Source organism: Ochotona princeps, chromosome 2, assembly GCF_030435755.1.
Source record: "Ochotona princeps isolate mOchPri1 chromosome 2, mOchPri1.hap1, whole genome shotgun sequence".
NCBI lineage: Eukaryota > Metazoa > Chordata > Mammalia > Lagomorpha > Ochotonidae > Ochotona > Ochotona princeps.
In genome coordinates this window covers 107,674,006-107,920,574 of record NC_080833.1, presented here as the reverse complement: position 1 = coordinate 107,920,574, position 246,569 = coordinate 107,674,006, and the positions used below count along the sequence as shown (strand labels likewise).

The 246,569-nt window shown below is 51.9% G+C and overlaps 16 protein-coding genes and 1 non-coding gene across 23 annotated transcripts; 8 read left to right on the top strand and 9 right to left on the bottom strand.

Moving 5' to 3' along the window:
• Positions 1-6,335: 6,335 nt before the first annotated feature.
• Positions 6,336-11,822, bottom strand: SLC27A3 (solute carrier family 27 member 3). The gene is made up of 10 exons (XM_004588941.2): positions 9,586-11,822; positions 9,118-9,327; positions 8,710-8,868; positions 8,217-8,341; positions 7,862-8,056; positions 7,674-7,764; positions 7,356-7,554; positions 7,113-7,210; positions 6,878-7,008; positions 6,336-6,693 (listed from the first exon to the last, which is right to left on the bottom strand). Exons 1-10 carry the CDS (start codon positions 10,217-10,219, stop codon positions 6,517-6,519), a joined length of 2,019 nt encoding a protein of 672 aa, XP_004588998.2. The 5' UTR covers positions 10,220-11,822; the 3' UTR covers positions 6,336-6,516.
• Positions 11,823-11,852: 30 nt separating this feature from the next.
• Positions 11,853-51,481, bottom strand: INTS3 (integrator complex subunit 3). The gene is made up of 30 exons (XM_058660293.1): positions 50,760-51,481; positions 42,289-42,372; positions 41,137-41,220; positions 33,671-33,784; positions 33,385-33,469; positions 32,077-32,143; positions 29,867-30,011; positions 28,516-28,645; positions 25,927-26,024; positions 24,458-24,649; positions 23,481-23,568; positions 22,897-22,976; positions 22,414-22,505; positions 21,960-22,066; positions 21,129-21,248; positions 20,717-20,846; positions 20,269-20,323; positions 19,908-20,011; positions 19,442-19,486; positions 19,170-19,289; positions 17,566-17,719; positions 15,915-15,983; positions 15,139-15,214; positions 14,624-14,737; positions 14,399-14,447; positions 13,310-13,477; positions 12,965-13,065; positions 12,752-12,824; positions 12,207-12,363; positions 11,853-12,120 (listed from the first exon to the last, which is right to left on the bottom strand). Exons 1-30 carry the CDS (start codon positions 50,904-50,906, stop codon positions 12,043-12,045), a joined length of 3,126 nt encoding a protein of 1,041 aa, XP_058516276.1. The 5' UTR covers positions 50,907-51,481; the 3' UTR covers positions 11,853-12,042.
• An 11,746-nt stretch (positions 51,482-63,227) lies between these two features.
• Positions 63,228-77,909, bottom strand: NPR1 (natriuretic peptide receptor 1). Its single transcript, XM_004588939.2, has 22 exons — positions 76,548-77,909; positions 75,890-76,089; positions 75,390-75,503; positions 74,211-74,346; positions 73,833-73,924; positions 72,337-72,472; positions 72,078-72,162; positions 71,221-71,341; positions 70,071-70,145; positions 69,832-69,909; positions 69,453-69,557; positions 69,197-69,268; positions 68,947-69,103; positions 68,564-68,719; positions 68,271-68,439; positions 67,606-67,752; positions 67,396-67,519; positions 67,212-67,280; positions 66,884-67,058; positions 66,540-66,638; positions 63,611-63,702; positions 63,228-63,490 (listed from the first exon to the last, which is right to left on the bottom strand). Exons 1-22 carry the CDS (start codon positions 77,257-77,259, stop codon positions 63,428-63,430), a joined length of 3,177 nt encoding a protein of 1,058 aa, XP_004588996.2. The 5' UTR covers positions 77,260-77,909; the 3' UTR covers positions 63,228-63,427.
• Positions 77,910-82,506: 4,597 nt separating this feature from the next.
• Positions 82,507-82,578, bottom strand: TRNAM-CAU (transfer RNA methionine (anticodon CAU)). Its single transcript has one exon. It is a non-coding gene; the product is annotated as a tRNA-Met (tRNA).
• Positions 82,579-82,796: 218 nt separating this feature from the next.
• Positions 82,797-89,640, top strand: ILF2 (interleukin enhancer binding factor 2). The gene is made up of 14 exons (XM_004588937.3): positions 82,797-82,916; positions 83,647-83,706; positions 83,801-83,843; positions 84,675-84,779; positions 85,120-85,197; positions 85,535-85,637; positions 86,050-86,115; positions 86,694-86,810; positions 87,765-87,843; positions 88,018-88,105; positions 88,453-88,514; positions 88,600-88,714; positions 88,938-89,028; positions 89,151-89,640. The coding sequence occupies exons 1-14, from the start codon at positions 82,912-82,914 to the stop codon at positions 89,309-89,311; spliced, it is 1,173 nt and encodes a 390-aa protein (XP_004588994.1). The 5' UTR covers positions 82,797-82,911; the 3' UTR covers positions 89,312-89,640.
• Positions 89,641-89,745: 105 nt separating this feature from the next.
• On the bottom strand, positions 89,746-90,953 carry SNAPIN (SNAP associated protein). The gene is made up of 4 exons (XM_004588936.4): positions 90,769-90,953; positions 90,582-90,628; positions 90,319-90,437; positions 89,746-90,195 (listed from the first exon to the last, which is right to left on the bottom strand). The coding sequence occupies exons 1-4, from the start codon at positions 90,909-90,911 to the stop codon at positions 90,094-90,096; spliced, it is 411 nt and encodes a 136-aa protein (XP_004588993.2). The 5' UTR covers positions 90,912-90,953; the 3' UTR covers positions 89,746-90,093.
• A 4,808-nt stretch (positions 90,954-95,761) lies between these two features.
• LOC101520187 (eukaryotic translation initiation factor 1A, X-chromosomal) lies at positions 95,762-96,479 on the bottom strand. The gene has a single exon (XM_058660935.1). It carries the CDS (start codon positions 96,419-96,421, stop codon positions 95,987-95,989), a length of 435 nt encoding a protein of 144 aa, XP_058516918.1. The 5' UTR covers positions 96,422-96,479; the 3' UTR covers positions 95,762-95,986.
• A 4,324-nt stretch (positions 96,480-100,803) lies between these two features.
• Positions 100,804-109,718, bottom strand: CHTOP (chromatin target of PRMT1). 6 transcript variants are annotated; one of them, XM_058660289.1, is made up of 7 exons: positions 109,417-109,713; positions 108,171-108,252; positions 106,701-106,854; positions 105,965-106,048; positions 104,001-104,187; positions 103,071-103,208; positions 100,804-101,444 (listed from the first exon to the last, which is right to left on the bottom strand). In XM_058660289.1, the coding sequence occupies exons 2-7, from the start codon at positions 108,233-108,235 to the stop codon at positions 101,239-101,241; spliced, it is 834 nt and encodes a 277-aa protein (XP_058516272.1). In that variant the 5' UTR covers positions 108,236-108,252; positions 109,417-109,713; the 3' UTR covers positions 100,804-101,238. The 6 variants fall into 6 exon arrangements, with proteins under 6 accessions (XP_058516272.1, XP_004588991.1, XP_058516273.1 ...); XM_004588934.4 differs by lacking the exon at positions 105,965-106,048 and having other exon boundaries at positions 104,001-104,184; positions 109,417-109,718; XM_058660290.1 differs by lacking the exon at positions 103,071-103,208.
• A 924-nt stretch (positions 109,719-110,642) lies between these two features.
• S100A1 (S100 calcium binding protein A1) lies at positions 110,643-114,483 on the bottom strand. Its single transcript, XM_004588932.4, has 4 exons — positions 114,465-114,483; positions 113,835-113,899; positions 111,866-112,019; positions 110,643-110,969 (listed from the first exon to the last, which is right to left on the bottom strand). The coding sequence occupies exons 3-4, from the start codon at positions 112,004-112,006 to the stop codon at positions 110,826-110,828; spliced, it is 285 nt and encodes a 94-aa protein (XP_004588989.1). The 5' UTR covers positions 112,007-112,019; positions 113,835-113,899; positions 114,465-114,483; the 3' UTR covers positions 110,643-110,825.
• A 205-nt stretch (positions 114,484-114,688) lies between these two features.
• On the top strand, positions 114,689-130,447 carry S100A13 (S100 calcium binding protein A13). Its single transcript, XM_004588931.3, has 3 exons — positions 114,689-114,805; positions 116,161-116,357; positions 130,203-130,447. The coding sequence occupies exons 2-3, from the start codon at positions 116,205-116,207 to the stop codon at positions 130,344-130,346; spliced, it is 297 nt and encodes a 98-aa protein (XP_004588988.1). The 5' UTR covers positions 114,689-114,805; positions 116,161-116,204; the 3' UTR covers positions 130,347-130,447.
• Positions 130,448-134,242: 3,795 nt separating this feature from the next.
• On the top strand, positions 134,243-135,755 carry S100A14 (S100 calcium binding protein A14). Its single transcript, XM_004588930.2, has 4 exons — positions 134,243-134,279; positions 134,613-134,724; positions 135,174-135,320; positions 135,522-135,755. Exons 2-4 carry the CDS (start codon positions 134,695-134,697, stop codon positions 135,657-135,659), a joined length of 315 nt encoding a protein of 104 aa, XP_004588987.1. The 5' UTR covers positions 134,243-134,279; positions 134,613-134,694; the 3' UTR covers positions 135,660-135,755.
• Positions 135,756-137,233: 1,478 nt separating this feature from the next.
• S100A16 (S100 calcium binding protein A16) lies at positions 137,234-143,008 on the top strand. Of its 2 annotated transcripts, none has more exons than XM_058660933.1 (3): positions 137,234-137,413; positions 141,725-141,919; positions 142,803-143,008. In XM_058660933.1, the coding sequence occupies exons 2-3, from the start codon at positions 141,767-141,769 to the stop codon at positions 142,959-142,961; spliced, it is 312 nt and encodes a 103-aa protein (XP_058516916.1). In that variant the 5' UTR covers positions 137,234-137,413; positions 141,725-141,766; the 3' UTR covers positions 142,962-143,008. The 2 variants fall into 2 exon arrangements, with proteins under 2 accessions (XP_058516916.1, XP_058516917.1); XM_058660934.1 differs by lacking the exon at positions 137,234-137,413 and adding an exon at positions 140,816-140,963.
• Positions 143,009-180,929: 37,921 nt separating this feature from the next.
• S100A3 (S100 calcium binding protein A3) lies at positions 180,930-201,459 on the top strand. The gene is made up of 3 exons (XM_058660932.1): positions 180,930-181,049; positions 200,376-200,521; positions 201,011-201,459. The coding sequence occupies exons 2-3, from the start codon at positions 200,381-200,383 to the stop codon at positions 201,173-201,175; spliced, it is 306 nt and encodes a 101-aa protein (XP_058516915.1). The 5' UTR covers positions 180,930-181,049; positions 200,376-200,380; the 3' UTR covers positions 201,176-201,459.
• Positions 201,460-202,468: 1,009 nt separating this feature from the next.
• On the top strand, positions 202,469-205,114 carry LOC101518559 (protein S100-A4). The gene is made up of 3 exons (XM_004588928.3): positions 202,469-202,611; positions 203,528-203,683; positions 204,906-205,114. Exons 2-3 carry the CDS (start codon positions 203,543-203,545, stop codon positions 205,068-205,070), a joined length of 306 nt encoding a protein of 101 aa, XP_004588985.1. The 5' UTR covers positions 202,469-202,611; positions 203,528-203,542; the 3' UTR covers positions 205,071-205,114.
• Positions 205,115-206,640: 1,526 nt separating this feature from the next.
• Positions 206,641-209,754, top strand: S100A5 (S100 calcium binding protein A5). The gene is made up of 3 exons (XM_004588926.2): positions 206,641-206,855; positions 207,943-208,093; positions 209,539-209,754. The coding sequence occupies exons 2-3, from the start codon at positions 207,956-207,958 to the stop codon at positions 209,680-209,682; spliced, it is 282 nt and encodes a 93-aa protein (XP_004588983.1). The 5' UTR covers positions 206,641-206,855; positions 207,943-207,955; the 3' UTR covers positions 209,683-209,754.
• Positions 209,755-210,718: 964 nt separating this feature from the next.
• S100A6 (S100 calcium binding protein A6) lies at positions 210,719-212,105 on the top strand. The gene is made up of 3 exons (XM_004588925.4): positions 210,719-210,868; positions 211,378-211,534; positions 211,888-212,105. The coding sequence occupies exons 2-3, from the start codon at positions 211,397-211,399 to the stop codon at positions 212,020-212,022; spliced, it is 273 nt and encodes a 90-aa protein (XP_004588982.1). The 5' UTR covers positions 210,719-210,868; positions 211,378-211,396; the 3' UTR covers positions 212,023-212,105.
• Positions 212,106-243,090: 30,985 nt separating this feature from the next.
• On the bottom strand, positions 243,091-245,463 carry TCHHL1 (trichohyalin like 1). The gene is made up of 4 exons (XM_058655740.1): positions 245,326-245,463; positions 244,755-244,910; positions 243,239-243,425; positions 243,091-243,113 (listed from the first exon to the last, which is right to left on the bottom strand). The coding sequence occupies exons 1-4, from the start codon at positions 245,461-245,463 to the stop codon at positions 243,091-243,093; spliced, it is 504 nt and encodes a 167-aa protein (XP_058511723.1).
• Between the last annotated feature and the right edge of the window lie 1,106 nt (positions 245,464-246,569).

Below are 246,569 nucleotides of genomic sequence, written 5' to 3'. Positions count from 1 at the left end.
AATTTACAGAGAGAAATGAGTTTTCCATCCACTGGTTCACTCCCTAAACGGCTGCTATGGACAGGGCTGGGTCAGGCTGAGACCAGGAGCCTTGGGCCGAGTGTGATGGCTCAGTGGCTAAACCCTCACCTTGCACTGCCGGGATCCCATAAGGGTGCCCGTTCATGTCCCAGCTGCTCCGCTTCCCATCCAGCTCCCTGCTTGTGGCCTGGGAAAGCAGCAGAGGACGGCCCAAAGCCTTGGGACCCTGCACCCACGTGGCAGAGAGACCCAGAGAAGACTCCTGGCTTCAGATCAGCTCAGCTCTGGCCACTTGGGGAACCAGTGCATAGAATATATCTCTCTCTTTTCTCCTTCTCTCTGTAACTCTGCCTTTTCAATAAAAATAAATAAATCTTAAACAAACAACAACAAGAACAAAACAAAACAAAAAACAGGAGCCTGGAACTCCATTTGGTTCTCTTGCATGGGCACAGGGTCCCAATCATTTGGGCCGTCCTCCACTACTTTCCCAGGCCAGAAACAGCGAGTTGGATGGGAAGTGGAGCAGCCAGGACAGGAACCAGCAGCTATATGAAATGGCTGCACTGCAGGTAGAAGATCAGCATACTGTGCCACAGAGCTAGCCCCATTAAATAAATAACCCTTTTTTTTAAAAAGTTTTGTTTTTTTCTGAAAGCTGTGGCCCACCCTTATTTACACTGAACCCAGAGCACGTGATTCGGGGCTAAAGGACAGGTCTCCAGGGATAGGATGGATGACAGGGAGTAATGGGAGGACAAGCATGGGGTAGTAGGGCTGGGGCCCTCCCTGAGGGTCCTGCTGGGCTCCCGTGACTCCCCGGGGCAGGGAGGAGGCGGCGCCGTCATCTGCAGGATTTGGACTTGAACAGGGATGGACTTGAACAGGGATGGACTTGAACAGTGGATGAGTTCAGCCAGTCCCACCACACCCAGGGTGGTACCTCTGGTCAGCCACGCCCACCAGTCCATCTTTCTTCAAGGCCTTGTCCATGAGTCTGTCTGGTTCTTTGGCCTGGTTTTTCTCGGGCTCCGTCTGCAGCAGCCCTCCTCATACATACTTCAGGGCCTCTGGCCTCCTGGAGCACGCAGCTCCCCTCCTGGTGTGGTCCTGCCTGGTGAAGTCCTGCCCCCCTTCCTTGTGGCCTTGGAGCAGCAGCACTTCCAGTGGTGAGGCCTCTGTGGAGATCATTGTTGTACTGGCTTGGCGTCAGGTACCAGGCGTTCTCAGACTGCGTGTGCTTGGATGCCGGACCTGCCACCTTCTTTTCAAATTTCAACAGATCAGTGCCACAGCTCCATGCCACCTGGATGCTAGAAGCCACTTCTGGGGCCAGTGCCACCGGGGGATCTGCAGATTGCCTGGGGAAGGGAATTGGGGGGTGTGTGAATGGAGGGCAAGTGAGGAAGTACTTCACGGGTGTGGAATGATTTCTGGGGTTTTCAAGGACCAGGCCACTGCACTTGCGGGTAAACTAGGGAGCTGACAGGCAGTGATTTAGAAAGTGGAAACCAGTGGGCAGGTCTGCGTCAGACCAGGGCACCTGTCCTTGTGGGATCTGGGCAGGGCTAAATATTATTATTGACTGCTGCGCACTGGCACACGGGAAGCTAGTGTGTCTGGGAGGCTGCCTAGCAGGCCCAGGCCACAGCACCCACCAGTGAGCGTCAAGGCAGGTTGTAGGCCATGGCCAAGCAGCTCACAGGAGAACCGGGTTTGGGAGCAGAGTCCTTTGGGGATCTGTAGGCTCACCCTGTGGGACTGCAGTACCCAGCAGTTTGTATGAGAGCTGGGTGTGGTGATGGGCCAAGCCAGGCACCACCACGGAACTCACTGATAATCACCTAAGCTGGGGTTCAGAGAAAGCTGGGCTGGCCCAGGTGGCAGTACCCACTAGCACACCAGAGAACCGGGTCTAGGAGCAGGCTGGGCTGGGCCGCAGCACCGGCCAGCACATACAAAGGCTGAGACTGGGGGGTGGACAGTGTCTAAAATCCAGGATCTGAGGCTGGGAGCTGGCCTGGGGGGCTCCTCCTGCTAGACTGCAGCACTCACTGGTGAGTGCAAGAACCAGGACAAGGGCTGGACTAAAAGGAGACGCAGCATCCCTTGGCACTTGTGTGGGCAAGACTGGGCAAGGTCCCAGTGCCTGCTGGTGCTCCCAAGAGCCACAGCAGGTACAGATGAGCTGGGCTAGGCTGTGGCGCCTGTCAGTCCTCATGACAGCCAGATCTAGCAGTGGGCCAGGTGGGACTGGGCTGTAGCAGGGCCAGCAAGAACTAGAATGGATACAGGCCAGTCTGACAGGGCCTGAGTATCTGCCAGTGAGTGATGTGACTGGAACAGGCCGTGTCACACTGGGCTGAGCATCCATCAGCACACAGAGCTAGGAGTGGGTCTGATAGAGGAACTTGGAGAACTCTCCTGCTAGGCTGCAGCTGCTGCGGGTGAGCATGAGCCAGGATCAGAAGCAGTCCAGGCTGGACAAGACAGCAGCACCCATCAGTGTACGCGTGAACCAGGCAGGGTGGACTGAACTAATTACAACTATGGGTGTGTCCAGGAACCGGGTAGGACGTGGCATGGAACCGGCTAGGCTGTAAATATGGTAGTAAACACAAAAACCAGGGTTGGGCCCAGCACAATAGCCTTGGCTAAAGTCCTCGCCTTGGATGTGCTGGGATCCCATATGGGCGCCAGTTCAGGTCCTGGGAAAGCAGTCGAAGCTGGCCCAAAGCCTTGGGACCCTGAACCCACATTGGAGACCCAGAAGAAGCTCTTGGCTTCTGATGAGCTCAGCTTCAGCTGTTGCGACCACTTGGGGAGTGAACCAGTAGACAGATGATCTTTCTCTCTGTATCTCCTTCTCTTTTTATAGCTGCATTTTCAATAAAAATAAATCTTCAAAACAAAAACACCAGAGTTGGGGGCAGAGCTGGTGGGAGCTCTTGGGGGTTGCCCCAACTAGGCTGTGGCACCTGTTGGTGTGCGTCGAAACTGGGCCTGGGGTGGGCTGGGCTGCAGCACCCAGCAGTTCGTATGGTTGGGGGTGGATCTGACTAGGCAGCTGCATCCCCCAGTATGTGCATCGGCGGTGCAGGTGACGAACCAACCCTGAGCCTGCATTGGCTGGCACATACAAGAATCAAGTCTGACGTCATCCCAGGCTAGGCTTCTTGGGGGACTTTCCAACCAGACCACAGGATGCAGACCCTGACCATAGGGAAAATCACAAGATATGCAGTCCAACTTTGGGGCACACATAGTAGGTCTGGACATCTCAGTTCCTGATGCCCATGCAATGGAAAAGCACACACAGATGCACATGGGGGACATGGGGAGACCTGGAAGAAGCTCCTGGCTTCAGCCTGGCTTGGTTCTAGTTGTTGCAGCCACTGGAGGAGTAAACAAACAGGTGGGAGGTTTCTTTTTCTATATATTATTTATTTACTTAAGATTTATTTATTTTTATTGGAAAGGCAGAGAAACAGGGAGGAGGAGAGACAGAGAGGAAGATCTTCCATCTGCTAATTCACTCCCTAAATGGCCACAATGACCAAAGCTCAGCTTCGATCTGAAGCCAGGAGCCAGGAGCTTCTTCTAGGTCTCCTATGTGGGTGCAGAGTCCCGAGGCTTTGGGCTGTCCTTGACTGTTTTCCCAGGTCACGAGGGAGTTAAATGGGAAGTGGAGCAGCTGGGATAGGAACTGGCACCCATACAGGATCCTGGCATATGGCATATGCAAGGTGAGGACTTTAGCCACTAGGCTACCGTGCTGGGCCCAAGATTTATTATTTTTATTGGAAAAGCAGATTTACAGAGAGAAGGAGAGACAGAGAAGAAGATCTTCCATCTGTTGGTTCACTCTCCAAGTGGAGCTGAGTTGATCCAAAGCCAGGAGCTTCCTCCAGGTCTCCCACACAGGTGCATGGTCTCAAGGCTTTGGGCCATCCTCTCCTGCTTTTCCAGACCACAGGCAGGGAGCTAGAGGGGAAGTGGAGCAGCTGGGATATGAACCAGCACCCATATGAAATTCTGGGTGTGCAAGGCAAGGATTTAGCCATTAGACCACCGTGCCAGGTCCCTAAATAAAAAACCTTTTTAAAAAAAAAAATTGAAGGGCCCAGCATTGCGGCATAGCTATGGTGTTCGTTCCTGCCATGCTGACACCCCGTGTCAGCTCTAGTTTGGGTTTTGGCTGCTCTCCTCCTGTTGCAGCTTCCTGCTAATGCAATGTATGGTCAAAGGACCTGGGACCCCGCCAGCCACAGGGGCAGACCTGGGTAGAGGTCCAGGCTTGTGGCTTTGTCCCAGCAGCCCAGCCCCAGCTGCTGTGGCCATACACGGGGTAAAACAATGAATGGAAGATCTCTCTTTGTAACTCTCCTTCTCTCTGTAACTCTGCCGTTCCAATAAATACATAAATCCTTAAAAACATTGAAAATATTTGTCCACCGTGGAAACATATTACAAATGTTGACCGCAGCATCTTACTCAGCCAACATGTCCATCAGCAAATAAAGATGAGCAGATGTGGCCTGGCCACCCGGTGGAACGCGATGGGGGAGGCAGCAGATGTAGCCCACAGCACCCACAAAGCCTTTTGCTCTGCACTGTGGCGGCCGACCTGAGTGCGCAGGCTCCGAGCAGCTGACACCGTGGCCTGGCGTGCTGGCCGCGCTCTGCGCACGTGCGCCGGGCTTCTTCCCTGGATGGTCGGACGGCGGGCGGAGTGGACGTCCCTCCCGTGCTGAGTGCCTGCTCTGCGGCTCCAGCACTGACAAAGGAAGGAGCCTGGTGGTGCTCCCCAGCTTCACCGGGACCCTGAAATCCGAATCCCCTGTGTTAAGTGTCATGAAATAGCATTCTTTGGATTTTTTTTAACCATCTAAAAATACAAAACGTATCCTTGGGCTGCTTGCTGTGCAAGAACAGGCACCAACATGGGACCCAGCAGGGTAGCCTAGAGGCTAAAGTCCTGGCCTTACACACGCCAGTGTTCCTTATGGGCTCTGGTTATAATTCTGGCGGCCCCACTTCCCATCCAGCTCCCTGCTTGTGGCCTGGGAAAGGAGCTAAGGATGGTCCAAAGCCTTGGGACCCTGAACCTGTGTGGGAGACCTGAAAGAAGCTCCGGGCTCCTGGGTTTGGATCAGTGCAGCTCAGGCTGTTGTGGCCACTTCAGGAGTGAAACATTGGACAGATGATTCTGTCTCTCTCCTGTCTCTGTCTCTCCTCTTTGTATGTCTGACTTCCCAATAAAAATAAAGTAAATCTTTAAAAAAAAAAGCACTGTGGATCCCTGAGGCTGGTTTGGGAATCAGTCAACCGGAAATAACCCCAGAAAAGGGGAACTCGCCTCCACCTGAGGTTAAGTCCCATTTGAGTTTATTTCCACTCATTTTGGGGGAGAAATAATCATTCTTCTAATTTTTGTCTTTTTTAAATTTAAAATTAGATTTCTTTGACGTACCAGCTTGGTGGCTCAACGGGCCACCTTTCAAGCACTGGGATCCCATATGGGTACCAGTTTGTGTCCTGGATGCTCTGCTTCCCATCCAGCTCCCTGCTTGTGGCCTGGGAAAGCAGTGGAAAACGGCCCAAGGCCTTGGGACCCTGCACCTGTGTAGGAGACCTGGAAGAAACTCCAGGCTCCTGGCTTTGGATCAGCTCTGTTCTGCCTGTTGCAGCCATTTGGGGAGTAATTAAGACAGTATTTCACTGTGCAAACAATACAAGACCACTACTAGTGATGTGTTTATACGTCCTGGTGTATATTGTGTTGCAGCATGTCTTGTTTTTTAGCTCCTGTTCCCAACTCAGCAGTCACATGCGGCTGGTCGCTACCATGTCGGATGGTGCAGAGTTTAAATCCAGCGAAATGGGAACTAGGGAGAAAGGGGCCTGGTGTGTGACTCCATGAGGAGCCCGGGAAGCTGAGGAAGAGCGGCTGCTACGGGAGGAGTCTGGGCACCCAGCCCCACTGCACACCCTCGGCAGGTGGGAAAGAGAACAGGATGGGGGCGAGGCCCAGGGCATTAGCAGGTCCGTGAAGATGGCGTGCCACGCCCCCCACCCCAGCTGGTCTTAGGTTTGGGAGGCTGCACTAGGCTTAACACCTCAAGGCACTGTGAGTCCTGCCCTGGGACTGGTTTTAGCACAGCTCCAGGAAACAGCACAAAGAACAGTCACTAGGAGTGCTCCAAGGGCAAGGGTCGCGAGGGTCAGATGCCAGCCTCACGTAGTGCTGCCCCTGGAGTAATTGTCTGCAGACGGGAAATGCCGTTCCACAGCCACACCGCGGGGAGGCACACTGCGGGAACAAAGCCACACAGGCTCTGGCCCAGTTTATTACAAAATAATGATTATAAATCTGGAATATAAAAGATCCCTGGCAGCCCTGGGGTGCCGGCCAGGGCTCCCCTCACCACAGTGACTCCCCTCCTGCTGCCTGGGGTTGGGGGGGTGGGGTGTAGGTGTTGGGAGCCCAAGGGCTCAGATCCGGAGCTCTCCAACCAACAGCGCCTCGTACCGGGCCGGAGTGAGGGGCAGGTAGGCACCTGCCGCCTGGTCCAGGATGTAGAGTGGGTCGGCCAAGGTGCTCGGGTTGAAGCCCTCCCTGGTCATGCGGACCTTCTGCTGCTTGAAGGTCTCCGTGGTGGCCAGGGACTCCTGGGAGGGGGTGCGGAGGGTAGGTGAAAGGGAGCTGAAGAACAAGGGGTGTCACCCAGGAGGTGTGGAATGGGGCAATGGTTCAAGGTTTTGGGGAGGAGGAGGAAGCAGGCGTAGGGAAGGGGGTACAGTGTGCAGTGGGGGCTGGGCAGCAGGATGAGGGGTGGGCACAAGGGGTGCTCACCTGCAGCCGTAGGAATCGAGGCCGGGCATAAGGGGGCAGGTGCTCAGACACGTGGGTGTAGAGCTGCACCAAGTCCAGGGCATGGGGGGGACGCAGAACCAGGGCAGCCATCCCGGCGCGGCCTTCATGCCCTGCCGGGAAGCGGTGCAGTCAGCCCCTCCCTCCACGGCCACCTTCAGGTAGCACAGCTCAGCATGGCAGGCTGGGCACCTCCCTGTCTGCCATGACCAGGCACCTGGCACAGTGACTCCGTAGACGTTGACCTCCTGGAGTGAGTCCAGGGCCTCGAGGACTTGTGCCACCTCAGTCGTAGCCACATTCTCCCCCTTCCACCTGCAGGAGAGTAGAGGGCTGGGGTCAGGGGTCAAGGGTCAGGGCCCGGGGTGGGAGCAAAGCAGATCAAGGGGCTGAAGGCTGAGACCTCAGCTGAGCTGGGGTTCAGGGACACAGTCCAGAGTCAGCCCAGTGGGATGCATACCTGAAGGTATCGCCCGTGCGATCATGGAAACGGAGGAAGCCTTGGTTGTCGCACACCAGCAGGTCCCCCGTATTAAAGAAAACATCTCCAGGCCGAAAGACGTCACGCAGCAGCTTCCCCTGCGCCAACTCGGGGCCCCCGGCATAGCCCAGGAACGGGGACTGCGGGCTCACCGGGGCCACCAGCAGCCCTGGCTCACCTGGCCAAGTCGCCGGGTCAGGACCTCCTGCCCTCCTTGGCCACCACCCAGTTGCAGCCCTCAGGGGCCAGCTTCATCAACCTCCCACCACCTGTGTCCCCCCCAGCCTGAGTGCCAACCTGGAGATGTGGCCACACAGTGGCCCTGGGCATCCCGGGTCGGCTCTCCTGTGGCCACATCACAGCGAATCAAAGAGAAGGGGAAGATGTACTGGGGACAGGAGACCCAGCACGGCGTGATTTCTGAGGCCAAGTCCAGCCCCGCCTCCCACTGTCATGGGTTCCCAGATGCCCCCTCCGCCCTTCACCTTGTATAGCCAGGAGGCACGGCCGATAGCACCTTGCTGGCCCGTGTAGTTGAACGTGGCCACATTGCCCTCAGTCAGTCCATAGGTCTCCAGCACCTGCAGGGGCCCAAAGCGACGCACGAAGCGCTCCCAGGTGTCTGGGCGCAGCCCGCTGCCCACTGCCAGCCGGACCTGGTGGTCATGCTCTGCCGGGGTCTGAGACAGAGGGGAGGGGACAGGAGCTTCGACACCAGGCTGCCAGCTTCCCAAAGTGAGCCCCGCCCCCCACGATCCCTGCCCTTCCAGTGGCTCTTTCTGCCCCATTCCCATGGCCTGGCCTGCTCAGCGGCTCTGCCCACACACCACGCCCACGTACCGGCGGCTGGTTGACGAGGTACCGGCACAACTCCCCGATGTACTGGAACACGGTCACCTTGTGCCTCTGGCAGTCCTCCCAGAACTGACCAGCTGAGAACTTGGACTTCAGCACTACGGTGGCCCCTGTCAGGAACAGAAATGGGGAGGAAAGAAAGAGAGCCAGGCGCAGTGTGGAGGCGGATCCCCAGCTGCTCCCTCCAGGACACTAGCAGCCTTCAGGACACTGCAGCTTGCTGGGAAGCCCAAGCAGCCCTCGTCCTTACCCTGCCTCCCATCGCCGGTACTCCATCCTCCTACCCCAACCCCAAGTCCCACAGGCCCCTTGGATGCCTGGGGCTCAGTCCTGGATCTAAGCAGGCAGTGTGTTCCTGCTGCACTGTGGGACGGGACTGTCTTTCCCCTTCCTGGGATCCTCCATGCAGCCTTGGCCCCAGGAACTTAGGGAGTGGGGCCTAGCAAGCACACCACGGACGGAGGGGCAGGAGACTGACCGATGCCCAGGCAGCCCACAATGCCCAGCAGTGAGCCTGACATGTGGTAGAGTGGGAGGGCCAAGTAGATGACATCCTCCTGGTGGGCGCCGCACAGCTGGTAGAAGGCCTGGCACTGCAGGATCTTCAGGTGACTGATCCGGGCAGCTTTGGGAAGGCCTGGGAGAAGGGATGGGGCTGAGCTCTAGGCTCTGCTTCCCTGCTTGCCCCCATGGGTTTTCCTCTCAGAAAGGCAGGGGCAGGCAGGCAGGCAGGCAGGCCTGGCGGGTGGGGTGGCTAGGGGGAGGAGGGGAATTGAGGAGGAAGTGGGAGCAGCATCCATTCTGGGAGGTGGCCTGGGCACCCAGCAGGCCCACGTCCTGCTCCCAGCCTCCCGACGTCCTCCCTCTGGCCTCCAGCCCTCCTCACCCGTGGTGCCAGAGGTAAAGATGTACAGGCTTGTGTCTGTCATACTCTCGGGGGCAGACAGGTACCCGGGCACCGGTCCATCCGCTTCTGATGCCATCTCTGCCAGAAAATCAGGGACCCCGGCAGGCTGGCTGGTAGGACCTGCTGCCCACAGGTGGAGGCCCATGGCCCTCAGTTTTGGCAGGTCGGGCTCCAAGGATTCCAGAAACTCTGGGTGGGACAAGGAACAACAGCTCTGCGGCTCTGCCCGTTGTCCACGCCCCCTCACCCAATCCCCCCAACTCCGCCCACAGCTCTCCCTCTTCCATCTAGCCTGTCCAGGTCCCCTCTACACTCTGGGGGAAGAAGGACGAGGTGGAGCTGGAACCAAGGATTCAGTCCAAGACCCTCCTACCCATTTCTGAACCCCAGTGTGACGTCAGGCTCCTTCCAAGTGCAGCACCACGCCCCTCTCCGCAGCAGCCTTACCTGGCGCCAGCAGGAGCGCTCGCGCGGTGCAGCTATGGAGGCAGTGCAGTAGGGGGCCTCGGCGCAGGGCGGTGGGCACAAAGGCCGTGCGCAGGCCAGCCTTGGCCAGCCCAAACCATAGCCACAGGAACTCCGGGCTGGCGGGGAGGAGCAGCGCCACGGTCGCTCCCGGTGCCAGACGGGCCACACTGCACTCGGTAGGCGCCACGCTGCTTCCGGCCGCCGGGTCTCCCTGCGCCGGCCGAGCGCCTTCCCCGCCGCTCTGTGCTCCGGGGCCTCCAGATTCTCCATCCCAGCCTCGCGCGCGCAGGAAGGCACGCGCGGCCCGGTTACTCTCACGTTCCGCCTGCACGTAGCTAAAGCGCCGAGCGCCGTGAATGAGAAAGGTGTGCTCGCCGCGCTCTTGGGCCAGCTGCGCGAGGCGCCAGGCCAGGCTGCAGCCCCCCTCGGGACTCTTCTGGTCGGCGGCCGCTGCGGCCAGGGCGCGGGCGCGAAGAGCCCTTTTGCAGCGGAGAGCGCGCACCGTAAAGGCCAAGTCTGCCGCGAGCCAGCGCAACTGTGACCAAGGGTGCAGCTTCAGCAGCAGCAGCAGGGGCAGCAGCAGCAGCAGGGGCAGCAGGAGGAGGGCAGCCATGGTCCGCACCAGCCTCTTGCAAACACCCCTGACGGTCCCTTCCGAAGGACTGGGGCGGCTGTGCTTGCTCCAAGACCTCTCCTTTAAGGGAGCGCGCTCATTGGCACACGCCCCTTCCCACCCAGGCCCCCACCACTCCCCACAGGCGGGCGGAGAGAGCAGAAGCCCGGGGAGGGGGTGTGTGAGCGTGTGGGGCGGCCCCCAGCTCCCGGCCCTCCTTGCAGCCTATGCTCCGCCCTGGACTCCTCAGGGCCCTGCACCCTACCAGGGCCTGGGCGGTGCTCATACCTTCCCTCAATCCCAAGGTCCTGTCCTGTTTTAAGCTCTCTGGCCTTGGGCAGTTGAGGACGGATCTGGCCTTCACAGACCTGGTGCCTGAGCCAGGGCATTTGGGTTGAAATCATTCCTCCCCTCAGCATTTTTCATTCACCCGATATGAAGGGGTACCACTGCTTTCTCCCCAAAAGTGAAGAATTTGGCCCCTGGCCCATTCAGCTCTGCAAGTCCTGGCACGATGATCAGATCCATGGCCCCTCCAGTTGCCAACAGCAGCTGCCCCAAGGGATGGGTGGGGGCCCAGTGAGTGAAGTAGGGGAAAGGTGGAAGCTGGGACTGTCCCAGTTCTGGAGGGGCCAAGGCGGAGGCCCCTCCCTCAGGGCAACAGTACAATAATTAGGGCCAGCCAGCAAATGCTTTCCATCCTGATTTTAATTGGGACAGAGGAAAGTAGGGAAGGAGAGAGGAAGGAAAAGAGGCCCCCAGGGGGTTAATGTCACAGGCAGGAGTAGCAGCCATGAGGGCGCGGAGAAGGCAGAGGGCCATCCTGCCCAGGCACTGTGTGCCAGCAGCCCAAGGGCCCTTCTCCCCACCCCCCACCACAGCACCAGGGAAACAAAAGTCCAGCAAGTGGCCTGACTGGGGAAGGGGGAACACCCTATCCCTGGGGCAGGCACTCCATCCCTGGGGTGCCGCTTCCTCCAGGGCGCACACCTCTGCTCCCAGGCCAAGTTGGGACATTCCCCCCGTCCCACATCAGGCAGTCTTCAACAGCTGCCAAGCACACAGCCTCAGCACACTTTAGAATGACAAAAAGTTCACTTCTGGAAGCCTCATGGGGCTTCACACAGCAGAGCGGCAAGCCGGAGGAGATGGAGCCAGTAGCCATTTCTGCGTGGACAGGTCAGTGTCTGGCTCACACCTCTTGGGAAGGGCGTGGAGGCAGACAAAAAGCCAGGGGCTGGCCAGAAAGGAAAAGGGGTTCTCTGGGAACCCAGGGCTGGGAGTGCCGGCACAGCCCCACAGGGTTAGTGCCGGAACATGGCAACACGGGGGCGAATGATGTTCTGGCTTGGTTTATTATCATTTAAAAACAACTCTGAAAACACGATTATCTCTGCCAAAAGGAAAACCAACAGAACCAAGGAAATGGGTCCAGGTGAGTTCTGCTGCACACGGCTCAGGGACTCCCTGGCTCTGGCCCAGCTCCTGAGGTGCCAACCACAGCCCCGGGGCCTGGCATGTGGCACCACAGAGGGGCTCCATCCTGCAAGCCGGGGCTGCCCGGCCACCAGCAGATGTCCGTTTCCTACTGGTGTGGAAACCGCGAGCGGGGAAGCTGTTTCCCTGCTCGCCCAGGGAGGCTGGGGGAAGCAGGGTGGCCTCTGCTTTTTAGAGGGGGGCAGCTTCCCACGCAGCTCTGCCTGTCCAAGGCAGCGGGGTGTGGAGGGGGTAACCCCTGTTCCCTCCCCGTCCCCCATTAACCTGTGATTCACTGATGGGGGGAGGGCAGTCCAATTTGGGGTGTGTGGGGGGAACACAGGGTCTCAGTCACTGTCAGAACCCACTGCGGACGACCCCTTTCGTTTTCGCTTAGTGGGCTTCGGCTTCGTGTCTTCCTCCTCCTGTAAGGACAGTGGAGGAACGCAGTGAGTGCCTGGCCACTGCGCCGCCCTCCTGCCCCTAGCCCAGCCTGGGCCCCCGGCCTCACCGAGGCGCTGCTGGAGGCGGACTCCTCCTCGGCGTTGGGCGGCTGCGTGGCGTTCTTCCGACTGCGCGGGCTGGACAGTGCCGCTTTCCGGCGGCTCTTGGGGGGCTTGGCCGAGGAGTCCTCGTATTCCTCCGCCAGGGAGAAGAGGTCACTGAACCTGGGACAGGGAGGAGCCCTCAGCGCCCTGCATCCTGCTCCGCCCACGGCTACCTGGCCTAGGGCTCTCTCTGGCTTTCCAACATGTACTTATTTTGAAACGCAGAATGAGAGAGGACTTCCATCTGCTGGTTCACCCACAAATGGTTTCAACAGCTAAGACTGTGCCAGGTGAAAAACAGGAGACAGGAGAAGGGGTCTGAACCCCTCCCAGGGGCATTCGCAGGGAGCTGGGTGCGAATCATTGAGTTGAACCAGCACCAGGAAGGCATGCTGTATGCCACCATGCTGACCCCTAGATCTCTGTCTCCAATCCCAGGGTCTCTGTCCCTGGCAGGCCTCCCTCTTGGCCCTTTCCCAGGACCTCCCCAAAGCGGGTGGAGCCTTACTTCATCTTGTGGGCTTCGTCACAGCTCGCCTGGACGTGCTGCAGCGCCTGGAGAATTGGGGTCTGGCTAAAAACTAGAGAAAGGGAGAGCCGGGAAGGACAATGAGCTGTGCCCAAGGGTAATGTCTCTTCTCCGAGGGACTTGGGTTCCAGCCCAGGCTGTCCTGCCCCCCCACCCCAGCCTGGCTCCTGGGAGAGAGGGTGGGAGGCATACAGTTCTGCTTGGTGTTGGTCAGGTTGAGCCGCAGGCTGTCCAAGTGTTCCAGGATCTGCTCCAAGGTGAGCTGGGCCAGCTTGCTACTGGAGCTCCTCAGGCTGCATGCAAACCACCAGGGACAGTCAGCTCCAGCAGGACCAAGGGGTCAAGATCCCCGCACCACCCAGACACTCGCAGCCCAAGGTGGGAGATCCAAGGAGGCCTGGGGTGGGGCCCTGCTGGCTCCTGACCACTAGGTGTCGCCTGTGCACCAGGCAGTGGTAACCCCCCGTGCAGCCTGCGTGCAGGCCACCAGCCTGGGCCTCAGGATGGTGGGGTGGCAGGGTGGGGTACGGGCTCCACCTCTGTCTCTTGCGAGGGAGGCTGTTGTTCTTGATGAGCAGAGACTTGATGTGCTCTGCCAGCAGCTCATCGTGCTTCATGCACCAGTGCCGCAGGATGCTGGTGGTGAACTGGTCGTCGGGGTGGCAGGGCCGGCTCAGCACCATCTTCACCATCTCCTCGCTGGGCCTGGGGGTGGGGAGGGGAGGGACCTCACAGCTGGCCTGCAGCAGCTGCATCTCTGGCACTCGCTCATTTCCCAGATGCCAGCCCCGTCCTGGCCCCACCCCGGAAGTCCCGTGCCATGTTCCTACTTTCACATCCCTCTCCCTCTTCTCTCTGCGGGAGCCAGGAGAAGTGAGACTCTCCTGCCTGCGTGGCCCAAGAGAAGGGCACGTGCATGGCTGCCGGGAAGGAAGCCTGCGGCCCCTCCCCCACTTCCCCCAGAAGAGTCAGGAAAAGGAAATGGGTCCAGCCGGCAAGAGGACAAACCCTGCTCGCTGGGGGTGGTGGGAGGGCCTGCAGGTAGAGCCTCCTCCTCCTCCCCTTCCACAGTCCTATCAACGTGCCACTTCTCCCAGGACACTGGACCATTTCCAGTCTCTTAGGCAAGAGGCAAAAGGTGAAAGGCAGGCAAGAAGGCAGGAAGGAGTTGACCCATAGCCACTACCCAAGGGACTTTGACGGGAGATGGCCCCTGCACCCTGTATGCAGGAGCACAGTGGGCCGGCAGGCCAAGGGATGGCACGGTGACAGCCCTCTGTGCTGGCCCATTCTCCTCTTGGATTAGCCTGTGGAGGCCTGCAGCAGCGTCGGAGAGGGCTTGGGGCAGGAGCCACTGGGACTAGAACTGCTGTAGCAGCAGGAAATGGGGATGTCCGGCCCCCACCTCCAAGGGCAGCTCCTGTGGGCAGGGGGTGAAGTCAAGAGGAAGCCTAGGTCCCCGGGGAGTCACTTGTTTGTAAGTCACACTGAGAGGGAGGGTAAAACAAGTAGATGGCAATGATAGGAAAGAATGGGGCAGAACTGGAAAGGATAGCAGCTCTTGGAATGCTGGGACTGAGGCCCGGAGCTGCAGAGGGAGTGGGCCGGGGAGAGAGGACAACTTACTTCTCTCTCCGGAGCTGAAGCAGCAGGCAGGACAGGGCCTCGGGGTGCTCTGTGGGGACAGGCCAGGCTGCTCAGGGCGCGTACCTCACCCAGCCCCACTGACAGCCACTGCCAAGGACACTGACCCGCCTGGCTCAGGTCTCGGCATGCGGGCAGGTGGTAAGCAGCAGAGAAGTTGCACGCATCTGCCTTGTGGGGGTGAAGGGACCCTCATCGCCCACTCACCTTTGTACTTGAGGTGCTGCAGGATAGGGATAATGGTCTCCAAGGGGATGTTGTGGGCCAGGAAGAGCTGCCAGGCACAGTACTGCTCAAAGGTTTCCCAGTCTAGGCTTTGGACTGAGACAGAGAGAAGCATTTCTGTCTGACACACACACACACACACACACACACACACACACACACACACACACACAGCTGATCCAACTGGATGACCAGCACCCTGAGCAGAGACAGTACAAGTGGGGACAGTGGTCCCAAGTCTCATTCCACAAAATGCCCATGTCTAGGCTTCACACAGCTTCTGGGTTCCCATCAACCCCAGTCTGAGGGGCAAGCCCAAGTCTTTCCATTCCACACGGCAAGACAGAGATCCATACAGACATGGCCCAAGACATGCAGCAGGGCGGAGGGGTGTTCTGTCCCCTTCACTTGCCAGCCCCAGCTGCCCTCGAGCTGGAGGGCACACAGGGTGGCCGCTCTGGTGCGCTCCCAGCAAGCTGGGAGAGTTAGTCACTCACTGAGTATGTTGAGCACTGAGTCTTTCCGAAACATGACTAGGTTGCCCATCATCACATGGCACACCAGCTCCTGGAGCTGAGGAGGAGCAGAGGGAGGGCAAACCATTAGTTCGTGGAGGCGAAGAGGCCAGAAGGAGGAGCAGGAGGTGGCTCAGGAGAGGAAATTGGGCAGTGAAGACCACGCTGACAGGGACAGGGTGTACACAGCAGTGAGGAAGGCTGCAGATGATGAACACAGCCGCAGTTTACTCTGGAGCAAAAACATCGATGGAAGCTCCTCCCCATACCCCAAGGACACAGCAAGGCTGGGCACCTGCTTAGCTGACCTGAGCTGGGTTTGAAGAGGTGGGTGGCCAGGCCCTGCACTGAGAGGTGGCCAGGGCAAGGGCAAGGCAGGAGGCGGCTGGGGGCAGAGTGCCCCTCGTGAGCCGGGATTGGGGCTCATGGGGGACCCAGGTCCGACCTGAGAGGTGCTGAGCACGGTGGGGTAGTCAGGCAGGGACAGCCTGACTCTGTCCATCCCATGGCAAGAGGCAGCCAGCTGACAGCTAACCACACAACGCTGAGCTCTTCAGGTGGGCATAGGTGCACTCAAAGCACACGGAGAGTAAGGGGGACCACGCAGGACAGATTGAGCCCGGCCAGCCTTCCTGAGCTTGGCTGCGTGCTCACAGAGCATGGGGTCCTGCGTGCATGTCTGGGGAGGAAGCAGAGTGCCCGAGGTCCCCAGCCCTACTCTGGAGGCTCCTCTGGGCAAGTCAGAGCTCTGAGCTTACCTGCGCAGAGTCAATAACAGCCACAATCATGTTCAGCAGCTCTCCACTCCTTAGCGTCTCATCTGGAAACTAGAAAGAAAAAGAAGAAAATGAGGGTGGACCTGACTTAAAAAGGAATTACATATTTATTTGAAAGAGTAACAGAGAGAAAAAAAATCTGTCTGTCAGTTAACTCCTGGCCAGGGCTGGGTCAGATCAAAGCCAGGAGCCAGGAGCTTCCTCCGGGTCTCCCACATGAGTGCAGGGTCCCAAGCACTTGGGTCATCCTCTGCTGCTTTTCCTAGGTCATTAGCAGAGAGCTGCATTGGAAGTGGAACAGCTGGGACTCGAACTGATGCTCACATGAGATGCTGGCATCACAGGCAGTGATTTAACCCACTGTCTCATAACACTAACACCTGACCCTTGGACTTTGGCCTCATAACCGACTTTCCTGCCTCCTCTTCACATGCTAAGGGTCTGGCTGGAGCAACAAATATGGCACGAACACCACGCCCTTAAACAGAGACCCCACAGCTATGCGGGCAGGAATCTAGTCAAAAAACCCTCAAATTCCATCATTTGATTATTTATTTATTTAAAGGGCAGAAAAGCGGGACAGAGATGGATTTCTCTCCCACCGGGTCACTTCCCAAGTGCCTACAGCATCTGGGGTTGGCCAGGACAAACCCAGGAACCTAAGGTTCAACGTGGGTCTCCTCACTGAGTGGCAGGGCCATCATTGGCTGTTAGCAGGAAGCTGGATTGGCAGTGAAGCCAGGACTTGAACCAGGAACTCAGTTATGGCAATGTGGGCACCTTGAGTGTCATCTTAACTACTGCGCCAAATGCATGCCCATTTTACTATTGTTGTGTGCACAAGATAAGGGATGTTGGTGTGTCAGGCATAGTGTGTGTGTGTCTGTATAAGGAAAGCAATGGGCAGCTACCCAGGGATACGAGGGAGCTGAAGGGGCTGGACTCAATGGCTGCTTCCATATGGGAACACAAGCACATATACATTCTATGCTGACGCTCAGGCAAACGGGCAAAACCATGGAGAGAGCAGGTCTGCGGGGATGTGTGGGGGTGGCAGGCCCCCCAGGAGCAGGAAGGAGCAAGGGGAGGGAGGTGCCTTGTGTTTGGTGGCATCTGCGCCTCTCTCTGCCCCCTCCTCCAGTGTGACCGAGATCACGGTTCCTCCTGTCAGGCCCACACCCTGGGCCCCAGTTTCCCAATTCCTGGGAACTGTCACCAAGAGAAGGAAGAGCTCTTCCTCCTACGTCCTTGTTCCTGGAGAAGCCTGCGCATGAACCAGGGGAAATGAAAGTGAGTTTCCACCACACAAGTCCTGGTCTTCAGGAACCACTGGAGAGAACCCATGCTGGGCTGTCAGAGGAACGCTGGGCTTAGGGCCTCTACTCCGGATCCCAAAGATGGGCTGAAGCTGAGGCATCACATATAGAGGCCCAGATTCCTGACTCACAACCTGCTAAACCAAAGAGGCGGCTAGCTGCAGTGTGTCCACCAGTGGCCCATGGAGGTGAGCAGCATGAGCAAAGGAGCAGTGGCATTGTGTAATGTTCCAAGCTTGCTCGGAGCCTGGTAGTCTCCTGGCAGCCCTGGACCCTGGTGCCCATGCCCCTGCATGGACAGAGCTGGAAGCACTGACCTCTGTGTAGATGGAGGGTGTGAGGTGGCATAGCAGCCGCACGTCATCCTCCTGGCAAGCCTTCATGTCCATCATCAGGCAGGTGTGCAGGTCGCCCAGCTGGGTGGCCTGAGCAAATGACTCGTAGAGGTTCATCTTCCCAGCAGCGGCTTTACTGCAAGAGCAGGTGGGCTTAGGTCGACAGCCTGCTTCCCCACTCGAGCGATCCTAGAATTCTAGAATTCTCTTCTGTCCCATGCCTCCTTGTCTTCCCCAAGACCTTCACAACTTAGAGGACAACCAGGAACCCTTCTCCTTTGTCCCCATCCTTCCTCAGGGCTCCAACCCAAAGCAGTGGAGCTGCTGACTGCTAAGGGGTAGGGCAGCAGAAAAAGGCTCGGGCCAATCTGTGGAGGTTCCCTCTTGCTGTCTGCCTCCAGCCCCTTGTCACACACAAAGCCAGTCTGAGACCACTCACAGGCCTCACTCTAAAGCCTGAAACACAGTTCTCAGGAGATAACACAGGAGACAAAAGCCTAAGTGGGAAATGGAAAAATCTAGTAGATTTGACTCCATAAATACTGAGCATTTCTTATTTCAAAGGAGGCCATCAAAAAGGTGAAAAAGACAATCTACAGAGGGGGAAGAAACATTCGCAAACAGTGTATTTGATAAGGGACTTGCATCCAAAGTATATAACAGATTTTTAAAAGTCAATGTGGTGGGGGAGCGGGGTAAAAAAAAAGTCAATAACAAAAAGACTTAAAAATGGTAAAGGATTAAAGATTTTTCTCCAAAGAAAACCTATAAATGGTCAATAAGCAGGGAAATGCAGAGAAAAAGTACACTGAGGGCCCATGTCACACCACCCAGAAAGGCTGGAGTGAAAAAGCCAGCCACATGCTGGGAGCAGGTGGGGGAATGGGAACTTGCACTCATTCCTGGAGGGAGCAGGGAACAGTTGCAGTCCCACCCCCTTTCCTGCAGTGCCAGCTGTGTTCCGAGCAACTGACAGCTTGTGGCTCACCCCTAAGCCTGTGTGGGAATGCTCATAGCAGCTGTGCTAGCCAGAGCCTCAGACACCAAATAACTCAAATGTCTGACATGGGTCAAACAGAATACATCCACACACTGGCCTGTTATCTGCCCACAGCAAGGAAGGAAGGGCTGACAGATGTTACTACACATCTGAAATGTGAAAACATGCCAAGCGAGGACCACTGAGTCACAGAGGGTCACACACCGCCTGACTCCATGTATACAAGTCACCCAGGTCAGTGTGCAGATCAGGTGGAAGAACAGGACAGTGGCTGTTGCTGCATGTGGCTGGGGTTTCTTTGTGTAATAGCTGTACAACTTCAAAAAAGTACTAAAACTGTGGTTATGCAACAAGGTGGAGGAATCCACCATGGTGGGAGGGTTTGGGGAGGGGTGGGGAGAATCCAAGTACCTATGAAACTGTGTCACATAATACAATGCAATTAATGAATAAAAAAAAAACACATAAAAAAAAAGTACTAAAAACCACAGCCATACACTTTACAAAGGTAATTTGTATGGCATGTGGGCAAAGGGGGCCATTCAGGATGACCAGTGCTGAATTGCTCAACAGGGGCCACACCCACCTGGCCCTCAGGTAGTAGAGCAGGTGGTAGCCAATCTTGGGCTGCTTCTGATAGAGCTCGGAGAGAAGGTCCAGAAGCAGAGAGAAGCTGCTGTTGTCTTCCTGCATCTGGCACAGGTTCCTGGAGGTGGGGAATGGAGGTGGGGCTCCACCACAAGCACACTCTCCCAGGGGGCTTTGGGGCTGGCAGGCACTGTCTGTGCCCACTGCAGGGGCCCTCCTTCCTCATTCCTGCCGTAGGACAGGAACGCACAAGGGCTGGGTGGGGCTTACCTGAATATCAGGTAGAGGGGCTTTCCGACTGACTCCTCCAGGGACCTGCGGGAGGAGGTTATATAAGAGGGGCGGTGCACAGGGAGCGGCTGCACAGCAGGTGGACATTATGAAGGATGCCAGCCTGCTGTTGCTTTTCTGCTGCGGGGCTTGGAACCACAATGTGCTGTTATCACCCCCAAAGGTGAGAGAGACTCCTGTCCTTCGGGCAAAGGCCAGGCCAGGGTCCTATTTCACCTGCAGCAGCAGGGGCTGGGCTGTGAGGCTCAGCAGCAGAAGCTGGAAGCACAGGGAGGAGATGCCAGACCACCGAACCAGGACCCCTGATACTCAGTGGGTAAACATTAACCGTATTGAAATGCTTCTGCATATGTGAGCACGAAAGGAACAAGTTGGTCTCTTGCACTTGGCTGCAAGCGCACACCAGTGGCTCCCGAGGCCCAGGGGTCAGCTAGGTGAGCCTTACTCCTCGGTGATCTCCTCGGGTAGCACCTCGCCTCGGAAGTGGGCCTTAAAGAGCTCCTGGAGGCAGGAAGCCAGGACAGACAGCTGCTCCGAGTCAAAGTCTTCCTAAGGGGAGAGGGAGACAAAGGTGGGGAGATCACGCAGACCCAGGCCTCACTGCCCCTCTCCTCCAAACCTTGGAGTCACCTGCTTCTACCTCTGCGAAGAGCAAGCCCCCCATCCCTCCACCTCCCATCTCAGGGGAAGGGGGTGGGAAAGGAAGGAGTCAGGGAGTAGGTTCCCAGGAGACACAGTAGGAGGGGAGGGCTCTGAGCTGGGCAGGCTGGGCTGCTTCCTCCCTAAGGGACTGGACTCTTCCTCACCTCCAAGACCTGATCCACGATTTCCTGCATGACCTCACACTGGGCTTCCGTGTCACTGCAGTGCGGAAGTGAGAGGAAATCTCAGGAACACACACGAGAGCAGAGGGCAGGGCTCATGCCCGGGGCACACGCACACGCATGCACAGACACAGGACAAAGGCGCTCTGTGTCTCAGACCACAGTGAAGGTAGCGGGGTGGGGCAGCGCTGGGGCGGAAGCTGCTGCTTTCTGGGTAGACACCCATAGAAAACTTGGGAAACTCCTTATCAGTCCTGCTTGGGTTCCCCCAGAGCCTAGGAGGTAGATTCTGAGGTGCTGGGAGACGAGGTCACCCCACTCCTGGCCCATGCTCCCCAGCACAGACTGCACCATTTGGCCATGGCCTTGGGGCAGCAGGCAGAGAAGCCATGCTAGACTCCCGAGGTGGGGGGACAGTGTCTGCACCTACCTCCCCTTTTGCAGCTGCAAAACTTTATCTCTTAGGGACTCGTCCAGCTGGTCAAGGTAAGGGGTGATGTCCACTGGTTCCTCCACCACTGTCTCCTTGATGGGATGGAAGCGAAATTCTCTCTTCTTTCCTGAAGGAAGTTAGTTGGCTCAGCGCCAGCTGCGGCCAGACCCCTTGGACACGTGTCCCTTCCTCGCGGGTCAGTAACAAGTGCCTCCCCGTGTACGTGTCCTAGCTCTTACAGGCAAACAGGCCCTGGAACCGCTTCTTTCCTTCCTGGCCCCGCACTGTTAAGAACAGACTCTGGACCAGAAGCCTCATCCAGGAACCCTGACAATAAAACTTGAGGAGACAGCAGAGAACTGTTCCTCCCAGGGGCGCCACCCCAAGCCACCTCAGGCTGCCACCTCACCTTTGCTGTTGAGGTCCTCCTCGTCGTCACTGAAGGCCGCCTCTGCATTGTCATAGCAACTCTCATCCTTGTCCGACAGATGGTTGTCCATCTCCATGGAAACTGGCTCCTCGATTTTGACTTGGGAGTCAAGGGAAACCAGGGTTTGCCACCCTCCTTGGCCTTCTAACACACCCCCATGTTTCTGGGAAGGGGAGACTGCAATGCACATCTAGTTTTAAGACCCTGGAAAGAGGACTGACTGGAAGGACAGCCTTCTTGTCCTCACAGCTTCCATGGCCTGCAGTGGGATGGTCACAAGGAGTAAGAAAGCGCAGGACCGGAGTCTACTGTGGTTGGCTGAGTCAGGAGTTAGACTTTGTAGCAGTCCCCTGGGCACTGTAACGTGCAACAACCAAGTTGACAAGGACTGCTTTTCTCTGCTTATGCCCCACAGGCGGCAGTTTGGAGTTGGGAGCAAGGTTTGAGAACCAACATGACAACCTCTCGTCAGCAACTAAAGAGATGAGAAGTGACAAGACAACGGGGAGCATCAAAGGCAGATGAGCACACATCCCATGAAAGGCTTCTACCTACTGAGAAGACAGCAAAGGGAACAAGTAACAGTTAAGAGAAAGATTAGTGAAGGTCAGAGAAGACTGGCTCAAGGGAGAGAACCAAGAGAGACAACAGAGAGAGGAATGAAAAGAGAACACCAGGAAGGAGAACTGAGGTGAACACTGTCACAGAGGCAGAGAACCACAGCGAGGACATCCTAAGAGGCTCTGGCTGGAGAGCCCGGGATGTCTCCTCCTTCCTCCAACACAGGTGACAGGATGAGGGGGCACACACCTTCCACAGGGGGCGATGGAGAGCTGCAGAATTCAGGAAACTTCTCTCTCAGCATTGCCCGCAGTTCTTTGTCCAATTTAGGGTTGTCAAATAGGGGAGCCAAGTGTCTAACAGGGAATGCAAAGGAAAGTCAACATGAGAGCCCCTCATTTCTAATTCAACCTGGAGTTAAAAAGAGGTCTGAGCCCAATCAGTATAGTCGGGCCACTCCCAGGCCCTTGGACAAAGCCAACAGAAGGCAACTGAAGCCTTTTGTGATATAAGGTAAAAACAAAGTAAGAGAGAAATTTCTCTATAACTCAAGAGGATGTGGCCCAGCACAGTAGAATCAGAACTCCACACCATTAAAGGAAAAGGCCAGGAGGGCCATGGCAGTATTAGGACAGGCCTGACCTGCCAGCAGCTAGACCTCAGCAACACAACCCTTCCCCAACCTCAGTTGTCAGTTCCTTACGCCAAGACCCGCTTCTCCACAATGTGGTTGAGGGAGGAAAAGACACCCTGTCGCACGTGGCCCTCCAATGGTGGATAGAAGTTGGGAATGATCTGGAAGGGAAGGAGGGAAGGAAAGAATGAACACAGGACTCTCCATGTAGACAGTTCTCGATGCTGTTCTGGTTTTGCTGAGGGGATGCAGACTGGACAGTAGGATTCCTGACTGGTTCAGTCTAGGCGTTAATGTGGAAAACTCTTACTAAACCTAAATATTCCTCAATGACACTGCAGTCTACCTGGAGACATTGTCCCTGTGGCGGAGAAGCTGCCAGAAACATGGGAAGAGCCACTTGGAGAGGCAGAAATACAGGAGGACTAGGTGATACGACCCATAGACCTAGCCAAAGGGCCCCAGGGAGAGCCAGTCACCAAGCACTCCAGGCAGACTGTAGAGGCTCTGCACATTCAGGACTGGGGAGAAAACAAAGGGGCTGACACTTACACGGCACATGAAGTCCAGGAGTGTGGCAGTGATGGCTGGGTGGGGTTTCATGGAGTGATGCATGACCAGGATGGCTGGTTCTAGAGAATGTGGAATTAAAGGGTCCCTCTACATCAGACAGCCTGTCTCCATCTCCACAAAACACCATAACCCCATACCCATAACCGATAACCCATAACCCTGTTCCCTCTCCCCCATTGCCACTGGGTAGATCTAAGAGCAGGCAGTCCCTCTCTCAGCTTAGCCCCCTTCCCTCCCTTCTTGTCCCCAGCATTCAACTTGCTGAACAAAGGCAGAAGTAACAGAAAAGCGGAATGTGGGCGAGTCACTTCCTTGCCGTCCCCCCTCCCTCAACACAAAGCCTAGGCAAAAGGTTGTGGGGAGAAGGGGGTGGGGTGATGGCTTAGCCTCATCAAAGCAATTTTCCTTCTAGGTCAAGGGAGAACTGATGAGGAACACCGGAACTGGTACCAGATAAGCTGCCTCAAACTCCTCACAGCCTGCGATTTATGAATGCCATCACCAGGACAAGGTAGCGGGGCCTGGGGGTGGGGCAGTGGCTCAGCTTGGTCTTAGTCACATACCTATGTTCATAATGCTGTCCTTGTCAGGGCTAAAGAACAACCAGTCGTAAAACAAAGCCAGCTTGGCATTAGAGGCAGCAACATTTGACTAGAAAAGAGAAGGGAGGAAAAAACACAGCTGACCTCACCAACCAGCCCCTTGTCCATGGAGGCCAAGATAGATTCCAGGCCTGCTGGGCTGTCTCATCCAAGAATTTTGGTTCCTAATGACACAGGATGGAACCCCATGGGGAGAGCTGTACCTGCGCCTGTGTTGTTTGAGTGACCCTGTGGTCTCACCCACCACGGTGAACAGTGCTGGCGTGGGTGCTTCACACATCCTAAAGTGTGCATCCCTGATCCCCATGAGGGGAAACCTTTGGGCTGAGGAGTTCACAACCACCCCTGAGCTCACAGACTACTCCTGAAGAGGAGACCCCATGAGGGGGTCTGCTGCTACATCTGAATCAGCATGGCCAAGGACTCACGCAGAAGGGGAAGGCAGAACCCGGTCAGAAGAGGTCAGGGGGCAGCCAGGTGCCAGAGACCAGAGTTTTCCACCCCAGGCACAGGGAGGAAAACTTTGGGAAGGAAAATGGCCACCTGTGTGTTCACTATTTGGAGAAGGAAATACCAAAGCTGATGCCAAGAGGCACAGAGGTGTGGTGTAAGGAATGCCAGTCCTGAATCCCGGGAAGGGACAATTTAGTGGAATAACCACATCAAGAAGGAACACCTTCCTCAGAGAGCCAGGCTCCAGGGCTAGCAGGCACTAACGTGGCAGATGAACCCTGGGTGGGAAACAATGAGTGCAACCCAACTTCTTGAGGCCTTAAAGGAGGTGGGACAGGAGAATGAAATATCCAGAGAACCAGACGAGAAGAAGGGTCCTGAGGGGTCAGGTGGCCCTGGAGCAACAAGAAGCAAGGAGGTACGTGGACCATGAAGAGGTGCCCTTCACATCTCAATATCCTGTACCACATGGCCTAGGCTCTCACCGTACAGGTCGTCAGGAGCCAACCAATGATGGCCCATCGGGGCAAGATATCTGAGCTGAGTACTTCGTTCGAAGGGTGAACCACCCCACAGATGTAGCGGATGAGGTCACAGCGCAGAGACTGACTGTCGGGGGTGGACAGGTACTGCCGTTGGAACCAATCCTGGTACCGCTTTTGCTGGCCAAATCGCACCTAGGAGAAGGGGCAAGTTGGGAAAAGAAAACTTGGAATCAAGGGTAGGGTGCTAGGCAGAGCAACATGAGCACTAGACAACCCCAGGCTTGATTCGACTGCCATTTCTTCCCAACACTTCCTCTTAGCTTGCCCTGTCTCTGAAGACTTCCCTCCCTGGCAAGGCCTAGCATGTCAGGGATGCACTCTTGCCACTGACCTGATACTCCATTTACCCCTGCCTGTCACTGCACTCCACTTTTGATTCCCTTCTGTACCAGTCACTAATTCTCTGGTCATAAGGATAATCCTTCTCTTTCTTCTTCTGCCACTGGTGAACAGCAGGGAAAGAGGCTCAGGCGCAGGAGTGAAGCCTGTTCACCACTCAGCCTTGACGAGAGCTCCTGATGCCGGGTGACCCGACTGGACCAGCAGCGAAGGCACACACTTCCCCTGCGAGCTCTTCCCCTACACACACCCCAAATGGTTACAAAAAGCAATACTAAATAAGGAGAAGGATCTGGTTTTCCTCTATTCTCGTCAGAAGAAAACCAAAATAGAGCAGAAAGCCAAACAAACACAAAGACACATCTAGATCAGCACTGTCCAACAGGACTTTGTGCAATGATGGTGACTACTTGGAGCTCGAAACTCAGCTACTGCAAATGAGACACTTGAGTTTTAGCTTTTTACTTCATCACAAGTAATGTCACAGAAACGGCAACATGTGGCCAGTGGCTACCACCTGACACAGCACAGCCCTCACCAGTTTTCTTGGATGACTGGGGAAATGCAAAACTGGTTAGGATCAGGGTTCCCTGCTGCCGGACTGGCTGCAGAGGAACTGCCTGGGAAGCCTGCTAGGCTAGACTTCTCAGCCACTTCTCTGGGGAGTGGTACCAGGAAGCTCCACCTCTAACACACGTGCTCCTTAAGTAGATCAGTCGTCATTCAGCCACATCTGGAACCCCAAGTGAACATTCTTGCTCTACCCCTATATAGCACACTTATACTTGTGAATGACAGTACTTGCATGCAATTGATGCTTTCAGGGCTGCAAGCTTCACCAAGAGTTAGAACTGTAGCTCTTACTCAACACTACACTGCAGTTCTTAGCACCATGTCCAATGTGCAGGCACAGACTAAACAAAGGAAAACAGCCAGCAGCAAACAGATCAAGGCCACCCATTTAAACACCACTCCTGTGGTCAGTGCTCAGTGGTAGCAGGTCTGCTGCCTCAAGCAAGAAACAAGCTAGTCCCTGAAACTCCTCTCCCTGTTACAGCAGGTCAGCTTACCCGGGATGTCATGAAGAGGAGCTTAGTCTCCATATCCGGGGTGAGACGACAGGCTAGAAACTTCCGGGATGTTCTTGACTGAAGAAGTTGCAGGATACCTGAACAAGGGCAGAAGAATGGAGCAAAGAGAGGGGAGGGCATTTAGATCAGTGGCCGAGATGTTGCTTGGGGCCTGGCACAGTAGCCTAGTGGCTAAAATCCTTTCCTCGCATGAGCCCGGGATCCCACATGGGTGCCGGTTCTAATCCTGGCTGCTCTACTTCCCATCCAGCTCCCTGCTTGTAGCCTGGGAAGGCAGTCGAGGACAGCCCAAAGTCTTGGGATCCTGCACCCATGTGGGAGACCCCAAGAAAGCTCCTGGCTCCTGGTTTCAGATCAGGTCAGTTCCGGCCATTGCAGTCACTTAGGGAGTGAGCCAGCGGACAGAAGATCTTTCTGTCTATCCTTGTCTCTGTGAATCTGATTTTTCAATAAAATAAATAAATCTTTAAAAAAAAAAGATGCTGCCTGGGACACTGACTTCCCATCATTGGAGTGTTTCGGTTTGAGTCCCCCCTCTGCTCTCCATCTCAGCTTTCTATTAACGTACACCTAGGAGGCTGGTGCTGGCTAAGGCACCAGGATCCCTGCCACCCACAATACAGAAAGGGCTCTCGCTCCTAGCTTTGGCCTGGCCCGGTTCTACCTGTGTGGGCATTTGGGAGTGAACCACCAGATACAAGGTCTCTTCTGTTTACCTATTAAATCAGTAAATATTAGAGAAAGAAAAAAAAAAGGGGGGGGGGAGGAAGGAAGGGTGAGAGGAAGTAAGGGGAAAGAAAAGAAGCCAAGGTGAGGACCAGGAGTGGAAGACAGCTGAGACTGGGCCAGACACTGACAGCCAGGTGCCCTGCTCATGGGGAAATTCCAAGACAAGACGAAGAGAGAGGCACTGGTGCCAGCATCCCATATGGAGGCCAGTCTAAGTCCTGGCTGCTCCACCTCCAATCAAGCTCCCTGCAAGATGGATGGCCCAAATGCTTGGGCTCCTGTACCCACAAATTCCAGGCTTCTGGCTCTGAATCAGCTCAGCTCTGGCCGTTGCAGCCATTTGGGGAGTGAACTAGTGGATGTGAGATCTCTGTATTTCTCTCCTCTCTCAGTAATTCTGTGCCTCTAAAAACAAATCTCTCCCTTAAAAAAAAAAAAATAAAAAGAGAGAGAGGTCACGACAGGAGTGTGTGGGGATTCTACCCAGCACTGTGGTTCTGCTCCAACCCACATTACCCCCATGGCCAGCTCTAGCTAGTTAGCTTTTCTTCTCTGGCCTTCCAAGCCTCCTATCCATATCACTGAGGTCAGGGCAGATGGAAAGCCTACCCGTCTTCCTGGACCAGTGTGATGTGGCAGAATTATAAGCTCTGCAGTGAGAAAGATTGGAATCCAAACACCACCTATCACTTATGAGGTATGAGGACTTACAAATATGATCTACTTCCTCTGAATTTCCTTTTCTTTACTTGTAAAGGTAGAAACAGGGCCCTGATTCCTGTCCTGGCTGCTCTGCTTCCCATTTAGCTCCCTGCTTGTGACCTAGGAAAGCAAAAGAGACTGCCCAAAGCCTTGGGACCAGAGGATGTATGATCCTTCTGTTTCTCCTTCTCTGTATAAATCTGCCTTTCCAATAAAAATAAATAACACTTTAAAAAAAAAATGCAGACATGGGCTTGGCAGCGTGGCCTAGTGGCTAAGGTCCTTGCCTTGATCCCATATGGCCGCTGGTTCTAATCCCGGCAGCTCCACTTCCTCTCTATCTCTCCTCCTCTCAGTATATCTGACTTTGTAATAAGAATAAAATAAATCTTTAAAAAAAAAAATGCAGACATAAAAACACCAACAAACAGGGCTGTCCTGAACATGGAATGAGTTAATGCTGTGTGTGCACCTCACATGGCGACGCTCAGCAATTTGGCACATGTCCAGTATAGCCTGCAACGACCGGAGTATCAGGGAGCCTCAGCACTTTCCTCTCTTGCTGAGCATAGGCGCTGCATGAGTGCTCTGTGTCTGTGTGTGTGCGTGTGCAGTGGCATGGACGGGACTGCATGTTGGAGTGGGAAGCCAGGTTGTACAGACTACAGCAGGTCTTGGGGAAAAGGAAGAGGCCCTCCTCAGGAAAAGACACACAGAGACACCCACGCCCCTCCGAAAAGAGGATCCTTTGTCAAAGCCAAGACAGAGGAGAGATGACCCTTGGGGACAGGTGTTCTCTCACAGGACTGCCTCCAGCCCCTCCCACTGACTCAGTCTCACAAGTTGACCTCTGACCCTCCCGTTGGACTCAGTGAAGCTGGCAACTGGTCACTGGCTCACCTCCTGAGCCAAGGAACCACTGGGATGGGAGGAGTATTCAGCTCTCTGCCTGCCAAGCAGGGCTGTCTAGGAACCTCATGGACTGTTGTGTGGCTCTGCATTTCCAAGTCTAGTTAGATTTGGCAAAGCGTGCCTTGTCTGAGCTTTGCCTGACCACCAGAGGTTCCATCCACCTGATGGAAGGACACATTCAGTGACCTCTCACCTTCAAGGTCAAGAGGCCAGGACCTTACTTACCTGTGAACTGAGGACTCAAGGTTTGAGGGTTATGGATAATATCTTTCCAAAGTAGTTCAAATTCCGGTATCCTAGCAACATTCTGAAGTAGTCTCACGAGGTCCCGGCCAATCATTAAGCATTCCATGAACTTGATGGGGATGAGGGAAGGAGGGGGGACAGGAAAGAGAATAAAAACATGGATTGTTTACCTCCTGGAGAGAGGACAAAGGAACAACATGTTCTAGGGAGGAAAGGAAAGAGGGTGAAGGGACTATACGACTTCCTTTGGAACCCAGGGCTTGGCTCCTCGCTACTCAGGGAAGAGAGCTGGAGGCTGGGACTGATGTCAAGGATAGCAGCTTCCTTGGAAGTGCTGAGCCAACCCCCTTCTCCCCCCCCCCATTTCCTATTAACCTATTTCCCTCTCCACCCACAAGTCTACAGTTCCAAAAGGACAGAATTGGCAGACTGAGCCTCAGACACCCTATCCCAAGACTCCTTCTGTCTAACAAAACAATCTGTGGTGACGGAAACAATCTGTGTCTATGTAGTCCAAGCAATATCCATCGGAGACACATGGCCAGTGCAGCAAAAGAACTGAACTCTGAAGTTTTATCTGATATTAACATAGCCAGTGGCTGCGGCACCAACCTAATTCTGGAATCTTGCTCTTAAGAAACCTGATAGTATGGGGCTGGCATGAGAGTACAGTAGCTAAAAGCCCTGCCTTGCATGTACTGGGATTCCATATGGACGCCGGTTCTAATACCAGCAGCCCCACTTCCTAACCAGCTCCCTGCTTGTGGCCTGGGCAAGCAGGAGAGGATGGCCCAAAGCCTTGGGATCCTGTACCCCGCAGGAGACCCAGGAGAAGCTTCTGGCTCCTGGCTTCAGATTGGGGTAACTCCAGCCATTGTGGCCACTTGGGGAGTGAACCAGTGGACAGAAGACTTTCTGTCTCTCCTCTGTGTAGATCTGCCTTTCCCATAAAATAAATACATCTTAAAATATAAATAAATGAGAGTGAAAAAAAAAAAGAAAAAAAGAAACCTGTTAGTAGACAATCCATAACTACCTGACAGTGAGAATTACCCAGTGGGTAGGTGGGAGCAGAGAAGGGGACAACCTCACAGTGGGCACACCAGAGTGGTTTGTCCCTTTTGTACAACAGTGTCCTTGAAGCTGGCTAGGAACCTTGCCAGGACACCAGCATGTGGGTAGCATTTCTAGGAACTGGGGCTATTTCACACCCATCTCACCTCCCTCCTACCTGATCCTGAACTGCTCCCATCGCTAGGGAGGCATCTCTGGCCCAGATGCACAAAACCTCCAGAGATACCTCATCTTGGGTCTCTCTGCCCTCCCTCACCCGCTCCCGAAGCAGTGAGATGCAGAAGTCCACTTCCTTCTGCCGCAGGGCCTGGAGCTGGGCAGTGCCGTGGTGGTCCACGATGAGGCGGAGGTATGTGTAGACGGCCATGGCGATGAGGATGCTGCTCTTCAACACCCACTCCCTGCAAGAAGAAAGATACTGGCACCTGCATCCCACCTACACCTGTTCACCCTCCCCAGATGCGGCTCCAGTCCTTTCACTTATGTTGGACCAGCGGGTCCTGGGAGCAGCTTCCCTGGTGGTGTGCTTGCTCACTCATGCCAGGTGACTGACCAATACAGGTAAATGCTGAATGAAAGCAAACTTTCGCGTAAAACCTCTGTCTGCTGACTCATTCACTGAGAGCCAAGCTGGGTATGAGGCAATGTAGACAGAGATAAGCCACAGGTTTAACCCGGCTCAGACCCCGGGCGAGACACTTCCCAAGTGTCCCCCAAGTCAGTAGTTCTGAAGTGGGGCACAAGGACACTGGGGTTTTCTGTCCTTGTCAGGCTTAGCACTACCAGGTGACTCTACCCCAGATCCTTCCCCGGGTCGCTCTAGCTATGGACCCCACTCCCAGATAGTGAGTGAGTCACCTGCTTATAAAATCATTATCTGAGGAAAAAAGCAACCTGAGTTTGGATGGCAAAGTTCATTTTCCCAGGAGTCTTATAATGTCCCTGGGGAAGAAGAGGCATGAGGACAGTACTGCTCATTCTCTGTAACTTTAAAGGGGGAAGAGACAAAGATACAGTGGGGCAAGTCCTGAAATTAACGCTGTGTCCAAGGGCTCAAACTGGGGAGCTGTCTCCCCAAGCAAACAGTTGGTAATGGCTTTGGCAATCAATTAGCAGGCAGGGAACTGCAGGAAGAAGACAAGGAGTTTAATTAATCCAGCCAGGCAACATCCTGATTCCGGAAAAGTGCTCAAGTTACCTAATTAAAAAGCTCTGGCCCTTTCCTTCCACGGAATGAGAACACCAGCCAAGGATGCCAGGCAGGACCCCATTCCCCACTTGCTACATTTAGCCCCACAGTCTGAGAGCTGGTTGGAAGGGGGGAGAAGGAGGACGCGGAGGGCATAGCTTTAAATCTCCAGGTATTTACTTCCATCAAAAGATGTGAGGTTTGTAGGAAGGGGAGCAGATAGGGCAGGGAAGTTCTCTGGCTGTTACCCAATGCACTATGGGAAACTCAGCTTTAAGGAGGGGACAGGAGATATTTGTAACAAAATGAGAAAAATCACTGTTCAGGAACATCTCTGGCAGAAATGCCAAGCATATGTTAATCCTTGAATGGCATAATAAAGAAAAAGAAAAAGATGAGGGGAAGAGTCTCTGCCCAGCACGGTAGATCAGCACAGAAACCCAGGAGAGGCCACGGCGCAGTGAGAGACTACCATGATGTGTCTGGCTGTGGCAGCAGCCCCAGGCGCTGGCCCAGCTGCATATCATGCCCGGAGCGCTAGGTGGCACTGCACGGCAGGCCTGGGCACAAATGTGAATAACAGGAGGGCTATTCTTTCAGACAACAGATGATGCGGACAGCATTAGTTCAGGCAGTCATTTGGTTACTACTGTGTCTGCCTAGAGACAGGCTCAGAAATCAGCTCAGAGGCCACACGACCAAGAATAGGCCTCACTCCCACATGCAGAACAACCCTCACAACATGTCTCGTCCTTTACCTCGATGGGGCAGGGAAAGTGGCGACCAAACAGTTCCCTCTGCCCCTGTTTACGCCATCTATACCTGAGGCCTCCGAGCCCTGTGTGCAGACCAGCAGCGCCCGCTGATCTCCAAGAACTCCCTGCCCCACAATCCCTGTGCCACTTCAAAACTAGCCTGAGATGGACTGACAGACCTGGAGGGAGGAAAGAGGTACCAGCCAGGCCTGGGTGCTTGGCTGGCCCCACGCAGCTGAGCTCATTCCCCCAACTGCCCCCGCAAGAGAAACATTCCAAGGAGGTCTGCATCAAAAATAAACCCTTATCAGATGAGGCCAGATTTTCCTGGGCTCTGAGACACTCTAGACCTTCTTTCCCACTCCATCCCCAGGCCATGCTGGGACTGTAATGCCCATACTTGCCTCTCCCTGCCTTGACTCTTCTCTTTAAGGCCACATAACCCCTTCACTCCCATTCCCATCCTTATCCCCCCTCACAGGCATATATGGCTCTTGCCCCATCCCTCACGGTCGGCTCTACCTCTGCTCCGTCAGGATATCTAGGACACTTTCTGCCAACCAGATGTTTTTGGCTGTAACATCTCCACCTGTTTTTGAAATGGGGGAAAGAAAAAAAGAGAAGAGTTCTGATGAACAACTTGGTAAATCCAGTCCACCTCTGCCTCATCCTGGGGGTCCTCCCCAACATCCCATCGTTATGGTCCTGAGTGCTGGATAAACAGAACAGCCTTCTGTTTAGGGATGCTACCTCGCTTCCCCTTTTGCCTCTGGAGAGAAAGGGAGGGACACTTTGAAAATTTTTCAGACAACAAAGGTTCCATGGACTGGGAATTCAAGGGGGAACACTTCAGCCCTTGAAAAGGAATGCCTGAGAAGCACACACGAGAAAACCCCAGTGGGAGAGGAAGGCTGACATTCCAACAGGGCCGACAGCAGCCCAGCCTGTGGATGCTGGGGTCCTTTTGCTCAGATTTGGGACAAAGCAAGAGTTTCATGCTGCTGGGTGTTGCAGTCTTAGTGCTTACTGCAGAACTTTCTGGAGCACAAGCAATGTGTAACCTCTTGTGGGATCGAGAAGTGGGGGCAGGGTGTACCCAACAGGGAAGCAAAGTGCCAGGAGACAGGATTAAAATAGCCAGCACAACAACGCTATGCCTTGCCCCAAGTCCTGATTTAAAAATTCAGCATTCACATAGTCACACATCACAGAAGGCTCATCATACACATCCAAGCAGGAGCACCAGTGTTAAACCCTGAAGAGCAAACACCCATGAGCAAAAAGGCAGGGTCATTTCACACAGACACACGTAATCCGGGGTAGGAGAATAGCACAGACAGACCTCCTGAACATTCAGTGACTGGTAGAGAGTCAACCAATGCCAAGACAATAGATAATAAAAGCAAAATGTCAGGGTCTGTTCGGTGACATAGTGTGTCCCTCAGACTGGCTCCAATCAGATATCGTAATTACAAGGGAGCAAGTGGTCAGAACTCAGGGGCGGAGCCAGGAAATACATCCAGGCTTCTGAAAGCAAAATGACAGGGCAACAATTATGGGCCTTGATCCTCTCCCCAGGACCCAACAGGCCAAGAAACTTCAACTTCAGAGTGAAGAAGGGCTAAATGGGCTAAATGGGCCAAATATTGTCAGGCCCTGGGGTTGGTAGGAAATTGCTGTCTGCAATATCTGCAGCCAGAAGATGTCATCACCAGGAGGATAGAGTCTAAGCAACCCAGCAATGGTCCTCCAGTGGCTGAGTCGGCTCCAGGGCCTGGGTTAGCCTCTGGGCTTCTCGCCTCTTCTCCACACTCCTGCCATCCAACTCACCTGCAATCTGCTTCATAAATGTCATGCAAACACCGTCGGCTCCCAGAACCCCACTCTTCACCAATTCCCGTACCAACCACACCAACTACAGGAAACAGGCAGAAACAGAAGGGCAGAGCCCATAAGTTGAGAAAGGAGGTAATTTCAATTGCATTACAACACAGGCACACGGTGGTGGGGTGTGCTGCCCCTCCGATTCCCCCCTACCCTTCCCCTTCCCAGTAAGAAAGAAGATCCGCTTTCTGCCATCTGTAAGCAGGATCTTCTCTTTTCCTTCCAGCCTTACCTGAGTACGGCAGGTGTCCTGCAGTTTCAGGTACTTCTCCATGAGTATCTGGTTGATTTTATTCAGGACGATACTCATACCGTCACGACTCACCAGAGCCAAGTCCCGGTAGCACTGTGAGAAATGAGTTGGTGAGCAGCCAGCAAGCTGAGGCTAAGGCTTCTGCTCCCACCCTGAGGAAGTCCCTGCCCCGAGCCTCTCCAACTGCAGCAGCACCAGTGGGATGCTGAGTGGCAGCAAAACACTTTCCACTCTGGATGTTCTCCTCCTGTGGGACTCCTCCATCCCAAAATTATCCCTTGCTCTGTCACACAGAGGCAGGAAAAGGGACTGAGTTATCCTCTAATAAGGCAGGAAGGCCTGCTAGCAAGGCTTCTAGTCCTGTCCCTGTCCCCCTACCTCCCTTCTTAGGAAATGTCATACTGTTTGATGCCATGAGCTGAGCAAAAACAGGTGGAGGCCATCTGCTTTTCATCTGCCAGTAAAAGGTCAAGGCAGATGGATTTGGTTGAACAAGCTGAACAAGCTGGAAATGATCCCAAAGAGGCTTTTAGACCTGTCTGACCTAGCCAGACACAGCAGGGAGTGCCAGGAGATGATGAACCAGGGAACCAAGGTTCCAGAAAGGGGGCATGACTGAAACTACACTTTTTTTTTCCCCCATAGGTTTATTTTTTATTAGGCAGATTTACAGAGAGAAGGCAAGACAGAAAGATCCTTCATCTGCTGGTTCACTCCCCAAGTGGCCTCAATGGCTGGAGTTGAGCTGATCTGAAGCCAGGACCCAAGAGCTTTTCTGGGTCTCCCACATGGGCGCAGGGTCTCATGGTTTTGGGCCATTCTCGACTGCTTTCCTAGGCCACAAGCAGGGAGTTGGATAGGAAGTGGAGCAGCCAGGACACGAACTGGCAGCGATATGGGATCCTGGTGCAGGCAAGGCAAGGATTAAGCCACTAGGCTATTGTGCCAGGCCCTAAAACTATACCTTTTAACTAAAAATCTTTCAGCTTTCCTTTGGGGTACCCTTTGCTCTACCAAATATGGAAAAAGGAGGGGTCCTTCCAGCTCTGGCGGAAGGAGGAACTGGCAGCTTCTCTGACAGCCAATGAGTCCCTTCCCTACAGCTTTTCTCATCCTGTCCCTCTAGTGACACTGGACTCCTGGAGGAATACCTCAGGGAGCCTCATTAATAAACTCCTTGGCCAGCTGAGTTCCCTATCCTGTCAGGGTCTCATCCACAGGGGTAAAAACTAGGTCAGCAGCTTCCCCTAACCTTTGAAAGCAAGTTGCAAGGGTGGCATCAACAACAAACAATAGCTACTGTTCATGGCACTGTGCACAAACTTATGTATATACACACACACATATATAATGTATACCTATAATATATACACAATAAAATTGCATTTGATATACAGAACAACCCTTTGAAATAGGTTTTATATATTATTATTGCTACTTTGATAGATGAGAAATTCCATCTATCTACAATGTAGAGATGAAAGGAAAAACCAAGCTTCAAATTTAGGCAAATTCTACACTTCACATTTAATCATTCTTATAGCAACATGAGAAATAACCAGCAGGAGAACAGGCTACTGGAAATGGTGGTAAGAGCCTGTAATGTGTTTGAGGTTACTGTTTCTTTTCTTTCTTTCTTTTTAAACAGATTTAGTTATTTTTATTGGAAAGGCAGATTTACAGAGAAGGAAAGATCTTCCATCCACTGGTTCACTCCCAAAGTGGTCACACAGCCAGAGCAGAGCTGATCTGCAGCCAGGCAGCCTGGAGCCTCTTCCGGGTCTCCCATGTGGATGCAGGGTCCCAGGGCTTTGAGTCATCCTCTGCCAGGCCACAGCAAGGAGCTGGATGAAAAGTGGAGCAGGTGGGCCATGAATCAGCACCCTTGTGGATCCTGGTGGTTGCAAGTTTGGAATTTAGCCACTGAACCATTGCACTGGGTCCAAGGCTACTGTATTTCTAAATTGTTTAATTCCAAATGGATGTCCCCGTTAAGATCAGCTACACTCTGACCCAGTGTGACAAGACTTTCTAACAAATTAGCCATTTTCACTTTTTCCTGCTTCTATTGCTCTCATGTTAAACCAATGGATCTGATAAAAATAATCACATTAGAGATGCTCCATGAATCACAAATTTTTCATACCACTGGTTCTATCTGGGGCATATCTGCCCAATCAAAACAAACAAGGAATTGGTAAGGAGGCCTCATGGCAAACTGCCAATGTGCTGGATGGCAAATGTTAGCAGGCACGCCCTGGGACCTCCCCAAAGCTAAATCTCAGAATGGATCCAGATTCCTGCTAATGCACCTGGGAAGGCAGCGAACGACGGCTCAAGTGCTTAGGACCATGCACCCATGTGGGAGACCTGGAAGAAGCTCCTGGCTCTTGGCTTCAGATCAGCCCAGCTCTAGCCACTGTGGCCACTTAGGAAGTGAATGAGCGAATGGAAGATCAATCTCTTGTCCCTCCCTCTCTCTCTGTAACTGCCTTTCAAGTAAATCAATAAATCCTAGAGAGACAGAAATCTTGGTAAAGATTCTAGACCTACTGACTGCTAGAACTTGCACCTCTCGGGCCTCCAGCTTAGTACCCCAGATAGGCCTGTTCCCAGCTAAACAGACACGAGACGGAAAATAGAAACTCAAAGAATATAAACATTTGTGAGAGCTACTAAGAGGGCCGACGCAAACCAAGATGGAAATGAAATAAAATTCATCCCATGCATATTCTCCACTCCACCCATACCTGACTGCTTTCTCCCTGAGTTCTCTTGCTCATCTCTTCAATCCACCCTGGTTCCAATCACTAAGAAGTTCTAGTGAGCTAGCCCAATTCCTAGAACCCACCTGTCGGCACAGACACAGGCTTCTCAAACACCCCAGCCTCCCTTTCTGGGGATGGTTCTGTGGCACAATGAACTAAGCTGCTGCTTGTGACACCAGCATCCCATAGCCAAGCACTGGTTCAGCTCCCAGCTACTCCGCTTGTGCTCCAGCTCCCTGCTGATGAACTGGGAAGGCAGCAGATGATAGGCCAAGCACTGGGGCTCCTGCCATGCATGTGGGACACCCAAGGAAAGGGAAAGTGGCTTCTTTCTTACAGCTGGCACAGGAAAAAAAAAAAAAGGAGGGAAGGAAGGGAGGGAGGGGGAAGGGATAAACAAAGAAATAAAGCAAGGGAGAAAGAGAGGTAGAAGAAAGAGGAGAGATGGATGCTCCAGTTCCTTGCTTGGTTGGTCTGGATGCTCAAATTCCTAACATAGTAAGCATTTATAAGCAAAGCCACAATCTCTCACCTCAAGGTAAGGCAAAGAGCTAGGAATACCGCACACCCTACCCCTTCAATGAGATTTACTGGTTTACCCTGGTGGATGAAGATCCACACACAGAGGACAGCACTGTGGTGTTAGAGGCTCTTCCTCCACCCACAGAGCTGGCATCCCGTATGGGCACCAGATTGAATACTGGCTGCTCCACTTCCATCCAGCTCCTTGCTAATGTTCCTGGGAAAGCTATGAAAGATGACCAATGTACTCATGTGGGAGATCGAGAGGACGCTCCAGGCTCGTGGCTTCAAATCAACCCTGTAGATATAAAATCTCTTTCTCTATCTATCCTTTAAAGATTTATTTAATCTTACCTAAAAGGTAGATTTTACAAAGAGAGAGACAGAGAGGTATTCTATCTGTTGATTCACTCCCCAAATGGCCACAACAGACAGAACTGAGCTGCTTCTCAGTTTCCAACATGAGTGTAGGAGCCCAAAGACTTGAGCCGTCCTCTGCTTCTTTCCCAGGCCACAAGCAGGGAGCAGGATCAGAAGTGGAACAGCCAGGACACGAACTGGCACCAATATGAGATGCCAGCTCTACAGGTGGAGGATCAGCCTGATATCCCACTGTATCAGCCACAGACTAAGTTAAGTCTTAAAAAAAGATTCCACATGAAACAAACAACATTTCCAGAAGATAAGACTAATTTTTTAAATTTGTTATTATTATTATTATTTTTTACAGAGAGGAGAAACAAAGATTTTTCATCCTCTAGTTCACTCCCCAAGTGGTTGAAATGGCTGGAACTGAGACAATCTGAAGCCAGGAGCCACAAGCCAGGAACTTCTTCCAGGTCTCCTGCATGGGTGCAGGTTCCCAAGGCTTTGGGACCAATTGCTTTCCCAGGCCACAAGCAAAGAGCTGGAACAGAAGTGGAGCAGCTGGGACAGGAACTGGCACCCAAATGGGATCCCAGCACATGCAAGGTGAGGACTTCAGCCACTGGGCTACCACACCAAGCCCCAAGACATTAATTTTCATTGAGAAGACTAATTGACACTTTGTTATACTTGCAAAAACCCACAGAAAAGAAAATTAAATGGTAATCTCAAGCCATCTTCCCTATCTTGAACAGTAAATTTTCTTAAAAATCAATATTGTGACAGGCATTGTGGCCAAGTATCCCACCGTCCGTGATACTGGCATTCCATGTAAGCATCAGTTTGAGTTCCAGTTGTTCCATCACTCCACCGACTCGGCTTCCTGCTAATGCACCTGGGAGTGCAGAAGATGGACCATGCTGGGACACTGCCACAAATGTGGGAGACCCAGTGGAGTTCCAGATTCCTGGCTTCAGCCTGGCCCAGCCCTGGTTGTTGCAGCCAATCAGGGAATGAAACAGCAGATGGAAGACTTTTCTCTTTGTCTTTCCTTCCTTTTCTGTATCTCTGCCTTTCAAGTACCAAATGGGAGATATGTATTTACCTTTAAGGATCTTCACAATCAACACAGTATGAAAGCAAAATGGCAATTTAGCTCAAGAAGGTCGCAGCCTGCGATGGCCTGTGCTTTCTCGGGAAACCTGCTACCTCAGCATCTACTCTTCCCCCAGGACCTATTACAACTGGCATGAGAAAAGTACAACACATCAGGTTCCCAGGCATGAGGTTAATTCCAACAGCTATACAAAGCACCCATCCTTATCTTTGAACAAAGGGCAACATCTACCATCTTCAAGTTACTCACAGGTAAACAGGGTGTGGTTTGGGGGAAGGCTCAAGGTGTTTTGGGAGGGTCAGCTGAGATCTCTCCACAGCAGGATGCTGAGCAGAGTGTATTCCCTTCCACATCACCCTTGCTCCCTCCTGTTCCCTGAACTCAGCTCTTCTTGTTAGTCACACGGTTCAATAAGCACATCCTTTAAACCATCAAACTAAGACTCAAAGAACACGGAGGACCAGGGAAATCTGCAGGGGCAAAAACCAGACTTCCGCTCCTTTATCGTAAAATGAACAGAATCCAAAGAGATCATCCTGCCTGGAGCCTCACCTGACCTCAAGACAACATCCCGTGTGAGCCATTCATTCCACACAGAGCTTTGTACGCTTTTCCTCAGGAAACTCAACCCCAGTACACACAGTAATCACTGCATCATTTCTGCATCACTCGGAAGAGGTCTAGTCTAAATCCTACTCCCTGACATGTTAAAATGGCTTTCTCCTCTCCAGCCAATTACAGAACCTACAAACTACAGGTCATGCTCTTCTGAGTAAGAACTCTTTTTTTTTTTTTTTTTTTTTTAAGATTTATTTATTTTTATTGGAAAGACAGATATACAGAGAGGAGGAGAGGCAAAGAGGAAGATCCTCCATCCAATGGCATCTCAAGCATCCAACTCACTCCTCAAGCGGCTGCAATGGTTGGAGCTGCGTCAATCCGAAGCCAGGAGCCAGGAGCTTCTTCCAGGTTTCCCACACAGGTGCAGAGTCCCAAAGCTTTGGGCTGTCCTCAACTGCTTTCCCAGGCCACAGGTAAGGAGTTGGATGGGAAGCTGAGCTGCCAGGATTAGAACCAGTGCCCATATGGGATCCTGGACATTCAAGGTGAAGACTTCAGGCACTACACTATTGCGCCGGGCACTGGGTAAGAACTCTTGAGCACTGGGCTCCATAAGCTCTCTTCTCTTGTATTAAATCCCAGCCCTTGGGCCCAGCAAAATGGCTCAATTTGCAAATCCTCCCCTTGCAAGAGATGGGATCCCATATGAGTGCCAGTTTGTGTCCTGGCTGCTCCATTTCCCATCCATCTCTCTGCTAAAGCCTGGAAAAGCACTGGAGTATGGCCCAAGAACTTGGGACCCTGTACCCACATGGAAGATCCATAGAAAGCTCCTGGATACTAGCCATTTGGGGAGTGAACCAGCAGTTGGAAGATCTTTCTCTCTCCTTCCTTATATAAATCTACCCTTCCAATAAAACAAACAAACATCCCTTTAACCTTGTCCCATATGGGCAACTGAAAATTGAAGTGCTTTTTCACTCTCACAACTGTCCTTCCTTGCCTTTTAGTATCAGCACCTTGGGATAAGGAAAGAACTTCGGTCAGAGGCTGACCAATTTGACGGAAAGTTAAGAGTACTAAAATGACACCAACAGTGTGGGGCACTTGGTCTAGCAGTTAAGTCACTGTTTGGAGCACCTGCACCCGTATCAGAATTCCTGCGTATGAATCCTGCCTCTGCCTCCCTGATCTGGCTTTCTGCTAAGGCATACCCTGAGAGGCAGCAGATGACGGCCCAGAGACTGGGGTCCTACGGTCAGCATTGCGGCACAGCAAATTAAACCACTGCCTGCAACACCAGCCTCCCATAAGACTGCCAGCTGAGTCCCAACTGCCCCACTTCCCATTCAGCTCCCTGCTAGTGGACTTGAGAAGGCAACAGAAGATGGCCAAGTGCCATCTTGTGGGGGATGTAGAGGGAAGTCTCAGGTTCTGGCTTGGGCCTGGCCCAGTCGTTGCAGCCTTTTGGGGAGTGAACCAGAAAATGAAAGACTTCTTTCTAAATCAGTCTTTGAAAAACAACAATAGCTCTGCCTTCAAACCAGAGAGGGTCTCCCTAAGAAGCCGTGGAACTTGACTGGACAATAAGATGCTGGACTCTATGTTTGGTATATGTTTGCAATGAGGGAATCTCAACTGAACTTGAACTGTGGTTATGCAACAAGGTGGAGGAATCCACCATTGGGGGAGGGTTTGGGGAGGGGTGGGGAGAATTCCAGTACTTATGAAACTGTGTCACATAATACAATGTAATTAAAAAAAAAAAGTTATTTATCTTCTTTTGGAAAAAAAAAAAAAGAAAAACAACAATAATAGTAATAATAAAAGTACTTGGATCTTTGCCACCCACGTGAGAGACCCAGATGCAGTTTCAAATTCCTCGCTTTCGCCTATCCCAGCCCTGAATACTGCAGGCAGCTCAAGAGCAAGCCAGCAGATAGAAGCTCTCTTTCATATAAACTGAAAACTAAAAGGAAAAAAAAAAAACTACACTTGTAGAACAAGGTGATCCAGCTCGGGCCAAGGTGTCTGATACCACCGGGTTAAACTCCAAGGATCACCTTTTTCCCAGATCACACGTGCAAAGGGTCCAGAGCAGAGTCTCTTACCTTCTGGGCTTGTGTGGGCTCAGTAAGGACAAGAGTGAAGAGGCCCAGGCAGATCTCCTCATGCTGGGGCGGGCCTTTGCACACCTAGAATGTGAAGCAGGAGGGTAAACAAATTGTCCCAAGTAGAAAGTTCTTGAGGAACACTGGGGAGTCCTGAGTGATGTGCAGCTGGGGATCAATCACCCACTGTTCCATCTGGTGATTCCTTCTTGTCGAAGGGTTGAGGCACCTGCCTCAGAGAAAGGGTGAGATAAATCCTCACTGCGTTTCCTAACTGCTTGACGGAAGCCAGGAGCAGGACGTGAGAGTTTTAACAATGGAAAAAACAAAAACCAAATAAATCCTATTCCACCATCGTTATGAGGTCTTTGCAGGATTCCACAGGGAGGGAGCTGCAGAGCATCAGCAGAATAGCAGACAGGCGGACCAGGTCAGGACCTCACCAGGACCACGGGCAGACCATGGCCTCTGGGATTCATGGTGAACAACATATTCCAACAAGTAAGTTAACACTTCACAGTCACCCTAACTTCTTTACTTATACAGTTTAAAAATAGTTTCAATCACACAAACTGATCAAGAAATGTAAAAAGCAACCAAAAAGTGAGAATGATTTACAAAGAAAAAAATCACTGCATAGCTGAGTTTGTAAACTACTTGTTATTTAAAGATACCCAAAGCGCTGAGACAAACTCCTGTAGTAAGGAAAGTGGCTCCGGGACCCAAGACATAAAGCAGAGCTCCTTGCTCCCAGCTGCTCAGTCTTCTCATCTTTCTGGCTGTGTCTCCACGCGTTCCCATGTCCCAGAGCCAGAGAGGTGGGTGCTAGTCCTGTCCCAGGGGCAAGGGAGCGGGTGCTAGTCCTGTCCCAGGGGCAGGGGAGCGTGTGCTAGTCCTGTCCCAGAGCCAGAGAGGTGGGTGCTAGTCCTGTCCCAGGGGCAGGGGAGCGGGTGCTAGTCCTGTCCCAGGGGCAGGGGAGCGAGTGCTAGTCCTGTCCCAGGGGCAGGGGAGCGGGTGTTAGTCCTGTCCCAGGGGCAGGGGAGCGGGTGCTAGTCCTGTCCCAGGGGCAGGGGAGCGGGTGCTAGTCCTATCCCAGGGGCAGGGTAGTGGGTACTGGTCCTGTTCCAGGGGCAGGGAGTGGGTGCTACTCACATAGGCATTGAGGGCATCATTGGCTTCTCTCTCAGAGACACCCGTTGTCATCGACGTCACAATGCTCATACACCTTTCCAATCTCTAGGAATGGGGAGAACAAGTTAAAAATGCATCCAAACATCACCCAGGAAGTTCTTCTGGCTCCAAAAAACTGTGTGTATGCTTTAATTCCAACCTGATCATCCCTCAAAGCTCCCATAGGAATTTGATCAGAAAAATCCACAATGTGGAAAATATGCCAGGAGATACGGTCTTTTCAAAAAACTGCAAGGAAAAAAAGGCAAGAAGGGAAGCAGGCATCTGACCCACAGGTTAGGACACCAGTCGGCATGCCCGCACCCCATTCTAAATGCCAGAGTTCCTTTCTTCTCTCAGGTCTGATTCCAATGTCTTGCTAACATAAGACCTACACAAAGCTCCTGGCTTTGTCTTGGCCCAACCCTGCCTCCTGCAGGATCTGAGGACTGAACCAGTGGATGGAAGCTCTCTGTGTGTGTGTCCTTCTCTGTCACTCTGCCTTTCAAACAAATAAATGAATCCCATTAAAAACAAAATGGGGCAGGCATCTGACGCTTGGGACCTGGATATTCCACACTACAGTGCCTGTTTCGTGTTCTGGCTCACTTTCAACTGGGTTTTCTACTGACGTACACCCTGGAAAGCAGGCAGCAGGTGATGGCTCAAGTACCTGGGTCCCTATCAACACGAGGGAGACATGCAGTAAGTTCCTGGCTCCTTCCTGCCTTTGGCCTAGCCCAGTCCCAGCTTTTGCAGGCACTGGGGAGGACAGCCAGCATATAGAATCTCTCTCTCTGCCTTCCAACTGAAATGAAAACAAATTACTTCCAACAAAATAAAATTTGAAAAAAAAAATTTCCCAAAGACTTACTTATTTTAATTGGAAAGGTAGATCTATAGAGAGAAGGAGAAACAGAAAGATCTTCCATCCATTGGCATTCCCCAAGTGGCCACAACAGCCAGAGCTGAACTGATCTGAAGCCAGGAGCCAGAAACTCTTCCAGGTCTCCCACGTGGATGCAGGGTCCAAAGGCTTTGGGTCATTCTCTACCACCTTCCCAGGCCACAAGCAGGGAGCTGGTCAGGAAGCAGAGAAGCCAGGATGCAAACCTGAGCCCACATGGGATCCCAGCGCATGGAAGGTGAGAATTTTAGCCACTAGTCTATCATAAGCTTATTCAGGTAAAAATTATTTCAAAACTCACATATAATTTTGTGATGTTTTCCCATGAACTTTTTTTTTAAAGATTTATTTATTTTATTACAAAGTCAGATATACAGAGAGGAGGAGAGACAGAGAGGAAGATCTTCTATGCGATGATTCACTCCCCAAGTGACCAGCAACGGCTGGTGCGCGCCGATCTGAAGCCAGGAGCCAGGAACCTCTTCCAGGTCCCACGTGGGTGCAGGGTCCCAATGCATTGGGCCGTCCTCGACTGCTTTCCCAGGCCACAAGCCGGGAGCTGGATGGGAAGTGGAGCTGCCGGGATTAGAACCGGTGCACATATGGGATCCCGGCGCGTTCAAGGCGAGGACTTTAGCCGCTAGGCCACGCCGCCGGGCCCTTCCCATGAACTTTTAAGAGCCCACATGCAGGGCCCGACAGCGTGGCCTAGTGGCTAAAGTCCTCGCCCTGAACGTGCCTGGATCCTATATGGGCTCTGGTTCTAATCCCGGCAGCTCCACTTCCCATCCAGCTCCCGGCTTGTGGCCTGGGAAAGCAGTCGAGGATGGCCCAAAGCTTTGGGACTCTGCACCCGTGTGGGAGACCTAGAAGAGGTTCCTGGTTCCCGGCATCGGATCGGCACAGCCCCGGCCGTTGCGGTCACTTGGGGAGTGAATCATCAGATGGAGGATCTTCCTCTCTGTCTCTCTTCCTCTTTGTATATCTGACTTTCAAAATAAAATAAACAAATCTTTAAAAAAAAAAAAATTTTCTTTTGTTTTATTACTTAAAAGACAGAATGAGGACCCATCTACTGGTTTACTTCCGAAATGCTTGTAGGGCCACAGCAGGGCCAGGACAAACTGAGAGCAATCCAGGTTTCCCACTTGAATGGAAGGGATCCCTTAACTGCCTCCCAGGGTGTGCAATAACACCAACACACAACTGCACGCAGGAGCTGGACTTGTCCTTCAAGCTAGGAACTTCAACTGCAACATGGGTATCAACTAGCAGAATTAGTAAACCAGTGCGAGTGGGTGTTTTAATCAGTCCTGTCACTGCTAGGCCAAATACCCGCCCCAAATTCATGTTTTACCAACTGTTTCAAGTTCTCTTACATTTTACAAGATAACTAAGCCTCTCAACAGTGTTTAAGGTCAGGAAAGACAAAGATCAAGAGTAACAAAGAAACCGCATGCCTAAATGCAGTAATTGTTGTGCCTGGACTCCTCCAGACATGATTGGGACAACTGGTACAGTCAGATATGCAGTGCAAATTAACATATCATTGTTAAGTGAACCAGTTTTGATAACAGAACAGTGGTTATGTAACACAGATCTTTGTTCTTAGAAAATACACACTGAGAGACTGGTATGGTAGCCTAACAGCTAAAAGCCCTTGCCTTGAACACCTTGGGATCCCATATAGCTGCCAGTTTGTGCCCTGGCAGCCCCACTTCCCATCCAGCTCCCTGCTTGTGGCCTGGGAAAGCAGTGGAGGATGGCCCAAAGCCTTGAGATCCTGTACCTTCATTGGAGACCTGGAAGAGCTACAGGCCACTGGCTTCAGATCGACGCAGCACCAGCCACTGCGGTCACTTGCAGAGTGAATCATGGACGGCCCAAAGCCTTGAGACTCTGTACCCATGTGGGAGACCCAGAAGAAGCTCCTGGCTCCTGGCTTTGGATCAGCTCAGCTCTGGTTATTGAGGCCACTTGGGGAGTGAACCAGTGGGTGGAAGATCATTCTCTCTGTATCTCCTTCTCTCTGTAAATCTGCCTTTTCAATAAAAATAAATCATTCTGGGAAAAAAAATCTTTTAAAGCTTACTAAATAATTAAATACACCAACAAAATACAAGGTGTGTGGGGGGGTTGTCTGGTTACTGATTTGAACAAGTCAACTACAAAAATCATTTAAGACAAATCAAATTTCTAAAAGAAATCTGCCAGGGAGCGCAAATGCCAGAGCCCAGTCTCCACAGAGGCTCAGATGGAGCAGTAGACAGCACAATCAGCTGCACATGGAGGATATAGCAGTCTATCAGAACCTGCACAGGATACCTGGCACCACAATAGAGGACAGAACTAATCAATCAACTATCCCAGCCATATGTTGGCAGTGAAAAACTGGGCAAACAGACTGTAAGATGGACTATGTCAATCAGTAGATTCTGCAGCAACTTCATCGTGCTTGGAATGGCAAGACTGGCAGCAATTCAGAACTGGTGAACTATCAAAACCACTTGAGCAAGACCCTCGGAGCATGCCCCACGTCGGGGACCTGGGATGGGTGGGAGGCTGGGTGGGGCTTCTCCCTTTATCTCCCCCTTTACCCCAGATACAGGAAAAAAAAAAGAGAGAGAATGTGGAAATAGTGGTCTTACCCACTTTCCTGTAGCCCTTGACCCTTTGTAACCTAATTAACCATGTAAAGACTGTCAAAAATAAAGAAAAAAAAAAAGAGAAATCTGAACAGTGACTTGACACTGATTATACTGAGCAATTATTTTTAACTGTTTTTGTGTATGATGCCAGAATTTCCACTACATTAATGTGGCATGGGGTAGAAGTAACTTCTAAGGCAAGAAGCTCCCAATGATAGAAAAGTTAAGTTCACTCTAAAATAAGACCAAAGCTGCTTGGGTTTACAGGTATTACGACTCCATCACGCAAGATCAGGTCTATCCCCCAAATCAGGTCACATCAGCAGGCTCAGCCTTCCCAAACAGCACCTGCATCGGTGTGAAAAGGAGCTGTGAGATCACATGAAAGCTGAGCTGGGACTCTCACAGCCCGCCTCGCCCACAGGCTCTGTGACCCCTCGCCTTCCAGGGCACTCCTACAGGAGGAGAGGATAAACCTCTGGCTGGGCCTTCTGTCTGCCCATGGCAGGACACTCACCAAGAACCGGGACACTGATCACTGCAGCTGCTAGGCACAGACTGCTCTTGCTGGAAGATTTGGCAGCCTGGTAGCCAGCCTAGGTTAATCGGCAGTCAGAATCAAGGGAGAAGGGGCACACAGCAGCAGCCCAGCACCCTCCAACTCCAGATGCTGATTCCTATCGAAGGAAGCCATCTCCGCTGAATCCAGGGAGAGCAGAGGCAAAAGAGCTTGACCAGTAGCTACGGACCCCAAATGGACAGGAGGCCCAGTAGAGAAGGAACCCACTGCTGCTAGCACGTCTCAGGCTAATTTTGGCAAGGAGTTACTTAAGTCTCTCCAAACTCTGGTTTTCTTATCAAAAATGAGACATAATGGCTGTATCCCAAGGTTGCTGGGAGGATTAAACAAGATAATATCTGAATGCATCTGTTTGAGTGCAGTCTCGGCTGGATTAAACCCATTCAATTCGTGGGGAAGCTGGGCAACTGGGCAATGGAAACTGACACAGAGACCATCTCTGCCGGTATTTCCAACAGCACGCACTTCAGATCCCAGAAACCCCCTCCTACAGGACCCAGGCTAGTGCCTGGCTATGCTAAGCTTGCTCTCCAGTTTAACCCCTGCAACATTTGCCTTCCAGGAGAGGGAAAAGAAAAAGAGGGAGCCAGAGGCCTCCCCGCCAGATACTGGGCCAAGATCCTGCAAAGTCCCATAAGGGCTGGCTGAACCTCTGGCTGTAACTTCACATTTGGAGACCTCAGAATGCACAAAAGTTTTTTTTTTTTTTTCTGGGTCCCTCCCCAATGTTCTAAGCACCACTCAGGGGCCTGACTCAACGCTATGGGTCACTGCCCAGTCCAGGAGAAGAGTGGCCTCTTAAAACAGGGAGGCCCAGAGAAGGATGTGGAGTGTGAGAGTCCAAAACGTGCATGAGTGGCTAAATGCACTAACGATACCGTGAGGGCCAGTCCTTTCCAAGCTAGGGAAATACAGAAGATGCTACTTGTCCTGAAATCTTAAAACTCCTTAAAAAAAAAAAAAAAGAAGAAGAAGAAGGAAGAGGGGGAAGGGAAAGGAAAGGAAAGGAGAAGAGCGGAGGAAGGAAACAAATCATTTTCCAAGCAGGATTGGAAAGACAAATCACAAACTATTCAGGACCATGACCCCTCAAGGAGGACTGCAGGCGGCTGATCAAGTATCAGTTCTTCTCTTGCCCTAGTCTCTGGAGGCCCTTAGTAAAGATGGGATCATCCGTGCAGTTGCCAGTAACTGCTGGCAGAAGGCTTCTGCTGAGAATAAGCCCTCCATGACAGCACCTCAGAGAGCCGGGTAAATATTTACCGTCTCTAGGAGCTCCTCAACTAACTTCACTAAGACTAAGACTACCTGACCATGGTTTCCCTGAGCGAGGTGGGACCTTCCCAGTTCACCAGTACAAGTAGATGTCTGAAGTTAGGCAGTGAAATTAGAGACATCCTCCTCCCTTCTTCATTTCTTCTTCCTCAACTAGTGAATATAGAGTCTGGTTAAAAAGTGTGCAAGGGCCCAGCAGCTGGCTCTTCGGTTCAGCTACCACAGCCCAGTATCTTGGTCTGTACCTCAGCTATGTTCTCCATTCCAGCTTCCTGCTAATGTGCACCGTAGACAGAGCAAGTGTGTTGCCTCAACTATCTGGGTTACTGACAACTCTGTGGGCAACCCAGACTCCGGGCTCTGGCTTGTCCTAGCCCCCTGCCTGCTGTGGGTATTGAGAGAGTAAAACAGTGTCTGCCTTTCAAGTAAGCAGAAAGTAACTAATTCATTAATTTGTTAAGTACACAGAAGATGCTACTCTGTTAAAGAAGGCACGGTTAAACATAAGGGCTAAAGACCATCTTCAGAAAAGGAAGACATGATCTACAAAAATTCAAGGCTCCACATCAGTAGAATTTCTTAAACCACCTAGGTTCCAAGTATTCCACAACAAGAGTCACTTTATGCGAAATGATGATTTAAGAGAAAAAATAGTCAGAAATGAGCCAAAGCCCAGCCCATTCCTTGGAGACTACTTACATAGGATATAAATTATTATTATTTTTTACAGAAAACCTGGCAGGGACACATCTCTAATCAAATGCAACCCTGGGACCCAGGCATACATAAGGAGAAAGTTGGACTTCTGTGGGTCACAGATCCTGCATCCTGTGTGACTTCAAAGTGACGGGTACCTCCTTGGCAAAGCAATAAACAGGAGCTGTGAAGGCTCAAGGGACTAGGAACTACATGTTCTAAATTCCTCCAATCTCTGGCACTATTTTTATCCCATTCCCTCCCCAAACTGGGTTGGGATGGGTGAGAAGACTTCAAAGGGGTAAACTGGGCCAAAGAGAAGAAAGGATACATACAACCACAGTCCCTGGGGTTGAGCAGTCACAGCCTCAGGCCTGGTTGTTCCGACCAGAGTTTACACTCCAGGCCTGAGAGTCCCCGGTTTCCCCCAGCTGTAACACAAGGAGCCTGGTCTCTCCAGCACCCTAACTAGTGTTGTTTATAACCTTCCCTGTTGGTGTGCTACATCTTTAGATGTGTTCTGGAAGGTAGATCTTGAGTCTCTCCAAACCAACCCATTTTCCTGTTATTCAACATAAAGTAAATGTATGGTCAGACAGTTCATGTGTTTTTAGACAAGGAAAAACTAAATCGTGGGCCCAGAACAAGCAGAGCTCAACACCAGGGTTTGCTAACTTGTGTGTGCAGAGATCTGAGAGATCCACAGGAAGGAGGCACTAAGTCTTGCCTGGTGGGGACCACAAGGCTACAGACACGTGAAACAGTGTAGCAAGGCTTGCTGGAAAAGTTAAAGCTGAAGGCCAAAAGGCGAACGGGGAAGGGGGCTTGAAATCTCCCGAGAAAGGAGATCAGGAGACTCCCTCCCATTCCCGTTCTCCCTGGAAACAACGGAAAGTTTACTATCAGACAAGTTTGAAAAAAAGCAAGAAAATAAATGTTTCCTCTGTTGGAGTCCTCTTGGGCCGTTTCACTTGGCTTATCAGCCAATAGGTCACTGCTCAGAACGAACAGGATGCTGCACTCCCTTTGACACAATTAAATCACAGGCACCCATGACCTCTGAAGAAATGAGGATAGAAACAGAGTTGCTTTCCACCCTATTTTTCTCCCCTTCCACAGAAACCGGTAGAGGGATTTAAAGACAGTCAATAAATGACATTCTAACAATTCCAGAACTTAGAGGTGAGGCCAGAGCTCAGGGTTCCATATTGTTTACATTCCCAATTATATCTACCTTGGCTGGTCAAAAACAAAACAACAGAAAACAAACTTTGACTTATCTAAATGCACATAGAATTACTGGGCAAAAGCACGATAAGAAGTCCAACTACCAGGAGGTACCTGCTGGCCAATTAAGCAGGAAGTTGCTGTTCAGCCACCTCCTGATTGGCAGAGTTGATTTTGCATCTCCATTTCACAGTCTTTCATTTCACCCAACTTTTTTTTCTTTTTCCAAATCTAAACTACGACGTATCTACCTACCTGCCTGCCTGCTCACCTCTATTTAATACTGATGCTGCACAGTGACAAGCAGTGAGCAGTCAGAAACCAGGGCCCCTTCTTTTTCTCATCCTGTTCCTGGATACCCACACAACTGAACCTATCAGGCCTCGGAAGCAGTTCAGCAGCCATATCCCAGCTCGGAGTCTCTCTTACTCCCAAGCATGTGTCCTCCTCCTCGGGGGCCAAGTGGTGGAGGGGGACAGGAGGGCAATTTACAGGGCCCAGGAAGTCCCTTTACTTCCACGGTACTGCCTCACTTCACCCTCTTTCTCTGGTGTTGAAGGAGAGTACCCCAACTTCATCCTCCTCCCCCTAACACACCTGGTGGCGGTAGACACTACCCACTCTGAAATCTCTACTCTCCTAAACGCCCCAGGAACATCACTGGCCTCGACTGTGTCTACAGGGACTAACACTATCATCCAACTGGAGGGTCCAGGACCTGCCAGAAGTTCCTAGGAGCCCATCGCCACCCCACTTGCACACACACACGCTCTCAACTCTGTATGACCTAAGTCTGACATGAAAAAGACCTATGGAATGCGGAATGGCATGTAAAAAATAAATACACCCAATCTGGATGCTTTATCCCTTCCTTCACCAAGGCCCCCCAACCCATTTTCATAGTAGTCGCTGCTGTTACTATGACAACCTGTCCAGGAAGTTGGCCCACACGACTTCCTTCAGGAGCAGGAAGCTACAGCAGTGTTTGTGTTGCCTTAGGGGAAAAAAAACAACAACACACAACTGGAAGGCCACTGCCCACCCACCCCCACCCCATATCCGCTCCAATTGCCCTCCTCAACCCCATTTCTTAACTCCCTTCCCCACCCCCCACACCTACCTCCTCTAACTCATCCTTGGCATCCAAACTGGTTGAAAGTAGCAGCCTCCCCCCTCCTGGGGCTCCTGCTCCCGCTCCTCCTCCTCCACCTCCCGCTGCTCCCGAAGCAGCTGCTGCTGCTGCCCCCTTTCCCTTCTGCAACTCCATGGCTGCAGCCAGGAGACGGGGAAGAGGTCTGGGAGTGGATGGGTGGAAAGTCCTTGGAATGGGCAACTCTGGGTGGCCAGGAAGAAGGCGCGGGGTGGGGTGGAGGGCAAGAGGAACAAGCAGAGGGCTGGAAGGGCAAGAGCCCCTGTGCTCCCCACTCCTCGTTCCTCTCCGTCAGGCCGCGCCTCCAGCGGGGGAGGCGAAAGGCGACGGTTCTCTAGGACCTGCCTAGGGAAGCGCAGTGTTGGCTCTGAGGCTTGGTGGGAAGGGTCTCCGCCCCTGGAGAAGTAGGAGGGAGCCCTCTTCCTGGTTTCTGACCCTAAGCGAAGGAGGGGAAAACCCTAAGGCTGTTGCCCCTCAAGTCCGGGCCAGGAGCCCCTCCTGCCTAGTGCTCCAAGGTCTGGGGAGCAAGGCTCCTGTGGCTCCGGCCCGTACGGGGTGAGGGTGAGGCAGTAAGCGCTACAGGAGAACAGGGAGGAACAGCTGCTCCCCACACCACACAGAGGCGGCCATGGTAGAAGGGCGGGGGTGGGAAGGCTGAGAGCGGCCTCCCGGAGGGGGGAGAGCGCGTCGAGCCCCGCGCCGGAAGTGAGCAGTCGCGGTCGCTGGCCTCCGCCAATAGCGGCTTCCGCGGTGGCGCAGAGTCTCCAAGGAGTCAGCCGACGACGGCGGACTGCCCTTTTCTCCGGCTGCCAATTGCATTGAGAGGAAAAGGGTCTGATCTTGATGGGCAGCCGGACTGAGCTATCACAGCCCTCCTTGGCGCCTGAGGGGGCGGGACAGCCGACGCCGGGGGTGGAGTGGGCGTGCGAAGCAAGCAGGAAGGAGAGAGAGGCTGCGGCTGCGCGCAGCGAAGCGCACGCGCGCTGCCACCCTCGGCCCTTCTTCCTTTTTCTCCTTTTTGGAGCTTCGATGGGTGCGGCGACTGGGGCGTAGTACCCGCGGGAGGCTGGAAACTCAGCTGCGAATTGACGTGCAGAGGAGGGATGGGTCCCAACCCTTGCATAGGTTCGGAGCAGACGCCGTCAGATGCTAGGAAGGTAGCAATAATCAGGGGAATATTTATACCCAGGCTTGTGGAATTGCTAGTCAGACGTAAGACCCATTTGTGTAAACCACATCATGAGACAGACTCATGTCACCATCCGCTCTAGCAACAGAATGTGCTACTTTACAATGTGTGACTTGTGTCCTCCCAACTGTCATCCAGTGAGAAGTGCTCTGGCTGGGAATCCATTTCTGCTTCTCGGTTCTCCGTTTGTGCATCTCAATAGTACTGTTACTTTATTCCTTAGGAGCCTTTTAGAATTGCCTTACAAGGATCCAAAGACCGATCAGATTTTTCTTAGACAGAACTTCCATCTTAGGGTTCTACTCCGCAGCTGCCTCAGGTCAGGACTCTGGAATTGAATCCCAGCCCCTCACATGATGGCAAGGATCCGACCATTTCAGCCAGCACCCGCGGCACTGCAGCGTGCGCAGGAGAGAAATCTAGAATCAGAAGCCTATCAGGGACATGCACCCAGGAGGTTAGCTAGAGGATGCTGGCATCCAACCAGTATCGTAACCCATGAACTAAATTGCAAGCTTAAATAGATAGATACTTTTAATGCCCATTTTCACAAAATCAAAGTGTAGGCATTTTTTTAGTTGAAAGGTAGATTTACATGGAGAGATGAGACTAAGAAATCTGCTGCTGCTGGTTCACTCCCTGATGGTCTCAACAGCTGGAGCTGGGCTGGTCCAGTGCCAGAGGCCTGGAGCTACTTCCAGGTCTCCCATGTGAGTGCAGGGGCCCAAAGAGTTGAGCCATCCTCTGCTGCCCTCCCAGGCCATAAACAGGGAGCTGGATGGGAAGTGCGGCAGCTAGGATTTGAATTGGTGCCCATATGGGATACTGATACTTCAGGCTGAGATTTAACCTACTATGCCAAGGCACTGGCCCCCAAGGTGTGGGCCTTTAGTTCAGTGGTTAGTGTGTTTGAGACATCTATATCACATTCAGAAGTGCCTGGATTTGAGTCCTGATTTCTGCTTCTTGTTGATGCGCACACTTGGAGGCAGCAGGGGATGGCTAAGATCCTTGGGTCCCTGCCATCTGTGCAGAACAGCTGGATGGAGTTCCTGGCTCCTGGCTCTGGCCTGCCCAGCCCTGGCTGCTGCAAGCAGGTGGCAAGTGAAAGAGCGGATGGGAAATATCTCCATCTTTCACTCTGTCCTTTCAAATAGATAAATAAATCTTTCGTAAAAAATAAAGTGGGAGCTGAGGAAATATACAGGTATAAGCAGAGTTGCAAATAAATAGCCTACCTGAGGAAGCAAACATAAAATCCCATAATATTGATTGTCTCTGAGTGTGGGACTGCATGACTAAGAGATGGGTTGGAAGAAAAATGTTACACTTCATACCCTTTGAAGATTTTCTTTTTTTTTAATATTTATTTATTTTATTGGAAAGGCAGATGTACTGGGAGGAGGAGAGACAAAGAGGAAGATCTTCCATCCAGTGATTCACTCCCCAAGTGGCTGCAATGGCTGGTGCTATGCCAATCCAAAGCCAGGAACCTGGAACTTCTTTCCAGGTCTCCCACGTGGGTGCAGTGTCCCAATGCATTGGGCCGTCCTCAGCTGCTTTCCCAGGCCACAAGCAGGGAGCTGGATGGGAAGTGGGGCTGCCAGGATTAGAACCGGCGCCCATATGGGATTCCAGGGCATTCAAGGCGAGGCTCTTAACCATTACACTATCCTGCTGGGCCCAGATTTTCTTTTTTTGTTTGACGATTTTCAACTTAAGCACCATGTAAATGTGCCCAGCTTTTTAAAGATTTATTTATTTGTTATTGCAAAGGGGATTAGATTTATGGAGAGAAAGAGAGACAGATTTTCCGTATCTCCCCTGCCAGGTAAGTATCAGAGACAGATCTTCCATCTGCTGGTTCACTCCCCAAGTAATTACAAAGGCCAGCGCTGATGTAATTTGAAGCCAGGAGCCAGGAGCTTCTTCCATGCCTCTCACACAGGTGCAGGGTCTGAAGGGTTTGGGTCATACTCTACTGCTTTTTCTGGACATATGCAAGGAACTGGATGGGAAGTTGAGGAACCAAGGCACAAGCCAATGCCCATATGAATCCTGATGCTTGCAAGATGAAAATTTAGCCATTGAGCCATTGTGCCAGGTCCAAATGTGCTTATTTTTTTAAACACTGACTTGAAAATAGGAAACACTGACTTTCAATAGGAAAGCTCACTTACCTTTCTATAACAGCTTACATTTTATGCCTAGTTTTAGTACTATTCCTCTAGAGGATCACCAGTAGCTTACACTGTGGTCAGGAAATAAGCTATGGTTCTTCCCATGTATGTATTAATACAACAAGAGCTTGCATGTAGCTTGCTCTGTGTCAGGCAGCATTGCAGTTTCCTATACGCTTAAATTCATCTTTCTCACAAATGATGAAAGGGAAAAACAGAGAGATGTTCAATCATTAAGAATGTCCAGGTAGGATTTGAACCCCAGGCATCTGACTCCAGAATATGTACTCTTTGTTCCCCCATTATTTTTTTCCTTTTTTCTTTTGTTCCTCCATCATTTTATCTTTTTGTTGACATTTTTTAAAATCCTGTAATATCAGGGGCAAAAGACAGATGGATAAGTGGAAATCAAAGTGTGTGCTTGCTGTGATATAAAAAAACGAATAGCACCTTTCTCTAACTCAGGGTACCTGGTCCTGTCCCGTAACAGGTGGGAAACCACACATAATCTCCTATGTTCTAAAAAGAAGTGAGCAGCTGTTCGGGAGACATGGGATCCCAAAGTCATGATTAGAAAGGCTTCTGGAAATTCTATACTGTTCTCCCTCCCATTGCTTCATCTATGCCATTGGCCGCATTCGCTCCAGCAACATGATTGGCAACAGGCCACCCCCACCCTCGTGCCCCAAGGCACACCTTTTTGCCTATTTGAGAAAGCTGTTTCTAGAAGTTACAAACACAAGGCCAGCTCTGGAAAGGTAGCCTGTCACTGGAGAGATATGCATCTTTTAGCAAAGAGCAGTGCAAGCCCCGATTTGTCTGAGGTCGTCCCTTCCGTGTGTAGCAAAGACCTTGTAACAGCAGTAAGGGATTAGAGGGTGTGACATCTGACCCAGGAAGAGATCACCACTGATAGCCTTCATAAAAATTTTATTTTTTTTTAAGATTTTTTTTGTTATTGGAGCCATTCTTTGAGCCACCCCTAACTGCTTTCCCAGGCCACAAACAGGGAGCTGGATGGGAAGTGGGGCCACCAAGATTAGAATTGGGGCCAACATGGGATCCAGCAAGGACTTCAGCTGATAGGCTGCCATGCCAGCCTGACCAATAGCCTTGTAATGATGTAACCTGGGAGACTGTTTTATCTACAGAAACAGCAGTGTTTGGTGCATTTCCCACCCCTCACCTATCTGTAACTGTTCCTGCACCCTCTTCCAGGAGCCTCAGGTTTTTTTTTTTTTCTTCAACTCTCAGCTCCCTTGGAGTCTCCTACTTTGTGATTAGCCTCCCTGTTTCTTTCTCTTTTAAAGACTTATTTATTATTTTATTAGAAAGGCAGATATACAGAGAGGAGGAAAAACAAAGAGGAAAATCTTCCATCTGATGGTTCACTCCCCCACTGGCCACAGTGGCTGGAGCTGAGCCAATCTGATGTTAGAAGCCTCTTCCAGGTCTCCCACATGGGTGCAGGGTCCCAAGGCTTTGGGCTGTCCTCGACTGCTTTCCCAGGCCACAAGCGGAATGGGAAGTGGAGCTGCCGGGATTAGAACTGGTGCCCAAAAGGGATCCCAGCACGTTCAAGTCAAGGACTTTTAACTTCTACACTATCACCCCGGGCCCCTCCCTGTTTCTTTTCTTTTTTTTTTTAGAAGATTTATTTATTTATTATTACAAAGTCAGATATACAGAGAGGAGGATCTTCCGTCTGATGATTCACTCCCCAAGTGAGCTGCAACGGCCGGTGCTGTGCCAGTCCAAAGCCGGGAACCAGGAAGTAAGATCCAGCTGTTGTGGCTGCTTGGGGAGTGAATCAATGGAGGTGGAGGATCTTCCTCTCTGTCTCTTCTTCTCTCTGTGTATCTGACTTTCCAATAAAAATAAATAAATTTTTAACAATGAGTTAAACCAACGCTTGAGACTTCTACATCTCTTATCAGGGTGTTGGAGTTTTGGTGACTCTGCTTCCAATCCAGCTTCCTGCTGATATGCTTGGGAAGCAGCAGACGAAGACTCTGTTACTTAAGTGCCTGCCATCCACGTGGGAGACAGAGTGCATTGGTGTACTTGACTCCTGCTTTGCCCAGGTCTAACCTTGGCTGTTGCAGGCATTTGGGGGAATGAACCAGCAGATAGAAGATCTCTTTGTTTCTCCTCTCTCTCTCACTCTGCCTTTCAAGTAAGATAATAAATCTTTAAAAAGAAATATATGGGGCTTGGCGGCGTGGTCTAGTGGCTAAGGTCCTCGCCTTGATCCCATATGGCTGCTGGTTCTAATCCCGGCAGCTCCACTTCCTCTCTCTCTCTCCTCCTCTCAGTATATCTGTCTTTGTAATGAAAATAAAATAAATCTTTTAAAAAAAAAAAAAAAGAAATATATGGTATTCCTAAAACTCACCAATGCAGACAATAATCAAATTTAAAAGTGGGCAAAGGCTTCTAATGGAAATCTCTGCCAATAAACTTGTGGAGAAAGGTTCAACATCACTGTCACTAGGAAAACGTAAATGAAATACACAGTACAACACGGATGAAACTTGAAAACGTTCTGGGGCCAGAGTTGTGATGGAAGATCTTCTTCTCTGTATATTTGCCTTTCCAATAAAAATAAATAAATCTAAAAAAAAAAAAAAAGCCTGCATTGTGACCCACTGGATAGCGCTGCTGCCTGCGATGCAAATATACGACATGGGTGCTGGTTGGATTCTCAGCTGTTTCACTTCCAATGCAGCTCTCTACCAATGACCTGGAAAAGTAGTAGAAGATGGCTCAAATGTTTGGCTTTCTCCACCTTTATGGGAGACCTGGATGAAGCTCCTCACTCTGGCTTTGGCCTACTGCCACCCTAGCCCTTGTGGACATTTGGAGAGTGAACCAGCCAATGGAAGATCTCTTTCTCTGTCTTTCCCCCTTCTCTCTGAAATTCCGAGTTTCAAACAAGCAAACAGACAAACAAACAAGAGCTCCATTTCTGTGTTTTGTGTTTTCCCTAAATGCCCACAACAACTGGGGCCAGGCCAGGATGAAACCAACAGTCTAGAACTCATTCCGAGTCTCCCATGCCGGTGGCAGGATGCCAAGCACTTGGGCCATCCACTGCCACTTTGCCTGGCACACTAGCAGGGAGCTATACTGGCAGCGGTACAGCCAGGACTTGAATATCAGTGCCATAGGCAGCTGCAAGTTTCCTCACTGCACCATAGCGGAGGTCCCTGTGGGTGTCTTAATCACTCTGCCAAACACCTGCTTCTTCTCTCAATATATAATTACAATATAATATAATTATGGTATAACTATAATGTAATATTGTTGTAATTTTAAAAATATTTAATTATTTGAAAACAGAGATCTAGAAAGAAATTCACTGGTTTACTTCCCCGATGCTCACGACAGCTGAGGCTGAGTGAGCCAAATCAGGGAGGCTGGAACTCTGATCTCCCACACAGGGGCAGGGACCCAGCGACTTGAACCATTACCTGCTGCTTCCAGGGTGCTCATCAGCAGGAAGCTGGAATTGGGAGGAGAGCCAGGACCTGCATCCAGGCACTCCACAATGGAATGTGAGTGACCAACATGGCAGTTTTAACAACTGCCCGAAACACTTACCCCCAAATCTTAAAATTTCTAAAATCCATGAAATACTTAGAAATCTCACAAAGTACCTAGCTAGAATAACCACAGTTTAAAAAACTGACTTTTGCTTGCTCGCTCGCTCTCTCCTCTTGCTCTTTCAAATTAAAGTAAATCTTAAAAGCAATTTATTTAAAATGTCAGCAAAGCACAGCTCTTGTGAGCGTTGGCATGTGCTGAGACCTAGCCTGGCCCAGTCTGCCCCCAGCTCTGGCCCTTGTACTTTGGCTTGACTCCGGAGGTGCCCCAGACTCCCCCTTCTAATCCCCCCGTCCACCTTGATTACCTGTGAGTGCAATGATCTGGCCCATGGAAGACCCCAGAAATTATTTTATATAAAAGCCAAACGGGCCCTCACTGGCTCCCATTCTGACTCTTTCCCCAGCCTTCTCAGTCCATACAAAGCATGCCCCCCCCAACGCAACACGCTTGTAGTAGGTGGCCCTGTTGGTGTCCACCCATGATGGCACAGTGGGCACACTTCCCCACCCCCAGATCTTTAAAAGAAAAAACATATTATAAGTAACTATGATGGCACACTGGTATAGCTAACAGGGTTGGCATTAACCAGGCCCAGAATGCCCGCCAGCTATTGACTGCTTTTCTCCCAGAAGTGTAACACTTGCCTAGGTACAAGACAACCTAGGCAGTTGTCTATAGCTGGAGTTAAAAATGATTTTTTTCAAAAAATTATTACAAAGAGCGAGAGATCTTCCACCAACTGCTTCATTCCACAAACAGTTGGAATAACCAGGGCTGGACCAGATCAAAGCCAAAAGCTTCAAACAGGTCTTCTTCGCGGGTGGCAGGGATCAAAACACTTGGGTCATTTTCTGCTGCTTTCCCAGGCACATGAGCAGAGAACTGAATCAGAAGTAGAGCAATCAGGGCTTGAAGTGGCTCCCCTGTCGGATGCTGGTGTAGTAAGTGGCAGCTTAACCCAATGTATCATAATACAAGTTCCAGCATCACAAATTGATGCTGGTTCATGTCTTGGCTACTTTACTTTCAATCCAGCTCTCTGTTATGAAATGGAAAGCAGCGCAGGATGGCCCGAGGCCTTGGGCCCCTGCACCATGTGGGAAACTTAGAAGTTTCTGGTTGCTGGTTTTGGATCAGCTCAGCTCCGGCTACTGCAGCCATGTGGGAAGTGAACCAGTGGCTGCAAGACCTCAGGGCCCAGTGCAATGGCCTAGTGGCTAAAGTCCTCACCTTGAACATGCCAGGATCCCATATGGGCGCCAGTTCTAACCCTGGCAGCTCCACTTCCCATCCAGCTCCCTGATTGTGGTCTGGGAAAGCAGTCGAGGACAGCCCAAAGCCTTGGGACCCTGTACCTGTGTGGGAGACCTGGAGGAAGCTCCTGGCTCCTGGCTTCGGATTAGCACAGCACCAGCCCGTTGCGGCTCACTTGGGGAGTGAATCATCGCATAGAAGATCTTCCTCTCTGTCTCTCTTCCTCTCTGTATATCTGACTTTGTAATAAAAATAAATAAATCTTTTTTAAAAAAGTCTGGTGCTGTTAATAAACTTCAGCTACTGACTATCAGTCAGTAGTCCACGCGTGTTATTATCGTCTCCAGGCACCAAGTCCATTGCTGCAGGACAGGGACACCAGTCATAGTACCAAGCATGGAAACAGAAAAATTAGCTCATGTAATTTCCCCCAGAACAACCCCTATGAGGAAGGTTGTTTTGCTGTAATCATTCCCACGTTGTCAAACAGAACATGGAGGGCAAAAGGAAGGTGACAAATTTGCCCCAGATCACATGACTTATGTGTGCTAGGACTGGGATTTGAATGCAACATGCTGTCGCCAGAGTCCAGCCTCCCCAACAACCCCACACAGCCTATCACTTGAGAGAGGTGTGTGACTTTCCAGTTTTATGCTCTGAGCTCTGCATGTCTGCCCACTGGGAATTTGATGGGCTGAGATGAGGCACACTGTCCATACAATGGCAAAAGTGTAACAAAGACAGTCCACATCTGGAAGGCAGAGGAAGGCAGCCATGCTGGCATAGCTGCCCAGGTCCAGAAAGGCCGCTGCCACGATTACCACATGTACTTGGCTATGGAAAGATTTTTAAATGGCAAGCAGTAAAAGGACTTGCTCACAGGCACCAGTGTGTGTGATATGGAGGTGGTGGGTTTTTCCTTTCTCTGGACCCCTTCACTATTTCCCTGCCCTGCAGTTGAGCTGTAGTCCAGTGGGTGCTCCTGCCCTCTCCTCTTCTTGCTAGAATGGAGTCTGGAAGCAGGTTCGGGGCTCGGTCTCCTCTCTAGGGCATCCCTGCTCTGCTTGTGCAACACCAAATTCATCAGTGTCTTGGCCCTTCATCTTGGTGGTAAACACCTCGCCTGGAATCTTATTTGCATTCCAACTCAATGAGAGTAAATCTCCCTAGACAGCATTAGCTATATTTTTTAACAGTTAACTAACTTATTTTTTGTATTTTTATAGCTCCGACATGGTAATTAAAAAATGACATTCAGGCAGCAAAACTGGCCTCTGCTCCTAATTAGTTCTGTCCTGAAAGATCTAAATCATTTTAAAAAGTATTATTACTAAATGTACTGCTTCTGATAAATAAATTACTCAAGCTCTTTGACGTTGAAAAAAACCAGGGTGGGGGCTGTGGGAGAGGATGGCGGGGGAGGGATCTTTGTTGCTGTCAGCTCTGCTTTCTCCAGGCTCTGGCTTTGCCGAAGGCTGGTTGGGTTGGGGTTCTCTCTGTGCATTCTCCAACTGGGTCCTCCTACCCCCAACGGGATTTTATTTTTAGTTAGTTTTTTTTTTAAAGATGTATTTATTTATTCAAAAGGCAGAGTGACAGAGAAGGAGAGATCTTTCATCCTTGGTTCCCTCTCCAAATGCATGTATTTGCCAGGTCAAATTCAGGAGATGGGAATTTCATTTGGGTTTCCCATGTGGGTGGGTGGCAGGATTCCCAAATTCTTGGGCCATCATCTGCTGCTTCCTGGGTGCACTAGCAGGAAGTTGAATGGTAAACAGAGTAGCAGGGTCTGAAACCAGACCATGGGGTATGGGATGTAGGAGTTCCAAGCGGTAGGATGGCTCCACCTGCTCTGGCTGTGCCACACCCCGCCTCCCCATGCCAGCTGAGCTACCTTCTCTGCCTGTTTCCCAGTTCCAGGGGTGTCACATGGGGAGGAGGGAGTACAACGAGCTCATGTAAGCAAAAGCCTTTGTCAACCACAAGGCACAACTGAATGCCAATTATAACCGCTGTTGTTATTCTGATCATACTCCAGGGAAGCCCTGTGCCCCCCACCCCCATCCCAGGCAGGACAGCTCCCGGGGAACTCTGAGGCTAGACGGCCCCTCCCTCGTGGGCGGAGGCTCCTGGCACTGCTATGTGGCCCCTGCTCAGGGGGGGAGAGCTGTTACTGCTACCTCTCGCCCTCCCCCCTCAGTAATGGCTTTCCCAGTTCTTCCTGGCTTCGGGGACCTTCCTTCGGAAGGAAACGTCCCCAGTTGCAGTGAAAGTTCTCCACCAAGGGCTTGAAACCGTGGTTTCCGGGGGCCTCTCAGCACACCCGCCCCCCAGACCGAGTGCCCGCCACGGAGCCAGGCTGCCCCGGAAGGATCTGAGCAGTGGTTTCCGAGAATTGTCTCAACAGCTGCTGGGGCTCCTCGGTCATCCAGCTCCCCTCCCTGCCACCCCACCTCACAGGCTTCCCTCCCCTAACTCAAGTCCCTCTGGAAGTGCTGGAGCCCTGCCGGTGGGGGTCCCAGCTGCTTGGGTCTGTCTCAGAGCTGCTCTTCCGGATTGTCTGCTACCCCCCCCCGCCAGACGTGGGAGTCAACAGGGCCACAGGGAGCCCCTCAGGAAGCTGGGTGCGCCATGGTCGCCTGGGCAACCACGTTAGCCTCTATATCACCAGCTTGGTTGGCAAGAAAAGACCTGACCAGTAAAAGCTCAGGATTCCAGTAAATCAACTGGGGCCAAAAGGGGCAGCAAGAGGAGGGAACACAACTTATTCTTTCTTTACCTCCCCCCATCCTGAAACCACCCCTTGTGCATCAGGGAGCAGGGCCTAGTCGCCCACGCCCTCCCCACCCCAGCCTGCAGTACCCTCCACCCCCAAGCTCCAGGGCCCACTTGGCCAGTACTCCAGGAAGAGGGAGGTCAGCAAAGGAGCTTGTCCACACTTGATGGATAGCTCTGAAGAAATGTCAGGCACTTTCCTTCCCCGTGGGGGAGGTGAGGCTGTAGCCACCTCTTCCCTGCATTCCTGCCTGCCTGTCTTGGCGGGGGAGGAAGGGGTGGCTGAGCAGTTCCAGGAGGGTCCTGGTCCCAGCTGGGCAGCATTTTGCAATTTGTCCTGTTTGTCCACCCAGGGACCTGTGGGAGGGCAGGACAAGGGGCAGTCCCAGAGCTCCACCCTGTTAGGGAGGAATTCTGAAGCTCCTGGAGCTCCCTCCTCACAGGGCTCTTCATGCCCAAGTTGTCCAATTCCTATTTCATGCCAGCCGCTGGCTAAGGTAGCAGGTGCCACGGTGTAGTCTCAGAGCTGGGAGTCCCTGAGACTTGCAGGGGATGCAGGAGGCAAACGGTCTTGGTAATGAATGATTTACCGCGTCGACTGTGTTATTTGCTTCAGGATTGCAAAACCAGTTGGAGGCAAGACTGCTGGTGCCAGGACATAAATCAAGGCAATGGCACCCCACTTGTCATGGCAGTCTTCACTCCCTCCTCTTGGAAAAGGCCAGTGTCTCTTTGGAATGTCCTAGATAAAGCAGTGCAAGATGCTAACTGGACAATGGGTTTATAATTATCTTAAAGGAGTTAATAAATAATAAGAATTTCGTTTTTAACAGCTACTGTGGGTGGCCAGGGCGCACGTACACAAAATCTTCTCGAGGCTCCTGAATGACTCTAAAGGGTGGATACGGGTCCTTGGGCTGAAAGTGGCTGCTGGGCTAGGTACTTCTGAGATGGTCACATGGTCTCCTCCAAGCTGAGGGTGAACTGCAGCCTCTTTTAGACCCTGCGCTCCTAGCTCCAGGCGAGGAAGAAGGGTATGACCCCTGGTTGTCCTCTCCAACAAGAGACACTGTCATGGCAACAAAGGCTTTAATGGTCTTTGCTCACAGCAAGGGTGGGGCACCAAGGCCCGAGGCCCCTTTGCTCCTGTGGGGGGGGGAAGGGAATGGGGACAGGGAGTGAGCATTCGGGGTTCATGAACTAGGATCCAACTTGGACTCCCCACCATTTGCTTTACTGAGGAAGGTCTCTCCATGGCCTCCCCCTCCCACTAAAGGTCACAGTGCAGCCAGGCTGGGGGAGGTGACCTGGATGGAGGAAGAGGGGGAGGAAGACTGGGAGTCCGTCTCCTAACCTGGCCTCAGGAGGGCCAGGAGTCAAGTGCATGTATGTGCCTGTGCGTGGGTGCCACTGTATGTGACCATGTGTGAGCTTGGAGCGCTGCTACCCCAGTCCTCACTGAGGTCACACCTGGCTGTTTCTGACGGGGTCAGCACACCCGTGCTGTCCGGATCACTTCTGTGTCCCACGCTTTGGCAATGGTGGGGCAGCTGTCGAGGAGGCTGAGGCTTGGCATCTCTGTGCCCTCTGGCACAGGAAGGGAGGCATGGCGGGGGCAGGAGGGGAGGCAGTCAGCCTCGGGTGCCACTCCCCCGCTCCCCCAGCAGCCAGTAAGTGCGCACCTTGCCTTTGCCCTGGAGGGAGAAAGAAGAGGAGTTTGTGGTAGGGATGGCTGGAGAGCCTCAGTGGGAGTGCTAGGATCCCCCTCCCTCTGAAGCTCCAGGCGGACCCAGGACAGGGGTTTCCTCGCCTACCTTCATTTCTACATCCCCTCGAAGCTCCAGCTCAAAACCATCAAATTCCTCGAGGACAGCCTTGGTCTCAGAGGACAGGTGGATCTTCAGGGCTGGGAAGAACGGGGCGGGATGGTGAGGGGTGCAGGGAAGGCAGCAGGAGCTGTGAGGCGAAAGGTGTCCTCCTCTCCTCCCTCTGGCCAGGAAACCTTCCATGCTCTGACAAGTCCTGCTCCTCCTATGTGACAGACCACAGTAGCCTCTCCTTCACAACTCTGCAAAATGCAGCCTCTGCTATGCTGGCCACTAGCCGTGCTTGCCTCCTTTGAGTAATTACGTATACTTTGAGGCCAGCCCTGTGACACAACAGTTCAGTCTGCTGCCTACAATTCCAGTTCCTCATAGGAGAATGGCTGCTCCATTTCCCATCCAGCTCCCCGCTGATGCACCTGGGAAGGCAGCAGAAGATGGCCCAAGTGCTTGGGCCCCTGTGCCCATGTGGAAAACCTAGGGGGAGTTCTAGTCTACTTCCTGGCTTTGGCTAGCTATTGTGGTCATCTGTGGAAGCTCTCTCTCTTATAAGTCTACCTGTTAAATAAATCAATCTTTTTAAAAGCCCCTAAGTTGCACTATACTCATCTTTTAAAAAGATTTATTGGGCCCGGCGGCATGGCCTAGTGGCTAAAGTCCTCGCCTTGCATCTGCCCCGGGATCCCATATGGGCGCCGGTTCTAATCCCCGGCAGCTCCACTTCCCATCCAGCTCCCTGCTTGTGGCCTGGGAAAGCAGTCGAGGACGGCCCAATGCATTGGGACACTGCACCCATGTGGAAGACCTGGAGGAGGTTCCAGGTTCCCGGCTTTGGATCGGCGCGCACCAGCCCGTTGTGGCTCACTTGGGGAGTAAATCATTGGACGGAAGATCTTCCTCTCTGTCTCTCCTCCTCTCTGTATATCTGACTGTAATAAAATTAAATAAATCTTAAAAAAAAAGATTTATTTACTTTTATTTGAAATATAGAGTTAGAGAAGTATTCCATCTATGGTTTCATTCTTCAAGTGGCCATAATGGCTGGAGGTGGGCCTATCTGAAGCCAGGAGGTTCTTCTGGGCCTTAGACCTTCCTTCTGCTGTTTTCCTGGACCATTAGTAGCAAGCTGGATCAGAAGTGGAATAGCTGGGATTCGAACTAATGCCCATGTGGGATGCCAGCACTGCAGGAAGAGGTTTAGCCTACTATGCCATAGCACTTGCTCCTACCCTCATCGCTCTCTCTCTTTCATATTGGATAGTCAGATTTACAGAGCGAAAGAGAGAAAGCTCCTCTGTCCGCTGGTTTACTCCCCATTGATCTCAAGGCCACAAGCGGGGAGCTGGAAGGGAAGTGGAGCAGCCAGGACATGAACCAGCAATCATACGGGATCCTGGTGGATGCAAGGAGAGGACTTTAGCCACTAGGCTACCGCGCTGGGCCCCCCAATACCTACATGGGACTAGAGGCTACCACACTGGATCAGAGTTGGGATGATGAGAGGTAATCACCAAGCTTCTGGGCAGCAGGTGGCACACAGGTTGTCCCGGAGGTCACCGCTGGGCTGCTGTTCAACCCAGTGCTCTCATTTTGTGCCCAGTTGTTTCCCACACCTGCTTTTTGTCTGCTGCCTGAACTCATGTCCCTGTTCCTTCCAGGGTCTGCGTTTGTTGAGTGACTCCTGAGAATGTGCTCCTGTGAGGCGGGGGCGCTCAGCAAGAGACCCCCCACCCTGAGGATCCAAGCCCATGCCAGGGGAGCCCCTGCACCAGGTCCCTTGCAGCTCCCAAGTAGCCCTTCTCCCATGCTGCAGCTTGGATGTGGTCCACATGAGCTCTCCAGCTAACTGCAGCTCAATGCCATCTTAGCGCCCCCATGGCCTGGGTCTTGGTGCTTGCTGAACCAGGCTGGGTACAACATGGCAGCGGGGGAGATGGCAAATAGAAAGCGAAACTGAGAGATGGGCCGGGAGCAAGCATGCCCTAACTGCTACTGCGTGCCAGCGACTGGGCTAGGTCTTTACAACCCTGATATAAGCATCATCTCATGGGAACACAGCCATAGGGCAAGCACACGCTAGGGGTCAAGGCTTGGAGCTGCCTGACACCCCAGGGCCTTAAGAGACCAAGGCCCTGAGACCAAGGGGCCTTAAGGTGGGATTCCTGCTGGAAACTCTGGCACACTGCCTGGAAATAAGCTTAAGTCACCTGGCTGAGGGGCAGCAGGCACCTGTTTCTGATTAGACTCAAGTTGACATATCTGCGATGAAGGACACAGAGCTCCTACTTTAGGACATGTTGATGGTACAAAAGCCGCACGTGTTCAGTAGAAAGTACATCTGAGGGGGGCGCAGCTGTGGCTTATTGAATTAAGACACTACCTGAGACACTGGCATCCCACATGGGCGCCAGTTCGAGTCCCGGCTTTTTCACTTCCGATCGGCTCCCTGCTAGAGGATGACCCAAGTCCTTGGACCCTGCACCCACATGGGAGACCAGGAAGAAGCTCCTGGTTCATGGCCATTGAGGAAGACTGACTCCGCTCTGGGCATTGAGACCATACAGGGAATAAACCAACGGATGGAATATCTCTCTCTTTTGCTCTATATAACTCTCTCAAATAAATAAAAAATAGATCTTAAAAATAAAAAAACCACGGAGGCTTTGCATATAGTGAATTTGCCTGGCTGGAAGCTAATAAAGGTTCCAGCATGCTTGATGTGGGCAGCTGCAGTGCCCAGTGGGTTGGGCACTGTTTGTCTCTGGACACAACCCCACGTGAGTCTAGGCGTGCCCGTCTGTATGGTGAGCAGGGAACTTGGGAGAGGAGAGGGCTGTAATGGAACTGGGGGGGGGGGCAGTGGGCACAAGTTATCCCTAGACCCCCTGCCCGCCCCACTCACCCTTGGAGGGCATCCTACCTTCCCCGTTGGACTCCATTCTCGAAGCCGTGTTGACCGTGTCCCCAAAGAGGCAGTAACGGGGCATCTTCAGCCCTACCACACCTGCACACACGGGTCCTGCGAGGACCAAGGAAGAGGGGGCTGTCAGTGAGGGGGAGAGGGCTAAGGGAGGTGGGCAAATGCTACAGGAGAGAGGTCTGGGGTGTGTGTGAGAGAGAGAGAGAGAGAGAGAGAGAGAGAGAGAGAGAGAGAGCGCGCGAGAGAGCGCGAGAGCGCACAGCGGGCAAACAGGGACTGAGGATCCAGAAACAGGTCTGCTGCAGCCCGCCTGGTCCGTGGGGTGGGCGCGGCGGGAAGCTCACCTGTGTGGATGCCAATGCGCAGGCGCAGCTGCTCCTGAGGCCGGTGGCGGATGCGGAAGGAGCGCACGGCGTCCAGCAGCGCCAGCGCCATGCGGGCCACCTCGCGGGCATGCAGGCGGCCATTCCGCACCGGCAGCCCCGACACCACCATGTAGGCATCGCCGATGGTCTCCACCTGTGTGGGGGCGGCAGGACCGGTACTCTCACACTGTCACACTCTGCTTCACGTTCCTGTTCTCCTAAGATCTCACCTTCCTCTGCCTTCTCCTCCTCTCTTTTTCTCACCTTGTCCGTATCTAGGTCTGGCCCTTCCCATCCTCACCCTCACCTTGTACACGTCAAAGTTGTCAATGACGGCATCAAAGCAAGTGTACAGGTCATTGAGCAGGGTCACCACCTGGAAAGGAAGCCACCGGGGGTGAGGGACAGAGGCAAGGAGATGCTAAGCCAGGTCCACCTGCCTGGTCTGACACCCCAGGCTGAGAGCCCCCATGCCCCAACCCCCAGCTCACCTGCATGGGCGTGCTCTCGGCCGACAGGGCTGTGAAGCCCACGATGTCACTGAAGTAGATGGTGACGCTGTCAAAGGCTTCGGCCTGGACCGTCTCCCCGCGCTTCAACTGCTCAGCCACCGAGCTGTGGGGTCAGGGCGGCACAGGATCAGGGGACGAGGCAGGGCTGGGAGACAGGTGTGCGTGGCGGCAGCACGGCAGGGCGCTCACTGAGGCAGAATCTGGTAGAGCAGGGCCTCGGCCTTGCGCTTCTCCTCCAGGTAGGCCTGGGTGCGCTCCTCCACCAGCTCTTCCAGATTGTTGGCATACTGCTCCATGCGCGACAGCAGGTTGTCCAGGATGTTGCTACTGTGCTCCCTGGGGTTGGTGAGGGGAGAGAGGAGCTGCACCCCCCCACACACATGCTATTGCAGCGGGGGTCAAGTGTGAACCAAGCCTGAGATGTAGCAATGGTTTCTCCTTGTCGAACATGGGTGAGTTAGGAGGACACAGAGAGCTGGGGTTAGGCAGACAGGGGTATGTCTGGAAGTGAGCCCCACTTGCACTTGCAAGCGAATGCAAGGTGCTGGGCTGGAAGCTGCTGTGGAGTTAGGACAGGGGACTCAGGGCATGTGGCCCGCTTCCTCTATCCACTACGGAGAGGTGAGAGGTCTGGTGGCTAGGGGATGTCAGTTAGGCACAGGAGGGGGGTTTGAGCAGTAGTTGCCTGGCAACTCCCTGTAGTTGCCAGCTGGCCACAGGGTATGTGCAAGGAAGGATTTAGAGGCCGGGGTAGGCTGCAGCAGGCTACGCAGGAGGAAGCTGGGAGTGGGCTGCCTGTGTCCCATAGCGGAAGGTGGGAATGGGGGGTGCACGGCGACAGCAGTGATGGCAACCTGTTAAACTTGCGCAGCGTCAGGCGGATCTGGTGGAAGGGTGGCCGCTCCTGAGGGTCCTCGGCCCAGCACCGCTGCATGAGCTGCCCCAACTCCTCCAAGTGGCTCTGCAGGGCCAGCGAGGGCCGGAAGGGGGGCTGTTCACCCCGAGTCACACGCTCGATGATCTCTAGGTTGGTGGGGGTAGAGGGCAGCCAAGGGCTGGGGTTAGCTGAGGGTCCAGATGGGTTGGGGCTGCTTCTAGGGGTCCCCCTGTCCAAGGCTCGGTGTGGTAGAAAGCACTACCCTCTCACCTTTGGGGCTGAGGTCCAGACCCTCCACGTGGAAGACCCCACTCCGCAGGGCGATCTCCTGAAGGATGATACCAAAGCTGTAGACGTCGCCGGCCTGGGAGCCCCGGGCTGGGGGTGACGCCATCCGCAAGAGCTCGGGCGCTGTCCACAGCTTTTCTGTGGGTCAGAGGTCAGGGGTCACAGGGGCGCATCAAGGCTGGGGGATACAGGGAGGATGTGGCTGTGCCTGGGGCGGAACCGTCACAGAGGGTCAGAGTCAGAAGAGACTTCAGAACCCGGCCCCCTTCTCTTGCCAGGGAACAAAGTGTGTGGGAACTCCGCAGCCAAGCCCATCCCTGCTGAGCTGGGGGGGGGGGGGCGGGGGAGTATTGCTGGCGGCTCACTGGCGTAGAGGGTGTGTCCTTGCTCTGGCTCCGGGTCCCTAAAGCTCTCGAGCCCATAGTCAGTGATCTTGAGTACAAAACGCCCATCTACCACACAGTTGGATGACTTGAGGTTCCCATGGGAGCAGATGGCTCCGTTGTGTAGGAACAGCATGCCCTAGGGTATTGGGGGACAAAGGTATGGGCATGAGTGGGGCGGACACTGCACCTGCCTCCTCCACACAGCCAGCGGGGGCTGTCTGGTGCCTACCTTGACAATGTCATTGGTGAGTGAGTACCGGAACATCCAGTCCAGGGTGATACTCTCATTCTCCAAGATGTCCTGCTGGGGCCAGGGAGTGTCAGACTGCACCTTGCAGACCACGCCTTGCCCCCAGCCCCAACAGGGCACCGCCCTCCCCTGCTCCTGTTTTACAGCTGGGGGAAGGTTTGCTTGGGGTTGTGGGGCCAGCAAGAACTAGAAGCCAGGATTTCTGACCTCCCATCATCACTCCCCACCCTGTCACCTGCAGGCTCCCTCGAGGACAGTATTCGGTGAGGATACAGATGTTGGGGGGATCGGTGCAGGCACCCACAAACCTGGTCAGGTGTTCGTTCTGCACATCTCGCATCTGCAGGTGGGGGTGCCATCAGGGCCTTCACAGGCACTCACTCCTCACCAACAAGCCCCCCACCCAAGCCAGACATTCACCCTTCCTCTCTCCTACCTCACTATCTGCAGAGCCCACCCCTCCTCCCCGAATCTGTGGACTGTGTCGCCTGAAATGTCCACTGTTCAGGGTCCCTCTGTGGTCCTTTCTCTCATCCTAGGATCCGGCCCATTCACTCTATGCTTCTGGTCAACCTTGTCAGACTGCTGCCTCGCTTCCCCCCTCCCCCTATTACATGCTTCAGTTCGAACAGGACTTTGCGTGTCAGCTCAATGCGTTTCCGGTTCACGCGTTTCACAGCCACAAGGTTACCCTGGGTGAAGAAGAGAGATGTTCACTGCTGCCCTGGGAACACCAGGTGCTCGCAGAGGCCCACCCACCCTACCCGCAGGACCCTCCCACCCCCACAGCCTTCCATCAGAGCATGACGCCCCCGCCCCAGGTCCTGAAGATCCAGGCCATCCCTGGACCCACCTTATAGTATGCAGTCTTGGCAAAGAGCTGGAACTGGCCCTCCGTGGTCAGCAGGGACCCGTAATTGGAGCCTCTCTGAGGAGGTGACAGGTAGGATGGTCAGGCCAGGGGTGCCTGAGTTCAGAACTTCAACTCCCCACATTATCTTCATGTTTGCCTCCTTTACGTTCCGTATCAGGAAACCCCCTCTAAATTTACTTGTCTTACTAGTCTTATTAAGGGTGTCACCACATATACTCTTTTTTTGGCCTTTTTAAAAAATAGATCTTGTTTATGTTTACTTGAAAGGCAGATTTACAGAGAGAAGGTCTTTCATCAGCTAGTTCACTTCCCAGGTGGCTGCAATGGCCAGAGCTGAGCTGATCTGAAGCCAGGAACCAGGAGCTTCTTCTCAGTCCCACATGAGTTCAGGGTCCCAAGCACTTGGGCCGTCCTCCACTGCTTTCCACAAGCAGGGAGCTGGATGGGAAGTGGAGCATCCAGGATATGAACTGGTGCCCATATGGGATGCAGGTTCCCCAGGGTAGAGGATTAGCCTGTTGCACCATGGTGCTGGCTCCTTTTTTGACTTTTTTTTTTAAAGCCTTCATTTTAGGGCCCATTTGGGACGCAGTGAGTAAAGCCACTGCTTGTAGTATCCCATACAGCGGCTGATGGTTTGAGTTAGCTTCTGACCCAGCTCCCTGCTAGTGCACCTGAAAGGCAGCCTGGATGGCCCAAACACTTGGACTTCCTGTAAGCTATGCTGGTCCTGGCTCGGATTTGGACCAGCCCCCCAGCCCCGGCTCTAGAGGCCATTCTGGGAGTGACCAGTGGACAGGAGTGCCCTTTCTGTGTCACTCTTCCCTTCACATAAATAGATCTTTAAAAAGTCTTATTTTTAATTTGACAAATTACCCATATACATTTTATGGGGTACTATGTAACATCTTGACATCCTTTGACCTCTGAAAGAGTTACTCTAATGGGAGGCCCTCCAGCTCTAATCATCTTCCAAGAGTCTCAGAGGAGGAATGTGACTCATGCAAGGTCACACAGAAAGTGCCAGCAAGAGCCAGACTGGAACCCCGCCCTGCACCCTTCTCCTCAGGGCACTGCCCCTGGCACCCGGCTTCCCTCTTCCTTCCTCCCCAAATGCCAGTGGGCTCACCCCGCTCAGGGTCAGCCGGCTGCCTGCGCTCCGCAGGTGCCTCTCCAGGCTGCTGGGCTGCACGTCCTCCCAGCGCACCCGCCACAGCTCCGAGGCCAGCTCCTTCTCCAGCTGCATCTTCCTGGAGGCACAAAGCCTGCATCTGAGCCCTGAGCTCAGGACGGGGGTGCTCAGCAGCCCCATCTTCAGGGCTCCCTGAGGTCAGAGTGTGGGGGTGGGGGAATTCTCCTCCCTGGACTGGGCCTTGGGAGACCTGGGTGAACCCTGCCTCGCAGGGCACCTTGAGGCAGGCAGCTCAGTGCCTCCACTATGGCAAGAGCGGAAAGCCTCACGGTGAGTGGGCGTGCCGGGCGCGGAGGGTACACTGAGCCGGCACTGATCTTCAGCCCTCCCGCCTGGCTCTCCTGCGTCATTACCGCATTAGCTAAGTCCTCGTGCTCTTTCATCTTAGCCTCCGCGGGAAAGCAGGAAAGGGGCTAATTCATCTCTCTTCTTTGCTCTACCCTCCTCCGTTCAGCACCTTGGACACCCAAGCTGCATCACCCCTGCTTAACTAACACGGGCTGCCTCCCCCTGAGGCCTGCGGGACAACAAGGGAATCCAGTCCCCAGGCCGAAGTCCATGGCCCTGGGATGCCATTTCCCAACTCCTCTGGGACTTCTCTGCTTCCCTCCCCACACCCTGCCCCCAACCCTCCCTGGCTTCTCCCCTCCTCCTCTTTCCTCTGTTCCAAGGCTGCGGCTTCTCTTCTCCCTCCTCCCTCCCTCAGGCCTCCGCATCTGCCTTCTGGGGCACTGCCACCTGTCTCCGCTGGCCCCATTTGCCATCCCCCCGCGCCACCCCGGGCCATAGCTCACCTATATATGAAGAAGGAGACGACCAGGATGCAGAGCAGGGAGAGGCTGCCTACCACGGCCAGCACCTCCAGGGTGGAAAAGTGGTCTGAAGGAGAGATGTGGGTTACACAGCAGAAGGCAGCAGCCGTCAGACTCCCAGTAAGAGAAGGGCAGGAGGAGTACAGGAGCACCCGAGCCCGGGATGTTCCCTAGGGAGAAGGGTGCAGCAGTGGCTCCGGCTGTGTGTGTGTGTGTGGAGGGGGAAGAGGCAGAAGGTCACCTTGATTGCAGGCTGGATCTTCATTGTCAAAGCCACATTTGGGGATGTCGGGGGGAGGGTACCCTAGGGGCCAGGACAGTGTGCGCCCTGACACAGCCACCAGCTCTTGGGAAGTTCCATTGTAGTTCAGCACAACCTGTTGGACAGCAGGAGTAGTGGGTGGACAGGGCCACTTCTCTGCTTCTAGGGCCTCTATCTGGGCAGTCAGTGTGTACCAAGCCCCTGCTGTCTGACTGTATACAGGGGGACCACCTACTCATGTCCTGGGCATTAATGTCTAAGGACTTGAAAAACCACTCGTGAGATTCAGAAAAAAAATTCCATAGAGCATCCTAGTCCTGCCCTGGCAGTGTGATTTTGGTGGAAACATGCAGAAAACAAGGAAAGATCCTTCCTCCAGGAAACCTTCCTGGGTGATGGATTCCTCGGGGCCTCGAGCTCCTCCTGCTCCACTGTGTGAACAGAGCTTGGTCGTGTGTGTTCCTCGTGGCCGCGTGAGGAAGAGGGGAGAGGTGGGGTTCTCAAAGGCTGATGCCTATGAGTCATCCCATCCTGTCTGCTCCCTCAGCATGGAGCTGTGTCCATTTTATCCAGGGCCCCTGAGTGACTACGTATGCAGGCTGACTACAGGGCAGTCACCCTCTGGGGCCAGATAAAGCTGCGACCTGTGACACCAGCATCCCGTTTGAGTGGGAAAGCAAGTGCCTAGGTCCCCACCACCTGTATTAGGAGACCTGGATGGCGTTCCTACCTCTTGGCTTCATCCTGGCCTGGCCCCAGCCAATAATGGCTATTTGGGGAGTGAACCAGGGAATGATAGATTTGTGTCTCTTTCTCTCTGTAATTTTCAAATATATAATAAATCTTTTAAAAAGCAGGAAGCCAGCACAACAGCTCAACTGGCTAATCTTTCACCTTTAAGCACCAGTGTCCCATATGGACACTGGTAAATGTCCCAGTTGGTCTACTTCCCATCTAGCTCTCTGCTTATGGCCTGGGAAAGCAACAGAGGATGGCTCAAAGCCTTGGGATGCTGCATCCATGTGGAAGACCCAGAGGAGGTTCCTGGCTTCGGTTGGCTGAGCTCCAGCCATTGTGGACATTTGGGGAGTGGAGAAGCAGATAGAAGATCTTTCTCTGTCTCACCTCTCCCCAAATCTGCCTTTCCAATAAAAATAAAATAAAGTCTTAAGAAAGAAAAGCAGGGTTAGAGAGATGGGGGAATACAGAAAGAAATCTTCCATTCCCTGTTTCACTCCCCAAATGGCTACAACCACCAGAGCTGGGCTGGTCTGAAACCAGGAGCTTCCCTCAGGTCTCCCATGTGGGTGGAGGGGCCCAAGGACTTTGCCCATCTTTTGTTGTTTTCCCAGGTACATTATCAGGGAGTGGAGGAGATCAGCAGTGGAGCAACTAGGACTGGAACTGGTGCTCATGTGGGATGCCAATGGCTGCTTTACCAGTTATGGCCCCATCTTTTGGGCACACGCACTTACCCGGAAGGCATCAGTCTCAGGGTCCATATCCCAGAGGGAGAAGTCGGTCTCCCGATCTCCATTACTGTCGATTTTCAGGTATCCCATGACACCTGTGGGCAAGGGAACTGATGGCTGTGCTCCAAAGGGGTGGAGTTCTTCACCTCTACACCACCCCCCCATCTTCCACAATAAGGTACGGCTGCAATGGGCACTTGCTGGAGGGAAGGAGGGCCTACAGGCAGCCATGGCGGTTCCTCACAGAAGAGGAAAGGGGTGGGGTGAGCCAAAGAGCACCTGTGCAGAGGGGCTGCAGGTTTCTGGCCAGCCTGGAGCTGGGACCTCTGGGACTTAGCCCCCTGGCCAGCGTATTCTAGCCCTTCCACCCCAGGCCTTGACCTTGAAAGCTTCGATTCCACATCCGCTGGGTGATGTCCTCCCCATCAGTCACAGTTCCCCCACCTGCCAGAGTCTCCATCACTGCCTGCATGTAGAGCAGGAGTCCGTCGTGGAAGGATGCTGGGATGATGTTCACCTGCAGGGATGAGCAGTACTTGGCTGGGGTGTGGGTGAGGCCTGCAGGACCCCAAGCAGGATGTGAGGGGAAGAGAGTGGGACGCACTAGGGATTTGGAAGGGGAGGGGAGAAACTGACCCCCCCCACACATACCCACATTACAGACTTAAACATTTTTTTTTTTATTCATTTGGGGCTGACATGGTGTCTTAATCCTACAGCTGCCATTGCTATCATCCCATATGGGTGCCTGTTCCAGGTCTGGCTGCTCCACTTCCCATCCAGCTCCCTGCTAATGCACCTGGGAAAGCAGCAAAAGATGGCTCAAGCCCTTGGGCCTTTGAACCCCACATGGGAGACCAGGAAGAAGCTCCTGGCATCGGATTGGTTCAGCTCCAGCTGTTGTGGCCATTTGGGGAGTGAACCAGCAGATGGAAGATCTCTCTCTCTGTGTCTTTCCACCTCTCTGCAAATCTATTTCCAGTAAAAATAAATAAATAAATCTTTAAAAAATATATTTATTTATTTAAAAGAGATACAAAAAGAGAGACGGAGAAATCTTTCATCCACTGATTCATTCCCCAAATTTGTAGCAATGACCAGGACCAGCCCAGGCCAGGAGCCAGGAATTTCTGAGTCTCCCATATGGGTGCAAGGAGCCATGCATTTGGACCATCCTCTGCTGCTTTCCCGGTGCGTTAGCGGGGAGATGGATTGAAAGAGGAGCAACTGGGACTGGAACTGGCGCCTAGTCTAGATGCTGCTATTGCAAGCAGAGGCCTTGCCAGCTCTGCCACAGCCTTGGCCCCATGAGGCTTTCTTACTTGAAGAGATGGCTTCCCAGATGCCACCACTCTCTGAATCCTGCCAGGCTACAGAGCAGGGCGGACCCGCCCCATTTCCCCATGAGGACCTGGAGCCTGAACTTGCCAACACACCCTTCCATCCATCACCAAGAGAGACCCAAGCACACGAGAAGGGAGGAGGAGAGCCCGGGGATACAGTATGGCTGGAAGAGCGGATGGAGACCCAAGAGGCCCATGAAGTAGGCAGCGTACTTACCAGGCCATCCTCCACGGTGAAGTTGAACTGCTCATTGGCCTTGTGCTTCAGCTGCCGCAGAAATTCCGAATACTCAGGATTATCCGGCTCTTGATATGTAATGATTTTGGCAGCCTTTGAGGAAGGGGTCCGGACAGAGAGGCATGTTAGCAGCTGACTGCTGTCTTCCTGGTGCCTTGAAGCCCCACCTCCCAGCCTTGCCTTTTGCTGAGCTCAAGGTTAACCTGGATGCTCGCCTGCTCCAGGCCAGGACATCCAGCAGAATTCTCCCCAAGTCCTGCTTGCTCTGTGGGTCTTGGCTGGCCTCCCCCCTCATGACCCAACTTGTACCTTTCTGCTTCTAGCTGGCCCTGATGCTTTTCACGCCACTTGCCCAACCCTATGCCTGTGGTTGCCTAACTCCCCCCAGAGTGTGTCTGGAATCCCTACAGACACTGGGGACATGGGACCAATTGCTCAGAGTCCCACGGGCCAGGCTTCAAACCTGGACAGACCCTCACCCGAAAGGCCTGGCGGGCGCTGACATCTTGCCCGTCCCCTCTCTGCCAGGGCTCATGAGGAGCAGGACCCTGTATTCCCTGCAGGCTCTGGCCAAAGAGATCCAGGTGGAAGAAAACGTAGTCTCCCCCAGTGAGGCCGGCATCCAGGGCCAGCAGCATCAGCGTTCTGAAGGTATCCGGAGAGCTGCAGATGTAGATGACTGCAGAGGAAGGGAGAGGGAGAACAGCTGGGTCCTGGACAAGCAGAAAAGCTAGGGCGAGGTGAGGGGCCCAGCGGTGCTCAGAACTGGGCAGGAGAGATCTGAGGAAAATGAGAAAAGTGGAGAGGAGAAGGGAAGGAGCATTGATAGGGAGAGCCTGGGGGAGAGTGGGGCGAAGGACTTGGAAGGAAGGGAGGAAGAGGCAGAGAAGGGCCAGCTGCCCGGATGTGAGGGGAGCCGGGGGAGGAGAGGAGAAGGCTGGCTGCGGGAGAGGCCAGAAAATGGAGGGGGTGGGAGGACAGGGATACACCTAGTGCTCCCAGGTGGTCCTATCCACCGAGGGTAGGTACTAAGGGGGAGAGGGGAGCAGAGCAAGCAGGTAGGTCCGGGGTTCCCCCCCTGCAGGGGTGAAAGGGAAGCCCCCCATCCCTGGCACGTAGTGGGGGTGCGCCTCTCACCTCGGCCTTTGTGGCGCACGGTGCGCAGCAGCAGCGTGTAGTGGTCATGGTCGCCCTCGGCGAATTCGAGGTGGTCCACGGTGATGTTAAGTCGGTCACGGATGCGCATGTACAGCCCTTCCACCACGAAGAAGCAGGGCTGGTCATCCCCGGGCCGATAGGCATAAAGCACGAGCGCTCGGCGCTCCCAGCCCAGCCGTCGGTGCAACTTCGCTACGAAGTCACCTAGCTTAGCGTGGCTGGGCCCTGCGCGGGTGGTCAGCGCGTACTCGTCCTTCGCACCGAAGCCCAGCGCCGGGGCTCCGGCCGTCAGCAGGGGCACACGCCAGTGCGCCGTGAAGCGGCCCACAGGGGCGGCAGCGTACACACAGCCCGGGCCCAGGAACAGCGAGGGCTTATGCTCCCATTTGAGGTCCACGGCGGCCAGCGGCGCAGCGGTGTCGGAGCAGGCGCCCAGAGCGTTCTCGCTGCTGCCCAACACCGTGCGCACCGTCCAACCTGGCAGCAAGTCCTGCCGCGCCTGCACGTGCGCCAGAGCCAGCTCCACGGCCGGTCCCACGCGCGCCCACGACCATGGGTACGTGGTATTGGCCAGCGGTAGCACCACGGCCACGGTCAGGTTTCGCGCGTGGCTGTCCCGGAGCAGCAGCAGCAGTGACAGTATCAGCAGCAGGCACAGGCGGGCGCGGAAGGAGCGCCGTGGGCAGGGCATGGCCTCAGCGGGCACCGCCGCAGGCAAGCGCTTCCACCATTGCCTCTTCTGTCCCCTCGGGTTCAGCAGTGCGTCTCGGGCATCAGGCGCGCCCCTGAGGAAAGGAGCAGGAGCGAGACACGCTGTCTCTTGCAGCTGAGACGGGAGGGCGGACGTCCCGGGAATTGAGCGCGGAAGCGTGCTCGGAGGGCTGCGGAGAGCAGGTGGGCGCCAGGAGAGAGCTCTGCGGGCCACGAGGACCCTAGCGCGAGCTAGCGAGCGAGGCGCGCGCCGGAGGGAAGGGAGCGTTCGTGGGCGTGCGTGAGTGCCCGCCCGAGGGAGTGCGCCAGAGGGGCGTCCGGACGGCTCCCGTCTCTGGCCACCGTGGCTGGGGCTGGGGGTGGACCAGCGAGGACCCAAGCCAAGCCAAGCCTAGCTGCGAAGCGTCCCTCCCTGCCGCTTCCCCTCCCTGGCTCCGTGACCCAAGAGCCAAGTCTGGATCTTTAACTCCTTCCTGCCCGCCACCAGCCCCGCGCGCTTCTTCCCGCGTCTGGTCGGAGCTGCGTCTTCCTCACCTGCGCAGCTGCCGGGCTGTGTGGAAGCGGCCCACCTTGTCCCTGCACTCCCTACCTGGCTCCCAGTGGGGGGAAAGGGGTTGGGAGTCTCGGCAGGAGAGGATGCGAGTGTTGTGGAGCATGTGGGGTCTCGGCGGAAAGGTGGCCAGGGTCTGGCAACGGCTTGAAAAGTTAAGACGAGTGGAATCCTAGGGGCCCTGTCTGTCTGTGGCTCTCCTCGCGTCCCTGCAGGGCACAAAGACCTGGCGGGAGGACCGAGCTCACTGTATTAGTTCTTTTAGGGGTTGCAGGAAGAGGGCAGAGCGGGAGGGGTGGTCAGGGACCGGGGCAGCTTCGGGGAGAGTTTGCTTGCAGGGGAGGAGGATTGCTCAAAGGAACTCCCGTGGGGGGCGGTGTTAGGACGACCGCCGGTCGAGGATTCCAGGGTGGTGAGGTGGGGGTGTCCCTGGCGCCGGGCGCCGAGCCGTGCTCTGCGAGGCCAGCCTGCCCTCTGACGGCGAGCGGGAGACACTGCCCGCCGGATCCCGGGCCGCGAGGCGCCGCCAGGCTCTCCGGCCCTGCGTGGCTTAGCCCTTCACGCACTTTGTGTCCCTCAAGTGCGGAGGATTTCCGGAGGATCCTCTGCGCACCCAGCCCTCGTGCTGAGGGCACGGCGACCGAGAGAGGCAGCCCGTGGCTTTGAGGCGCTCTCAGGGACCAGGGGCTGGGATTTAATTTTTTTAAAAAGATTTATTAATTTTTATTGGAAATGCATATATACAGAGAGGAGGAGAGAAAAAAGGATGATCTTCCGTCCGATGATTCACTCCCCAAGTGGCCACAACAGCTGGAGATGAGCCAGAAGCTTCTTCTGGGTCTCCCACGCAGGTGCAGGGTCCCAAGGCTTTGGGCCATCTGATTAGAACCAGCGCCCATATGAGATCCCAGAGTGTACAAGGTGAAGATTGAGCCACTGAGCCATCATTCCAGGCCTGCTCACTCCGTTTTGTTTGTGTTGGTTCTAACTCAGCCTGTCCCTACCCTCAGCTCTTGAGCAAACCAGCAGATATTACAGTTCCACTAGGGTGAACCCATCTGTCCCTCACAGAATCTGCACCCAGACCTGGTTATCTCAGTGCTAGTTAGCGTCCTGGTCCAGCCTAATGTTACGTATTCTGACACTCACTGGTAGGTATGTTCCAGCCCTGCCAGAGGCCGCTGTGCCCCAGCCCTAGCTTCAGTGTGCACTGGTGGGCGGTGGTTGATGCTGACAGCTCAGGTCTCCCACATGAGCGGGTTCATCGGTCTGACCTAGGAAGGTCCTCTGGTTTCCTTCCTGTAAGCCACTTGGTCTCAGCCGCCTCAGCACAGCAGGCACTGGGAGATGACTGCTTTAGTTTGTTCACGTGGAGCTGCCTGTAGATAGTCACGTCGAGGTGTCCAGGGGTTATTGCTGGGTGGGTGGGAGCTCAGCAAGGACTAGGAAATGTGGTGCAGCAATTGAGCTGTCAGCAACAGTGGACTAACGCCAGAGCTACAATTAGAAATACTACATGAAACACTTTAAAAAAGAGATTTGTTTATTAGAAAGAATTAGAGAGAAAGATGTGTTTATCCACTTTTTCACTCCCTATATGGCCCCAAAGGCTAAGGCTGGCCCAGGTTAGAAAAGAATCTAGTACTCCTTCCTGAGTCTCCCCCACGGTACAGAGGTCCAACCCCTGCAGGCAACCTGCCGCTGCTATCCCAGGCCATAAACAGGGAGCTGCATTGGAAGTAGAGCAGCCAGGACTCAAAACAGCATTTATATGGGATGCTGGGACCTGCTTGCTGCATGGGAATCCTTAAGATTAATACTTCAAGAATAAGTAGGGAAGGGCCCCGGCGGCGTGGCCTAGTGGCTAAAAGTCCTCGCCTTGAATGCCCTGGGATCCCATATGGGCACCGGTTCTAATCCCGGCAGCTCCACTTCCCATCCAGCTCCCTGCTTGTGGCCTGGGAAAGCAGTCAAGGACAGCCCAATGCATTGGGACCCTGCACCCGCGTGGGAGACCTGGAAGAGGTTCCTGGTTCCCGGCTTCGGATCGGCGCACACCGGCCGTTGCGGCTCACTTGGGGAGTGAATCATTGGACGGAAGATCCTCCTCTCTGTCTCTCCTCCTCTCTGTATATCTGACTTTGTAATAAAAATAAATCTTTAAAAAAAAGGAATAAGTAGGGAAGCCAGTGTTGTGGCACAGCCGGTTAGGTCTCTGTTGACAATGAGATATATGGGCACCATTGTTTGAGTCCCAGCTGCTCAACTTCCCATCCAGTTCCCTGCTAGTGGCCTGGGAAAGCAGCAGAGGATGCCCCAAGTGCTTAAGCAGTACCCTCGGAACATGCTTCTTTTTGGGGACCCTAGATGACATCAAGTGCTGCCCACATTCTGGGGTACTGGGAGAAATCTACTGCTTGCCTATGTAGAATCTAGGAAGGAAGGAAATAATAAAACCAATATTTGAAGAAAAAATAGCCAAGCATTTAAAAAAAAAGATATATGTACACTTACTGAAAAGGCAGATTTACAGAGAGAAGACAAAGATCTTGCATCTGTCGCGTCACTCCCCAAATGGTTGCAAGCTGGAGCTGAGCCAATCTGAAGCCAGGAACCAGGAGCTTATTCCAGGTCTCCCAGGTGCATGTAGGGTCCCAGGGCTCGGGTCATCCACTACTTTCTCAGGCCACAAGCAGGATGCTGGAAGGGAAGTGGAGCATCCAGGCCATGAACGGACACCCATATGGGATTCTGGAGCTTGCCAGGGAGAATTCGCGAATTGAGTCACTACACTGCCCCTTCTACCTCCCCCAGCTGTCAATGAAGACATTTTTTCAATTACATCACACAGGATGGGTGCTGTGGCACAGTGGGTTAAGGTGCCAGTTGGATGCCTGCACCCCATATCGGAGTGCCTGGTGTGGAGTCCCCCCTTCCTTCCTGCTGATGGGCTTGGAAGGCAGGGGATGATGGTTCAAGTGCTTGGGTTCTTGCCATGGACATGGAAGACCCTGGTGGGGTTCCTGTTCCTGACTTCAGCGGGGACAAGTGCCAGCTGAGTGTTTGGGAAAGAACCTGGGGAAAGAACCTATTGTTGTCTCTCTCTCATTCTATGTTACTCTACCTTCTAAATAAAAATGAATGAATAAACAAGTAAGTTAAGTGGATAACAGTTTAGATCACAGATTCAAGAAGCCAACAAACCACATGTAAAAAACCAAAAAGAAATCCATATCTATCAGAGTGAAACTGCAAGAAACTTAAGTCAAAGAGAAAAATTTTGAGCCCAGTGTCATGGTTCAATTGGTTAGTTCTCCTCCTGCAAGTGCCAGCAAATGGGTGCTGGTTTATATCCTGGCTGCTCCCCTTCCCATCCATCTCCCTGCTTGTGGCCTGGGAAAGCAGTCGAGGACGGCCCAAAGCCTTGGGACCCTGCGGCCATGTGGGAGACCTGGAGTAAGCTCCTGGCTCCTGGCTTCGCATTGGCTTAGCTCTGGCCATTGTAGGCACTTGGGGAGTGAGGCAGCAAATGGAAGATCTCTTGCTGTGTCTCTTCCTCTGTAACTCTTATAAATGAAAGAAGTAATTCTTTTAAAAATGGTCAATTGAATGCTTAACTTAGTAAGCATTGATGTTTTGTGGAGGCTAAAATATACATAACATTTATGGGCCCAGTGTGGTGGTCTAGTGGCTAAAGTCCTTGCCTCGCAAGCGCAGGGATCCTATATGGGTGCCCGTTGTGGTCACTTGGGGAGTGAATCATTGGACAGAAGATCTTCCTCTCTGTATACTTGACTTTGCAATAAAAATAAAATCTTATAAAAACTGTACAGGCAAAAGAGGTCCAAGCCTGAAATAATCCAGAGGTATTTACACATGCACCAGCAAGTTTATTACTATAAACAATAATAAGCCAGTTTGCTGATAGAAAACACGAAGAATCTCAAACAAGTGAATGAAGCCAGACGAAAACAGAATATGTATGATCCATTTATGGGAAATTCAAGAACAAACTGGCCTGTGTGATGGAAGCCAGAATGATAGTTCCCTTGCCGTCAGGGCCGGCAGGTTAAAGGAGAGTTCTGAGATGAGGCAGTTTTGAGGGTAACCTTGAGAAGTGAAGGAAAAACAATAAAAAGAAACAAAAAAGAAAATGCAGGCAGTTTCCGATTAACCAGAGGGGAAGCTGAGGAGGAATAAAAAACTCGACAGAAAAGAAGGCACCCTCGGGGCCTAGAGCGGCCGAGGGAGACAGAAGCCCAGGGAACAGCAGGACGGGCATGCGAGTGCGTGTACCCGCGCGGCGGGCCCGGCTAGGACGGAGGCGGCTGCGGTCCCCCTCTCCTTCCCACTTCCTTTGTTCCCTTTTTGTAATTTGTCTTTCCACAGCTGTCTCAGTTTCCTCCCTAATCCCTCAAGCCATTTCTCTCTCTCTAACGTGTTCTGTATACATCTGAAGTCGGCTTCCACGTCTCAAGTTTCCTGGAGTTGGTTGCTGCCTTCCTGCTAAGCAACGCTTTACAAGATGATAATAAGTAAGAGGGATAAAAGTTGTGTGTCAATTTGTTAGGAGAAAGCATGAGTGAAAAAAACTTCTTTTAAAAAAAAAAAATACATTTTATTAATTATACTGCTTTATGTGGCAGTTTCATAAGCTTAGTGAAAAAAAGCACTTATTAGCAGAGGATGGTTTCGATCCATCGACCTCTGGGTTATGGGCCCAGCACGCTTCCGCTGCGCCACTCTGCTCCATGGTGTACTTCCTCTCTATTAGCTTATTTATAAAGTTCCTTCTTTTTCGACTTCCTGATTCTAACCTAGTGCCACCTACTGTCTCCTAAAAAAAAGTCATTACTGTCACGCCTGTTCTTATTGGCCGATTCCTGGCACGGTAGGCGTTTTTTATTGGTTCAGAAGCCCGGTTTGCCATGGCAAACCAATAAGCAGAAGCGGCGGAGCAAGGCGGGAGCGAATCGCAGCGCGTTTTGTTGGGACACGCCGGCAAGACGCCTTTCCAGTTGTCTGCTTCTCCAGGGGCAGGGGCCGTTGGTGCGGCCTCCATTGTTCGGTCTTGAGGGCGCCATGAGGTAGGGGGACGGAGGTGCTGGGAAGATTTGGGGTTTCCGGCTGAAAATGTTGGGAAGGTGGGTCGAGAACAGTCAGATGGCCGGGAAGGGCCGCGTGTCAGCGGCTGGCCGGGGTCCCACCAACTCCCCGGGTCCGGGCGGCCCGGACCCGCAGGATGGAGCGGGCGGGCGGGCTGCGCTCGCGGGAGAGTCAGGCCGGCAGGCCGGGGTGTCGGGCCGGGGGGATGTAGGGCGGCGGGCCGGGGTGTCGGGGCTCAGGGGCCGGGGGGATGTTGGGCGGTGGGCCGGGGTGTCGGGGTGTAGGGCCGGGGGGATGTTAGGCGGTGGGCCGGGGTGTCGGGGTGTAGGGCCGGGGGGATGTAGGACGGCGGTCCGGGGTGTCGGGGTGTAGGGCCGGGGGGATGTAGGGCGGCGGTCCGGGGTGTCGGGGTGTAGGGCCGGGGGGATGTTGGGCGGCGGGCCGGGGTGTCGGGGTGTAGGGCCGGGGGGATGTTGGGCGGCGGGCCGGGGTGTCGGGGCTCAGGGGTCGGGGGGATGTTGGGCGGCGGGCCGGGGTGTCGGGGTGTAGGGCCGGGGGGATGTAGGGCGGCGGTCCGGGGTGTCGGGGTGTAGGGCCGGGGGGATGTTGGGCGGCGGGCCGGGGTGTCGGGGCTCAGGAGTGGTGGGCCGGGAGAGCAGGGAGGCCGACCACTGCGGGGTCCTGTAAACCCGTGTCTGTCTGCGTTTCCAGGGGTGACAGAGGCCGTGGTCGCGGGGGGCGCTTCGGTTCCCGAGGCGGCCCAGGCGGAGGGTGAGTGCCGGGGGGCGGGCCGGCGGGCTTCCCGATGGCTGGGCACCCTGGATTTCCTTGGGGTGAATGACGTGGACTGTTTTTCTTCTCCCAGGTTCAGGCCCTTTGTGCCGCACATCCCATTTGATTTCTACTTGGTAAGTGCTTTGGGCCCGAGTGGATGCAGACGTGGTGGTGGCCAGCTCCACCCTGTTAGCGCGCTTAAGGGTAGAAGGGATCTGTGCACGGAGTAGGGGGTTTGAGCTGACTTTACGATGCTTTACATACACTTGGTTGTGTATCTGAAAGGCAGATAGTTCTATGAGAGACAGAACTGTCTTACATCAGCTGTTTGATTTCCCCAGACTGCCACGATAACCAGGAGTCCGGCATTAAATCCTGGTCTCCTGTGTGGGTTCAGGGACCCGGACCTGCTTTCTCTGGGCACACAAGCAGAGACTCCAGCCTGACCCACTGCACCACAGGGCTGGCTCCTTTATAACATCTCTTTTTTTTAAAGATTGACTTATTTTTATTACAAAGTCAGATACATTTATAGAGAGAGGAGGAGAGAGAGAGGAAGATCTTCTATCTGATGATTCACTCCCCAAGTGATCACAATGGCCGGTGCTGTGCCAATCCGAAGCCAGGAGCCAGGAGCCTCTTTCGGGTCTCCTGCATGGGTGCAGGGTCCCAAGGCCATGGGCTGTTCTCTACTACTTACCCAGGCCACAGGCAGGGAACTAGGTGGGAAGCAGGGCCACTGGGGTTAGAACCAGCTCCCATATGGGATCCTGGCGCATGAAGCTAAGGACTTCAGCTGCTAGGCCACTGTGTCAGGCCCAACCCTTTATAACATTTTAATGAATACAGACAATAGAGTTTTCTGTATCAGGTTTTTTTTCCCCCATTGTTCTATGGGGGTGGGGGTTTGGGAAACCCCACTCTTGCATGGTTTTTGCCGAGTAGTGGTTTGTGTTCTGGCTTAGTGTGAAATGGCCTTCCCCCGGGTCAAACCAGCTCCTGACGAAACTGCCTTCAGCGAAGCTTTGTTGAAGAGGAATCAGGACCTTGCTCCCAACTCAGCGGAACAGGTGTGTCTTTGTTGCCTTCCTTGAGATTTCTCCATGGTGTTAGAAAGAGTGATGGTATGGATAGGTTAACTGCTCCTCAAAGCCACACAAGGTTTTATTGTGCTCTTTCTCACTGTGTGTGGAGCTGGAGCAAGGTGAACATTTAAAAAGACTGTATAGGTTTTTATGGGGAATCTCTGGGATCAAAAAAGTTTTTTTTTTTTTTTTTTTTTTTTTTTTTCTGGCATATTGGAGACGAGAAGTGGTGAGCTGTTTTTGCAAACCAGCGGCTTCCTGGAAGGAATGAGGAGAAAGTTCCCAGAGGATGACTTTAGGGAACTTGTCCTGCTCTGTTTTTCAGGCCTCCATCCTTTCTCTGGTAACCAAAATAAACAATGTGATTGACAATCTGATCGTGGCTCCAGGGACTTTTGAAGTGGTGAGTTTCTGATGACTTTGTCTCAGGCAAGGGCAGCCTTGGTAGTGTGGGGATTTCCCTGACTCTTTTAATTTCTCAGTTGCCCATTACCCACATTCCAAGCCTGAAATTGGAAAGTGCAATGGAATTCCTTTGTGATACTGAGCTTGGGGACAAGATTTGTGCTGATGGCAGCTGGCTGGGTTGTGTCGGTCTTCCGTGTGGCTTTGGGGGGGATATGGTTTTCATCCTTGCTGCTTGCAAGTCTCAGTCACAGGAAGCTGTGTAAAGAGTTCTGAGAGAAAGAACTAGACACCTTTTTTCTTCTAAACTTTTTCCCTGAAATTTCTTCCGACAGCAAATTGAAGAAGTTCGACAGGTAGGCTCTTATAAAAAGGGAACAATGACTACAGGACACAACGTGGCTGACCTGGTAGTGATCCTGAAGATTCTGCCAACATGTGAGTGGGTTTTCTGTGACAGTGGGAACAGAACATAGCTTCTGTGGCTGAGGCTTAAAGTCAGCTTTTTTATGAGAAGGGGTGTTGGTGAAAAATTGGCTCTTTTCTTAGTGTGATAAGGAGGGCATGGCATGTTGGGGGGCTTATGGCTAGATCCTGTAAGGCAGTTGCCCCATCCAGAATGCTGCACCTGGCATCAGTCTGAGTTCTGTGAAGTGGAAGGTGTCCTGCTGCCCGAGCTGCCAGCTGCTCTGGCCACACCTTGGCGTCTCCTCATGAAAGTTCTTATGATGAGCCTTCCACTAGCCCTGAATGGAGGCATAAAATGACAGTAAAATATTTTGTAGTAAATACAGAGGAAGTCTGTGTGATAAACAGATTCCTACTTAATTTGTTATCTTTTTCCATCTAGTGGAAGCTGTCGCCGCCCTGGGGAACAAAGTCGTGGAAAGCCTGAGAGCGCAGGATCCTTCCGAAGGTTGGTGTCTGTTTAGTGCACACGTTTAGGGGCTGTAGGAACCACTCTGACCCGAGGTCAGGCTAGATGGAAGAACACGCAGTATTAGATCTCAGGGGAGTTTCTGGCCGGGACCTTAGGAATTCAAGGTCTATTTGGTCTACCTATTAGATCTCTCCCCAAGCCTCATTCTGGGTTTGTATTTGTTTTTTCTTTAAGATTTTTTTTTTTTTTTTTTTTTTGAGATAGAGACATATTCCAGCTGCTGATTCACTCCCCAATTGGCCACAATGCTTGGAGCTGCACTAATCCAAAGCCAGGAGCTTCTTCTAGGTTGAACTTGTGGGTGTAAGAGCCCTAAGCTCTTGGGCCTTCCTCCATTGCTTTCCTAGGCCATTAGTAAGGAGCTGCACTGGAAATGGAGCAGCCAGGGCCTGAACAGGGAACCATATGGGATGCTGGTGCTACAAGCTTACTTGCTAAGCTGCAATATCAGTTCCTTAGTACTGTGTTTAAAAAATGTGTTCTCACCATCATCCTAGGTTTGACTTTGATATCTAAGTGAAACATGACAGTTAACGGCTTTTGGTTTCTTTTAGTTTTAACGATGCTGACCAATGAGACTGGCTTTGAAATCAGTTCCTCTGATGCCACGGTGAAGATTCTCATTACAACAGTGCCACCTAATCTCCGGAAACTGGACCCAGAACTCCATTGTGAGTCCTTTTTGTCCACTGCTGGGAAATTCGGGGGAAGTTCAAATTATAGTACTATTGCTGTTGAGTTTCTTAGATTGTTCCTATTCCCCAGGAAGCCTTCTGAGAACTTACTGAATCTTGCCCTCTTCCTGTGTCATTTAGAAATAGTTTAAAAAAAAAAAAAAAAAAAGAAATAGTTTTATCAGCTTTTTTTGTGGCATTGTTTTTTTTACAGTCTATTTTTGACAGGCAGTTAGACACAAGGAGAAAGATCCTCCATCCACTGGTTCAATCCCCAAAAAGTCTGCAATAGCCAGAGCTGAACCCATCAGGAGCCAAAAGTTTCCTTTGAGTCTCCCTTGCGAGTGCAGGGTCCCAAGGAATTGGATCCATCCTCTGCTGCTTTCTCAGGCTGTAAGCAGGGAGCTGCATGGGAAATAGAACAGCCTTTATAGGCTGCTGCACTGTAGGTCAAGGATTAGGTCACTAAGCCATCATGCCATTCCCTTTGGTGACATTTTTTTGGATGGGATTGCTAAAAAAATAGTTGGAGGAGTTGAAAAGACAACTTAGCAGAGGGGAGGGTAGGTTTCAAAACTTCTGAGACGAAGAGAGAGACCTCCCATTCCCTGCTTTACTCCCCAAACGCCTACAGTTGTTGGAGCTGAACCAGGCCAAAGGTGGGATCCTGGAACTCAGTTTGTGTCTTCCAAATGATGGCAGGGACCAGGTGTGCACATTAGGAAGAAGCTAGGACTCCCCCTCCCCTCAGGCATTGCATAAGGGATAAGTGCATCCCAAGCAAGGGTCTGCAATGCTAGGACAGCTGCCCGCCCCAAGATAGGACTTCCTACAGCTTGGCATCCTTTTGGGGGGGGGGTTGTTAAAACACCACCGTTACCATCTGCACCCTAGTTTTGGGTCCGTGGCAGCAAGACTGAACTGCTTGATAATGGGGGTGTCTCCTTCCAGTGGATATCAAGGTGTTGCAGAGTGCCTTAGCAGCTATCCGACATGCCCGCTGGTTTGAGGAGAATGCCTCGCAGTCCACGTAAGTTCCTCCTGGGTCATTTGGATTCAAGTAACCTAAGCTGCAGTGACCAGCAAAAATCAGGAGAAAGGAGAACACATGGTTCTAGAATAGCGTGGTCGATCTTGGCTCTATTCTAGGGTGGAAATACATGGTTTTATTACTTCAGCTCTTGAGTTATGTCTTACTTTTTAGAGTGAAAGTTCTCATCAGACTGCTGAAGGACTTGAGGATTCGTTTCCCTGGCTTTGAGCCTCTCACACCCTGGATCCTTGACCTGCTTGTAAGTGAAGAAGGGGGCTGCAGTGGCCAGCGCTCCTATAAAGCAGCCACTCTGAAACCTTTGGAGTCTGACATTTGGTGAAGAATAGACGAGAAATCCAGGGTTGATTGCTTGGCTGGGTTTTTGGAGTGGCAGTAAGTGGATACCTGAGGTAGTGCCCCTTTGCCTTTTCTCTGGCATCATTCCATTGTTTTGGTGGTGGAGAGGAGATAGAACAGCCGTTTCAGAGTTCCTTCTGAACATGAAGATTGGGGGCAGACCTGAATGGCTAGTTTCCTTGTGTGATTTCAAGTTTTAAGCTAGAATTGCTGCCCGGGTGAGCCACTGACCCGTTTTACCCTTTCCAGGGGCACTATGCTGTGATGAACAACCCCACCAGGCAGCCCTTGGCCCTGAACGTGGCGTACAGGTACAGTGTACTGGTGGTATTTTGGGATGTCCTGGGATGGGTTTGCTGGAGGACGGTGCTGCATGACTTTGTCCCTGGTTTTCAGGCGCTGCTTGCAGATTCTGGCTGCAGGATTGTTCCTTCCAGGCTCTGTGGGAATCACAGATCCCTGTGAGAGTGGCAACTTCCGAGTACACACGGTCATGACCCTGGAACAGCAGGTACCGGCACAGCTCACCTGGGGGCTGTGGGACATGGCTTTTTGGCTCTACTCTGGAGGAGTCCTGGTCAGAGGGCGAAGGGATAATGGGCCCTTCGGGGATCAGGGATCGGGGACTCTCCAGGCAAGTCCTGTGCTTCAGTGCCTTCCTCTCCATCTCGTGAGGATGTCCAGTGCTTGCTTGGTTTTCCTTGCTAAGTTACCCTCACTTTGCTCTGCTTCAGGACATGGTGTGCTACACAGCTCAGACTTTGGTCCGCATCCTCTCACACGGTGGCTTCAGGAAGATCCTTGGCCAGGAGGGGGACGCCAGCTGTAAGTGACCACTGTGGGTCGGGGTATCCACACAGAAGCCATTATCTTGATAGCTTAGTATTCCTGGTCATGCCTTGTATACTGGGACTCCATGGTCAAAGGTGCTTTTTTTTCTCTTCTAGATCTTGCTTCTGAGATATCCACCTGGGATGGAGTGATAGTGACTCCTTCTGAAAAAGCTTATGAGAAACCACCAGAGAAGAAGGAAGGCGAGGAGGAGGAGGAGAACACAGAGGAAACACCTCAAGGAGAGGAGGAGGAGAGCATGGAGACCCAGGAGTGACCTGGCCTTTCCCCCTGCACAGGACGACTGGCCTGAGCCAGCAGCTGCTGGGCCTGGTGTGCTGGCGTGTCTGAGGGAAGAGGGGGCAGCAGGAAGAACCGCAGACTGAACCACGCGCTCATCCTGCTGGGTTTGGATACTGGCTTAGCAGGACTTTCCCATCCATAATGAAACAGGATACCAACATTTCTTCCCAGTACTTTAGAACCCCTGGCTCCAGAAAGTCCCTCTCAACCAGTCAGTACCTTTGTTGTTAAAATGTTGTGAACTCTTAGTGTCTGGGTATTTTTTTTTCTAAGAAAAATAATTAAAGGACTTCCTAGTCGGGATATTGGTTTTATTTATTCCTTGGTGTGTGGCGGCCTGTTTTGCTTTCTTTTAGATGAAGATTTCAGACCTCTGAAGCTTCTTCATATACCAGAATAAACTAGTAATCCATATTAAGCATTTATTGTATTCAGTGGTTCTAGCAACACTGCTAGTGTATTCAAGCCAGATGCAAAGAGGGTGGGCAGAGGTCACCGTTGACCTTGTCTTTGCCTGCCCTTAGTGTGAGTGGGAAACCAGGCAGTCTCAGAGAACGTGCTGCCCCGGCTCCAGGGACCTAGGCCTGGACACAGCCTGGCTTCTGCTCCTTCCTGGAAGAAATCTAGGGGGCCCCTAGGCAGGTGGGTAAGCCTCTGTGCTTAAAACAACCCACAGGGCTGCCTTGCGCAGGGAGGAGCTCCCGCGCAGCCGGGGCACAGTGCTTGGTCACTCTGCAGTCCCAGGTTCATCTTCAGCTATTTGCTTGGGGACCCAGAGGGGTAAACCCCGGAATCCAGCATGGCCCTCCTGCGGGCAGTTTCCTTGGCGACACTGTGGTTGAGCCTCCTCAGCCGCTCCTGTGAGACAAAGGAAGGTGTGGAAGCTGGTAACGGGCTTGGTCCAGCTCGGTCTCTGACGCACTGACAGTTTAACCTGCTTGACAATCCCTCCTCCCAGGGGTGGGTGATGTCAGGGCGTACCTGGGCATTCTGCAGGATGTTGTTGACCAGCACAACCCGACGCCGGGCGTTGAGCAGCTTCTTCACGTAGGGGTCGAGGTCCAGGGCCACCTTCTGGTCCTCGTTGATCCGGCACAGTTCTGCAGGGTCAAGGAATAGCTAATGGCTCCCCTATCCTCGGGGGAGGGGAGAGGGAGAGTGGCCGGCTCGGGGACCGTCCCCGGAGTGCTGCAGGCAAGGGACAAGCAACCCAGGCAGGAAGGGGGGGCGCGGGGCGCGCTCACCTGTAGCCAGGTTGTCAATCTGCTCCCGGAGCTCTACCTGGCTCTCCCTGCCAGAAGAAGGCAGTTAATGGGGCTCGCGAAGCAATGTTCCTACACGGGCCCCACTGCCCTGCCCCGCCCCCGACCAGCCCCCCAAAGTCACGGGGGTCCCAGCCGCTGTCTCCGCCCTACCTCGGCCTCGCCCCACCTGACAGCGTGAACGTGAGAGTCGAGCTGCTGCACAGCCGGCCGCAGGAACTCGAGGAGTCCCTCGGCGAAGAGGTCGCGGCCCGAAGGCCCCGCCACCGGCGTCCCTGCACCGGACACAGCCGCGGAACCAGCCGCGGCCATCACGACCCGTGTCCGCGCCCGGAACCTGCCGCGAGGGCCGCCGGGAGCTGGAGGCGCCCGGGAAATGGCGTCGCCGGCCCTGGCGCGGGGGTTCCTGGGAAATGGAGTCTGCGAAGAGAGGCGGTCTTGCCCTGGGTCCCCAGAGTGGCAGTTCATGGAGGCCCTAGAATTAGGCGAATTTAGTTTGTAGACTTTAGGAGCCGGGATAAAGGAAAGATGCTTTGAGTCGAGTACTTTTTGTTTCCTCCAAAGGCAACGATAAATACTAATTAATACCCCCAGCTGACTATGTCTTTCTCCCACGTTAACTTTTTTTTTTTTTTAAAGATTTATTTTTATTTGAAAGGCAGATTTACAGAGAGGAGACACAGAAATATCTTCCCTCCGCTGGTTCACTCCCCAAGCGGCCCCCATGTTAACTTTATGTATAAAGCTGTCAGTATCTATTATTCATCCCCCAAAAGGAATGGAACTCTGTAGAGGCTCCTACATGGATGAACTGCTAGGGGAAATGAGCTGTTTGAGTTCTTTGGCTTGGTTACCTAGAGTAGTCAAGTGCATTCAGATATGAAGTGTAGACTTAGTGTGCGTCAGGGTGTAGAGGGAAGGGAGGTGGAGTGTAATGGGCCCAGGGTTTGAGTTTGCAGAGAAAGTGTTGGAGGTGGGTGATGGTGACAGTTGCATACACTGTGAAGAGACTCAGTGTCACTGAATTGTACACTTGAGATGGTCAAGGTGGAAAATCTTAGCTTACATAGATTTTTATCATAATAGATAATACTGACATGGCTGGCCCCTAGTCCTGGTGGGTACTGTGGCCTAACCTGACTGGCCTACGCCCATTCTGGCTCTCACCAGTTGGTGCTAGAGTCTAGCTCAGCCTGGGCCACACCCAGACCCAGGTCTCATGTAGGCAAGTGCTATGACCTAGCCTGGCCTGCCCCACACCCATTCCGGCTCTTGTGAGGACCAGCAGGTGCTGGAACCTGGCCCAGTGTGGCCCATCCTCAGACCTAGCCCACATGCATGCCAGTGGGAGCTGCAGCCTAGCAGGAGTGTTCCCAGAGTTCCCCTACCAGGTCTATTCCCAGCTCTGGGTTTTGCGCACGTGTGTTGGGCAAGTGCTTCAAACCAACCTAACATGGTCCACCTGCAGTCTCAACACTTGCTGGCAGATGTTGCAGCCAGCCTAGCTGTGTGTGGCCCATACCCTGTCCTGGCTCTTGTGCATGCCAATGGGTACTAAGGCCTGGCCCAGCCTGGCCCAGTCCTAGCCCTAGCTCCTGTGCTCCCCATGGGAGCTGTGGACTAGTAGGGGAGCTCCCCGGATTTCCCTATCAGGCCTGCTCCCAGGCCCAGCTCCTACTAGTGTTAAGTGGACGCCTGTTAGGTGAGTTCTGAGGTCAAGCCTGGCTTGACCCATCACTGTCCCAGCTTCCCATGTAAACAGGTGCTGCAGTCCCAGAGAGGCGAGCCCACAATTCCTCTACAGAATCTGCCCCCAGGTCCACATTCTGGTGAGTGCTACAGCTCAGCTGGATGTGGCACACCCCCTGCTGTGAAACTCACAGGTGGGGTACTGTGGCCTGGCCCAGCCAAGTATGCCTTCTAGCCCCAGGTTTTGTGAGCACTAGCAGGCGGCAGGTGATGTTATTTAGCCCAGCCCAGGTCTCCGATGTGTGTAGGTGCCTTGGCCTGACCCAGACATGCGTTATGGTTCCCCACCCCCTCACTGCAAACAACTCTGCTTCAGCTCCCTTGCCTACCTCTGAGTACAGTTGCCTGGTCCATGGAGGAGCATTCCATGGAGAATCATTCTTTTCCTATAAAACATGCCCTCAGTCACTCCCACCTACAATACATTCCCTGACCCTCCCCTGAGCAGTCTGTAGCCGCCCCCCCCAGCTGAGAGCTGGAGTGGCATGTCCCAGTCTGGAGTTCCCTGCTTTTCCCATTTGCCTTTAAATAAGCAATAAGTAAGCAAGCAAGCAACCATGCTGCATACTGATATAGTGAACACAAATTTGGCATTAACCAGACTCAGGATCCTTGTCAGCTACTGGCTGCTTTTCTCCTAGCAGTGTAACACTTACCTAGATACAAGGCAACCTAGGTGGTTGCCTACATTTGGAGTATTATTTTCAATTTCTAATGCATTTCTGAGGGCATTACACTATAAGTCCAGTACCGTCTACATTCAGTTCTCCACCATCTCTCAAAATATTTTACTGACTTCAACTAAAACATTTGTAGGTCAGACTCTCCACTCAAGCCATTTGAAATGTGATTTTTTTTGAAAGATGTATTTGTTCTTACTGGAAAGGCAGATTTATAGAGAAATCTTCCATCTGCTGGTTCACGCCCAATCCAAAGTCAGGAGCCAGGAGCTTCTTGCAGGTTTCCCAGATAGGTGCAGGATCCCAAGGCTTTGGGCCATTCATCCTCCGCTGCTTGCCCAGGCCACAAGCAGGGAGCTGGATGGGAAGCAGAGCAGCCAGGATTCGAACCATCACCCATATGGGATCCTGGTAGATGCAGGGGGAGGACTATCGCACTGGGCCCAAACGTCCCTCTTAAAAAGACTTATTTGAAAGTCAGAGATACAGAGACAGAGGTGTTCAATCTGCTGGTTTACTCTCCAGATGGCCACAATAGCTAGAGCTGGGTCAAGTCAAAGCAGGAGCTTTATTTGGGTCTCTCATGGATAGCAGGGGCCAGAACACATGATTCATCTGTTGTTTTCCCCAGGTTATTAGCAAGGAATTGGATAAGAAGTGAAACGGTACCCACAGAATTCACTGAGAAGCTGTTTTTTTTTTTTTTAAGGTTTATTGATTTTTATTGCAGTCAGATATATATAGAGAGGAAGAGAGACAAAGGGGAAGATCTTCCATCTGATGATTCACTCCTCAAGTCACCGCAGCGGCTGGAGCTGATTTCCCATGCCAAAAGCAGGGAGCTGGATGCGAAGCAGGGCTGCCAGGATTAGAACTGGTGCTCATATGGGATCATGGCATGTTCAAGGCAAGGACTTCAGCCATTAGGCTACTGCACTGGGTCCTCCGCTGAATTCTTAGTTTGCGCTATTGCTTCCTTCAGTCCCAATAACTTGGCTTGATTTTGTTTCAGTGTTGCTATTTCCTACGTGATGAATTCTTTAAATTCCTCTTGTGTTTCTCAATGTTGATAAGCAGCTTCCTAACAAGTGTTGTGCATTCTGTATCCTCCATTTTCTCGATGTATTCCTATGTTACCTCCGATATTGACAAAGGCTTCTGCTCTTTTGCAGGGGAGTCTTCAGTAATATCCATTGTGCCTGTCTTCTCTTTTGCTCTTGGTCATTGTACTTCTGGTTAGCAGATTCTTCTCCTTGGGGCACGTTTCTAAGCTGTATCACCCACAGATTTACAGTTCAATTTTCCATATTGTGGTTGGTACACAATTCTTTGTTCAGTTGCTTGTGCCAGTCCTTCCAGCGAGTTCCAGGTCTGGGTTCTTATGTTAGACTTCTACCATGGTCTCCATAGCGCCAGCTCCTGGCTCAGCACTCTCCACCTCCTGTGATCCCGTGCTGTTGTTGCACTGTTGTCTGTACATTTCTCCCACTTCCGGTTCGTGCAGTTCACAGGATTAGGGAGACACCAAATGTCCTATGCAGCTAGGTTGTTGGTGGTGCTGATCTTGCTGGAACATGCTGGTTATTAGATCTGAGGGCCACAAGGACCTATTTTGAGTCATAAGATGCCAAGGTCGGTATTATTTTTGATGTGGGACCAGCGAAATGCAATGAGCTCAGCGAGTTTGCTCCCAGAACAGCACACGTGCAGCTCACTGTTGTCCCTGCAGTCTCAAAGCTTTTGCCACACTGTGCAAAACAGCACCTGATGTGCCACTGCTGGAATTCTTTATCTGCTGGCTGTTAGATCCCGGACCTATCTTGGATGGAACCTAGGATGCCACATCATTGGAATTCACTGAGCCAGAAATGAGTTCACATCAGTTTTTTGGGATCTGCTGCTGTCTCTGCTCCTGGTCAAATCAAACAAACCAGCAGGATGGGCAGTGCTTTGTCTGGGTGAACTCCCCTTCCCACCTGGCTGCTGGTGGAGTTCTGGCCGCTGGTGCAGTTCAGATAGCGGCTGGCTGAATGCTGCTGGGATATCTGATCACTGCAACACCACCCCGTTGTTTCCACTGCTTTCCTGTGTCCATCAGTCTCCAGGTGCCCCTCTGCTGTCAGCATGTCCTTTCCTATTTCCTGGAATGTGCCCTCTCTGCTTCACCCTGGTTAATATTTCTCCATCTATGTAAACGTGTCCTCATCCTATTCCACCATCTTGATTCTCGTAGAGAGTCTCTCCTTCAAAGGAGGTCCAAAGAATGGTGTCTGGTAACGACTTCACACGGCGAGAACCTGTGCAGTAGGCTTCTTTAGGCCTGGCCAGTTCAAAGCACAGAGCTTAGGCTGACGCCTTTTGGTGTTTTGATGGAGCAACCACAGGTGAAACAGTGTGCACACATGCTGTGAAAGTTCGGGCAGAATGTCAGGAGGCTGGGAGTCGAGCTTTCTTCTCAGCTGCTGCTGTGAGAAGGCTTCCAGCCCCTATGAGCACATTTTCGGGACTGCTGCTTGACACAGAGCTGTGAGGGGCTGAGCCGCGGTCCTGGCCTTGGCAATACTGAGGTGACCAGAGGCTTCTCTTCCCACTTGCCTATTCAAATTTGGCTTTTACTCTCAAATTCAACTCTCTCCTTTTTTAATCCAAAACATCTATTTACTTACTGGAATGGGCTAAAACAGGAAAGGTAGTGATGCAATTTCTTTCACAATTGTGGTCTTCTACCCACAATCTCCATTACATCCAAAGAGCAAGGTGGGCTTAACATCCCACTTAAGATTATTGAACATTACGCAGTTTTCAAAACAACAAACACCTTAAAAGTAATAAATCAGCCTTCCTTAAAAAATTGCAATCATGCTAATGAAATCTGAATCTTCTTTTAAGGGTCGTGGCCAAAATCCAAACTGTGGGACAACCGTCAGAAAAACTGGAATGTAAAATGTTGAGTTCTATTTAGATGTCATCAATATCTTCATCATCATCTCCAATGTCATCAAACTGGATCTCATCATCATCTCCTGGACCAAATGTATCTGTTTCATTGATTTTCGCGTGCTCTGGAAGCTCGCCATATGCTTTCAGACTTCTAGCTTCATCCGCATTGTACTTCAAAATTACATCAGCCTTATTGTCCTGATAGTCTCGGAGGCCAACCAATATAATGTCTGAGGTATTGATCCAAACCTTTTTCCTCAATTTCCCTCTGATGTGACACAACCTCTTTACCCCATCAAAACACATTGCTTCTAATCGTCCATTCCCCAACATTTTGATTACTTGAGCATACTCTTGTCCATCTTCTTTGAATACCAGTTCTCTTTTTTCAGACTCATTTTCATTCTTACCTCTGCGCCTGTTTTTACCTCCTTTTCCTTTATTCTTCGGCATGGCTGTGACGGTGACCTCGCGGCGTCTGGAATTGCTGTGCTGGTGGGTGGACGAGGTGCCGGGGAGTGTGTGGGACGAGGTGCCAGGGAGCGAGCGGGACGAGGTGCCCCAGAGAGTGCAGACGAGGTGCCCGGGAGTGTGTAGGGCGAGGTGTACCGGAGCGCGGACTACTTCTCAGAAGGACCGCCGGCGCCCACGCTCGGCAGCAGCAAATGGCGTCGCGGATGTCGCGTAGCTTCGACCCGCCTCCCGTCGCCGCCTCCGGAAGCCCGCCTCCCGCCACTGCCTCCGGAAGCCCGCCTCCCGCCGCCGCCCGATTCAACTCTTTTTTTTTTTTAAAGATTTATTCATTTTATTACAGCCAGATATACAAAGAGGAAGAGAGACAGAGAGGAAGATCTTCCATCTAATGTTTCACTCCCCAAGTGAGCCGCAACGGGCCAGCGCGCGCCAATCCGATGCCGGGAACCAGAAACCTCTTCCAGGTCTCCCACACGGGTGCAGGGTCTCAAGTCTTTGGACAGTCCTCAACTGCTTTCCCAGGCCACAAGCAGGGAGCTGGATGGGAAGTGAAGCTGCCGGGATTAGAACCGGCGCCCATATGGGATCCTGGGGCCTTCAAGGCAAGGACTTTAGCCGCTAGGCCATGCCGCCGGGCCCCCGATTCAACTCTTAATTCACCTTCCTCCTCCCCCTCCCGCAAATCTTTCTCTGATGAATGAGTTTATCTTGAGCTGGTGTCTGTTTTCCACTGAAAGATAAATGAGCACTTCTTAGCCTAAATGGACAATCAAAAGAACACGAAACGAAAGAAAACAAAAAAAGGACTCTTTACAGTCCCAGCCTGGCCGGCCTGTGTAACACTGAGGACCAGGGCTGGGGGCCGGGGGCGTCTTCACTTGTCTTGTTTCCACTGCCATCTTCATCCTACTGTCTTTGTCCACCGAACACATGGTCAAGGCCCCCAACATGGCCTGCTGGGTCACTAGCCCAAGTTGCACAGGTGGGACAGCCACCAAAACAAGAGCAGGAACTTCCAGCCCTTCCCCTGCATCGCCCTTGTGGTCAGCAAGCCTGGGGAAGTCAGGTGGCTCCACCGAGATGAAGGAAGGCGACTGGAGGGCTCCTCTGAGACTACAGGGAGGTCTGGAAAAGGTCCACGGCCAAAAACCAGGAGACACTCTATTGTGATTGGTGCAGGGGATGGGAGTGCTCCGTCTCCAGAACCTCCGAAATGGAGCTTAGGCGCCCTTGCCACTCCCACATTCCTTAAAAATTCCATGGGCAAGGATAACAGATGACTTCCCAGAAGAGGTGGAAGTCAGGTCAGGCCCTCTCCCAAGGGTCCAGTCCTTTACTGTTCCCTTGACTATTTCCTGGGCCTTCGCCACTCACAGTAGAGCCTGGGTCGGGCTAGGTAAGGTGCTGCTACCATTGGGGCTAAGGAGAGATGGAGAAGTGGCTGTTCTGAGGCCTCAGAGAATCGGGAGCCATGCCTGTATTGCACATAAACCAGGTTATGCATCGTGCTGTTCAAAGGCTTTCAGTGTTGGGGGAGGAGGCACTGTTTGGACCAGCACTGCAGACACCACCTGGGATGCCTGCTTCGTTTCTCAGCTTCTGGTTCACATACACTGGGAGGCAGTGATAATGGCACTTGTCAGTGTCACCCATATGGGACACCAGGTCACGTTCCTGGCCCATGCATTTGGAGGGGTGACAGCCAGTATGAGGCACCTTTCAAGTAAGTAAAAATGCTGTGGGTCTGGTGTTATAGCCTAGCGGTTAAAGCCTTCATCTTGCATGTGCTGGGATTTCATATGGGCGCTGGTTTGTATCCTGGCTGCTCCGCTTCCCATGCAGCACTCTGCTTGCGGCCTGGGACAGCAGCAGAGGACAGCCCAAAAGCTTGTGGCTCCTAGATTCGGATTGGGTCTGTTCTGTTGGGGCCATTTCAGGAGTGAAGCAGCGGATGGAAGATCTGTCTCTCCTCTCTGTAAATTTGACTTTCAAAAAAAAAAAAAAATTAAAAAAGAAACTTTTGAGTATTACAAACATACACAATATCCTTTTGTCACCGAAGTCCAAGTTCTTCACCAGACCAGTAGAGATCTGAACAATCTTGGCTGTCTACTGCCATGGAGACCTTGAATATTCCCTCAAGTGTTTTTAACCATTCACCTATGGTTGCTCTTTGCTTAGAACTTTTTCAAAATGTTATTTTTTTTAAAGAGTTATTTATTTTTATTACAAAGTCAGATATACAGAGAGGAAGATCTTCTGTCCGATGGTTCACTCCCCAAGTGAGCCGCAACGGACCGGTGTGCGCCGATCCAAAGCCAGGAACCTCTTCCAAGTCTCCCACGCGGGTGCAGGATCCCAATGCATTGGGCCGTCCTCGACTGCTTTCCCAGGCCACAAGCAGGGAGCTGGATGGGAAGTGGAGCTGCCGGGATTAGAACCGGTGCCCTTATGGGATCCCGGGGCGTTCAAGGCGAGGACTTTAGCCGCTAGGCTACGCCACCAGGCCCAAAATGTTATTTTTTTAGAAAAAAAAAAAAACTTCCAACAACTCTCCAAATGGTTGTAAACGCCAGAGCTGAGTGGATCTGAAGCCAGGAGTCTCCTCCAGGTCTCCCATGCTGGCATAGGGTCCCAAGGCTTTGGGCCATCCTCTACTACTGACTGTCCCAGGCCACAAGCAGGGAGCTGGATAGAGTGCAGCCACCAGAACATACACTGGTGCCCACATGGGATCCCAGCACTGCAGTAAACAAGTTTATTGTGCCACCATAGCAGCCCCATTTAAAAAAAAAAAGTTTTATTGGAAAGGCAGATTTACAGAGGGAGAGACAGAGAAAGATCTTCTATCCACTGGTTCACGCCCCAAGTAGCCTCAATGGCCACAGCTGAGCTGGTCTGAAACCAGAAGCCAGGAGTTTCTTCTGGGTCTCCCACAGAGATGCAGGGTCCCAAAGTTTTGGGCCACCCTCTGCTGCTTTCCCAGGCCACAAGCAGGGATCTGGATGGGAAGCAGGGTTGCCGGGATTAGAACTGGTGCCCATATGGGATCCTGGTGTGCAGGGGCCATGAAGTTCATCCACTTGAAAGGCAGCGACAGACCTTTAACTAATCTCCTCCCACCCCGCCCATCATTCGCCTTAACTTTCACTCTCAAGACCCAGCCCATTACTCTTATCTGTGCCCCTACATCCTTCTTATTCTAGTCAGCAAGGATTCTGTCACAGGCCACAGGAGGTTCTAAGGACTTTGGCAGATGGGGATGAATGAACTGTTCCCCAAGATGGGAAGGTCATGTTACATGGCAGGCAGAGAATGACGCCTAGCTCAGTGCTCCCTCCTTTAGTGAGACACCGTCTTTGGATACACCCTGGCTCCTAGTTCTTGCTGGAGTAGGGGATGTGGTAGCAGTAGTGGCTGGGTGGCTGTGAGGAGGTCCTTGTGCTTCAGTACTGGGGATTCAGCTCTATGTAGCCACTCTCCAACATTCAGCTCTTATACACAACTCCTGGGTGCTCCATGTCACACAGGAGCCAAGTTTAGGTTTTCTTGACTATAACTTCCTTCCTGTTCCCCAATACCCACACCTCCCAAGGGCTTAGGATGCCAGGTAGCCCAAAAGCAACCCTCTTGATTGAAGGTGATCAGGTTCTTTCCCCTTACATAGCCCAGGTTAAAAGGGAACCAGCATCACAGCCTAAGGACCACAACGCTGATGGTTTCTTCAGTCAAAGGAGAGTAAAGTCTTCATTTTCTGACCTAAAGATGCATCTTCCTTACGATTTGAACATAACCAGGAAGAAAAGGACTGACTCTGAAAAAAAAGCGGCATGGCAAGACAGCATTAAAGTGATCACAGCCATTCTGAAGAGCCCAAGAGGAGAAAATCCTGGTCATATGAGAAGTTTGTTATAATGAACCAGAAACACCAAGATTTTACAGAATCTGAGTTGCTAGACTGCTAAACTTAAACATTCAAAGGAAATTAGAGGAGGGTCAGACACTGTCAACGGAGAAACCCAAGATTGGTCTGGAATAAACATGAGGTCAACTGATTTTCAGCCCACCTGTTTTCCCTCCCAGTCAGCCAGCCCCCACACTTCCACTCCTGTCCCTTCTGACCTGGGGTCAAATCAATAGGACTTCTCTTTTGTGGGTAGTAAGGATCAATATCCAGCCCAGGACCTAGTTACCTATGTGGTTGTCAATGCTCATGGTAGCAACTTCGATCAAACCTGAGCTGCTACCACATGCAATCTGATCCTTGGTCTTTGGCGACGTCAAATGTTCCCAATTTACTACGCTGCACCATGAACACACACTTTTGAGCTCCAGATTTTCTAAACACTTACAAGAGGCTATTAAAGATGTAGAACAACTTTATCTCAGAAACCTAGGCATTAGGGAGGAACACTGGCTCTTCTAGGACCTTTTTTGTGAGGGAACAGAGATGAACAGAGAAACGAAGATAATCAGAGTACATAACAGGTGAAGGGAGGCAGAGGTAGGAAGAGGGTATCCTAGCCATAAGGCCAAAACATTCATGTTCAAAGAGAAGTCGGGGGAGGGAGGGAGGGCAAAGCCCAGCCAAATCAAAGGGAAAAAGGTTTTCATACAACACAGTATCAAAAAGGAAAAGGAACACACTAAATGCACAACTGGTGGCAGCTAAGTCCACAGCCTGTTATGATGATAGGTCCTTCCAGCATCAATCAGGTTTCTTTTCAACTGTTATCTCAAGATTATTTACAAACGTGGTGACTTATTAAGAGTCTCTCAAGGTCGGTGGGCAGGCTTCAATCGTTGGTTTCGGGGTCTGTCTGCGCCATGTAGGCATCCAACTCGGCATCCAGGTGTCCTTTAGTTTTTGACATGTACGCATCCAGTTGGTTGTCCAGCTGCTCCTTCGTCAGCACAGGGCGAGTAAGGGCACCTCTCCCTCGGCCACGGCCTCTGCCTCTGCCACCAAAGCCCCCTCTTCCCCGACCTATCATACCCCGACCTGGTGAAGGAAAAAAAAAAGAGCAAGTTACAAATAGGCTTGATGGATGCTGTAGTAAATGCCCCCAAGACCAGTGGGGCCTAGCTGAGTAAAGCTGAAGGGCAGGGTAAAGGAGAAATCTGGAAAAACGAACACAGTGGATAGAAAGCAACACATGGAAAGCACACATAATGAATTCCTACTACATGCGCAACTCTAAATGCCATTTAAAATGTTATTCTATCAACAAAGGGCAAATAATTGCCAATGGTAATAATTAAAAAAACCTTAATCTTTCCTAAGACAAAGCTATCACATAAAGTTTGAGACTCCTCTACTACTTGATAATTGAAACATATGTTAGATAACCCCATAGAGTAAGACAGAGAGGAAGTGAAAGGGCACAGAATCAGGAGTGTGAAGGTAGTTTTAATGAAGCTTCACTGGATACCCTTCTGGAAAGTTACCTCATCCCTTTATACTTAGTCCACCAAACTGATCCCACGTGTTAGATGGGGAGCTCTCCTGACACAGGAGTAATGTTGGAAGATGGGAAAAACATTTGAGCAGTCCCAGCCACTTCCACCTCTGACTCCAGTCACCCTAGGGCAATTCTGGTTATCTGAGAGGTAGTTTCAATGCACTTAACAAAGCACATCCTTTCATTTTAATTTTTTTTTTTTTAAAAGCTACTTTAGTCTCTGCCATCCCTGTGATGTCTCTCTCAGAAACCAAATCAAGATAATTTGGGAAACATGGTATTTCATCCTGAAACTCAAGCTAGCTGGCAGTTCACTTAATAAACCAAGTAGCACATAATGGGAGAGAAGAAAATGAGCCCTGGTTATCAGACTTCCTTTCCTAAGCTAACATTCCTTGGCAGCTTCATGGGCATGAGCTGTGGAAGGCCCACCACACACCTTGAAGGGACCAAAGGGACATAAACAAGGAATCCGCAAGAACACGTCTCCTCTTCCAAAACGTGTTGTTGGAAGCCTCGTGCTAAGCTAGGTGACAAAGCTCCCAGAGATTTGGCAGCGACACTACCATCACGTTAAAATTTTCCAATCTAGGTCATAGAGTCACAAATGTGTATCACCAAGTTTTCTCAAAGGTGTAATCATCAGGGGTCAGTTAAGTTTCTGACAAGGATATCATCTTACTGTTTCCCCTGATCAAAGAATCAGCTTGAGTTTCTCACAGGCATACTGAACTTACTTGCCTTCAGAGACAACACCTAGCTCCAAGTCTCACTACTCTAACTCTGGCTTTGTTCTCACACAACTCCCCCTTCCTTACTCTTACTGGATTCAATCAGGGTTTGGGGCTACAGGGACCGACTATGTGGTGATGATTCAGCAGAGACAGAAAGGTAAGACCCCAGCTGCAAGAGCCCGGAACACTGTATAAAATCTGGCTAACATGCACCTGACTTTTTCTGGAAAAAAAAAAAAGGGGGGGGGGGGGGAAAGACAGACTTTTGCACTACTAGCATGTGAATTTTAAGAATAAGCCAGTTTCAAAAAACAAAACAAGACAAACATACAAGCCTGCCCTATGACTTGAAGCTGTGCAGAAAGGTGGCTCTGAGTTTTGAAGGGAGGAAAATAAAAGGGAGCTACTCTCTGAAGTTGGTAGCTGACTAACCTCTACCACCGATTCCGCCACGACCCATAGCTCCACGCCCTAGGCCCCCTCTCCCAGGACCTCCACGACCTCGAACACCACCTCTTCTTAAGCCCATTCGGGGAGCTACGGCTCGTCCACCTCGGAGCAGGTTTTGACCTTGGAGAGGAGGCACACAATGTATATGCAGGTAAATCCAAGAGAAACAAAGCAGACTCTAACCAAAGGTAGGCAGTGAGGGTTAAATGAAGAATAACTGAGTTAATTTTTAGGTTGGGTGGGGCAAGCTACACACTGCAAGCAGATTAAGCTGCTCTTTAATCAATTCAACAAATCTGACCACAGTCCAATTTTTGGAAGAAGCTGGGAGTTAGTAAGTACATACATTTACTATTTACTGAATAATTAGACACCTAGTTTTACAGATTTAAAATAAAATAGATGCTATGGTTCCTGCTCTCAACACATTCTTGTTGGATTAAAATAAGAACTATACAGGGACGCTATAACAGTGCCCAAAACATAAGATGTAGGTTAAGTGCTATGGGTCAATTTGTCCTCTCTTTTAGATATAGCAGAATTTCACTAGCCTCAGGAACAGAGATGGGTAAGATACAGGTCAAAAGACCTGTACGATTTTTACATCTAAATCATTTGTAGAACTTCAATGTGCTTTGATTCAAGCAGCAGCAGGGTGTTTTAAAAATGGAATGGAGATGACATGAATTACCTGTTGTTACGCAGGTCATAGCCTCTCACCATTGCACATTATCAGAAAAGGAATGGTATCGATAAAAGACATGCAGCACTATTAAAAATATGCGATTTCAGAAGTTATTATATTAATACAAAATTCAAGCTTAAAAGATGTTAAACAAATGGGTCCATAAGCAGCCCAAGAAAAAGGGGAAAGGAGCAGGGCCCAACAATGATCAGGCACATGGTACTGACCTCGGAGCGACATCCCGCCCCTAAGAAGGGTTCTGGTGGCACGTCCCCCACGTAGTCCTCCTCTGGGCAAGCCTCTCTGAATTATGGGCAGGCCTCGTCCTCCGATTGCTCCCCTGGCCAGGGCCCCTATGGGTCGGCCTAACCGTGCCTGGATGTTACTCTTACCCAGGCGCTGCTTTAAGCTCTTCTGGAAGAAAAGGTGTTAAGGGATTGAGATCAAAAAAGCAATCCAGTGGGATTCGACAATTCAAAGTGCAGAAAAAAAAGCAAGTGAGGTGTTTGGTGTGGAGGGATAGAAACCTGCTGTGGGTGTTATAAGGATCCCAATCCAAAGCGAGCCTTTGCCTCAGAACATGGGATAAAAGCAGAATTCTGATCCAGAGCAGCAAACTCTCAGAAGCTGTGGATGGTCCCATGAAATTAGCATCACCATCAACTGCCTCACTAGCTTGGCCACAGAAGTCATCCACTGCCAGTAGGAACTGAGGTTGCAGTAAGGACACTCCACACAGCTCAGTCCTGGATTCTGTTCACAGGTTGACAATGACATGACTTAATTCATACCTGCCCAAGCTCTACCACTGTCTTCAAAGGCTTACTCAAACACCACGCAAGTTGATCACACTCTGGGCAAAATGTAAATTACAAGTTCATTTGCGTTGTGACTTAAGAACATGATTGATCTCTGAGAGGCCAGTGTGCTCCATTTTTCCTCTGAGTATCTATCTCCAGACGATCCATTTTTTACCTTAAGATGCAAATAAACACAAAAAGTCAAACCTCCTTTCATTTCTTAAAGTTGTAATTTCAAGTCTATACTTGAAACAGCTCTCATACTCCGGTATAATATCCTTTTAAAAAATGAATGTGGCTCATAAGCAAAAAACTCAGGGCCACAGGAGGACGTGGACAAAATTACTTATTTTCAATAATCTATTTTTCAAAATGAAAACACTGAAGACCAATCTCAGAAAAATTCCTGCAAAGAAGGGAGGACAGGGTAGGCTTGAACACAACTAACAGCTGAGTCCTAAAAAGCCTGTTTTACATCATCAGTTACTATGAATGAAAAGTTCTACACTTGATCTTAGCCAAAAGTCCGAGAAGTGATGAGTGAATGAAAAGTTCTAACAGATAACTACCAATGATTTTTTTTCCTGCCATCATTTCCCTCAAATGCATGTTCTAAAGCATCATAAGGAAATTGCTTCTGGTCAGATAAAGGTCTACAATTTGCACCAGCACACACACACATATAGTGTAACCACCCCTAAAGGAGTGTCCTTGGCTCCCCTGATAAGCACGTGATTCTGAAGCCAGGACCACATTCCCCAAGGCCCTCCTGTAGCCTACCCAAAGGACATCCATCCTCCCAAGGTCTCAGTGCTGAGTTGCTCTCCATAGTGACCAACAATACTAACACCGATGGGAACCTTAAGGAAGTCAACTGTACCAGTTTCCACTCTGAAGTTGTGCTTTGCAAGGTAGCCACTTGCCACATCGGTTATTTAAACTGAATATTAATAAAACTTTGAAAACATAAGCTCATTTGTACTAGTTACATTTAAATTCTCAATAGCTGCACGTAGATAATGGTCACCACACTGGACAGAAGTTACAGAACGTTTCATCATTGCAGTTAGGTTCTACCGGACAGTGCCACACCAGAAGCTACTTCTGCATATGGGGACCTCAAGTCTCTTGCTGAAAGGCCCTTTGGAATGATCTGTCAAGAGACCTCTCCGGCAACTTCTATGTACTTTTGTAAAACAGCTGTGCCTTCTGCTGCTCTCCTGAGCCAAGGACAAATCTGATCACTCCCAAGGCTTAAGGCAGCTGAAGCAGAAAGCCTCGTTTATTTTTGGACAGCAAGCCCAACGGTTCAGGGTGGGGGTGGAAGGGTGTTATATTTAACTGCTGAATTTATGCACAGCCATGCAGTGCAACCAGTGTTAAGTCCTTACAGTTGCATGGCACCGCCCTCTGGACGCCCAGCCACAGCTCGGACATATCCTTCCACGGCCACTGTCCGGATTGGCATATACCGTCTATGAACAATAAAGAGTAGGCTTTATTTTCAGAACTGAAAAGGATTATCTCTACTGGACATTTTTTTTCTTTTCCCCTTGTTTAAAGCATTTCCCTAATATTTTTAAGTACTTCTTCCCATCCCCCATTTACTGCAAGTTTGAAAAAGAACCCATCAATAAGGTACTCAATGTTGTAACTCTACTTCAACTAATAAAAATTTCAGGTGCTGTGGAAACGAGGGTCATTCGCCTCTCTTGGCACTAAAAGCCTTTGACTAGGGCGCTAGGGCCCTGCATGAGGAGTGGAAAAAAATTATTTCTCGAGCTTGTACATCATTTAGAAGTAAAGAATGTTTTGAAGATTATCTGAAATGAACTGTCTTCATGGAAAATCTACTTGAATGATAAAGGACCAGAAACAAGAGAGATTAATGCTCAATGATAACACAAATGGGTCAAACAGATGGCAAACTCCCTAGAAAACAAAGACAATAAAGAAAAAGTTGCTTATCAGTACCTGCCAGCATTGGAATTCTCTACACTTCTTTCAGAGAAGTTCCAGCTTTTGCCCTGAGCCACCTTGCCATCATCCATCAGGTTGTGACAGCCTCAGTGGACTGCCTGACTCAGATCACAGCTGCTTCCGGAGCGCCAAGATCCATGCTCTCACCTGCTTAAGTTTTAATGCTGCCTGGACAGAGGGTCTATTCTCCATCTGCTGGGCCAGTCTTCTGTTTCTGGCACTGGCTAGCTGCTGTTGTTGCTGCATCGAAGCCCGAATATTCACTGGCATCGGCTGTTTGTTCTTCAGCATATTAGTAAAGCTTCAAGGTCGAACAAAATGGATGTTTAAATAAAAGCTTTATTACAAAACATTTATTGGCATTGTCATGGCTTGCTAGACCAGGAGCTCCAGATCCCACGAACTTTTAAGTAAAGTGGTACACTTAGATCAAGGCTGAAGTGGGTTAAAGACTCCTCTGTTTTTAGACTTGCAAGAATCAGAAACTCAAGAAATGCAGTCAGGTGCAGCACATTCAAATCAAAGTGATAACAAGGGCTCAGGTAACAAAAGGCTCTGAGAGAGGTGGAAGGTATGAAAAACACGCAATAAGCAGACAAGAAGCAGGAGATGTGATTTCAAAGGCAAAGAAAGCTTAAACCTTGGAGGATCTGAGGTTCTTTGGAAAGACATTTGAGGACTAAATCAACTTCAAAGCCCACGACAGTATCACAGCTATACTGAAGATGCATTACAGGAATGTGTCAATGTTTAAATGTTACTTAGTAACATGCGAACATAGGTTAGTACACTGTATCTGAAGACAGAGCACACAGGCTTCACAAAAGCCAATAGACATTATAATCTTCCAATGCTTTAACATCAGCTTACTGTTCAGAGGTATTCTATTTTAAATAATTTCTATAATAAATTAATAATAAATAATTCCTGTCTCAAATGATCACTTTTTGTAACTCCACATGGCCGTTTTGGGGAAAGATTAAATCAATCATTTAAGGGCCTGTGATGACACTTCTTGATTACTCTTGTTAGTGGTTAAGTTTAATGGAATGGAAGAGAAGAACACTTAACGGTAAAAGAATCCAAAGCAAAAACAAACCAAAAGCAGAATGGAAAGAAAGTGAAATGGAGCAAAGCAAGTGCCTCTTACAAGGCCCAAGAATGACATTCGAGGGCCTTTGGACATAGTTGCAGCTTGCTGCCTGCCTCTTACAGGCCAGACACAACCCTGCTGGCCTTGGACTGGGCAGCAAGCCGACTGCAGCCAGGGCCCCATGCTCCCATGCTGCACAACCCCTGTATCAACGTAAACAAAACAAAATGAAACAAAAACAAACAAAAAAAAAACTTGAAGAAAGGGAGGGTGTGAGGAGTCTTTTTAAAATACATTCCACTGGGTAAGTATTTCAGACAGCATATAATAAAAATCTACTGATAAGGGGTTTTGAAACAACCGCCCAATTCAGTTTGTGCACCACGTAAGATGTAACTAAGAACAGAGGTCTGTAGCCTTCTGTTGGTATTTAGCTTACAACTGGTTTTTGTGCATTGGACCCCAGGGCCAGTTTAAGGAAGGTTTTCTTAGGAAGGAGCTGAAGTTGCTGTTGGCTGCCTCACCGCTCATTAAGAGACATCTTGGTGGTGCTCTTTAGCACAACTTTCGGCGCTGACTGTGCAGCCATCTTCAAATCCCGAGAATCTACAGAAGACAACAGCAGAACGAACAAGTCAGGACAACTGTCATCTTCCAAGAACACAGGACAAGCGCCCTCTCCTCCCATGAAAAAGTCTCACTAACCATTGAGGACCACCGGAAGGTACTTCAAGGCTCATAGAAAACGGAATCAAAAGGCAGCCTTGCTTTAGTGTGAAGGGATCTTAAAAAAGTTCATGGAGGGGCAGGCACAATGGCACAGCGGGCTAAGCTACTCTACTGCTCATCAAGCTCCCTGAAGATGATGGCTGAAGTACTTGATTTCTCAGCACCCAGGGGTGGAGAACCAGATGGAGATCCTGGGTTAAGGGTCTCCTGGTTAAGACCTCCAGCCTTGGCTGCTGAGACTCAGGAAAATAAGTCAGAAGGTGGAAGATCTCTCATTCAAGTAGATAAGTACATGTAAAAAAAAATTTTATGTAGAATTGTATACTACAAAAGATTGCATGGATTGCAAAAATTCTTTGGTACCAAAGCATCTTTTAATTTCTAATTTTCCATGAATTTTGAAGGAAAAAAAAAGTATCCTAATCTCAAAACTCATCTCACGTACAGAGAAGTCCGAAAGTTAACCTCAAACTATGAAAACTTACAGGCCACCAGACATGGAGTAGTACGTGCTGAATGTTCCAAAATGGCAGAAACAGGAGGTGCAAAGGGGATCTGGCTTTTTTTTTTTATTTTTTGATCTAGGATAGCCCTTCTCAGCCCCGGCTGCCCACCTCTCTCCACAGGGAACTTTCAAGAAACGCAGACATGCCTGGGTAGCATCAACCAAGAGGGAGGAGGCGCCGCCACCCAGGTTCTGCCAAGGCGCAGCCGAGCGCTGACAACCACCAAGCATGCCTGTTTCCAATTCCCAAGGAGGGAAGAGGGACTAGGGAGGAAGAACCGGAAAGGTTTCCTGAACGGGCCTCCATCGAGGACTGAGCTCTCCAATACTTCACCCTGAAGACGCCATTGTCTCCAACCAACGCACCCCCAGTTCCCCAGGCCTGCCAAGAACCTCAACTTGGCTCAACTCGTCCAACCGTGGTTTTCTTCTCCCAAAACTCAACCCGGTCCCTCCCCTGCCTCGGCGGGCCCCGCCTCCTCCCGGGGCCTACCGCATCCCCCCGGCCTCTGCCGCGCTCCTCCGCAGACACGCACCGAAGGAAACGGACGCCAGGGCTCCTCTCGGGGCTGCCACCGCGGCTGCTGGGCAGGCGGGCCGGGGACCGGCCGCGGCTCAGGGGGAGGACGGCGCAGGGGCTCCGAGTCGCTAGCTGGGCGGTTGGGTCAGATGCGTGAAGCAGCAGACTGCGGAGCTAGTCCCTGGCTGCTGGCTGGCTGTCCAGTTGGCCGACCTAGGTTTCTCGCCCGGCCTGCCCTTTCCGGCCTTGCGGCGCGGCCTCCACAGCTGCAGCCGCCAACTCCTGTTAGATCTCCAAAACAAAATGGCCGCCGCGCCCAGTGCGGCATGGGACCGGCTAAAATGGCGCCGACGCCATTACGTCAGTCGTCCGACTCGCGCACTGGCGCTGGAGGTGAGGGCAAGAGGGCGGGAAAGATTTGTTGTACGCTTGCGCAGAGCTCGGGGGCGGAGCTCTGCGGAGGAGGCGGGGCTTTGGGCGAGAGTCTTGCATGGCTCCGCCCACAGAGGGCGTGACGGAGGCTTTGCCAAGTGACGGGCCTGTCCGCGCGCGGGCGGCAGAGAGCGGTGTTTAATCTTCTGTTCTTCGGGCCTTTGCTACCCACCCCCTCGGCTAAGGCGCCGAGTCTCAAAATCTCCAAATGAGACTCGGTCTCTGCCAGTGCTGGGTCCGCGTGTTGGACACTGGCCTTTTTCCTCCAACCCCGCATGCTGTTGGGCTCATGAACTGCAAAGGCCTGGAGACCTGTGCTGGGGACCCCAGTCTGCGCCCCCCCTCCTCCCCGTTCATTGCTTGTCTCTGTTTTCCTCTCCCACTTCCCCCAAGCTGGCCTGTTTTTCCGTCCTTTGCTCAGCCCCCTGAGGTGTGAATGTAGTAGCACCACTCTACAAGGGTTTTTTTTCCTTCTTATGACTGGGCACACAGTTGGGCACTCACACTTTGGAGGAAAGAACGCGCTGTGAGCGCTCACTCTGCCCTGTAGGCTTCAGGACCCTCTGGAGCGACTTGAGTCTGTGTGTACGTTTTTAATGAACCGGTGTCTGCCAGGCTTTACCTAAGTGAGCTTGAGCGTCATGTGTTTATAGCTGAGAAGCTGACGGCTCCAGCCCCACTTCCAATGGGAACCTTGACCATTAGGGAAGACGAGTGCATGGGACTCTCCCCTCTTCAAAATAAATGGAATTGGAAGTGGGCAGCCCACACTTCTCTGCCCTTCCAGACCCACAGGAGACAGACATCAGACAGCTGGCAATAGAGAGCCTTTAATGAAATAGGAGTTGCAGGGTGGGATCGCTATTTTGCGCCCTGGGTGTGTGCTGAGGTGTGAGCAGGTGTGAGTGGGGTGAGGTGGTAACCGGGTGAAGGGCCAGGTCAGGTAGGGTGGGGATGGGGAGGAGAAGGGCGCCGCCCTTGTGGGCTATCTGCTCAACTGTTCTCCCAGAAGAAGTTGTTGCAGGCCACTGTGAGAGCAGCCACCAGCACCACGTACTCCTGGAAGTCCACCTCCCCGTCTCCATCCTCATCCAGCTCCTTCATCACCTTGTCGACAGCATCTGCATCCTTCTGGGCCTGTGGAGGGAGGAGAGAAGGGGAGGGAGGGAAGGGTCCGGCAGCAGGTCCAGGGCCGGCGGGGGCGGGGGGGATGCAGAACGGGGCAGAGAAGAGCAGGTTGGCAGAGCCTCAGCTAACTGTGGGTCTTCTCCCTCGCTCCCTCCAAGCTCTGTACACTCTCTTGTTGCTCTCAGGGTCTGTCCTTCACCTGGCAGAGCTGATGGTAATGTGAAGACGACGCCAAGCGTTGTCTCAAGTAATTCTAAGGCAAGTGGTGTGCGAAGAAACACACTGATCAGTGTGCCCAAAGTCACCCAGGTAGAAAGAGCAACAGGGCCAGAATTTGGATGTAGTGTGGGACAAGAGCTCAGAAGCGTGTCCCGAAGCACTTGCTTCTGCTGTGTAGTCCCTTAGCATCCTTTCCGTCTTCCTTCACCCCATCCAGCACGGCTCTTGGCTCGCTCTGCATACTTCTCTCTCCTGCTGTTTATCCAGACACTTGCTGCAAGAATGTCAGTATTTACCCCAATGATCTTCCCGGTGGGGGCTGGGGTGGGCATCCATGGCTTACGGGCACCTCTTTCAGAGAAGTGGATTGCTTCAGCCTGTTTAGTAATGTTCCAGAACCTTTTTTTTTTTCCTGGAGGACTCTGTGCATTTCCTGAAGTCTACAGTCTTTCTAGGCTGTACTGATGAATCTACAGAAGGCCTAGCCCTGAGTAGGTGATTTATAAACCAGACTGATCTGATTTCACCCGGGAGGAGTGGGAGAGACTGGAAGCACCCAGGAGAGAGGAGGGAGGTGGCTGGGGTAAGGTCGGGTGGGGTAGAGAGAGAGACCACAGGGAGGTGTCCGCTGCCTTCCCCCCTTCCCCTGCACTCCCTCCCTCCCCCATGCCCAAGTCTGTGCTCACGTCCAGGAAGCTGGAGAGCTCCGTCTGCAGCAGCTCCTTCAGCTCCTTCTTGCTCAGCTTGTACTTGTCCCCCTCCTTGCCCGAGTGGGCGTGGAACACGTTGATGAGGGTCTCCATCGCAGTCTCCAGCTCAGAGCCCATTGTGGCAATGAACCTACCCTCCCCACCCCCCGCCAGAGCGAGGCAGTGAGCTGTGGGCCAGGTCTAGGGTGACTGGGGTGTGCAAATGAGGAGAACCTTCAGGCCTGGCCTGGGTTCTGTGGCTCAAAAAAAAAAAAAAAAAAAAAAAAAAGCCTTGAGCTGGGAGTCCTGTTGCCACTTCCCAGAGAGCTGACACCGCAGGGAAACCCCGTCACACCTAGATGATCAGACCCGTGTTCTGTAACCCAGCCAGACAGCCAAGGATGGGCATGGAGACAAGAGCAGTAGGTGCTGGGTGGGCTCCAGGGGCCTGCAGTGGACATCTGCAGAGGCTGCTGGCTGCCGGGGCAGTGGCTGGGAGGGTGAGGCAGGCAGGATGCCCACAGGACTCATGCTGCTTCCTCTGGCTCTGGTTTCTGTTTTTGCCCTGATCCTTGCCTATGAAGTGCTGCGAAGCGCCTGCTATTTGGGGGTGGCCAGCTGGAGTCTTCTCTACAGCCCACTTCACCACCGCCCTGAGCAAGAAGTCAGTCTGGTCCTTTGGTGGGCCTGGTGGAAGAGTGGGTGGCAGCCCGAATGGGGGAGGCCCTGAGCTAGACCCCCTTTTTGGTCCTTAGGCTTGTGGCCTCATGAACAGGCCTTGGTGGCTTCTCTGGGGGCACACCTTCCATGACCGCCCCCACTTGACTCCTCTGCCAAATCGTCCCTCCTCTGGGATGGGGGATGGGAAGGGAAGGGAGGGAGGAACAGGCCAGCCTTGTCCCAAGATCCAGGGCTCACAAGGAACGGGAAGAGGCAGCCAGTAGGCCAGCTTGATTGATGTGGGGGCACTGAGCAGGGGCTTTGGTGCTAGTGTGTGTCAGGAAAGGAGAAGGGCTGAGTGCATGAGGGCCTGTGAGTTTGAGAGGCTGGGGTGGGGTGGGGACAGAAGAATGGAAGGGGCTGTTGAGAGGAGACTGCCAAGCCAGGGGGCCTCTGTCCCTTGGCCCTAGGGGGCAGCTCAGATGTCTCAGCTCAAGTGTCACCATCTTTTTCTGGGCCTGGGGGACTGGACCATGAATGGGTCCTGATCAAATGACACCCCAGTTCTTCAATGGGGCCCTTGTGAGTGTCACCTGAACTCTGGACATGAGAAGTGGTTGTCACAGAGACACAGGGGACATGGAACCCAAGCTGGTTCTGATGCAGGGGATAAGGGGGTGCCCAAGGGAGGGAGGCTGGTGGCTCAGTTACAGGTCCCATCCAGCGGGGGCCTGGGATTTCATGGCAGTTCAGAGAGGGCCTAAGGTCAGGGTAGAGAGGAAAACTGCAAGAGGAAGGAGTTAGGGGGAAAGGAGTCCAGGGTCTGTGCTGAGAACTGGAAATGAGTCAGGGGGACACTTGGGAAGGGAGGACTGGAAGGGGGCATAATCCTGAGGGCCCCTCTGCTTGATGCCCCATGGTGCATACCCTACCACCTCATCCTCCCTGGAAAGTGAGCTAGGAGCCAGAGACTGAGGTTGGTTGGAAGCCGGCAGAAACACCTGTTGTTCGGCTTGCTTCTTCTAACCCCTGGGAAGCCCAGGCCTGGCTGGGCCCCCTCCCTACTCCTGGGAGACTGAAGGGGCTTGGTAGGGGACCCAAGGGCTCATGTGGGAGAGGGCAACCTGCATCCTGTCTCACTTGCCTTCCCTCACCACAACCCAAAGCCCAGGTCTTCCCAAATGCTCCCCAACCCTCAGTGCACATGAATGCTGTGATGCCCAGGCTCTTGGACCCCCTCTCAAGCGCCCTCACCCTCATGGCAGGCCAGGCCCAGAGCCCAGCCCAAGTGGGGCAGGATACTCACCGTCAGTCTGGAGTGGGAGCAGGTTCCAGTTGGAGGCCCAAGGCTGTGAATGTGGCTCCTGGACTCTGCCGGACCTGTCTTCAGTCAGCCTTCCTCCGCCCACCCCTCCCTGCCAGCTCCACCCCTTGATGGACAGACAGTCCTGAGAGGCCAGGGGCCAAGAGTGGACACAGGCGCCCTCTGTCTCCCGGGCTGGAACAGGCTGCCCTGTGTCTTTGCCACCCCCCCCCCACGGTTGCCACCATTCTAGCCTTCTGCCCTCCTGCTGGGCCTTGGGGGTGGAGATGGGAAGGAGGTGGGACAAGAGCTTGGGCCGGGCTACTTGCAGGGTCTCAGCAGTGCCTGTCCCCTCAGCTGTGCAGCCCCTGAGGATTCTGCTGAGGGGGTGTCAGCCTACGGGGTCTCCCTGAGTGGATCCTTCAGCGAACAAGGAGTCTCCTTGAAGGGTTCTGGCTGGGGTGTCATTGAGAGATTCCAGATTCCAATCTGGGGTACCCGCACTCCCCACCCCTCCGCCATGGGGGCTGTCTCAGCCTGGGATGCCCCATTAGAGGTCTTGGACTCAGCGTCCTTTGGAGGAAGGGGGTCTCCCTGTGGAGCCATCACCTCCCCTGCCCTCCCCAGCCTGACCTGCACACTCGGGATTGGATGTAGGGGAATGGCACAGCGCTCCTCCTGTCCTTACCCCATCCCCCCACCCCCAGAGTCCTGGGACAGATATGCCCTAAGACCCCTGCTAAACGGGCTCTGCTCAGACACTGTGAGGCAGCGCCCTCCAGTGGGAGCAGGTGGGGCTGGGGGCAAGCCCGATAACACTGAGCGCCAGGCGTGATTGGGCGGTCCTCTCTTTCCAGAGACGACAGACAGCGGAAACTTGACCTCTGGGCTGGGGAGTGGCTCTTGCCTCCTGCCTGGTGCTTATAAACCTCAGCCCTGGGACGCCGCTCGCCGCACCCCAGCTCCCGGTCCCGGTGAGTTGCATTGCTCCACCCTCAGCCTTGCAGGAAGCTCGGGGTTCTTGGCGTCCCAGTTCCCTCCCTCAGAGCCAGCCACTCTGAGAGGGATTCAGGAAGTGGCTTTGGGAGACCCAGCTGTGTCCCCGCAGGAGTGTGTGTTGGGGAAGGGAGGATGTGCTGGATCTCAGAGGGAGGGGGGGCAGGCATGTCCCCTTCCCCGGGGGCTGTGAGCGGTGGTGCCAAGCCCTTGCAGGGCCTGGGAGTCGGTTCCAGGGCGGCTGTCACGGGGAGACTCTGCCCTGGAGGAGAGGGAGGAAGGGGGAGTGGAGAAGATGGGTCTGACCGCACGGAGCTAGCCCTAACCGCAGCTGGACGTATGCCAGACCCTGGGCTTCTCTGCAGGGAAGAGTGGCCTGGGTGAGTGAGGCCGGTGGCAAACAACAGCCTGTTGACCATTACAGGCTGGGCAGGGCTAGAAAGGGAGCTTACAAAGTGGCCGCCAGGCTCAGAGGACTCCAAAGAAACCCCTCCATCCCAGACTGAAAACCTCCTAGATAGAGGGGAGTCAGAGACAGAGAAAGAGAGAGAGAGAGAGAGAGAGAGAGAGAGAGAGAGAGAGAAGAGAGAACTCTGCTGGTTCACTCTCCAAAATGCTCCTAGCACGGAAGTCTGAGCCAGACTGAACTGACAGCTGCATGGGGTCTCCCACATGGGGGGCGGGAGCACAGCCACTTGTACTGTCACCTTGTCGCCTACTGTGGTCCCAGGGTGTGCATTAGCTGGAAGCTGGACTTGGAATCTCCTCTCTCTCTCTCTCTCTCTCTCTCTCTCTCTCTCTCACACACACACACACACTCAGATCTTCCATCCTCCAGTTCACTCTCCAAATGACCACAATGGCCAGGGCTGTGCCAGGCCAAAGGCAAGAGCCAGGAGTTTCTTTCAGGTCTCCCACGTGGGCACAGTGGCCCAAGCAGTGGGCCGTCTTCCATTGCTTTCTCAGGCGCATTAGGAAGGAGCTGGATTGGAAGTGGAGCCGCTGGAATGTTGGCACTGCAGACGGCAGCTTAAGCTACTGAGTCACAGCAGTGCCATCCCCCGATAGACAGTATCTCAGCTGCCGTATCAAATGCCTGCCCTAGGCTTGAGTATTTTAAAAATATCTACAGATGCAGAAGAGGTTTCTGGAACTGACCCCTGCCTCCATATGGACTAAGAGGTTGTTGCCTGGTGTCCTGTCCTTCCCTGTTTCCCCGTAATGCCCCTTTTGGGCAGAGGCCTGAGGAGGCAACACCACGGCAGGGGCACTGTGACTCCTGGGCCCCCCAGGCTCCCTGACTCTCCCTCTCTGCCCCTTCCTTGTCCTGCAGGTCAGCCCTGTGAAGTCATTGTCAGCAACAGCCCTGGGATCCTGATGGCAGCTGAGCCATTGACGGAGCTGGAGCTGGCCATTGAGACGGTGGTCACCACCTTCTTCACCTTTGCAGGGCAGGAGGGCCGGAAGGGCAGCCTCAGCGTCAATGAGTTTAAGGAACTGGTCACTCAGCAGTTGCCTCACCTGCTCAAGGTAGAGTCTGGCCCCTGGGACTAGGTTTTGTGAGGCAGTGATGACGGGGAAGCCAGATTGCCACGCTCCATAATGTGGCTGTAAGACTGTATATAGATGGTGTGTGTGTGTGTGTGCGCGCGCTGAGGGGACTAGATAAGCAAAGACCATGTTGGGACATATGGCATTGGGTTGCTGGGCTTTGTGCTGTCCCATCAGATGATGCAGTTGGGTTCCCTATCTGCTTCGTGCCTTCTTGGTTTCATTACCCCATCACAGGACTGAACCCAGAGCTAGCTTCCAGAAGATCACAGAGGCACAAGGCCAGGGGAATACCAAACTTGGGCCTGGCAGAAGGCAGTGACTTGTCCAGGGGCCAAGCGCAGCCAACTTCATGGAGTTACAGACTGTGCAGGAGGGCCTGCCAGGAGCACCAGTGACCACTGCCCATCCCTATGGGAATTCCTTCATAGGGACCCGGCAGAGCCATTGTTCCTCCTGCTCCACCAGAGGGCGTGGAATTTTAATGTCATTAGTATTGGATTTGCATATCATTCTAGGCTAGCAGTTTCTTCATGTTCTCTCTGAAAATTCTCAGGCACATAAAAGTGTGGGCATATGGGTTTTTATTTTTAAAATTTTGTTAGTTTATTTGAAAGAGAAAAAGAAAGACCTCCCATGGCTGGTTGAATCCCCAAATGGCCTCAATAGCCAAGGCTGGGCCAGGCTGAAGCCAGGAGCCCAGATCTCCCTCTAGGTCTCCCAGAGTTGAAGTACTTGGACCATCCTCTCCTGCCTTCCCAGGTGAATCAGCTGGATGCGACATGAAGCAGCTTACATGCCACTGGGTGCCTGCCCAGGGTTAAAGTGCTGCGCCTCCACAGCATGGGCCCCAGCCTCCCTTTGTGTTATTCCAGCGATCTTCCTTACTTGGCTCCTTTGCCCCAACCCCTCCCTGACTCACTGGGTCCTGTCATCTCATGATCCATCATTTCTGTGTCTTTAATTCTCTTCTTCCCAATTTGGGCCCCAGGGCTCCTCATTATAATCACTTCTTCAGCTCCCTTGGTTATCTGGAGAAATCTCAACCATGGATGAACCCAACATTCTGCCCATATTAACTTGCTGGCTAAATCCACTCTTCTGGAAGCAGGTATTTAATGCCTGGGTCCCCAAATTGCAGAACATGGGTTTAATTCCTGGCTCAGGCTTCTGACTCTGGGTTTCTCCAGCTGCAGACCCTGGGAGGAGGTGGTGATGGCTTAAGTGATTTGGTTCCTGCCACCCCCATGGGAGACCTCCATTGTCTGCAGGCTCCTGACTGCTTCTCCTGCCCAGCCTGGCTGTTGTGGATATTTGGGGAGTGAACCAGTGGCTAGAAGACCTCTCTCTCTGTCTCTTTCCTTCCCTCTCTACAATCTGCCTGTCCAATAAAGAAACAAATCTTTGGAAGAATCACATGTACAATCACAGACTGAAAGGGACCCTGAGCAGTGCCTGGCAGTTCTCCTACACTTCTCTGGCATTTTTGTGTCCCTGCTCTTGCAGGTGACTATTTCACAACTGGTCCTTCCTCTAGGGCACCTTTTCATGTCATCCGAATCCTGTCTCTTTTTTTTTTTTTTTTTTTTTTTTTTTTTTTAAAGATTTATTTTATTTTTATTACAAAGTCAGATATACTGAGAGGAGGAGAGACAGAGAGGAAGTGGAGCTGCCGGGATTAGAACCAGCAGCCATATGGGATCAAGGCGAGGGCCTTAGCCACTAGGCCACGCCGCCAAGCCCCGAATCCTGTCTCTTGAATCTTGCTACTCATCAGTAAAAGGCCCCCCATCTCGCCCTCCCTCCCTCCCTCCCTCCCACCCACCTTTCTTCCTTTGTTCCTTTCTTTCTCCCTCCCTTCCTTAGCTTTCCTTGCCTGCTCCCTTCCTCCTTTCTCCCTATCTTCCACTTTCTCCTTCCTTCCTTCCTTCCTTCCCTCATCTCCCCTTCTCTCCCTCCCTCCCTCCCTCCCTCCCTCTCTGCCTCCCTCCCTCCCTTCCTCCTAGCCCAGCTCTGTCTCTGCCCCTAAGACCAGTCCCCCCAGCTGGTGTCCTGGGTCCCATGGTCCACTGAAAGGCTGACCTCTCCCGCATCACTGCGTTTTCCTTCTCTGCTGGATCACTAGGATCAGTTTACCAGAGAGCTCTAATATCTCCCTTCAGAAAAACAAAGACAAAAGAAAGCCTCCCCTGACCCTGTGGCTGCCCCCACTCCGGCTGCGCGTTTCCGCTCTCCCTGACAGCCACGCTACTGACAGACAATGAGGGGCATTTATACCTCGTGCCAGCACTTTTCCTGTCTTGGCCAGAAGGCACATCCCCCCCAGGAGTTCACTGGGCTGGGGCCTGGTTTGGTTCAGATTTCTGCTCACACAGCAAACCCTCAGCATGGTCGGCTTGCAACCCCTGTGTGCTTTTTCCATGCTTGCTTTTCTTTCAGAACATGCTTTTCTACAACTTGGCTTTCTTAGGGTCACTGGAGGGTAGGTCCCATGAGGGAAGAGAGTGTACCCGCTGCACTCAGAGCAGGGTCTGCAGCGAGTAGGTCTTCAGGGAGATGTGAATACTACGTGTCTGGCCTGGCGGCGGTTCGACATACCTGCTGGCTGCTCAGAGTTCTGGGGGCTGCAAGTGTGAGGCCATGAGATCTAGGCCTGGGCTCCATTGAGTTCCAGGGGACAACATCTTTGGGTGAAGCCTACTGTCTTCTCATGGGCAAGGAAAGAATCCCTGTGGGCAAAAATCTCCTTCCTGAGAGCTCCACCCTCCTGTATTGATATCACCTCTTAGATGCTCTGCCTATTTGGCCGGCTGGGATTTCAACAGGAATAAGGGGGTAGCCACAAACATTTGGTAAACAGTGGGTGAGTACAATTGTAAAAAAGAAAAAAGGAAACCATTTTGGGCAAGTCAATAAATGAGAACATTAGAAAAATTCAGCTATGGTGCTGGTATCGTGGTGTAGTGTGTTAAGTTGCCGCCTGAGGTGGTGGCATTCCAATATGGGTGCGGGTTCCTGTTTTGGCTGCTCCGCTTCTGATTCTGCTCTCTGATAATGGGCTGAGAATGCAACAGAGGATGCTTCAAGTTCTTGGACCACTGTAGTTATATGAGAGACCCGACTGGAGTTCCTGGCTTGGGCTTGGTTCTATGCTGGTCGTTGCAACCACTTGGGGAATGAACCAGGAGGTGAAAGGTCTTATTCTCTCTCTCCCACCCTCTCTCACTGTAACTTTGACTTTATTTATTTGAAAGAGTTACAGAGAGAGAAGGCGGGGAGTAGGGAAATGTTCATTTGATTGACTCCTCGAAATGGCCATGATGGCTATGATTGAGCCAGATTGAAGCCAGGTTTTCTTTTGGGGGGTGGGGGTGGGGGTTTCTATGTGGGTTGCAGGGGTCCAAGCCCTTGGCCGTTCTCTGTTACTGTCCTGAGTACATTAGTGGGGAGCTGGATTGGAAATGAAACATCCGCGACCAAGCTCATGGCCAGATGGGACACTGATGCTGCAGGTGGTGGCATTCACCCACTGTGCCGCAGTGCCCATATGAACACGTCTCACATGCTTTTCTACAAGTAGATTTTTAAAAAAAGATTTTGTTAATTTTTATTGGAAAGTCAGATTTAGAAAGAGAAAGAGAGACACCACTGTCAGAGCTGAGCTGACCGGAAGCCAGGAGCCAGGAGCTTCTTCCAGGTCTCCTACACGAGTGCAGGGTCCCAAGGCTTTGGACCATCCTCCATTGCTTTCCCAGGCCACAAGCAGGGAGCAGCTGGGATATGAACCAGTGCCCATATGGGATCCCAGCAAGTCAAAGATTTACCCACTGAGCCACTGTGCCAAGCCCTCTACAAATAGCTTTTAATTTATTTTTTTTTAAATTTTTTTTTAAAGATTTATTTTTATTGCAAAGTCAGATATACAGAGAGAGGAGCAGAGACAGAGAGGAAGATCCTCTGTCCGATGACCCACTCCCCAAGTGAGCCGCGGCGCGCCGATGCGCGCCGATCCGAAGCCAGGAGAACCTCCCCCAGGACTCCCACGCGGGTGCAGTGTCCCAACGCACTGGGCCGTCCTCGACCGCTTTCCCAGGCCACAAGCAGGGAGGTGGATGGGAAGTGGAGCCGCTGGGATTAGAACCGGTGCCCACATGGGATCCTGGCGCGTTCAAGGCGAGGACCTTAGCCGCTAGGCCACGCCGCCGGGCCCACAAATAGCTTTTTAAAAAATGTAACAATGCATATAGGGTATTTTTCCCTTTAAAATGGCTCATTAAAAAATATTTATTGTATCTGTTCCATAGGTTAACCAAGTTTATGTAACCAATCTTTTATTTGATGAATACTGTATCCATTTTTTCCCCTTTTGCAAGCATTCTGGTTTGTGTATTTTTGCATACTTGGAGGAAATAATCATAGAGGATAAGGGTCTGGCAGTTGAGCTTCCCAGAAAAGTTACACCAGCTTACACAGCCACCACTGTGCACATGCTTACCCAGAGTAGGTATTGTCATTTTTTAAAAAAGATTTATTTTATTTTTGTTGGAAAGTGAGGCATGTAGAGAGGAGGAGAGACAGAGAAGATCTTTTGTCCACTGATTCACTCCCCAAGCGGCCACAACGGCTGAAGCTGAGTCAACCTAAAGTCAGGAGCCCAGAGCCTCTTCCGGGTCTCTCACTTGGGTTCAGGGTCCCAAGGCTTTGGGCCGTCCTCAACTGCTTTTCAAGGCCACAAGTAGAGATTTGGATGGGAAGCGGGGCAGCTGGGATTAGAACCAGCACCCATATGGGATCCTGGTGGGTGCAAGACTTTAGCGCTTAGGCTACCACGCCGGACCCTGTCAACTTTTTAAATTGCTAATGTTATATGTGAAAATGCTATGTTTTTCTGACTTACGCTTCTTTAATTCTGAGTCAAGTGAAACATTAAAAAAAATATTGTTAAATAGTTGATTTATGAGAGACAGAGAATGAGACACAAAGCCATACACTCTAATCTGGAACACAGGTGTGCCCGCTGGTGTCTCAGATGCAATGCCAAATGCCGTTCTCCCCGAATATTTCTGATGGACATTTGTGTTGCCTTTCCTGTCCACTGCCTCTTCATGTCTTTGATCAAAGAGTCTTCCTACTGATTCCCTAGACTTCTTTGTAGAATAGGGAAATGAGCCTTTTGTTTGCTACGTGTGCTGCAAATATTTCCCCTTAGTTTGCCCTTTGGTTTGGGACTTTGTTTTTGGTAGTTTTGGCCATATGAAATGCAAAGCAATGGCAGAAGTTTAACTTACTTATTTAATTGAATGGCAGAGAGGAGAGACATCTTCCATTTTCTGGTTTATTTCCCAAATGCCTGCAACAGCCTGACTGGGCCAGGTGAAGCCAGGAGCCTGGGGCTTAACCTGGGTCTTTCACATGATTGGCAAGGATACAGGTATTTGAGTTCTGGCCTGCTGTCTCCCAGGGCATACATTAGTGGTACTGCTGGGTAAGCTGCCACTTAGAATGCCCACATAACTAATTGGAGTGCAAGTTTAAAGCCTGCCACCCTCACCCACCTTTCTTTCTTTCTTTCTTTCTTTCTTTCTTTCTTTCTTTCTTTCTTTCTTCCTTCCTTCCTTCCTTCCTTCCTTCCTTCCTTCCTTCCTTCCTTCCTTCCTTCCTTCCTTCCTTTTTCTTTCTTTCTTTCTTTCTTTCTTTCTTTCTTTCTTTCTTTCTTTCTTTCTTTCTTTCTTTCTTTCTTTCCTTCTCTCTTTCTTAATATTTATTTTTATTGGAAAGGCAGAAAGAAAAAGAGATAGGGAGAATCTTCCATCCACTGGTTTACTCCCAGATGGCCACAGTGGCTAGAGCTGAGCTGATCTGAAGCCAGGAGCCAGGATCTTCTTCTAGGTCTCCCTGTGTAGGTGTAGGGACCAAGCACTTAGATCACCCTCTGCTTCTTTCCTAGTCTATAAGCAGGAAGCTGGATCAGAAGTGCAGCAGCCAGGCCTCGAACACGGGGCTGCTAGCACTGAAGGTGGAAATTTAGTATGGTATGCCATGGCACCAGTCCCACACCCTCACTTTTGATCCAGTTCTTGCTAATGCATCCCGAGAAGGCAACAGGTAAAGGCTCAAGTTCTTGGGTCCCTGCCATAAATGTGGGAGACCTGGATCAAGTTTCTGGCTCCTGGCTTCAGCCTGACGCAGCTCTGGCTTTTCTGGGCATTTGGAGAGTAAACTAGTGGATGAAAGGGCTCCCTCCACTCCTTTTCAAGTAGATGAATGAATCCATAAATGAGCATTAAATATCTGCATAGTTTTATTAATTTTTTTTTTTTATTTAAAGACAGAGTTACAGAGAGAGAAGAGACAAAGGAGAGAGAAGTCTTCCATCCTCTGGTTCACTCCCAAAATGACCACAAAGGTGGAGCTGAAATGATCCGAAGCCAGGAGCCAGGGCTTCTTCCAGGTCTCTCATGTGGGTTTATGGTCCCAAGGCTTTGAGCCAGCCTCTCTTAGGCCATTAGCCGGGAGGTGAATCGGAACTGGAATAGCCAGGACTCAAATCAGTGCCCATATGGGATACCAGCACAGCAGGTAGAGGCTTAGCTTTATGTATCATAACGCTTTCCCCTAAAAAAAAAAATTAAGACGTTTATTTTTATTGGAAAGACAGGTCTATAGAGAGAAGGAGAGACAGAGAGAAAGATCTTGCATTTGCTGCTTTACTCCCCAGGTGGCTGCAATGGCCAGAGCTAAGTCAATACGAAGCCAGGAGCCAAGAACTTCTTCTGGGTCTCCCATGCTGGTGCAGAGTCCCAGTGTTTTGAGCCATACTCTACTGCTTTCCCAGGCTACAAGCAGGCAACTGGAAGGGAAATGGAGCAGCCATAATATGAACTGGTATTCATATGGGATGCTGGTGCATGCAAGGCAAGGACTTTAGCTACTAGGCTACCGTGCCGGGCCCCACATTTTCTTTTATATTCTTGCAGTGTAGCACAAAATATACTTGGTTTTTGCTCAGTGAGTTTGCTGAGTGACAGCAGGGCCTGTTATTGTTCTTCGTCATTAGCCCCCTTTAATCACATCTATGTGTGTTTTAAATATTTATTTGTTTTTATTGAAAAGATAGAATTACGGAGGAAAGACAGAAAGAAAAATCTTCTGTCAGCTGTTTCACTCCTCAGAAGGCTGCAATGTCTGGAGCTGAACTGATCTGAAGTCAGGATCCAGGAGCTTCTTCTGGGTGTCCCATGCAGGTGCAGGGTCCCAAGGCTCTAGGCTGTTCTCTACTGCTTTCCCAGGCCACAAGCAGGGAGCCGGAAGGGAAATGGAGCCGGGAGCCGTGACACGAACCAGCGTCTATATGGGATCCCAGTGCCTGCGGGTGGTTGATTAGCCAAATGAATCATTGTGCTGGACCCATTTTTTGTGCATCATTCTTTCTTTTTAAAAAAGATTTATTTATTTTATTTGAAAAGTGGAATTGCAGGGAGGTCTGTAGGGAGAGAAAGATCTTCCATTGGCTGGTTCACTTCCCAAATGGCTGGGAAGCTGGATTTCCATCCAAAGCTAGGAGTCAGGAGCTTCTTCTGGGTCTCATATGGCTTCAGGGCCACAAGTTAAGAACCATTCTTTTTTTATATATATAATTTTTTTGACAATTTTTACATAGTTAATTACGACACAAAGGTTCAAGGGCTACAGGAAAGTGGGTAAGACCACTATTTCCACATTGGTTTTTTTTTTTTTTTCTGTATCTGGGGTAAAGGGGGAGACAAAGGGAGAAGCCCCACCCAGTCTCCCACCCACCCCAGGTCCCTGACATAGGGCATGCTCCGAGGATCTTGCTCAAGTGGTTTTGAGAGTACAACAGCTATGAATTGCTGCCAATCTCACCATTCCAAGCACGAAGAAGTCGCTGCAGAATCCACGGATTGACATAGTCCATCTTAGAGTATCCGTTTGTCCAGTTTTTCACTGCCAACATATGGCTGGGGTAGTTGATTGATTTGTTTTGTCCTCTGCTGTGATGCTAGGTGTCCTTTGCAGGTTCTGATAGACTGCTATATCCTCCATGTGCAGCTGGTTATGCTGTCCACTGCTCTGTCAGAGCCTCTGGGGAGGCTCAGCTCTGGCACTTGCACTCCATGGCAGACCATGGAACCTATAGTTCTCTTCATGGTTGGGGTCTGAGCCCAGCAGTTCGATTGGGGAGATCCCCAAAGAAACTTTGTCTGAGGTGATCCCAGATCAGATTCTTGTGTGTACTTTTAAGTACAGAGCCCGGTACATTCTATCGCCCCAATCAGCTGGTGGTTGCAATTGCTGCGTTGGTTCTGTTTCCAGCCCTGTCTTCCACTAGAACCAATGGGTGTTACAGTCTAGCCTGATTCTGCTCAGCACACACTTGGCCCTCACATAAACCAGTGGGAGCTGCAGCCTAGTCAGAGCTACCCACAATAACCCCCACCAGGCCCGCCCCCCTGCCTTGGTTCCCGTGCTTGCCAGTATGTGCAGCAGACTAGTCCGGTCTGTCCCACATCCCATTCAGAAAAACCATTTTTAACTGCTCTCCCAGACCACTATCAGAGGGTTGGATTGGAAGTGCAGCAGCCAGGACCTGAACAAGCACCTGCATGTGATGATGGTTCCACAGGTGGAGGCTGCACTTACTATACCACAGCACCGGCCCTTGCAGCAGTTTGCTCACAGTAGTGAAACTCAGGTTATGTGGGAAAGGTAAATACAACTAGTGCTGTTTAAATATGTCTTTTTTTCCTTATAACTTTTTCTTTGTATTTTCAGTACTTTTTTCATGTTAATGTAATATTAATACAAAGAACAGATGCAGTGTAGCTCATAGACGCAGTTCTGAGAATAGAGTTACACACCTGTGTGTTTGCTAATGTGGTGACTCAGCGGGGGTTCCATAGCCTTGGAATGGGTCTGGTAACCTGAATGGCCAGGTACTAAAGGTTGGGGCTTTCAACTCACTCAGGAACCTTCGGAAGGGGGCAGGGCTGGGCTTGGAGCTCAGGGCAGAACTCCCTGGACTCAGCAGATTTGGAGGGATCATGGGTGGCTACCACATGAGTGGGAGAGGACTGGGTGGGAGAGAGCTGGGAGCAAGTTGCAGCCTGCAGCTAGAGTCTGGCATCTCAAGTGGGGGCCTGAGGAATCTAGGTGGGGAGTGTCAGAACTGATCCCTGGTTGGTGGCTGCTGAAGAACTGCTTGGGGTGGGAAAAAAATCACATTACTACAGGTGTTAAAAGTATCCTGTGGGGACCAATGGAGGAGGGCACTTTTTGAATTTTTATATATATATATATATATATATATATATATATATATATATAAATAAATAAATAAATAAATACACACACACACATATATATAGTTAGTTAGTTAGTTAGTTAGTTAGTTAGTTAGTTAGATTCACAATGAGAAGGAGAGACAGAAAGATCATCCATCTGCTGGTTCACTTCCCAAAGAGCTGCATGCAGAGGCTAGAGCTAGGAGTTTCTTTTGGATCTCCCACACGGTTGCAGGGTCCCAAGACTTTGGGCCATCCTCTACTGCGTTCTAGGCCACAGGCAGGGAGCTGGATGGGAAGGGAAGTGGAGCAGCTGGGACATGGACCAGTGCCCATATGGGATCCTGGCGCATGCAAGGTGAGGACTTTAGCCACTAGGCTACTGTGCCAGGCCCTAAAAATTTATTTTAAAAACTTTTTACTTGAGGGTCCAGCAGCTAAAATCCTCGTCTTGCAAATGCCAGGATCCCATATGGGTACCAGTTCATTTTCCAGCTGCTCCATTTCCCATCCAGCTCCCTGCTTGTGGCCTGGGAAAGCAGTCAAGGACGGCCCAAAGATTTGGGACCCTGTGCCAGCATGGGAGACCCAGAAGAAGCTCCTGGCTCCTGATTTAGGATTGGCTCAGCTCCAGCTGTTGTGGCCACTTGGGGAATGAATCAGTGGATAGAAGACCTCTCTCACTGTCTCTCTGTTTGTAAATCTTCCTTTCCAATATAAATAATTAAAACATTATTATTATTTTACTTGAAAGGTAAAGTTACACATAGAAAAGTAGAGATGCAAAGAGAGATCTTCTATCTACTGATCCACTCCTCAGATGTCTGTGGTCACTGCCGCCGAGCTACCCTGAAGCCAGGAGCCAGGAGCTTCTTTTAGGTTTCCTGTGTGAGTCCAGGGAACAAAGGACTTGGACCATCCTGCGCTGATTTCCTGGGCCATAAGGAGGGAGCTGGATGGGAAGTGGAGTAGCCGGGAATCAAATGGGTGCCCTTGTGGGATGCTGGCACCACAGTTAGAGCCTCAGCCTACTGTGCCATGGTGCCATCCATCCCTGAATTAATTTTAAATACAATCTTTCTCATTGTGTGGTCTAACTGGCTAACATACTACTAAGAATTATTGATTTTTTAAAAAGATTTATTTATTTTTATTACAAAGTCAGATATACAGAGAGGAGAGACAGAGGGGAAGATCATCCATCCGATGATTCACTCCCCAAGTGAGCCACAACGGGCTGGTGCTGTGCCGATCTGAAGCCAGGAACCAGGAACCTCTTCCGGGTCTCCCTCGTGGGTGCAGGATCCCAAAGATTTGGGCCATCCTCGACTGCTTTTCCAGGCCACAGGCAGGGAGCTGGAGGGAAGTGGAGCTGCCAGGGTTAGAACTGGTGCCCCATGGGATCCTGGCGTGTTCAATCAAGGATTTTAGCCACTACGCCATGCCGCCGGGCCCAGAATTATTGATTTTTGGGTATTAATATTATAGCCATACATTATATAATTTCTACTAGTTTTTGTGAGGGAGAGCGTTTTAGTCAGACAGTCTGGTTCAAATAATACAGGTTTTGGGTTACAGCTTGTCACTTTTGGTTAGCTATTAAATCTTTCTTACCTTCATTTTCTTTTTTTTTTTTTTGTGAAATGGGCTCATCATACTACCTTTTTATTGGATTAGTGGTGCATTTATTAAAATCAACATTTTAATGCATTTATTTTATTAATTTGAGGGACAGAGTTAAGGGGAGAGGGGAGGGGGAGAGAAAGAGAGAAAGGGAGATATGTATCTTCCATTCAGAGTTCACTTCCCATTGACAGTTGACTCAACAGCTTGGCCGACTGAAGCCAGAAGCCAGGAGCTTCTTCTTGTGTGTGCATGAGTCTAAGTAAGTGGGCCATTTTCTGCTGCTTTCCAGACACATTAGCAGGGGGCTGGACCAGAAGTGGAGCCAACCGGGGCCAAGGTGATGGTACAGCAAGGTAATGCTTCACCGTGTGGCACTGGAATTCCATATGGGTGCCACTTTGTGTCCTGGCTGCTCCACTTCCCACTTGGCTCCCTTCTTATGGCCTGGGAAGGCACCAGGGGATGGCTTAAAGCCTTGGGACCCTGCACCCATGTGGGAGACCCAGAAGAAATTCCTGGCTTCAGATCAGCTCAGCTCTGGCTATTGTGGGCATTTTATGAGTGAATTAGTTGTTGGAAGGTCTTTTCTATCTACCTTTCAAGTAAAAATACATAAAGCTTTAAAAAACAAAAGCAAAAATGTGAAACAACTGGGACTCCAACTGGTGTTCATACAGGATGCTGGTGTCATAGATGGTAGCTTTATCCACTATGCCACAATGCTGGCCCCTCAAGCCAATATGAATTGAGCACCATGTTGTGTCCTGTTACTGGCCTAGACTTTTTTTAAAGTTATTTTTTAATAATCTTACTTAGTTGATTAGGGTACAAAGGGTCAAGGGCTACAGGGTGAAAGTGGGTAATACCATTGTTTCCACACTAATATTATCATTTTTTCCCTGTATCTGGGGTCAGGGGAGAAACAAAGGGAAAAGCCCCACCCAGCCTCCCACCCATCCCAGATCCCCAATGTGAGGCACGCTCCGAGGGTTCTGCTCAAGCAGTTTTGATAGTTCAACAGCTCTAAATTGCTGCCAGTCTCGCCGTTCCAATAGTAGTGGAACCTATTCAGAGTCCACAGGCTGACGTAGTCTCTTCATGGTTGGGGTTCTGAGCTCAGCAGTTCAGTTGAAGGGATCTCCAAAGAAACTTCATCTGAGATGTTCCCAGACCTGATTCTTGCGTGAGTTTACTAGTACAGGGTCCAACACTGTCTGTTGTGCTAATCAGCTTATGCACATGCTGGTTGTTGCAATTGCTGGGTCAGTTCTGTTTCCAGCCCTGTCTTCCTCGTGAACCAATGAGAGTTGTAGTCCAGCTTGATCCTACCCACTTCATACTCGGTCCTCACACAAACCAGTGGGAGCTGCAGCCTAGTTGGGGCGACTCCCCATAACCCCATCAGGCCTGCCCCCTACCCTAGTTCTCGTGCTTGCCAGTATGTACCGCAGGCTTGTCCAGTCAGTTCCACACCCCATTTAGCTCTCATACATGTCAGTGGGCATTGAAGCCTAGTTCAACCCAACCAACCCTACTATCCAGCCCACACACGTACTGGTGGGTACCTTTCTGTCTAGCCACCCCTGCCCTTGTCCTGGTTTTTGTGCTGTCCAGTGAGAGTGGTAACCCCGAGCGGCCTAGACTTTGAGTTACAGTGATAAACAACCATCTGCGGCATGCTGGACACTGTTCTCCCAGGCATTGGGATTGCAGTGGTGAATAGGAGAGTCAAGGGCCCTGTGCTCATAGAGCTTTTACTTCTAGTGGATTGTGAGGACCAAGTGAAATAAAGTGTATCATGTGTATGGTACAGAACCTGAAATGACAGTTAGGAATGGCTATATCAGGCAATCTCACTTTCACCGGCAGTTGCTTGTTTACAGTATTTTATTATTTTTATTTTATTTTTTATTGGAAAAATAGATATACAAAGAAAAGGAGAGACAGACAGAAAGATCTTCCATCTGCTGCTTCACTCCCCAAGTGGCCACAGTGGCTAGAGCTGAGCTGATCTGAAGCCAGGAGCCAGGAGCTTCTTTGCAAGTACAAGGTCCTAAAGCCTTGGGCCATCCTGAATTGCTTTCCCAGACCACAAACAGGGAGCTGGATGGAACATGAAGCAGCTGGGACATAAACTGGTGTCCATACGGGATCCTGGTGGATGCAAGGTGAGGATTTAGTCTCTATGCTATTGTGCTGGGCCCTTATTTTATGTTTAAAAACGTATCTCTTTATTTGAAAGGCAGAATTTGAGAGAGAGAGATCTTCCACCTGCTGGTCTGCTTCCTAAATGTCTTGACTAGGCCATTCCCTAAAAGAGAACCAGACTGAAGCCAGGACCCTGGGAACTCCATCTAGAGTTCATGTAGATGGTAGAGGCCGAGCTCATTGGGCTAGCTTCTGGCACATCAGCAGAGAGCTGGATTGGAAGTGGAACAGCCAAGTTTGAATTGGCACTTGTAGGCATGCCAGTGTCGAAGACCATTCTGTGATGCAATGCTGGTCCTGCTTTCTTATTTTTTATTTTATTTGAAAAGAAGACACACATAGGCAGGCAGACACACACACACACACACACACACACACACACACACACACACACGACGTCTCCCATCTGCTGGTTCAGGATCCCAGCTGCTCACAGCAGCTAGGACTAGGGCAGACTGAAGCCTATAGAGAAGGAACATCAACCCAGGTCTTCCATGTGGGTGGCAGAGCACTAACTGCTCGAACCATGGCCTGCTGCCTCCAGGGTGCGCATCAGCAGGAAGCTGGAATTGGAAACCAAAGGAAGACTGGAACCCAGATATCCTGGAATGGGATATGGACATCTCAAGTGGTGTCTTAGCCACTCTGCCAAATGCTGGCCCCTAAGCTTCTGTTTCTGTCTCCTCAGGATGTGGGCTCCCTGGATGACAAGATGAAGAGCTTGGATGTGAATCAGGACTCGGAGCTCAAGTTCAACGAGTACTGGAGACTCATTGGGGACCTGGCGAAGGAAATCAAGAAGGAGAAGATCCTGGAAATCCGGAAGAAGTAAAGCCAGTTGGCTGGGATGGGGGGCGGGCAGGCAGGCCTGTGTGTGAGGGCACCTGGTAGAACCCCACTCCTCCCAAATAAAGCTTCCATTTGGAACTCAAACGCTTCTTGTTCACACAACACTTGGGTGTCATATACCCTGTGACACATTGGCAGTGGGTGCTCAGTGAATAAACGATCACATCTCCCTTTTTAAAAGATATTGATTTATTTTTGATTGTTGATTTAATTTTATTGGAAAGGCAGAATTATAGACAGAAATGAAAGAGGCATAGTGAGTGATATTTCCTGTGTGCTGGGTCACTCCCCAAACGGCCACACAGCTATAGCTGAATTGGTCCAAAGCCAGGAGCCAGGAGCTTCTTCTGGGTCTCCCACACAGGTGCAGGGTCCCAAGGCTTTGGGCTGTCCTCCACTGCTTTGCCAGGTCACAAGCAGGGAGCTGAATGGAAATGGAGCAGCTGAACTTGAACTGGTGCCCACAGGTACAGGCTTAGTTTGTGATGCTGTGTTGTACAGTAGATGCTTATTAGTAATTAAGTGGTCCATGAATGATTACATGAATGATAGAGACATATCTGGAGTGTGTGAGGTACCAGGGTGTGGTGGGGGTCTTGGAAGTCTCTGGCCAGTAGACACCCTGGCAGGCAGGTGGGGATGTGGCATGGCACACTTAACAGTGAATTACCAGAGACAGATCAGAAGGGTTTGTGTCCGTTTATTGGCAACCAAATACAAGCTTATATATGATGAGGCAGGGAAGATAAATTTTGGGGGAGCAACAGCAATTCTATAGGGTATGAGTTCATATGATGTATTACATACCTAGCCAATCAACCTAAAGGTCACATACATGTCTGGTGGTCCTGTACATTGCTGGGTGGCGCTGTGTAATCCACCTATAACCTGAAGTTGTTCACAAAAAATGGGTTTTAGGTAGGTGTAGGTGGGGGAAACAGGTGACCCAGTTATCAGACGAGGTAGACAGGAGAGGGAAATGTGCCTGGGGCCCTGGCCTCCTGCCAACTGCTATAGGCCAAGGCTGGGGGCCTCTGGGTGTGTGCAGAGTCCAAGGAGCCTCTAGGAGCGTGCTGAGTCCTGGGGGACCTCTACGTATGCACCAGATTTGTGGTGTCTTAAGGTAAGGACGTGGCCTGCGGACCTCCAGATGCCTGTGTAGTTCTGGGGGTTTTCAGGCATATGCTGAGTGCCAAAGTCAGGGGGTGGGGTGAGGGTCTGAGGGTGCGGGGGAATGGGGTATGTGTGTGTATATGTGTGCGTTGGGGGGTCTCTAGGCTTATCTGAAGCCATGGCATTTCTAGGCGTCTTCCGAGGCTCCATTAAGTCTGGCCCTTAGCATAGGCCAGTTAGGCTGAACCCTAACCCCGGGGGCCTTGGGGGTCAGCCACACAGCCTTGCTCCCCATTCTTTGGTTCTTGGGGTTCATCCTGTGGGTGATTACGACAGCAGTGGGCATGTGCTGAGGGCTGACTGGGAGCTGCGTGCAGCACTAAGCTTGCTCCTCTGTATTTTAGTTAACTCTCAGAACCCTTTGAATGGGGATCCTTTTTCTCTTTTTTTCTCTCCACACTGGGGAGAAGCCCTACAAGTGCACTGAGTGCAGCAAAGACTTCAACAACAATTCCCACTTCAGCACCCACTGCAAAGCCCACACAGCTGGGAAGGCATCGTAGGAGACGCTCCTTGAGCTTGAGCATTGAAGGTGCTTAATGTTTACCTCCCCAAAGAGCAGAAGACTTGAGCTAGAAAGAAGCCCTTCTGTGTGTAAGCTGGGTATATACCCAGGGAGGTTATTTTTCTGTAATCCAGGAGGGCACGTTCTTCAAGTGTTGTTTCTTTATCTCCTGTTTAAAAACAAAAAACAAAAAAACACAACATCTCTCTCTCTCTCTCACACACACACACACAATTTTTATTAGAAAGGCAGATCTATAGAGGAGAGACTGACTCCATCCACTGGTTTACCCCTGCAAGCGGCCACAGTGTCCCAAGCTGAGCTGATCCAAAGTCAGAAGCCTCCCCTGGTGCCCCATATACATGCAGAGTCTCAAGGCCTTGGACCATCCTCTGCTGCTTTCCCAGGCCAAGGGAGTTGGATGGGAAGTGGAGCAGCTGGGACATGAACTGGCACCCACATGGTATCCTGGCACTTATGGGATCAAGCTATTACATAAGGCCTGGGGATCCTTTTGAAGTTCTATTTTAAAAATGAGGAAGCACAAACAAACAAAAACCAAAAAACCCAGAGAGAGAAAATGGACTTTAGAGAGGGTCCGTTCCAAAGACAGAAGTAGTGGAACTAGATTCTCCAGGATCCTCTCTGGATCCTCTTTTCTGCCCTCCAGAGCAGGACAGGGCTGGGGGTGGAGGGGCAGGCAGGTGGAAGAGGAGGACGGCAAACAGACTCTGCTCAGGTGCTGTGGGGGAAGGGTGTGGGGCAGTGGGAAGCAGGTGTTGCCCCCTTGGTTTGAGGAGTTTGTGGTTTGCACCGCTGGCCACCAGGGTGCACAGGGGTGGGGCTGTCTCAGCTATCCCTGTACCGACAGGTGTCCTGCGTGAGGGCAGCCACTCCAGAGACAGGCTCCCATCGCAGCACTCAGCAGGGGGCCCTGATGGAAACATCCAAACCAACAGTGCAGTCAGTGGCTTCAGAGGAACCCTCACCCCAGACATATACACGAGGGACCCCAGGCTGAGGTGGTCGTAGGCGTCTTCCCGTGGAGAGACCCTCACAGGTGTCCTCAGATTGAAGTCTTCCAAGGGAATTCTCAGAAGGAGACCGTCTTGGAGAGGCCCCTAGATTGAGACAACTCCCTTTCCCTCTTCCACTTCTGAAAGTGCAGGGGAGTCCTGGAAAGTAATACAGGGAGTGAAACTGGGTGGTGTGCTCTGGTTTTTCCAGAGTTGAGGAAAAGAGCCAGGAACTCTGCCACATTCTTGCAGTGGCCTGTGCTGACCACTCTATCCTTCCTCAGGACTTCAGGGTTCAGGCCCCTGAGGGTTGGGCAGGTAAGGGGGGTGGAGGCTACTTGAGTTGGGTTGAGTCCCTGGACTCACGGGGAGGTTCTCTCTGGATGTGGTCCTGGGCACCTGGGCAGGGACTTGGCAGGTGCTACTGTTGCTGTGAGGCTGCTGCTGGGTTAGAGAACCTGAGGGAGGAGCAGCATGCGACCCAACCAGTTTGGAGAGGTCTTTTATTGCCAGGGAGCCTGCCTGGGTCCTGCGCATGTGCCCTGGGAGTCACTTGCAGAGGGGAGATCAGGGCTCACAGCTCAGTCTGGCTCCGGTGACCGGGCTGCCCTACCTGGCTCCTTCCTCAGTGCCTCCAGGACTGGCACAGGCTGGACTGTGGGGTCTGGGCAGGCTTGAGTGTCACCGTTTAACTGGCTCTGATTGGCAGGAGTGTGTGTGTATGACAGAGAGAGACAAGGAAGGTTACAGAGGGACCCCCATGGACCTCTTTCACCGCCCTCAAGACCCACAAGCCTCACCTTAGCAGCCCCTGCCTCTCCTTTCCTGGTTCCTGACTCACACTGGCTCTGCTTTCCTGCTCCACAACAACCACCCCCCTCCCCACACACTTGCAGGCAGATCCCATGGTGCTTCCAAGCTTCACTCTTTGCCTCCCCAACTTTCCTCCTCTCGCTCACTGCCTGCTCCTCCAGGGCCAGGGGCATCCCAGCCCCAGCCTTCCAGACTTCCTACCCTACCCTGGGGTGGGGACAAGCTCGGAACTCCTCTGGCCAGTGCAGAGGGTGGGGCTCACTGGCTGGCTCCCTGACTGAGCGGCTGCAATAGCACGGGTGGCTTAGAGAAGAGGCCCAGCCCCCTGCCTCCCCTCCCTTCCCCCAGGTATAAGAGCTCAGCTCAGGTGAGCTGGCTCCTCCAGTCCTGTCTCCACGGCTGCCAGCAGGTAAGGAAACCCAGGGCTTTTCGCTCAGGTCCCCTATCCTGCCCTGGTCTCCTGCTGTGGGATGGGCTGGGGGCTGGGGTCCTGGAGGGTAGTGGTGGAGGGTATATGTTTCCAGTACAGGAAGGTGGGAAGAGTGAGGCTCAGATGGGGTCCTGGGGATTTCCCCTTTCACGCGTGGGCTCTTACGTTCTGAAGCCTGGGCAGCTGCCAAGGCTGTGTGGAGTCCTCCCTGACACTTTGGTTGAGGCACACACTACCTGGAGTGGAGTCGTGGCAGGGGTGAGGTGGGTGGGTGGAAAGCCCTCCCCTTAACTGAGGCTCCCCCTCCTCTAGGCAGATCATGAACCATCAGCTCCTCTGGGGCAGTCTGTAGGACAACAGAACTCTCACCAAAGGACCAAGCAGAGTGGGCACCATGGGACAGTGCCGGTCAGCCAACGCTGAGGTGGGCACACTTCTCTCTTCCCACACCGCTCTCCTCTGCTGCAAGAGCTCATGCTGCCGCTCACTTCTGCTCCTTCTTCTGGCCTTGCCTGGCACCCCAGACTGGCCAGGGAGGTCCAGACTTCCCCCCACCATCCTCTCCTCCCATGCCCACACAGGGTGATGCAGATGGAGTCCTCCTGGGAAGAAGATGCCTGGGCACTTGCTGGGACCTGCCCTGCCTGGGGCTGGGGGTGGGAAGAGGGGTTGTTGGAGGTGGGGGGGTGGCGGGAGGGCAGCCTTGCCCAACTTAAGGCTCAAGGCAGAGGCCACTGTAGCCTGGGAGGTTGGGGGAAAAGGTTCTGGCTCTGGAGTGGGCAGAAGCCTGTGAGCTCTCCAGCTGTCTCCTGCCATGTTGGGGAACCAGGTGTCATGGAGTGAATTGGATGGTGTCCCCTACCCTCACTTCAGGATGCCCAGGAGTTCAGTGACGTGGAAAAGGCCATTGAGACGCTCATCAAGAACTTCCACCAGTACTCAGTGGAGGGTGGGAAGGAGACACTGACTCCGTCCGAGCTCCGGGACCTGGTCACCCAGCAGTTACCCCACCTCATGCCGGTACCGAGGGAGTGGGTCCTGTCCCAGTCACCCAGTGTCCCCAGTGCCTTGAGACCTTGCACATACAGGCCTTGGTATTGCCCAGCCCTACCCTTGGCCAGTGCCAGGCAGGCTGAGGTCCTCTGCCAGCCCCTGGGCAGGGAGGGTCTGAAGGTGCTCCCTGACTGAGCCACGTGTGATATCTTCTCACCCCACCCCTAGAGCAACTGTGGGCTTGAAGAGAAGATCGCCAACCTGGGCAACTGTAATGACGCTAAACTGGAGTTTGGGAGTTTCTGGGAGCTGATCGGGGAAGCTGCCAAGAGTGTGAAGCAGGAGAGTCCAGTGCCGGGAAGTTGAGGGTCTCCCCATTCAGGGCTTGGAGGAGGGAGGGTGCTGGGACAGGGGATATTGAGACTGTGAGCCTGGGAATCAAACTTCTCTCCCTGCCCCACACTACCCTGACCCTGCCTGTATCTCTTTTTCTCTCTACATGGGAGGGGGGAGTGGGGAAGGGTCCCAGCAGCCTTCCCCAGGGGCTCTGGCTCCTGGGGCTCTGCAGTGTCTCTGAGGAGGGAAATTGGAGGGTATGGGGTGGGACAGGGGCTGGGGATGGAGAAGGAGGGACACCCAGGAGAGTGGAAGGGCCAAGTAGTGGTAGTGGGGAAGGGAGGAGAGGAACTGGGCTGTGGGAAATGGTTGGAAGCCAGGGGCTGGGCATGTGGCTGGAAAGAAGGTACTCAAAAGTGTCTCTGAGAACCTACCGTCATAGCCTCCTGGTTGTCTGTCCTACGTCATCGTTCCTGCCTGTCGCCAGTCCTGCCCCAGGTCCTCCCAGGACTCTGTCCCTGGGGCTGGGCCAGGAAGGCTGGGAGGTGGAGGTGGGGAGAGCAGGGTGGGAGGACAGGATGAGGAAGGGAATCCTCAGGGTGCTTGAGCATTGACACAATGATGGTTGTTTTATATCATTTGATTAATAAAAAAAAATAGAAAAAGTAAAAAAAAATGTTGTTTTGATTCTGTACTCCCTCCCTGAAGTCTGTGGATGAGGGGCTGGGGCAGGACAGAGGTGCTAGTGGGAATGAATTGGGGCTCACTTTTCTTCTGCATCTGGGTGAAGAAGGGTGGGTCCAAGTTCCACAGGTGGGAGAGCTGGTCCTGTCTGAGGGCGGACTGCTCTTGGGCCCAGGGCTGGTCCTCTGGGCACCTCTGAGAAGGGTATGAATCCCAGCACTGCCACATTCTGTCTTTGAAACTCTGAGGGTGCCCTGGAGTATAAGTTTCCTTACCGGTGAAATGGGGGTATGAATAGATTTCCGTCATGGGCTGGTTAACAAGATGAACAGGAGGCAGGTGCATGTGAGCTGATGTCAGTATTGTTGGAGTGGGCAGGAGAAGGGGGGTCCCCTCTCTGGCATCAACTGTCACCCCAAGATGTGGGCAAGTGGAGCTGGCTGATTTCTTTTTGGGTACTCAGGGAAAGAGTGGGGACTCCCTGGAGGAGCCCTTGGCTGCAGCTGAGTGAGAGAGGTCTTAGAGATGGGTGGTGGGAGAGCTTTCTGTCTGGCTGGACTAGAGATGGGGGGCTGGGAGCCAGCTCCTGGCACTGACCCCCGAGCCCTGTGGAAATCAGGCAGGATTCCTGAATCCCAGCACCAGCAAGGTTTCCGTGGCCGGTTGGGTTGGTCTGCAGTGCTAACTGAACCTGTCAGTGGGGGGCTTCCCCCAGATCCAGGTGAGAAGGGCAGGTGACAATCCTTCCCTTCTTCCCCTCTGCACCTGGTTGCTGCTGCTGCTCAGGGCCTTTGCAGTAAGGAGGGTGGGGTTGGGGGAGTGCCAGCTTTCACCACTCCCTCTGGGGTGGGGGTAGAGGGGTGTGAAAAAAGGTGTGTATCCCTTTAACAAGGGCCCAACCCCAGGGCCAAGTCAAGAGGGAGCTCAGTCACTATCTTCCCACCGAGCCAGCTCAGCCAGGCGGGCCAGGGAGGGAGTAGGACAAATTCTGGGAGTGCAGCGGGGAGGAGTCCTGGCCGGGCTGAGCTCAGGGAGCTGCTTGGCAGTGCCAGAGCCCAGGCCCCAGAGCCCTGCTGAGAGGAGGTGCACTGAGGAGGCAGGTGAGAACCCGAGTCGGCCTTGGGAGGGACCCCTCTGGCTCTGGAGGCCAGGAGAAGGGGCAGTGAGGGTGACGAGGGAGAAAGGGGCCTATTCCAGATGGGGCAGGAAGGTTTTGTTAATTATTAACTTTCCCCCAAGGCCAGGTTGGGAAAAGGGGAGTCCTGGTGGAGTTGGGGGTTAGGAGAGGCCTTTTCAAGGAAAGAACAGGATGGTGAGACCCCCTGCTCCTGGCTAGCAGCTCTCTGGGCTCCTCTCCAGGGGCCGGGCCACTGGGCAGAGCATTCAGGAACCTTGCCCGCAGTGCCCGGTTTTCCCTAGGCAGAAAAGGGGAGATACTCGCTGGTGGAGGGTGCTTAGTGGGGTCAGGCACTGGACACAGGCCTCTCGGGGCTCTGGGAGGGCCCAGGGAGCCTGAGAACCCAGGGAGGGGAGGCAAGGGCTGGACTGACCTCTCTTCTACCTCACCACTGAGGCAGGTCCCCGGAAGCAGGGCTCCATTGTGCTCTGGGAGCTGTTCCTTGGGAGGGACCTGGGTGAGGCCTTGGGGAAGCCTGGGAACTCCCTGGGAGAGGAAGAGGGAGTGAGGGTGAGGGAGAGGGGCCCCCTGACTCCTCAGCCCTCAAGCTGCTTAGGACTCAGGCAGGTCGTGGCTTGATGACTGTGGGAGGCTGCCCGGCCGGCCAGTTGTGGGGGTGAGAGCAAGGGGGGTGCTGGGGAGCTGGCCACCTACTAGTAAAACACTCTGTGTTGGGGAGTCCAGGGGAGCTCTGTGTGTGCGTGTGTGTGTCCACTCTTAACTCTTCCCAACTTCACTGGTCCTTACAAGTTTTTTGGAGGAGCTGGCTCCTTGTTCCAAAAGCAGGAGTGGGTGAAAGGGAAGCTGGTTTCCCAGGAAGAGGGGCTTAGGAATGCCTGTGTTTCTTTGTGTGGTGTGTGAATTAGATGCAGGGAGTCCTGTGAGGTGGGGAGGGCTGAGGCACGTGCACCTGTGTGAGCCCTGAGCCCCTTGTAGAAATGGCAAATAGAAGCACTAGAGGGAGGCAAGCACAGAGCTATTGAGACTAGGGTGGGTTTGAAACAGCCCTGCCAGTACAGATAGCAGTGCCAGCTCAGCTGAGATCACATCGTCCTGTGTGTGGAAGGCAGATGGGATCCACGCGGGAACCTGGAAGGGAATGACACAGAGAGTGAAGACAGCAATGGATGAGTGAATGAATGAGTGTGTGAGTGAGCCAGTGCATGAACAAGCAAGCAAAGGAGTGATGGAGAAATGAGCACATGGGTTTGAGGTGGTGGAAGGGGCAAAGAGAATGTCACTTATATTGGCTTGAAAGTGGGTGCGGGGTAGAGGGGTCCAATGACACATTCCAATGCTTGGGAACAAGCTAAGACTTAAGCATGTTGTGGCAAGAGAAGATGAGCTTTGCAGCGTTCGGTGGTTGGGGCCTGGGGAGGTGGGTGGGTGGCTAGCAAGCACTTGGGGGGTGGAGCTCAAAATCTGGGGGTGGGAGGGTGGGGCTGGAGTGGCTGGGATCCAGGGGCATGGTGTCAGGCAATTTGGGCTTTTGGAGCAGTCAGCAAGCTGGACAGAGGTGGGCGGGGTGGGGGTGAGAGCCTCCTGGTTGCTCAATGATGAATCAGCCTAGGAGACAACAAAGAGAATGTTGCGGGAGGGGAGCGGGTGGGGGCAAGAAGGCCCCTTGAGGGAGAGGTGGTCTCTCCATTCCCTCTTTTTTTGGAAGGCCCCCATATCCACCATCACATTCCCCTCCCCCAGGCCAGGATCCGCCCATAGCTAAACCAATTTCAGGAACCAATTCCTGCCCAGCCTTGCTAGGAAGGGACTTGTAGGGCAGTACCACCTGAGGAGCAGGTGGTTGTGGGATGGGTAGTGTGGCAGAGCCTGTCTCCTGGTCCCCCAGGGGAGGGAGGGAGGAAGAGGGTAATGACACCTTGTGGTCCCACCTTGATCGTCTTCCTCGGGGTCCAGATGGTTATCTCCATTCTTGTCCACTCGAGGAGCAGCACGTGGGGAAGGGAGGGCAGGTCAGTGGGAGAACTGGGCGGGGGGGGGGTGGGTTGCAACAGTGAGGTGCTGATGCTGCCTCTCTGGCCACTCTGGAGAGCAGGCAGCTGTATCGTCCCTGTTGGGGCTCACCTTTGGGTGCTGTCAGAGGCCAGGCGGGCAGTGTGGGGAGACGACCTGGTGTTCAGGAATGGCAGGAGGACACGCCTCTGGCCAGAGAAGCAGACCCTAAGGAGGCAGACGGCAGGAGAGGGGCACTGGCCTGTGGACAGAGGCTCCACCGGAACACGCATGTCTCTGTCCCTTTCCCCTGCTGTTTGCCATAGGATCCCTCAACAGCCAGCAAGTGTGGGATGGTTAAAGGAGGGGGTGTTTCTCTGAGTTCTGCCCACCTTCCACTGCCTGGTGGGGAGTGGGCTTGCCCAACCCTTCTTGACCCAACCACCCCCACACCAGGGCAGCAGAGCAGCCAGAACACTGGTTAAAAAAATGCTTCTGCCCTTTCTTTGTGACTGTCTGGCAAAACTTGCAGCATGCAACCCTGTAAAAAATGGTATTTTCCTACAGTTCCGGGAGCAGCCTCATCCTCCTAGCCACAGACCAGAGTGGTCAGGCAGGGAGAGGAGGGTAGGATTTCCCACCAGAGGTGCCCGCTTGACCCCTTTGTCTCCAGTTCCACTTCTTTTTGGCAGCCTCCCTCCTAGTCTTCTTCTTCCAGAAAAAAAGCTGCCTTAAAGAGACAGTTCAACAAGGTGGTCAGGGGCTTTGGCTACCAGGTGTCAGGGCTACAAGGAGGTGGCATATTTAGGCAGCATGCACCGTGAGCAGGGCCCTGGGCCAGGCCGTGTGGATGGGGGCAGAAGCACAGCTTCAAAGTGGGGTGGGGCTGTAGCAACAGTTGTCCCCATGACTGCGGGTGCAGCTGAGAAGACACAGCAGCTGCGTGTAAGAAACACTGTGCTTGATTCAAGAAATGAGGCCAGACCCAGAGGACAGCGGTCACATCGGTGAGAGGGCCACGGGCCGTGGGAGTCAGGGAGCATGGGTGCCAGGGGCAAGGGTCAAGGCAGGCTTCCAGCAGGAGGCCTGGCTCTGGCAGGACCAAGTGACAGGCAGGCTTCCGCTGGGGAGAGAGGGCAGGGTGGCAGTGGCATGATGGCTGGGGCCTGCCCAGGCCCACATGGTGGCTGTTGTCCCTGCTGCGTGTGTCCGCCTCCTCTGGCCAGGGCCAGCTGGTGAGGGCAGCTGGAACTCATTCCTGGGCCTGGGGGTGGGAGGGGAGCCTGGTTTGCCCGGGTTGATCTGGGGGGGCTCTGGGCATGGGCGGCGACTCACAGACTAGATCCGCCTGCTCCCCTCATATCCTGTTGTTCAGGAGGCTGGCTGCATCCGCTTGCGCTTGCCTGGTTGTGAGTGCCTTTTGTCCTGGGCTGAGGGGGTGACTTGTGTGACTTCTGGCAGCTGCAACTGTCATCAGGGGCTGTCAGCAGCTGGGACAGAACCGGGCCTGGGCTCCTGCTTAGGTAATGGCATGGCGGGGGATGTGGGGTCGGGGTTGCCCATGGGTCTCCCTGTACATTTAGGGGTGAACACGAAGGAGGGGAAGTTGGAAGGGTGTGATGGATTGGGTGTGGCGCAAAAAATCTGATTTGATGAATTAAACCTCTCTTGATGATTTAAATCTCTCCAGGGAGGGGCACAGGACAGCCATGGCTTGAGACCCTGGACTCATTGTCCGGGAGCCTGGCCAGGGGTTGCTTCCTGCCTCCAGTGGGAGGGTGTCAAGGATTCTACCTCCCGTTTGTTGCCTGGAGCTGGGGTCTCCTCTGGTCCTGAGGTGGGGAGCCAGCCCCCTTCCCCATTTTCCTTTGGCTTTTCCCAGCAGGTCCTGTCTCTGCCTGCCCTCAGGGTGGGGACTGGTGGAGGGGGAGGAGGCCAGGTGTGGAGCAGGGAGGTAGGGCTGGGCAGAGACCATCCTTCTCTTCCCATGAGAGCTCCTGCTCTCAGAGCTCTGACAAGCCTGGTGCCTGGGGCTGGGGAAGGGCTGCCAAACCTGCTGAGGCAGTTGGTAGAGCTGGAACACCTGCCAAATAGTTCTCATTCCAGGGCCCACCCCTGGTGGTGGTGGTGGTTGGTGGGACCCTGTGCTCCAGGACCCCTGCTACCTTCTCCCTTCGCTAGCCTGGAAGTGGTGGGGGGGCATGCCAGGAACTCAGGTGGGCATGGGGGAGGAGGCTCTGTGACCTGTGGAGTTTTTCCTCATCTCCCCTGTTTGCTTATTCAGGAGCAGTTGCTGCCCAGGCCCCGCGGGAGGTGAGCCAGTGCCATGGCTGAAGGCTACACGGAGCTGGAGAAGGCGGTGGTGGTCCTGGTGGAAAATTTCTACAAATATGTGTCCAAGCACAGCCTGGTCAAGAACAAGATCAGCAAGAGCAGTTTCCGCAAGATGCTGCAGAAGGAGCTCAACCATATGCTGACGGTGCGTCCCCTGGCGGCAGGCCTGCCTGTCCAGTCAGCCTTCTTCCTCGGCAGCCTCTGCCCTTCCGTTACCCCATCCCAGGCTCTCAACACCTGCTCCCTTGGTGGGTCTCTAGCTTCTCTTACCTGGGGTGCCCAGGTCTAGCCACTGAAAGCCCGTCTTGCAATTTCTTTCTTTCTCTTTCTTAAACACTAGTAAGAATTTGTCATTACAAGGTTCATTTTAAATTGTTTTGTTTTAGAAGAGCCAACATGATGGCTCAACTGGCTAATCCTCAGCCTGCAAGCGCTGGCATCCCAGATGGGTGCTAGTTTGTGTCCTGGCTGTTCCACTTCTATCCAGCTGTGTGTTTATGTAGAGGATGGTCCAAAGCCTTGGGACCCTGCACTTGTGTGGGAAACCCAGAGAAGCTCCTGGCTAATGCCTTCAGATCAGCTCAGCTCCAGCTGTTGTGGCCCTTTGGGGAGTGAACTAGAGAATGGCACTTTTTGTCTCTCCTCTCTATAAATCTGTCTTTTCAATAAAAACAAAATAATTTTAAAAGAAAAACATTTTTTGTTTATTTGAAAGGCAGAATTCCAGAGAGAGGGAATTGCAGAGACGGAGCTTCTATATTGCTGGTTCCCTCCTCAAAAGGCCACAAAAGCCAGGTCTCAGGCCAGGCAGAATCCAGGAACCTGGAACTCCTGCGTCTCCCATGTGGGTGACAGAGTCCCACTGTCTGCTGCTTCCCAGGGGGCTTTAACAAGAAACTGGATCGGTAGTGGAGCAGCTGAAGCTTGAACCTGCCCACTTTGCAGCTTCTTGCGTTTTCCAAGGTCAGTTGCCAGATCCCTAGACTCTACCTAGGGTCTGTGTGGGACTGACTCTGGTTCCTCCCCAGGATACAGGGAACCGGAAGGCAGCAGACAAACTCATCCAGAACCTGGACGCCAACCACGACGGGCGCATCAGCTTCGACGAGTACTGGACCTTGATAGGCGGCATCACGGGTCCCATCGCCAACCTCATCCGCCAACAGGAGCAGCAGTGCAGCAGCTAGAGGAGCTCGGCCTGCCCCAGCCTCCTGCGAGCCCTGCCCTGTCCGTCCCCTCCGTCCCCTCCCCGTGGAGCTCCAGGTCCGCCTCAGCCCTCCCCGACCTGCAGACCTACCCTAGTCCGTCCTTGCTGAGCTGGGTGGACATGCCTCCGTGAGTCTCAGTTCCCGGAGCCACCAGGCGCAGAGTCCCCCACCCCCACCCCCAGCGGGCTCTCCATGCTGTCCCAGGACCTCAGGAGTTCAGCCCCTGTGCCCTCCCAGCATCTGCCTGTGAGGTCAGCTTGAGGGCTGCTCTCTCTTCCTCTGGCAGCGACAGCAGACGCGGCTCCCTGTCCTGTGAGCACTCCTGGGTGGGGAGGCTCTTCGGGGCTCCCCTCCAGCTGCCTCTCTGCTCAGCTACCCACACCATGGAAGTGAAGGCTGGGTTTGGGGCTTGTATCCTCCTCCCCACATTTTGTGGTGTTCATTAAAACCTTCCCACTTCTCAGAGTTCTCGTGCTTTGGTGAGCTTTGCCCTGGCAGTAGAGGGTAGGGCTTGGGGTGTGTGGGGGGGTGAGGGGGAGGGCTCCTCATAGGGAAACCCTAAAAGAAAGCAAGAATGAAGCCAGAACTGCCCAGATCCCAGCGGGCACTGTCAGCTCTGGTCCAGCAGCTCCAGGCCACCTGATCCATGAAGGGCCAAAGGCCACGTGTCACCCAGTCCAGGCTCTCATAGCCCAGACTCTCTTTCAACAATTAGGCACACCGCAAATCTTCTTTTTTTTTGGGGGGGGGGGTCCCAATTGTGATTCAGTGAGAGAGGGACCATGGGGTTGTGAATTCTCTCATCCACAGAACTTTCCAGGCTGCAGAGCTTGGTTGAGGGCTGGAGAAGTAGGGGTGCAAGGGAGAAGAGGCATGTGAGGCCATGACCTGGAGCTCCTTAGGGGTCAATGGCAGGTTCTCTGATTCTTTCCCGCCTCTGTGCTGAGAGAGGCCCCAGGAGGAGGACAGGAAGCTGGCAGGAAATCCAGTCTGTAGACCGTGGGGTTGGTTATTTCCACTGGAAGGCAGTGCACCCTCCAGCCTGCAGACCGTGGGGTTGGTCATTTCCACTGGAAGACGCAGTGCACCCTGAGATGCACAAGCCTCCACTCACAGACCTTCTGAGGCTGCTCTGACCTGCAACGACTGGCAGCCAGGGTGTCGTGGGGACTCCTTTCCCACCACCTCTCTCAGTAATCCGCCCCCAGTTAAGGATGAAGTGTGCACTGTGCAGAAAATGTCTATGCTGACTTCACTGAAAGGCACAAACACATTATCTATCCAGTCATCTATCCATGTATCTACTTATCTTTCATTCTCTTTTATCAACCATCTGGATATCCATTTATCATCTATCCGTCATTATCAACCATCTATCCATCCATGCATCTATATCTGCCTGTCTCTATTCACCCATCTGTCATCTATCTGTATCTAACACGGTAAAAACACAACAGAAATCTCCTCTCTTGAAGGCACACTACAGTGTTGTTAACCACGTGCCATTGTCCCACCAGATACCTTCACCCTTTTCATCCTGCGCGGCTGTAACTCTACCTCCACTGAGCAACTCCACTCCCCACCTCACTCCAGAAACTACTGTTTTATTTATTTATTATCTTATTATTGTAATTATTTAATATTTTAAGATGTATGTATTTACTTGAAAGTCAGAGTTACAAAGAGCGAGGGAGAGACAGAGAGAATTGTCCATCCACTAGTTTTACTCCCTAAGTGGCTGCAGTGGCTGGAGCTGAGCGATCTGAAGCCAGCAGCCAGAGGCTTCTTCTAGGTCTCCCATGTGGGTGCAAAGTGTCAAGGCTTTGGGCCATCCTCTGCTGCTTTCCCAGACCATAAGCAGGAAACTAGATGGGAAGTTCAGCAGCCAGGGCATGAAGACATGAACTGTATGGGATGCTGGAATTGCCAGCATCACAGGCTGTCCAAACCCTGCTATGCCACAGTGCTGCACCCAACAGAGAGATCTTCCATCTTTACATCTTAAGACTGTAATAATCAGGCTGATTCAGACCAAAGCCAAGAGCCCAGAACTTAACTCTGGGTCTCCCATGTGAGTGTCAGGGACCTGACGGCTTGAACTATTACCTGTGCATCCCAGGATTGCATTAGCAGAAAGCCAGATTAGAAGTGGGACTGAATTTGTCACTGCAGCACAGGAAGCAGGGATCTCAAATGGTGACCAAACTCTTGTTTCTATTTTACATTTCTGACTTTCAAAATTTATTTGATAGTTGGCACTATGGTGTAGTGGGTAACCTTCAACATTGGCATCCCATATGGTCTGGCAGCTCCGCTGCAGGTCCTGCTCCCTGCTAATGGCCTGGGAAAGCAGCAGAAGACATCTCAAGTGCTTGGACCCCTGCAGCCATGTGGGAGCCCCAGAAGAAGCTCCTGGCATTGGACTAGCCCAACTCTGGCCATTATGGCCATTTGGGGAGTGAATCAGAAGTTGGAGGATCTCTTTCTGTCTCTCCCCATTCCCATCTATAGCTCTGCCTTTCAAATAAATAAATACATTAAATAATTTTTTTATTTATTTAAGAAGCAAAGGAAGAGAGACACACAGAGAAACATGAGACAAGCTGCCCTCCTGTGGTTCACACACCAAAGGCTCACAGTGGACAATCTGGGTGGGGCTTGAAGTGGGGGTCCAGGATGTCAGTACAGGTCTTGCACGTGGGTGCCAGTTACTGACACATCCCTGCTGCCTCCCAGGGTCTGCATTAGCAGGAAGCTGCAGTCCAGAGCTGGAGCCAGACCTCAAAACCAGGTACTCCAGGTGCTTAACCACAGGCCAGATGACTGCCTCATTTTAATTTCTTTTTAAACTCCTCATACTGTTCACCATAGCAGCTACGTCATTTTATAGTCTTATCAGCAGAGGCCATAGGAATTGCAGCGTCCTATCAGTTGTACTTGGATTTTTCTGGATTTTGGCTTGGATGGTGCCCATCCTAGTAAGTATAAAATGATATCTTATTTGATAGGTATTTGGCAGGTCAAGGTACTCGTAACAACCGAGATGGATTAGCAACAGTTTATGTCAAAGTTTTTCTTCATAGAAGAAGAACTTTTCTTTTTAAAGATTTATTTTATTTTCATTGGAAAGTCAGATATATAGAGAGGAGGAGAGACAGAGAGGAAGATCTTCCATCCGTTGATTCACTTCCCAAGCAGCTGCAATGCCTGGAGTTGCACCGATCCGAAGCCCGGAGCCAGGAGCCTCTTCCGGGTCTCCCATGCTGGAGCAGGGTCCTGAGACTTTGGGCCATCCTCGATTGCTTTTCAAGGCCACAAGCAAGGGGCTGAATGGAAAGTGGGGCTGCTGGGACACGAACCGGTGTCCATATGTGATCATGGCACATGCAAGGTGGACTTTATCTGCTAAGCTACTGTGCCAGACCCAAGAGCTGTGTCTGTAAGAAGCAACAACCCAGAGAGGCTAGGGGAAAGCACGATAGAATGTTTATGTTGTGTTGGTGAAGGGAGGGCTGTGGTTGCTTGAGGCTTGAGCCCTGCAATGGTGGTTTGCCTTTGGGGTTACAGATGCCAATAGGAAAGAAGTTCCCTGCATTAGAGCAAAGCACTGTCTCGTTCTGGAAAGGACCAGGAGTGAGGATTTCCTGCAAGAGAGGCCTCAGAGAAAACCAGACAGACCCGAGCTGACTGGACAGTTGAGTTGAAGGGACTGGGGCTGTTTTCCCATCACATCACTGTCCTCTTGATTTGCATTTCCCCGATGATCAGCGATGTGGAATATTTTTGTCATGTGGTTTGCCCACTGTTAGTTTGGTTATTTGTGTTTTTATTGTTGAGTTCTATGTGTTCTTTATATATTCTGTATATTAAATCCTTATCAGAGAGGAAGTTGGCTAATACTGTCTCCCACTCTGCAGATTGCCGTTTCATTGTTGTCTCTGTCATGCAGAAGTTTTATTTATTTATTTATTTTTGTGGCTGCATGTTTGTTTTTGCTTTTGCCTGTCATATCCAAGATATCATTGCTAAGAGCAGTGTTATGGAGCTTTTTCTCTGGGAATTCTGTAGTTTTAGGTTTTACCTGAAGAATTTAAGCTAAAAGTCTGTCTTGAGTCTTCTGCTCTGCTCAAGGGCATATAATTTTCCAGACATTCATTTAAGAGATTCTTCCTTCCTTATTGTGTAGCTTGGCACCCTGTTATCATCTTCATTTCACCATACTCATGAAACTTACTTCTGGTCTCTCTAGTTCCATTGTTTTGCATGTTTATTTTTTTTTTTAAGATTTATTTGTTTTTATTGGAAAGACAGATCTACAGAAAGCAGAGACAGAGAGAAAGATCTTCCTTCTGCTGGTTCACTCCCCAAGTAGCCACAATGGCTAGAGCCGATCCAAAGCCAGGAGCCTCTTCCGTATCTTCCATGTAGGTGCAGGATCTCAAGGCCTTAGGCTGTCCTGCTTTCCCAGGCCACAAACAGGAAGCTGGAAAGGAAGTGGAGCAGCCAGAATGCAAACCTGTGTCCAAAAGGGATCCTGGCATGTACAAGGCGAGAACTTCAGCTACTAGGCTACTAGGCTACCACACTGGGCCCTGCATGTTTATCTTACTGCTAATACCATAGTATTTCAAATAATGTAGCTTTATAGTATGTTTTGAGATGAAAAATGTGATATTTCTAACTATTTTTTCTCAAGATGACTTTGGCTATTTGAGTTCCTTTGAGAATCCATGAAAATGGATGTTGATAGAGATTTTACTGAATCTATAGGTCACTTTGGGCAGTATGGAATTTGATGATATTAAATTTCTTAACCCACCGTACAGGGTGTTTTGCCATTTTTTTGTGTCTTCTTGGCTTTCCCTCAGTAATGTTTGCACATCTTTTACTTCCTTGGTTAGGTTTACTCTGTGGTCTTTTTTTTTTTTTTTAATGCCATTGTTTAGCAGATTATTTTTTGAACTTCCTTTTGGAGTACAATTGATTTCTATTTATTAATTTTGTGTCCTGTAACTGCTAAATCTGCTTGTCCGTAGTTGTTGGAAATCTTTTTAATTAATTAATTAAATTTTTTTTTTTAAAGATTTATTCATTTTATTACAGCCAGATATACAGAGAGGAGGAGAGACAGAGAGGAAGATCTTCCGTCCGATGATTCACTCCCCAAGTGAGCCGCAACGGGCCGGTGCGCGCCGATCCGAAGCCGGGAACCTGGAACCTCTTCCGGGTCTCCCACGCGGGTGCAGGGTCCCAAAGCATTGGGCCGTCCTCAACTGCCTTCCCAGGCCACAAGCAGGGAGCTGGATGGGAAGTGGAGCTGCCGGGATTAGAACCGGCGCCCATATGGGATCCCGGGGCTTTCAAGGTGAGGACTTTAGCCGCTAGGCCACGCCTCCGGGCCCAATTAATTTAATTTTTAAATAAAAATTTATTGGTTTTATTGCAAAGTCCGGTATACAGAGAGGAGGAGAGACAGAGAAGAAGATCTTCCGTCTGATGATTCACTCCCCAAGTGACCACAATGGGCAGTGCTTTGCCAATCCAAAGCCGGGAGCCAGGAACTTTCCTCCAGGTCTCCCACAAGGGTGCAGGGTCCCAAAGCTTTGGGCCGTCCTCAACTGCTTTCCCAGGCCACAAGCAGGGAACTGGATGGGAAGTGGAGCTGCCGGGATTAGAACCGGTGCCAATATGGGATCCCGGCATGTTCAAGGCAAGGACTTTAGCTGTTAGGCCTCCTTGCCGGGCCCAGTTGTTGGGAATCTTAAGTTTTGTTTTTTTTTTTTAATCTATGGTTATATCATGTCCAAACAGAGATGATTTATGGGCCCAGAATGATGAAACCTTCAAGCACTGAAATTCCATATAGGTTCCAGTTTGTGTACTGGCTGATCCACTTCCATTCTAGCTCCCTATTTATGGCCTGGAAAGCAGTGGGGGATGCCCAAAGCCTTGGAACCCTGCACCCATATGGGAGGGCCAGAAGAAACTCCTGGTGTTGGATGGGTTCAGCTTCAGCCATTGCGGCCATGTGGGGAGTGTGACAGCAGATGGAAAATCTTTCTGTTTCTCCTTCATTCCATAAATCTGGCCTTCTAATAAAAAGAAATAAATCTTTTTAAAAAACAGATGATTTTGCTTCTTCCTTTCCAACTGTATGTTTTTCTCCTCCCTTTTCCTTGTCTAACTGCTCTGGCTAGGACTCCTAGTGCTTTGTTGGGTAGAAGTGGTAAGAGTGGACATTCTTGCCTATGTCTGTTCTCAAAGAAGAAGATTTTAGTTTCTCACTATTGAGCTTGCCATGTTTAACCTGCGGTAGGTGGAGGTAATTTTCTTCTGTTCCTAGTTTTTTGTTTCCAAGGTTTATTTTCCTTTAAGATTTATTTATTTATTTATTTATCTGAAAGCAAAGTTACACGGAGAGACAGAGAGAAAGATCTTTCATCCACTGGTTCACTCTCCAGATGGCTGCACTGGCTGGAGCTGAGCTGATTTGAAGTCAGGAGCTTCTTCCGGGTTTCCCACAGGGGTGCAGGAGCCCAAGCAGTTGAGCCACCTTTCAGAAGGAACCGGGACTGAAGTGGAGCATCTGGAACATGAATTTGCACCCATGTGGATGCCAGCACCTCAGGTATAGGATTATCTGGCTACAGCAATGCACTTGGCCCTTCTAGCTTCTCAAATGTTCTTACCATGACAGTGTTGTTTTGTCAAATGTTTTTTCTACATCAGTTGATGTCGTTATGATTTTTCAAATTCTTTTTTCAGTTAATGTGGTATAGAAAATTTATTGATTTTCATGTGTTGAACCATCTTTGCCTTCCAAGGGCACATCCCAGTTGGTATATAATACTTTTAATGTGCTACTAAATTTAGTTTGTCAGCATTTCCTTGTGGGTTTTTGTGCTAATGTCATCAGAGATTTCAGACTGTAGTTTTGTTTTTTCATAGTACCTTTGTACTTTGCGTTGATAATGTAAGCCTGCTAATAATTGTTCTAAAAAGATCAACTAAAAAAAAAAAAACCTAAAAAGTTCAGATGTGTTCTCTTCCAATTTTTGGAAGACATTGAGACAGGTTGATGTTAATTCTATGTTAATGCATTCGGTAAAATTGTTCAACAAAGTTATCTGGCCCTGAGCTTTCCTTTGCTGGAAAGTTTTTTTTTTTTTTTTTTTTTAAGATTTATTCATTTTATTACAGCCAGATAAACACAGAGGAGGAGAGACAGAGAGGAAGATCTTCCATCCGATGATTCACTCCCCAAGTGAGCCGCAACGGGCCGGTGCACGCCAATCCGAAGCCGGGAACCTGGAACCTCCTCCAGGTCTCCCACACAGGTGCAGTGTCCCAATGCATTGGGCCGTCCTCAACTGCCTTCCCAGGCCACAAGCAGGGAGCTGGATGGGAAGTGGAGCTGCCGGGATTAGAACCGGCGCCCATATGGGATCCTGGCAGATGCAAGGCGAGGACTTTAGCTGCTAGGCCACGCCGCCAAGCCCTGCTGGAAAGTTTTTACTGATTCAGTGTCCTTACTAGTTACAGACCTGTTCAGATTTTTCTATTCTCAGTCTTGGTGATCTTTATGTTTTTAGAAATTTATCCATCTCTTCCAGGCTATCCAATTTATTGACTTGCAGTTGTTCACAACCTACTTCTGTGATCTTTTATATTTAGTAACATCAGTTGTGATGCTTTTTCTTGATTTTAGTTGTTCAAGTTTTCTTTTCCTTTTTAGCTAATCTGGTTGAGGGCTTGACGATTTGGTTAAACTGATGCTTGGTTTCATTTCTTTTTTAGGATGTATTTATTTACTTCAAAGGCAGACTTGGGGGCGTTGGGGGAGAGAGAGAGAGAGAAATGTAGAGGCAGAGAGGAGAACTCTCCCATCCACTCTTTACTCCCCCAGGGGCTGCTTTGACAAAGAGCTGAGCCAGCCCAAAGCCAGGAATCTGGAATTCCACCCAGGTCTCCCACATGGGTGGCAAGGGCTCAAGTACTTAGGCCTTCTTCTGTTGCGTTCCCAGGTGTAGAAGCAGAGCAGCTGCAACATAAACCAGTGGTCATATGGGGTATTGGCACTGTAGGTGTGGGCTGAACCCGCTGAGCCACAATATTGGCCCAGTGGGACTAGAGCATGTTCTAGCCTGCTGTTTTCGTATTGATTTCTATATGGGTACTTTAGCACTCATACATATTTTAAGTGAGTAATGGAGGGTATCAAACCATTGTGATGTTTAGATTTCCCTGAACACACATTTAAAACAGTCTCAACTGTTTTATCTAAAAATCTCAGGATATCAGAGTGGGCATTTAGCCGATTGGTTAAGATACAGATTAAAATGCTTGATCAGAGCATCTGAGTCTGATTCCTGGCCCGTTTCTGATCGTATCCTCCTGCTGATGAAGACCCTGGAGGTGGAAGGAATGGCTTGAGTGACTGGATTCAGCATGAGGGAGGCTTGGATAACGTTCCGGGCTCCCAGTTGCTGTCATGGTTCAGTTGTGGCTGATGTGAGCATTTGGGGAATGAATCAGTGAATGGATACCTTTTCTCTGTTACTCAAAAACAAGGATATTCTTTACAAAAAAAGGAAAGTTGCAATTTCTGCGGCTGGTACTGTAGTGTGGTGGGTAAAGCTGTTGCCTGTGACACTGGCTTCCCGTATGGGTGCTGGCTTGAGTGTTGGCTGCTCCACTTCTGAGCTAGGGATAGAGGGGGGAAGATGGCCCAAGTGCTTGGGCCCCTGTCCCCATGTGAAAGACCTGGCTTATGACATCAACCTGGCCCAGCTCTGGCCATTGGGGTCATCTGGGGAGTGAACTAACAGATGGAAGAGCTCTCTCTCTCACATCCCTGTCTCTGTAACTCAAATAACTAAATCTTAAAAAACAAAACAAACAAAAAACCCCCAAAACTTACCTGTCAAAAATTATTCAAAGCTGTATGCAGTTCTTTTCTTTTCTTTTCTTTTTTTTTTTTTTTTGTGCATCGTTGCTTCCAGGTCAAAGATGGACTCAATGAAACTGTTGGAAATGTGTAGACAATGGGATGCTGGACTGTCTCACATTGTCTGTACCAGCAGTGTTGGGGCACACTTAAATAACAGACTGATTGAGTTATAACTCCTTATAAAGGACTATACTACTATAGTAACATGGAGAAAATCTGTCGGGGGTGGGAGTTTGAGGGGGAAATCCCAGTATATACAAAATTGTACTGCAAGATTCAAAAATTCAAAATAAAAATTTAACAAAAATATCTATTTTTATTGGAAAGGCAGATTTGCAGAGAGAAGGAGAGAGAGAGAAAGCTCTTGTGTCTATTGGTTCACGCCCCAAATGGCTGCAAGGGCCAGAGCTGAGTTGATTTGAAGTCAGGAGTCCAGAACTTTTTCTGAGTCTCCTATATGAGTGCAGGCCAAGGGCCTGGGACATCCTCTACTGCTTTTCCAGGCCATAAGCAGGGAACTGGATGGGAAGTGGAGCAGCCAGGACTCCAACTGGCACCCAAATGGAATCCCAGAGCTTGCAGGTAGAGGGTTAATCAGTAGAGCCATTGTGCAGACTCCAGTATATAGTTCTAAAAATTTCCTATAGAATTTAAAAGATTCCAATAGAAGGCAGCCCACTGCATAACTTGTCCTGAAGGGCCATGCCAGCTAGGAAAGCTTCCTGGGGCAAGGTTGGTAGGAGTTGGGAGAGAGCTGGAGAGGGGCAGGCTGAGGGTGGGGGAGTAGTGGAAGGTGAGAGTGCAGAGAGATGAAGAAGGCTCTTCATCTCTGTTTAGAAAACACAGCAGGGCTGATGGTAGGAGAAGCTTGGGGTGGTGGAGGAAGTGGATCCCTTGGCCCGGGGACTTAATGGGAAATCCTGGAGACAGTTGAGGCTTCAGCTGCCCTTCCTGCTCCTTCCATCCTGACACCCAGTTCTGTGTTTTCCTGTCATTCTCACCCAGCCTGTTAGCTCTCGCTCCACTCACGCCCCATCATGCCCAGCTCAGCATTCCCATCGTTCCTTTCTCCGCAGGTGCAGAGGAAGTGGGAGGGGAGGGGAAGGTGGGGGCTCAGTCCTGCCCCCGGCGGGTTGGGGGTGGGCCCTGCTGCCTCCCTGAGACAATGAGCTGCCCTCCCCTCCCCTTTCACTGCCTGTGTTCCCCCACCACTGACTGGGCCCCCACCAACCTTAGAGCAGCTGGTGAGCAGAGCCCAGTGAGCAGCCCGAGGAGGCTGGGGCTCTGAGCTCAGGCCCAGAGCGCTGGGGAGACAGCTGGGCTTCCCCAGGGGACTTTGACAGCTCTGAGCACTCTGGCTTCAGGGCCGGCAGCCAGAGAGGTCTCAGGGGAGCAAAGACAGCCACTGCAGGACCAGGCAGCAGCCGCAGGCCTCCCGGGGAAGGGTCAGGGTGAGAGAAAGGCAGGCTTCCTAAGCCCACATGGGAGCAGATGGCCTGAGCACAGCGTGGAGGAGAGGCTTCAGTGTGACCTCGTTAGATCCTGCTGTAGCTACATTTGTCATTCTTTTATTTAGGACATTTAAAAAATAAAATTGATCGACTTATTTCAAAGTCAGAGTGACAGAGAGAGGAAGGGAGATCTTTGATGTGCTGGTTCAGTCCCCAAGAGACGATGGCAGCCAGGATTAGGCTAGGTCTGAGCCAGGAGCTGGGAGCTTCTCTAGGTCTCCCACGTGGGTGCAAGGGGCCCAAGGACTTCAGTCATCCTCCATTGCTTTTCCAGGACATTAACCGGGAGCTGGATCAGAAGCACAAAGCTGGGACTTGAACTGGCACCCACATGGGATGCCTGTACAGCGGAAGGTAGCTTAATACACTGTACCACAGCACCCGCCCCTCAAAAAACACTTAAAAAGTTATTTTATTCATTTGAAAGGCAGAGCGAGCGAGCGAGCGAGCGAGAGAGAGAGAGAGAAGAGATCTTTTATCTGTTGGGTCACTCTCCAAATGCTGCCAGGGCTGAGTCAGGCCGAAGCCAGGAAACAGCACTTCATCCAGGTTTCCCACGTCGGTGCAGGAGTCAAACAATTTGTACCATCCTCAGCTGCTTTCCCAAGTGCATTAGCAGGGAGCTGGGTTGGAAGTGGAGCAGCTGGGACTTGAATCAATGCTCTGACTTGGGACACCAGTGTCAAACCAGCAGCTTATTCGACTGTGCCACAGCATTGACCCTGAGTTGAGGTTTAGACCAGAAAATTTGCAGATAGCCACGTGCTCACACAGCAGGCGGGTAGTTACAAGCTGAGATAGCTTCTGGAGGATTGCATGTGTAGACTTTTTTTTTTCAATTTAATGTGATTTGTATTATTTTATTTCTATTTTATTTCTGGTAATGTTTATTGAGGGGGTGGATGCTCTGATTAGGCTTGGGATGGTCGAGGTATGGAGGAAAGGAAGTGAGAGAAGTATTTCAGTTCTTTCCTTTTCGTTTCCCCGTGTCTGCTGCATGGGGAGGGAGTGCTGCTCCTTGCTGTCAAACTACAGCAGCCCAGACCCGGTGCCATGGCCTAGCGGCTAAAGTTCTTGCCTTGAACATGCCGGGATCCCATATAGGTGTCGGTTCTAAACCTGGCATCTCCACTTCTCAGTGGCCACTGCTTGTGGCCTGGGATAGCAGTCGAGGACGGCCCAAAGTCTTGGGACCCTGCACCCTTGTGGGAGACCTGGAGGAAGTTCCTGGCTCCTGACTTCGGATCGGCACAGCACTGGCCATTGTGGTCACTTGGGGAGTGAACCATCAGACGGAAGATCTTTCTCTCTGTCTCTCCTCCTCTCTGTATATCTGACTTTGTGATAAAAAGAAAATCTTTGGGCCTGGCGGAGTGGCCTAACGGCTAAAGTCCTCGCCTTGCATCTGCCCCAGGATCCCATAAGGGCGCCGGTTCTAATCCCGGCAGCTCCACTTCCCATCCAGCTCCCTGCTTGTGGCCTGGGAAGGCAGTTGAGGACGGCCCAATGCATTGGGACCCTGCACCTGCGTGGGAGACCTGGAAGAGGTTTCAGGTTCCCGGCTTCGGATCGGCGTGCACCAGCCATTGCGGCTCACTTGGGGAGTGAATCATTGGACGGAAGATCTTCCTCTCTGTCTTTCCTCTCTGTATATCTGACTTTGTAATAAAATAAATAAATCTTTAAAAAAAGGAAATTTCTTTTTTTATGATGGAAAATAAATCTTAAAAAAAAACAAACCAGTATCAGCACTCCCCCCAGCCCCACCAAGGACGGGGGAAGATTATTTGATGACACCTTACAAACCCTGATGTGGAAAAAAAGCATTCTGAGGGTGTTGCTTGAGTGGTTTGGATAGTTCTGGGACAACGTTGGCTTCTTTGCACCAGGGTTGATACAATCTTTCCAAGGTCTGTTGACTGACCAAACCCACCTTAGTGCATCTCCACAGGCAAACACTTGCTACAGTGGCCCTGCTTGGTGTAGTCTGGCCTCAGCCTCAGGCTTTGCGTGTGCTGGCAGCTGCTGCAGGCTGGCCCAGCCCAGCCTCCTCCCAGCTCCAGCATCTCGTGAGTGTCGGTGAGTTTCTCAGTCCAGCCTGGCTTGGCTGGTCACCATGCCCAGTTCTTGTGTAAGCTGGTGGGTGCTGCAGTTCCACAGAGGTGAGCCCACAAATCCCTAGAAAGAATCCACCCTCAGATCTTGTTTTCTTGAATTCTGCTGGGTGCTGTGACCCAGCCTGACATGGTCTGTCCCCTGCCCTGACACTCACTCACAGTGTGTACTGCAGCCTAGCCCAGCTGGGTATGCCCCTTCCACCCCCCCAGTCTCAACCTTCATGTGTGCTGGTGGGTGGTGGGTGATGCTACTTATCCCAGCCCAGGTCTCTTGCATGGGCAGCGGCCTTGCCCTGACCCAGACATACCCTCTGGTTTCCTCCCTCTAAGCTACCCTGTCTCTGCTCCCTCTCCTACTTGTGAGTACAGTGACTCAGAATGTAGAAGCCTCCAGGAGTCACTCCTCCACTGTCAAACATGCCCTCAGCGGCCCCCACTCCAACATGTCCCTAGATCCTCTTCCCTGGCAATCTGCAGGCTCCTCACTGCCCAGTGGCACACAGAATGCCTGGCAGACAGGTGACTTTTGGCCATTCTCTGCTGCTTTCCCAGGCCATATGCAAGCAGCTAGATGGGAAGTGGAGCAACCATATGGGATGCTGGTTCTTGTAGGTAGAGGATTAGCCAGTTCAGCCATCACACTGACCCCCCAAAAACACTTTCAGGGATTTAAAACAAAAGGAAAGGAAAGGAGAAAATACACTACATAAATATGAATGGAAGGGAACATGAAGGAGTCATTTTAATATTTGATAAAAAATGCAAAGTGAAAAATACATATTAAAAACAGAGGGGGGCCCAGTGCAGTGGCCTAACAGCCAAAGTCCTCGCCTTGAATGCACCAGGATCCCATATGGGCACTAGTTCTAATCCCTGCAGCTCCACTTCCCATCCAGCTCCCTGCTTGTGGCCTGAGAAAGAAGTCAAGGACGACCCAAAGCCTTGGGACACTGCATCCTCATGGGAGACCCAGAGGAAACTTCTGGCTCCTGACTTTGGACTGGCTCAGCTCTAGCCATTGTGGCCGCTTGGAGTGAATCATTGGACGGAAGATCTTCCTCTCTGTCTCTCCTCCTTTCTGTATATCTGACTTTGCATCAAAAATAAACAAATATTAAAAAAAGAAATATGTGATCAAGGTCAGCACTGTGGTATAATGAGTTAAGCCACTGCCTGAAATGCCAGCATCCCACATGGGCACCGGTTCAAGTCCCGGCTGCTCCATTTCCAATCCAGCTCCCTTGTAATGCACCTAGGAAGGCAGCACAGGATAGCCCAAGCACTTGGGCCCCTGCATCCATGTAGGAGATATGAAAGAAGTGCCTGGCTTCGCATTACTGTTTCGGCCACTTGGAGAGTGAACCAGGATGGAAGATCTTTCCCTCTGCCTCTCCTTTTCTCTGTAAACCTGACTTTTCAATAAGAATAAGTAAATCTTTAAAAAATAAAAATGTGATAAAAAATGTTTTAATTGGCCCAGCGGCGTGGCCTAGCGGCTAAAGTCCTCGCCTTGAACGCCCCGGGATCCCATATGGGCGCCGGTTCTAATCCCGGCAGCTCCACTTCCCATCTAGCTCCCTGCTTGTGGCCTGGGAAAGCAGTTGAGGATGGCCCAAAGCTTTGGGACCCTGCACCCATGTGGGAGACCTGGAAGAGGTTTCTGGTTCCCGGCATCGGATTGGCGTGTGCTGGCCCGTTGCGGCTCACTTGGGGAGTGAAACAACGGATGGAAGATCTTCCTCTCTGTCTCTCCTCCTCTCTGTATATCCGGCTTTCCAATAATAATAAATCTTATAAAAAAATGTTTTAATCAAGGGAACATAACACAAAACTCAAGAGAGAGTCTGTGGGAACCAAACACAATATGGAATGATATAGGCAAGCCTTTAACTGGGGCTATAAGTTTTATTTATTTTAAATAATCTCAAGCAGAGAAACATTGAAATCCAATCAAACTTATAATTAGATACTGTGCTATTTTCTGTAGACTTGAAATATTTCATCATTCACAAAGTAGGAAAAAGTTTTAGAAAGAGAGTGCATTCGTGAAGCGAAAGCAAGTTGTATATAAAAGAGAGGGGCCTGCAAGGGCAGCTAACAGTGGGGTAAAGTCTACAGGGCTCCGGAGGAAGAATGAGTAACCCCAGATTTTTATTCCTAGCCAAACAGCAACAGTTGGGTTGCTGAAAGAACTCAGGAAATTCAGAAGCCAAGAACCTTTGGAAATCTAAGCAGCCAAACACAGAATCAAATAAAGAAAACTGGGCTAAAGGTGTCTGTGGACACAGAATTCAGAAAATAAAGGCTGAACACACTTGGAAACCATGGCTACAAAGCAAACAATAAACACTGCAACACCCGACATTTAAAAGGAACCAAGTTATCTGAAATCAGTGGGCTGGGGCTAGGGAATAGGGTAGTGTAAATACACCGTGTTTCTCCTCTCACTGGGAAAGTTCTTCAACACCTAAGATGAAACTGAAGTGAGGAGTTGTTTTTGATCTGTAGGACCCTCTGGGAATGAATGTTGGTCATGATGAAAACAGATCTCTCTGAAGTTCAGTAACTTGTGCTTTTGCCTTTTCAATAACTACAAATATGTTTAAAGATTTGTTTTTATTTGTCCTCCACCTTGCAGTGCCAGCATCTCAGATAGGCACTGGATTGAATCCTGGCTGCTTCACTTTCAATCCAGCTCCCTGTTTGTGGTCAAGAAGATGGTGGAGGATAGCTCAAGGACTTGGGACCCTGTACCTACATGGGAGACCCAGAGGAGGTTCCTGGCTTCTGACTTCGAATTGGCTTAGTTAAGCCTATTGCAGCCACTTGGGGAGTGAACCAAAAGTCAGAAGAGCTGTCTCTCTCTCTCTTCCCTCTGTGTAAATCTGCATTTCAAATAAAAAATGAATACACAAATTGTTTAAAAATACGTTTATTTTTATTTGAAAGCTAGAATAACTGAAGAGAGAAGGAGAGAGATCTTCCATCTGTTGGTTCATTTGCCAAATGGCTACAACAACCAGAACTGGGCTAGACCAAAGCCAGAAGCCTAGAGCTTCCTTCAGGTATCTTACATAGGGGCAGGAGCCCAGGGATATGGGACATGCCTCACTGCTTCTTCAGGCATGTTAGCAGGGAGCTGAATTGGAAGTGCAGCAGCTGGGACTTAAACTGGAGTCTAAACATCAGCCCCAGCAACAGGCTCAAATTACACTGCCACAGCGCTGGCCTCTATTTGTTTATTGAGAAGGCAAAACCACAGAAGAGAGAGGGAAAGATCTTCCAGCCATTGGTTTGCTCCTAAGATAACTACAAGAGCCAGTCCTGGCCATATTGAAGCTGGGAGCTCTATCTGTGTCTCTGACATGGGTGTAGGGGTCCAAGCACTTGGGCCATCTTTTGCTGCTTTTCCATGTGTATTCATAACGAGCCGGATCACAAGTGGAGCAGGCAGAACTTAAACCAGAGCTCATATAGATATGGGGATCACGGCTTTACCCACTATGGCACAACACCAGACCCTACAAATAAGATTTAATAATACTTTTAAATTTTTAAATTGATTTTTAAGCATTCATTTGTTTTCATTGGAAACACAGATTTATAGCGAAAAGGAAATACTGAGAAAAAGATTTTCATCCCCTGGTTTACTCCCCAAATGGCCACAATGACCAGGGCTGAGCTGATCCAAAGCCATGGGCCAGGAGCTTCTTCCCAGTTTTCCGTGTGGGTGTGTAAGGTCCCCCAACAGGGAACAACCTTACCATCTGTCTCGAGAGAGTGAGTTTCCCCAATGACCACCGAAGGTGAGACTTGATGCAAAAGCAAGAGGCTTTATTTGATCACCAGCGCGCTGGGGACGGGGCCAGTTCCTCACGCAGGAGGTAGGCATCGACCCCAAGTCATGGTATAGCATCCTTTTTAAAGGCTAAACCAAGGCTAAAATCATAAAACCATAAGCATGAACAGGGAAGGGGAACCATAAACATAAACAGGGAGGGGGAACCCTAAACATAAACAGGGAGGGGGAACCCTAAACATAAACAGGGAGGGGGAACCCTAAACATAAACAGGGAGGGGGCCATGCAATGGGGGGGGGGCTAGCTGCAGGTGCCCCTTATCTCTCAGGCTCCCAGGCTCTATCTAAACTTAATCATGAAATATTCTTTCAGCTATTCACTGTTTTCTACTGCAAGCGAAATACAAAAAGCAAAGAAAAAGCAAATTAAATCCTTCTGTCCTTCCAATTCCAAATGTTCCCCTTCAGGTGCAGGGTCCCAAGGCTTTGGACCATCCTCCATTGCTTTCCCAGGCCACAAGCAGGGAGCTGGATGGGAAATGGAGTAGTCGGGACATGAACTGGTGCCCATTCAGATTCCCAACGACGCTTGCAAGGGGGAGGATTAGCCAACTGAGCTGTGGCGACGAGCCTAAAGGTGTGCACTTTTACTTGTGGTTGCTATGATGGGACCTCAGCTGCCTCATAGAGTAGTCTGTACGGTCTTCGTACCTCCCTGAACAGTGAAGTTCAGCGTGTCAGATCCCTTTGGTCTGGACTTTCCCTCTTTCTCAGCTCTGTGCACAGTTCAGGCTGCTTGCTGCCTCTGTAGCAAGTCTCCAGCTGAATGCGACACCTGGTCTTTACCTGCTTTTCTTGGAGGAGCAGGGAGGGGGATGGTGGTGGTGGTGGTTGCCTGGCCCGTCTGTTTCCACTCTTGTGACTGACACAGCAACTGGAAACTCTTGACCATCCCCTCCCTGCTCTTCATCTTCTAGGATGATCAGCCATATTCCACCTTTGAACGGTTTCTGTTTCCCTCATGGTTGTTGCAGGAAGACTAGTGAGAAGAGTCTGGAATCATGTCTTGGTATCCATGACGATCATGTGATTGGACATGAGGGTCTGAGTAGATGAAGGGAAGTTTTATGTAAATAAGTAAAAGAGAAACTCTGGACGAGTGGAGGGACTTGTTGGAAAGAGACCAAACTAGAGGCTCCTAGCCTGTGTTTGTGTGTCTGTTTAGCCGGTGATCTCCAAGAGCAGCGTGGGGGTTATACATCAGCTAGTGCCAAAGCAGAGGCAATCTATCTTCCTTCCTTCCTTCCTTCCTTCCTTCCTTCCTTCCTTCCTTCCTTCCTTCCTTCCTTCCTTCCTTCCTTCCCTTTCCTTTTTCCCCTTCCTTTCCTTTTCTTCCCTGTTTCTTTTCTAAAGATTTACATTTGTTTATTTGATAGGCAGAAACACACACACATACACACAAACAGAGGGGATTGGGGGCAAAGAGAGAGAGAGAGAGGGAGAAAGTCTGCTACCTGCTGATTTACTCCCAGGCCAAGGCCAGGAGCTTCTTCTGTGCAGGGACCCAAGAACTTGGTCTTAGGAAACAGATGCAGAATAGAGAAAGAGAATTCACAGCCAAACGATCAAATTTATTATCAAAGAGAAAAACTAATCCATAAAGGGTGGCCAGCTGCTATGCGTGGATGGGGTAAAAACATGGCAGGGGTCCAGTCCTTAGGTGGGAGTCTTGGGTGTTCCTGGTGTGTTTGTGTGTGTGTGAATTCTAAGAAGAAAATGGAGGAGTGGGTGAGGACCAGATCAGCATTTTAACCTTGGTATTTTCTTACTCTTTGGGGGCAAGGAAATAAAGGGAGGGGGAGGCGGAGGGCAAATTAGACTGGCCTTTTGCAGTGCTGTGTAAAAGCCCTCGGTGGGAGATTCTTTATTTACTACACCAAGGGCATAAGGCACAAATTTGTGTTCTCCCTTCACTTGGGCCATCTTTTCTGCTTTCCTTGGGCAAATTAGCAAGCAGCTGAATTGGAAGTTGAGCAGCAGGACTTGAACTGGTGCCCGTAGGGGATGCTGGCTTAACCCTCTACACTAGAGCACCAGCTCCAGTGACAGTCTTAATGCAGGATTTTGAAACTTATTTCTGTGGCTGCTGTGTTGGCTTAACTGGCTAATCCTCTATCTCCAGGTGCCAGGATTCCATATGGGCACTGGTTCACCTCCCATCCAGCTCCAAGCTTGTGGCCTGGAAAAGCAGTGGAGGATGACCCAAGGCCTTGGGACCCTGCCGCCTATGTGGGAGACCTAGAAGAAGCTCCTGGCTACTGGCTTTGGACTCTAATTGTTGTGGCCATTTGAGGAATGAACCAGTAAATGAAAGATCTTTCTGTCTCTCCCTTGCTCTACAAATCTGTCTTTCCAATAAAAATAAATACATCTTAATTTTTTTTTAAATGTCAAAACCTAAACCTTGTCTGTTGGCAAATATTTGTTACCAGGGGCTTCCATCCTGGTCTGTGCTGGAGAGGAGCTGTGAGGATGGCCTTAGACATGGCCCAACAACAGAGGGTTTAGATTTCTTTCAGTTTCCTGCCTATGTGAGCCCAGCCCCTGCTCTGTTGGGATACCCCCCTCCCCACTTCCCGTTTGAACCAGCATACAATGACTTCTCCTGCATTCCCAACGCACACCCCCTTGCCTGCTCCTGCATCAGGACTGACCACTGGACAAGAAACCTCTGCCCCCTCTTCCCTTGCTATCTTTGACAAATACAGAGAAGCGACCTTTGCCCCCTGTCCCCTGGAGTATTCTTTTGTTATCTTCTCCAGATATCTGCAACTCTATGACCCCAACCTTTGCCCTCACCCAGCTCGACTTCTCCCTCCAGCAAGCATGGACCCCTAGAAGAAAAGGGGTGGGGGAAGGAAAGAGCCTACATAAGCCAGCTCAGCAATGTTCTCCCCCATCATGGCCTTTAGCTGGCCTACGCTTTATGAACCTGCCTTATAATTATGTTCTGGTTCTCTGTCATGTCTTCACTCTGTGTGCACATCGGCAGTCAGCCACCTTTGTGAGCTTACTTTACTTGAATTCAATTAGTTTTGGCTGTGAGTTCAAATCCTGTCTCTCCTGTTGGGTCCTCCTCTCTTTCCTTACAGCGAGTCTGACCTGCTTTTAGGCTTGAGCTTCTTCATTGCAGGCAGCATCCCATGCTTTAGGTTACTATTATTATTATTTTAAATATTTACTTGTTCTTATTGGAAATGTAGATTTATAGAGAGAGGACAAACAGAGAAAAGAGAGACTGAAAGATTTTCCAGCTACTGGTTTACTCCCCAAGTGGCTGTCACCTCTGGAGCTGAGCAGATCTGAAGCCAAGAGCCAGGAGCCCCTTCTGGGTCTTCCACGTGGGTACAGGGTTCCAAGGATCTGAGCCATCGCCACCACTTCCCAGCAGGAGCCAGAGGATGATGAAGAGCCCTACTCCATCCCTGCCCCAGACAGTCCTTAATCTGGCACATCACTGGACTCCAGTGCAAGCTGCTCTTTGGGGCCCCCCAGTTGTGGTATGGGTGAGGCTCTGTCTGCCCTGAGCCATTTTCCACAACCTTTAGGGACCAGCTAGCTATGGACGCTAGCTTTCTGCAGTCCTTTGCTTCCCATCTGCAGGTAATAAGCCCACCTTGCATAGCTTGTTGGGTCTCACCGGATCCAATGCTAAGGGGCACTCTTGGTTTGTGGGAGTGTCTGGAGTCGTGACTTGAATGTGCCTCAGTTTCTAGAAGGTGTTTTTTTTTTTTTACTTTTTTTTTTTCTTAGCCATTCTCTGCCGTGCTCTGTGAATGCTGCCCATCGGAGATCTTTCCTTTCTCCTGAATTCCAATAGAGTTACAGAGAAAGGAGAGAGACAGAGAAAGATCTTCCATCTGCTGGTTCACTCCCCAGTTGGCTACAACTGATCTGGAGCCAGGAGCCAGAAACTTTTTCTAGGTCTCCAAGGTGGGTACAGGGTCCCAAGACTTTGGGCTATCTCCCACTGCTTTCCCAGGCTACAGGTAGAGAGCTAGATAGGAAATAGAGCAGCCAGGTCACAAATGGGTGTGCATATGAGATCTCAGTGCTTGCTGAGCTGTCCTACTGAGCCCTTTCTTGATCTTAAAAAAACAGTAGTTACTAGGGGCTGGTGGGGTGGCTAATCCTCTGCCTGCATCACTCCACATTCCATTTCCCATCCAGTTCCCATCCCATCCAGTTCCACTTCCAGTTCCACTTCCCATCCAGTTCCCTGCTTATGGGCTAGGAAAGCAGTGGAAGATGGCTCAAGTCCTTGGACCTTGTACCCACATGGAAACCCAGAAGCTCCTGGCTCCTGGCTTTGGATCAGCTTCAGCCATTGCTGCCATTTGGGAAATGAACTGGAGGATGGAAGACCTACCTCTCTTTCTCTCTAATTCTGACTTTCAAGTAAAAATAAATAGATCTTTTTAAAAAAATAGGTTACTTTAGTGTTCATTCATTTACTGTAAGAAGAAATTGCAGTCATTTTTGCTCTATTCTTTATTGGTCGAGATGTCTCTTGCTATTATTGAACTTCTAGGAGTTATTATTATGAAAAGGTATTAAATTTATTATGGAATCAATTAAGATCATTATATGGTTTTAATATTTAATCTGTTAATGGGATAACTTATTTTAATACATTTTCTGATGTTACACCCATCCTTGGACCCATGGTATGTATCCATTTTAGTCATGATATATATTTCAAAGTATAATACTAGATTCATTTGCTAATATTTAGGATTCTCCATCTGTATTCATAACTGAGATTGACATCCAATTTTCCTTTTTTAAAAATTTGTTTTCATTTTGTTTGAAAGGCAGTCATACACAGAAACACACACACACACTTTTATTTATTTAGTTTTTTTTTAAAGATTTATTTATTTTTATTACAAAGTTAGATATACAGAGAGGAGGAGAGACAGAGAGGAAGATCTTTCATCCGTTGTTTCACTCCCCAAGTGAGCCGCAACGGGCTGGTGCTGCGCCGATCCGAAGCCAGGAACCAGGAAACTTCTCCGGGTCTCCCACGCGGGTGCAGGGTCCCAAGTCTTTGGGCCGTCCTCAACTGCTTTCCCAGGCAGGGAGCTGGATGGGAAGTGGAGCTGCCGGGATTAGAACCGGCGCCCATATGGGATCCCGGCGCGTTCAAGGCGAGGACTTTAGCCACTAGGCCACTCCGCCAGGCCCTTATTTATTTAGTTTTTAAAGAGAGGAAGAGACAGAGAGGTGTTCCATCTGCTGGTTCACGGCCTGCCCTGGGTCAGGCTGAAGCCAGGATCTTCGGGTCTCCCATGTGGGTGGCAGGGACCCAAGTACTTGGGCCATCAACTACTGCCGCCCAGGGTGCACATGAGTGGAAGCTAGAGCAGAAGCTGAACTAGGAGTAGAAACAGGCACTCTGATACGAGACGTGGGCATTCCAACAAGGAGAACTGTTGAGTCCCACGACCTCTACCTCCTACTTCAGTTTTCCTTTCTTATAGGGTTAGTTGCTGGTGTTGATATCTGGGGTGATTTACTTAATAAACAGGTCATGCTATGGGGAACAGGTACCAGAAACAATAATGGCTTGAATGAGCGAGAGATTTATGTTTCAGTCCTGTGCCATCTTAATGTTGGTGTTTAAGGGCTGGTTTAGTGGTTCTGTCATTGTATACTTGATAAGGTGTCTCCATTTCTTTAACGTTTATTTATTTTAATCAATCAAAAGACAGAGTGACGGAGAAAGAGAGAGATCTCCCATCTGTAGATTCCATCCCCAAATACTTGAAAAAGCTGGGACCAGGTCAGGCAGAAGCCAGGGGCCAGGAACTCCGTCCAGGTTTCCCGCGTCATGCCAGGTAGTCAGTGCTTGAACCTTCACCTGCTGCCCTCCAGGATATGCATTAACAGAAAACTGGATCAGAAGCTGGCACTCCTATATGAGATGTTGGCATTGAAGCAGTGGTACAACCGGAATCGCCACAGTGCCCATCTTAATACATTCATTTTCTAAGCAGCGGGGTGGAGCAAAAGCATGTCCTCTGTCTTTGCGGCCATAAATCAAAAGTTACATATATCATTTCTGTCTGCCTCCCTTGGCCAAGGCTTAGTCACACAGCTACACCTAGTTGCAAGGAAGCCTGGCATGTCTGGCTTTGATTTAAACTTTCAGGCAAGGGTTGTTTTGCTGTGAGAAGAAAGAGGGGAATAGACAATGGAACAGTTAGCAATCTCTACCACAGGGGCTATTGTGTACCTACCGGGAAAAACAAGGTGGGCAATTTTTTCCCTTCTATTTTCTAAAAATATAAATATCTTTTTTTTTCTTGGTTATTTGGTGACCTTGCTTATGAAAACCATCCGGGGACCTGGTGTGATGTCTCAGTGGCTAAATCCTTGCTTTGCACACACCAGGGATCTCATATGGGCTCTTGTTCATGTGCTGGCTGCTCCACTTTCCTTCCAGCTCCCTGCTTGTGGCCTGGGAAAGCAGTGGGAGATGGCACAAGGCCTTGGGACCCTGCACCCAGATGGGAGACCCAGAAGGAGTTTCTGGTTCCTGGGTTTCGGTCAGCTCAGCCCCGGCCATTGTGGCCACTTAGGGAGTGAATCAGTGGAGGTAAGATCTTTTGCTCTGTCTTTCCAATAAAAAAAAAATATATATAAATTGTAAAATAAATAAATAAATAAATAAATAAATAAATAAACCAAACCAACTAGGTCTGTGTTATTTTCCATTTTTTATCCAACTTTAGTATATCTACACTGCTCAATTGTTTTTAGGATTTAGTTACTTATTTGAATGATGGAGTTACAGAAAGAGGGAGAGACAGAGGTCTTCCATGGGTTGTTTCACTCCCCAAATAGCCACAAGGCTATGCTGGAGCCAGGCCAAACCAGCATAAGGAGCCTGGAGCTCCATCTGGATCTTCCACACGGGTGGCCCGAATCCAAGTACACGGAACATCTTTTGCTGCCTCCTAGGTATGTGGGCAGGAAGCTGCATCAAAAATGGAGCTGCTGGAACTCCAGTTGGCACTCTTAGGGCTGCCTGCACGCAGGCAGCAGCTTAGCACACTGTGCCACAAGACTAACTTCAACAATTTTTTTAGTGGTTTATAGATATTCAGAGTTTCTTTTTTTAAAAGATTTATTTATTTTTATTGCAAAGTCAGATATACAGAGAAGATCTTCTGTCAGATGGTTCACTCCCCAAGTGACAGAAACGGCTGGTGTTGGGCCAATCCGAAGCCAGGAGCCAGGAGCTTCCTCTAGGTCTCTCACGCAGGTGCAGGGTCCCAAGGCTTTGTGGACTGCTTTCCCAGGCCACAAGCAGGGAGCTGGATGGGAAGTGGAGCTGCTGGGATTAGAACCGGCACCCATATGGGATCATGGCATGTTCAAGGTGAGGACTTTAGCCACTAGGCTACCGTGCCTGGCCCCGGATTTTCTTTTTGTTGGTTAATGTTAATTAACATTTTCCCCACTGCAAAGCTGTCTGTTAATATAAAAATGTTCTGTCGCGGCTAGCTGAGCCAGCATAGTAGGCACGGCGAACGTCCGAGCGAAAAGCATGGACACATGGAGACCATGATGGTGTTAGAAGTGCTGGGAGCCGTCTCCTCCCAAGCCTCTTTATTACCATATTATCTCCTCTTTCCCCCAAGCCCATCAACAGGACAATAGGACGCCAATCAGTCTGCAAAGGGTAGGTGCTACTGCCGTAGGCCCGAATCCTGAGTGCTCAGCTTAAGGAATGTAAATCAACTCCTCAGCCCACAACAATGTTCACTCTCAGCTTTATCTGGGGGATTCTTGGATCATCTGGGCACTTCAAAAATAGTTTTGCTTATGCTTTTCCCAAGTGTCTCAAGGTCATTGCCAGTTCAGCACCACTTTACATATTAATTTCATGGCCTGAGAGTTCCATGTCAGTTCTGTAAACTGAAAACCCAAGTCTGCATGTGAAGGCAGATCTGACGCCGGTTACACTCTCTTTAGCAAAACATTAGAAATACGAACAATAGGAATGCATCTTCCTTGAACTCTCTATATCTCTCTTTCTCTCTCTCTTTCTCTCTCTGTCTCTCTCTCTTTCTCTCTCTCTCTCTCTCTCTCTCTCTCTCTCTTTTCTTTGGCTGCTGAGGGTTTTTCTTGTGACCAGTTCTGGTGCCAAGGGTCTGTGGCAGAGCCCTGCTCCTGCAGGGGCTTTCCAGTTCCGAGCCCCTTACAGAAGCAGCACCCTTCTCCGACTGGCTGATGGTTCTTGACCCAACCAAAGCCCGCTGCAGCGTTAACTCATGCTAACTTGGTCTTTAGTCCCCCCCTCGCTTTGGCCTTGGAGAAGTTTCTTTACTTTCATGTGAATTTAGTTACAGATTCAGAAATATTTCACTGTCGTGTTGTAAGCAGATGGCAATGAAAAGCCTAGCTCTCTTTCCTTGCCGCAGTGACTTCATCAGACAAAGTCTTGGTTTTGAGAAATTTGGATCTTTTCCTTTTCTTGGCATGTGATGTGTCTATTAGAAGTGGTGAGTCAAATGTTTATTTGTATTGTTTTATTATGCTTTGTTGCTTTCCTTGGAAAACTAATTGTGCATGGTTTGGATCTTCCTGGGTTCTGTGTTTCTCATTCTTTCCATATGATGTTCTCACTGTATTTTTATAATTTTCTTAACCTTATCCACTATTTTTTTCCTTTGTCTTCCATGGCATTTGTTAATTTTAAAATGTAATCTCCAGCTTTATAATGTTTTAAATTTCCTGTATGATTTTTTCTGATCGCTGCCATTTCTGCCTTCTTTGCTTTCCTTTTATTATATGATCATTTCTTTGAAACTTTGCATTTTTAAGAGGTTATGTTATATGAGGTGTTTGTTTTTTGATTATAGAGAAGTATTTTTCAAATTCTTGCCAAATTCCTCTCTTTTATTTTATTTGAAAGGTATGGAGAGAGGAGAGAGAGAGCAAGGCAGAGAGAGTGTGTTTCCATTTGTACTTGTATGTTTACTCCTCTGATGCCCCCAGTCACCAGGGTTGGGTCAGGTCACAGCCAGAAACTAGAAACTCATCCACGTTTCCCATGCGGATGGCAAGGACTCAAGTATTTGAACCATTATCTGTTGTCTCCCAGGGTGCACATTAGTAGGAAACCAGCCTTTTTCTTTTAATATAAGATTTGTTTATTGTTATTGGAAAGTCAGATTTACAGAGAGAAGGAGACACAGAGGGAAAGAGCTTCCATCTGCTGATTCACTCCCCAAGTGGCCTCAACCGCCAGAGCTGAGCTGATCCGAAGCCAGGAACCTGGAACTTCCCAAGGCTTTGGGCCTTCCTCAACTGCTTTCCCAGGCCACAAGCAGGGAGTGAAAGGGAAATGGAGCAGCTGGGACACAAACCAGCGCCCATATGGGATCCCTGCACATGCAAGGTGAGGACTTTAGTTACTAAGCTATTATGCCTGAAAAAGCACTTAAAAGTAAGGCTGCCAAATGAACTGTTGTCTGATTATTGATTAATCTGAATGGAACTGGTTCTCTTGCGTGCAATAGGGTGCTGTGAAGTGGGGTGGGTAGCACCCGGGGGAGTGTGGGGAACATGTCACCTTCAGTGTCACAGGAAGATGTAGCAGGGTGTGGTGTGACCTTTTCTCCTCTCCTGCTTTGCCCCAGTTCACTCCTGGGGCGGTCCCCATCACAGGCAGGAGTGTCACCAGAGGACTTCCCCTTAAGTCACCTTTCTCACTGTCCTGGGGCCAGGACTCCACAGGGAGACTCTTCCTTCAGCCTGTTCTCAACCACAGATATTATTGATTCAACCACAGAGAGACTGGGTACTCTGCCCAGGGTGTTGGCAGCTTGTTCCTCCTCTCACCTGACGCTCTGGCTTAGATCCACACTTAACCATTTGTCAGATTCCCTCCCTGATTTGTGGCTTGGAGTTACATCGGTTTCATTCAACATGGTCCTTTATCCCCCTTCAACATTTTGGCAATTTTTAGTCAAGTAAAAAATTGCACACTTCTGGGCCCGGCGGCGTGGCCTAGCGGCTAAAGTCCTCTCCTTGAAAGCCCCGGGATCCCATATGGGCGCCGGTTCTAATCCCGGCAGCTCCACTTTCCATCCAGCTCCCTGCTTGTGGCCTGGGAAAGCAGTCCAAGACGGCCCAAACCTTTGGGACCCTGCACCCGCATGGGAGACCTGGAAGAGGTTTCAGGTTCCAGGCTTTGGATCGGCGCGCACCGGGCCGTTGCGGCTCACTTGGGGAGTGAAACAACGGATGGAAGATCTTCCTCTCTGTCTCTCCTCCTCTCTGTCTCTCCTCCTCCTCTCTGTATATCCGGCTTTCCAATAATAATAAAAATCTAAAAAAAAAAAATTGCACACTTCCATTCTGCATCTTTTATTGGGAGTCCCTCAGTCATTTAAAAAATAATTTTTATTTTATTTTACTTTTTAAAAAATATTTTACTATTATTGGAAAGCCGGATATACAGAGACAAGGAGAGACAGAGAGGAAGATCTTCCATCCGATGTTTCACTCCCCAAGTGAGCTGCAACGGCCCGGTGTGCGCCGATCCAAAGCCGGGAACCAGAAACCTCTTCCAGGTCTCCCACGCGGGTGCAGGGTCCCAAAGGTTTGGGCCGTCTTGGACTGCTTTCCCAGGCCACAAGCAGGGAGCTGGATGGGAAGTGGAGCTGCCGGGATTAGAACCGGCGCCCATGTGGGATCCCGGTGCGTTCAAGGAGAGGACTTTAGTCCCTAGGCCATGCCGCCGGGCTCAAAATAATATTTATTTATTTTTATTGGAAAGGCATCAGATTTATGGAGAGAAGAGGAAACAGAAAAATTTTCCATCCGCTGGTTCACTTCAGCGTCCGGAGCTGAGCCAATCTGAAATCAGGAGCCAGGATTTTCTTCTGGATCTCCCATGCGGGTGCAGGGTCCCAAGGCTTTGGGCCGTCCTCTATTTCTTTTCCAGGTCATAAACAGAGAACAGGATGGGAAGTGGGAGCATCTTGGATACAAACCACAGTGTCTATATGGGATCCTATCATTTGCAAAGGGAAGATAAAGCCATTGAGACATCACGCTTGCCCCTCCGCACTCTTTAAAGCATATTTAAAAAAAAAAAAAAAAGATTTACTTATTTGAGAAGCAGAGACAGAGATCTTCCATCTATTGATTCATTCCCCAAAATGGCAACAATGGTTGGAGCTGGTCTAGGTTGAAGCCAGAAGTCTGGAATTCCATCTGTGTTTCCGACACAGAAGTTAGGATTCAGGTACTTGGGGAACCTTGGGCTGCCTTCTCAGGTGCCTTAGCAGGGAGCTCAGCTGAAAGTGGAGCAGCTGGGACTTGAACTGGGGATCTGATATGAAGTGTTGGTGTTGTGAGTGACAGCTTAGCTCACTTTGCCACAGTGCGGTGCCTACTCCCTTCCCACTGAGTCAGCTTTAAGACCTGACTTGGATTATGTTGTCCATCAGTTAAAATTTACACGAGTTCTTGTGGGATTTAGAGTAAAACCCAAACTCCTTCCACCAGCCTGAGAGGCCTACATGACCTCTTGACCTCTGCGACTCCACCTGTGCCCTGCTCACCCTGCTTGTCCAGGCTTCACCCACACTGGCCTTCTTTTACCTCCTTTGTACCACGAACTCTTTCCCATCTTTACGATCACTATCTGGAATGTTCCTGTGCTCCACTCCCTGTGTGGATCAATTTTCATCTCCAGGTATCTGATGAAATGTCTCCTTCCCTGGCCTGTGTTGCCTATAGTGCCGGCATCCCATCTGAGCACTGGTTCAAGTCCCAGCTGTTCCACTTCCAAGCCAACTCACTGGTAATACACTTGAGAAAATAGCAGAGAATGGCTTAAGTGCTTGGGCCTGTGTATCCACGTGGGCGACCTGGATGGAGTTCTAGGCTCCTGGCTTCAGCTTGGCTGGGCCCTGGATGTTGGGGGCCTTTGAGGGCAGTGAACCAAAGGATGGAAGAGCTTCTTTCCCTCTGTGTAATTTTTTAAAGAAGGTTGATTTATTTTACTTGAAAGTCAGAGTTATAGAAAGAGAGGAGAGACAAAGAGAGACAGAGAGATCTTCCATCTGGTGGCTTACTACTTAATACCCCAAAGGCTGGAGTTGGGCTACTTTGAAGCTGGGAGCCAGGAGCTTCTTCTGGGTCTCCTACCATGGGCACAGGGACCAAAGCACTTGAACCATCCTGTGTTGTGCTGTTAGGCCATTATCAGGGAGCTGGGTTAGAAGTGGGGCAGCTGGGGGCCCAGCATCGTAGGTTAGTGGCTAAATCCTCGCCTTGCATGTGCTGGGATCCCATACGGCTGCCGATTTGTGTCCTGGCAGCCACACTTCCCATCCAGCTCCCTGCTTGTGGCCTGGGAAAGCAGTTGAGGATGGCCCAAAGCCTTGGGATTCTGTACCCACGTGGGAGACCTGGAAGAGGCTCCTGGCTCCTGGCTTCAGACTGACTCAGCTCCAGCTCTTGTGGCTGCCTGGGGAGTGAATCATCAGATAGAAGATCTTCTCTGTCTGTCCTTCTCTCTGTGTATCTGACTTTCCAACAAAAAGATTAGCTTGCTACATCACTGTGCTAGGAGCTGTGGGTGGGGTGTAACCTAAAAATAAATTATTAAGAAAAAGAAAGAGAAAGGAAAACTTCCTCTTCAACAAACCGTTTCCTGGGTTCAAATCCAGTGGGTGCCCTCCCCACGGCTCTTCTCCCGTGCACCTGTTTCTTGTTTTCATTCTTAGCAGATGCCATGATGGATATCCAATCCTATGTTTATTTCCCCTGTTTCATGTATGTTCCCCCAGGACAGGGAGGGTATCTATTTTTCATCTGCCAGTCTGTCTGCAGAGCCTAACACACTTGTCAGTACTTACTGAACAGCTGTCGAGTGCATGAATAAAGAATGAATACGGAGTTGCATCTGTGAGGGTCACAGTTGAAGGGTGTGAGTGTATGGTGGTCAGTGGAAAGGCCCAGTGAGTGGCAGAGCAGTGTGGTCAGAATGGCTGATGCAGGGAGAGGCTGGGGTCTAGGGGCAGTCTGGTCGGCTGTCCAGGACAGGCTGGGGGATGGCAACAGCTGCAGGCACAGAGAAGACTTGGCTTGGTTCTCAGGGAAATCCAGCTGCCCTTGGAGATGCTCAGGGAGCCCTGAGGCTGGCATGACTGCTGGGCCAGTGCTGGGGCTCCGTAGAGCAAGGCAGAGATGATGCCCACACAGGGGCTTGCACAATGGGACGGAGCACAAGCTAATGAGAACAGTGAGGTCAGGGATGCAGCCCGGGATACCAAGGGTGGGAGTGGACTGAGTGAAGATTTCAAACTCACAGTTTTGTTTTTTTGTTCCTGGGATCACCGTGCTCTCCTGGAGGGTTCTCCCCAGAGTAGTGACTTTTTTTTTATTATTTAAAAGGTCGAGTTATACAACAAGAAAGAGATGGAGAGAGAATTTCCATCTGCTGATTCACTCCCCAAATGTCCACAACAGCCAGAGCTGAGCCAGTCTGAAGCCAAGAGCTCCTTCTGAGTCCTGCATGTTGGTGCAGGGACCCAAGGGCCTGGACCATCCTCAACTGCTTTCCCAGGCCATCAGCAGGGAGCTGGATCACAAGTGGAATATCCAGGGTTCAAACTCTCATCCTTATGGAATACCAGCACTGCAGGCAGAGGCTTACTGTGCCGTGCCGCAGCGCCAAAGTCTCAGATTTCAGGAGCTGTCTACACAGGCTGTGCAAGCAAGAAAGGAAAGGTTAGAGGACTGATGTTACCCCAGCTGGGGCAAACGGAGGAGGGAGAACAGAAAGTGGCCAGAGAAGGAATTTTGGCCACAGGAGAGGCAGAGCCAGGTTGATGCAAGAGGGGTACAGCCAGCCCAACCTGAGCTCAATTCCTGGCTCTCACCTAGCTGTCCTGAGCTTGTTTTCTCATCTACTAATCATTGACACTGCCCAGGTTGGGGAGTGATTGCCAGGATTCCATTGGATTGTAAAAGGGCAGACCTAAGTCAGCTCTCAGCAAGCGGCTGTCTACCCTGCTTCCTCCTTAGGAGTGGACGTCTGCCAGCAGTTGCACAGGCTCCGAAGGTCCCTCTTCCTCCAGGGCTCATCTTCTTGGGAGAGACCCATTCTTTTCTTTTTTTAATTAAACTTTTACAATATTTATGTTTGATGATGTTTGCACAGTTGATGGGGGGGAAGGATAGAGGGTTAGGGAAAAGTGGGAGTGATTATTATTTCCAAATGTTCTATTTTTCCCCCTGGGAGAGACCTATTTTTTTGGTAAGATTTATTTATTTTTATTGGAAAGGCAGATTTATAGGGAGGAGGAAGAGAAACAGAGAGGAAGATCTTCCATCCACTGATTCACTCCCCACGTGACCACAATGACCAGAGCTGAGCTGAGGAGCTTCTTCTAGGCTGTCGGGCCAGGCCTGATAGACCCATTGCTGCATAATAAACCCAGGCATTCCTGAAATCCACTCCGTTTTTCCCTAAAGCCAAGTCCTGTTGACCACGATCCTAAAGTCAGTCAGAGGCTTGCGGGGCTCACCGGGAGCCTGTGGAGCCGGAAGTGGACAGAGAAGGGTCGTGGAGGGAGCATGAGTGAGCCAGGAGGATGATGTACATCTGCCCCGCCAAGGGAGTCGGTTTCTTGGTATGCCATAAGGTATAGGGGGCGTTGAACTAGACCAAGCTTGGTGGCCACTGGATTCTACTGTGCTTGAAGTTGGATCAAGGTGTTCTGCGATTACAATGGGACATATACAGTCAAACTAGCAGAAATAATGAAACAAACAGATTTTCTCAATTTTGAGCTTTTCTGTACTCTTAAACTGTTAGCATGTGGCACTAACCGATGACAATAAGAGGACTCAAGGGACAAATAAATGTTGACAGGGGAACCAGGTCTGGGTTTAGCGGTTGTATTTCAGAAGTCGTGTTGGGTTTGATCATACTTTGTGTTGCTGATATGTCTGATGGTCTCATGCTGGCCGTGATGTTGACTGTAATCATGTGTGTTATCGTGTGTGTGTGTGTGTGTGTGTGTGTGTTTAATTATTGGAAAAGCAGAGACAGAGAGGGAAAGATCTTCCATCTATGCTGCAATGGCTGGAGCTGAGCTCATCTAAAGCCAGCAGCTAGGAGCTTCTTCCAGGTCTCCCACTTGGGTGCAGGGTCCCAAGCATTTGAGCCATCCTTTTCTGCCTTCCCAGGCCGAAAGTAGGGAACTAGATGGGAAATGAGCAGGCAGAACACAAACCAGTGCCCATATGGGATCCTGGCATTTGCAGGGGGAGGATTAGCCAATTGAGCCATCATGCCAGGACCTTATGTGTGTTATACCTTCTTCTGTCACTACATCTAACAGCATTCAGAATCTCATTATGCACTTTACATTAGTTCTCTTCTTTGCCTGTGTGAGGTGGGCAGTGGTCCCCAATGTTACAGAAGAAGAAACTGAGGTTTAGGGAGAGGTTAAATAATATCAGTGAGGTCACCAGGTAAGGGAAGTGGTGCAGGAACTTGCTTCTTTCCTTTGGTAGAGACTTTTGCCCATAGGGCTGGATATCTGACCAGCGTTGGTCCATCTCGACCTTGTCTGCCTGGTGTGGCAGAGCAGGTGAAACAGCAGAGTGAATCATGACTCTTCCCTAGATTAATGTACAGATGCTGGTTTCACAGGGCTGGAGCATATCTGTGTTCATGTTCCTCATTCCCCAGAGAGGCCTGGCTATGCCTCCGTGGCAGTGAAGCCCATGTGCAGAGAGACAGAGGGAGGGTCAGAGGGCCGTGACATGCCTGTGTTGGCTCCCAAAGCTATGGCTCATTGATCTTCAGCTTTGGACTCAAGTTGAACTTGTGTTTCTTAAAGCTGACAGCTGTTGATGAATAGAATTAGAGTGGAGTGAAGAATGAAATCCAGGATACAGAGCCCTAACTCCTCTGTAGTAACCATTCCTCAGTATCTCACTGATCTCTGAGAAGGCTTTTCTTTCTACCACTTCCTCATGAGCAATACCTGTAATTTTTAAAGTCATCGCTCATTCTCCTGAGTCACCTTTCTTAATCACTTTCTGAGAGGTAGGAAGTTCCCTAGACCTTTCAGGAGACAGTTGGGAGACATCAGTCAAGTCGGGTATTTCTGGGAAGATGGTTAATCACTTTGATTAATACGGATTCTTGCTAGTGCAAGCTCCACCAAGTGACATCGTCCATTCCTGCCTCTCTGTTTTGACAAATGACAGAGCCTGGCTTCAGACTCATGTCTGACACCCAGGCACAGTACTTGCCAGGACAAACAGGCAGCCTCTGGAAGTGGGGGGCCGTCAGGGGTCGACAGGCCATGGTGGAAGTGTGTCAGGTGTCAGGTAGTTATGGGCCTCTGAGCACTGATTTTGTACACAGAGCTGTGGCATGGGGAAGCCAGACCCTGGCTTGGAGGGCCACTGGTGTAGGAGCTCTCACCAGAGAGAGGCCATGCTTCTTCCTGGACAAGGGAAGCGAGTCTGGTTTTACTTTAAAAGATGAAGGTAGAGGTGGATGTTGTGGTGCAGTGGGAGGCCTGCATCCCTAGTTAGAATGCCTCGTTGGAGTCCTGGTTACCCTGCATCCAATCCAATTCCCTGCTAATGCGCCTGGGAGGCGCTTGGGTTCCTAACACCCAGGTGGAAGGCCTGAACGGAGTGTCAGGCTGCTGGCTTGGGCCTGAGCCAGCCCTGGCTTCTGTGGACGTTTGGAGAGCAAACCAGGAGATAGGGTATTTCTTTTCCTTTCAGATAGATGAAAATAAACACCCCCCCCCCATATTTTATGGGGACATATTTTAAAAGTACTCGTTGAGTAGTAATGTGGTACTACAGACATTAGATTCTAAGTGATTGGTGACTGATGCCAGATAACAGCTAAAAATAAGTCTCTAATTTTTGGAAGAAAATAAAGCAGAAAGGAAATAAATCAGGCCTCCTGGAAAAAAATAATTTTTTTAGAGATTCATTTTATTTTTTATTGGAAAGGCAGATATGTATAGATAAGGAGACAGAGAAAAAGATCTTCCATCTGCTGGTTTACTCCCCAAGTGGTCACAGCAGCCAGAGCTGAGCTGATCTGAAGCCAGGAGCTTCTTTAGGTTCTCTGACACGAGTGTAGGATCCCAAGGCCTTAGGTCATTCTCTGCTGCTTTTCCAGGCCACAAGCAGGGAGCTGGAACAGCATCCATATGGGATCTGGTGCATGCAAGGCAAGGATTTAGCCACTAGGCTATCGTGCTGGGCCTGAAATTTTTTAAAAAATTTATATTTTTAGAAAGTGTAGAAATGTAGGTAGATTAATATTGATATTATACTGAAGTACACAATTTTATTTATTTAGAAAATCAAAAGTGTTGCTTTTGCTGTTTTAAAATAAAGAAAATTTGGAGTTGGTGCTGTAGCACAGTGGGCTGTCTCCATCTGTGCTGTCAGCATCTCCTATTAATGCCAGCTTCAGTTCCTGCTGCTCGGTTTCCCATCCAGCTCCCTGCTTGTGGCCTGGGAAAGCAGTCAAAGACGGCCCAAAGCCTTGGGTTCCTGTACCTGTGTGGGAGACCCGGAAGAAATTCCTGGCTCCTGGCTTTGGATTGGCTCAGCTCCAGCCATTGCGGTCACTTCGAGAGTGAACCATCAGATGGAAGATCTTTCTCTCTGTCTCTCCTCCTCTCTGTGTATCTGCCTTTCCAATAAAAATAATTAAATCTTAAAAAAAAGATTTATTTAGGGTCCAGAGGGATGGTTTAATGGCTCAATGGCTAAATCCTCACTTTGCAAGTGCTGGAATCCCTATGGATGCTGGTTTGTGTCCCAGCTGCTCTACTTCCTGCTTCTACTTTCTGGCTTTGGAGGGCTCAGTTCTGGCCGTTGTGGCCATTTGGGGAGTGAACCAGTGGAAAGAAGATCTGTCTTTCTCTGTGTAAATCTGGCATGCCTTTCCTTTTTTTTTTTTTTTTTTTTAAGATTTACTTATTATTATTGGAAAGCCAGATATACAGAGACAAGGAGAGACAGAGAGGAAGATCTTCCATCCGATGATTCACTCCCCAAGTGAGCTCAACGGCTGGTGCTGCGCCGATCCGAAGCCTGGAACCTGGAACCTGGAACCTCTTCCAGGTCTCCCACGTGGGTGCATGGTCCCAAAGCATTGGGCCGTCCTCGACTGCTTTCCCAGGCCACAAGCAGGGAGCTGGATGGGAAGTGGAGCTGCCGGGATTAGAACCGGCGCCCATATGGGATCCCGGGGCGTTCAAGGTGAGGACTTTAGCCACTAGGTCATGCCGCTGGGCCCTGGTCTGCCTTTCCAATAAAACAAACAAAAAGCATTATTTTGGTTTTACTGGAAAGGCAGAGTTACAGAGAGAAGGGAACTCCCATGGAGTAAATGGTGCTGGAGGCGGTCAGAGGCTGGCAGGGCTGGGAGAAGTGTGCTCCTGGCACGATGCCCCTGAGTGATGATCCTGTCCATGATGGGAGCAGGCCCAGAAAGCAGAGGCCTGAGGTTTTTGAGGGGTCACCAGTTGTTTCCACTGTTCTCCCTTCCTTTTTATCTGAAAGACATAGTCACACACACACACACACACACATGATCCTGGAGCTCCATCCAGGTCTCCCCCACAGGTACCAGGGGCCCAAGTACTTGCTTCATCCTCTGCTGCTCCTCCAGGCGCATCAACAGGGAGCTGAATGGGAAACGGAATAACTGGTATTTAAAGTGTCACCCTGATATGGGATGCCAGCACCCCAAGTGGTAGCTTAATTCACTGTGACACAAGCCTGGCCCTACCCTTCCCCTTTTGAGTTCTCAGAAAAAGCACTCTGACAGGGCTCCCTGTCTCAACTACGGATCACAAAATGGAATTGGGGACAGAGGCAAAAAGTCCTGCTGCTTCCTGGACTAACCTGACCCACACTCCTCATAGAAGCTGGGCCAGGAGCCTGGAACTCCATCAGAGTCTCCCACATGGACGGCAGGCGCCCAAGCCTGGCAGGTGCCTTGAGCCATCACCGTGGCCCCCTCGGGCGCACATTAGCAGGAAGATGGCACTAACAGCACAGAGGTCTTGGACCCAGGCACTCTGCCAAAGATTGTGGGCATCTCGACTAGCATCCTAACTGCTGTCCCACACACTCGCCCCTAGATGGGGATGTTCTGTGTAGCCAAGGGGAGGCTCCGGGAGTTAGGAGACCCATGGCAGGCTCCTTCTAAAGTGATCCAGTGGGACGGTTGGCAAAGGAAAGCGATTCCAGAAGGAGAGAGATGGAGAAGAAAGATGGGTCCCCCTCTACATTGGTTGAGGGCAGAGATGATATGGATGGGCTGGCGGGGGTAGGGGGTGGAAAAGGAACTACAGGATCTGTGGTTTATTAGACTAGGAATGGGATGTTACAGGGCAGGTCTAACGCTGTGACCATCTGCCTCTCAGACAGCCCTCCTCCAATTTTTACATATTTATTTTGGGTTTCTCTGTATTGGAGAGAGAGAGTAAAAGAGAAACACACACACAGAGAAAGAGAGACAGAGAGAGAGAGAGAGAGACAGAGAGAGAGACCAAGACCCAGTTCCTTGAGCCATCACCTGCTGTGACCCAGGATGGGCAGGGACAGGCAACCAGGGTCAGCAGCAAAGCTGGGAGCTGAACCCAAAGCCCTCTGAATGACTAATCGTGTGAGTGGATTTCCCCAGGGGAGGGGTTCCCTCATTCCTGGGCTTGCTGTGTGTGAATCAGGTGGGGTAACCTACAGAAGAGCATGGTGCACCCAACAGGTGCCACATAGCAAGGAGGTGCACAAACCTATTGCAAGGGTGAACCCAGTGTGACCCCAACCCCGTGGAGCCATGCAGGGATGACCATGGCATGGGGGTAGAGTTATGGGTTGGTGAACAATGCAGTTTGGTAAGAAAGAGATTTCAAAGCTTAGTTTTGCCCGCAGAAGGATAATAAAGGGATCTTTCTGTTGACAGCTCCTGAGTTCAGAAATGCGGTTACGAGGTCACACCCTGACTCAGAGCTGACGCCAGGACTACTACCTTGGCTGGGCAGGGACACCTCCCCTCCACAGGACCTTCCCAGGCTCTCCTTTCTGACAGGTAACTCCCTCCTCTCCAAATCCTAGGCTTTTAAAACATCTCAAGGTCTGGGGAGCTTACCTGGGCTTCCAGCAGGCACTGCCCAGGGAAGCCCTTTTCTCTCTGGGAGGCAGGGGTGAGGCTGTGGGCGTGGGAAGGCTCCTTGGGGATGAATCAGCGCTGCGGCCTCCTGCAGGGCCTGGGAAGGGCTGGAGGCGGCAGGCAGACGGGGCAGCCCCAGGACAGAGCCGGCAGAGCGCAGCCCAGCGCCCGCCCGCCACCGTGCGCCTCAGCCACCAGAGGGCACAAACCCGTCGGGTAAGCCCAGTAGGTCGGCTCCGGGCTGGGCCTCGCGGTCCCACGGCCTGCCCAGGCCCTGACTTCTCTGGCGTGCACAGAATGGGAAATGTGCCTGTCCCACGGCCACAACCCGTTAGCTTCATCCCCGAGTCGGAGCGTCTGGTCATGGCTGCCTTCCAGATGCTGCCATGGTTATCAGTGACTTGCTCTGTTCCTATTTTTCCCTTCTCCCCCAGTTCCCTCCCCTTCCCCCCTATTTCTTTGCCCTTCCCCATGACTCCCTCATTGGGATCCCCCAACCCAGGGCCGCTTCCTGCCCCGTTTTCCCACCCTGGGTCTCGGAGAAGTTACTGTTCCATGGTGTGGTTTCCAGTTGCCAGAAGAAACTTGGCCCTCCCCAGTGCGCCTCCCGTGACTCCCCCTGCCCTCAGCAGCTGGCTGGCACCCCACGTGGGCGACTCTTCTCATGCAGAAGGAGCCAGACCCAGTCCCAGCCTGATGAGCTCATCCCGGTGAAGGGGTGAGGGCGAGAGAAGGCCAGCACAGAAAAGCTTGCGCCTCACCCAGGTGTGGGAGAGCTACAAGAGCTTTCCCGAGGGGTCTGGGAGTGGGGTCCTTCTTGCAGTTGCTGGCAATTTAGTTGGTCATTAGAGGGCCAGCAGGGCGCATGGGGAATTATCTTCAGACCCAGGATCCCAGCCCACAGGCAGGGAAAGCCGCAGGGAGGGCAGGAAGCAACCCATGTAGCTCCTCGAAGCTGTCCATGGGGTGGCACTGCATTCCACACAGCCGCCCACGGAGGCCTTTGCTTGGGAGGGTTGCCGTGAAAATCCTGGATTCTGAAGACCTTATATTAACTGCGGTTCTAGCTGAAGCAGGTTTTGATGAGACGGATTCGTGCTCTGAGGGACAGGGCATGCCTAGTGGTAGCACATTGGTCTAAAAGAGGACTTCTGGGGACCCCTGGGCCTGACTCCTTGCATGTAGCTCAGGCTGTCTCGCAAGTCCCAAGTTGCCCCCACCCCACCCCGAATGAGACCAGCCGTGTTCAGGGTCTTTCTGCGAGAGTCGAGCCCAAAGCCCCGGGGCTAACTTCTTCGGCGGTGGAGGGTCTCCATGCTGGGGTTACTGGCGGCTGCGGGCGGCTGCTGCTGCCCTGGCCCCGGGGGACAAGGGCGGTGCCGGCTGAGTCACCGCCTGGGCATCTGGGACTGGAACTTTGGGTGAGTCACCTTGTGTGGGGGGGCAGTGGGGGTGTCGCTTCCCATCTGGTCGGGGGTGGGGAGGGGAACAGGGCCCACTGGAAGGTTGGTGCCCAGACCAGGCGGGGCCGGACAGAGGAAAGGCCCGGGCACCGTGGGCGGCAGCGGGAGGCTTCTCTGCAGCGAAGCTCCTCTCTGGGGCGGCGCCCGTAGGGCTGGGTGGGACGCTGCCGAGCCAGATTTTCACCTACCTGCTCTTCAGGTTGGAACCCAGGAGACTGACGTGTTCCTTCCCTCAAGCCCTGGGGGTCTTCCTTACACTCAGCAATGACAAGGCTGGTTAACCCCCAACCCTGTCTGCAAGCAAAAAACAAAACAAAAGAAACAAAAAAACCTGTTTCTCACGGTGTGGCGCCTTAAACACTACCTTAGTAGACACAAGTGTTGTGGGGCGGGGTGGGGGGTTAGGCAGCCATTAGGAAGAACTTTGGGGAGGGGTTTGGCGTGGTGGTTAAGGCCCTGCTTAGGAGGCCCACATTCTGAATTCCAGCGAGTCTGCTTCCAATCCGTCTTCCTGCTACTGGGAAGCATCGGATGAGGACCTCTGTCACCCACGTGGGGATCCAGCCTTGGCTGTTGCAGGCATTTAGGAAGTAAACCAGCTGGTGGAGGATCTCCTCGTTTATGTCTCAGTGCCTTTCATATAAAATAAAACAATAAGTAAATAAAAATTTAAAAACACTTCACTGTGCGGTACTCCCCTTCTGGCCCTCACCTTCCTAAGGGTGGCCCCAGACCGTTCCTCTCTCGGTCTCGCTCACACACATACACGCACACACACAAGCACGTGCACGCACAGGAATGTGCACAGGACGCTGATGTGGCCGCCTGCCCTGACGGTGCAGAGCTGTGACTCACAGGATGTCATGAGAACAGGAACCTCCAGGGCCCGTTACCAAGGGCTGCGTTGTGTCCCCAGGACCCCTTCCGCTCCCTGCTCAGGCCTGGGTGGGCTCCACTCAGGGGGCTCTGGCCTAGACCCTTCCTCTAGCTGGTGGTAGAGCTGGAACCAGAAGGGGAGGTGACAGGAGGCCAGGCTTGAGTGGGTTCCTGTTTGGTCCTACGTGGTTTCCTTGAAATGCCACTTGTGTGCCTATGAAGTTGGTGTCTAAATCCCCACCTGACCACAGCACTTTCCTTCCTGGGTGTCTCTGTGCTTGGGTCTTCATAGTGGTCTCACACTAGCTTCCCTGGTGGGATCAGCCTGAGGCCTCATGGGAGCTTTGCTATTTGGGGAACCTCTCCTGTAAGGGTGTATGTGTGTGTGGTGTTTCATGAACATCCTGTTTGTTTTGTGTCTGCTTTTTACAGAGTCTTAGATTCTATCAGATTGAAGGACAAGAGGCAGGGATCCTGGGCACCCGGTCCTGCCCAGTCCTGGCCTTGCCCATCGCTGCTTTGCCCTCCTACCTCATGGAGGGTGGGGCTGGCAGACAGATGGGCCCAAGGCCTTCCTAGCCTGTGCACCAGTGCCTCCGGCTCTCCCTGATGTTTGTGGGCTGGCCTGAGGGTCGAGGGAAGGATGAGCTCTGGGAAATGGGGGCTGTCCTTGTGCCCCCAGATTCTGCCTTCATTCCCAGGTACAGGATGCTCACACTATTGAATTCTGAGCCCGCCAGAATCTTTTCTGGTGGGGAATGGGTTCGGCTGCCTTCTTCTTACCCAGGCTGTGTCTTCACAGAGACAGCTCCCTCCTCCCTCACCCACCCACCCACTGTAGCTCAGGGGCTTCTAGCATGAGAGACCCCTGTCTAAGGAATAGTAGATAAAGCTGCCGCCTGTGATACCAGCATCCCATAGGGGTGTGGTTTAGGTCCCGGCTGCTCCACTTCTGATCCAGCTCCCTTGCTAACGCTCCAGGGAAAGCAATGTAAGGGGACTCAAATCCCAGGGCCCCTGCACCTGCATGGGAGATCTGGAAGAAGCTCTTGACTCCTGGCTTCAGTCTGGCTCAGACTCAGCAGTTGTATCCATCTGGGGTATGAACCAGTGAATGGAAGCTCCTTCACTCTATAAAATAAGAAAAAACCATTAAAAATAATGAAGGGGGAAACATCCTGAGTCTCCAGTCAGACGGCAGGATCCCCAGGTCTGAGAAGGGAGGCAGCATCTCAGGGAACCCCTGGTTCCTTGGCTCCAGCCTCAGCCACTGTAGGCCACCAGGGGAGCCCCCAGGACCTGGCCAGGCCCACAGCAGTGGACATGGGACTCTGGACACCCTATCATTTCCTCTCCCATGGACACTCAAGATGGGGCCGTATCTGCAGGTGGAGTGCATGGCAAGAGACAGCAGTCCCTGCCCAGCTATAGGGGAGGCTTGGCCCCTGCCCCTACATGGACTAGTGGCACTACTCTCAGGTAGTCATGTCAGAGCGGAGGGCAGCCCTTGGTGTGATGACATGGTTAGGGAACAGGTGACAGTGAGTTCTGCAGGCTTTGCTGGGCTCCAGGAACCTTCTGTTGTCTGTTTGACTGCTGCCTCTATGGTCCCAGGTCCAAGCGTCCAGTGCCCTGGAGCAGGGGCTGGCTCTGATGGCTGCCATATTCCAATAGGCCTTGGTGTAGAGGGCCAGAAGCTGAGGAAGGAGATGAAGGAACTTGTACTGGCAAGATGGGAAGGAGTGTTCTGTTGTGAGTGGGGGGCCGAGCGGAGTCTCTTGCCTGCCTGACCCCTGAGATCCAGGGTGGCCACGCCCTCTGCACCTCCACACTCTGTGAGAGTGAGGTTCAAGAGTGAGTGCTGGCACAGGGGCAGCTCCCTGCAGTGTCCGGAGATCTTGAGCTGCTGGGGCCTGTGGTGTCTGTCCAGCTATCTAAGCTCCAAGCCCAGAGAGGGGCAGTGACTGGCTGGAGATCACACAGTGTTCCCCACTATCCCTTATTAGTGTTTATGTAACAAACTCAGGAGACATGATGGAGGAGAAAGCCCAGCAAAGACATGCATCCAGGGTGTTGCGCAGACTTAAACCAAGTTTTGAATGGATGAGACAATTTCTCTCCGAAACTCCCACCCCGCCCTTTTTGTTTTGATTAGACTTTTCTAATCAGTTTGTTTGGTATTAAAAAAGAATTTGTCAGGCCAGGACTGTAGTAGGTTACATCATTGGCTGTGATGCTGGCATCCCATAAGAGCTCTGGTTTAAGTCCTAGCCACTGCACTTCCGATCCAGCTCCCTGATAATGTGTCTGGGAGAACAGGAGAGGATGGCCCAGGTGCTTGTGCATCTCCCACCCATATGGGAGACCCAGATGGGGTCCTGGGCTCCTAGCTTGAGCCTGATCCAGCCCTGGGTCACTGGAACCGTGAGAGGAGTGAACCAGCAGATGGAAGATTTCTTTATCTTTCCCTTTCACACTGTAATTCTGCCCTTTATATAAATAAATAAATAAATAAGTTTTAAAGCAAAGAATCCATCTTTCCTGAACTCACCCTATTGGGGTAGGGCACAGCAAGCTTTGATTTCCTCCTCAGCCGAACAGCATCATGACACCTGCCTCTCTGGGCTCCTGTGGGTGTTATAGATGGTGCATACCAGTGCCCACCTCCTGGTGTCCAGCAGGACGTGCTGTAGGCTCTCACCAGTGAATGCCTGTCTGTCCTTGCTCAGAGGACCCTAATATTGTTCCTTGGGGTTCCCTGCCCTGGTTTCCCAGGAGGCACTGACCTATGAGTGTGTGGGGCCTGGTGCAGAAGTGGGACTACAGGTCAGCTGGATGATCCCATTGCCTCTGATTTTCAGAAGAAGATGATGGAGGAGAAGGGGCTGCAGAAGGGGCTTGGCAATTCCAATGACAACAGTGGCCAGCAGGTGGACTTCCAGGAGTACTGGGTTTCCAGGGCTCCCCAGGCTGTTACTGAAGCCAAGCTAATAACTCTTGGCCTTGGCACTCTTGGGCTCAGGAGGACTCTGAATTACTTCTAGTTGATTTATTTGTCTGTTTTGAGAACAAATGTTTAATTAATTGATTAATTAATTTAAGGAGATTTACTTTATTTTTATTGCAAAGTCAGATATACAGAGAAGAGAAGAGAGAGAGGAAGATCTTCCATCCGATGATTCACTCCCCAAGTGACTGCAACGGCTGGAGCTGTGCCAATCCAAAGCCTGGAGCCAGGAGCTTCTTCCAGGTCTCTCATACAGATGCAGGGTCCCAAAGCTTTGGGCCATCCTCTACTGCATTTTCAGGTCACAAGCAGGGAGCTGGATGGGAAGCAGGTCGGCTGGGACTAGAACCGGTGCCCATATGGGATCCCGAACGTGCAAGACAAGGACTTTAACCACTACGTTATCGCGCCGGGCCCCAAATGGTTAATTAAAGATGTTTTACAATGATCTTTATGCCATTAGATTGTAAGTTTTCAATTACAGTTATTTCAATGACATTTACATAGATGCATCATAATATGTTGACAATGATAATCTAAAGGTTATATATGCTTTATTACAAGTAAGAATGAATGAAAATACATATTATCCTATAAATAGGACACATAGTGGGATATATCATCTTTACACATATCCTATCAATAAAATATGGGCGAATATGTTCTTTCATAGATCATGCAAGACACAAATGAGTGACTTTCATGGCCCATTCACCAGTTACTCTTTATTCTTATTAGTTTAGAAGTCAACAAGCTCCTTTGTGCATTGATAATCTCTGGTTTATAGATTTATTTATTTGAAAAGTAGAGTGGCAGGAAGGGAGAGGAAAAGACAGAGAAAGAGACCTTTTATCCCTTGGGTCATTGCCCAAGTGTCTGTAACAGCTGGGGCTGGGTGAGGCTGAAGTCAGAAGCTTGGAAATTTACCGATCTCCACATGGGTGGTGGTGGTGGGGCATGTGCCTAGGACATCCTCTGCTGCTTTGGCAGGAGCATTTGCTGGGAGCTGAACCTGGAAGCAGAGCAGCCAGGACCTAAACTAGAGCTCTGGTATGGGATGCAGTCGCTGTATCACAATGCCAGCCCCCGACCAAGCTTTTAATTGCACAGTAAGTTAGCTGCTTCAATTGGAAGCCGTGACGCTGGGAATTTTGCCCTAGGCCAGAGCTGTGCCTTAGATCCCAGGCTTTGGAATTTCAAATAACAACATAAACTGGGACATCGAGATAGGCTACTGTCATTTAACATTGCCAAATATGGATATTTAACAAGGTAGATACCAGCCACCTTCGCTATCATTTCACGCAAGGAGAAATTCCAGTTGCTATAGGGAGGAGGGGTAGATCCTCAGGAGGCACTATGAGCCACAGTGATAATGGATGCTACTGTCTGTGCAAGCAAGGGCAGAAATTCATCTGGTCAATCCACAAAGCGTCTTTGTGGAGACTTGTCTGATTACAGGCCCAGGCAGGGCACCTAGGAATGCTCCTTACGTCCTTTTATATCCACGTTTATAATGCTTAGTTCAAGTCTGAGCTCATTGTTCCCCTATTGAGCTCTGCTCAAAGTTCCCAAGATGCAGCTCATGCGAAAATTCTACTTTTCCCTGCCATTTCCCTTAAAACTGTAGCTCAGGATTGCTGTGTATTCTTGCCTCTCTGAACCAAAGGTGTGTTTGTTCCCGGGTGCTTTGCCATTCCCGGAACATGGCCGCCTCTCCAGCCTGCAGAGGTTTACGTTCTTGTCCTTGGTTCTTGGCTGTACATCTCCAAGGCCACATTTTAGATTCCTGTTCTCTGATGGAGTCCTGTTCTGGTTACCAAATTCTCTGCCATTTAGGATTGAACCAAGTTTTCATTTTGGCAGCACATAACTAAATACATTTAGTTGTAGATTTAAATAGCCTGGTATTGGGGGTTGGCACTGTGTCACTGTAGGGAAAGTCAATGCTTATAGCCTTGGCAAGCCATATGGGCACTGATTCAAGCCCTGGTTGCTCTACTTCCCATCCAATTTTTTTTTTGCTAATGCTCCTGAGACAGCAGAGGAGGATGGCCCAAGTGTTTGGGCTCCTGCATCCACAGAGGAGATCCAGAAGAAGCTCTGGCTCTGGCCATTGCGGTCATTTGGGGAGTGAACCAGAAGATGAAAGCTCTCTCTGACTCTTGCTCTCTCTCTGTAAATCTGCCACTTAAATAAATAAATTTAAAATAGCCTGCTTTCTAAATGACTCCTACAGCAACAAGGCTGGGGAGCTCAGATTGGGCTCCACCGCTCAGAGATGCTATTCTGCTCTCCTCTTTCTATGTGCACATGTGATGGCTTAAAGCATGAATGTGTTGTTTCTGTGGGTAGCCTGGGCTGGAGTCGGTGGGTTCCCAGCTGAGGGGCCTCTCAGGCAATTGCAGATGGAGATTGAGGCTGGGAGCATCTGAAAGTTCTAGTGAATTCAACGTTCAAGGTAGCCCACTCCATCAGCCTGGCACTTGTCGTAGGTCGTCAGTGGGCAGTTCAGCTGGAATTGTCGCTGGAGTGGAACCCCCGATCTTGCCTGGGGCTCAGGCTCCTTAGAGCATGAAATTTCAGTTTGTAGAGAGCCCATCTCTATGCAAGCTTGGCAAAAGGCCCAGAGGAAAGCCGTGAGGCTTCTTAAGATGCATTTTAGAAATCCCCTGGCGGGCGTCATTCCACAGATCCAACCTGTCATTAGGGCTGGCCCGGAGTCAGTGGGAGGAAGCAGACAACTCCTCATGCATGAAGTTGATGGTGATTGCCTTGGAGCCTCCAAACCACCAAGTGCCTCCTGGCAGCCACGTGGTTCCCTCCCATGTGCAAATGTGCTCACCTCCTTCCCAGGATGCGCAAGTCTGGCATTAACATGAAGCCGGAGAGCTTGTTCTCCTGGGGCAGGTCCAGACATGGACAAGGCTTCTCAGGGGCAGCTCCTCCAGGATGGCCCCTCAGCTCCGAGTCCTTTGGGCCTGAAAGGCCTGTGGGGAACACATCGTGCGCTCCTCCTCACACAGAGGTACGGTTTGCTGGAGGCACGAGTGACCATGGTACATTACCATCGTGAGGCGAGTCAGACATGCGACACTGCATCCCCGGCTTTGCTGCCAGCCCCAAGGCTGCTCTGTCAATGATGATTCTTGACTCCTGACTCCACCTTTTGGGCTCTTGAGTTCACATTCTGAATTGAATCTCTTTTCCACAAGAAATGGCTATGTGTACAGCTAAACTTTCTCAGGCTGCTCCCTGACTGGAGAAAGCTGAAGTCCCCCAAACTTCTTTACTTTTTGAACTCTCTGTGTCTGTTAAGATGATACGATTCATTGGGCCCGGCGGCGTGGCCTAGCGGCTAAAGTCCTCGCCTTGAACGCCCCGGGATCCTATATGGGCGCCGGTTCTGATCCCAGCGGCTCCACTTCCCATCCAGCTCCCTGCTTGTGGCCTGGGAGAGCAGTTGAGGACGGCCCAAAGCCTTGGGACTCTGCACCTATGTGGGAGACCTGGAGGAAGTTCCTGGTTCCCAGCTCTGGATTGGCACAGCACCGGCCGTTGAGCTCACTTGGGGAGTGAATCATCGGACGGAGGATCTTCCTCTCTCCTCCTCTCTGTATATCTGGCTTTGTAATAAAAATAAATAAATCTTAAAAAAAAAGATGATACGATTCATTTACAAATGTGTGTGTGTTGGGACAAGGGGAGGATACCACTAGTAATACCACATCTCAGATCCAGAACACCTGATTCAAGTCCTGAGCCAGCAGCTTCTATTGTGTACCTGGGAGGCAGCTTGAGTGCTCGGGCCCGACCTCCCATAAGGGAGACCTGAATTGAGTTCCAGTCTCCTGGGTTTAGCCTGGCTCAGTGGGCATTTGGGGACATGAAACATGAGACAGGAGGTCTCTCTGTGAGTTTCTCCTTCTGCCTATCAAACAGATAAATATTTTAAAAAGAAAAGATGTGATGTGGTTGTGGTAAACAGTTTTTAAACAATGTGGGCCTAGCATGGTAGCCTAGTAGCCAAAATCCGTGCCTTGCATGCGCTGGAATCCCATATGGGTACCAGTTCGTATTGCCAGCTGTTCCACTTCCTATCCAGCTCCCTGCTTGTGGCCTGGGAAAGTAGTCAAAGACAGCCCAAAGTCTTGGGACCCTGCACCCACATGGGAGACTGAAAGAAGCTCCTGGCTTAGGATCAGCTCCACTCTGGCTGTTGCGGCCACTTGGGGAGGGAACAAGTGGATGGAAGATCTTTCTCTATGTCTCCTCTCTGTAAAAATCTAACTTTCCAATAAAAAACAAACAAAAAACCCCCAAACAAAAAACAGTATTGTGATCTTCCCGTGCTGAGTCAGTGAGGCAAACACTGCATCTACAAATACCCTTCAGGGTAGAGGCTGAGAGGTGGTCTGAGAAAGCTCTTGTCTTAGAACACAGTGGCATCTGAGGGCCTCTGTGCTCAGAACGTCCTTGCAGAGTTTGCTGCTAGATGGCTCAGCTGCCTCACCGATTCTCAGACTGTCGATGTCTACTTTGGACAGTCCCCGGCAAGGACCTCCTTGGGCAGGTCCAGAAGCTCATCAGGGGGCTTGGCGTGGTAGCCTAGAGGCTAAAGCCCTTGCCTTGCACGCACCGGGATCCCATATGGGCGCCTGTTCTAATTCCAGCAACCCCGCTTCCCATCCAGCTCCCTGCTTGTGGCCTGGGAAAGCAGTCGAAGACGGCCCCAAGCCTTGGGACACTGCACCCATGTGGGAGACCTGGAGGAGGTTCCTGGCTCCTGGCTTCAGAGTGGTACAGCTCTGGCTGTTGCGGCCACTTGGGGAGTGAATCATCAGACGGAGATCTTCCTCTCTGTCTCTCCTCTTCTCTGTATATCTGATTTTCCAATAAAAATAAATTTAAAAAAAGAAAAAGAAAAGAAACTCCTCAGGAACCCCATGGCCACTAGTAAGGTCTGTTTCTCCAGTCTCTAGGAACAATCTCCTCACTGTCCTTCAGGTTATTGCTAACAAGCTTCTGAGGCCCTTCCAAGTGTCCTTGATTGCTTGGCCCTGGAGCCAGTGACACCTGCTTTAGTGGTTTTTTTTTTTTTATTCATTTCTTTCTCTCTCTTTTTTTTTAATTACATTGCATTATGTGACACAGTTTTATAGGTACTGGGACTCCCCCCACATAACCACAGTTCAAGTTCAGTTGAAATTCTCTCATTGCAAGCATATACCAAGAATAAAGTCCAGCATCTTATTGTCCAGATAAGTTCAATGGCTTGTTGGGGAGACCATCTCTGGTCTGAAGGTAAAGCCGGCAGAGTATCATACCGATCAATTAAAAGTCCCAGCATAACATCAGCAACAATTTATAATGTTATGGAATTAATTGACATAGTATTGAATAATTAATCAATATGCTAAAAAATGCAAATTCTTAACCACATTCTGTGACTACTTCATTGACATTTCAATTTTGGTTTATATACATCTTAAAATGGTTATAGATTACTGTTCAGCTGTCTCGTGTCTATTTTCATTATAATATTTAGAATTTTATAGCGTTGAAGCATAATTTTGCTGAACCTGGCTTTTTTTTGGGTAGTCTAGACTGGCTTATAACTCTAACAAGACATATGTCAACAGTTTAGGTGCAGAACAGTTTTAGGAGGGGTGTGCAGAGAAATCTTCAATACCCCAGTGAGGAGTAACTAATCTTAGTGTCCCACCTAGTAAGGCGTAAGTGAATCCACGCTGAACATTTCCTGTCTGATTGTAGGCTTTCCTTGTTGTTCTCTATCTATTCCAAATTTTTCGTTTGTGTGGTTATTTGTTTTGCGGGGTGTCCGGAGCGATCCTGATGGTCATTGCGAGAGAAGGTGGGGACCCCAAGTAGGAACCAAGCGAGGACCAGAGAGAGCTCCCCTCCCTAGTCCTGCAGGAAGTTTACTGTTCTTCTGTTTCTGTGGACTGCTCGGCCCCTGGCTGTTGTTCTGATGCCCTTGGATCCTGTGAGGAACACCTGTTTTAGTGTTTTATAACAGTGCGTCCTACTCTTGCAGTGCTTTGGCGAAATGTGCTGGCAGCCAGCTCATGCAGAATGTTTGAACTTTCCCTGCTGTTTCCTTGTTTTCTTACGCACAGGTTTTTGCCTGATCTTCTTCCTAACATACATCAAGCTGATCAGATTTCTTGTCATTTCCTAACACGGGTCCTAGCCTGCACTCACTGGGTCCTCACAGCCCACTGTCTGCCTCCCCTGCTTAGTGAAGTCCACAGTTCGGCATCTTTCACTTGAGGACTTCCTCTCCACCCTTTAAAAAAATATATTTTAAATGATGTTTACGTAGTTGATCAGGGTTAGAGAGAATTGTATGTGATTATTATTTCCAAACTTTCTATTTCTTTTTTCCCATTTCTGGGGGGAAGGGGAAGATAAGGGGAGAAGCCATACCCAGCCTCCTAACCATCCCAGATATCCGAAGATGGAGAAAGGCCACCCAATATCAACCCAGGGTCACAATGTGGTGCATGCTCTGTAGGCTCCGCCCAGGTGGATGTGATAGTTCTGAAATGCTGTTGATCTCGCTGATCTGTGGATGGGCGACCCTTCCAATGTCCATTGGCTGAAACAGTCAACCTTATAGTCTCCAATTGCCCAGATATTTGCTGTCATTGTTTGGTTGGGGTAGTTTTCCATTTGTTCTGTTCTCCATTCTCTGCTATGGTACCAGATGTCCTCTGCAGGCGCCAATGGGCTGCCATGTCCTCTATGAGCACCATGGTCTGCCGTCCAGCAGTCCACCCTTTACGACTGAGGAGGAGCAGTTCTCCTAGGTGGGTTCATGGACCTGGGCCAGGCGACCTGAGCTAAGCCAGACCCCAAACCCCTGGGGTCCATGAATCTCTCACTTACCTCACAGGTGGGCTGAAAGGAGCACTCTCCTTTAAGATGTCAGATTTTCTATAAGCTAGGGATTAATTTCGCTGGACATTTCAGAAAACCTGCCTGATGCTAGTGGCTTTGTCTTTCACAAGAGGTCTGGCATAGGAAGTTCAGCATTGTCCCGGGGGCCCAGAAATGCCACCTGTGTCCCAGTGTCTTGTCTTCTTCTTTTTTAAGCTTTATTTATTTCATTGGAAGGCTGATCAGATTTACGGAGAGAAGCAGAGACAGAGTGAAAGATCTTCCATCTGCTGGTTCACTCTCCAAGTGGCCTTAATGGCCAAAACTGAGCTGATCCGAAGCCAGGAGCCAGGAGCCAGAAGCTTCTTCCGGGTCTCTCACATGGCTGTAGGGGTCCCAAGGCTTTGGTCCATCCTCCACTGCCTTCCCAGGCCACAAGCAGGCATCTGGATGGAAACTGCAGCAGCCAGGGCACCAACTGGTGCCCATATGGGAGCCTGGTGCTCACAAGGTGAATTCAGCCCTTGAGCCATTGTGCCTGGCCTTTTTCTTTTTTCTCTTTTTGCTTTTTAATCTGCAGTAAATTCTCTTCCTGTCACTCTACTCTCCATGCATTTGGCTTCATGAACACAAATGGCTGCTACAGCTCCAGGTCTCACAGTTCGTCTTCCAGCCTGGCAGGCAGAGGAAGGGTGAGGCACAAAAATGCTTTATCCTCAGGAGCCTTGTTTTCATTGTGATAGAAGTTGCACTTCCCAGACACTTCCACTTGTGTCTTTTTGGCTTTCATGATGCAACGTGGCTACTCCTAGCTGCAAACAAGTTTTTGTCAAGCTGGAAACACTAACATCTTGAATGTGAGTGGGCAGTGTGGTGTAGCGAGCTCAGCTACTGCTTGTGATGCCAAAGATCCATGTCAGAATGGTGGTTCCAGCTCTGGCTGCTCTGCTTCCATCCAGCTCTCTGCTAATGTGCCTGGGAGACGACATATGGTGGCTCTAGCACTTGGACCCTTGCCCTTCAGGTGTTAGAATTCCTGGATCCTAACTTCAATCTGGCCTGGGATGTTTAGGGGAAGTCAACTAGTGAGTGGAAGGTCTCTTTCTGTCTTTCAAATAATAATAATAATAATAATAGTAATGATGATGATGATAATAATAATAATAATAATAAAGAGGATGGATAGTGGACAAGTAACAGGTAAAATATTCCTGATTTAAAAATGTATTTATTTTACTTTATTTATTTCAAAGAGTTAGAGAGAGAGAGATCTTTCATCTGCTGGTTCACTCCTGAAATGGCCAAAATAGCCAAGGCTGTGCTGATCTGAAATCAGGAACTGGATGCTTCTTCCAGTTCTCCCATGTGGGTGCAGGGTCCCAACACTTGGGCCATTCTCCGCTGCCTTCCCAGGCCATTAGCAAAGATTTGGATCAGAAGTGTAGCAGGCAGGACTCGAACCAGCAGCCATATGGATGCCTGCCCTGGTGCAAGGTTGGGCCCATGGATTGTTCCCTTCTCCCCAGGGCAACTCTGGTGCTTGGGAATCATTTACATAGCAGTGGATGGAGATGGAATCCCCCAGCAAAAAGGAGCAAGTGAGAAGGCCCTGGGTTCCCTGCTGGCTTCCACTTACTGATCTGCCTTAACCACCCATCAGCTGCTGCTGAAGCAAGGCCTGACGGGCCCTCAAGCACAAGCTATCTCTTTTCATAACAATAAAAAGAGAGAAGCCCCCCCTCCTAATACCTGTAGCAAAGGGAGCCAGTAAGTACAGGCCAGGAAGCGGTGGTGACGGTAATGAGCACTTGTGCAGCCAGTCTTGGGTGCCTTTTGGGCGTCATCTCGGCTTCAGGCCTGTCTGGGCGTCAACAGCATCTCCCTCAGTCCCCAAGCCACAGGGAGCAGGGTGTGCTGCTCGCTGCCGCTCCTCACATATGAAGAAATGGAGACCCAGAGAGGTTAGCAGAGGACTGGTGATAGGGCCCCACTCACGTGTGAAAGGAGAACCCTACCCGAGGCTGGCGATGCCGTGTAGCAAGCTAAGTCTCCCCGATGTGGGCGCTGGTTCAAGTCCTGGCTGCTGCACTTGTGACCCAGCTCCGTTACTGCACCTGGGAAAGCAGTAGAGGATGGCCCAAGTCCTTGGAACCCTGCACCCAGATGGCAGAACTGGAAGAAGCTCCTGGATCCAGGCATTGAACATTGTGGCCACTTTAGGATTGAACCAATAGATGGAAGATTTCTCTCTGTGTCTCTCCTCTGTTTATATTCTGCCTTTCAAAACAAACAAACAAACAAACAAATGGAGAGCCTGCCTTCGGGACGCCCCCTCCCCCCGCGATGCTGGGGCAGCAGGCTTGGCCTCTGTTTCTGCCGCAGCCGTCTTTGAAGTCAGGGAGAATCTGGGCATGCTGGGCCTCCCCACCCCAAGTCAGTGTCGAGTGTGGCTCACGCAAGCGGCTGCATCTGGGCAGCCAGATGCCTCCTGGGTCCCAGCTTCTCTCAGGCTCTGTTCTGAGTTTTGGGGCTATGCTGGTTTTGGGAGGTGGGCCTAGCAGCTGACTCTGAAACTACCCTCAGCTGGGCAGGCCCTACGGTTAGAACTTTCTGGGTGTTTGGCAAGCTCAGCAGACTTTCCTAGCCCACCTCTGTAACCTGTCCTCATCCCCTGGTCACACTCCACAAATCTCAGTGCCGACGTCTGGAATCAGAGGGTCTGGAAACAGACCCTATTAACCTTGCAAGAAAAGGGAGATTAAAGGCAGCGGTGGGTTCTTAGACAAAGGAGTGATTAAATTGGGTCACTTGATCTTCACACTGACTCACTGCTCTGTTCTGTGAAATGGGCCCTCTCAGCCATTGTCTTGGCCGTCAAAAGAAGTGGTAGGGCTCAACCCCACAGGCTGTCCTTGATCCGAGTTCAGATCCTTTTCCCACCTTTGGTGCCCTACTGTAGCCACAGTTACAGTAAACAAACACCCCCTCCTATACATTCTTCCCACTTTCCCATCAGAAGATGAGGAAGGAGGTTACCCAGGCTGACCAATTTTGTTGTTCCTTGGGGCTATGGGATGGAAGTTGAGGTCAATTGTCCCTGACTCTTTTGGCATAGGCAGGAAGCCTCCAGGGCGCACAGCTCTGCTGACCTCTGGGCCCTCCAGGCATATATGCAGTTTCCAGGGCCTTGGTAACTGGTGGAGGAGAAAGCAGGGAGCAGTGGGAGAGGGTGGGTGCCATTACAAGTCCTGCCAGATGAGACAGCAGCAACTCTCGCCCTGCACCAGCTGTATGTTGCTTTAGGGATGGACCCTGCTCGGCAGTCAGTGCCACACCTATCACGGTGAGACGCCATGGCTGGCACAATGGCTTGGTGGCTAAATCCTCAACTTGCATGTGCCTGAATCTCATATGGGTGCTGGTTCAAGTCCCAGATACTCCACTTCCCATCAAGCTCCCGGCTTGTGACCTGGGAAAGCAGCACAGGATGGCCCAAGGCCTTGGGACCCTGCACCCATGTGGGAGACACAGAAGAGGCCCCTGGCTCCAGACTTTGGATTGGCTCAACTCTGGCCGTTGTGGCTACCTGGGGAGTGAACCAGTGGGATGGAAGATCTTTCTTTCTCTCTTCTTGGTAAATCTGCCTTTCCAACAAAAATAAATAAATCTTAAGAAAAATAAAGCCTGCACCTGCTCAGATGAGGACTCCAGTCTCTCCAATGACTATAAGGAGAGAAGTTCCACATTGGCGGACAGACAGGAGGTTGTACAAGATGACCCAGAAGGAGGGGCTGCCCCGCCACCTGCTCCAGGTGACTCAGCAGGTGGTTGTTCAGTTCAGAGAGCTCAGCCTGGCCATTGGTCACAGCAGCAACAAGCAAGCAAAGTGCTGTTGCATGGGATGCTTTGGGTAGGAATCTCCCCAGAGAAATGAAGGCCCCAAGGAGCTAAAGGATGCAACATGCCGAATGGGGTCAGGCGGCAGGGGGTGGTCCAGTTAAGGGATCAACTCCCCGTGCCTGGACCAAGACCTCTCTGTGTTTCTCCATCTGACCTCTCCTGGGGTGAGCTCTAGGCCCCTTTCCCACCCTCCCAGAGGATGCAGGGGCTGTTTCTAGGGAGGTGCAGGCGCTTTGAGGAATGTGGAAGGTTGGAGGAGAGGGATGTTGGCTCAGGCTCATTTGTGAGCACCCATACCAAGTGTCCCCTTGGCTGGCAACTTGGTGCAGTGGGTTAAGTCACTGCTTGTGACACCCACAGCTCCTATCAGAATTCAAGTTCTGGTTCAAGTCCTGGGTGCTCTGCTTCAAATTCAGCTTCTTGCTAATGCATTGGGCAAGCAGAAGTACTTGGATACCTGCACTCACACAGAAGACCCAGACAGAATTCTACACTTCTGACGCTGACCTGGAGCAGCTGCAGCCACTGTGGCCATCTGGGGTGTGAACCAGGGGCTAGAAAAGCTCAACGTCTCTCTTCACCTCTCTCTGCAACTCTGCCTTTCAAATCAGTCAATCAATCAAACAATCCTTAAAAAAAAAAGGTGCTTCCATTCCAAAATTCTTTTTTTAAGACTTATTTTTATTGGAAAGTCAGATTTATAGAGAGAAGGAGAGACAAAGATCTTTTATCTGCTGGTTTACTCACCAAGTGGCCGCAATGGCTGGAACTGAGCTAATCTGAAGCCAGGAGCCAGGAGCTTCCTGCTGGTCTCTCACACAGGTGCAGGGTCTCAAGGCTTTGGGCTGTCTTTGGCTGCTTTCCCAGCCCACAAGCAGGGAGCTGGAAGAGAATTGGAGCAGCCGGGATTAGAACCGGTGCCCATGTGGAATATTGGTACATACAAGGTGAGGACTTAAACCACTAGACTATGGTGCCAGGCCCCTCAAATTACTTTCTTTCTCTTAGCTCTGCCTTATTTTTCTTTGCAGCATTTGCATCACTACCTATCAAATGTGGAACTTGGTCTTGTCGGCTTCCCACGCTGGATGGTTTGTGTCCACAAAGCAGGGACTTTCTCTGCTTACTGTGAATCTCCCCAGGCCTCATACAGGTATCTCTACCATTCACAACAGAACCATGAATGGCTCCTGTGCCAGCCACTGCTCAGCCTTTTTGGCAATTTGCAACTCATGTTGCTCAAGTCCCTACCACATGCTAGACTCTGCTTATCCCAAGAGCTGTGGAAGAAGTAGCTCCCTGAAGCCTCATGGCACCCCTGGGGGCAGTTCTTACTGCCATCCTCCACTACCACTGGCAGGTGGGGGAAAATAAAGCCAGAGAGGAGGGGCGACATGCTTCAAGGAGGTGTTAGGGCTAGGTTGGCAGCGGTCGGTCTTCGGCATGGCCGACCTGCCACTGAACTAATTGCTGGGAGGCTGCAGCCCCAACTACTGTTGCATCATTGTGCTCTGTTCTCTATGCCCCGCCCCCATCAATAAAATGGCTAATCACAGCTCTTTTTCCTGTTCACCAGGGTTGAGACTTCCGGAAGTCTCAACTGGGTGCTGAGTACCAAGCACCAGGTCAAAGTGTCATTAGCTGCCTGGCTCCCTCTGTGGGCGTCAGGATGGCTCCACCAGCCCAAGAGGCAATCTCTCTGACAGTCTTCTGGGTCTTAGGTTCTCTTTCTGTGGAAGGGGGAGGGATCCCTCAAGCTTAGAGGAAGACAGACCAAAGAGAGGCGTGACACAAAGCTTTTCTGCTTGTGATCCTATGGTTGCCTTTGCTTAAAAAAGCTGGGCGGCATTTAAAAATGTCAATGTTGTGGTGTGGTGGGTTAAGCTGCCACCTGCAGCGGGACATCCTATAGAAATGTTGGTTCTAGCTGCTCCCTACTAATAATGCACCTGGGAGAGAAGCAGAGGATGGTCTAAGTCCTGGGGCCCCTCCATCCACGTGGGGAGATCCAGAGGAGGCTCCTGGCTCCTCGCCCAGTCCTGGCCAATGAAGCCATTTGGGGTGTGAACCAGCAGCCGAAAGATCTCTCCTTCTCTGTCTTCTTGCTTTCCCCCCTTTCTCTGTCTTTCCCTTTCTCTCTGTAACTCTGCCTTTCAAATAGATGACAAAATCAATCATAAAGAAAGAAAGGCTTTCTGGAGCCTCAAAGAGATGGCCAGGCAGTAAGGGGTGAATCGGTCAGATTCTCAGGGGAAGAGGTGAGTGGAGAGTGGGCAGCCGGGTGCCGTCTGGGTGTTGGCCAAGCCAAGCTCAACCTCCGCGTGGGCTTTGATGGTTTGAGGAGGGAGGAAGACAGAAACCGAAGCCCAGCACTTCCCTGAGGAGGGAATTCAAGTAGGGGACACTCAACACCCCAAGACCTGGGCCCCTCAAGCCAGGGGGACACTGCTGTAACCCTCAGGAGAGTCAGGACAGCTGCTTCGCAGAAGCTGAATACAGAAGGGAAAGAAAACAAACCTTCTCCTGGAAGCTTCTAGCTCCCTGTGACTCTGAAACCACCAGTCCTGAGGCCATGTGGGGTGCAGGGCAAGAAAACCTCCCCTGCTTGGAGCACCCCTGCCTCCTAGGTCCCAGGGACACCCGCAGCACTCGCCTTGGGGAAGCAGGCAGCTCCCAGCCAAGAGTCACCCAACACCTGGGGTGACCCGGCACAGAGGGTCTCTCAAAGCTTGCTGGGGGACTCAGTCTTCTCATCCGTAAATGGGAGGCTGCATCAGATGCTCTTCAAGACCCACCCCAATCCCAGTGAGGTCACGGTGGGGCTGAAGTGTGTGCCCTCCCCACGCCAACTTCCACTGTGTCTCGTGGGTGCCTCTTGAGGTGAAGAGTTAGGGAGAGGGATGTGGTGGCTGAGCTGAGGGCAGGAGGCAGCACAAGGCAGAAGGTGATGCATGGGGAGTGGTGTCTGAGGCCGAGCCTGGGTCTTTGATGTGCGCGTGGGTAGGTGGGTGGTGGGAAGGGGGGTGTGGGTGACTGTTGAAGGAAGGAGGCAGAAGGGCCCCGGGGCACCCTCATCAGTGACCTACTTGGGTCCTTGTAATTGCCCCCCTCCTGCCTTGGGAGGCTACAAATAGGGAGGACCCAGGCCTGGGCGCCCACAGCCCGACACCGACAGCAGTGGTGAGTGCCAGCTGCTTGGGCGCTGCTCAGGATTGGGGAACCCCTGTCCTTGGTGGGACTGGCTGGGAGGGAGAGTCAGGGCTAGAGGGTATAGGGAGACAAGATCTGGTTCCAGGGGGTGGGGACGTTGGGTAGAAGTGTTGTCTTGACTGGTCCCCTCTGCCTCCTCCTTGCCTCCCTTTGAGCTTCATGCCCAGGGGGAGCTGAGACTGGCCAGGGCTGTGGGGAAGAGAGGATGCCTGTCAGTCTCCAGCCTGGATGGAGGATGGTGCCAGGCAGGCAGGCATGCAGCTGGAGCCAGGTGGGGGCACAGTGCACACTTGCAGGCATGGGAGTCTCTCTTCTCTGGGGACCCAGATGCCTTGCTCCCATCCTGGGCTGTTCCAAAGACTCAGCTAGGCCCCAGGCCATGCTTGGCACCCAGGTGCCACACTTCCCTGCCATTCGCTCACAGCAGAGCCCTGGCAGACGTCAGGGAGGCGTCAGGGAGGGAGGCTCAGCAGGCCTGAGCTGTGTGGCAAGCCTCCCTCCCTTCCTTGGGGACCAGGAGTGAGTCACTGGCTCATGTGGAAACTCTGGCTCTCCAGGCTGCCTGGGGAGGGTTTCCCAGGCCACAGCTGTGGCTGGAAGTGTGGGGAGACTTGGAGTGTGAGGGTCAATGGGGAGACTGGGAGAGGCTTCTCTGCTCATGGAACAGGTGTCCCTTAGAGAGCCTGCCACCTCCTGACTCCTAGGGCTAAGGAAGCAGTCACCAGCCTGGGGCAACTCATTGGTGGCTAGCCACCCTGCTGCTGGCTAACTCAAAACACCATGGAGCTGGGGCCTTGTGAGCTAGGATGAGCCAGATGAAGCCAGTGGGAGCCAGAGAGGATAAAAGACCCAGGCAGGGTTGTACAGCAGATCCTGGTTTTCCCTTTGGCTGTAGCTTCCTTGGGTGGAGGGAGGCAGGCACGGCGGGGTCATGGCCTTCTTCTTACACCTGCTCTGATCAGCCTGAGCAGGGATCCCAGGCCTCCACATCATGGGAGGCCCTGCATGCGAGAGGGACCTGGGATCTTGCAGGGCAGGAGGCTTCCAGGGTCTTAGAAGTAGGGTTGGGTGGAAGACAGAGCCCTGCTGGTGCAGCTAAGGTGGGAGAGAGCCCCACTGTGGAGGTGCAAGTGGAGTTGGGGACACCTCTCTCCAAGGACTTGGCAATGACATTAGCGACATGAGGCCTCTGTCTAGGTGCATGACCGTGAGGCCAGCAGGGAGGTGAATCAGGAGGAGCAGGTGCAGTCAGGTCATGGGGAAGTGTCCTGGGCCTGGAGCTGGGTTATAACAGGTATGGGAAAAGTCCCTTAGAAAACATCAAGGGTACAGTGGGCAGGGATGCTGTCCTGGGCCTGGGCACTGGATCATACCTTTGTCTGTGGCAGTGAGGATGGCCAGACCCCTGGAGCAGGCAATAGTTGCGGCGATATGCACCTTCCAGGAGTATGCAGGGCGCTGTGGGGACAAGTACAAGCTCAGCCAGTCGGAGCTTAAGGAACTGCTGCAGAAGGAGCTGCCTTCCTGGACCCCGGTGAGCAGCTTCTCCCCATGGGGTGACACACATGAGACCCTCAGAGAGCCCTAGGACAGAAAGGGAATCTGTGAGTGTATGTGTGTTTGTGTGTGTGTGAGAGTGAGAGAGAGAGAGAGAGAATGAGTGTGTGTGTGAGTGTATTAGTGTTTGTGAATGAGTTGAGTGTGTGTGTGTGTGTGCATGCTAGGGAGAGCAGTTCTCTGTAAAATAGTATCGCCATCACCATCAGCACACCTCCTGCCTGGATGAACTGCTGGAGGCTCGAGGGAGAGCACTGGGCAGGATACCCAGCTCACAGTAGGCTCTCAGTGGCACATGACAGGTGCTCACCAAGTGATCTGGGGAGGGACAGTTGGGGGCGGGCAGGACCTGAGGTTGGCACTCAGGGAGGGTATGGGCTGGACCGGGCAGAGGGAGGGAGAGAGCTGGGTGAGGTGGGCCCACCCCACTCACCCAGATCATCTTCCTTCCCCCTCACCATCACAGACCGAGTCTCGGGAGTGTGACTACAGCAAGTTCATGAGTCTTCTGGACACCAACAAGGACTGTGAGGTGGACTTTGCCGAGTTCCTGCGTGCACTCTCCTGCCTGTGTCTCTACTGCCACGAGTACTTCAAGGACTGTCCTCTGGAGCCCTCCTGCTCCCAGTAGCCTGCAGTGCTGCAGAGGACAGGGCAGGGTCTGCCCAACTAACTCCTACACTCCCTTCCCTCCTCTTTCCCCCACCTGTTTCAAATGGGACCACCCAGTTCACACCTGTTAGAGAACCTGGGTGCCCAGCTGGTGAGGCAGCTCCTGCCCTAGCCCCTGGCCAGCCCAGTCATCTTGTCTGTGCAGCAGAAGGAGGCAGCGGGGATGTGCCATGGGCCCTGCAGATCCAGTGTGGAATGTGCCAGTGAGCCCACAAGGGCTTGGGCCTTTCAGCTCCTAATAAAGAACTGGTGTCCCTGTGGCTCCCTTTGGTTCTTCTGAGAGCTGGGGCGGGGCGGGAGGAGGGGTGTCTTGGGACACAGCCCTGCTGCCAGCTTTGTGCTCCCCTCTGGCCTTGTCCACTGGAGAAGGGGTGGGGAGACAGTGCTGAAGGAGCCATAGCTCTGCTGGCCATGGAGGGGAGTGGCTTCAGAGCCTGCAGAGATACAATGGCTGCAACCAGCACAGGCTCCTGTTGCTCCATCACCTCTTGGTTCTTGGAGCAAGAAGTCCCCCTCTCCCCAATCCCCTGGCCATCAAGCAGGGCAGGAGGGCAGCCTGAGGGCCCAGGGGCCAGGAGACTGGATCCTGGACCTCGTGACTGTGACCGGATGCTCCGAGGAGGAGGAGGGGGAGGAGGAGTGGGGGGGAGGAGGAGGAGGAGGAGGGTGGGGTGGAGCATTTGTTCCCTGCCTGGGGCTGTGGGAGTCCAGAGAGCAGCACTAATAAGATTAGGGTGTCTGAGGTGTTTAATCCCAGTTGAGGAGGGGACCCTGTACTGAGACCGCCCCCAAGGGCCTTGAGCCCCCGTGCTGCCCCTCACTCAGTCCTCAGGCTCCATGCTGCCCCATCCTAATGCAGTATCCCCCCACTCCCCATTTTCTCTCATTTCACTTCTACCTCTGCACCCAACGCCCTTTCCTGATGCCATCACAAGCCCCACGCCTCACTCCCACCCCACTCCATCATCCTGTCCAACCCATGAATGTTTCTCCTACACACCTGAGCCTTCTCCCACCTGCCACCAAGCACCTCTGCTTCTCCCTCTGTGATGGCAAGTGGGACTCCTCCACCTTCCCCCCAGCCTCAAGCACTGACTGCTCCCTTCCCCCTGGTCTCCATAACATTCCCCCTGGGAGTGTGCCAACTCCATCGGACCCCCAGCACCCACTGGGACACACCCACTGCCCACAGATGCCTGGCTAGGTCAGGAAGCCTTGTTCCCCAGCTGGGGCAGTGGAGAAGATGCGCATGCACACCACACCAGCACACAGCAGGAGGGCAGCGTCCGCCCCCCATCCCCTTGCCATGGGCAGGGCCTGCCCGGGGTATAAATAGTCAGACCGCTGGGCTCTCCCCACTCTTCCTCTCTCCTCAGCACTTCCTCTCTCGGCCTGGTGAGTTGTGGTGTGTGGGCCTGACTGGCACGCAAGGGGTGTCCCAGGCTGAAGCTGGGTGGAAGAAGGGGCCAGCTGTGCTGAATGGATCCAGATGTGCAGGCCCTGGGGTGGGACATGTGTGCCCACACGTGTGTGGGAAAGAGAAGGAAGCAGGAAAGCGTGCAACAGGGGGAGCCTGTCTGAGAAACCAGGCTTGTGTGTGGAGTGGCACATTGTGTGTGTGTCTATGTGTGTGTGTGTGTGTGTGTGTGAGTGTGCGATGTGGATGTGCACCCTGGCTTGTGTTTTCTGTGCTGCCCAAGGCACTGTGTGCATGTTCAGGTGCAGAAAATGAAGGAAAAAGGCAACTGAGCGCTTTTGTCTGCTTCTGCCCCGTGAGCCTCCACTCAGCACACAGCCGCTCAGGCTGGGAGAGCTTGGCCTGGCATCTGCCCTGGGCGCCCCTGCCTTGGCTACCTCGCTGGCCCCTCCCAACAATGGGCTTGGTGCTAAGCAGCTGGTTTTTTCCGCTACAGGCCCCTGGGCAGGCCTCCAGCTGCCCACACCCAGTGCTGGGAGGCAGCAGAATGGGCTGGGGCAGCCTTTGTGGCTGTGTTGTGGGGGTAGAAGGGATGGCAGGATAGAGTGGATGGAGGAGGGGAGGGCCAGGCATGCAGCAGGGGGCTGGAACTTGCTGTCTGGATCCCCAGATCCAGTCCGAGCCCCGCAAAAGTCCACATTCCCCAGCATGTGTCTACCACCATGTACCCCCTTCCTGCTCGTTGCTGTGCCCACCTCTCTGGGTGCCTCCCGGAGGGATTGCAGTTGATTGCCCAAGGGCCCCTTGAGAGATGGCAGTGCAATGGGGGCATTCTGCACCCCTGTGGCTAGGAAGTGGGGAGGCTAAGGATGCCCCTGTGCCTCCTGCCCCCAGATCCTGACAGCTGCCATGGCGTGCCCCCTGGAGAATGCCCTGGATGTGATGGTGTCCACCTTCCACAAGTACTCGGGGAAAGAGGGAGACAAGTTCAAGCTCAACAAGGCGGAGCTGAAGGAGCTGCTGACCCGTGAACTGCCCAGCTTCTTGGGGGTGAGTGGGTCCCGCCAGGGAGCACACACTCCCCAAAGTGGGGTGCAGGCTCTGAGAGGCTCAGGGCCTTTCGTGGGGATATTGACTAAGTTTGGTGCTTCTCTCTGGGTGAGGAAGTTGGGGGAACAGAGAGCCTACTCCACTTGCCTGGGGCGGGGCGAAATGTTGGGGGGATGTCCACCCCTCACTTCCAGGCCCCCAGTAAAAAGAAGGCTGAGCCAGAACAGGGAGGTTTGAAGCCAAATGTGCTGCTAGGGTCTTAAGGGAAGGAGCAATAACACTTGGAAAGTGGTCTGTGTGCAACAGTGTGGTCTGGGTCAGGACTGCCCACTCTGCCCATTCTCCACCTCAGTGGGCAAGTGCCCGAGTTTCTGTTTCGGCTCACGGATGAGAAGACACAGGTGTGGAGACGCACACACCTACAGGCGTTTCCCACCCAACAACATCTTACCAACATCTTACCAAACATCTCACAGTTTACCCAAGCATGCTGCAAAAAGGACATGGAAAGTAGAATGAAAAAGCAGGTTTATTTTGGTGCAAAATTTGCAAGTCCATAGTTTTGAAGATCATACTCATTTTCTATGAACGCTTTGGAGAGTTTGGATAAGCATGGATTTCAAGCATTTTTGCCTTAAAATAAGCTTATTTTAAAATCCCCTTTCTGGGCCCCTCAGGTTAAGCCGTCACCTACGACACCAGCACCCCATGTGGGCACTGGGTCAAGTCCTTGGTGCTCTGCTTCCAGTCTCCAGTGCCAAGAAAGATGGCCCAGAGACTTGGGCCCCTGTCACTCGTGTGGCAGACCCAGGTAGAGCGCAGCTTCCTGGCTTCAACCTGGCCCAGCCCTGGCATTTGGGGAGTGACCAGGCAGATGGAAGATCTCTCTATCTCTGTTTCCCTCTGTAACTCTGCCTTCCAAATGAACAAATGAACCTTTAAAAATAGTTCTATCTCTACAAACCCTTTGCAGTACCCTCGTATACGCGTTCAGGATGATTACCTCATTGGCTCATGAGGACAACCTCAAGGGAAGTTGTGCAGTCACTTCATTATTCACCTGCACTAGACCCTCAGACCTCCTCACTCCAGGAGTAGCCTCAGTCCCAGTGTGGTCCTGAGGGTTGCAGCCTGAAGCTGGGCCTCCCACACACCAAAGCTGCAAGTGCCAACATGGTCTAGCCTTAGCTTTACCCCCACGGCTTCTGCTTTCTACCTCCAGAAAAGAAGAGATGAAGCTGCCTTTGAGAAGCTGATGAACAACTTGGACAGCAACAAGGACAACGAGGTGGACTTCCAGGAGTACTGCGTCTTCCTGTCCTGCATCGCCATGATGTGCAATGAGTTCTTTGAAGGGTTCCCGGATAAGCAGCCCCGGAAGAAGTGAAGGCTCCTCGGATGCCGCTGGGGGCTTGCCCGTGACGGGTGGTGGTGATTATTCTTCCCAGTTGTGGCCCCCTTTAGACATGTGTACCATGCTAAGCAAGCTTAATAAAGAGTCTTAGCTCCTACAAGGCTCATGGTCTGAGTGATTCTGGGGCTGTGGGTTGGGGGCTGAGGGATGGGTGTGTGTAGGGGGTTGGGCTGTGGGTGCTCGGCCTCGAGCTGCAGGCTTGTGGGTGGTCCAGGAGTGCAGGCTGGGAGGGATGAGGGGTGACTAAGCATGTGTGTACAGGCATGCGTGTGTGCAGGCATGCGTGTGACACAGTGGACTAGGGAGGGGCCCAGACAGGGAAAGGGACCACCAGAGACGTGGAAGGCCCTGGCTGTGACTCTGAATCAGCCCAGTCACTCTTCCTAGCTCCTCCCAATCTGGCCACTGGCAGGCACTTGAACTGGGGCTGGGACAATGGGAAGGTCACAGTTGCTCCTGGAAGGGGTCTGGTGGGATGAGAACAGGGCTGAGTCATGAGGTTGGAGGGAGCATCCAGGCCAGAGTGCAGGGTGCAGGGGGCTGGCGTTCAGTTCTGACACTGGGGGGTCTAGGCCTGCCCTGCCTCCCCTTGACACCACAGGAGCAGATGAGTCAGGAAGGGCAGCATGGAAGGATAGCAGGTGGCTTTTGAACCTATGGTCTCTGCTCACAGGCAGAGAAGGAAGAGACCTTAGAAGGAAAGAGGGAGAAAGTTGGGAGAAAGGCTGAAGCCCAGGAGGCGCCATGCTTGGGGAAGGCGGGATGCTGGTGGTGCCCGCAGGTGCTGAGGTGAGACTCAGGCTCTGCCTGGACGCTGCATGGGGCTTGGAGCGTTGGGTCCCCCTGGGCTCTCATCACACCAGGCTTTTCCCCTCAACTCTCAGGGGAGGAGGTGGTGACTCAGCTATTCCCCGAGTCGGACCCCAGAGACTTGGGTAGGATGTTGGTCCAGAAGGAAGTTTGTGTTCTCCCCTCTACTCCCAGCAGACACTGTCCTCCCTGGGGCCTCCTGGGCTGCTCTGTCTTTGGAAAGAAACTCCTGCTGCCTAGCAACCGGCCTCTGTCAGCTGGGGGTGGGGTATAGGCGGACAGCAGTAGACCCCAGGGTCGCAGTCCTGCTCTGACTCTGTCTGCTCTCATCCTTGCACTGGGCAACACTGGAGCGTCCCTGGAGGATGCCAGCCGCCGACACCACCCATGACTGCATCCTGAACCCAAACCCCAGTTCCATCCCCATCTCAGGTTCTTGCCCTCACCATGTCACCTTGTCTCCTCAGCTAGTTCCTTGCTGTCCAAACTCCAACAATTCTTTTGCACACAATTGGTGAGGTTGACGGAAAATCACTCATGTGAAGTTTTGTACACCCTTCCCACACTGGCTGATGGATGACCCTGACCATGCCCTTGGCAGATGAGAAAATCACCATGTGGAGAATGGCAGGGGACATGGGGCACACCCTGTATAGGGACCTAAGCTTTCTGGGGTTCAATCAGGTTGCCAATTTGAATTCTGAGCAGCAAACCTTAAGTTTCTAGGACATTTTGTAAACAAGGAAGGGAAACTGGCAGAGAGGCTTCTCTCCACACCCTCCCCTGGAGATTCTGACCTGGTCTCCTGGTGTCCCTGACAGGTCTTCACTGGTCCCCTTTCCTCCCACCCCCAGGGCTCCTGGGGCCTGGGAGTCAGTAATAAAGGTGTGAGCAGGGGCTGGGAGGCTGTGTGTGCTGCCAGGAGTCTCTGGGCTGGCGCTGTCCTTGGTAAGTCTTTTTGGAATCCCTGCCTGTTTCTGGTTTCTGGTGAGGAGCCAGGAAGATTGGGGTGACAAACCATGGTATCTTCTGCAAGGAAAGTCTGGTATAGGGTGCTCTGCGCAGGCAGGGCACATGCCAGAACCTCCTGCAAAGGGGAGGAGTGGTGAGACCCAGCCATGGTCTTTTGCAGGCATCTCAAGGCCCTGGGCTGCCATGGTGGCCTTGGCTGGGTCTTCTTGAGGTGTGAGAAGCTGACCTTTCTGGTTGGTGGGAGATGAACAATGCACACACAGTTCAGCAATAGCAGGAGCAGGGTTTGGGGCTGGAGATGAGAGTCTTCCTTCAGGCTAAGCACTCACCACGGGACTCATCTGTGACTCAAGTCTGGGTGTGCCCTTCTTCCTCCCTGGGGGAAGTGGTTTTCAAGCCGGAGTGGTGGAGAGCTCCAGCTTCCTCCCTCTGCCCTTGGTGGAGGCGGCTCTGCTGACGGAACTGAGGTTGCCATGCACACCTGAGCTCTGGATGCACATCTCAGAGCCATCTTGGGGATGCCCTTGGGCTGCCGGGTCCTGGCCAGCCCTGGGATGGAGACTGTGCAGCAGCCAGGCAAATCCAATCATTTCCCTCCTGCTTCCTGTTGGAATCTTGTCCCCCTGCTCCAATCGCAGCCTTCTCCAGCTCTGAACCCTCTGTCCTTGTCCTGCCCACCTCCACCTTTATAATTGGATTCTCCAACTCAGATGATTCAGGCACCTGGGCAAAGGAGAATGACCAAGGTGGGAGCTACTGCTGGTGACCCAGCGTCCACACTGGAGGGACAATGTTCACCTCCTGCTGCCAGTTCGTAGGTGTAGTGGTAGCATCCTGTCCTCCTGGGTCCCTCCTTTTGACATCTCCTAAGCAGCCACATCCCAGGGGAACTGGTTGGCTCAGAGCACTGTCATGGGTCCCCTGGTTGGAGGATTCTGGTTTCATTACGAGCTCTAGCTCTTAAGTGTTTGAGCGAAGGGCCTTGCGGGTGGAGGGCGGGTTAAGGGGCATCAGGGAGCTCTGGCCCCCTGAGGAACATGGCACTCCCCAATCCCTGCTGCAGCGCTGAACACGTGATGGAGACCCCTCTAGAGAAGGCCCTGACCACCATGGTCACCACATTCCACAAATACTCGGGGAGAGAGGGCAGCAAGCTGACCCTGAGTAGGAAGGAACTGAAGGAGCTGATCAATGAGGAACTGCATCTCGGGGAGGTAAGAGAAGGTTCCCTCACTGCCACCCTGGTGCCCTCAGGTTGTGTGACTGAACCAGGATATCTTTGGCTAAGAGAGATCTGGACCCTGCTCTGGGGGGTAGGTCAAGGTCTTGCTGTGAAGGAAGAGGGCTGAATGTGGAGGTGGGCTTGAGCCTGTGTGAGGGTTTGAGCCTTTGATGGTGGGGATGGTCTCTCGCGGGGGTAGTAGAGGCTGTGCTATGGGTCTCAGGGGCGGGGGGAAACCAGGGGATCCAGGGCCCTGCTGTGTACATCTCAAGGCACTGGGGGACCACATCAGGTTCTCCTCCCTGTGCCAACATAGCCAGGGCTCTCAGGCTGTGTTGACACATGAACTTCAAGATTGACTCGTAAACATGGGCAGGAAGGGGGAGAAATGACAGGTGGAGATGGTGAGAGGGAGTGACAGAGGAGGTGGCCTGTGAAGCAGGCAGTGTATTAATTCCACAGGCAACGAAAGTGAGTGAAACTTGTCCAGGCACTTCCGGCTGGAGAGAGGTTAAACTGGACACCAGGTCTGTGTCTCACCCACATTATGTCCTTGAATATTTGGCCCTTGCCTTCATCCTGAACCTGGTCAGGCTGCCCAAGGCAGAGGATGAGGCAGGTGAAGGTGTCCCTAGGTCTGCTCTCTGCCCTTCCTGTTGGCATCCACATCCTGGAGTTAATGAGGGCAGAGGGAGGGGCTGTGGGTCCAGCAGGAGTTAATTATACCAGGCCAGAGGCCCAAGGGAAGGCCTGGCTAGAACTGGAGCTGTGCCTGGGGACCAGGGTTATGTCATAGAGAGGCAATTGCCGTGTCTGTGAGTCCCAGCATCCATCCCCTACAAAGACCTGCAGGCTGTAGATGAAGCTTGCTGCAGCCGTATCCCCAAAGCATCACGACTCTTTTTGTGTTCCATAGTGGAGGAGGTGGAGAGGCACTAAGAGCTCCCATCCTCTGGTTAATTGCCCAGATGCCCAACTGCAGCTGCAAACTCAATCCGGATCTCCCTCATGGGTGACAGGGATCCTAGTTACTTAAGGCACTATGTACTGACGGAGGGGGCCTGCATGAGCAGGAATCTGGAATCAGGAGCAGAATTGGGACTTCTACCCTGACACGTGGTGATAGGGGATGTGGTGTCTAACTGGAAGTTAACCAAATACCTGCATCCTAAGCCATCTGGGCTGAGCTGATTATGTCTCAGGATGGGGGGAGGTGTGTGTGTGTGTGTGGGGGGGGGGAAATGAAGGCCAGGTTCCTTTGCTTGTGTCACTTGCTGTTGCCAGGCTCTGCTTGGTGCGGGCTGGGGTACATCCGGGGACTTCAGGCATTCCCAGCTGGGCAGCCCCCTGGCAGGTGCGGAGCAATGGAGGCACAGGCCGTGGTGGGCAGGGCCTGCAGCTGTTGCTGAGCTGCTTCTGCACCTGTGGCCCTCACAGAAGATGAAGGAGAGCAGCATTGATCGGCTGATGAAGAGCTTAGACAAAAATAGCGACCAGGAGATTGACTTCAAGGAGTACTCGGTGTTCCTGACCACCCTGTGCATGGCCTACAACGATTTCTTCCTGGAGGATAACAAATGACCATCCTGCCAAACCTTGCCCCGACTTTGGCAGCCCTTCTCCCAGATCTTCTTTGGCCCCTGACCCTCCTGTTTCTCCCACCCTCCTTCCAGCAATAAAGATTTCTTCCCCTGGGGGTGTGTGGGGTTTGAGGGTGTCTTTTCTGCCTTGGTAGCTGGGACAGCTGCAGGTGGGAGGCTCCTGGGCTCTCACTCCACTTCCACTTTCAGGGGGGAGGTGCTGGAGGTTACTGCCGACTGCCCCCAGGTCCCTGCTGCAGCCTTGAGTTTGCACACCTCCCATAACACTGGGGAGATTCAGGGAAAGCTAAGGAGATGCAGAGAGAAAGCTAAGAGGAAGTGCAGTGAGAGTGAGGGTGCAGGGTGAGTGGGCGCGGCTCTGGGAGCAGCGATGGGCTCCTGGGGTGAGGGTTGTGGGGGGTGGACAACCTGGCCTCCCGCCCAGCCCTGCCCTGCCCTTCACTCCTCTCAACAATCCTCCCTCCTCCCAACGCCAACAATCAGTCTACCCTCCTCCCTATCCAAATCTTTTCTCTGGAGGCAATCTGGAAACTTTCCACTCAAGTGAGAATAGCTAATTATGTTTCCTGGGCTTGGCCCTGGTGTGTGGGCACAGTAACTGGCAGAGGCTCGGAGGGTGACTCCCGGCATGCGGGGGAGGCGGGAGAGCACGGTTTTAAACCAAACACCTGCAGACCACCCGCCCTGCACACACCTTACCGGCTCTAGCACCCCGGGACTCGCTCTCCCCGCACTATCCTCACAACAGAGACCCTGCGGGGGGTTTCCATGCTCTGGTGCTAAGGAGGGAGAGGAAGAAGCAGGAGTTGGGGGGAGCTCCCCTCCCCTCCCTTTCCCTTCTTTTCCCTACACCGTGTCACGCGTCCCAAAAAACAAACCGGGCTAGATCAGTTAGGGAAACATCACCGCTTATGGGGTCCTCCTAAGCCCACCACACTTCCCCGAGTGTCCTGCTCCCAATCCGGACCGGAGGCGGGGGGGCGTGGGGGGCCGGCGGGAGTGGGTTGTGTAAGTCCGGGCGCAGGGTGCGGCTCGGGGCGGGACGAGGGCCGTGGGGTGGGTCCGCCCCGCCGGCCTCCCCGGCGCCGGCCGCTATAAGGTCGGTAGGACTGCGGCCCAGCCCATGTCCGGAGCGTTCCCTCTGCGCTGCTCTGCCTTTCGCTACCGTGAGTTCTTCCCTGCCCTGGGCGGTTCTGGGTTCTTCCTGGGCTGCTGACGCTGCGGGCTCCGGACTGCCGGGCGGCCACGGGCTCTGCACGTTTGCATCTGCTCTGGGGCTCCCCGGGCTGGAGCTGCAGGACCGCGCCAGGCAGGCCCCGGGCTAAGGCATCCTTTGGGGTGGCCCTCCGCAGCCGGCTCCCTCTCGGGGTGCGGGAGGGTGTGTCTCGGGCGTGTCCCTAACGCAGTGTGTGCCCCAGCCAGTCTGTGCCAGAGGCTGTGTGTGCAACCGCCCTGGGTCCCTGCGAAGCTGCATGCCATGGCCTTCCATGAAAGCTCCGGAGGGGATAGTTAGAAACTCTGTTCCCTAACACTTCCCCCACCCCTTGGATATCTGCTCCCTGATCCTGGTCCTGTCCCCATTCCCCTCCCCGGATGCCACCCGATGTGCCAAGGCTAGGTGTCCCGGCAGGCAGTGAGGTGAGCTCCGTGTTGACTAGCTCCCCTCTGCCGCCAGCCCCAGCTCAACTGTAACCATGGCATGCCCCCTGGACCAAGCTATTGGCCTGTTGATTGGCATCTTCCACAAGTACTCCGGCAAGGAGGGTGACAAGCATACCCTGAGCAAGAAGGAACTGAAGGAGCTGATCCAGAAGGAGCTCACCATTGGCTCTGTGAGTAGCTGCTCCCCTGCCCCGCCCACCCACAACCCCAGAACCAGGGTTAGGGGAAGCTGTGGCAGGTGCACCCGACTCCCGGGCAGCCGCATCCTGGGGCCCTGGTCCACATGCCCCAGTGAGCCTTGGGCCCAGTCCCCCAGCTCTGGGAGGAGGTGATGCGGGGGACACTCTCAGCCTGACATTTACTTCCCTGAGTGAAGAACTAGAGCTAGGCAGTAAGGTGGCTGTGGTTTCCTGGTGGCAAGTGAGCCTGGAGCCCTCGGAGAGAGGACTGCCTGCGAAAGGGAGAGCCAGGACGGTCTCCCCCTCCCACTGCTGCTCAGGGGCGTTTCCTCTTCCACCATCAGAAGCTGCAGGATGCTGAAATTGCCAAGCTCATGGATGACCTGGATCGCAATAAGGACCAGGAGGTGAACTTCCAGGAGTATGTCACCTTCCTCGGGGCCCTGGCCATGATCTACAATGAAGCCCTCAAGGGCTGAAGACAGGGGCCGGGCAAGGTGGAGACACCCGGGGAGTCTGTCTCAGTCATTGTAACATAAATATATATTTTGTTTGTGGGTCAGTCTACCCTTGTGTTTTGTGGGTCAGTCTACCCTTGTGTCCTGGCTTCCTGGTGATTCTGGATTCCCCCTGGACCTGGTGCCACCTGTACAGGCTACCAGACGGTCAACCTCTGAGAGTGACTCAGGGACTCCCAGTCCTGGCACAGAGCTGCTGGCTTGTTCCTCTAAGGTGTCTAAGGGCCAAGCTGCTGTCAGGCAAGGCTCAACTGGTCTCCTGCAGGTTGAGCTTGGAGTCAGGCCTGGGCTGTGGTGGGCTTGGAGAGGTGGGTCGCTATGGGGGTGTTAGGTGGTGGTGTTAGAATCCAAAAGGTTCGCGGAAGTGTTGCGGGTGTGGGGAGGGGGAAGGGCCGACCGTTGCGTCTCCACTGCTAGAAGGGCAGAGAGGGCAGATCTAATTGTCTCAGCCTGGCCTGGAGAAAAGCATGACTGGGGTTACTGTGGCTGCTCGGGTTGTTTTAGCAGTCCCTCCCTGCTCGCTCGCTCGCTCTCGCGCGCGCTCTCTCTCTCTCCCTGCTCTCTTTGTGCGTGGTGCTCCTCGTTGGGGTTCCCTCCCTCCCTTCACCCTGGGGTGCTGGCAGTACCCTGAATCATACATAGGGCTGGGTGCAAAGAACACACACACACACAAATAAAAAGAAACAAAACCAAATAGGGCTGGGAGGGGGCTCCCGGGGCAGGGCTAGATGCAGCTTCAACGCTGTTCGTCAATATTGACCTAGCCGGTCCCCAGCGGTTTCGACTGAATGAATCACCCAGCGGCTCCTTCTCGGAGCCAAGCTCCTCCTCCAGCCCCGCCCGAGCAGACGCCGGGAGACAGGGCGCAGTGGCTCGTGGTGGTCGCTTCGCACGAGGGGCGGACTCTGCAGGGGCACACACGGTCACCACGGGCTACCTCCTCTCTGACTCACCTCTCCGGTCCCTGGGGCCCAGCCTGGTGGAATTAAGTTGTCTTCATTGCCCACTGGGTGGGGGAACTGGTAAACAGTGGGGAGCCACACCTTCCGGGGCCTCGCCCTCGTTGCTCGCCTCCCTTGCGCCTCAGGGAGCAGCGGGAAGTGGATCTGGGGGCCCAGCTCCCCACACCCCCACCCCATCCGCCTCTGCATGGCCGTGACCCAGCCAATGGCTCCGCACAGTCCCCGCTGGAAAAGTACCGTTTGCACCGCTCGCTCGGCCTGTCCAGCGTCTCCAAGTTTGGGGCGCGGAGCGAGCGCCCTCTCGCGGGCAGAGAGCTGGACGCCGACGCGGAGACGGGTTGGGGCTCCAGCCTGGGGCCCGGCAGAGACAGGACGGGGAGCCCAGAGGTGGCCAGGGTAAGGAACATATTTGGGATCCCAGGAGTGCACTTCCAAAGGAAAACAGCTTGAGTTCATCTGAGACTTACTTGTCAAGAGCAAGTTCAAAAAGGCGAAACAGACTCTGAGCCCTGCCCCTCCAGCCACCCACCCTCATAGGCTGGAAGAAGACCTTTGCCCAGGTCAGAGAGGCTCGGGGAGTTTCCGTGGGCGGAGATCCCTTGCTAGGGTGAGGCCACAGCCTCATTATTTCTCAGGAGGTTGGGCCAAGGCCTCTGTGAAAAGTGAAGGTATAGGTTGCACCTGTTGAGGGAACCAGGCTTTGCTTCCTCCTCGGCGCAATAGTACGGGGAACAGGAGCATGGATTCAAGGAATAAAACCACCACCACCACCCAAAGAAATAGCGGATCATTTGCTATCGGGATATACTCGAAAAATGTGTGTGTGTGTGTGGGGGGGTCGGAGGCTGTGGGAGGGCAAAGGAGCAGCGTTTAAGATACAATCTGCAGGGTGTGGCCTCCAAGGCTGGGGTTAGGAGTGCCTCATGTACCTGTCCACTGGTAGGCAGTTTTTATTGCTCTCATGGGCTTCACGTCGGAATTGAACCTTCTGAGCACACAGTCTGGGCTTGGAACAGAGCTGGGGGATTCGCAGGTGGTCTCTCAGCAAGCGGGAGCCCCCAGGAGTCTGGACAGCGGGAGTGGCTCCGCGCCACGTGAATCCTGCAGTCGAGCTACCTTTGGGTCCCCCAAGCTGAGCAGGCAGCAGCACAGCCGGTTTCTGCAAGCCAGGGCGGGCCCAGGGAAGAGGGGCTTAGGACTGAGTCACAGGATGTGGTTCTGCTCTCTGCCAAGCAAACCTGAAATAAAATGCAGCCATTTGCATCTGTGTTGCATTTTATTTTGTTCATTTAAAAAATTATGTTTGAAAGGCAGAGAGAGGGAGAGAGAAACCTAGTGCCCCAGCTGTGTCTCTCAGGGGCCTGGAGCACTCAATACCATTTTCTGCTGCTGTTCCAGGCACAATAGTGTGGAGTTCAACCAGGAATGGAGTGACAAGGCCAGAAAGCAGTGGTCTGAGAGCTCTGATATGACATGCAAGCAGTGCAAGCTGTGGCTTTACTTGCTGTGCCACAATGTTGACCTCACATTTTATCTTTGTAAGGCACATCTTGGGGCGGGCATTGTGGCATAGCAGCTGAAGCTGCCACTGTGACACCAGCATCCTGTGAGGGCTTCCGATCCAGTTTCCTGTTAATGTGCCTGCTAAGCAGCAAAAGATGGCCCACGTGCTTGGGTCCCTGCCAGCCATGCAGAAGACCAGGAAGAGAATCCTGACTCCTGCCGTCAACTTGGCTCAGTCCTGGGGCCACTGAGACAATGGATCATCTCTGTCTCTCTCTGACTTTCAAACCAACAAATCCTAAAAAAGACACATCTTACCCATTTTCTCCTGTCATGTTTAGAGTAATATGCAATATGTACTACTAACCAACGAAAGAGCCAAGTTATGGGGAAGTCACAGCCTTTACCCAGTGGGCTTGTCAGTTAAGGAGCTCGCGGCACAGTGAGTCAAGCTGCTGTTTGTGACACCAGCGACTCACGTCAGCACCGGTGAATGTACAGGAATTTATTGATTACCTCTAAGATACCAGACTACTTTGAAAAGTTAATGAAAAACGGAGGAACTTGTCACCCTTCTCTGTCAGTAACATGTAGAGAAAGTTGAAGGGTAAGTTAACTTTGGTGCAGAAGATATGAAATCGATGCAATGTTTTTCATTATATACATTTCCATGAACTCTCTGAGGACCCCTCATGTATGAAAAAAACACACAAAACTCACTCATTTTAAAAAATGAACATTACTGGGGGGTGCCTTTGGAACGCAGCGGGTTAAGCCACCGGTTGCAGCGCCAGCATCCCATGTGGATGTTGGCATGTTGGTTGGCTATCTGTCTCCCTTCCTGTGACGCTCCCATTTCAGATTCTTGCTCTCATCCTTCCAAGTGTTGCAAATCTCTTTCCTAGTTTGTGGCTCACTTTCCTATTCCCTTTAGGAATTGAGAAGGTCTTAAATATAACTAAACTTACCATTCTTTTCTTGGTTTGTGTGATGTTTGTATATTACTTAGGAAATATTTTCTTATCCTAATAAGATAATATAGGAACATATATTGTGTTAGGATAGAAAAATATTTCCTAAGTAATATACAAACATCACACAAACCAAGAAAAGAATGGTAAGTCTCAAGACCCTGGACCATTCTTGACTGCTTTCCCAGGCCGCAATCAGGGAGCTGGAAGGGAAGTGGAGCTGCTGGGACATGAACTGGCACCTACATGGGATACTGGTACATGCAAAGTAAGGACTTTAGCTGTTAGGCTACTGTACCAGGCCCTACTTGAAATTAATTTTTTAAAGATGTATTTATTTTTATTTGAAAGGCAGATTTACAGAGGAGAGAGAGATTGAGAGATCTTTCATCTGCTGGTTCACTCCCCAAATGGCCACAATGTATAGAGCTGAACTGAGCTGATCTGAAGCTAGGAGCCAGGAGCTTCTTATTCTGTCATTGTACCTTTCAAATAAGTAAGAACCTATTAAAAAAAAAAAAAAAAGAGCATCTTCTATCTTCTGGTTCACTTCCCACATGCTGGCAACACTTAGGGCTGAAACCAGGAGCCACGAGCCAGGAGCTCCACTGGGGAGTTCCCAAGTCAGTGGCAGGGACCCAAGCCGTTGCTGCTGCCTCCCAGGATGCACTTCAGCAGGAAGCTGGATTACAGGTGGATTTGCTCCCTGGCTCTGTGACATAGCTTGTGGGTGTCCCAAGAGATGGCTGAACCGGTTGTGCCACATTGTCTGCCTGTTTTCCCTTTCTGCTCTCAAATACCAAAGTGTGTTGTGCTTTTCCTCTTCTTATCTCTGTGATCTCAGACTGTGTGTGTGTGTGTGTGTGATTTCCCCCACACAGCCAGGGAGCCACCTACAGTGGGATACCAGCTGGGCCTTCTGGGAGGACCCTGTCTCCAGGTGGAGGGGCTCAACACCGACCCCCTTCCAGGGCACAGGGCACAGTGGGGACCCCTGGCTCTGAGGACCTGGCTGTAAAACAGGCCACTTCCTGGGCTTTGGCTGTTGTTCAAGGGTGGCTCACAGAGCCCAGCTGCATTTTCTGGTTTTATAAAGAATGTTACCACGGATGAGGAAAAACAGCCAGATGGAAGGGATACACGGGGCGGGGTGTGTGTGGGAAGAGGCGTGGGGCTTCCATGTCCTCGCTGGGCACCGCCCTGTAGAGCTGCCACGAATTCACAGTCAGCTACCCGGAAACTCTTTGAACCCAGTTTTCTTTCTTTCTTTTTTTTTTCTGGGGGTTTTCATATGTAGGCATGATTGATTCCACCACTGGCTGGCTGGTGGTGATGGCTTAACCTTCAGTTCCTCTCCTTGAGGGAGATGTGAGAGGCAGGCAGGTGGGAGTGAAGGTTCCAACTCCTGAACCCTTCCCTGCTGGTCTTTCTGGGGACCAGCCTCATCCTAAACCTCTCTAATGCCCGTTGCTCCCTCCCCACCACCAGCCCTTCTCCTCTGCAGACACTCATCACAGATATGCCAAGGGTTTTAGAGACTCTGTGTCAAGAAAGGGGGTGGCAGTGAATACATAAGACATACTTCATGGGGCAGGGGGTTAAGCTGATGTTTAAGTATGGATGCTGGCATTCCATATTTCAGTGCTGGTTTGAGTCCCGGCTGCTCCACCTCTGGCTAATGTATCTGAGAGGGCAGTGGGAGATGACCCAAGTGCTTGGGCTCCTGCCACTCATGTGGGACACCAGGATGGGGTTCCAGGCTCCTGGCTTTCTGCCCAGGCTAGCTTGGGCCTCTGTGGCCATTTGGGGAGTGAACCAGAATACGGAAGATATGTTTCCCCACCCCCACTCTTTTAAATAGATAAATACATTTTTAAAAAGTTACTTTATCACACTGAGTCTGTTTCTGGGCTTCTTTTTCTGCTTCATTGATCTGTTTTCTTTGCCAAAACAACACTATCTTAATTGCTATATTTTAGTAACCATCCTTGATATCTGGCAAAGCGAACCTCCCACGTACTCTCTTTATTTATTCAAGGATGTCTTGGCTCTTGTTGATTTTCTACTTCAAAATATATACTCTATGGGTGATGCTTGTAGTAGTGTGGGATGCCTAAATCCTTGTTTTTAAAAAAAGATTTACTTGGGCTCAGCAGCGTGGCCTGGTGGCTAAGGTGGTCGCCTTGATCCCATATGGCCTCTGGTTCTAATCCCGGCAGCTCCACTTCCCCTCTATCTCTCCTCCTCTCAGTATATCTGACTTTGTAATAAAAGTAAAATAAATCTAAAAAAAAATATTCCTAATGACTTTAAAAAAAAAAGATTTACTTATTTTTATTGGAAAAGCAGATAAAATTTATAGAGGCGAGACAATGGTCTTCCATCCACTGCTTCATTCTCCAAATGTCTGAGCTGAGCTTGTTCCTTGAGTCATTGTTTGTTTTTTGTTTCTTGTTTCCTTGATAAAATTTGTCCAGAGTTTTCTTTATTAGAGTTTCAACTACGAATTCATTTTTCGTTTTGTTTTTAATACATAGTTATTGTGCTGTTCATTCTGTATCTTCTTGGATCAGTTTTGTAAATTTATATGTCTTAGAAACTTACCTAGAAAACAATCATGTTTGGGCCCAGTGCAATGGCTCATTTGGCTAATCCTTCATCTTGAAGCGTGGGGATCGCATATGGGCACCAGTTCATATCTCAGCTGCTCCACTTCCCATCCAGCTCCCTGCCTGTGGCCTGGGAAAGCAGTCGAGGGCGGCCCAAAGCCTTGAGACCCTGCACCCACATGGGAGACTGGAGCAGGTCTAGAGGAAGCTCCCGGCTTCGGATCAGCTCAGCTCCAGTCGTTGCGGCCTCTTGGGGAGTGAACCAGCGGATGGAAGGTCTCTGTCTATCCTTCTTTCTGTAAACTTGCATTTCTAATAAAGATAAACAAATCTTTAAACAAAGAAGTGGAGCATCTGGGACTGCAGCGGGTGCCCACATGGGATGAGATGCTGTAGGTAACAGCGGCATAATTTGCTGCATCACAATGCCAGCCCCCAAAGTTGTTCTGGATTCCTGCTCTTGTTCACACTTAGCTTCTGAATACATCTTACTAAATTGTTCACTTGAGCACTTTAAAAAGAGTTTTCATGTTTTATGCAGCAGTTTGGTTGGCCAAGGAACCTATTATGCCATTATTTAGACTTGCAGTCAACAAGCCTGTCTCCTGTGGGTTGGCCAGGGACTTCCTGCCCAGTCAGGCAGCCGGAGCCAGGAGCTGCAGCTTGTGCCCCAGGGATTCCATGCCCGCTGGGGTGCTGAGGAAGTCATTTTGTCTATTCAGACACTTGAGTTAATGGGCTTCATGGCTGCACTAAGACGTCCCACAGGAGCACACGCATCCCAGCACTCTGTCATTCTGCCTGGCAGTGGGGCTGCAGGCTGCAGGAGGGTGGTGCCCTGGTGCCCAGTGGCCCATTGAAGGTGGTGCAGTCCGGAGGGCACAGCTGTAGTTGCCCTATGCAAGGCTGCTGGACACAGTCAGACAATTTGGTTTCTACACAGAAAGGCACTGGGGGCTGATGGCCTGCTCTAAGCATTCTTTTCTTCTCTTTTCTTTTTTTCCTTTTTCTTTTCGAATATTTATTTATTTTTATTGGAAATGCAGATTTACAGAGAGAAGGAGAGACAGAGAGAAGGATCTTTTGTCTACTAGTTAATTCCCTAAGTGGCCACAGTGGCTGGAGCTGAGCTGATCTGAAGCCAGGAGCCAAGAGCTTCTTCTAGGCCTCCTAGGTGAGTGCAGGGTTCCAAAGTGTTGGGCTATCTCCTGCTGCTTTCCCAGGCCAAAAGCAGGGAGCTGAAAGAAAAGCAGAGCCAACACCCATGTGAGATCCTGGTGTTTGCAAAGTGAGGATTTAGCCACTGAACCATCATGCCCTGCCCTGCCCTGAGCTTTCTGAGCCTCCACCCTGGTGCTTGAAGACTGAGACATGTCCTTATTTACCCAAAGTCAGTGCACCGATGAGCAGGCCCCAGGGCTTCATGTAGTCAAGGGAGTTATGGTGACATCTGTGAACTGGAGCTCTTAGTTTTTGACTGGGAGGCTCACTTTCACCTATTATTATTATTATTATTATTATTTTAATGTGAAAAACATTAGCTGGGATTGGGGCCATGGTATAGTAGACTAAGCCTCCATCTGCAGTGCTGGCATCCCATATGCACACTGGATCGTGTTTCCACTGTTGTACTTCTGATTTAGTTCCCTGCTTATAGCAATGGAGGATGGCCCTGGTCCTTAGGCCTCTGTACCCATGTAGGAGACCTGGGAGAAGCTCTGGGATCCTGAATTAGGGTTAGTTCAGCTCTGGCTTGGAATCCTATCATCCACGTGAGGAAGTCAGAAGGAGCTCCTGGCTCTTGGCTTCAATCTGGCCTAACCTCAGCTTGTTGTGGCATCTGGGGAGTGAGCCAGCAGGTGGAAACTCTGTCACATAAGTAAGTAAGCAAATAAAAAAAATACCTACACAATGTGTTAAGTTCCTTTAAAAAAAGTATTTATTTATCTGAAAGGCAGAGAGAGGAGCCTGGCATTTTGGTAAAGTTGGTAAAACCACTGCCTGTTGAGTCCTGGCTGCTCCATTTCTGATCTAGCTCCCTGCTTACAGTTTATGAATAACAGCATAAGATGGCCCAAGTGCTTGGGCCCCTGCACCCATGTGGGAGACCTGGAAGTTCTTGGTTCCTGGCTTTGGCAGATGCTCTAGTCATCCGGGGAGTAAGTCAATGGGTAGAAGCTTTCTCTATCTCTCCCTCATCCTGTTTGAAAACTCTGACTTTAAAATCAATCAATCAATCAATCTTTGTTTCAAAAGATGTGAGGCAGAGGGTCTGGCACAATGGCCCAATTGACTAATCTTCCCTCTTCAAGTGTGGGGATCGCATATGGGTTCTGGTTTGTGTCTCACTGCTCCACCTCCCATCCAGCTCCCTGCCTGTGGCCTGGGAAAGCAGTCGAGGACGGCCCAAAGCCTTGGGACCCTGCACCCACGTGGGAGACCGGAACAGGTCCAGAGGAAGCTCCTGGCTTCGGAGTGGCTCAGCTCCAGTCGTTGCGGCCTCTTGGGGAGTGAACCAGCAGATGGAACATCTTTCTCTCTGACGCGCCTTCTCTCTGTATATCTGTTTTTCCAATGAAAATAAATAAATCTTTGAAAAAAAAAGAGGCAGAGGGAAAGAGACAGTGAGAGAGAGACAGATTTTCCATTCATGAGTTCACTCTCTATATACCTGCAATAGCCGGGGATGAGCCTGGTCAAAGCCAGGAATCTGGAATTTAATATGAATCTTCCTCAAATACTGAAGAGATCCAGTATTATTTTTGTAAAAATGGTTTATTTATTTTTATATAAATCTCCCACATAGCGGGTCTCCCACCTAGTGGAAGGGTTCCAAGGTTTTGGGCCATCCTCTGCTTCCATATGTAAGGAAAGGATTTTAGTCACTAAATTGTTGTACTGGGCCCAGGACCCCAGTGTTTGAGGACCTGCTGCCTCCCAAGGTTCACATTAGCAGAAGCTGGAATTGGAAACAGAATGTAAATTTAACTTAGGCACTGTGAGATAAGATGTCAGCATTCCATCTGGTATCTTAACTTTTGTGCTGGAGGTCTGCCCCTCTAATGCTACGATACATAATATACCAATGATTTATATTATATAATATATATATATATATATATATATATATATATATATATATATGTATATATACACTTGTCCCAGGACAAGCCTGGGAACTAGGAGCTTCCTCCACATGTAGCACAGGGGCACAGGAGCACACGGCCACAGGGGCACAGGGGCACAAGGCCCTGCGCCATCCTCCGCTGCTTTCCCAGGAACATCACCAGAGAGCTAGACTGCAGGGGAAGCAGCCAGGATTTGAAGCCACACCCATACAGGCCATCTGCCTGGCAGGCTGAGGATTGACGCCACTCCACACAACCCGACTCCACCCCTTGCCGCATTCTTCAGCAGCACTTTCACCAGGCCCATGAAGGTCCCTCTCCCCCTGGCCTTGCATAACTTTGGCTGTTGCGTGCTGTGAGAGCAGAGGGCTCCAACATGGCATCCAGGCATGCTGCTACTCTACCTGTCCTGGTGAGATGGACCTCTGTGCACAGTACACGTCAATTTTTGAGGTGTCTTGTGGCAGGTGGCACATCAGTGGCAGCTGATGGTCCCCAGGTGGCCTGCAAGAGAAAGAGTCTTGAATCCATGATGCCCCCGGAGGAGGGTGAAGCATTCCCTGGTGAACAAGAGGCCAATGGCATTTGGTAGGGGGCTGTGGGGTCAAATTCCTGCCTCCAATACACACGACGGAGATGCCTGACCCCCCAAGTGTTTCCTAGGATGCCCTGAAGAAGGCAAAATGGTCCTCATGAGCCCATGCCTGCAGATGGCATGGCAGGTCCTATGTTGTGCAGGCCTTGGTGGCTCCCCAGCCACTGTCATACCTGCTGGACAGCGGGACTGCATGTCCCAGGGTGCTCCCAGATCAGCAGCTAAGGCCTGGGATTTCCTATTCCAGATGACTGGTGACCTCTGCTGCTTACTTGCCATATACCTGCTTCTACTTTAGCAACCCACATACCCAGACACCACCCAGCTAGGCAGAGGAAGGCCGAGTGCTGTATCACCCTAACTGCCACCCCACACACTAATACACGAAGGCCTCTCTGCAGCCCATTGGGGAGCTGTTCTACTTTGGTAAAGAAAGCCCAGGCCCTGGCCCTAAGGGTGTTCTGTGAGGAAATGGGGTAGTGGAAAGGTTTCTGGGGACCTCATCTGGGAAAGATCAATGCTAGTCAGCTGGTGTGTAACTCCAGGTCTCAGAGGGTCCATGGGCACGCTGACGTGGGACTCCAGATTCCACAGGGATGGGGGGATGCTGACTTAGGACTCGAGCTCCGAGAGGGTCTGTGGTCATGCTGACATGGAACTCCACTTCCCACCAGGCCTCTCGGGAGGGTGATGTGGAACTTCAGCTTCTAGTTTTCTCACCGTGCCCTAGGGTCTACCTTGCTTATGAAGGCACACAGCCACTTCCTAGCACAGTGACCCGGCCTGATGCAAGGCCACAAGCATCCTTCACCCCCTCCGGGACATTGTATGTGGGCTGTTCGACCTTGGAGCCCAATCTTCAAGGGACACATATAATGAATTCTGTCTGGGATCCCCACCTGACACTAGGATGGCTGGGGTCTGGACCTTCTAGTGCTCAAAATGCCTCAGCCACCCAGGGGTAGAAAGGGCAGCTTATGCGCCCTCTTGTGGACAGCAGGACTCACTGCAGGATGCTCCACCAGGCTCTCCTGCCCACACAAGGGAAACAAACCCGGCCTGAGAGACATTCACTTTCAAGGACACGCTTTGGAGAGGTTGCACAGAAATCCCAGGACGGAAGCTGTACGCACACCCTTGGGGTCTGCATTGGCAGAAAAAAGCAGTCTAGAGCCACAGCACACAGCACACTCCCTCCCTCCCAGGACAGCAGCTTGCTTTTGCTTCCTTCCTTCCTTCCTTCCTGCCTGGATCTGTCCTGTTTGCTTTGAAGCACAAAGGAACTGAGAGAGAGAGAGAGAGAGAGAGAGAGAGAGAGAGAGAGAGAGAGAGAGAGAGAGCAATCTTTCTTGCATCTGCTGCCTCACTTCCCCAAGGAGCACCACCAGAGCCAGATGTGGCTGGGCCAGGACAAGCCCGGGAACAAGGAGCTTCTTCCACATGTGCCACAGGAGCACACGTCCACAGGGGCACAGGGGAACAAGGCCCTGCGCCATCCTCCGCTGCTTTCCCAGGAGCATCGGCAAGGAGCTAGACTGCAGAGGAAGCAGCCAGGGCTTGAAGCAGCACCCATACAGGCCATCTGCCTGGCAGGCTGAGGCTTGAGGCCCTCGGACACCACCCAGCACCACCCCAACCCACTCCACTGATTCCACCCCTAGCAGCATTCTTCAGCAGCTCCTTCAATATGCCCGTGAATGTACTTCTCCTCCAGCCTTGCATAACTTTGGCTGTTGCGTGCTGTGAGAGCAGAGGGCACCAACATGGCATCCAGGCATGTTGCTACTCTACTTGTCCTGGTGAGATGGACCTCTGTGCACAGTACACGTCAACTTTTGACTTGTCTTGAGGGACCTTCTTGGTGGGGCCCCAGCAGCGAAGGAAGGGGTGTCCAAGTGGGACTCTCTCACTGAGGCCCCATCTGAGGGGGTCCCGAGGAGGAAACTCTCGCGGAGGCAACAGCCGAGAGGGAAGGGGTTCCAAGGGGGTCACTCTCTCTGAGGCCCCAGCAGAGGTGGTCCAGATGGGGACCCTCTTGCTGAGGCCCCAGCAGATAGGTACCGGGACTCGGGGGTCCCTCTCACTGAGGCCCCAGCAGACTGGGTGCTGAGGAGTCCCCAGCAGAGAGAGAGGGTCGAGCTCTGAGGGTCTCTCTCAATGAGGCACCTGCAGTGGGGGCCCCGAGGGGGACTCTCTCCCTGAGGCCACAGCAGTGGGGGTCCCGAGGGGGACCCTCTCGCTGATGCCCCAGCAGGAAGGGAGGGGCTTGCCGGGATTCCTCTCACTAAGGCCCAAGCAGAGGGGCTCCCAAGATGGACTGTCTTGCTCAGGCACCAGCAGGGGTGGGGGCAAGGGTCCCTCTTGCTGAGGCCCCAGCAGAGTGGGTCCCCAAGGGGACCTTCTCCCTGAGGCCATAGCAGAGAGAGAGAGAGAGCGGGGGGGCCGAGGGTCCCTCTCGCTGAGGCCCCAGCAGAGAGAAAGAGAGAGATAGAGTTTCCCCCTAGCTGAGGCTGCAGCAGAGGAGGTCCTGAGGGTGAGCCTTTCGCTGAGGCCCCAGCTGTGAAGGAGGGGGGTGCCGGGGGTTTCTCTCGTTGAGGCCCCAACAGAGTGGGTCCCGAGGGGGACCCTCTCGCTGAGGCTCCAGCAGCGAATGAGGGGGGCGACAGTGGACCCTCTTGCTGAGGCCTCAGCAGAGGGGGTCTCGAGGGAGTCCCTCACGATGAGGCCCCAGCAGAGCGGGTCCAGAGGGTGACCCTCTCACTGAGGCTCCAGCAGAGACGGAGGGGGTATCCGAGGGGGACCCTCTTCTTGAGGCTCGAGGAGAGGGGGTCCCGAGGGGTATCTTCTTGCTGAGGCACCAGGAGAGAGAGAGGGGGTTCCGAGGGGGATCCTCTCCCTGAGTCTCCTGCAGAGTGGGTCCCTAGTGGGACTCTCTTTCTGAGGCCCAAGCAGGGGGGGTTCGTGGGGGACCCTCTCACTGAGGCTTCAGCAGAGGGGGTAACGAGGGGTGTCCTCTCGCCGAAGCCCCATCAGAGAGGGTAGGTGGCTCTGGGAGTCCCTCTTGCTGAGGCCCCAGCAAAGAAGAGAGAGAGAAATGGGGGTGCCAAGGGTCCCTCTGGCTGAAGCCCCAGCAGAGAGAGAGGGGGTCCCGAGGGGAATCCTCTCGCTGAGTCCCCAGCAGAGTGGGTCCCTAGTGGGACCCTCTCGCTGAGGCCGCAACAGAGAGAGAGGGGGGATCTGAGGGGGACCCTCTCGCTGAGGCCCCAGTAGAGGGGCTCCCGATGGGAACCCCATCGCCGAGGCCCGAGCAGAGAGGGAGGTGGGCTCCGGGGGTCCTTCTCACTGAGGCCCCAGCAGAGGGGCTACCGAGGGGGACCATCTCGTGAGGCCCCAGCAGAGAGAAAGAGACAGAGAGAGGGCGGCCGAGGTTCCCTCTCGCAGAGGTCCCAGCAGAGAGAGAGGGGGAGTCCACGGGGTACCCTCTCTCTGATGACCCAGCACAGAAGAGAGAGAGAGGTGTGCCAAGTGTCCCTCTCACTGAGGCCCCAGCAGCGAGGTAGGAAAGGCTCCAGTGGTCCCAGTTGCTGAGTCCCCAGCAGAGGAGGTCCCAAGGTGGACGATCTGGATGAGGCCCCAGCAGAGGGGATCCTGAGGGGGACCCTCTCATTGAGGCCCCAGCAGAGGGGGTCCAGAGGGAGACCCTCTCACTGAGGCTCCATCAGAGATGGAGGGGGTATCCGAGGGGGACCCTTTCCTGAGGCCCCAAGAGAGGGGTTCCCAAGGGGTACCTTCTCACTGAGGCCCCAGCAGAGAGGGAGGGGTATTTGGGGGTCTGATTAACTGAGGCCCCAGCAGCGAGGGAGGGTGGCTCCGGGGGTCCCTCTCGCTTACGCCCCAGCAGACGGGGTCCTGAGGGGGACCCGTTCTCAGAGGCCCCAGCAGAGATAAAGGGTCTGGCTCGGAGGGTCCCTCTCACTGAGGCCCCAGCAGAGAGGGTCCCGAGGGGGACCCTCTTGCTAAGGCCCCAGCAGAGAGAGTGACCCTCTCGCTAAGGCCCCAGCAGAGCAGGTCCCTAGGGGTACCATCTCATGAGGCCCATGCAGAGAGGGTGGGGGCTCCGGGTGTCTCTCTCGCTGAGGCCCTAGCAGAGAGGGAGGGGTCTCCGGGGCTTCCTCTAGCTGAGGCCCCAGCAGCGAGGGAGGGGGGCACCGGGGTTCCCCCTAGCTGAGGCCCCAGCAGAGGGGGTCCTGAGCGGGTAAATCTCACTGAGGCTCTAGCAGCGAGTGAGGGGGCGCCGAGAGGTCCCTCTTGCTGAGGCCCCAGCAGAGTGGGTCCCTAGGGCGCCCTTCAGCTTAGGCCCCAGCAGCGAGGGAGGGGGGCGCCAGTGGTCCCTCTCGCTGAGGCCCCAGCAGAGAGAGAGGGGGGTCCAAGGGGGACCCTCTTGCTGAGGCCTCAGCAGAGGGGCTTCCGAGGGGGACCCTCTCGCTGAGGCCCTAGCACACGGGGTCCCGCGGGGGACCCTCTCACTGAGGCCCCAGCAGAGGAGGTCCCAAGGGGGAACCTCTCGCTGAGGCCCCAACAGCGAGGGAGGGGGGCGCAGGGGGTCCCTCTCACTGAGGCCCCAGAGGAGAGAGAGAGATTGTGGTTCCTGAGGTCTGCTGTAGTCTCAGCGATAGGGACCCTCTGAGCTGAGGTCCCAGCAGAGAGAGAGTGGGACTCCAGGGGTCCATGTTGCTGAGGCCCCAGTAGAGGTGGTCTCAAGGGCGACCCTCTCGCTGAGGCCCCATCAGAAAGAGAGAGAGAAAGGGGGGGTTGAGGGTACCTCTCACTGAGGCCCCAGCAGAGGGGGGGGCAAGGGTCACTATCGCTGAGGCCCCTGCAGCGGGGGTCCGGACGGGGACCCTCTCGTGACACCCCAGCAGAGACAGAGAGAGAGATAGAAGGGGGTTGAGGGTCCCTCTCGCTGAGGCCCCAGAACAGAGAGAGAGAAGGGGATTGAGCGTCCCTCTCTCTGAGGCCCCAGCAGAGAGAGAAATAGAGAGAGAGAGAGGGGTGCCGAGGGTCCCTCTCTCTGAGGCCCCAGCAGCGAGTTAGGGAGCTCCGTGCGTCCTCTCGCTGAATCCCCAGCAGACCGGGTCCGATGGGGAACCTCTCGCTGAGGCCCCTGCAGAGAGAGAGGGTGGGGCTCCGAGGGTACCTCTCGCTGAGGCCCCAACAGAGAATGGGTCCCTCTCGCTGAGGTCCCAGCAGAGTGGGTCCCGCCATGGGACCTTATCACTGAGACCCCTGCAGAGGTGGTCCTGAGGGGGAACCTCTCACTGAGACCCCAGGAGCGAGGAATGGGGTACAAAGGGGAACCCTCTCGCTGACGCCCCAGTATAGAGTGGGTCCCAGGGAAACCCTCTTGCTGAGGCCCAAGCAGAGGGGGTCCCGTGGGGGACCCTCTTGCTGAGGCCCAGCAGAGAGGGAGGGGGCTCCAGGGGTCCCTCTCACTGAGGGGTCCTCTAGTGCTGCACCCCAGCAGCAGAGTGGGGTACTCTGGTGCCACATCTCAGCAGCAGAGGGAGGTCCTCTGGTGCCGGTCCTGAGCAGCAGAGGAGGATCCTGTGGTACCAGACACCAGCACAGAGGAGGGTCCTCTGGTGCCGGACACCAGCAGGAAGCAGGGTCCTCTGCTGCAGGAACCCATCAGAGAGGAGGGTCCTCTGCTGCCGGTCCCCAGCAGCAGATAGGAAGGTCCTCTGCTGCCGGACCCCAGCAGCAGAGGAGGGTCCTCTGCTTTGAAACTCCAGCAGAGAGGAGGATCCTCTGCTGCTTCCTCTCTGCTGGGGTGCAGCAGCAGAGGAGGGTCCTATGCTACCAGACCCCAGCAGAGTGGAGGGTCCTTTCCTGCTTACTCTCTAGGGGTGGCAACAGAGAGGAGGGTCCTCTGGTGGCAGAACCAGGCAGGGAGAGGGTCCTCTGCTGTCTTACCCCAGTAGAGAGGAGGGTAATCTACTGCCGGACCCCAGCAGGAAGGAGGGACCTCAGCTGCCAGACAACAGCAGCAGAGGAGGGTCCTCTGGTGCCAGACCCGAGCAGCAGATGAGTATCCTCTGCTGGCAGACCCCAGCAGGAAGAAGGTTCCTCTGGTGCCAGACCCAGCAGAAAAGGAGGGTCCTCTGCTGTGGGACCCCAGCAGACAGGAGGATCCTCTGTTGCTGGACCCCGGCGGAGAGGAGGGTCCTATTATACTGGACCCCAGCAGCAGAGGAGTGTACTCTGGTGCCGGTCCCGAGCAGCAGAGGAGGATCCTGTGGTACCGGACACTAGCACAGAGGAGGGTCCTCTGCTGCCAGACCCGAGCAGCAGACAAGTGTCCTCTGCTGGCGGACCCCAGCAGGAAGGAGGGTCCTCTGCTGCTGACCCCAGCAGAGAGGAGGGTCCTTTACTGCTTTCTCTCTATTGGACCCCAACAGAGAGGACAGTCTTCTCGTGCTAGACCCCAGCAGAGAGGAGGATATTCTGCTGCTGGACCACAGCAGGGAGGAGGGTCCTCTGGTGCCGGACCCGAGCAGCAGAGGAGGGTCCTCTGCTTTGAAACCCCAGCAGAAAGGACGGTCCTCTGCTGCCATAAACCAGCAGGAAACCTCTGCTGCCGGTCCCCTTTCTGCTGGGGTCCTCTGCTGCCAACCCAGCAGCAGATGGCGTTCCTCTGGTGCCGGAAACCAGCAGCAGAGAGGAGCGTCCTCTTCTGCCATACCCCAGTAGCAGAAGAGGGTCCTCTGCTGCCGGAAACCAACAGCAGAGAGGAGGGTCCTCTGCTGCAGGACCCGAGCAGACAGGAGGGTCCTCTGCTGCAGGACCCCTGCAGATAGGAGGGTCCTCTGGTGCTGGACCCCAGCAGAAGAGGAGGGTTCTCTGCTGATTCCTCTCTTCTGGGGTCCAACAGAGAGGAGGATCCTGTGCTGCCGGAACCCAGCAGCAGAGGAGGGTCCTCTGATGCCAGACCCCAGCAGCAGATTAGGGTCCTCTGCTGCCGGACCCAAGCAGAGAGGTGGGTCCTCTGCTGCTTCCTTTCTGCTGGGGTCCAACAGAGAGGAGGGTCCTATGCTGCCAGACGCCTGCAGAGTGGAGGGTCCTCTGGGGCTTCATCTCTGCTGCGGTCCAGCAGAGAGGAGGGTCCTCTGGTGCTAGACCCCAGCAGAGAGGAGGGTCCTCTGGTGCTGGACCCCAGCAGGGAAGAGGGTCCCATGCTACTGGACCCCAGCAGAAGAGGAGGGTCCTCTTCTGTGTCCTTTTTTTGGGGGTCCAGCAGCAGACAAAAGTCCTCTGCAACTTCCTCTCCTTTGGGCTTCAGCCTCTGAGGAGGTTCCTCTGCTGCAGGGGTTTAGCAGGAAAAGAGAATCCTCTGCTGCTGAAACCCAGCAGAAGAGGAGTGTCCTCTGCTGTCAGATGCTGGTCCCCAGCAGAGATGAGGGTCCTCAGGTGCTGGACCCCAGCAGCAGAGGAGGGTGCTCTGGTGCCAGACCCCAGCAGCAGAGAAGGGTCCTCTGGTGCCAGACCACAATATCTGACGGGGTTCCTCTGCTGTTGGACCTCATTAGCAGAGGAGCGTCCTCTGATGCCGTACCCCAGCAGCAGTGTGGTTCCTCTGCTGCCCCACCCCAGCAACAGAGGGGGGTCCTCTGGTGCCAGACCCCAGCAGAAGAGGAGGGTGCTCTGGTGCTGGACCACAGCAGCACATGGGGGTCTTCTGGTGCCGGACCACAGCAGAGTGGAGGGTTCTCTGCTGCTTCCTCTCTACTGGGGTCCAACTGAGAGGAGGGTCCTATGCTGCCAGACCCCAACAGCAGAGGAGGCTCCTCTGCTGCAGGACCCAGCAGGCAGGGGTGTCCTCTGGCGCCGGAAAACTGCAGCAGAGGGGGGTCCTCTGCTTCCGGACCCCAGCACTGAGGAGGGTCCTTTGCTGCTGAACGCCAGCAGGGAGGTCGGTCCTCTGGTGCTGTACCCCAGCAGTGAGGAGGGTCTTCTGGTGCCGGACCCCAGCAGAGAGGAGTGTCCTCTGTTGCCTGACCATGGCAGCAGAGGAGGGTCCTCTGCTGCGTCCTTTTTTGGGTTCCAGCAGGAGACGAGGGTCCTCTGCAACTTCCTCTCTGCTGGGGTCAGCACCAGAGGAGGTTCCTCAGCTGCAGGGGTCCTGCATGAGAGGAGGGTCCTATGCTGCTTCCTCTCTGCTGGGTTCCAACAGAGAGGAGGGTCCTATGCTGCCAGACCCCATCAGCAGAGGAGTGTCCTCTGCTTCGAAACCCCAGCAGAGAGGGGAGTCCTCTGCTGCTTCCTCTCTGCTGGACCCCAGCAGAGGGGAGGGTCCTCTCGTGCTAGACCCCAGCAGAGAGGAGTGTCCTCTTCTGCTTGACCACCCCAGAGAGGACGGTCCTCTGCTGCCGGACACAGCAGCAATGGAGGGTCCTCTGCTGCTGGACCACAGAAGAGAGGAGGGTCCTTTTGTGCTATAACCCAGCAGAGAGGAGGATCCTGTGGTGCTGGACCCAAGCAGAGACGAGGGTTTTCTGCTGCTGGACGCAGCAGCAGTGGATGGTCCTCTGCTGCTGGACCCCAGAGGAGAAGAGGGTCCTCTGGTGCCGGACCCCATCAGGGAGGAGTGTCCTATGCTGCCAGACACCAGTAGCAGAGGGGTGTCCTCTGGCTCGCGACCACAGCAGCAGAGTGGGGTCCTCTGGTGCCGTACCCCAGCAGCAGAGTGGGGTCCTCTGGTGTCACACCCCAGCAGCAGAGTGGGGTACTCTGGTGTCGCAACCCAGCAGAAAAGAGGGGGTTCCTCTGGTGCCGGTCCCGAGCAGCAGAGGAGGGTCCTCTGGTACCGGACACCAGCACAGAGGAGGGTCCTCTGCTGCCGGACCCCAGCAGTGAGGAGGGTCCTCTGTTGCTTCCTCTCTTTGGTGTCCAGCATGAAAGGAGGGTCCTCTTCAGCTTCCTCTCTGCTGGGTTTCAGCATCATGGACCCCAGCAGAGAGGATGGTCCTCTGCTGTTCCCTCTACTGCAGGACCCTAGCAGAGATGAGGGTCCTCTCATGCTAGACCCCAGCAGAGAGCCTGGTCCTCTGCTGATGAACCCCAGCAGAGAGCAGGGTCCTCTGCAGCTTGACCCCAGCAGAGAGGAGGGTCTTCCACTGCTCCCTCTGCTGCTGGACCCTAGCAGAGGCGATGGTCCTCTCGTGCTAGACCCCAGCAGAGAGGAGAGTCCTCTGCTTCCAGACTTCAGTAGAGAGCAGGGTCCTCAGGTGCTTGACCCCAGCACAGAGGAGGGTCCTCACTGCGGGACCCAGCAGCACAGGAGGGCTTTCTGCTTCCGGACCACAGCAGGGAGGAGGCTCCTCTGGTCCTGGACCCTGGAGGAAGCGGAGGGTCTTCTGGTACTGGACCCCCGCAGTAGAGGAGGGTCCTCTGCTGCTGGACCCCAGCAGGGAGGAGGCTCCTCTTGTGCCTGACCCCAACAGGAGAGAAGGGTCTTCCGGTGTCAGACCCAGCAGAGGAGGGTCCTCTTGTACTGGACCCCAGCAGGGAGGGGGGTTCTCCGCTGCCGGACCGCAGCAGAGAGGAGGGTCCTCTGATGCTTCCTCTCTGCCGGGTTCCAACAGTAGAGGATGGTGCTCTACTGCCAGACCCAGGCAGAAGAGGATGGTCCTCTGGTGCCAGACCACAGCAGTTGAGGTTCCACTGCTGCCGGATTCCAGCAGGGAGAGGCTCCTCTGGTTTTGGACCCCAGAAAAAGCGGAGGGTCCTCTGGTACCGGACCCCCGCAGCAGAGGAGGGTCCTCTGCTGCTGGACCCCAGCAGGGAGGAATCTCCTATTGTGCTGGAACCCAGCAGGAGAGAAGGGTCTTCTGGTGTCAGACCCCAGCAGCAGAGGAGGGTCCTCCAATGCTTCCTCTCTGCTGGGTTCCAACAGTAGAGGAGGGTGCTCTACTGCTGGACCCCAGCAAAAGAGGATGGTCCTCTGCTGCCGGACCCCAGCAGAGAGAAGAGTCTTTTGGCGCCAGACCCCAATAGCAGTGGGGGGTACTCTGAGGCCGCACCGCAGCAGCAGAGGTGGTTGCTCTGCTGCTGCACCCCAGCAGCAAAGGAGGGTCCTCTGCTTCCGGACCCCAGTAGTAGAGGAGGAAGGGTCCTCTGGTTTCCGAACCAGCAGAGAGGAGGGTCCTCTGCTGCAGGACAGCAGCAGAGAGTAGGGTCGACTGCTGTCAGACACCAGCAGAAAAGAGTCCTCTGCTGCCGGACCACAGCATAGAAGAGGTTCCTCTGCTGCTTGACCCCAGTCCATCAGAGAGGAGGGTCCTCTGCTGCTGGGTTCCAGCAAGAGAGGATGCTCCTCTGCTGCCTGACGCCAGCAGGAGAGGAGGGTCCACTGCTGCTGGACACCAGCAGATTGGAGGGTCCTCTGCTGCTTCCTCTCTGCTGGACCCCAGCAGAGAGGAGGGTCCTCTGCTACATCGTCCTTGCTCGACCCCAGCAGAGAGGAGGGCCCACTGCTGCCGGACCCCAGCTGCAGTGGAGTGTCCTCTTGTGCCAGACCACAGCAATACACTAGGGTCCTCTGGTGCTGGACTCCAGCAGAGAGGGGGGTGCACTGAGTCTTCCGCTCTGCTGGGGTCCAGCAGCAGAGAAGGGTCCTCCACTGCAGGACCCCATCAGGGAGGAAGGTCCTCTGCTGCTTTCTTTCTGCTGGGGTCAAGCATAGGAGTGTCCTCTGCTGCCGGACACCAGCAGAACTGGAGGGTCCTCTATTGCTTCCTCTCTTTGGTATCCAGCAGGAGAGGAATGTCCTCTGCTGCTGGACCCCAGCAGAGACGAGGGTCCTCTACTGCTTCCTCTCTGCTGGACCCTAGCAGAGTCGAGGGTCCTATTGTGCTAGACAACAGCAAAGAGGCGGGTCCTCTGCTGCTTCAACCCAGCAGTAGAGGAGGATCTTCAGGTGCCGGACCACAGCAGAGAGGAGGGTTCTCTACTGCTGGACCCCAGTAGCAGAGGAGGGTACTTTGCTGCCAGACCCCAGCAGAGAGTAGTGTGCTCTGCTGCAGGACATCAGCAGAGAGGAGGGTCCTCTGCTGCTGGACCACAGCATATAGGAGGGTCCTCTGCTGCTGAACCCCAGTCCATCAGAGAGGAGTGTCCTCTTCTGCTATGTTCCCACAGGAGAGGATGCTCCTCTGCTGCCTGGTGCCAGCAGGAGAGGAGGGTCCTCTGCTGCTGGTCCCCAGCAGAGAGGAGGTTCCTCTGCTGCTAGACTGCAACAGAGTGGAGGGTCCTCTGCTGCTTCCTCTCTGCCGAACCCCTGGAGAGAAGTGTCCTCTGGTGCCGGACACCTGCAGCAGAGGGGGGTCCTCTGCTGTCAGACCCCAGCACTGAGGAGGTTCCTCTGCTGCCGGACAACAGCAGGGAGGAGGGTCCTCTGCTTCTTCCTCTCTTGGGTGTCCAGTAGGAGGGGAGTGTCCTCTGCTGCTGGACCCCAGCAGAGAGGAGGGTTATCTACTGCTTCCTCTCTGCTGGACCCTAGCAGAGACAAGGGTCGTCTCATGCTAGACCCCAGCAGAGAGGAGTGTCCTCTGCTGCCAGACCCCAGCAGCAGAGGAGGTTGCACTGTTGCCAGACCCAACAGCAGAGGAAGGTCCTCTTCTTCCGGACCCCAGCAGCATAGGAGGGTTCTCTGCTGCCAATCCCCAGCAGGGAGGAGTGTCCTCTGCTGCCGGACCCCAGCAGCAGGGAGGAGGTTCTCTTCTGCCAGAACCCAGCAGGGAGGAGGGTCCTCTGCTGCCAGACCGCAGCAGCAGAGGAGGGTCCTCGGCTGCCGGACCCCAGCAGGGAGGAGGGTCCTCTGCTGCCGGACCCCAAAAAGGTTTCCAGGGACCTCATCTGCGAAAGATCAGTGCTAGTCAACTGGTGTGTAACTCCAGGTCTCAGAGGGTCCCGGGCACGCTGACGTGGGACTTCAGATTCCACAGGGACGGGGGGGATGCTGAATTAGGATCTAGGTCCAAGACAGCCCGTGGACACGCAGACATGGGAATCCAGGTCTCATGGGGCCCATGGGAACACTGATGTGGGACTCCAGCTCCCATAGGATTGTGGAGAGGCTGACATGGGACTCCAGGTTCCTCAGGGCCTCTGGGGACCGTGATGTGGAAATTCAGCTTCTAGTTTTCTCACCATGTCCTAGGTTGTACCTTGCTGGTGAAGGTACACAGCCACTTCCTAGCACAGAGTACCGGGCTGATGCAAGGCCATAAGCGTCCTTCTCCCCCTCTGGGACATTGTATGTGGGCTGTTCGACCTTGGAGCCCAATCTTCAAGGGACACATATCCAGGAACACTGTCCGGGATCCCCACCTGACACTAGGATGGCTGGGGTTGGACCTTCTAGTGCCCAAAAAGCTCAAAAGCACCAGGGGTAGAAAGGGTAGCTTATGCGCCCTCTTGTGGACAGCAGGACTCACTGCAGGATGCTCCACCAGGCTCTCCTGCCCACACAAGGGAAACAACCCGGACTAAGAGACATTCACTCTTCACGGACATGCTTTGGAGAGGTTGTACAGGAGTCCCAGAACGGAAGCCCTACACACACCCTTGAGGTCTGCATTGGCAGAAAAAAGCAGTCGAGAGCCACAGCACAGCACACAGCACACTCCCTCCCTCCCAGGACAGCAGCTTGCTTTCGCTTCCTTCCTTCCTGACTGCCTGCCTGGATCTGTCCTGTTTGCTTTGAAGCACACAGGAACAGAGAGAGAGAGCGAGCAATCTTTCTTGCATCTGCTGCCTCACTTCCCCAAGGAGCACCACCAGAGCCAGATGTGGCTGGGCCAGGACAAGCCCGGGAACAAGGAGCTTCTTCCACATGTGCCACAGGAGCACACGTCCACAGGGGCACAGGGGAACAAGGCCCTGCGCCATCCTCCGCTGCTTTCCCAGGAGCATCACCAGAGAGCTAGACTGCAGGGGAAGCAGCCAGGGCTTGAAGCAGCACCCATACAGGCCATCTGCCTGGCAGGCTGAGGCTTGAGGCCCTCGGACACCACCCAGCACCACCCCAACCCACTCCACTGATTCCACCCCTAGCAGCATTCTTCAGCAGCTCCTTCAATATGCCCGTGAATGTACTTCTCCTCCAGCCTTGCATAACTTTGGCTGTTGCGTGCTGTGAGAGCAGAGGGCACCAACATGGCATCCAGGCATGTTGCTACTCTACCTGTCCTGGTGAGATGGACCTCTGTGCACAGTACACGTCAATTTTTGAGGTGTCTTGTGGCAGGTGGCACATCAGTGGCAGCTGATGGTCCCCAGGTGGCCTGCAAGAGAAAGAGTCTTGAATCCAGGATGCCCCTGGAGGAGGGTGAAGCATTCCCTGGTGAACAAGAGGCCAATGGCATTTGGTAGGGGGCTGTGGGGTCAAATTCCTGCCTCCAATACACACGACGGAGATGCCTGACCCCCCAAGTGTTTCCTAGGATGCCCCGAAGAAGGCAAAATGGTCCTCATGAGCCCATGCCTGCAGATGGCATGGCAGGTCCTATGTTGTGCAGGCCTTGGTGGCTCCCCAGTCACTGTCATACCTGCTGGACAGCGGGACTGCATGTCCCAGGGTGCTCCCAGATCAGCAGCTAAGGCCTGGGACTTCCTATTCCAGATGACTGGTGACCTCTGCTGCTTACTTGCCCATACACCTGCTTCTACTTTAGCAACCCACATACCCAGACACCACCCAGCTAGGCAGAGGAAGGCCGAGTGCTGTATCATCCTAACTGCCACCCCACACACTAATACACTAAGGCCTCTCTGCAGCCCATCGGGGAGCTGTTCCACTTGCTAAAGGAAGCCCAGGCCCTGCCCCTAAGGGTGTTCTGTGAGGAAATGGGGTAGTGGAAAGGTTTCTGGGGACCTCATCTGGGAAAGATCAATGCTAGTCAGCTGGTGTGTAACTCCAGGTCTCAGAGGGTCCGTGGGCATGCTGACATGGAAATCAAGCTCGCAGAGGTTCCATGGGCACATTGACATGGGACTCCAACTCCTAGAGTGCTCGTAGGCACACTGATGTTTGTATCAAGCTCCTACAAGACCCATGGGCACAGTGACATGAGACCCTAATTCCCACAGGACACATGGGCACACCGAACTAGGACTCAGTATCCCAGAGGGTCCGTGGGCACACTGACGTGGGTCTCCTGCTCTCAGAGGCCCATGAGCACGCTAATGTGAGTCTCCAGCTCCCATAGGGACTGTGGGCATGCTGACATGGGACTCCATCTACCACAGGGCCTCTGGGTGCCCTAATGTGGAACTCCAGCTCCCAGGGTTCTCCCCATGGCTTATGTGGTACCTTAATGGTGAAGGCACACAGCTACTTCCTAGCACAGAGGTCCAGGCTGATGCAAGACCACAATCGTCCTCCACCCCCTCCTGGACCTTCGTTTGCAGGCTTTTCAGCCTTACCCCAATCTTCCAGTGACAAGTATCCAGGAACACTCTCCAGGAACCCCACCTGACTTTAGGATGGCTGGGGCTGGACCTTCTAGTGCTCAAAATGCCTCAGTCAACCATGGGTAGAAAGGGTAGCTTATGCGCCCTCTCGTGGACAGCAGGACTCACTGCAGAACGCTCCTCCAGGCTCTCCTGCCCACACAAGAGAAACAAACCCGGCCAAGAGAGACATTCACTCTCAAGAACACACTTCGGAGATCTTGCACAGGAGTCTCAGGGTGGAAGCCCTACACATGCCCTTGGGGTCTGCATTGGCAGAAAAAAGCAGTCTAGAGCCACAGCACAGCACACAGCACACTCCCTGCCAGGAGGCCAGTAGCAATCTCTCTCTTCCTGCCTGCTTGCCTGACTGCCTGCATCTGTCCTGTTTGCTTGGCGCACACAGGAACAGAGAGGGAGAGAGAGCAATCTTTCTTGCATCTGCTGCCTCGCTTCCCCAGGGAGCACCACTAGAACCAGATGTGGCTGGGCCAGGACAAGCCCGCGAATCAGGAGCTTCCTCCACATGTGCCGCGCCCCTTACCCTCCCCTCGGCGCCTCTGCTGGGGACCCCCGACACCCGAGGCGAGGGTCGCCGCGGCTGCTAGAGACCCCCGGCAGCCGAAGCCAGGGTCGCCACTGCTGCTGGAGATCCCCTCCTGGCGCAGCTGGGGGCTGCAGCCGTGCCGCGCCCCCTCCCCTTCCCTTTTGCCTGGGCTCTCCAGTCGGGCCGCGCCCCCTCCCCTCCCCTAGCAGGTGCTGCTGAGACCCCCGGCAGCCGAGACGAGGGTCGCCGCCACTGCTGGAGACCCCTGGCAGCCGAGGCGCCCGGGCTCCAAGAGAGGACTGGACCCTGTCTACCGGGTTCCGGGGAAAAGACCGGGGTCCAGTCTCCTGGGTCTGGGAGAGAACGTGGCCCTGTCACCAGCTCTGGAGAGAGGACCAGGGCCCTGTCTCCGGGGTCCTGGGAGAGGACCGGGGCCTGTCCACGGTGTCAGGGGAGAGGACCGGGGCCTGTCCACAGTGTCAGGGGAGAAGACCGGGGCCCTGTCTCCCGGGGTCCAGAGTGAGGACCGTGGCCCTGTCTCCCGTGGTCTCCAGCTGCGCCGCGCCCCCTCCCCTCGCCGCGCGGCTGGGTGTTACTGTGGGTCGCTCCGACTAGGCTGCAGCTCCCACTGGTATATGTGAGGGCCGAGTATGTGCTGGGCAGAACCAGGCTGGACAGCAACAGCCATTGGTTCCAGTGGAAGTTGGGCCTGAAAACAGAACCAACACAGCAATTGCAACCACCAGCTGATCGAGGAGATGGACTGTGCCGGGCCCTGTGCTTGCTAGAACATACGAGAATCTGGTCTGTGAATACCTCACAATTTCTTTGGGGTTCTCCGCATTCGAAATGCTGGACTCAGAACCCTGGCCAAGAAAAGACAGAAGAAAGAACAAGTCAATCAACCACCTCAGCTATATGTTGCCAGCGAAATACTGGGCAAATGAAGACTCTATGACTATGTCAATCAGTGGATTCTTCAACGACCCCCTCATGCTTGGAGTGGTGAAAACGGCAGCGATTCATAACTGATGAACTATTAAAACCACTTGAGCAAGGATCTCAGAGCATGCCCCACATCCGGGACTTGGGGTGGGTGGGAAACTGGGAGGGGCTTCTTCCTCAACATCCCCCTTTACCTCAGATAGAAGAAGGAAACAATATGGACATAATAGTCTTACCCACCTCCCTATAGCCCCTGAACCTTTTTACCGTAATTAACTATGTAAAGATTGTCAACAATATAATTTTAAAAAATCAATAAACAAATGCAAAAAAAAAAAAAAAAGAAGAAATGAGTTCACTCCCAGCTCAACTTATGCTCAGTCCTTTCCCTTGCTTTTGTCTCCTTACGCAAAATGGCGCCCAATTCGGCTCTATGGGGCTGACTGGGCTGTGAATCCTCCCTGTTCTCGCACTGCCCGTCTGGGATCTGCTGCTCTGTCTCTGCTCCTGGTCAAATCAAATTGACCAGCAGGACGGCCAGTTCTTTGGGTTCACCTCCCAAGTTCCCAGTGCAAGTCCCTTCCCACCTGGTTGCTGCTGGAGTTCCAATTGCCGTCAGCTGAATGCCGCTGGAGTATCCATCACTGCTGTGGTGGTGGACACCGTTGTGTCCACTGCTGTCCTCTGTCTGTCAGTCTTCAGGTATCCCTCTGCTGTTGTTCTTTTCTCTGTTTCCTGGAATGTGTCCTCTCTGCTTCATCCTGATCAAATGTTTCTCCATCTGTTTGAACGTGTCCTTACCCTATTCTGCCAACTTGATTCTCCCAGCAGTGAACTTTCATAGAGCACTCACTGCGTTCTTGGAATACTTGATTATTCAGCCATCATTCCATGAAATAACTACTATGATCACCCACATTTTACAGATGCAAGAAGGTAAGGAGAAGAAAGTAACTAGCCCAAGGTAATACAGCCTATTAGTGACAGAATCATAATTCAGTCTCAGGAAGGCTGGATCCCAAAGTTTATACCTGCACTTTAATCCATCCCGCTACACTTCTATACTGGCACTCAAGGATGCATCCTCAGTCCTCGGAAACCTAGTTTTGCTTACTACTCAATCATATTAAAATGGAAGATTCAGAAATTGAATACTTCAAATACTAGTCTCCACAACCTAGTCTTAATTGATTCATCAAATATATACTGCAAACCCCATTTGGGAATGGCATGGTGCTATATAGATCCACGAGGAATATGGTGTTTGCTAAGGATTATGTCTCAAAGAAACTAGTGCTGTACACTATAGGGGTGTGTGTGTGTGTGTGTGTGTGTGTGTGTGCAGTGGGAGAAAGAGATTATGTATGAGTACAGCCGCACAGACATGGCTCTTTATAAACTGGATTTGGAAAAAATGTTTCAAGTAGATATTTATACAAAGAGGAAAAGAAATTCTAGTAGAAGTAAAAGAACAACTACATATAGGGATCAGGAATGTGTAGCAACCAGATGAAAAATTGGTAATATGGCTATATATATATATATATATATATATATATATATATATATTTCCAGATGTGCCTAGAATAATACTGCTTTACACTTGTTTTCTCAATTCAATTACTATAAAGGCCTCTTTCACACTTACTTATCCCTTCTGGAAAAATAAGATGGTTACCCTAAGTATAGACTATAATGAGCAAGCAGGTGGAGCCTTCCCTGAAGTGTAGAGTAACCCAAGAAGCGCTTTGCGTTGAACTATGTAGATTCTTCTGTAAATACGGAGACATCATTAAATATTTAAGTGTACATATTTTAGGAAGATAAGGTAAGAAAAACCAGGAATGTGAATACCAGTTGTGAGGTTTCTGCAACAATTTTGGCAATATAGAACTAAGATCTAGACCGGGATAATGGATGTTGAAATGTGAAGAAGTGGACAAATGCGAAAGACACTACAGTTTATCTGAAATGTCAGCTTTTTCTACAAATACTGAATGTTTTAGGCTTTGTGGGCTATATGATCTTTGTATGATTACATACAATTGTAGAATTCTGCCTTTATAACTGAAAGCAGCTGTAGACAATGTATATGAATAAACATCACTACGCTGCAATACAATTTTATAGATGGACACCAAAATTAGAATTTCACACTTTTCATGCACATAAGACATTTATTGTAACAACTGAAATAGAGAAACCATTTGTAGTTTGTAGCTATACATAAAGAGATAATGGGCCAGAAGTTCTTGCTTAACCCTGGCCTAATTAGGTCTCATAATAAGATCTACTAATCACATTAGCATGTTTGATCTTTAATTTAACAACTAGTTATGAGATAATCCCAACATTATTAAATCAGCAGATTTTACTCTTCATTAGAACTGCAAATATCTTGACTAATGGAATCTCTTTCATGATTTGTCACAAAATACTGAGCACAATTAAATCAGCCTATCTGACACCTACTTCTTTAGCAATAAGTTTAAGATGTAAGTACATACAACCGTAGGGAAAAGGGGATTCATCTTGTTAATTCTTCAACAACACAATCCATCATCATTATGTCATAGAGCCTCAGACTTCGGGTAAATGTTCAAGGGTAAGTGCTTTGCAAATACCTTGATAATCATCATCATCATAACAATAACGCAGGTGATTGAAAGCACATGGTCACTGGTGACATAACTTCCAAAGATGTTCACTATATCTGTACAAATTCTATCCAAACAGGACTCACCTCTACAGTGAAAAAAAAATCTTTCCATAAACGGTATCACCATCAAATCAAAATTGTTTCAAGATTAGTACTTTGGGGAGGGAGAGAAGTAGACAGGAGAATGAGACCAACAAGTTCTTTGTTTTCTGAAGTGACTTCTATATTTTCAGAATCTCTGGTTTCAACAAATGTAACATGACCATCTTGTTGCTGCTTTCTATTCACTTCCCTTATTAAACCCATAATTTCAACCCCCCCCACCCTCGCTAACTAAAGGTCATCCTGTTTTCCAAACAGTCCTGGGACTTCACTTTCTTACTCAGGTTATCAAAAATTAATAACATTGAAGACTCTAGCACTACAATTCAAGAACAGGAAATGCAAACTACAGGTTAAAGTCCTGCCTGACAACTTAATTTGTCTTCCATTTCCAAAAACTGAGCAAAAAATTGAATCCATAATATAATATTGAGGTAATATAGAATAAGTGACACAGAACCCAAGTTGCACTGATCCAAAGCCTGTGTTTAAATTTGAAATATTCGGGGAATAAATCTTTAAAAAAACTGAAATATCAGTTGCTCCCTTGGGCCATCCAGACTTTTTTTTCTTGGCTGAAAGTTTTACTGCCTAGCTTTGAGCAACTTTTAATCCCTACTGTATTGGGAATCTATACAGAAGATGAACTGCCTATATTTGAAAACAGAAAGGCAGCTTAAGCTAATAAATGACAAAGGAACTGTTGAAGGAAATCGAAGCCTGGGATTCAGTTCCCCAGAACTTTTAGGATCTTCACAAAATATGACTTTATCCAAATCAAGTTCAAGGTTAAAAATTCAAACATGATTGTACCCAAAGGTACCCAGTATTCAAGTGTCTGTTAATTTTCCTAAAGCTTTACAATAACTTTTCCTTTTGGGTTTCACATTTTAAGACCAGCACTTTACAAAGAACGAATGGCATCACCTGCAGGTATTTTCCAGATACTAGAACTCCCCATTCTCCCACCTTTACATACACTAACACCCCTTACTGTCACTTTGTTACAAACATCAGGTGGGCTCTTACAGGAAAGTGACATGCAGATCCAATGGGCAGGTTGTTTGTATCAGCTGGCGTGATATCATCACTCTGCACAGCACTCACTCATGACACCCCCTTCCTCCGTCTGGTTACCTCCTGGGATTGCAGCTTTGGTTTACACAATCTGTTTCCACCAACTACAAAAGTTTAGAGTAACAAAACAAAACCAAAAAACCCAACAAACAAAAAACTGGGACAACGAGCTCAGCTCTGGTACTTTATGACTGTATGATTGTGCATGAGTTACTCCAAGTTGTTAGACCCAATATCCCACACCCATAAACAGGATGATAAAACTATTGTTCTTAAGACTACCAGAAATAATAAATGAGATTATGGGGAAGTTTTCTTCTAAAAAGTAAGAGGTAGGATAGAGCCCACCATGGCCACCATAAACAGAAGATCATGTTGCTGTTTCATAAACCTCCTGCATTTCATAAAAAGCAGAAATGATGAAGAAATTGTCCAAAATGTGAAGAAACTGTCCATCTACCAAGGAAGGAATGTTTTCCATTTTTAAAGCCAGGTAAATTGAGATAAATTGTTCAGGGGAGGTCCATTTTGTCATATGATTATAGCACCAGATGGTGACGTTTACCAATTATGTTTATTTGGTTTCTTTGGTGTGGCCCATCCTGCTGAATATGTTATAATTTCTTCTTCTCAAAATTTTGAAAAGAAAGGAAAAGGACTGTTAATCTGCCTCTGAGAGTTTGCATCGGCATCTGAGAGAGTATGGAGGGAGATCAGAAGGGAGGAAATCGGGGGCTCGCTGAGGCACTTGAAGCTCCTTGTAACTTCTCTGGTGATGAACCTTTACTGCTTTGTGCTGGTCACCTCTCTCTCCGGCACTGGTTCCGCTCTCTCAGAGTGACCCTGCTCTTCTTGCCAGGCCAGGAGAGCTGGTGTCCGCTGTGCATAAACAGGATCCTCATCAGGCAGAAATTCTTTGGTGTGCTGTCGTAACACCTCACGGTGGCTGATGAAGACAGGATGGTCTGAGGTCTTCCTGGGGAGGAACGCTTGCGCCTCTGTTTTATGAAGCTCTGGGTCTAACACCTGGGCTGTCTTATTTTGGTGTGGAGGCTTCTCTTGTGTTCTGTCTGTTTGCTCCAGTATCTTTTCTTGCACATTCTGGTATCGTGGGCTGGAGTGAACTATACCTCTCTCCATAGAACTGAACTCTTGGTCTTTGTACATCCTCTGTTCCAGATCCAATTCTGGGACTTCAGCATCATAGTTTTCCTTGGCTGGACTTTGTTGGTCATCATCTTCTGCCAGTTCTTGGAGATGTCCATTCTCTTCTTCCAATACTGTAGATTCCTCTGTTTCAAGATGTGTCTTGGGGGAGACTGAGTTGTGCTCATCCAGGCATTTTAATGGAGTCTTATGGATCTCTGATGCACCCCTTTGCTCTTCTCTGGTTTTTGGGCCCTGGATCCTGGGTTCTCTTCTACTGTTTTCCTTTGCAGGGAGCTGCATTAGGGAACACCGGTTGATGAAATCTGCATCTAGGATATCTGAGATGTCTGTCTGCAGTGACTTTCCATTTTCACCTCTTTCTTGTGCTTCTGGGTGTCCATTAAGCTTCCCAGCTGTACCTGGATCTTTGAGCACTGAGCCTTGCCTCTTGCATTCTCCTTTGGCTGGTTGTTCCTGTCCTTCTGGGAGCTGCACACCTTCTCCTACTGATGACTCCACTGCCTCCTGGGCTCTGTTGTTCTCACCTGGTGCTTCCTGCTGCTGAGTCTCTGGGTTCTTACTGTGATGTCGTTTCACAGTCTTTTCCTGTGGTTCCATCCGATCCTGGGAATCCCTTGGCACAGGCAGTCTACCTGTCTCTGAGCTATAGTCATTTTCCTCCAGGGCCGGGCTGTGGGGAGTTCCAGAAGACCCCTCTTCCTCCTGTGTAACTGGTGACCCAGGCTCCTTGTCCCCATAGCCATCATCTGCCTTAGCAGACACATCATGAGTCTTGCCAATCCCACCATTTTCTCCTCTAGATGGATGCAGAAGTAGGGCTGGGTCTCTTGTTCTTTCTGTTGCTCTTGGGGTCCTCTTTGCTGCAGAACTGTTTGTGCTGTCCACCAATGTCTCTTCCAGGTCTTCCTCAGAGTAGCTTGCCTGTTTTCCTTCAGTCTCAGAGTTATTCTGCTTCCCATCTTCTGAGATTAGATCTCGAGTCTTGGAACTTCTTTCAGTGTCTTTCTCTCCAGCTGGTCCTTGGAGCTCCTGGTCCTTTTCATCTTGTGTTGGGGTCTCCAGGACTGATGGCTGAATTTTACTCTGGCATTCTTTTTGTCCTGTTGTTCCGTGGGATTTCAGATGTCCCCCCTCTTTCTTTTCAGCTCTAATGTCTGGTGTTTCTGAAACATCTTGAACTGGAAGTTTCTGTGTGGTATGCTCACTTCTTTGTTCTGTTGACTCTTGGCTCTTGGAGGTCAGCCTCGGACCCTCAACCTCTGGGTCAGCTGACTTCTGTGTCCTAGAGGTTTCCCTGGTGGCAGGGAGAGCTGGCAGGTCAGCCTGCTTTGCACGGGGCTCCTCTGCTCCATGCAGGGGTAGGTCTCGCGATTCAGAATATTTCTTAGTACCCTTGTGTGCAGAAACTTCCTGGTCTTCAGATTGTCTCTGTGTTGCTTCTTGTTTCAAGTTCCTTTCCTGTTCTGCCTGCTGCTGGCCTTTTGTCTCGGCTCGGTTTTGTTCCCTGGCTGATTTATCTCCTTCCCTGGAGTTCTCCCTATTCTGTAACTCCTTCTTTATAGGTCTTCTTGTCTGTTCTGATCCTGCTAATGACTTGTTTGTCTTAAGTTGAGCTCCATTGTCCTTTGTGCCTGGCATCTTTGGGGCCACTTCCTGGTTTTGTTCACCTGCTTCCAGGTGATGAATTTTCACACTGCTGTGTTCAGAAGATTCTCTTGGCAGGTTGTGGACTGTGGTGCCTCCCTCTGCGTCTTCCTGATAGTGTCCAACTGCCCTACTTTCTTTGGTGCTGAGCTGAGCTGGTGATGTCACAACCTTGTCTTGAGCTGGCATGGTTCCTTCTGTCTGCTGACCATTTCCAGTGGTGACCTGCAGATCTGCTTCCTGTGGCTTCCCTTTCTCTGGTTTAGGCACCTGTCTTGGTTCTGAAGTCAGTAGAGATTGTATGTCAAAATAGCAGAAATTCAGCAAGTTGAATATCGCCAGAACAAATTCATCAAAATGAATGGTGCTGGCACTGTCAACACCCAGAAGGTTCAATTTTCTCTGCACAGCATGAATGACATGTGGCTGCAAAAAAACACAGGGAGAAATAATCTATTCAGAGCCAATTGAGTGTCCCAACTGTGTGTCTCCCACAAATCTTCCTCTTAGGACCACATTTCTCAGGAGCTAGTGACATTTCCCCAAACATACGCACTCTGTGGCTTTGGGTGCCACTTCTCTTCAATGAGCTAAGAGTAAGGAACTCCTACAGCCCTTATGATCGCAGTGGATGCACAAGAGCTCCTCTTAGCAGTGACTTGGCTGAACTACAGGCGCAGGGAGAAAACAAAGCAATTACACAGAGAACTAAGACTGCACATGTGGTCCAACAGTGAAATGCTAAGTGCTGATGGTTAAGCTTAAAATGACACTCATCATGCTTGGGGTTTGGAGAAAGGGCAAGAGAGGAATAATTTCAAAGGCTCTGTGAGCACCTCACCTGAAGAAAGTCCCCAAACTCGCTCTGGAGGAGCTGTTTCAACTCTCCGTGGGTCAACGTTGCCCTGTCGCCATCCTCTCTGGCATACTTGTGAAATGTCTCGATTATACAGAGGACATCTCTTAAGAGCCCAGGCATCTTCACAAGCTCAGGAGAGACTGAGAAAGAACAAACATTGTTCGTTGTGTGCGATGGATCCCTCAGGAAGGGGATAGCCAGTGGTCCTTCTTTCTCTCCCTCCCCTGGTTCTACTTGCACCACGAGCTCTAGTCTGTATCCTGAAATACCGCACCTAAACTCCAGGGGTGATTTAGTTTAGATTGTGGCAGGCATTAGAAGAGGCACTTCACCTCCTCTATGGTAAACAGCCACATTTGTGTGTTCAGAGAAAGCTTACTGCAAAAGGGAGGGTGAAAAACCACCAGAGGGGGACCGGTCTCCCAAGCTCATCTGAGATGGTCCACATGCCCTTCCCTCACCTTGGCTTGTCCAACCTCCTCTGCTTAGGAAACTAGAGCTTTCAAGATCAGTAAGATCTCTGCACAAAAGAAAAAAAAAAAAACCACCAGGAAAGTCAGCCTCTGTGTTTGCAGCTAGAAGAAATTTTAACCATCGGAATTCAACTCATCTGAAAAATCAACTGTACCTCTCTGCCCCTGGCCATCAATCATTTAAATGACTCTACATTTTCACTTTAATACAGATGTGAGTTCTGTGTCTCTCTGAGCAGTATTCATGCCTATATTATCCAAACAGCTTAGAAGTTTTCTAAAAAATAAAATGACCCAAGAGGTTCCATAAGCAAGAGAAGTGTGGCTTGAGCTCCCAGTTTAACTCCACAAAGAGGGGTTGGTTTAGAGCATGTTTCCTCTGAAATCCTCACACCAGCTCACACAGAAGCAAAGCAGCAGCCGAGAATAAAGACGCCCAAGCACACAGGCTTGTGAGACTTACCTCGTTCCCGAGTGAGAGCGAGTGCAACGTGGGCAGCAGGCTGTGTGCCCACAGTGTGTGCTGGGACCTTTTATTGAGCTCCTAATTGCACAGTGAAGGAGGAGATACCCTGAGGGCCTAACAACCTGACTGCTCACCACCAGACCCAGCCTCCCCTCCTCCTCAGCTGTCAGCACATCTTTGGTTTCCTTTCTTCTTGAGGAAGCTTCAGTGAAGTCTTGGCAGCAGACCCATCTGAAGGCAGGGCAAGGGGGATCCTGTTCCATTTACTGATTTTGCCTGTTATACTT

Excerpts from the sequence above, each read along its gene's own strand:
- SLC27A3 (XM_004588941.2), bottom strand. The coding sequence starts at position 10,219 with ATGGCTGCCCTCCTCCTGCTGCCCCTGCTGCTGCTGCTGCCCCTGCTG. Across the intron at positions 9,328-9,585 it reads AGCGCTCCTGCTGGCGCCAG|AGTTTCTGGAATCCTTGGAG; the intron begins GTAAGGCTGCTG and ends TGTCCCACCCAG. Across the intron at positions 7,555-7,673 it reads CTGTGTGGCCACATCTCCAG|GTGAGCCAGGGCTGCTGGTG; the intron begins GTTGGCACTCAG and ends CGACTTGGCCAG.
- INTS3 (XM_058660293.1), bottom strand. The coding sequence starts at position 50,906 with ATGGAGTTGCAGAAGGGAAAGGGGGCAGCAGCAGCAGCTGCTTCGGGA. Across the intron at positions 28,646-29,866 it reads TCTCACTGCTTCGGGAGCGG|TTCATGGAATGCTTAATGAT; the intron begins GTGAGGGAGGGC and ends ATCCCCATCAAG. Across the intron at positions 22,977-23,480 it reads GGACAGCATTATGAACATAG|AACCAGCCATCCTGGTCATG; the intron begins GTATGTGACTAA and ends CACATTCTCTAG.
- NPR1 (XM_004588939.2), bottom strand. The coding sequence starts at position 77,259 with ATGCCCTGCCCACGGCGCTCCTTCCGCGCCCGCCTGTGCCTGCTGCTG. Across the intron at positions 72,473-73,832 it reads CTGAGACTGATGCCTTCCGG|GTTGTGCTGAACTACAATGG; the intron begins GTAAGTGCGTGT and ends GCTGTCCAACAG. Across the intron at positions 69,104-69,196 it reads TCACCAATGACATTGTCAAG|GGCATGCTGTTCCTACACAA; the intron begins GTAGGCACCAGA and ends CCAATACCCTAG.
- ILF2 (XM_004588937.3), top strand. Across the intron at positions 83,707-83,800 it reads CGAGGCGGCCCAGGCGGAGG|GTTCAGGCCCTTTGTGCCGC; the intron begins GTGAGTGCCGGG and ends TTCTTCTCCCAG. Across the intron at positions 89,029-89,150 it reads CCAGGAGGGGGACGCCAGCT|ATCTTGCTTCTGAGATATCC; the intron begins GTAAGTGACCAC and ends TTTCTCTTCTAG.
- SNAPIN (XM_004588936.4), bottom strand. The coding sequence starts at position 90,911 with ATGGCCGCGGCTGGTTCCGCGGCTGTGTCCGGTGCAGGGACGCCGGTG. Across the intron at positions 90,629-90,768 it reads TCTCACGTTCACGCTGTCAG|GGAGAGCCAGGTAGAGCTCC; the intron begins GTGGGGCGAGGC and ends TTCTTCTGGCAG. Across the intron at positions 90,438-90,581 it reads GATTGACAACCTGGCTACAG|AACTGTGCCGGATCAACGAG; the intron begins GTGAGCGCGCCC and ends TTGACCCTGCAG.
- LOC101520187 (XM_058660935.1), bottom strand. The coding sequence starts at position 96,421 with ATGCCGAAGAATAAAGGAAAAGGAGGTAAAAACAGGCGCAGAGGTAAG.
- CHTOP (XM_058660289.1), bottom strand. The coding sequence starts at position 108,235 with ATGGCTGCACAGTCAGCGCCGAAAGTTGTGCTAAAGAGCACCACCAAG. Across the intron at positions 106,049-106,700 it reads CAGCATTAAAACTTAAGCAG|ACGGTATATGCCAATCCGGA; the intron begins GTGAGAGCATGG and ends TATTGTTCATAG. Across the intron at positions 101,445-103,070 it reads TGGCGGAATCGGTGGTAGAG|GTCGGGGTATGATAGGTCGG; the intron begins GTTAGTCAGCTA and ends TTCCTTCACCAG.
- S100A1 (XM_004588932.4), bottom strand. The coding sequence starts at position 112,006 with ATGGGCTCTGAGCTGGAGACTGCGATGGAGACCCTCATCAACGTGTTC. Across the intron at positions 110,970-111,865 it reads AGCTCTCCAGCTTCCTGGAC|GCCCAGAAGGATGCAGATGC; the intron begins GTGAGCACAGAC and ends CTCCCTCCACAG.
- S100A13 (XM_004588931.3), top strand. The coding sequence starts at position 116,205 with ATGGCAGCTGAGCCATTGACGGAGCTGGAGCTGGCCATTGAGACGGTG. Across the intron at positions 116,358-130,202 it reads AGTTGCCTCACCTGCTCAAG|GATGTGGGCTCCCTGGATGA; the intron begins GTAGAGTCTGGC and ends CTGTCTCCTCAG.
- S100A14 (XM_004588930.2), top strand. The coding sequence starts at position 134,695 with ATGGGACAGTGCCGGTCAGCCAACGCTGAG. Across the intron at positions 134,725-135,173 it reads GCCGGTCAGCCAACGCTGAG|GATGCCCAGGAGTTCAGTGA; the intron begins GTGGGCACACTT and ends CCCTCACTTCAG. Across the intron at positions 135,321-135,521 it reads AGTTACCCCACCTCATGCCG|AGCAACTGTGGGCTTGAAGA; the intron begins GTACCGAGGGAG and ends CCCCACCCCTAG.
- S100A16 (XM_058660933.1), top strand. The coding sequence starts at position 141,767 with ATGGCTGAAGGCTACACGGAGCTGGAGAAGGCGGTGGTGGTCCTGGTG. Across the intron at positions 141,920-142,802 it reads AGCTCAACCATATGCTGACG|GATACAGGGAACCGGAAGGC; the intron begins GTGCGTCCCCTG and ends GTTCCTCCCCAG.
- S100A3 (XM_058660932.1), top strand. The coding sequence starts at position 200,381 with ATGGCCAGACCCCTGGAGCAGGCAATAGTTGCGGCGATATGCACCTTC. Across the intron at positions 200,522-201,010 it reads AGCTGCCTTCCTGGACCCCG|ACCGAGTCTCGGGAGTGTGA; the intron begins GTGAGCAGCTTC and ends TCACCATCACAG.
- LOC101518559 (XM_004588928.3), top strand. The coding sequence starts at position 203,543 with ATGGCGTGCCCCCTGGAGAATGCCCTGGATGTGATGGTGTCCACCTTC. Across the intron at positions 203,684-204,905 it reads AACTGCCCAGCTTCTTGGGG|AAAAGAAGAGATGAAGCTGC; the intron begins GTGAGTGGGTCC and ends TTCTACCTCCAG.
- S100A5 (XM_004588926.2), top strand. The coding sequence starts at position 207,956 with ATGGAGACCCCTCTAGAGAAGGCCCTGACCACCATGGTCACCACATTC. Across the intron at positions 208,094-209,538 it reads AGGAACTGCATCTCGGGGAG|AAGATGAAGGAGAGCAGCAT; the intron begins GTAAGAGAAGGT and ends TGGCCCTCACAG.
- S100A6 (XM_004588925.4), top strand. The coding sequence starts at position 211,397 with ATGGCATGCCCCCTGGACCAAGCTATTGGCCTGTTGATTGGCATCTTC. Across the intron at positions 211,535-211,887 it reads AGGAGCTCACCATTGGCTCT|AAGCTGCAGGATGCTGAAAT; the intron begins GTGAGTAGCTGC and ends TTCCACCATCAG.
- TCHHL1 (XM_058655740.1), bottom strand. The coding sequence starts at position 245,463 with ATGCCTGGGCTCTTAAGAGATGTCCTCTGTATAATCGAGACATTTCAC. Across the intron at positions 243,426-244,754 it reads TGACTTCAGAACCAAGACAG|GAAAAGACTGTGAAACGACA; the intron begins GTGCCTAAACCA and ends ATGGAACCACAG. Across the intron at positions 243,114-243,238 it reads CTCAGTGCTCAAAGATCCAG|CTCCCTGCAAAGGAAAACAG; the intron begins GTACAGCTGGGA and ends TCCCTAATGCAG.